Source organism: Meriones unguiculatus, chromosome 19 (assembly GCF_030254825.1).
Source record: "Meriones unguiculatus strain TT.TT164.6M chromosome 19, Bangor_MerUng_6.1, whole genome shotgun sequence".
NCBI lineage: Eukaryota > Metazoa > Chordata > Mammalia > Rodentia > Muridae > Meriones > Meriones unguiculatus.
Window position 1 is genome coordinate 23,694,844 of NC_083366.1, and position 288,358 is coordinate 23,983,201.

Consider the following 288,358-nt stretch of genomic DNA (forward strand, 5'->3'; position numbering starts at 1 on the left):
ACACTGGCCAAAACGGATTTGCATTTTCTGAAGCATAACCCTCACAATCATTGTAAAGATATCACCAGTGGTCCTGGTTTCAGAGGAAGTTTGAACTCCTAGGGCTCTCATTCTCATAAAAAAAACCCTAATTGTTTTCATAAAACTATGCCATGGACCTGTTAACCATTCTTCCTGGGAAGTGTTAAATAAGGATTCATTTAAAACACCTTTGCCTATTGTTATCGCCATTGTATTGATCAGCAGTTACACTGTTTATCTTCATGGTTATTTCCAAACATTGAACATACTTACATATCATTTGTAGAACTGGGAATATACTGTGTCCTAATTCAAGGAGCGATTTTGGTTGTCATTACTCATCCACGCCTTTGTTGCTGTCCTCTCACCTCCAGCTGGCCCTGGAACATGGCCTGAGGTAGCAATTGTGTAACCTCTCCAAACCTCACCTTTCCCAAAACTTGACATTTATTTTCAATGGGTTGTTAGTAAAAGAATAAGGCTATATTTCTTTTCAACATCAGAATTATTTAAACTCGCCAAACCTATATGTCCCTTTTGTTTGCCCTAAAAGAGACACTTTTATCTCCCTTTCCATAAACACAAAAACACCTTTCCATGTGTGTCTGGGTAGTTCAAAGAGACTCGTGGTGTCAAATAAAGGACTATGCTTTTTAATTACTTCTTTGATGCTATACAAAAAAATGCATTTTTTAATAGGAATTTTCTTTGTTCTTTGTTCATTAATGTACTTTTATTCATCACAACTTTGATTCAAATCATCCCTTTCACAAAAAGCACTCACGTTGCTTCCTGCTCCTTGGCAGGATAGAGTCATGCATATGTATGACACATCACAAAGTGTCATTTTGGGAAAGACTCTGTTAGCATGCCTATGGGAAGAAGTATAGTTAGGTGATTGGAGCCAGGAAAGCCGCTTCATTTTGCAGCTTTTAGTTTCCTGGAGTGAATCTGGTGTTGCAGGGAGGGATTTCATTTTAAATACTAGTTGTCAGAGCCCAAATGATCCATTTTTTTTAAATACCATAAAATCCAAATTGGTATGCGTTTAAGGAAAAAAAAAAGCATTATCTGTAGCCCTTTTAAGACACGTGGAAAAAACGAATAATGCATATAATGTAAAGCTCACAACTTCACATTATTTTTAAAGCATCATAATTACCGGCATTTATGCTCACCTTACATGGGGTTCAGAAAGCATTTTTGAAAGCCTTTCCAGGGAGCAGGGGTGAAAACAAAACGTGCTGTTAAAAATATGAACTAGCTAAGCTTCTCAATTGGCTGGCTTTAGAACTGCCAACAGATGGCGCAACAATCCATTTTAAATTTACCTCCGACAGAAAAAAACGTCAATCATTTCCTTCAGCTGCCTACGAATCTTTGATGGTCCTAAAAATAAGACATTATTGACAAATAATATTTAAAATGTAGTCATGAAATATTTAATAATCGTGTCATTATAATTATAGCACTGCTATACGTGATATCTGACTTTGTTTTTTTCTTAAGCTATTTCTGATCCAAGTCTTGCTCTAATGGCTAAGAATTCTGAGATTTGTGACTTTGAACTATCTACAGAGGAGAGGCTTAGGAAGCATTTTAGTTATCTAACTCAATCCATCATGGATTGAATTAGCCACACTGTTGGCCGAATTCTACATTAGCCCTGTAATAAAAATTTGGAAGGTATGTGACTATTAATGACAATATATGTCTGCCTATGTTTATTTAAGACACTTCACACTTTCTGAGGCCTTAGTCATCTGAGGAATGGCATTTTCAGTGAGAACATAGCCTCCACCCATTTCTGTTGTGTGACCCAAGCAAGATGTTTTGCCAAATGTTTCCTGTCCAGCCTCTAGCTAGTTTTTGTAGCAAAGAGAAAGAGAGATATTGTCCACAAATTTATCTTAGACTATGAAGATAGTTCCTGTAGAGGCAAAACATTTTACAGTAAAAAGAATGATTAGGAAGATAAAACTTTGATAATGTTGCCAGAAGGCTAATAGAAGTATATATAGTCATTCCTATTGGAAAGTGTGCCTACATTCTATAAAAAGGAAAGCAATGGCAGGTTGAGGTCAGAAGAAACATTAGTGTACCTATACTAATGAGCACAGGTCATACATTAAAATGACAGAAAGCTGGTGACAGCTATGGACTTTAAATCATTAACTTGTACATGAATGCAGGGGTCTCCACTGGAGCATAGTCAACATAGGACATTATTAACAAATACATAAAAATATGTTAAAATTAATGTGTTGCTTCTCGTTGCTTTTTTGTGATGATAATGCCAAATGGTACAAAGGCTCTCTGACAGATTATCAATGATAATTTCTACTGAAAATAATTAGAAGTGTTTGCTGCAAAAGTGATGTTCTAGTTTTCTTTCTGTTGTTTTGGTAAAACACTGATCAAAAACAACTTAGGGAAGGAAAGCGTTTATTTCATCTCAGATTTTAGAATCCATCAATGAAGGAATTCAAGCCAGAAACTGCAGTAGGAACCTGAAGCAGAAATCCTGGAAGATTGTTGTCTGCTGTTTCACTCACAGGCCCATGCATAGCTTTCTTACACCTTCCTGGAATATCTGCCTAGCTATGGTGCCACTCAAAGTAGTCTGGGTAGTCCAACATCAACTGACTATCAAGACTACCCCTCAAGAACATTCCTGCTCACGCTAATATTATCGGAGAATTACTCATTTGAGGCCTCTCCTCTCAAATGAGTGTAGGCTGCTTCAGGTTGGCTATTAAAGCTAGCCAGGACAGATGAAATAAAAGAATTTCTAGGAAATCAAAATTTCTTGAAGATAAATCCATGTGTATCTTTTCTTTTCTTCTCTGTACAGGTAATATATTTTTTGTTGCTTCTATTTCAGTTTTTTTTTCTTTATTTTTAAAGACATATCTTATTGTTCTCGGGTTAGCCTTAGACACACTGTACATCAGGCCACATTGAACCCTTTATTCTTTACATTCCAAATACTGAGAATATACAGGATTTCAACCCAAATCACACCATGGGTAATACTTTCTATCAATTAATGAAAAAAAAGAGTGGCATTTTAACAATAAAAGGAGTTTTCCTTGTGTCATAAAAGGAAATACAATACTAAAAACAACCCTCTCATGTTCACAGAACGGTGTCTTACAGTTGTCCTAGTACTCAGCACGAATCCACCACCTCTAAACGATAAGGTTGCCTGTACAGTACCTGCAAACACTATGGCAGTTGGCATGCCAACATGGATGAATGAAAGCTTCACAAGTCTCACCTCGTACCCCTAGATGAGGGCAGTCAATAGCTGCTGAAGAAATGAAAGCCAGCTCTCTTCAGTGATAATATCTGAACCTAGTGGTCAGCCCTAAACATATGTACATACAAGCAACAGTGAGTAGACCCAGCATGTTTTGGTGTGTGTGTGTGTATGTGTGTGTGTGAGAGAGAGAGAGATAAAGAAAGAGACATAGACAGAGGCAGAGACAGAGAGACAGAGACAGAGACAGAGAGAATATTAATTACAGAAGAAAGGGTCATGAATTTGAAAGGTGATGTTTTTGAGGGATGATGTTTTGAGAGCTGTAAGGGTAGAAATGACATAAAAACAGTACTCAGAAATGACATTCTCAAATTTAAAAACTATATTACAAAATCTTGAGTATAAAAAGTTATTTTATGGAATTTATAAGTATTATAATATTGTTTCCCTTTGAAAGTGTTCGACAGTTGGCCAAGATCAGTGTAACAATTTAACTAAATTTCAGTTTACAAAAGCAGGTCATTGGGTTCTATATTCTCCAGAAGCAAGATCAAATGAGTAACTGCAGATAAACTATCATGCCTGTTTTTGGCTAAAATGATCAATTATTATTATCATTATATTTGTTGTTGTTGTTAGCATTTTTCCCCAAAATGTTCTAAAACAGCTATGCAATTTTCAGCATATGTTCTTTTGAGCAGACAGACTGTTAGCAAAGAACTGAATGTCCAGGGCCTGGTTAACTCATAGAAATGAATGGCCAAATCAGATGTTCTCTCAGAGCCTCCGGGCTTGAACATTGGGTAACTTTATCATATTATCCCAAATAAAGAGAGCAATAAAACATCTAGGATTTTATTTTCAGTCCCCAAAAGAATAACTGTAAAAATATTTGATTACTTTATAGGAAAATATGATAGAAAAATTTCATTTTTGTACCTATTTAACATTGGAAATGGTCTATTAGGAATCATTTCTTCGCTCATGTCTATTTTGTTAGGAAATATTCAGGACTGAAATGTTAGCAAAGTATCTTCTTGGGAAAAATTATGGATTGTTTAAATAATAGGATTAATGTCATAACAATTTGCAATCTTATCCATATTTAACTGATTTTGCATATCATGTTCTCTTTGGGATTATGTATAGATTAATTTTGTATTTTTAAAAACTTAAGTATTTAAAAACATTAATGACTTAATATTAGGAATCATCAAAATATTTTGAAACGTTTAGATTGAGACTTAATTATCAATTAATAATTAATTAAATTCTTACCAATTATGATTTATTGATTATATAGCTTTTACCCATGCTAAAAACTTGACATTTTTATATCTATCCATTGAAAACCCTAAGTTTATGCCAAGTATAGTATGTGAGCCATTTTAGGTCTCAATTTCAATATGGAAAATGAAAAAAACCTACTGGGCTACAGGAGAGTGTGATGGCTGGTGTTACACAAAGCTGTATTAGTGACTCTGGCACCTGATCACCTGATGGGTGAGTCCCCAGGTCCATACCCCACATCCACTCCATGCAATGTCTGAAGTGCTTCAAAATTAAGATATAAAATGATTTTTCTTTAATTTGTAAAGCAAACATATCATGAATGTATTATGTTGCTCTGAGCAAGACATGAGGCAACTGCCAACAAGAAAACAAACACATTAAAGATGCTACAGCCATTGTGTGACATTAGCCACTAGTAATCTGGGTTATAAATAACTTTTCATTAGTTCAGGCCAGTAGCCACAATTTAGAGAGTTATGGAATAATTTTCTTGTTTTCCTACCTTTTGAATTTCATAATTGTGAATACAGAAAATAAATTTGCAAAGCCAAGGTGATTATTAATTAAAAAAATAGAAACACAAAAGGAATGAAGCTTATGTTCTTTGCACAACAATGATACACAGCTCTATCCTTCCTAAGTATCCTGGCAACACTTACTCTGCAGGTCCCATGGAAGTTATTGAAAAAGTTATAAATGGAAATAAGGCCAAAAAACACCCTAGAAGGATGAAAAAGAGAGCTGTAGCAGTGAAATTATGAGTAAATGGAACAAAACCAAAGAGACTGAGGATTAACAGCTCATCAAATTGATTGCTTTAAAGGGTGAATAATCTGTTCAGAATAAAAAATAATGGCATTATATGGCAGAATAAATGCATTTGTGGCTATTGAAAAAAAAGTAAATTTCTCCAGGACTTGGAGAAAATGGCCTGCTACTGCCCTACCATCAACTTTCTTCATTTAGAATCTATTATATCTATATCTATATCTATATCTATATCTATATCTATATCTATCTACCTATCTACGATATACACACATATGTGTATATTTATAAATATATATTTATATATAAATATACACATATATGTTTGTGTGGTGTGTGTTATTTCCCTTTGAATAAAATAAAATTATTGTGATGTGAATTAGTACCTTTTGGGCAATTACAGAGGTTTTTCCTTTACTGTGTAAAGATACCTATTTTCAATATCAGTTCACAGATAAACCTTGCATTTTTATGGAGGCATTCATCTGAAGATTTCAAACCCCAATTTTCATCTAAGTTACTTCATATCTAGCTGTGTATGTGGATACTCTGAGGGCAGATAGTGTTGTCTCCCAAGGGGACTGTCAAGAGCTGTGACATGTGTAAGGTTTTATTGTACTTATAACAGCTATGTTTGACCTCCAGTTTCATGCTGAGTTACAGGGAGAGAATGCTGTTACTGTTGGTGTATCAGGCACCTTGAATACCATGTGCTTTCAGTGCCTCTTGTCTCCTAAGTCCATGGGTGTATGCAGTGAGGCCTGGATGCAACAATATGCAGAGAGTATTGCAGGAAAAACCTCTGATTTTATATAATTCATGGTATTGTTTTAATAGGCATAAAGTGTATATTTTATAGAAGTCTCATTAAAGACAATCTTCTTCAATCTCAGCATCCTAGAATATACAAATTTTCAGGGTACTCAGTATCTCTGAGCATAAGATTCACCAAAATCTGAAAGATGTGGATAATGATCTCTCTCAAACTTTGCTAGAATTTACTAGTTTATCTACTTTTGGCCACTATAAATATCTGGCCCAATGAACATTAAGACAAATCAGCACATACGTCTGGCAGTATCTACTCAGGGTTTTGCAATAGGATTAGAAGCATCACAGGAAATCTGCACTGGGGAATAAAACATGTACCTATCCTTACATCAAGTCTTAGGTTTAAATAGATGAGCATACTACATGGATGGAACACGACATGTGATTCCTCAAGCCGTTCCTTTACATATGTGTTTCCATAAATGTTCTCATTATTGACAGATGTAACAGAGTCTTTATGGACCAGAATGAGCCTTTATGAACTGATTGTTTCTATAAAGTATTTGTAACTCAGACATAATCCATATGGCTCTAAGTTAGAATTCCAGGTAGTTTTCTTATTAGATTTCTGAATGCCTATTTTCCACATGCTCTGGGGCATTGATTTTACAAGAGCAGGATGTATTAGTCATTTTACTGACTCTACAATGACCCAGAAAGAAGACATCTTGGATAGTTCTATCATCTTGCCAGTGAGTTGACTATGACATTTATGGCTTTTGGGAATGCTGTTGGTGTCATTGATCACTTCATTTGAAAATGAAAACTTTCATGACAACTAGTCTTATGATAACATTTTTTTGTTGAGATGTTGGCCCTCAAGATGTGTGGAAATAACAAGTTTTCTAAGAAGATCTTCTTAGTAACCTAGGAAATCTTCGTGTTTGAATAACTTTCATGTTCATCCAGTGGTTATATATTGTTTCCTTCAGAGATTGAAGTTGTCTATGATAAACGCTAAACTCCCAGTTAGAGGAGACAACTAAATGATTTTCTGAAGTCCATATAGTATTAGGTTACTTATGATATCAAAAGAAAGGAAGTGTTGTTTATATTTAAGAAGATGGCCACTAGGGCCTTTATTAGTTGAACCAACAGGCTGGCAACCCAATCCATGTGGTTTCTTGGTCCACTTCTCATTCATCTCTTCATTTTTACTAGATGGCCTATGTTTTGTAACCAAATAAGTAGTATTAAGTTTTCTTGTGGAAAGACTGGAGGCAGATATGCGAATGGAAGAAGGGAAAATTACCAGATATTACCATGTATATTTTAGGAAGTACAATGGTTAATGTTTTATTTTTATTTTTTAAATTTTATAAACTTTATTTATTCTTTTATTAATCACAATTTATTCACTTTGTATCCCAGCTGGAGCTCCCTCCCTCATCCCGTCCCAAACCCACTTTTCCTCCCTCATTTTCTCCCATGCCCCTCCCCCAGTCCACTAATAGGGGAAGTCCTCCTCCCCTTCCATCTGACCATAGCTTATCAGGCCTCATCAGGACTGTCTTCATTGTCTTCCTCTGTGCCATGCTAAGGTTGTTTCCCCCTTCAGGTGGCAGTGATCAAAGAGCAAGCCACGTAGTTCATGTCAAAGACAGTCCCTGTTCCCCTTACTAGGGTACCCACTTGGACACTGAGATGCCATGAGCTACATCTGTGCAGGGGTTGTAGGTTAACTCCATGAATGGTCCTTGGTTGGAATATCAGTCTCAGAAAAGATCCCTGGGCCCAGAAATTTTGGTTCTGTTGCTCTTCTTGTAGAACTCCTGTCCCCTCCAGGTCTTTCTAACTACCCTCTCTTTCATAGGATTCCTTGAACTCTGCACAAAGTTTGACTATGAGTGTCAGCATCTGCTTTGATACCCTGTTGGGTAGAGTCTTTCAGAGGCCCTATGTGGTAGGCTCCTGTCCTGTTCCTTGTTTTCTCCCTCTTCCAATGTTCATCTCATTTGCCTTTCTGAATGAGCATTGATCATTTTACCCAAAATCCTCCTTCCTGCTTAGCTTCTTTAGATGTACAACTTTTATTATGATTATCCTATATTATATGTCTAATATCCACTTATAAGTGAGTACATACCATGTGTGTCTTTCTGCTTCTGGGATATCTGCTTCAGGATGATCTTATCTAGTTTCCACCATTTGGCTATTCTGCCAAAAGCAATCTACAGAATCAATGCAATTCACCACCAAATCAAAACACCAACACAATTCTTTACAAAACTTGAAAGAACAATTTTCAATTTCCTATGGAAAAACAAAACAACAACAACACACACACACACACAACAGAATTGTTGAAACAATCCTTTATAACAGTACATCAAATGGAGGTATCTCCATACCTGATCTCAAGCTGTACTACAGAGCAAAAATAATTAAAACTACCTGGAACTGGCATAGAAACAGATGGTGGATCAATGGAATCAAACAGAAGACATAGAAATAAACCCACACAACTACAGATACCTGATTTTTGACAAAGAAGCCAAAACCATACAATGGAAAAAGACAGCATCTTCAACAAATGGTGCTGGTCTAATTGGATGTCTACATGTAGAAAAATGCAAATAGATCCATATTAATCACCCTGCACAAAACTAAAGTCCAAATGGATCAAAGACCTTAACATAAAACCAGATATACTAAATCTGTTAGAAGAAAAATTGGGGAGGAGCCTTGAACTCATTTGCACAGAGACAACTTCCTGAACAGAACACCAACAGCACAGGCTCTAAGATTAACAATCATTAAATGGGACCTCATGAAACTAAACAGCTTCTATAAAGCAAAGGACACTGTCATCAGAAAAAAACAACAGCCTACAGATTGGGAAAGTATCTTCACCAATACTATATCTCACAAAGGGTTTATATTTAGAATATATAAAGAACTCAAGAAGTTAAAAAGCAACAAATCAAGTAATCAAATTAAAAAATGGGGTACAGAGCTAAATAGAGAATTCTCAATAGAGGAATATTAAATGTCAGAGAAACACTTAAAGAAATGTTCAATGTCTTTCGGCATCAGGGAAATACGAATCAAAACGACCCTGAGATTTCACCTTACATTCATCAGAATGGCTAAGATAAAATACTTAAGTGACAAAGCATGCTGGAGAGGTTGTGGACAAAGGGGAACTGTTCTCCATTGCTTGTGGGAATGTAAACTTGTAAACCAGTCTGGAAGTCAACCTGGTGCTTTCTCAGACAATTAAGAATAGTGCTTCCTCAAGATCCAGCTATACCTCTCCTAGGTATATATCCAAAATAAGCTCAAACACACAACAAGGACATTCACTCAACCATGTTTGAAGCAGCTTTACTCATAATAGTCAGAATCAGGAAACAACCCAGGTGTCCATCATCTGAGGAATGGATACAGAAATTGTGGTATATTTATTCAATGGAATACTACTTAGCAATTAAAAACAAGGAAATCAATGTTTTGTTTTTTAATTTCTTCTTCTTTCATTTATTACAGCCACACCACAGTTTGCCCTCTTCTGCAAGTCTCCCACCCCGTCATCTCTGTTCTCCTCCACAAATGTTCCTCCTCAACTTTCTTAAAAAAAAAAAAAAAATCAGACCCTCCCCAGGGATATCAGCTGAACCCAGCATGACAAGTTACAATAACACTAGGCACATACCTTCATCAAGGCTGGATGAGTCAGTCTAGTAGAGAAAAGGGTCCCAAAAGCAGGCAAAAGAGTCAGAGCCAGCATCCTACCCCCAGTTCCCACAAAACACCAAGTTAAATAACTGCAACATATAGGCCAAAGACCTAGGTCAATCCCATACATTTCCATCTCTGTTATCCCCTATGAGCCCTGCTTAGTTGACTCTTGGCTATGTCCTTATAGTGTCCTTGACCCCTGTGGCTCCTACAATTCTTCCTTCTCCTTTTCTATGGGATTTCCTGAGCTCCACGAAATGTTTGGCTGTGAGTCTCTGCATCCGTCCTTTCATTTGCCAGATGAATCCTCTGTGATGATGATTACTCCAGGCTCTGGCCTACGAGAATAGCAGAATATCCTTAGAAATCACTTCAGTGATTTTTTTTTTCCAGTCATGTTTGATTATATCCTAGGTTTCCTGTCTCTTGTTTCTGGCCATTCTGGTAGTGTCAGATGGGCTCCACCTCAAGTTGGACCAGTGGGTGGCCACTCCCACAAGTTCTGTGCCACCTTTACCCCAGCACAGCTTTCAGGCAGGATAAACTGTAGGTCAAAAGTTTTTGTGGCTGGGTTGGTACCTCCAGGAGAAGCCTGACCTGGTTATGAAAGATGATTTGTTTAGGCTCCATATCCTCCCTTTTCAGCTTGTATAATGAACTTCTCATGAAGCTAAGAGAAAATTTGATTAATTTTCCTCCAGAACCCCCAGATCTTTTAGACTTTTCTTGTTCTCAATGGTTTGAGAGTACAACATTGGAGAAAGATGAAGGATATGCTTGACACCTCATATTTACTCTTACTGTTGGTCTTGACACTCTGTCCACTGTTACTCATTCTAGCTCTAACTACACCTCATGCAACGATTTCCCTGTCGTATATAGAAGTTTTCTAGGGAAGAGTCAGGTGTGAGAAAATGAAAGGGTTACAACATTCATTACTATCATTCCTTTGTGTCATGTAGTCCACTTCTGAGGGGTCAGCAAAGTTTAAATGTCAAACCAATGATCATTGTCTGGTGATTTTAGGTACCTTAGTTTCCCTGGGTCACTATGGTGAAATAGTAGAGCATGGAGGATTAAATAACAGATTATGATTTTTATTTCATCTTAAAGCCAGAAGTATGAGATCAAGGTGCCATTTGTGGTGAGGCACCACTACGTCACCTGATGATAGTTTTTTTTTTCTTTTCTTTTCTGGTTTTATAGAGTGGAAATAGGTAGTTTTAGGTATTTCCTCTTACTTTAAAAATATTACATATATATGACACTGTACATGTGTGTGTAGGTACCCACAGAAGCCAGGAAAAGACATCAGACTCTTTACAGTTTTAGTTACAGGCAGTTGTGAGCCACCTACTGGGAACTGAACTTTGGTGCCCTGGAAAAACAAGAAGTGCTCTTAACTGCTGAGCTATTTCTCTAGTCTCATGGCAATATTAGTATTTTTTAAATAAGGCTACAATAGAGTTCAGGGAATCTATGAAAGAAGGAGAAGAGAGAAAGACCTGGAGGAGACAGGAGTTCCACAAAGTGAGTGACAGTACCAAAAACAACTGGGCCCAGGGGTCTTTTCTGAGACTGATACTCCAACCAAGGACCATTCATGGAGATAACCTAGAACCCCTGCCCAGGAAGGTGCAATATGAACAACTTATCATACGGCTCTCGAAAACAATACTATGCAGGCTGGAGAGATGGCTCAGAAGTTAAGAGCACTGGCTGTTCTTCTGGAGGTCCTGAGTTCAATTCCCAGCAACCACATGGTGGCTCACAACCATCTATGATGAGATCTGGTGCCTTCATCTGGCATGCAGGCATGCCTGTGGGCAGAACACTGTATACATAATAAATTTTAAAACTTCAAAAAACTAACAATTCTTCATAAGTTAACAAAAAAATAAAAAAATAAGATGCACAATTATCAAACTACAAACAAGAACTCCCAAAATGTAAGCTAAGTTAGTTTTAAAACTATAGAATGTTGCTCAAAGCAGATGATTTTACTGGAAGAGCAACAATGTAAAGAGATTTAATGTAAACTGGCTTAAGTCACAATTGGCTTTTCAGAAGGAGGTCTGATATTAAGTACAGAGGTGCTTCACAGTTATTATGGCTAAGGTTCTATTTAATTTCCTTTTTGATATGACAAAAGCAGCTTAGAGAAGGAAGGGTTTAATTTGAGGGGACAAAGTTCATAGTGGAGAAGTCAGGATGACAGGAGTGTGAGGTATTTGTTCACACTGCATCCACACTCAGGAGGCAAAGAAAATTGAACAGGAGTGATCAACCCATTTCCTCTCTCTTATTGTCCACAACGACAGCCTATGGAATGGTACTGTCCATATTTAGGATGGGGCGGGCACTTAGGCCCTTCTATTCTAATTCACATAACCTTGAAATGCACTCATAGACTTGCCCAGATGTGTGTTTCATGGTGACTCTAAGTGGACAGTGATTAACTATCACAGAACCATGTAACATGTTATTTGTTATTTTCATGTTTCATGTGTATACTTATGTTTTATCAAGTACCTTCAAACTATCACCACTACCATCTACCTTATGAGCCATTTTTATTATTACAAACTGAACTTAAACCAATGACATATTGACTCCCCACTCGTTCCACCTAGACTGGTACTCACTAATGTACTCTCTCTCTATGATTTTGACTATTCTAGGTTCTTCACTTAGGTAGCATCAGCTATTATTTTCTTTTACTGAGTGGCATATTCACTTAACATAATGTCTTCAAGGTTCAACCATAAGATAGAATATGTCAGTATGTTTTATTTCTTCAAATAGCATTCATGAACTGTGTTTTTTAACATAAATTTTTGTTGCCATTTTTTACATCAATTTGAATCCTTCAGATTCTAATTACATGGGTTATGTATGGTTTTGAACTGATGATTTTTTTTTCAGCAACTTCGGAATTCTTGAGTACATGAATAAGATCTGAATGAACTAAAATACAGCTGTATGTAAAGATATGGTATCTGTTATACTGTAGATATGGACATGCATCTATAAAGTATAGATAAGGGTATGATGAGAATAAAGTTGATTCTGTTGACCTTGACCAGCATATTAAAAATTGACCTTTGTGATAGTTTTATTTTACAATAAAATGCAGATAGAGTACTTGCTCATTAAATGTTTATTCTTGGAGCACCAAGGTGAGGAAGAACTTGATCTTAGAGAAAACTTCCCACAGAGACAATCAGATTTTATGCCCTCCAATGTGGCTGTGGATCACAGCGAGCAATAACGACTGTAAATCTGCAACTCATAACATTTCAGTCAAACACACCCAGCCTTTATTGCTATTGTTCACTTGACCTCTTCATCATTTTTCTCCCCACCTGCTCGCCAGTATCACCTTGTTCTTCTGGAGGCTGTTCTGCAGCCAGCTTGCGCCTCGCTAACAAATGAGGTGAAATCGATATAAGCAGGCATTGGAGGCATGCTGAATTGAAATCGCTTGCCTTGGGAGCAGCAAATTAGGTGTGGAACAAGAAATAGAACTCCGGAGTACACCTTTCCAGTCATTTAGTTCAGCCAGAGCCAGCATCCTTCAATGAATCAATCAACATTTACTTATCTGTCCCCTACAGCAGTTTTGCAAATCGTTTTCAAAGATCGTTGAACCACTAACAGTTTATCCACTCTGCAATATATGTGCAGCTTTTCATATCTGCTATGGTTAGGCCTCTCAGCTACATTCAACTCTTTTTACTGCTCTCTATTTCAGTAAGAAAAAAAAATTATGCACCTTTCTAGGGAAACTATTCTTACCGTGTAATTGCCTTTTATGTTTAAATATGTGTAAGATCTTCTTACAGAGAACCTGTCTTCTACGGTGGGGTGCCCCCACTGTAAACACATGTACTGTAAATGTGTCCTGGATATACTTCACTCTTCAGTCCACTCTGATGAAATTGCAGGCATATTTTTCTTTCCTGCAGCTTCTATTAGTGTGCGATTGATGGAGGGTCACAACTAGAGTTTCTTGGGTCAGCATGGTCTTGAGATAACATCGAGTGGCTGAGTGGGATTTCAGCCTATAGATCACTTGATGTTGGAGTCTTAAGGATGTTTTCTCTGCTTTAGTTCCTTCTGTTTCAATAGATGTTGACCTCAGGCAAGTTTCCTTATGCGACTTCATATTCTTCGTTGAAAAAAAAATTTTCTAGATCTGGAGAAATGGGTCTGTTATTCCAACTATTCTGGAAGCCAAGAGAAAAGAAACACAATGTGAAGGCCAGCCTCTGCATGAGATGCTGTTGAAAGATAAAAGAAAGAAAGGAAGGAAGGAAGGGAGGGAGGGAGGGAGGGAGGGAGGGAGGGAGGGAGGAAGGAAGAAAGGAAAGAAGGAAGGAAGGAAGGAAGGAAGAAAAGAAAATCTGGGGCTGTAGGTCATTTAGTCTAACGTGGCAGGTGTGAATCTATGAGAACCCACAGGTTTAATCCCCATTACTGCAGAAAGAAAATAAAGAAAAATGGAGGTGTTATGTCTGTCCTAACAACGTGCTTGCTACCCTTCACATATCAGTTACCACACTGTTCTTAACTGTATGAGGAAGAATATCACAGTTAATATCTTGTAAATGAGACCAAATTAGTTAGAGGTAAAAGCCAGAATGAACACTTTAAGCAACTAACTAAAGGCTATTTTCTTATTTTTCAAACTAACAAAAATGTTGCCTGCTAGTAATACGTATAATCCTTTGTTCACTTATATTTAAAGGATGGTGAGTAAACATGTGTTCCTTACATCTACATATGTAAATATACTTATGTATTAAAATAAATAAACATGCCTCTTACCCTTATTTCTAGATCTGTTGTTAGAAGAAAATTGTGTACAAAACTTTGATTGTGTGTACTAGCTTTAATTTTGAACTTTAAATACTTTATGTTAATTTGGATGAAGAGATCACTCAGCAGATACAGTGGCTGCTTCACAGCATGAGTACTGAAAGGTGGTTCTCCAGCACCTTGGCTAAAGCCAGAGGTGGCAGCACACATCTGTAATCTCACTGCTGCCACCCTGCAACAGGAGTGTTTTGGGGCAGGACTTGCTGGCTAGTCATCCTAACTATCAGTGGACAGTCGGGTCAGTGAGAGTCCCTGTCTCACAAAAATGAGGTATCTGTAGAAGACATTTAATATTGACTTTGACCTTTTTAAGAACTCCTCCCATATATCTCATACATCATACAGTCACAACAAAAATAACAAATTAATGAAAGTTATTGTAGTTATATTTAAAATGTGATAACCACATATTTTTAAAATTTTTTATTTTATTTTTATTAATTACAGTTTATTCACTTTGTATCCCAGCTGTAGTCCCATCTCCCATCCCCTCCCAATCCTACCCTCCCACCCTCTTCTTCACCTATGCCCCTCCCCCCCAGTTCAATGATAGAGGAGGTCCTCCTCTCCTTCCATCTGAGTATAGTCTATCAGGTCTCATCAGGACTGGCTGCTTTGTCTTCCTCTGTAGATTGGTAAGTCTGCTCCCCCCTAAGGTGGAGGTGATCAAAAGCCAGCCCATGAGTTCATGTCAGCAAAGGTCCCTGTTCTTATCATTGGGGAATCCTCTTGGACACTGAGCTGCCATGGGCTACTTCTGTGCAGGGATTCTAAGTTATCTCCATGTATGGTCCTTGTTTGGAGTATCTGTCTTAGAAAAGACTCCTGCGCCCAGAGTTTTTGGTTCTGTTGCTCTCCTTGTGGATCTCCTGTTCCCTTCAGGTCTTTCTATCTCCCCCTTCTTTTATAAGATTCCTTGCACTCTGCAAAGAGTTTGCAGAAAGAGACACAGGGAATATACTCACTTATAAGTGGATATTAGACATATAATATAGGATAATCATACTAAAATGTGTACACCTAAGGAAGCTAATCAAGAAGGAGGACCCTATGTAAGATGATCAATCTTCGTTCAGAAAAGCAAATGAGATGGACATCAGAAGAGGGAGAAAATGGTAGGCTCCTGTCCAAGGGACCCAGGCTCTCTTCTGTTGCTATCTATACTCATGTGACACACACAAACACACAAATAAAATAAGAATATTAAAAGGAAAATATAAGAAGGGTAGCTCAACTGGTTTAAGTATTTAGAAAATAGCAGTTTATGTTCTTTATTTCTTTGTATGCTTCATATTTTAAATCAGAAGTTTTCTCTCGTTGAAATGCTCAATTTCTGAAAAAATTTCTACATATACATGTAAAATCTGGATGCAAGCTATTACACTGTTTTATGTGTAAATTTGTAAACAAATTATTATTTAAATGTTTCAATACATTATGGAATCAGTCTTAGTTAAAAATTACTTATTAATTCACACATGCACACACACAGTAGCTTCTGTAATATAAGCTATTATTCCAAAAATACAGTTATTTGGCATGTTACTTAATGATTATAAGCAGGAGCTTTATGACTTAAGTCCTATATTTGTCTTCTCAGAGTTACTCACTGTCTGTTCAAGGCAGATTTATACAATATACTTCACATACAACAGCAGACTCAACTCTTTCAAAAAAAAAGATTTCATGTAATTAAAAAAAAACCTCTTCCCATCAAATGGCTTTTCAAAACCTCAAGGTTTTGACATTTTTATGTGTTTTTATATAAACATGGAATCTTCAATAGAGCTTACAAAGCAATTTAATTTTCACCAATCACTGCACTTACAGAAAAAGCTCTTGTAGCAGGCAGGACAGGTGACTAGAAGAGGTAAGGTCAAAGCATGGGGGTCACTACATGAGACACAAAGGATCTTTGGGTAAGAGATGTGATCTTAATTGTGTTTAAGAGGAGAGCACATTTCAAATATGGCAAATGAGCCACTCAGGTTAAAAAAAAAATGCTCTCCCATCATGAAAGACAGAATTCTGCCCAAAATGGGCAAGCTTAAATGCAGGACAAGTCAAGTGCCGAACTCTGCCAAGACAGGGTAAGCAAGTCCTAAATACTTACTGCTTCAAGTTTATGGCTGTCAAATATTCTGAGCCAGAAGGCTGAAGATGATGCTACATTATAGAGAGTTTTGGGTGACTGTCAATTTTTTATTTTTTGGAAGCTGCTAACATACACTTCCTATTTACTCTAATAACTAATTTTATTTCTTCTCAAGTCTTTGGTGGGGTTGAAGATCAAATAGTTACAGTTCCAAAATTAAGCTTAAGTTGCATAGAAGTAAAAAATGTTTTCATGTAGGTAATACCAATAAGTATAAAAGTTAATTTAGGTACAGAACTCTAAACTTGTCAAGATAGGATAGATAATCAAATACTTTCTCCTAAGGTGTTAAATACTCATGGACTGGACATTGCACATATAATCTTAGTCAATAATTTTCATAACTTTTATTATTATTATTACTGTATTGAAAGAAGCCTTTTATTGGACTTAAAGGGGGAAATGTTGGTATAATGTTCTTTTGGGATGTATACAATTTACCCTTGCTCATTCAAATGTTGATTTCTCGGCCCCACTATCTGGTTTCAATCTGGACATTACATTGTGACGCTTATATATATATAAAAGGAGAGCACATGAAGTCTGAAGGAAAAGTGAAGGTTGGGAAGGCAAGGAGGTATGGATTTAATGGGAACATGCATGAAATATTTGAGTGCTCTATTTTTTTTCTACTATGAAAATGTGTTACTTCTCAACTCTTTTAGGGAAAAATAAAAAATGTTGAAGTGAATCTTCTTTTTTTTTTTTTTTTAGAACATAAAAGTAGTACATAAGATTTTCAAATGCATTACTCAATTATTTAGGTCTGTGAAGGTACCTTACTAATGCATGATTTTGTAATTTAATGGCAGATTCTATTCAGTGAGAAATACAAACTACATCAGTACCAAAGTTAATAGGATCAGAGCCTACGCCCTGATACCCTTAGTAAGTCAGCTTTGTGAACCCAACCTTAAACTTGCCAATTAAATGACCAAGTAATAGTGACAAGCAGAAAATGAAGATTTATCCAATGTGGGCATATTGGGAAAAGGAACAAAGAGATGTAGTGACCAGCTAAAACCTACCCCAAATTCATCTTTGGAGGTCCTAACATGAGGTTTAGGTTTAAGTAGAGGGCCAGAGGCATGTTTAGCTAAGCAGTTCCGGTCCAGAAATGCAGTCCTTCCTGCATGGAGATCTAGAAATTGTCAGCAGACTATACAATTTCTTTCTGAGAGACATATTCCTTTTCAGGATGGTACAAGGCATTTGCATTTTCCCTTTCCAAGCTCGAGATTGCTGGAGAAAGGCCCAATTCCTAGGGTGCCTAGTTTCAATAGCCTTCTAGTTAAACAGAGGGACATGAGATTTTTTTTTTTAGAATATTGTTGCACCTGGCAGAATGATTGCAATGTGTTAACCTGATTAAGATAATACCAAACATCCAGGATGTTTCATTGTCATGATGTCAAGTTTAAGTAACTGGTAACAAATACAGGGACATTTTCTGGATTTCTAGGCTCAATTTTAAAACCTGATTCTTTTTGTTAGGGGCATTCTCCTCTGTGAAGCTTCAATTCACATGCCAGCCCCTGACAACCAGATTTCTTTGAGATGGAACAGCATTCAGTTTCCAAATGCCAATGTCAGTCATCCTTAATTTATCAAATGTAGTATATGGTGCATGCTTTTCTGTACCAATTTATGAGGCTGTGTATCATGATAGTGTGTCACATTGCCAGGATTATTCTCAGGACTATGAAGAGTGTGAACACTGAATCACTATAGATTAACCTGCCACTGGAAATTGACCATAATGTGACAATCTCTGAAGGGTCTCAGCCAGTTCAGCTCCAGAAGATCCAATGAATTAATACCTGTTACTTGTTTAATTGTGGTGTTCATCGTGCATTTATACTTTTCTTCTTGATTGTTTCTATATATGCATTGCTGTGTTTTAGTGATCATATTAATGCAATTTAGCATTGATTTCTGTATCAGTGAACAGTTCTAATTAAAACTCGATTGAAAAGAAAGGTTTTATTCCTGAGACCATATGTGTGTTTTAATGTGTATTACATGCACATTAGTATGTGGATGACTGCACCCCTGCATGTGAATGTGGAGACCAAAGGAAGACATCTAGTGTCTTTCATTATTATCATTTTTATTAATTTAAAAACTAGATATGTTCTATAATTTGTCTGATATATTTTAACTGCTATCTCTTTATGACTGCTTTGAGACAAGATCTCTAACTAAAGTAGGAACTCACCTTTTTGATTATGCTAGCTAGCCAGCCAGCTTCTTTAGCAGTTGCTGGTCTCCATCTTCCAGTGCTAAAGTTATAGGCACATGTTGTCATGTCAAGTTGTTTATGAGGATGCCAGGGATTCAAGCTCAGGTTCTCACATGTACAGAGCAAACATTCCTATCCTCTGAGCTATCTGTCCAAACTTCTTCAGGGTCTTTGTCTCTGATACTTGTGTGTGTATTTTTTTTTCACAAAGCAGTCAGACCATAATTAACAAAGCACTTCTAAACAAAAATAACTACATAGTAATAATAATTTAAACAAAAAGCTTTGTGAGAGAAATGGAATAAAAATTTCATTCTAATAGTAAGAAAAGAAGTAGAAAATAAGTACTTGATTGTATCAATATCTGTTCTTTTTAGGGGATGTTTTAAGATATAAATCATCATAGTATTTAGAGGTCATTGGTAAATTTAAAAACATGAATTAATTTTAAGAAAATGAATTAGTTCTTAAAATTCTAACTACTTGCAGCCTTGGAGATTTCTCTCTTTACCATCCTTTCAGGTTATGATAAAACCTTTACAAAATGATTGAGAAAACTGTATTTTAAAGTTATTTCAGATATTAAAAGCAAGGAGAAATTTCCATCAAGCTAGATAAACCCTTAAATTATGTTTCAACTATAAACTCATGATGTTCTTTTACCTTCTTTGTAACAGGAGCATCAATTTCAGCCATTATTATGTAAAGAATGCTGATTCAGAGTAGAGACAGAACTAACAATGGTCTCACCCAGCAAATCCAAATCTAGAGATAAAAAAAGATTTGAGACAATTTGAGAGAACAAAGTTCATTCAGACCAATGGGTGAATTCAGAATTCTTTCTCCTATTTAATTCTTTGAACCTTTCAAATCAAAGAAAGCTCTATACTAGCTTTGGCTGAAATTCGTCAGTCTTCATCAGGTATAGTTTGCAGGAATTAGGTTAATCACAAACTAATTCAATAAACACAAGATATTAAATGATATGGTTCCTTGGTGTTAGTTATGTGTTAAGGAACAAATTACAAAAGCCATTGTATAAAACAGTATAAAAATCTATTTTAACTGTTCTAGAGACTGGAAGACTAAATCATGATATCACCAGGGTTAGACTATTTGAAGTCTCAACTGGAGGATTTGTTTTCACCCCCTCCAGTTTCACATGACCCAGGGATGCTCCTTGACTTGTAGCAGTGTGACAGAAAGCTCTCTTTGTGCTCACGTGTTTTCTTTTCTAAGTCTGTGTCCTTTTATGTTCCCTACTAGGACACTTTGTTTGAGTTTCAGGATTTACTCCTGTCAAATATCTTTTCCTGGAACATTATCTTAATATAATTGAGTTGTTCCTTTCCTCAGGAAGATGTGCACAAACGTATATTACCTTCAGATAAGAAAATGAGGAGAGACCAAAATAAGCATCCCACTCAACTGAGCTTGGTAAATGGTTTACTGGGCTCACTTACAGAGCATGGGTATGGAGTTACTTATAAGAACATAAGTGACTCCCAATCAGCTGAATCACCAGAAAGTTCCACAAACTGCACTATGGAGTCCTGTAATCAATGAAGTATACACTCTAATCCTTTTAAATATCACAGGCATTTGGAGGGCAGGCAGGGGCCCTGTGCCTCTTCTCTTTTTTCATCTATCTGAGAGTATTTACAAACACCACTACCATTACTGAAGACCTATCACTCTATTGTTTTGGTCTTTTCAATGCCCTGACTATCTGGAATTCTGTAGGTCACCATAGCCACTTCTCTTTCAGGATGGATATTGTTATGTGATGCCTCAGAGAATGACTACTCTCCTAATATGTACAAAAACTCTATTCCCAAATACTTAACATCTGGACATTCCAAGTAGACTTTAATTTGGTGTCTAATTGACCTGCTCTTAATTGTCCCATCTTGTGTAAACAGTGGTGTATCCGGTTTTGGTTGGCTTGGCAGACTCCACTTTACAAACATTTCTTGACTACATCTTGGTGCAAACACAAAGGTGGTGTGACTTTATACTTGGATGCCATGTAATCAACACTATCTGACTAGTATCACATATGAGTCACAGACTTATCTGATCACAGATTCCTGAAAGCAATTCCTATGACCTTCTCACTATTGTCTCTCAGTAATGTCTTCCAGGAGCTTCTTGAATTCAGATGAGGCCTGTTCGGCCCTTTGAAGTAATTATGTAAAATTCATATATGCACTCATTTGCCATGCAATATATAATCTGAGAGTTAGTAGTTAAGACAGGAATTAAAGAACCTGTGTTTGCCTCATCTGACTATCAAGAAAAATTGAGACTAGTTGGAAAATTACTGCTAATGCAATCAAGCTAGCTTGGGAGGTCATCATTATTCAATAAGTACTGGTACAGGAGGAAGACACAGTTGAGTTCATCTAGGTTCCTAACACAGTGTGCTCTCATTACACTATTTGACTGACTGAAGTTTTCAACAGTCAAAGATATCAAGTGACCCAGAGTCTTAAAAAAGAAATGAAAAAGAAAACTTAATGATGAGGGAATGTAAGTAAACAGACGTCAAAATATGTCAAACCTAAAATCTCATCACCAGAGCTCATCAGATGGGTCAGTAGGTTAATCATTTGTCACCAGGCTCAAAACTTGGGTCTCACTGTTGGAAGAAGAGAAGTGACAATGCATGTTGTCTTCTCCCTCCACATGTAAACAATGGCAATGCCTCCTCCCACAAATAAATACATCATTTTAATTTTTCTAAAGTTCAAAATATGATTACAATTTATCAGTTCACAAGTGTGGTCCTCTGCTCCTCACAATCCTTGCATCTCTGCTAGCCACTATGCCACCCTTGCCCTCATGAGCACTCACAGCACTGCCATCATGATCTTCACACATGCATCATTTTGGCATTGGTCTCACTTAAGCAACAGGAGAGGAGAATGTGTTATGAGCTTTTCCTTCAAAGCCTTCTGATGACTTTGCCTTGAGTGACAGAGAAGGCCTTCCATCTGAGGGAAGCTCTCTGTCTAGTAGATTGACCCATAAGGCCTATGCAAGTATACCCTGCAGGTATTAAGGCCTGGGATGCTCAATTAAAATGTACAATCTGGCTTTCAGTGTCCTCACAACTGACCCTGAACAACAAAATATGCTTCAATGCTAAAGGCAAAATTGGTCAGGTCATTTCCTGAATCCTACTGCTTGTCTTAATGTCTGAACTTTTACATTTGTGTTACTAATGTATTATCCAAGGAATGACAGTGGCTAAGTCATATCTCCTTTATCAGTATGAAACATATCAGTGGCTTTTATAAAATATTATTTAAAGTTCTCTAAAATAAAGCTAGTTATCAAAGGCATATTATTTGAGATTTTAAAATGCTGATGCATAAAAATTGTATTTACACATCTATGCATGTATGTATGTATGTATGTATGTATGGTGTTTGTGTATGTGCATGCATGTGTCCAGTGTACACCAGTGCCTGTAAAGTCTAGAAGAGGGTGGTATATGCTCTGGAACAGGATACTGTGCACAACCCAACATGAGAGCAGTGAACTGAATTCTGGTACTCTGCAAGAGGTAGAAAGCACTCTTTACCTTTGGGCAATTTTGCCTCTCCTAGTTGAGACCTTTAAAAAGGAACATGGGGCATCACCCTAAGCAAGAGTATGTGGAGCTGTACTAAGGGATAATAAAAACAGGGAGGGAAAGGGAAACAAAATAATTTCATTCTTTGCCATGATTACTCATGGCAAGTTTTTATGCAACCATAATGTCACTGGGACCTTTCTTGAGATTCTCTTGGTTCCTGAATCCTTAGACCCTCCATTAAAATAACTGAGGAGCTACGTCATGGTTTAGTAGGTAAAGTACTATTTGTGTAAATATGAATCTGGGTCTAGTGACCCTGAAAGCACATAAAGCTCAGACCAACCACATCTGTAGCTCCCATGCCCCTACCATGGAACAGGAAGTGGAAACATGAGAATCCCCAAAGCATGAAAGCCCAATTGGCTTGTTATATGCAGTGAACCCAACAATTGAGACTAAGTTTCCAACAGAGATGACAAAGGTTGACACCTGAGGATGTTCTTTGACCTCCATGATCATTCTGTGATATTCCTTCTGTATGTATATTCACACACATGATCATGTACACACAGATACACACATACACATACCACCACCACCACAACTGACTTCTGGACATTCTGAGATGTCATGTCTCCTTCCAAGGCCAGATGTGGGACTCAGATCCATTTTTCTGATCAGTAATTAAGTCTTTGTTTTTATGAGCTGTTGATTAGAGGCAAGGCTCCAGGCCTAAATTCCTCTAATCCTGGTAAAAGGAAACTAGACAGCTAATAATTATGTGTTTCAACTGAATTAATTTCTCTGTTCTCTGGCAAGGTGCATTACTGTGGATTAAGTAAAAGGAAGCTCATCCACACTGTACATTTTAGGGAATCCACTTGGTGCCAGCAGAAGGGCTGTGACATTTTATTGATCAATGGACAGAATCTTGGAAGTCTATTGATCCACTTGTATCTGTGGCAAAACATTTAAAGCATTATCACCGGCATTCTTAAAACCTTCCAAGCCACCATATTTTATGTAAGCTCAACTGTGTAATTATCTTGGACCAAAAATTAAAGCCAAATAGATATTCTGTTTTTTTTTGATCTTCTTCCAGCTGGAATCATTACCATAGTATTACTATTCTGCTAAAGCTTAAATCAGCAGTCATATCTTGTCAGGAGGGAAGCATAGGAAGAAATGCATGCATCACAATGGACAAATCAATGATTCACTCTTCATTATCATAATGAATTGCTTAAACTAAGAACTTTCCAATCTATGTGTGCGTGCAAATGTGAGAAGTGCAACAGGATATGCCACCATAAGAGACTTACTATCAAACTCTGGAAGCCAGACATTATTCTTTCTAAAGGAGAAGACAGAGAGTGGTCTTTGATTGACCTACCCAAATGGATCAAAAAATAAACTGCAGTAGCACTTAGTACAAGTACATGCCACTTGTACAAGAGAGAAATACAGCCAAGAGAAAAGTGTTAATGAATTAAAAAAAATTCAGACAAAGACCACAGAGAACGAGGGTTGTTGAGTTGGTTGCAATAAAGAAGAGTATATACCATAAATTGTGGTCTCATAGTCCTGCCACAATGCTTTTCTTGTTATCATTAGCTGTACCACTCAAACTGTTATACAAAATAAACACTTCCTGCCATAAGTTGTTTTTACCACATATTTCAACACAGTAGTGAGAAAAGTTGCTAACACAACATGGTTTATGCCTCAGGATTCTTAAGGTAGAATAGGTACAACTTTGAGCTAAAGGTAATTATACTCAAGGCCTACTCAGGAGAAGGGAATTCATGCTTGGTACTTGAAATATAACCATTTATTTGTTGCAGGAGAAGTCATATACCGTAGAGGAGAACATGCTATTGCCATTTTCTTATACCAATATAATTTCTAACTGAATTCTAAAGTCTATCCTTATATTCATGGGTATGTATATATCTTCATCAAATAAGTTTCCATTTGGGACAGGGAAGTATTATGTTGACTTACAACTAATCATTGATGATAAGGTTATCAGTGAGTTGGGCTGCACAATTCCAATTGTTATATCTGCAATGTAACTCCTACACTTAAATCTCAGGGAAAATTGCAGAACAGGGGGTGGAAAATTGTAAGATTAAGAGAGCATGGATACCTGCTACTAGATACTATCTTCTAGATATGACAGGAAGGCAGTATCCAATACATTTTAACAATATTGTTGCTTCACTAAGACTTGCATAAAGACATCACTAGTTCACATGTTCTACACTAAGATGAAGAACTGTATGTAGTCTATGACTTCTGAGAGATCAGGAATACATTTTCTTCAAGAGCAAGTTCCCTCTGATTATCCAATCCCAAATGGTCAGTCCTAAACACATGTACATATCTGTAAATACACTTAGTCTGCTGTGTATGTGTGTTTAATAATTTTTGTACAAAAATCATAGTTTTGAGAGGGAATGGAAAGGGCAAGGAAGTATCTGGAGAGGAGAGAGAAAAGGACAGAAATTATTTAAATACAGTTCTCATGTATAAAATCTGCAAAAACATTAAAATTAAAATATTCATGTTGAATTGAATTCATGTGCTGTATAGATTATTTTTTCTATTATGCCATCAATGTTGTGAACATTACTTGTTCTTTTTTATTTATTCTTCTCTCATATATTATAGCCTGACCAGTCTCCCTTCCCTCCTGCCTTCACAGTCCCTACCCTGCCCCCATCCACTCTTCTTCCATTTCATTCATGAATATCAACCAAACATGGCACATCAAGGTGTAGTAAGACTAGGCACCTCCCCTTGTATTAAGGCTGGGCTAGGCAATCCACTAGGAAGAAAGGGTCCCAAAAGCAGTCAAAAGACTGTGAGAGCCCCCCCTACTGTAAGGAGTCTCACAGAAGACCAGGCTATCCTACTATAAGTATGATATATGCAGAGGATGTAGATTAGAGTCATGAAGACTTCCTGGTTATTGATTCAGTCTCTTTGAGCCCTTATGAGCCCAGGTTAAATTGTTCTGTGGGCTGTGTTATTGTGCTGTACTTGATCTCTCTGGTTCCTGTAGTCCCCACTTCCTGTCATCCACAAGATTCCCCAAGCTCTGCCTAAAGTTTGACTGTGGGTCTCTGCATTTGTTTCCAACAGTTGCTGGATAAATCATCTCTGATGATGATTATGCTAGGCTTCTGTCTATGAGTATGGAAGAATACCATTAGGAATTATTTCACTATCTTTTTTTTCCAGTTGTGTTAAGTTCTCTCCTAGGTCACTAGGCTATCCAGCCTCTGGGTCCTGGCTCTCCAGGCAGTGTTGGGGATGGACTCCATCTCATGGTATGGCTAACAAATGACCAGTCATTGGTTGGCTACTACCACAATTTATGTTTCACCTGTACACCAGCATATCTTGTAGACAGGACAAATTGTAGGTTGAAAATTTGTGGCTTATTTGGTGTGCCAATTCCTCCACTGGAAGGCTTACCTAGTTACAGAAGATGGCCAATTCAGGCTCTGTATTCCCTATTGCTGGGGGTCTCAGTTAGGGTCACCTCCAAAGGTTCATGGGAATTTCCATTGCACTAAGTTTCAAGCTAGGCCCTGAGATGCCACCCTACCCATAATTCCAGTTATCTCTCTCAGTACTCTCTTCCTCCATCTTTCCCACCATCCATTCTGTACTCCCATCCACCTGCAATATCTATTCTATTTCAGTTTCCTAAGGAGATTGTTGTGGATGCTAAAATACTCAATGAAATACTTGCAAACCAAATCCAAGAACACTACAAGATTATCCACAAAGATCAAGTAGGCTTCATTCCAGAGATTCAGGGATGGTCAATGTAATCCACTATATAAACAATCTAAAAGAAACACACACACACACACACACACACACACACACACACACACACATACTGATCTCAAAAGATGCCAACAAAAGCCTTGGACAAAATCCAACACCTTTTTAGGTTAAAAGTCTTGGAGAGTTTGGGGATACAAAGGACATAACTAAAGATAATAAAGACAGTATATAATAAGCTGATAGCCAGCATCAAATTAAGTGGAGAAAAACTCAAAGCAATTCCATTAAAATCAGGAACATGACATGACTGTCCACTTTCTCTATATAAACTTAATATAGTACTTGAAGTTCTAGCTAGAGCATTAAATAAAGAAGATCAAGAGGATATAAATTGGAAAGGAAAAAGTCAAAACATCATTATTTGCAAATGATGTGATAGTGTCCATAAATGACCCCCAAAATTCCACCAGGGTACTTCTAAACCTGATAAACACATGCAGCAAAGTGGCTGGATACAAAATTAACTAAAAAAATAATAATCAGTAGCCCTCCTGAATACAAATTATAAATGGGTTGAGAAAGAAATTTCAGAGACAATATCCACAAATATATTGGGGTGACTATAACCAAGCAAGTGAATGAGCTATATGACAAAAATTTCAAGTGCTTGAAGAAAGAAATTGAAGATACCAGATGAAAAGATCTCTCATGCTTATGGATCAGTAAGATTAACATAGTAAAAATCACTACCTTATAATGTACAGATTTAACATATTACCATCAAAATTCCAACCCAATTCTTTTCAGACACAGAAAGATCAATAGTCATCTTCATTTGGAAAAACAAAAGACCCAGGATAGGTAAGACAATTATGAACAATAAAAGAACTTCTGAAGGTATTAACATCTCTGATTTCAAGCTCCACTATAGAAGACCTCCTAGTATTGGCATAAAAAATAGACATGTTGATCAATGGAATTGCATTAAAGACACAGACATAAATCTATACACCTATGGACACCTGATTTATTTATTTTTTTACCAAAAGCCAAAATTTTACAACAGAAAAAGGAAACATCAAACATATGGTGCTTGTCTAACTGGATGTATGTAGAAGAATGTATATATATCAATCACCCTATTCAAAACTCAAGCCCAGATGGATCAAAAACTTCAACATAAAACTAGATACACTGAACCTTATAGAAGAGAAAGTGAGGACTAACCTAGATTGTATTGACACAAAAGACAACTTCCTGAACAGAACACCAATAGCACATGTATTAAGATTGACAATTAATAAATGGGACCTCATGAAACTGAAAATCTCCTGTAAGGCAAAGGACACTGTCAATAGGACAAAATGGCAGCCTACAGAGTAAAAAAATATCTTAACCAACTCCACATCTGACAGAAAGTTAATTTCCAAACAGCTCAAGAAATTAGACATCAACAAAGCAAATGAAAATTTAAAAATGGGTGCCCCTGAGGGGGAGAGCAGCCTTACCAGGTGACAGAAGAAGACAATGCAGCCACTCCTGATGAGACCTGATAGACTAGAATCAGAGGGAAGGGGAGGAAGACCTCCCTTTTCAGTGGACTGGGAGAGAGAGGGACACAGACGGGGAAGAGGGAGGATGGAGGGAGGTACAGGGGGAATCAAAGTGAATAAGCTGTAATTAATAAAAATAATTAAGTAAAAAGGAGATAATGTCAAAAAAATTAAAAATGAGGTACATTTCTAAACAAATCAATTAATCCAATTAAAAACGGGGTACATATCTAAACAAGAATTCTAATTAGAGGAATGGCTCAGAAGCACTTAAAGAAATGCTCAACATTCTTAGACATCTGAAATGCAAATCAAAATGAGTTCTATCTTGCACCTGCCAGAATATAAAAAGTACAAGAGACATCACATGTTGGTGAGGATGTGGAGCAAGGAGAACACGACTCCATTGTTGGTTGTAGTGAAAACTTGTCCAGGCACTTTGGATATCAATATGGCCGTTTCTCAGAAAATTGAAACTCTTTTTCCTCAAGATCCAGCTATACCACTTCTGAATGCATACTCAAAGGGTTGCTCCATCATCCCACAAGGACACTTGATCAGTTGTGTTCATGGCAGCTTTATTTGTAATAGCCAGAAACTGGAAACAACCTACATGCCCCTCAAGAAAAGAATGGATGAAGAAAACGTGGTACATTTATACAATGTATTTCTCAGCTGTTAAAATTTTTCAGTGGACTTGGGGAGGGGCTTGGGAGAAGATGAGAGAGGGAGAGTGGGATTAGGAGGGGTTAGGGAGAAGGCTGCAGTGGGGATATTTAGTGAATAAACTGTAATTTATAAATATATAAATAAAATTTAAAAAGTGAAAAACTATGAATCTGTTTTAATTTTTCTGCATGTAGACATCCACTTGTTGAAGATGCTGTCTTTTTTCCATTGAATAATTTTGGCTTCTTTGTCAAAAATCAAGTGGGTTTATTTCTGGGTCTTCTATTTGGTTCCATTGATGCACCTTTCTGTTTCCATGCCAATACCATGCAGTTTTTATTACTATTGCTCTGTAGTACAACTTGAGATCAGGGATGGAGATACCTCCAGATGATCTGTTGTTGTACAGGACTGTTTTGGCAATTCTGTGTTTTTTGTTTCTCCATATGATTTTGAGAATTTTCTTTCAAGATCTGTAAAGAATTCCCCCTTTTTGTTTTAGATGCATCAGGCAAGAGTAGAGGTCTGATCTCTGATATTAGAAATAAATTGGGACTTTGTACCGATGTTCATTTAGATGTCATCCACCCAAAGAGCATCAGACCTGTCCGATACCTTTTTCTCAGAGGTGGGACCTGGGGCATCAACCCGCATGCAACCAGACATGCTCTTCTCTGGGTCCAAAGCGGCTGACCCTGAGTGCAGTGCTTAGCCTCGCATCCTGAGCGTAACGCCTTCCACCTTCCCGATGGTGAGTGCTCTCTGTCACGAACAACTCCACATTTGGCTAAGGCTGAAGATCTGGCTTGCTTCCATGTATGTGGACCTATCTGCATTGCCCACATGGCACGCCTGGGTTGGCTACCCAGAGGCTATTTAAGCTGTGGGCTGGCTTTCTCCAGGGTCCGAGGATTGTTCAAGGTTCTTGAATAAAGTGCATTGAAAAAAAAAATCTGTAAAGAATTGTATTGGTATTTTGATGGGGACTGCATTGAATCTGTAGATTGCTTTTGGCAGCATGGCCATTTTCACTATGTTAATCCTACCAATCCATGAGCACGGGAGATCTTTCCATCTTCTGATATCTTCTTCAATTTCTTCCTTCAGAGACTTGAAGTTTTTTTGTTTGTTTGTTTGTTTTTTTTAAACAGGTCTTTCACTTGTTTGGTTAGAGTCACCCCAAAGGACTTTATGTTATTAGTGGCTATTGTGAAGGGTGTTGTTTCCCTGAATTCTTTCTCGGCCCTTTTGCCTTTGGTATACAGGAGGGTTTCTGATTTTTTTTGAGTTAATTTTGTATCCAGCCACCTTGCTGAAGGTGTTTATCAACTGAAGGAATTCTCTGGTTGAATTTTTGGGGTCACTCATGGATACTATTATATCATCTGCACATAGTGACTCTGTATCTCCAACCAAGGACTATGTATGGATATAGCCTAGAACCCCTGCTTGGATGTAGCCCACGGTAGCTCAGTATCCAAGTGGGTTCCCTAGAAACCGGAACAGGGACTATTTCTGAAACTAACTCAATGGCTGCCTCTTTGACCTCCGCCCCTTCCCCCACCCCCCGAGGGAGAAGCAACCTTTCTAGGCCACAGAGGAGGACAAGGCAGCCTGTCCTGAAGATACCTGATAAGCTATGGTCAGATGGAAGGGGAGGAGGACCTTCCCTATCAGTGGACTTGGAAAGGGGCAGGGAGGAGATGCGGGAGGGATGGTCCGATTGAGAGGGAATGAGGAAGCAGGCTACAGAAGGGATACAAAGTTAAGAAACTGTAACTAATATTAAAAAAATAAAAATTTAATTAAAAAAACAAAAAACAAAAAAAGCCAAAAAAACAAAAAAAATTAAAAACAAAAACAACAAAAAAAGTGTAACAAATTTCCAAGATATTTGCTAGCAAATGGATTGCATTATAAAAAAACGTCATACAAGGTGAATAAATTGTAATTAATAAAAATAAGTAAATTACAAAAAGTCATCCTGAGTGATAGAACCCAGACCCAGAGAGACAAATATAATATGCACCCACTTATAAGTGGATGTTAAATGTTAAATAAAGGATAACTTGCCTGTACCACAGTCCACAAAACTAAAATCTTGGAGACTAAAATCTTCAATGCTGAAATCTTTGAAACCATGAGCAGTATTTTCTTTAAGGGAGGAGGCTATATAAAACAGAAAGCCAAACTTTAAGGGTAAAATGTAATGCTTCCATTTATGCAAAATAGTTTCACTCTGTTGAGCAAAGCTCATAGGGAAAGTATATGGAAGGCCAATCAGGCTTTGTCTAAAAGCTAGTGTATACCTATGTCTCCTGCTACCTTTGATATCAGATCTCTAAGTTTTTAAGTTTGCATAAATGGCAGAGACCCATTAAGTTTTTGATTAGCCTTATCAAAAGACATGGGTTATCCAGTAACTTCAGGTGTCTGAAATTACAAATAATACCCTGAGTATCACACACTTGTGTCCTTCTTTATGAAGTCATTTTTCTCCATTATTTGTATACTGGAATGTTTATGCTTGGCAAAATATCATTATTGCTTATTATTAATACTATTTATCTTATTCTGCAATGTGTCCTGGAAAGTATTCTATGGGCCCATCATGTGGTTTTGAAATGAATATCCTTTTTAAAAATCATACTGTCATCTTTTAAGGAATTTTTAGAAATTAGTTTTCTTAAGTTACAGAATTGAGGATTTTGTTGTTTGATAGTCTTGTTATCAGTCTTCTGGGATTTTAGTTTTATGAACTTTGATGTTTCAGGGTTTCAAAGTTTATGATTTTGACATTTAGCTTAGCAGTTTGGGAAATGTGGAAAAAAAACAATGTCATTGTCATTACTTTGTTGTTAATTTTATTCAAGTCTCTAAGCTGAAGACATTCGTATCATATCTTTTGTATTTTTCTGTCTTTTGCCAGATTAGGGACATAATGTATATTCCATAAATTTTAAATAAGAATGATAACAAGAAGATCAATATTCCAGAGATCATTGTTAATCATTTGTATATTCATGATCAGGTCAAAACGGATACATTATCAATAATACGGCATTTGCTTACCTGACTATGTCTGCATAGACACAAAGTATAATCATGAAATAATGATGAAACAAGTTTTAAAAAAAATTTATTTATTTTATTGTGTATACAATGTTTTGCCTGCATGTACACCTGAATACCAGAAGAGGGCACCAGGTTTCATTATGGATGGTTATGAGCCACCACGTGGTAGCTGGGAATTGAACTCAGGACCTCTGCCAGAGCAAGCAGTGCTCTTTCCCTCTGAGCCATCTTTCCAGCCCAAAACAAGTTTTAATACATTAGCTGAAAATGGAAAATTAAAAGGTTTTCTAAAATTCATGGTTGATAAAGGTAAAATAGATATGCCAAAAATTAGAAATTTAAGTGTAATAAAGCTCACACTAAGAAAGAAAGAAAATCCTTACTTTTAGTTCTATTCATTTATGTGAATACATGCAACATCATCACCTTTCAAAATTCAAAGTAGATTCAACACTAGGAGAGTGTTAAACACAGTAAATACACCCACAGGCAAGAATGTGACACACACATTCTAAATTATACTAAATAGGGGTTGTAGGTTGTAAAAAAAATAAGAAAGAGAATGACGGGGGAAAGTGAGTGGTGAGGAAACAAAGAAAGATGAAAGAAGAAAAAGGTGGGACTACAGAGGGTACAGGAAAAGAAGCATGAGTGGGATGTGGGAGATTTGCTTTCTACTAACTAGTAGAATTTTTTTTTTTACTTTTTTTTTTTTCCTTTTCTTTTTTTTTTTTTTTTTCAATGCAGTTTATTCAGGAACATTGAACAATCCTCGGACCCCGGGGAAAGCCAGCCCACAGCTTAAATAGCCTCTGGGTAGCCAACCCAAGCGTGCCACGGGGGCAATGCAGATAGGTCCACATACATGGAAGCAAGCCAGATCCTCAGCCTTAGCCAAATGTGGAATTGTTCATGACAGAGAGCACTCACCATCGGGAAGGTGGAAGGCCTTAACTAGTAGAATTTTAAGCAAGAATACTTCTATGTGTGGAATTGAGTGTCACCTTTCTTTTGACTCAGATCTATGAGTAAACTCACTATTCCTGAGAGGAAGAACAGTAGAACATGTCACATGTCTGAGGTTTCTTATGAGACTATTGCTCTGATTTCAAAATAAAGGAATGAAATTCTATCCATAGCTCAGAGATATTATACACATATATCTGAAAAATCAGATGAAAATGACAACTTTGAAATAAGTTTATAGGTTCACAGTTCTTATGACAATAAGGGCAGAGTGAAGAACGGCATGAACAAACGGATCTCTAAAAGCCTGCATGTCAGTAGCTTTGATTTGTTCGGACATAGGGTTCTGGAGAAAGAGAAATGATTTTATGTTTGGGAAATTGCTTTAGAAAACTCTCTTAGCCCCTCAGTTCCATAAAATAAAACACACATGAATCTACTTGTTCCCTCAGAAATGCTTTGAAGAATAACATAAAGTCTATAGTTGCTTGTTATTTGTCATTCTTTTTTTGTTATTCTTTAAATATTTATTTATTTTAAATTTGTTATTGTTTTATTTTTTACATTTTATTCACTTATATCCAGATTGCAGCCCCCTTCCTCATCTCCTCTACACCCCATCCTCCTTCTTTCTTCTCCCTCCCCTATCCTTCTCCCATAATTCACTGAAAGAGGGAGTCCTCCTCCCCTGCCATCTGACCGTAGCCTATAATGTCCATCAGGACTGCCTGGGCCCTCTTCCTGTGTGGCCTGGTAAGGCTGCATCTCCAGGGGCAAGTGATCAAAGAGCAGGCAACCGAGTTCGTGACAGAGGCAGCCCCTGCTCCCTTTGCTAGGTCCCTGAGCAGCCTGTAGTCTACATCTGAGCAGGGGGTCTGGGTCTTCTCCATTCACGGTTGGTGCATCAGTCGTTGCAGGACCCCCTGGGCCCAAAATTTGGCTTTGTTGGTCTCCATGTGGAACTCCTGTCTCCTCCGGGTCCTTCTACTCACCATTTCTTCCACAAGACGCCCTGCACTGCACCCAAATTTTGGCTGTAAGTCTTAGCACCTCCTTTGATCCCAGTGGGTAGTATTTAGTCTATTTTTTAAAAGTTTTATTTATTTTACATATATGAATGTTCTATTTTCGTGCACACCAAAAGAGGGAATCAGATTCCATTACAGATGGTTGTGAGCCACTATGTGGTTGCTAGGAATTGAACTCAGGACTTCTGGAAGAACAGCCAGTGCTCTTAACTGCTGAGCCATCTCTCCAGCCCAGTATTTAATCTTTTATAGTTAACTATAGTTTCAGAATTGAATCATGACCCCTTCATAAAACAAAAAGAGGCTGCTTTTGTTCTCTTTTGGCTGTAGGCACAGGCAAGAGGGCTGTACCAATATTTTTATACAAAAGATGAGACAAAGAAGCAAAATGGAAAATTATGTGACACCAATAAGAAATGTCAGTTCTTCCTATTTTGTTTAAGTTCTTTTTATCTCACACCAGAATGATCAACATATTGCTGTTCTAGTTATATCATCACTATAATCATAACAACGCTACTAAGAATATTCATTGTGTAACAGAATTTTATTAATGTACATGATATCCACATAGGTATTTATTCCACCTATTTATTTTTGTGTGGGTTCACTGCAATTCCTTTAAAAAAATAAGTGTTTTCATGAACCAAATAAAAATCTCAACTTCTGTTTCTATTTTCAGTTTCCAGTAGCAAGCAAATTTCATTGCATAATTCTAAATAACTATCATAAATGTCTGGCTTGAACTTGCTAGAAATTTTAATGTAATTAATAGGAGCATGACAAAGATTTTTAAAAAAAAAATTATTAAATTTAACTAATTTCCTGTGTTTGTATCTGTTGGGGGTACATACCAGGGTATTTGGGAGCTCTCCCGGGGCAGCTTGTGGGAATTCATTCTCCTTCCACTGAACTGGGATTGCTGGTCTTGGGAGCTTGCCTTTAGTCATTAGTAGCCCCATCTGGCCCATTACAAAGCTTTCTCTCCAAGAAAGTTAGAAATTATGATATAGTTCTATACATATCCATTTACATAATTTTTGGAGTTATTTATTATAGTATAACTGATTATAACCCATCTTAAGTGCCTTGCAGACCAAACCAAGTTTTAGTGTTTTCTAGCCAGAAAGTATGTCTGGGTTGTAAATTCGACTGAAATTAAAATTATAGGATGATAATAAGAGGAAATACTTTTTTATTAATTTTTATTTTTTAAATTAATCACACGTTATTTACTTTCTATCCCAGCCATAGCCCTTCCCCTTGTTCCCTCCCAATCCCACCATCCTCATCCTCCTCCCTTTCCAAGTCCACTGTTAGGGGAGGTCCTCTTCCCCTTCCATCTGACCCTAGCTTCTCAGGTATCTTCAGGACTGGCTGCCTTGGCCTCCTCGGTGGCCTGGCAAGACTGTTCCTCCCTTGGGGGAAGGCGGGGAAGGTCAAAGAGCCTGCCATTGAGTTCATGTCAGAAATAGTTCCTGTTCCCCTTACTAGGGTAGCTCACTTGGTTACTGAGCTACCATGGACTATATCCAAGCAGGGGTTCTAGGTTATATCCATGCATGGTCCTTGGTTGAAGAAACAGTCTCATAGAGAGACCCCATGCCCTGGTATATTTTGTCCTTGTGGAGCTCCTGTCCTCTCCCAGTCATATTAACTTGCCATTTTAGAGTATGATTCCCTGCACTCTGCCCAAAGTTTGGTTATGAGTCTCCGCATCTGCTTTGATACACTGCTAGGTAGAGTCTTTCAGAGGCCCTCTGAGGTAGGCTCCTGTCCTGTTACTTGTTTTCTCCCACTTCCCATGTCCATCCCATTTGTCTTTCTAAGTGAGGATTGATCCTCTTACTCTGGGTCCTCTCTCTTGTTTATCTTCTTTAGGTGCACATATTTTAATATATTTATCCTATCTTATAAGTATACATAAGTGAGTATATACCATGTGTATCTTTCTGCTTCTGGGATACCTCAGGCAGGTTGATCTTTTCTAGATCCCACCATTTGCTTGCAAATTTCATAATTTTCTTGTTTTTAATTGCTGAGTTGGATTCCCTTGTGTAAAAGTACCACAGTTTCTGTACCCATTCCTCTGTTGATGGACATCTGGGTTGTTTCCAGTTTCTGGCTATTACGAATAAAGCTGCTACAAACATGGTTGAACAAATGTCCTTATTGTGTACTTGAGCTTCTTTTGGATATATACCTAGGAGTGGTATAGCTAGATCTTGAGGAAAAACTATTCCTGATTGTCTGAGAAAGTGCCAGATTGATTTCCAAAGTGGTTGTACAAGTTTACATTCCCACCAGCAATGGAGGAGGGTTCCCAGTTCTCCACAACTACTCCAGGATGTTTTGTCACTTGAGTTTTTACCTTTGCCATTCTGATGGGTGTAAGGTGAAATCTCAGGGTCGTTTTGATTTGTATATCTCTGATGGCTAAGGACATTGAGCATCTCTTTAGGTGTTTCTCTGCCATTCTATATTCCTCTACAGAGAATTCTCTGTTTAGCTCCATACCCCATTTTTTAATTGGATTGCTTGATTTATTGCTTTTTAATTTCTTTAGTTTTTTATATATTCTGGATATCAGTCCTCTGTCAGATATAGGGTTAGTGAAGATGAGAGGAAATACTTTATGAATGGAAAAGTCCTAGGTAAATCAGATTTTAAAAAAATGGACAATATCTAAGTATTTATGGCCACCATGTTTAAGGAATAGATGGACAGACATGACTGATAGAAAAAGAATCAGCAAGAAAATATGAAAGAAATGAGAAAGAACTCTCTGACATAGCTACTTATTTTCTCAGAGAAATTCACCCAACTTGACATTTACCAAATAGGAAAATGCAGATTTTATTTCGATGTTGTTTATAGAGGCAGGATGCAGAGGAATTTCGTCTTGGCAAAAACACATAGTAATAATTAGATGTGTTTGAAAGATGAGTTGGCTGGGCAATAGGAAATTTGGAACAGAAATTTGCAACATGCAAGAATTTTGAATCAAAGATGAAGTCCTGTCTGCAGCTCCGTACTGTGGAAGAGTGTATATTCTCTTCCTGTCCCTCACAGACCCTATCATGAAGAATGCTGACAAGCACTTGTATCTCGAAGAGCATGTTTCAATCTTTACCACTGAAATTGTTGAAGTATACCTGTTTGAAATGTTCTACAGAGTGAGGTCATCTTTCTTTCTTTTTTAGTTGTTTGACAGTTTCATACACTTGAATAATTTTCATTTCCAATTTACAGCAGCAGGGGTTAATTACTTGTGGACAGCCCCTTTCCTTAACAATTGCTTATCAAATACCTCTCAGGAAAAGGTATGTAGCTGACTGCAAATAAGCAATGAGGCTTCTTTTGCTGTCATATCAATGACTGCTGATGCACAGGTGAGAGGGAGTGACTTGGAAGGCTTTTGTGACAACCCTTAACGCTTCTACCCCTCCCTCCCAAAGTAAGATCTAGACAAGAAGCCACTGTTTTTATTTTTTAAAAAATATATTTATTACTTATATTTTATTTATGTACATGCATGTGCTTGCATGAGTTTATTTTATTGTGCCACATAAAAGCAGGTGCTCACAGAGGCCCAATGGTGTCAGATCTCCTGGAACTGGAATTAAAGGTTGCTGTGAGCTGCCTATTGTGGGTACTAGGGACGAAAACTAGCTCCTCTGCTAGATCCCCAAGTACTCTTCACTGCTGAACCATCTGTCAGTCTCCAGCAGTGTTTTTCTTATTTAGATTTAAGCACAGGTACTGGAAAGTTCGTGAGAGTGGACACACTGCTTGCTGGTACTGTTGTGGACAGCTGGGTATGTACACACACTTAAGTTGGGGTTCTGAGCTCCTCCCTTGAGTTAACTAGACCTTGGCCCAAAGAGAACTCTCAAGAGTGTTATGGGATGCTAAAGTGTGGTTCTCCACAGTTGCTGGTCTCAGGTAGGGTGCAGGAGAGGAAGGACTCCACTCTATTTAAGAGGCTAGCCACTGAGAATTTGGCCATGCTCCACTGAGTAGATGGATAACACAAATTGGACTTTTTTTTTTTTTTTTTTTCAATGCAGTTTATTCAGGAACCTTGAACAATCCTCTGACCCTGGGGAAAGCCAGCCCACAGCTTAAATAGCCTCTGGGTAGCCAACCCCAGCGTGCCATGTGGGCAATGCAGATAGGTTCACATACATGGAAGCAAGCCAGATCCTTGGCCTTAGCCAAATGTGGAGTTGTTCGTGACAGAGAGCACTCACCATCGGGAAGGTGGAAGGCAGAAACCAGTTCCATCTTTAAGGCGCGGCATTACACAGCTCTCTGCAGTTCCCCCTTTGTGTTTTAGACGCATCAGGCAAGAGTAGAGGTCTGATCTCTGATATTAGAAATAAATTGGGACTTTGTACTGATGTTCATTTAGGTGTCATCCACCCAAAGAGCATCAGACCCGTAATAATTTTTACTTTCTTTTGGAGGTCACAGGGTGGGAAGGACAGACATGGAGGAACTGAGAAGTGAATATGATCAGAAAGTGTGATATAAAATTCAGAGAATCAGTAAAATTGTCTTGTTATTTTTTAAAGGTATGGATTTGTGGTCCCCTCCCTAGTACTTACGGAAATGTTGATGGGTTCAATCTGGTGCAAGCTTTGTATAGATAACTATAGCTGTAGTGAGTTCCTGAGTACCTTGCCTATGCCATGAACACATACAACATACATGCACAGACCTTCATGGATATGAAGCTTATGCTTCCGTTCTGTAGTTACTGACGCCTGACTATGTCCCTGATACACTTTGCTATGGCCATGCTATTGCATAACAAGATTTAATTCAGAAAATTCAGGAAGTTTAACAAGTGATGTCATGTGCAAATATACTCACTAACAATCATTTTAACTGTAGCATGACAACACTGTCATTTTAAACAAAGTTTAATTAAGATGATTTCCAAGAAAAACTCATGATTACTATGAGAAAAGTAGCTTTCTTTTAGGTTTGAATTTTGAATTTTATGTCATCACTTCTACTATCCTTACAAAACAAAGCAGGAGATATTTTCACTTACTGAAGCCAGATTAGAAAGACCAAGTGTGTGGGTGAGGACTTGTCATAAAAGAAGAGAAGATGATGTTTAAAGACTGAGATGACTAAAGAGCCCTAAAATATATGTAAAAATTTTCACTTCCAGAGTGTGTGTGTGGGGTGGGAAATATCAGCAAAAACAAAAGGAAAACAAAATAAAGATATACAGTGCCCAAGGCACTTTAAGAATAATGCTACAAAACAAAAATGGTGCTTGAGTTGTATTGTTATAAAGTAACCCACTTTAAAGCAAATTTGAGTAGCTATGGCACGTACTATCCTTTAATGTTGTGGTTTGAGACACATTCTAAGAATGTTATTACAATTATGTTTGGGTTTATGTGGAAAGAAAGAGAATGGCATTCTTTGCAAGGCACTGGATAAATCATCATTGGAAAGTGAGAAAGGGGGAAGAAATGAAGTAAAACTCATCTGAATCAATGATGATTGTGACAATCTTTGTAATCTACATAGAAGTTTTTATAATATGCAGAGGTGTGCAAGCATGCACATGTGTGTGTGTGTGTGTGTGTGTGTGTGTATGATTAAAAAAGGAAGAATAAAGGAGTTGGTAATATAGATTGTATTAAAATTTATAAATATGAGCTTAAAATGTGGGAGTCAAATATTGAACTTGTTAGTCTAACTGTAAAAGGCTTCAGACATAATGTAGGTGGAAGGATTCAGAGAATCCAGCCATTTTTATGGAGTCAGACATTGTTTTGGATGTAAACTGAGACAATGCCTCCTTTTCCATTGCTCAGAACTCAGGAATATATACACTTACTGAAATACATATAAGTGGGACACAAAATTATTTTCATTACTTAAAGACTAATCTATGAATTATGATTACATTTTTCTCAATCTTTTTTTTTTAACAGGGCTAGAGTATTAGGCTGGGGAATGATTGTGAGAGAAGAATTCATCCATGAAGACCTTCAAGTCTGCTAACTTTTGACTATCCAAACCTGGGACATACTTTCTATTTTTTTTTTTTTTAGGATAATTGTCATAGAACACAGTGAATCATCAGCCTCTGGAGACTTATATGACATTTTCATGGAAGCAGAACCCCAAAAGTTGAAATGTATAGTGTAAAATAAATCTCGGATTTTTCTCTCAACACAATGAGTGGAACATTAAATACTGGGTGGTGGCTTTTTTATCCTTTACGATGACTGAATACTTGTTCAGATCCTCTCATTGTGTCACACAAACAAAGCTTAATTTTACAATGAGAGGTTTTATATGTAGCAATATAAAACATCACTTGTATATATCATACTAACAGGACACATTGATACCAAGAAATACCAACAAATATTCTAAACTCCAAAGGAAATATGTTAAGGCCACCACTGTCTTAGGTGCCATAAGGAATAATTAAATGGGGGAGAGTTAAACATAACAAATATAGAAATGCTGCTAAGATTCTCCTTCAAGACAAAGGAAGAAAGTATCTTACTATTAGTTTGTAAGATGTGGTATTTGTATGTTTTCATTCCTCAATGAGTCTCTAGAATCATTTTATGATTCTCTAGAAGGAACATTATATTTTAAATGACTGGTTTCACTTGATCTTTTAAATTTGCCTCAATATTTTAAGATCACAAAAATCTGTGTATCTGTGATCTTTAAAAAATGGAGCAAGATACTTCAATAATAATTGGGTATTCCCCTGGAGAAATACCACTAATTAAGATTCTTTAAAAAATCTTCACCTCTTAACCTAAACTTTTAGATGATATTTGCTCGTTCTAGCTACATAGGCTAGCTAAATCCAAAACTGGAAATGTGTCTGTGAGATCATATTAACTGTTTCATGGAAGGAATTTGCTCATTAAAAATGCTTTTTAAAATATAGACTCTTTCTCCCAAACTGAAGAGAGAACAAAACAATTGTGTATGTCTCATAATGTTCTTGAACACCTCATTATGTAAGCTCTTATATCTAAAAAATGTATTGTTACTTGCAGGGTTGAAAAAATAGGCACTGTATTCTGGTTTCTCTTCAGGTTGTATAAGGAAAATAACAGGGACCTTTAGATGGTTATTTTTTTTTTTTTCATTTATTTGGTCAAACATTTCCTCACAGCTACCATTAGTGTTATTTTATCATCATTTGATGCCTACAAAAAAATGCCTAAGGAGTAAACTTGTTTTTGTTTCATGAAAATCCAGCCCTGAGTGTATCTAGGGTCTGTTCTTCTTAGAGCCATCACAAGTATTAATAAGCAGAAAATCATGTACACTAAACCAAAAGTTTAGTATTGATTCTCATTAATGAGTACGAGGAAGCATTCATTCCACTCCTTTTCCCAGTAATTATATTATCTTCAAAATAATATTGTAATACAGGCTTTTAAATTACCTTTGTAATTAATATTGATTACAATATTACTATTTTTAGAGAATGTATTCCAAACTACATTATGTGGTATATATTTTAAAATATACCCTCTGTCTCACAAGGATAGAAATCATAATAAAATCTGGAATTACCTAAGCAGACTTATGCATCATTTACCAACAGGATGCATTCTAAGTAATGCATCACTAGGTGATTCTGTCACTGTGAAAACATCACAGTTTGTATTTACGGTAGCCTTGATGGTGTAGGTTAATTCCTCAATAAAGAGACTTGGTAAGAAGTAGATGAATTAAAATACCCTCCAGCAAAACAAAACATTTTTATAAGTAGGAGTACACAAAATTAGACTTAAATGATAACACTACAATGTAAATAATTTACAATGGATTATTATTCTCAAGTATTACTTTCTTTGGATAATTATAAGTGTCATATTCTGATATAACTGGAAGTGTGTGCTGTAGGGGTTTTACTCCAATGTGATCACAAACTTTCCATTAGTGCATCACAATGTGAGGTCATATGTATACAAAGTCATGAGATAATAGAATTTTTTCCCGTTACCATGGAACCACTTTTAGTAAGAGTTTGTCACTGATGCAAGTATGATTAGGTGACATATGACTATAGAGGAAAACTAAATTTCCTTTGTAATTATACCTGAGATCTGTCTTCCATACTTAAAAGACACATGTAGAATGGTGTCGAATAGGGTTTTCAAATTAGCCTTGGGGAAAAACTCTTCCACTGTCTCCAAATTGTTGGAAGTACACAACTGTGAGACAATGTCACTTTATATTGCTGTTAAAAATGGCTTTAACAACTGATGCACTTAGAAAATTTTCCTGGCATAATTGACTAAATGACTCAGTTATTCCTTTCATTCACATAGATATATTACTTGGGTCAGCATTTGTAAGCAGTGAGTGATGTAAAAGTACAGAATGTAGAAGGGAAGTCTATAATGCTTTTCGGCAAGGTGATGAATCATAGTGAACCTGAAATGAATCATGATTATGATTTAGGTCTGAGCTATCTCAGAGAGAAGCCACAGCTTTGAGCTCTTAGGACTCAGGTAATCCTGAGACATGCTGTAAATATAAAATACAAGCTAGGTTTCAAATAGGTAGAATGAACAAACTAACACAGCACATTTCAACCATAATTTTTATACTGATTGCTAATCAAAAGGCCAGTTTTGAATAACAAAATCATGTAACATATTATTTAACTATATTCAGGATAATTTACTTTTAGTTTACTGTTTTTATATACTATAAAAATTTAAAATTTTAGTTTAATTTCATTGGCTGGTACTGATATAGAGGAGTTATTCATAATGTTTTTGATGATTAATAATCGACACATCCATATAAAAGACTTCAAAACAATATATGTACGCTTGAGCTTTATGTTAATGCATTTGTCAAATAAGTTTGAAATTATGAACAATAATAAAAATAAGTAAATTCCAGCTTCATGCGACACTTTGCACAGTTATGCTGACATCAAATGTGCTTTCACGCTGGGTCAGTGTCATGTAAGACCTGTAAATGTAGGACTCCCAGAGCAGGTGGAATCACATGGAGTTTGAATTGTGAGATTCTAGCATGAAGGTCTGAGTTGATGCTTGATTTGTCATTTCAGTCCTTTTGCATAAGTGAGGAGAGGATAGGACTGCACAGTTCAGTCCTGTGCCTATTTCATTCTCTCAGGTCATTAATAGCTACAGTGGCTCGAAGTACAAAGTGTTGCATCTAAATATAAAGTAGGTATTTTAGAGCAATGGTCCAGTTTCTATCCTAAAATTTATTATCACTTCAGAGATAAAGTGATTTTAAGTCACTTGGCATTCTGCTTAGTAGACTTTGTGTGGTTTTGCTGTTGTAGAATAAAAGTAGTATATTTAAAATATATACTAAATATGTATACACTCTTCATACTCTATGTGGAATCATCCTGGATGTTAAGGTTTTCCCTAATGGCTTTACGCTGTTCAAATATTTATAAACATCTTGATATTTCCAAACAAACTCCTTTCAAAAGAAGGTGACTAGTGAATGGGAAAAGACAATAAACTGAAAAAGCTGAAGTTGTTTGAGTAGCTATCATGAAGCTGGAAGAATGAAAGTGTGTGTGTGTGTGTGTGTGTGTGTGTTTGTGTGTGACTGTCCCTATGCATGCAGTGTTGTACATATGCCTCTATGTGACATATCTTCAATTCATCAGCATCCTGCTCAAGACTAGCTTCTACAATAATACAAGAAATATATGAATTGTTATTCAGATATTAAATGTTTGGAATAAAATTAGCCTTTTAAAAGATCCTTAAGTAATAAGAATGGTATTTTGGCTTTGTTCCATTTGTCCAGTATGAGTTTTACAGTTGTGAATCCATTCTCAGTACTTTTAAAGACTTTGTAATCCTGTGGATTATGATATTCTTACTCATTTACAGGTGTGTGTGTGTGTGTGTGTGTGTGTGTGTGTGTGTGTAAGAAATAATAGCTAATGATGATAAATTTGGTTATTACAGCAATGCTTGGATGAATGAATATATGTCATACATATGTAAATAGACACAGAACTGCTACCAAGTTCACACAGAATAGTTTAGGTCAGATCAAATGTTTAGTCACATCAAATGCTATAATTACAGGTCCTAAGCATTTGGAATTTTACAATCTTTATGTTCTTTTCGTATTTTTGTATTTTTATTTTTATTAATTACAGTTTATTCACTTTGTATCCACCCCATAACTCCATCCCTCCTCTTCTCCCAATCTCACCTTCCCTCCCCCTTTTCTGCTCATGATCTTCCCCAAATCCATTGATAGGGGAGGTCTGCCTCTCCTTCCTTCTGATTCTAGTCTATCAGGTCTCATCAGGAGTGGCTTCATTTTCTTCCTCTGTGGCCTGGTAAGGCTGCTCCCCATTCAGGGGGAGGTGATCAAAGAGCAGGCCAATACTCACTCAGAAAGACAAACAGGATGGACATTGGAAGAAGGAGAAAACAGGAAACAAGACAGAAGCCTACCACAGAGGGCCTTTGAGAGGCTCTACCCAGTAGTGTATCAAAGTAGATGCTGAGACTCATAACCAAACTTGGGACAGAATACAGGGAATCTTATGAAAGAAGGGGGAGAGAGTTAGACCTGGAGAGGACAGGAGCTCCACAAGGAGAGGAACAGAACCAAAAAATCTGGACACAGGGGTCTTTTCTGAGACTGATACTTCAACCCAGGACCGTTCATGGACATAACCTAGACCCCCTGCACAGACGTAGCCCATGGCAGCTCAGTGTCCAAGTGGGTTCCATAGTAATGGGAACAGGGACTGTCTCTGATATCTTTATGTTCTTAAACACAGTCAACTTGATAACCAAATGAAAAAGGTAAACAAAGTGAGTAAAGCTTCTAGTTTTTAAAAATTTATTCATGTTTTAAATAAATTATTGTTTATTTACAGTTGTACAAAATGTGACAAAGGACAAAAGGATGAGTGTTCTACACAAGCATGTGGACAGGTGTCACTCTGAGCAGGTCAGTTGGTGTCATTGCTGGGAAGTCTTTAATGAAAGAACACAAGGAGATGACTGTTTATTGTAGGACAGCTCTTAGAGATTTCACAGGGCTTGAATCTAGACCCAAGAAGAATTTTCTATATTTGGCCATGAGACATTTAAATGCACTGAAAGAACAAATGACTTCTCAGACACTGATATTAGTCATTCCAGAGAGCTAGGTTTTTCCTAGTTCTGAGCATTCAGGTTCCTGAGTTCAGGTAGCTCTGCTATTGTGATGGTGGAGGAGGACTTTGGGGTCTAGGGTCTAAGTCTAGCAATTTTACCTCCATGTCATGGAAAATTCATGGAAGAGGCTGCTATATCAGCCATCATTGTCAGAGAAATTATAATTTATCTTAAAATTGATTAGATTTTATTTTTATATTAATTACAGTTTATTCACTTTGTATCCCAGCTATTGCCCCCTCCCACATCCCTCCCAATCCCACCCTCATTTCCTCCCTCATCTCCTACCATGTCCCTCTCTCTCCAAGTCCACTGATAAGGGAGGTTCTCCTCCCCTTACATCTGACCCTAGCCTATCAAGTCTCATCAGAACTGGCTGCATTGTCCTTTCCTGTGGCCTGACAAGGCTGCCCTCTCCTGAGGGGGATGTGATCAAAAAGCCAGCCACAGAGTTCATGTCAGAGATAGTCCCTGTTCCCCTTACTAGGGAACTCACTTGAATACTGAGCTTCCATGGGCTACATATGAGCAGGGGTTCTAGGTTATCTCCATGCATGGTCCTTGGTTGGAGTATCAGTCTCAGAAAAGACCCCTGGGCCCAGATATTTTGGTTTTGTTGCTTTCCTTGTGGAGATCCTATACCCTCCAGATTTTACTATCTCCCCCTTCTTTCGTAAGTTTCCCTGCACTCTATCCAAAGTTTGGTTATGAGTCTTAGTATCTGCTTTCATACCCTGCTGGGTAGAGTCTTTCAGAGATCCTCTGTGGTAGGCTCCTGCTTTTTTTTCTGTTTTCTCCTTCTTCCAATGTCCATCATATTTGTCTTTCAGAGTGAGTATTGATCATCTTACCTAGGGTCCTCCTTCTTACTTAGCTTTTAGCTGTACAGATTTTAGTATGTTGATCCTATATTATATGTTTAATATCAATATCCACTTATAAGTGAGAATATACCATGTGTCTCCATCAGAATTTCTAAGATCAAAAACTCAAGTGAAAATCTATGCTAGAGAGAATGTGGAGAAAGGGGAACCCTCCTCCTTTGCTTTTGGGAATGCGAAGTTGCACAATCACTCTGGAAATCATTCTGGCACTTTCTCAGACAATTAGGAATAATGCTTCCTCAAGATCCATCTATCTCACCCCTAGGCATATATCTAAAATATGCTCAAGTACACAACAAGAACACTTGCTCAACCATGTTTGTAGCAGCTTTATTTGTAATAGCCAGAACCTGGAAACAACCCAGATGTTCCTCAACTGAGGAATGGATACAGAAATTGTGGTACACTTACCTAATGGAATCCTACTCAGCAATTAAAAACAATGAAATCATGACATTTAGAAGCAAATGGTGGGATCTAGAAAAGATCATCTTGAGTGAGGTGTCCAAGAAAATTTTAGTTTTTTAAAACTTGTGGTGTCTATGAGAAGGTGGTGGGAGGCCAACTCACCCTGAGTTGCAAAGCATCCAGATAAAGTCTGAGATTAGCTGACCTTGATTTTTATTGCCCATAGACTTTTCATATATAAACCCTACTTTCATAATCAAAAAGGAAATTCAGGGCTAGAGAGGTAGTTCATTTGGTAGAGTGCCTAGAATGCACAAAGGCCTTGGGTCAAGTTTTAGCAACCTGTGTACCAGGTGTGGTGACACGTGGGAAGTAGAGGTTATCATTAACCTATATAGTTAGCTTGTGGGCAGCCCAGAATGTAGAAGATTCTGTAACACACACACACACACACACACACACACACACACACACACACACGAAAAAGAAAATAGAGAAAATAAAGCAGTTGGTAGCTCTACACTCAGGTAATTAAATCTGGAGTCATTTTGAGGTTGATAATCTTTTTTTTTTTTTTTTTTTTTTTTTGTCTTCTAAAGATTCATGCACTGAAAGCTTGGTCTCCAGTGTTAAGTAGTTAAGGTTATAAACTTCAGGAGATAGCATTCTGGGGAAGTTTAAATCAGTGAGCTTTATCCTCATTAATTGATTAATGGTGGTCTTCTAGAATATGTCGGGTCTCCTAGGCATGTACTGGATCTGAAAATAGAGAGCTGTTTCAAATATGGTGAGTATGGCCAATACAGCCCATGGTTTCTTCTAATGTATGATCCCACCATGATGTTCCTTGCCACAAGATGGATCCAAAATGCTCTCATCAGAGCCATGCTGTTGCTGTGCCTCTGGTCTTCCAAAACTGTGAACTAAAAGCAGACACATTTGAAATAGAGATGAAGCTTTAGGTACTTCATGTAGCAATAGAAAAAAGACCATTTCAGAAATTCAGGTTTTTGGCTAGCAAATAAGATACTATTCCTACATATCTTATGTGGCATTTTGAGTCTGTATAAAGACTGTATACAGCTTATTTATGTTATTATATAATATTTTACAGTTATATTTATATAAACAATATATTATGTACAATCCTTAAACAATGTAATATATATTTATATATTATACATTATACATACTTATATTAAGAGTTATGACAGAAGTGTGTTAGACCATGTTTTTGCCTTCCCTTTTATATATGGAGACTATTTGATTCTTTCAAACTTCCATGAAGATTTTTACATTATACTTTATTATTAAATTTTTATGTTAGGCCCACTTTTTTTCTAGTTTTATTGAGGAAGCTTCTTTTAGACCCATATTCACTGCCATCTGATTTATGCAGACAAGTGAGAGCTGAGACTGGTTGCAACAAATATTTGTGTATTTGAAAATGATGAAAAGGAAAAATAAAACAAATATTTGAATATTTCTACCAAATATCAATATGACATATTGAGCTGACACCTCTAGTTTTCTTGTTTTATTGCCAATATCATAGTTATTGCTAGATAAAGATACTGAAACCATTCAAAAATCAATAAAAGATGCTAAATTATTACAATGAAGAAACCAAAATAAGTTTAATAAGACTATTCCTTATACATTTCAATTGTTAGTCTTTCCCTTAAAATGCATGTCCTATATTTGAATACAGTTTTGAAGATGGACAAAATCTTGTGACCGAACACAATGTGAAGGATATCACCAAATGTTTACGATTCCTCTAAGTTACTGCTCTGTCAGTAAGGGTCTGAGTCTTCCCCTGATGTTTAATGAGTTTATTTAAGCATTCCAGTGACAAAATTTAAAATACACATATCTTATATATCATAACAATTATGAACTTAGAATTATGGAAAAACATATTCAAATAAACAAATTCAAAGAATATTTTATACAAATAAAATATAAATTTTGGAATTTTACTTTACAGTATGTTTCAATTTACTGAAAAATCAATAACTAATGAAAATTAATAATTCAAATTCATTCAATACCACTTAAGAAATGTGAAATATTTTCTTGGATTTGGTCTTATAATGTGCTACTCTCAGGAAAAAAAAAAAGGCATAAATAAAATGTGTCTCAAAAGTCAACCTTGATTAATGTAGCATTGGAATTTTGAATTTGAGAGACAAAGGAGAAAAACACTGAATACTTGAACTTTTTATTATTTTCCTAATTCACACTGGACATGGCTATAGTAAGATTGCATATTCAGAAATGCTAAGCTAAGGTTAAGGGTGTTCACAGATCACCTTCTTTTGAGAACAGAATGTACATATTAGGAAGTGTTGAGCAGTGTTCACATAGCTTGCTCGAATTTGTGAGTCACCTTTACAGTGAGACAGGTATAAAGGCCTACAGCTTGATCTAATGTCAGCATGAGTCATAAGGGGATTATTATAGTCAAAGCAAACACTGAAAAGACACTCAAAGCTATGGTGTAGAGCGAGATAATGACACAGGACTGAAGAGTTAGACCTTGAACTTTAAAATAGATACCTGCTACATATTATTGTGGGGCAAAGACGACCATGGAGACAGCTATTTTTCTTTAAAAAGAACTTCTTGTGGAGACCAACTTTAATGACTATTCTGTGGTTTACAGACAGCTCTCAGGCAATGCGGGGATTTTTATTCTTCTCTACAAGAATGAATGTTCATTGTTGTTGTCAATTTGGATAAAATATCATTTTGGGCTTTGGTGTATTTTCTAAATTCTCTTTACATACTGTTATTAAATTTAACATGAGACTCTAAAAATTATCACACAATACCTTAGCATGACTGTCCTTTTTATTGGTCAAGTCACTCACATTACTGCAATTTGAGGATGTTTTCATCAGGATCATTTATAACACAAAGGCTTCTTTAACCAAATCCATTTTCTGCTTAAAAATGACAAAATTGTGGCTTCACAGTTGGCTCAGCAGGTAAAGATCTTTCAGTGCAAGTGTGGTGGATGGACTGCTTTTCCTCAGAATCCACTAGAGTACCAACAAGAAGACAGGGGACCTGGCAACAAGCAAGCTAGCTAGAACAGCCATATCAGGGAGCACTGAGGTCAACTAAGAGACATTGCCTCAATGAATCAGATAGTGAGTGACCAAGAAAGGCTCCTAATGTCAGCCTTGGGCCTCTGAATGCACGCGCGCGTGTGCGCACACACACACACACACACACACACACACAAACACACCAACACAGACACAGATATATACACACACAGAGACCACAGAGATGCATGCAAAAATACAGAAAAATAACAACCAACCAACCAAAAACAAACAACAAACAAAAAAAACCAATCTGGATTCTGTAAAGTATTTTTGGTCAACAAAAATTTATAGTGTAATTTACTATGGGGTATTTTGGTGTAGCAAAGCAGTAATCAACAAAACATGGGCCAATCTGATGGGGGTAAACTCAACTGACATCCATCAACTTCAGTGCTGTTCTTTTCACACCTAAGGCATAGATAAAGGACATAAAAAGCATTGTATTTGGTTTATATAGGCCTTTATTATTAGCTTCTCTAGAGAGCATTTTGGCAGTTTTGTTTCTGGTCTCCATGTATGCCTAGCAGGTATATGTATGCTGAGGAGAAAGTGGGATGTCAGGGGGCTAAAGAAGTCAGCGTTTGAATTCCAGTAAAGAGATAAATATTTTAAATCACCAGATTAATTATGGTATCTAGCACTTTCCCCTTCATCACTGGTCCATCTATTACTTCATTTACCAACTCAGTGAACATTTCAGAACACACAGTGGGAAGACTCAAACATAAAACAAAACACACTGACTAGCTCTTTAAACATTATATTTCAGCAGAAAAATACTCATTAATTTCACGCTAATGTCTTCTTCTTCCACATTTTTAAACTACATTGACAAAATCACTAGCACGATGCCTCAATGCGGACCAACCATGAACACACACATATATTCTACTTTGCATAACTGAAAGCCATAGCAGAGATTGTTTTAAAAACTTCACTTTGCTCTCACTAAACAAACATCCAGTGGTAAGATTTTTAAAGCAGACATTTTTACAGTGTATTTTTAGAATGTTGTGTGGCCTGGAGTTGTTGCTTAGTGGAAGATTATAAGATTACCTATCATTCAGGATAGCCCAGGTTTGAGGCATGCTCAGTGAGGAACGATTTCATGAATTATGCTTCAGACATATCTCTGTAGTGTAAGGGGAACTGTAGCTCTGCACATTGATAATTGCCAGGCATTTGTTCCTGTGTTCTGGAGGCAGACATTGATGAGGAATGGCTTTATAGACGGTTTGAAGATTGTGAAAGAATTGGCCTTTTACACAGAAGCTGTTGGCTGTCTACACCTGAAGGAGTGTCTGTGACTCAGAGGTGACAGAACCAAAGGCCCCATAATTAACTTTTTTCAGCCCTTATTTATGAAATGAGCTTACATTATGTCCATGGAGCTCCATATCAGCAAAGCATACATTAGCTAACTTATAACCTGAACCTGAGCATGTAGAGCAGAGGTGGATTTGCCAGTTTCTAGTTTTTTTTCTTTTGTGTTTTTGTTTTTTGTTTTTCATGACTCTCTTGTGAGCAAACACATCCTCTCCCTAAAACAATATAAAATTTAGGTATTTGTCTACTTAATGATATTTAGCTGTGGGTCTCTTACTTTTTCTTCAAATCATGGTCACTGTGAAAAATTGTTTTATAAAGTTTATATGGTTGACACTAGCTAAATATGCTTTCTAAATATTGTATGTGCAGTTTGGGTGAAGTGGCCCAACATGAGGGCATTGTTAGGTGATAATTTCATGACTTAAGCATCAAGAGCCTATGTCATGTTGGATTTCATTTTATTGAAATCTGTATCCTTTATAACTAAAAAGGCACACACACAATAAAGCTCTGGATAAATCAGGACAATATAAGAGGCAGTCTATTTTTTCTTTTTCCTTTTTTTTTTATAGATAGTAACTTCAAATTGATTCTATGGTTGTATATATTTGACTACACTGGCCAAAGACGCATTGAGTGAAAGCTCCAATACAGAGAATTTGACAAAAAAATTTAATATAATTTTTGCTAATGGAACCATACAAGTTTTTTTAATAATTTTTTTTCTTCCCTGAGAATTGTAAATCTTAATTTCTCTTTAAATCTTTTCTTGATATTTTGGTCTATTTGTATCTTGAACCTATGTAGCTGAGGGTGGCCTTTAAGTTATCATCCTTCTGCCTCTGCTTCTGTTTCTGCTTGTGCAGTGTAACACCAGTTCTCTGTATGCATGCCAGGAATTAAACCCAAGGCTCCTTTTATGATAGGAAAGCAGCCTATCCACTCAGTTACATCGCTTGTGTCTCTTATTTTACCTTGAAGTGATGTTCCCCAGTGTATTTTTCAAATAACAATCCACAGGTTACTCTATAAAAAGTAGCATTCCTGTTGAAATTAATTGGTGCATACTTCAAATTGTCTTCTTTTCTCTTGTTGGGTTCCACATATGTTAATACATTAAAACAGTGAGAATAGCAACCATGATAGCATAGAAAAGATCTGCTCTGGCTGCAGCCAGAGAAAATGCCAGTTTAGATGGAGGGAGGTGTACCTACGATCCCACCACTAACAAGGAATCTTGTGGCATTTGATAGCCTCTGGGGGGAGGGTCATTAATGATGTGACACCTTGGAAGGCTGACCACACACCAGAAAAAGCCTCAATTCCAAGACTAGCAGGGCAAAACAGACTAAATTTGATGGAGAGAATAAAAAGGAGGAATCAACTCAAGGCTGTGCAGGATGAAATGGTGATAACAGTTAGGGTTTGGGTTGGTGGTGGATATGTTCAAAACACGTTGTATGAAATTCCCCAAAATTAATAAAAGTATTTTAAAAATAAATCTGATCTTCTTTGTTTAATACAGAGTTTTTCAATTTATTTGCTCATATGGATATTTTGAATCAAAATTTCAAAGAGCATAGATTAAAATGCTGGTTTAGCGAATACTTCTATATAGGTTGGTCCTTTGTTTCCTCTGTGTGCTACCCTACATTTCTTTGTAGAGATAATTTCATATTATTGAAAGAAAAATTAAACTCTCTCCCTAAGTACATGAACACAATTTATTTTTTTATTAATTATAGTCCATTCACTTTGCATTCTAGCTGTAGCCCCCTCTCTTATCCCCTCCCAATTCCATTCTCCCTCCCTCTTCTCCTCCCATGCCCCTCCCCAAGACCACTAAGAGGGGAGGTTCTCCTCCCCTTCCATCTGACCCTAGCCTATCAGGTCTCATCATGACTGGCAGCATTGTCTTCCACTGTGTCCTCAGGGAAAGGTGATCAAAGAGCCAGCCACTGAGCTCGTGTCAGACAGCCCCGTTTTCCCTTACTAGAGCACCCACTTGGACATTGAGCTGCCATTGGCTACATCTGTGTAGGGGTTCTAGGTTATCTCAATGAATGGTCCTTTGTTAGAGTATCTGTCTCAGAAAAGACCCCTGTGCCCAGATATTTTGTTCTGTTGCTCTTCTGTGGAGCTTCTAAACCCTCCAGGTCTTTCTACCCCCCCTTCTTTCATTAGATTCCCTGCACTCTGCCCAAAGTTTGGCTGTGAGTCTCAGCATCTGCTTTGATGCCCTGCTGGATAGAGTCTTTCAGAGTCCCTCTGTGGTAGGCTCCTGTCCTGTTCCTTGTTTTCTTCCTCTTCTGATGTTGCCTCTCCTTGTTGCCTTTGTGAGTGATCATCTTACCCAGGATCCTTTTTCTTGATTAGCTTCTTTAGGTATACAGATTTTAGTATGTTTATCTTACTTTTTTATTTCTAATATCCACTTATAAGTGAGTAGATACCATGTGTGTTTTTCTTCTTCTGGGATACCTAACTTAGGATAATCTTTTCTGGTTCCCACCAATTTTTACATCTTAATCATCGCTTATTAAGTAACCATATTTTTTTTTTTTTTTTACTTTTCTCATTATGAGGTACCAAATGCAGCCAAGTCTCCTATAGAATGAATGGAATGAGTCTCAGTAATTTTCTAGCTTAACAGTAATATCCTCTTATGTGGAAATTGAGGTCTGATGTTTCCCTGTTTTGTTTTCAGTACTGAATTCAAACAGGAGTAACTTTAATTTTTGTGTGTAATATATGGCAAAACACATGAGGTGATTTTAGAACAATGAAGAGAAACCAAACTGTACTACAGAACAACAGTAATAAAAACTGCATGGAACTGGCATAGAAACAGACTGGTAGATCATTGGAATTGAATAGAAGACCCAGAAATAAACCCACACACTTCTGAACACCTGATTTTTGACAGACAAGCCAAAACCATACAATGGAACAAAGAAAGCATCTTCAACAAATGTTGTTCTTCTAACTGCAAGTCCATATATTGATCCACAGCTATTACCCTGCACAAAATTAAAATCCAAGTGGCTCATAGATACCAACATAAAACCAGATACTCTAAATCTGTTGGAAGAAAAAGTGGGGAAGAGCCTTGAATTCATTGGCACAGGAGACAACCTCCTGAACAGAACACCAACAGCTCAAGCACTAAGATCAACAATTAATAAATGGGACCTCATGAAACTGAAAAGCTCCTGTAAAGCAAAGGACACTGTGAGCAGAATAAAACAACAGCCAGGGAAAAGATCTTCACCAATCCTAAATCTGACAGAGGTCTAATATCCAGACAATATAAAAAACTCAATACTACGATGGAGCAGCTGAGAGTGGCCATTGTCACGGTAAATTCTACCGGAGTGGACGCAGGACTAGCCACAGGATTATCAACATGGATTGCTGCAGCCATGAATCATCTGAAGGAATGGGCGGGCATGGGAGTGTTAGCAGGTCTTCTGGTGTTGGTCTCCTTGGTTTGCCTGTGGTATATATGCAAGATTAGAGTCTCACAACAGTGTGCTGCAGCCATGATCATTCAGGCCTTTACAGCCATTGAAGCAGGACATTCTCCCCAAGCATGGTTGGATACCATAAAAAGCTAAAATGATACGCTCAGGATGCGAGGCTAAGCACTGCACTCAGGGTCAGCCGCTTTGGACCCAGAGAAGAGCATATCTGATTGCATGCGGGTTGATGCCCCAGGTCCCGCCTCTGAGAAAAAGGTATCGGACGGGTCTGATGCTCTTTGGGTGGATGACACCTAAATGAACATCTGTACAAAGTCCCAATTTATTTCTAATATCAGAGATCAGACCTCTACTCTTGCCTGATGCGTCTAAAACAAAAAGGGGGAACTGTAGAGAGCTGCGGAATGCTATGCCTTAAAGATGGAGCTGGTTTCCGCCTTCCACCTTCCCGATGGTGAGTGCTCTCTGTCACGAACAACTCCACATTTGGCTAAGGCCGAGGATCTGGCTTGCTTCCATGTATGTGGACCTATCTGCATTGCCCCCGTGGCATGCCTGGGTTGGCTACCCAGAGGCTATTTAAGCTGTGGGCTGGCTTTCCCCGGGGTCCGAGGATTGTTCAATAAACTGCATTGAAAAAAAAAAAAAAAAAAAGACAGAAATAAAATTAAAAAGTTCAAAAAAAAAAAAAAAACCTCAAGAACTCAAAAAGCAACAAATCAAGTAAACCAATTAAATATGGGGTACGGAGCTAAGCAGAGAATACTCAACATAGAAATATGGAATGTCAGAGAAACACTTTAAAAATTTTTTCATTTAATATTTACTACAATTTATTCACTTTGTATCCCTGCTGTGGCCCCCTCCTTTATATCCTTCCAATCCCTCATCCCCTCCCAATCCCACCCTCCTTCCCTCTTCTTCACCCTTACCCCTCCCCAAGTCCACGGATAGAGGAGGTCCTATTCCCCTTCCATCTGACCTTAGCTTATCATGTCTCATCTGGATTGCCTGCATTGTCTTCCTCAGTGGCCTGGCAAGGCTGTACCCCTCAGGGGGAGGTGATCAGAGAGCCAGCCACTGAGTTCATGTTAGAGATAGCCTTTGTTCCCCTTACTAGGGAACCTAGGCAGAAAAACACTTAAAGTAACATTTAAATTCTTTATCACTATATTTTATATCAAATTAAAAACCTCCCAGTTTCTAATTATATAAGTTAGCTTATCAAGTAAACTTGTTAGTTTGTTTTAATTAAAGTTTTAGCTTTTACTTTGTAATTTATTTAAAGTTTCAAATATAACAGTCTTTATTTTTTATTATAACATAGTTGAGACCATCTTTAACTTTTATGGATTTCACTTGAATCCACTTGGAGTTTGTTGTCATATATAGTAGAAGTTTGTGTCTTGGTATTTTTGTTTCTTCAGTAGCTATTACAGGTTATTTATTTTTTTCTCCCAGATGAAACTCTAAATTCTGTCACTGAAAATCAGTCATGGTCCTCCTCATTTTCATTTACCTGGAAATACTGTTGTTTTCTATCCACACACTAGCCTTACAACCGTACAAAAGCTCATCATGCTCTGGCAATAGGTAGCTCTGGTAGCTAGATGCTTTAAATTGTAAGCATTCTTTTCTGTAATTTTTCTTAAAGTTGCTTTTCTATTCACTGTTTTAATTATCTACATGAACAATGCTATAGCCTCTATTAGGAAACATATATCATTATAAACCTGTTAATAATAAATGCATTTATTAGGAAAACATTCCATAATCAAGAATAGGACATCAGAAAACTTCTGTAGTAGAAAGACCAAGGAAGCAGCTGGATATAATTTCCATAGGAAACATAGCTGTTCCCCTGTGACAGAAGACCCAAGGATGTTAACAATTCCTGAGGTTGGAAGATTAAACCTTTCTTCTTTTAGAAACCTACTGTGCTACTCTTCTCAGCCACAGCTTCCAACTTAACAGTCATGAAAGTGACTTGAAAATCCTTATCCATATTCATCTACAAAACTTCTATATTTCTCTTCTGTGGTTCATAGAATGGAGAGTCATCCCTTTTCTATGAATTCTAATAGCAATCCAAGATTAGGAGTAAACAGCCATAATTAAACTCACTGGGACCCACACACACTTACACTGTGAAAGCTGAAATGTGCCTAAGCAGGAAGTATCTATAAATAAGTAAGAATGAAAACTCAGTTCAGATTGAATTTTTCAACATGGGTCAGATTTGGGAGATTGATACCAGGCTGTTCATTGTCAGCATAGTTAAAACAAGTGACAACACATGCTGGAAAGGATGTGGAGAAAGGGGAACCCTCCTCCATTGCTGGCGGGAATGTAAACTTGTGCAACCACTTTGGAAATTAATCTAGTACTTTTTTTTGAAAATTAGGAATAGTGCTACCTCAAGATCCAGATATAACACTCCTAGGCATATATCCAAAATAAGCTCAAGTATTCAAGAAAATTTGCTCAACCATGTTCATAGCAGCTTTATTTGTAATTGTTGGAACCTGGAAATAACCTAGATGGCCCTCAACAGAAGAATGGATAAAGAAACTGTGGTACATTTACACAATGGAATACTACTTAGCAATTAAAAACAAGGAAATCATGAAATTTGCAGGCAAATGGTGAGAACTAGAAAAGATCATCCTGAGTGAGTTATCCCAGAAGCAGAAAGACACACATGGTTATCTACTTATTTATAAGTAGATATTAGACATATAATGTAGGATAATCACACTAAAATCTGCACACCTAAATAAGCTAATCAAAATGAAATACCCTGGGTGAGATGCTTAATCTTCATTAAGAAAGGCAAATGAGATATACATTGGAAGAAGGTGAAAACAAGGAACAAGATAGGAGCCTACCACAGAGGAACTTCAGACTCTACCCAGCAGGGTATTAAAGCAGATGCTGGGACTCATAACCAAACTTTGGGCAGAGTGCAGAAAATTTTATGAAAGAAGGGGGAGACAGTAAGACATGAAGGGGTCTGGAGCTCCACAAGGAGCTCAATAGGAGAGCAACAGAACCAAAAAATTTAGAACCAGGGGTCTTTTCTGAGACTCCAACGAAGGACCATGAATAGAGATAACCTAGAACCCCTGCACAGATGTAGCTAATGTCAGCTCAGTGTCCAGAGGTGTCTAGTAAGGGGAATAGGGACTGTCTCTGACATGAACTCAGTGGCTGGTTCTTTGATCACCTCACCCTGAGGTTGGGAGCAGCCTGACCAGGTCACAGAGGAAGACAATGCAGACAGTCCTGATGAGAATTGATAGCCTATGGTCAGATGGAAGGGGAGGAAGTTCTCCTCTGTCAGTAGACTCGGGAAGAGGCATGGGAGGAGATGAGGGAAGGAGGGAGGGCAGATTGGTAGGGGACAAGGGAGAGGGCTACAACTGGGATACAAAGTGAATAAATTGTAATAAATAATATATATCTAAATATATATATACAAACAGTGCAACTTGGAAAAGTTTACAGGCAACAATCATTCCAATTCCAAATGCACAATAAAGGTTAAGGTGTGACTTCTTAGAAACTTTGTCTCAAATTACATGTGACCATGAGGATAGGTTCCATAGCTAAAAGGTCTGGAATCAATTGTTACCTCTGACTGATAGTGTACACATTAGCAGGATATAAAATACCTGTGACATTCCCTCTAAGGATGAGTTCTATCAACTAGGAGTTAAAGATAAAGGTCTAGGGAAGGAGATCCTGAGATAAACAAACATTTTGGAGGGATTTGGGTGAAGTCAGTCTCTATCTCATAAGGTGGGTGAGGTTTGCCTCCACAGATAGCAAAAGCTCACCATGCACAAGGTTACACTCCCAGCCTTTTGTCTGGAAAATAGGTATTTCCTCCTTTGAGGAGATGATCCTGCGTGTTTAACATTCCTGGTTCCCTAGGGTTGTATGCATACAAGGGCCATTATTTCCCCAACAGTAAGGAAACCACCTGGACAACAGAAGAGTACCATCATACATGAGGTGGGAATAAAGAGAGTGATGGGAGTTCATATTATCAAAATCTATTATGCCTATGTGTGAAAATGCCACCACAAAACCCATTATGTATGATTAATATTTTCTAAGAAGAGGCATAAACACATCAGGACTAGACATACAGTTTGGCCACAGAACACCTGTCTACCATATAGGAGGTCCTGTATTTGATCTCTAATTAAAAATAAATAAAAGGTAATCTGGATATTAACTTCTTATATGCTACAAATGTAACAAATATATTTGAATGCATGCTGGAAAAGATACATTTGCTTTAAGATTTGTGACACTGGAGGAGGGAGAAAACAGGGAACAGGACAGGAGCCTACCACAGAGGGCCTCTAAAAGGCTCTCTGCACACCTAAAGAAGAGCCTGCAAGGTATTGAGGCAGATGCTAAGACTCATAGCCAAACTTTGGGCAGAGTGCAGGGAATCTTATGAAAGAAGTAGGAGATAGTAAGACCTGGAGAGGACAGGAGCTCCACAAGGAGAGCAACATATCCAAAAAGTCTGGCCACATGGGTCCTTTCTGAGACTGATACTTCAGCCAAGGACCACTCATGGAGATGGCCTGGAACCCCTGCACAAAGGTAGCCTATGGCAGTTCAGTATCCAAGTGGCCTATATAGTAATAGGGACAGGGACTGTCTCTGACAGGAACTGATTGGTCTGCTCTTTGATCACCTCCCCCTGAGGGGATAGCAGCCTCACCAAGCCACAGAAGAAGACAATGTAGCCACTCCTGATGAGACCTATAGACTAAGACCAGAGGGAAGGGGAAGAGGACCTCCCTTATCAGTGGACTGGGAGAAGGACACAGGTGGGGAAGAGGGAGGGGAGGATTGGGAGGGGAGGAGGGAGGAAGGCACAGGGGGGATACAAAGTGAATAAACTGTAATTAATAGAAATAAAAATAAATTAAAAAGGCTTCACCTAGTCAGTTTGTAAATACTGAGGAAACTACAATACCCTTAGACTCTACAGGTCACTTTTTATTTAATTTGAATTTTCATAACATATGTTTAATAAATACCCATCTTGTAACAAAGTTTTTGTCTTTTTCATTTATATTTTGTAGATTCTGAGTTCCAAGGGAAGCACATATCTGGTCTGAATTGCCTTTAAATTTAAGCTATGCTGGCTGTGCCACCTGTTAGTTAAAGAGATTGGATGAGCTTTTTCTAACTCCCAGTGGGAGTAAGAAAAGTCACCTACTACTCTCTGACCACAGTATCTCATAGAAACTACCAAATGCTTCTTGGTTCTTAAAGTGATAAATGGTCTGACAAGTAGATTATAAAGTACAAGTGATGTTATGCCTCCCACGTACAGCACAAGTTTTATCTCACTACAGCCCAGACTGTGCGCTCTAGAGGACAAGCACTCCTTATTATTAATATATATATATATTTTTACCAGCATAGAGTTGCCAATAAATTGTGTCTAGAACAACATTACAAAATGGTCTTCTAATAATAATTATGAGTCCCAGTTCAAAAAGAAGGAACACAGGACCACTAGATGTAGCTCAGTTAGAGTACTTGCTTAGCATACATGAGGTGCAATGCTACATGAACAGGCCATGGTGGCATGTGCTTGTAATCCCAGCCTCAGGGAAGTAGAAACAGGAGAATCAGAAGTTTAATATCACCCTCCACTAATCGACAAGGTTGAGTATAATCGGAAGTATGTGAGACTTTTTCTCTTATAAATAGCTGATCCTTGAAAAACAAAACTCCATAATATAGAGGGAGCCACACTTGAAAATCGTTTTTTTAGCTTTTTATGGTAGCCAACCATGCTTGGGGAGAATGTCCTGCTTCAATGGCTGTAAAGGCCTGAATGATCATGGCTGCATCACACTGTTGTGAGACTCTAAACTTGCAGATATACCACAGGCAAACCAAGGAGACCAACACCAGAAGGCCTGCTAACGCTCCCATGCCCGCCCATTCCTTCAGATGATTCATGGCTGCAGCAATCCATGATGATAATCCTGAATGCGAGGCTAAGCACTGCACTCAGGGTCAGCCGCTTTGGACTCAGAGAAGAGCATGTCTGGTTGCATGCGGGTTGATGCCCCACGTCCCGCCTCTGAGAAAAAGGTATCAGATGGGTCTGATGCTCTTTGGGTGGATGACACCTAAATGAACATCGGTACAAAGTCCCAATTTATTTCTAATATCAGAGAGCAGACCTCTACTCTTGCCTGATGCGTCTAAAACACAAAGGGAGAACTGCAGAGAGCTTCCACCTTCCCGATGGTGAGTGCTCTCTGTCACGAACAATTCCACATTTGGCTAAGGCTGAGGATCTGGCTTGCTTCCATGTATGTGGACCTATCTGCATTGCCCACGTGGCACGCCTGGGTTGGCTACCCAGAGGCTATTTAAGCTGTGGGCTGGCTTTCCCCAGGGTCCGAGGATTGTTCAAGGTTCCTGAATAAACTGCATTGGAAAAAAAAAAAAAAAAAGAAAATCTTTTTTTTTTTTTTGTTGTTGTTGTCTCAATGAAGTAAATATTTGTATTCTTTTGGGGGTTCCTTGGAGTTTTGTGAAAGTTTTCCCCTCTGAGGATTGGCTTTAAACATCTTTACTAGGCACATATTCTACCACTGAGCAAGAGATTTCTGAATCTACTCTGCCCTTTAGATTTCTAGATAAATAAGTGTGTTTGAGCTAGCTAATCTTGCTATTTTAGTAAACTAGCAGTGCATAGATCCCAACCTCTCCATTAACAAATATCACTGGAGAGATGGCTCAGGTAATAATGCACTTTCTTTTCAAGCCCAAGGACCTGAGTTCTGATCTCTGACATCAGTATAAAAGCTGGCTGCATGTTCTTTGGTTGGTGGCTCAGTCTCTGTGAACCTCCATGGGCCTAGGTTAGTTTATTCTGTAGGTCTTCTCTGTGGTGTCCTTGACCCCTCCTGCTCTCTCAATCTTTTCTCCCACTCTTCCACAAAACTACCTGAGCTTTTTGGCTGTGGGTCTTTGCATCTGTTTCCATCAGCTGCTGAATGAAGCCTCTCAGCAGACAGTTATGCTAGGCTCCTGTCTGCAATCATAGTAGGGCATCATTAATATTGTCAGGGGCTGGCTCTTTCCCATGGGGTGGATCTCAAGTTGTGTCAGTCATTGGTTGGGCATTCCCTCAATCTCTCCTTCATCGTTTATCCCTACAATTTTTGTAGGTGAGACAAATTTTGGGTCAAAGTTTTTATGTGTGCATTGCTTTCCTCCTTCCTTTACTGAAAGTCCAACCTGGTTACATGAGATGGTGACCTCAGGCTCCATATTCCCCACTGCTAGGAGTCTTGGCTAGGGTCATCCCCATATATTACTGGGAGCCTCCCCTGTCTCAGAGACCCACCTCACAGATTTCTTTACTCTCCTGGTCTCCCTACCTGATCCTCATCCCTGTTATCCTTCTCACCCCATTTCCCACCCAGCTTCTTCCTACTATCTACTTCAGATTTCTATTTTATGTCCCTTTATGTGTGGGATTCAAACATCTTCCCATGGACCCTCTTTGGCTTCTTTGGTTCTGTGGATTGTAGGAAAGTTATGCTGTTCTTTATGGCTAATATCCACTTATAAGTGAACATATACCATATTTGTCTTTCTAAGTCTGGGTTACCTTCAAATTGCATGATACCTTTGTTTTTAATGGTTGAGTAAAATTCTGTTGTGAAAATGTATCACCTTTTCTTTACCCATTTTTAGGTTGAGGGACATCTAGGTTGTTTCCAATTTTTGGTTATTACCAGTAAAACACCCATGAGCTGAACCTAGACTCTCTACACATGTGTAGCAGATAAGCAGCTTGGTCATCATGTGGGTCTCCTGACCTGGAAATAGAGGCTGTCTCTGACTCTGTTGCCTGGTTTTGGATCCCTTTCTCCTAGCTGAGCTGCCTTGTCTGGCCTCAGTGGGAGAGGTGTGCTTTGTCCTGGTTTGACTTGAGGTGCCAGAGTGGGTTGATACCCCTTGGGGGTTTTCTCTTCCCTGAGAAGGAGAGGGTAGAAGAGGTAGAGAAGGGCATGAGGATAGGACTGGGAGGGGAGAAGGGTGAGAGATGGGATCTGGCTGTGAAGTGATTAAATAAATAAACAAACAAATGGAAAAGATAAACAAATAGCAGCTAGGATAATCAAGCACTTTCCAAGACTGCCATCCCATGCCAAATCGTGGGACAATGCAGGTAATATTGGGGATGAACTGTTGTTATTTAAAACAAAATCCTAAACATCCAACCTTACCAATAAGGACTCAGGGGCCAAAAATGAAAACAAACAAACAAAAAACAAAAAGAAAAGAAGAAAAAAAAATGAGGGCACTGGCATATGCCTGTGGTTCTAGCACTATCAAGGCAGAAATAGGAGCATCTTTGGGGTTCACTGTAGAGCCTGTTTAGCCAATTAGCACACTCAAAGGTCAGTGATTGACCCTGCCTCAAAAAATAATGTACAGAGAACAATTGCAAAGAACACTTGATGAATTATTGTCTGTGTAAATCAACTTTTAAAAAGTTATTTATTTAAGTTAATTTTTAATACTTCTTAGAAGAGCTAAGGACATGTAATTTTGGAAAAATAATAGTATTCTCTCCATAACAACTGTTAGAAAAGAATACCATGTTTCCAAATGACAGCTGTCATGAACATGGCCTGATCTTTCTTCTCACCTTGAGAAAACCTTGGACTTCTTTTGACTACATACCTTTAATGTTCTTTTCCTTAGACCATTACTTTTGTTGCCACCTATTTAAAACATCTTCTTCCAATGTCTTTCCAGGTTTACAACTCAGGTTTCTTTTTCTTGAACAGTATGAGAGTCCTTGCTGCATGTTGTCACTTGGAAGTTTAGAGCTCTGGTCTTCCCATTTCTGTGAGGATATAAGAACCAACTTCAGAGAGTCAGTTATCAAAAGCAGATGAGTCACCCATACTGACTGTGGTAGTTTGAATGAAAATGTCCCCCAAAGCCTCATAAAAAGTGGTATTATTGGAGATGTGGCCTTGTTGGAGGAAACGTATCACAGGGGCAGGCTTTGAGGTTTCAGATCTCAAGCCAGGCTCAGTGTCACTCTTTCTTTCTGCCGCCTGTTGATGCAGATGTAAAACTCTTAGGTACATCTCTAGCACCATGTCTGCTTGTGTGCTTTCCACCATGATGGTAATGGCCTAAACCACTGAACTGTAAGCTAGCCCTCAAATTAATATTTTCCTTATAAGAGTTGTCACGGTCATGGTGTCTCTTCACACCAATAGAAGCACTAAATAAGACACTGACCAAACTCAAAAGATTACCTAATACATTTCCACCAACTCATAGCAGGACCTTCATCTGCCTTATTTTCTCTTTCTAAGAGTCCAGTCTTTCTCCCTGTTGCTGTAGTTTGAATCTATTGTAATAATCACAGACAATAATTCATCAACTACACATTGCCAAAATTAATGCTATTCAGGGTTCAAAAGGAGATCTTCAGGGCACTTCTATATGCTACTAATGGACAGAAAACAAATCATTTGATTAATTAAAGGAAAATACACAGGTTTAAGATTGGTAAAGTCTGGTTAGAGATTATTTGTCAGTTCTTGACTAAATTTCATTTTCCTATTATATCACAGTTCACACTGAGTTCAGCTTTGGTCTGCTCATGTAAGTCTGTGAAAATGTTTTGTTCTTCTAGATTTAAATAAGATCTGAATCTGTGTAAACACATTTAATATTGAAAACAGTAATATTTTAAATGCTTAATGTCATTAGTTGATTTTGAAAGCATATAACACATAAATGTAGAGAAAATTTACAAGCAAAGTTTCTTTGTCAAAATCAATGAGGAAATCCAAGTATTTAGATGAAATTTATCTAAGTTTGCAATGTAGAAAATGTAAAATAATTGATGGTCCTTTCTCCAGTCTCTCTGTTATGTATTAACTTATTTCCCATGGAAAAGATCATCTCTAGAATTCAATGCTGAATTCACTCTAAGGTGGTTCACTAAACAGAATTATCTATTTTGTCTCACTCTCAGCCTATCTTCTTTACATCACACTAAACGATGCTGCTCCAGGCAGTGTTGTGTCTGCTGCTTAATTCTACTGTTTTCCCATGTTTTTATATGTCTCTCCTCCCTCTTTCTCATCCAAGAAATAGACTTCCAAAGACTGTAATTGTTGCATTAAGTTTCTATATTGTGAGTCTAAACATTATTGATCAGTCATTACTGCCCAAACATACAGCTCTGATAGGGCATTTTATGACACACATACAAGTGCTCAAAGCAAAAACGGTAATTTTTCTAATTCTAAAAAAGCAGAGAAAGTATGCATGGCAGAGTTAATTTTAGGAGTTTCTAATAACATATATATTACCAAATCTCTTAAGTATGATTATAGAAAGTTTCCTGTTCCTTTAACTGATAGTCCTGTTCTTAGAGTGGGTTGATTTCAGAGGTAAGATAAAATAAAATAAGGTAAACATGGTTTTTGAATTGCCAAATGATAAAGTTATAGCTTTTATTAATTTCTATTACCATTTGACTGTGTATTGATTAAAAGGACTATTTTTAAAGAGAGAGACAAAAAAGAAAAGGACACTTGCTGCTGACCTCTTGGTTCCACACATAAATGCACACAGATGCATATCCATATCTGCACACGCACTGATATATAGACACACATGAACTTACACATACAGTCACACAAACAAAAGTGAGAAGAGAAGAGGGGAGGGGAGAAAAAGGGGAGAGGAATAGAGAAAGGAAGAAATAAGAGAAGAGAGAATGGAATGTTTCTGCAAGGTTCTATGCCAGATTTTATTTCTAACCAATACTATGGATTACTATACTTCAGGTAAAAGAAAGGGAAACAAAAAAGTTTTTTTCCACGATCAAAGAAACTCATATTAACTAAATTTACCATTTCATCTTTTTTATATAATACAGAAAAAAAAATCTAAGGTCACAGCACTGGTCATGGAGACCAGCAATGGAACCCAGATCACCACTCACACATCTTCAACTGTTCTTGCCACAGCATGGAGCTAACGTTTCACTCATAGGCATGAGGGGGAAGCCATCCACAATGAGTAAGGCCAGAAGTAGTCATTATATTACATAATGAGAAGAAGAGTAGAAACAAAAGTTAAATCCATAATGTACTAGAAAGGGAGAGCTAGACATTCCCAAGCCTATTCAATAATCTAACATATATTTTTCAAACAAAAACCCTAGCAGTATTGAGTGATCTATAGACAACTTTCTAGGGGCTGCAAAATTTATATTTATCAACTACTATCAAAATGTACACAAACCAGAGCTAATATGATGTTCTTTTTATGCATTCAACTGAAAGAACTGTGTGTTAAATCCATGTTTTGTTTTTGTTTTTTTCTCTCTCTTCACCCTTTAAGATTGGAATGGTGGCCAATCAGAGACTGAGTTTTATTTTCACCATTTATAGATGTATGTACATATATGGACTATGTATGTTCAGGTGTGTCTGCATGTTTGTGTGTGTGTGTTTGAGAGAGAGAGAGAGAGAGACAGACAGACAGACAGACAGACAGACAGAGACAGAGAGATCATATATATGTTTATGTGTATGTAGGGCAGAGATCAACATCAGGGGTTTCCTTTTTTTCCACATTGTCTTTTGAGATAGGGTAGCTCACTGAACCCAGCAGTCACCACTTGGCTATACTCACTGGCCAGAGAGCTGTAGGGATTAGCCTGCCTAATCCCCACTGCCCCTCACTGGGGTTAGAGTTATTCTAGTATTTGACTTTTGTTTGCATGCTAGGGATCTGGGCTGGAGTCTTCAACCTTGTATGGCAGGTGCTTTATTGACAGAATTATCTCCCCAGCCCCTCTCACTAGTTTTATGTGGGGAGGGAGTTCAAGACAGGGTTTTTCTGTATCGTCTTGACTGTCCTGGAGCCCCTTTGTAGACCAGGCTGGCCTCTACCTCCCTGAGTGCTGGGTTTAAAGGCTTGCACTAGCACACCTGGCTCTCACACTAGCTTTTAATCCTATTATATTCTCAGTAGGTTGCTTTTATTCTTGATGCATTTGTTTGTGGTCAAGTTGATAATTCTGATGATAACCCTGACTGGATATTGTGTCCCTAGGGACATCAGGAAATGACACTCAAATCACCCTCACTAATATGGCAAAGATTAGTCTAACACACTAGAAACTACTCCTTCGAGAGCCTCCAACATCAGCAAGTTGAGTATGCCAGGTTCTGTGACTTTCTGTTTGAGTTGCATTGGACATGTTCTGAATGAAATCATGTGCTAGTTAGGTGTCAGCAACACCTTGGTTGTAGTGAAGTTTGATGTATATTTAGTGATTCTTGGGTGGTGTAGAAGAAGAGAGTTAAATAATGACTGTTTTGCTCTGTATCCTCTTCTTCTAGTTTCTCTGGACCAGTCCTAAGCTTGTTGCTCTGTAGATCTGAGCAGGAATCTTTCGTCTACAGAGTTGACTAGAATCCTCTATTGCTTCCCTTGGTGCAATGATGTATATGCTCCCAAACTGTATCTTTGAAGGGAAAGAAAATCATAAGTTAATCTTTTGTAAAGCATGTTCACTTTTACTGTCTCTCAATAATGAATGAGCTGCAGAATCAATATAAGCCAAGATGTATTCAGACTGTGATTATTATAGCTCATTCAGCACGTGGTTCCTGCCAAGAGACCCAGTCTGAGCTTAAGTTCTGATTGCATGGCTGGCCTGCCATACCTAACTGTCACCCTCATTTCCCATTTTGGATCTGCTTAAATTACTTACCACATCTTCATTACCTGGCCAGTTCCACTCTGTGCTCTTCAGCTGGGGTAGCTTTCCTAGGGAGCTGCCATTCACCCTCACAGCCTCACTCTTCCATTGCACTGTTATCAGGGGCTGGGTAGTGGGCTACAGTTTTAATCTGCTCATTTGTCTAGATTCCTGACTAGGTGAAATTTCTGAAAAATCAAGAATTATGCCAATTTTTTTTTTAAAAAATGTAATTGTTAGTACAGAGACTGTCATAGACCACCGAAGAAGTGCTGCAGACAGAACATTTCTATCTATATTTACATGTTTAGTCATGATACTCATGATTCTTCTAACACACCAGGAACAGGACACACAAAAATTTCTTTAAAATGGATATTATGTGCTTAGAAATTCTTTTTATAGAGCGAGACTGTCCAGATTCTAACAGAAGCCAAATTATTTATATCATACTATTTTTTGTTCTCTCTCTCTCTCTCTCTCTCTCTCTCTGTATATGTGTATGTGCGTGTACATGTGTGTGTCTGTCTACATGAGCACTTACTATGTGCATATGTTGATGTCAGAGGACAACTTTTGGTAGTTAGTTATCTCTTTCCTTATGGGTCCTGGGGACTAAAGTCAGGTTATCAGGCTTATGGTAACCAGCTATATCCAGTGAGCCATTTTTCCATCTCCCAAATTGCTTTTTACAGGTTTATGTTGTTTTTCTGGGCCCCATGAAGTCTTGCCCGGATCTGACCAGTTAACTTCAAAGGGTAAGCAATCCCACCACCTTCTCCTCTGTCTTCAGAATATCTCTAGATGCTCCAGTCACTCAGTGTGTGAAATCAGAGATGCTATTTGTGCCAAGAGATCCTTGACTTAAAAAGTTCATAACTGAGTGTTGCTGAATTGAAATTTAAGTACTTTTTTTTTCCTGAGAATGTGATGATCCTATTAGTGGTGAAGCTTTCAAGACGTAGCCTTTCTATTTGTTCTCTTGGTATTTCTATCTTTTACATCAAGTTAGTGGAGTTGAAAATTGTGGTCATATTTTATTCACATCTCTTGTTTCCAAATTACTCAACTGTGCCATGAAAAGTAATATTTACTTCATCCTATCTTCTTGTAGTATGCTGACAGCCTTAAAAATGATATGAGTTTTCATTTCAGCAAACCATATTTAAATTATCATTGTGTTGCTTATCTGTCTACCAAGTGGTAATTTGGTTTACTGTTATCAATGTGAATTTGACTTTCTAGCTCTCTATTCAAAGATTTTCTTATCTGTTCTGAAAATGAAATACTATACTCAGAGATAATGTAATATTAAATAGCAATATGCAAGCAGCACAAACACTCCAAAAAATGATGAAAGACATTGATGGGATTTGTCTCACTTTGAGACATTCTTTTTCCCTTTCCTTCCTATTTCCTCATTTCCCTCTCTTCTTCTCTCCATCTCTCCATCTCTTTGTCCTTTTCTCCCTGCCTCCCATTCTACATCCATCCTCCACATTCTTCTTTCTCATACTTTTTTTCTTTTTCATTTTGTGATACAGAATCTCATTGTATAATCTAGTCTGAAGACAAATTAAGGACACTCGGTCCTGAATAATGTTGAAATCACAGGCATGCACCACTCATCCAGACTATTAATTAATCAATTAATTAATTAATTAATTTTTACTTTTAAGTTTAACTTGGTCTTTAATCTTCTCTTGGTATCAGTGTTCACTTCCATGTAGATACATCCTGAGTCACTCCATGGTCAACTCAAATTATATATTTAAACTTTCAAGCCCTAGTAAACAAATAAAATTGGTTTTAAAGTTTGGGAATTAGCTTTATAACCATATAAGATACATTCTAAGCAGCTTCTATGAAAGCTAAGATTCTTAGGGGCTGGCTAGATGTAATTTCAACACTTCCTTTATTTTCCAAGGTGGTATGAAGAAAGCTGAATGTTTGGTATTGCTGGTGAAGATAAATGTGTTAGATATAAGGTTTTATGAGTGAGGAGGACAATGCCTGTTTGTCCTTCTGCTAGGCAGAGGTGGGTACTTTGAGGAAGAGCTTGAATTTCTGTTCAGAGATAAAGATGCATTCTCCTGTGTTCTATTTCTAAGGGATCTGAGATCCTCTGGCAGATCCCCAATGCAAAAATGGAACCATCTACTCCAAATCAGAATCCCTGCAGTTGTAATAAGTAGAATCCCTGAGGCCACTAAACTGTAACTATCATGACTTGGCTGCAGTGTGGTTAGAATTCCCTGTTCATTATACATCAAATCTGACTCCTTGGGGACAATGCATTTTTAACAGTAGTTCTTTGATATTCCCTTTATTATTTCAGCCCATACATGAACACATTTTTTTAAGTCTTCAGTTTATCAAATATTACATTTAGCACTTTTATCACCTCTTGAATGTGTTCTCTAGAAAGTCTCTGTGGTTACCTCTGCAAGACTCAAGTTAACTCTTGTACTGCTCCTACCCTTCTTCCAATCCCACCAACCATTGCTTGTCTCTTTCCCATTAAATGTTTGCTAATACCTCAATATACCCTGGCACCAAGGACATCCGTAAGCTTCCTTCCAGATTAACCCAGGTCTTCATAATAATGTCATCTTCTTACTCCCTCCCAATGAAATTGCTTGACAATCTCTGGGGCTCAGTGCATCTGCTTTTGTTTGACCTGTCTTGATAATAGACATTGAGCATGAAAGATAATATAATTAGTATACAGTGACAAGAAGAGGTACTTAATCGTGTCAGTCTGAGGCAGAATGCCAGTCATATTTCTAAGCAGGCTTGTGTTTTTGGTAAGATTTTATCCCCAATGTGAAGAAAGAGCACAGTGGAGAGAAAGATGATTGAGACACTCACTTCCAAGCTTTGTGTCTGGGGACTTGACGACTGTGACATTGAGCAGCCATTCGAGGTCACTGTGGCTAAGACCATAGTGGGACAGTTACTATAGACCTGATGCAGAAGTGAGTCCTTACAGGCCTAACAAGCCCTGCTCAAATGTGAAAACAGATTGATGACTCTTAGCTTGCAGAGACAAGGCAGCCATGGTTGGTACTCAGCAAGACTTTTTAAAAGTTACATTCAATAAATATTTGAATGCACTTGCTGGTTACTTGAAAATAATAAAATTGACATAACAAACAAAAGCTCTCTGAAATTTTGTAAACATTCTGTATTCTTACGAATAGGTCTATTTTCCTTGCTTCTATTTTTCTAAAGAAAGCACAAATTCCATTAATTAATATTGACCAGTCTACAAAGAAAATGTTTTATTTAATCATGATACCATAATGTATTTAGAAAAATTGTACCTTTTATGAGCTCAATGATCAGACTAAATATCAACTCATAGGATTATTACCAAATTCTGGGGTCCAAAGGTCACAGTTTTCAAGTTGAAGATATTTCACCATTATTCAAATTGTAGTAAATACAAGTTTTGAATCAGATTACTGTTATTCTCTTACTAATTGTCTTCAGTTTTCATTCCATCCTTTTTGGGCATTGCTTACAGAGCTTTTACCAAATCTACAACTCAAGGAAGGAGACTCGTTTTATTCATGGCTAACTATATCAGAGACAGTGTTTTCCTCAAGGCAATAGATGGATTCAACTTTCTGTTGTAATGCCCTCAGAATGTTTTTAAATTATTTTCTATTGTAATACCCTCAATGGGTTTTTAAAATTATTTTCTTTGTTTGTGTCTTTTTATATGTTTGAATTTAAAGCATTTCCTTAAGAAGCCTAAGTACATAGGATGTAACCACAATGTGTTAAGATTGTATGCTGTGTCCATGCAGAAATTTATTTCAAACTGAAGTCAGTTTGAAAAACAAACTTGCTGCCTCATAAGCCCATCCACATAGTCAGAATGTATATGACTAGACCTACTTCACATATGAGCTAAGGAAAGTTCATCCTGCATTGCTAATGCTATGAGCGATTCCGAATATGCATGCCCTGTGAGTTTTATTTTTGTTTTTTTCTACTTTTTTACTATACATGCTGTTGAAGCAAACACTATGGGAGGATCTGAGTCAATGACTTTTCTTACACTCATTTCTCCAGGCAGGTCCTTCAGATTTCCTCAATAACACAAGTACCTGCTACACATTTCAAAGCCGATGCTATTCTCACCTCCTCCCCCACCTTAAACTCCTTCCAACACTGAAATCTCCCTTCCCACAGCTACTCATTCTCCTTATGACCTGCTATTTCAGTTATGTACTCTTCTCTCTCTCTCTCTTCCCCCCCCCACCGCTTCTCTCATGAACAGGACCAATCTGCTGGACATATTTAGTCTACTTCTTTTTCTCTCTTCTCCGAACTCTTCCAGAGTTCTCTAACCATTCGCCTTCTCATATTTGCAATAAAAACTTCCCCTTAATTATATGGTCATGCCATCTGTTTATACAGCTCTTAACAGTTTGACCATTTAAGAAAACTGTGGCTTCTGGATTTTGGAACTGCCTGTTATGTTCCCTAGAAAGAGAATAGCATCCTCTAGATGTTCTCCAGGGAAGAAGAAAAAGGAAGGTGGAAGACATTCAGCTTGTCTTCCAGAATCCAGGAAACTCAACATTTAATAACATTAATATTTAAAGAACTATCTTGTTCTATATTGGATATAATTAGGAATAGTTTGAAGATGGAAATGAATTAATATTTAATCATAAATTAATATTTAACAATCAGGCACAATGCTAGATGTGTTACTTACATTTTCACATTCAATTTAGACCTTAAGACAATTTATAAATGAGAGATACATTTTCTAATTTCCTTTTAAGGAAATAGTGTTCAGAGATTTTGAACTGTAGAGTAAAATTCATACATCCAAGAATGACAGGCACAGAATTTGACTCAAGTCATGTTCACTTGATCTTCACGTTTCTTGCAACAATACTACACTGGTGCCCTCTTTGTCTACTTTCTTATCTGAAAATTTTGTTTTCTGTAACACAGTAATATATATATATTACTTCAACATAATATTACTGGAACATTTTTTTTACCCTGTTAGCATTATTGCATAAGTAAATTTTAAAGCAGAATAGATTGGGGCTTCTTTCTTTTTCGAGTTAAATGACAGAATAGGCTCCTGAGATGGCCTTGGAAATAAAAACAATTAAAAATTACAAATATTCTAAATACAATGTGAGAACAGAGGGAAACAGAAAGATAATAGAGTAGACAAGAAATTAGGGAGACATGAAAAAGAAAATTATTGTCAATAATTTTAGAAAATTTTAAGTAAATAAGCTCATTTTCTAGACATGGCAAACAAATAAACAAACCCTATAATATGAGATTGACTCTCTAGATATCATGGCCAGTTTTTTTTCAATTCTCATGTATGTTTTAAGTTTATAAGACTCATCTAACCAGCACTAAAAATTCCCCAAACAATGCTTAATTAATTTTAAAAAATTGTTGAAAATAATTGTGAAGGTATATGAAGGACTATGTAATTGGAACTCTGCAACATATTTTCACCAATATCAGTTGCAAGCCAATTTTACTTTGTCTAAGCCTTTTACATATTTTTAAATCGCTTGGCATAGTTTTGAATAAAACACGGCATCACGACATCTATAGTCTGTGTCTGTTATAAAGATAATAAATATTATACTGTATTTAAAACTAATCTACATTTAACATAGAAAAGAAAGGTAATAGCCATAAACCAAATATCTTAGAAAAATATACAATCACAGTCAAAATTAAATATTCCTGATTGTATACTATATCCAGTAGATCTAAGAAATTTCCTTTGTTGCTTCAAAATTTACTCATCATTTCATTTTTCTCTAACAAAATGAAATGAGTACAGTTTATGATTGGTTGCTATCAAATTGTTACTTAGTCACTTAGTACCTTTGTCATATTTCCCTTGAGACAGCACAGCAATCTTTCTAAGGTTTTTACTACTTAATTGTCTTCATCCATGGTTAATGGCTAAAGACACAGGAAATAGTATGATCAATATGATCAATATATTCCAGATCTGACCGCATTTCCACAGGTCAGCTTTACCTGTGTGTCATGCCAATGTAAGCCTCACGTTGTTCATGAATCAATGTGTGCAGTTGTGCATAAACCGGCATCCTCTCAATACTGCCTTATGTTTGCCAATTACATTTTGAAGATACTGACATGCCAAAAATAAACACTCTTAATCTACCCTGCAGGCTGCTTGGCAGCATTTACATGCATTCCTCAAATTGATAGAGGTGCAAACTTTTTTGTAAAGTTTTAGACTGCTTATGACACCTTGAGACTAGAATCTTAGCTATTTCAGTGGCTCAAGAGTTTTGAAAGCTCTGTCTGAACTTGAATCACAAGATATAATTCAACAGGGACAAAGAGATAGCAGGAACTCTGATCTGAGCCCTACTAAAATTATAATCTCAAAAAATAAAAATATAAAGGCACTTAGCAGTGGCGTTTTTCCTTTTTTTCCTCTTTTGAGGGTTATACTTGACTTTCTAAAGTGCAGAAAGCTGATTTCACTAAATGTACATGTAGTATTAAACACAAATAACACACTAAATTTTGGAATTGGAACGAAAATGTAAAAGAACTTTTGGCAAGTCCTGCTTTATAACCTATGATGGCCTTTGGGTGTGTTGGTGGGACTGAAACAAGAGGCTTAACACTCCTGAAATTCAGGTAGAGAAAATGATTAGAAAATTTGAATTTGTGTATATGTGTTTTGCCTGCATTCCCAGTACCCATAGAGGCCAGAAAGAGGGCACTGGGTCTCCTCGAATTGGAATTCTAAATGGTTGTGAGCTGCCATGTAGACACTAGGAATCGAACCCTAGTTCTCTGAAAGAACAGCCCTTACCTACTGAGCCAAAGGGACAGACATCAGAAGAGGAAGAAAACAGGGAACAGTTCAGGAGCCTACTGCAGAGACCCTTTGAAAGACTCTACCTAGCAATGCATGAAAGCAGATGCTGAGACTCATAACCAAATCTTGGGCAGAGTGAAGGGAATTATATGAAAGAAGGAGGAGTTAGTATGACCTGGAGAGGACAGGAGCTCCACAAGGACCAAATATATCAGGGCACATGGGTCCTCTATGAGACTATTTTTTCCAACCAAGGACCATGTATGGATATAAGCTAGAATCCCTGCCCGGATGTAGCCCATGGTAGCTCAGTAACCAAGCAGGTTCCCTAGTAAGGGAAACAGGGACTATTTCTAACATGAACTCAGTGACTGGCTCTTTGACACCCGCCCCCCACCTGAGGGAGGAGCAGCCTTGGTAGGCTACAGAGGAGGACATTGCAGCCAGTCCTGAAAAGACCTGATAAACTAGGGTCAGATGGAAGGGGAGGAGGACCTTCCCTATCAGTGGACTTGGGAAGGGGCAGGGAGGAGATAAGGGAAAACGGTAGGATTGGGAGGGATTAAGGGAAGGGGCTATGGCTAGGATACAAAGTGAATATCTGTGATTAATATAAAAAGTAAAAATCATAATAAAAAAGAAAATTTAAATTTAGGGGGCTTTGGTTTTGTTTTAAGGAAGAAGAGGAAAAAAAAGAAATGTTAACTTTAAACATAGACAAAATATTTTCAAAAAATGTTCTTCTGTTGCTGCTAACATATGGTCATTTCATAAGGCAGAAGAGCAGTTGATCTGCTTGTTGAACTAGTGGCCTGGATTCACCACACGATTAGTAAACTCTCCTTCCCTGTCACTCACCAGTCCCTGAGTTCTCCTGTGTCAGCTCTTTGGTAGGTAGAGGAGTGCTCAACTGGCATCTGGCCAGCAAGGACAATAAGCTGCATATAGAAATAAAATATTCATATAAAACCCATTAACACATGATGGAGTTGACTCTAGAGATCATTAGAAATGATCCATTGGACAAGTTATCAACAAGGGAGGTGTTTCGGTATCTATGATGTGATTCCTTATTCAAATTTCCAATTAGGATGGGATATTGCTCTACATTCCTATTGATCAAACTCTCCCTGGTGAATACCTGAATAGGGGTCCTGATACAGATATTATGTAATCTTAGAATATATAATTTGGTTATATTTTTCTCATGTATACATCCGTTTTAAAAGTTGTTTTCTTTTGCCTTTATTTTTGAAGATATCCAGGCGAATAAATTCATTCCCCCCACGAGAACCACATAATGATAATTATGTCAAATTATATTTAAAAGAAAATAAAACTTTCATCAGTTTGAAAATCAGAACTCTTCAATGGTTCTCTCCTGACCAGTGGACAAAATGCAGAATATTTAAAAGCTCATTATGAGCTATAAATTGCATTTATAATGACATTGCCCTTGTCACCAATATACTTCTTGAATTCATGGCTAATTGTATATTTCACACTTTGTGTATTCACAGTGACTAGCGAAATCACTGATGACTAATCATCTATAAGCATATAATCCATTAATTAAAGAAAGGGGAACAAACTTGATTAGATTTGGTATAAGGTTGGTTTTCTTTCAGACATATCTATGCCTCAGTCACCTTGACATCAGCTTACTAGCTCACTGACAGCTGGCCTGCTGGTCATCTTTGGAGTCTATAAGGAAAGTCAAAGGGAAGAAAATATGTTGGGGTACATGAAGGTCTTTGAATGATCACAGTGTTCATATGAGGCTCAAGGGCAGAGTGAATATCTCCAACGTTTGGTCTATAATTTAAAAGATAAAATAGAAGTAAATAGCATCAATGACTGGTTTCCACAGACATGGATTATTTATATAATGATCACTGCTGAAATTTTCCTAGAAAATAAAAAACTGTAATTAAGGGTTGAGGATGAAGCTTTGTTTTCAGAGTGCTTTTCTACACTGTCCAAAGTCCTGGGGTCCATCTCCAATACTATACAGAAGTGGTGGTGCATGTCTATAACTGCAGCATTCTGCAAGAGGACACAGGAAGATCAAGAGGTTGAGGTCACTGACTACATAATAGATTCAAGAGTATTTGAGATATATAAGGCCCTATCTTAAAAAGTGAAGCAAATTCTGGGTTTTTTGTTTCTTCATTTGAAGTTGATAACTTTTCTCTCAAGGTCTCTCAAGAATTGTGTTAGCATTTTGATGGGGATTGCATTGAATCTGTAGATTGCTTTTTCACTATGTTAATCCTGCCGATCCATGAGCATGGGAGATCTTTCCATCTTCTGATATCTTCTTCAATTTCTTTCTTCAGAGACTTGAAGTTTTTGTCAAATAGGTCTTTCACTTCCTTGGTTAGAGTCAACCCAAGGTACTTTATGTTATTAGTGGCTATTGTGAAAGGTGTTGTTTCCCTGTAGGAGAAAACAAGTAACAGGACAAGAGCCTACCTCAGAGGGCCTCTGAAAGATTCTACCTAGCTGTGTATCAAAGCAGATACTAATACTCATAACCAAACCTTAGGCAGAGTGCAGGGAATCATAAGAAACAAGGGGAAGTTAATATGACCTGAACAGGACAGGAGCTCCACAAGGACCAAATATATCTGGGTACAGGGGTCTTTTATGAGACTGTTTCTCCAACCAAAGACCATGTATGGATATAACCTAGAACCTCTGCTCGGATGTAGCCCATGGTAGCTCAGAAGCCAAGTGGGTTCCCTATTAAGGGGAACAGAGACTATTCTGACATGAACTCATTGGTTAACTCTTTGACCTCCCCGCCCCCCAGAGGAAGGAGCAACCCTGCGAGGCCACAGAGAAGGACTTTGCAGTCAGGTCTGAAGATACCTGATAAACCAGGGTCTGATGAAAGGGGAGGGGGACTTGGAAAGGGGCAGGGAGGAGATGAGGGAGGGAGGTGGGATTGGGAGAGAATGAGGGATCAGGATACATTTGGGATACAAAGTTAATAAACTGTAACTAATATTAAAAAAAATAAAAGTGAAGCAAAACAGAACCAATAATACAAACCCATGATTTAGTCAAAAGATATTTTCTTTCCTTTACTTAATGTTATACAAATCTGCTTACTATATTTTTTCTTTTTCTCTTACTGAGTCATACCTGTTACAATAGTCTCTAGGTCAACAATATGTCAGTAACAGAGAATATTACATCAAGAAAAGACATGGCATTCTCATTCTATCTTCAGCACTTAATAACTTGTTATCATATTGGTGGTTATTTTTTTAAATTTATTTTCATATCTAGATCATTTATAGCTATCATGTTTTTTATTTGATCCTGCATACAATATACTAATGTATATGTAATTAATTCATATATACATGTTAGTTTTATATACATAACACATTGTATATTTATTTATATTTACTATACATTATATAATATATATTTACATTTACTGTATGCCTGATATAAACTTATTCATTCATTACCATATTCTTGATGGCAATATCTAGAGTTTTGGAAATTCCTGTTATTCATTCTTTCAAATATATGAATGTCTTTCAACCTAAAAGGACAAAATGAGGTAGTTCAGAAAAGTTATAAATCCCTCCAAAAATTTGAATGCTATATTCCAGGACTGATCTTGTATAAAATTTGTATATTTCTATATAATCTATGAAGTTATAAATTGATGAAATCTCAGAATTCCATAAAGCTACAGCTGTTATAATTTCACAACTCATGATAGTTATTGATTTTTGAATTCCAGTGTGTTTTGAGGGAACTTCTCCGATCCCAATTCAAACATAGTATTTGCAAAGGGGCCTGCTGGATGCTCATGAAATGAACTGGAACATTGGGTCAATTAACAGACTAATTCAGGATAGATTTTTTTTCCACAATACCTACAATATGAAAATCAGTTTTACATGGCTATCTAAACTGTAGAATCTGTGGTATATTAATAGGTCCTGTGTTAAGCACGTGAAGCAGGAGGATTGCAGATCTCATTTAGAAGACAGTGTATGATTTCTCAGAAACTCAAATCCAGTGACTGAAGCTGCTGCTTTAACAGACACTTAGCCCTGAGGAGGAACATAGTCACCCCATCAAGGTCTTGGTCTCTATGAAGGTAAATTAATGTCTCTTCTAATCTATCCCCGAGTGTGCCTTGGTGACAGCCCCTTCAGTGTGCATTTGGTTGATACTTGTGCTTAGCTCTTCACACTGTGAAGTTTCTAAATTTTTAATGCTGCCTTTGGTCCATCTGTTTTCCACCTGGAACCTTGGGTTGGTTGTGTCTTCTTTAATACTTTTCAAGTCTCAGATTTTTCAGGTCTAAGCTGTCTGGCCCACCTTCACATTCTGTTTGTAGTATTCATATAGCTTATGCCTGTTTCTACTACTAAGGGAGCATCTACCATTATTAATTCCTATTTGTAAATGCAGAATCTAAAATTGGCAAAATAGAACGTTAATTCTAAATTCAGACCTCTTTAGCCCCAGCTTAGTACATTTAACTAAGTAAACAAGGTCTGTAGCAATGACCTTGAATGAATCATGTAGCAATGGTCACTTTCGGTGTTCTGCCACTTCATCTTTCTAGTTCATTACAATTCATTACAATATGACTCAACTATTCAGCCTCTGTGTTCTACTACAGAGATACTTTCTCATGTATGTTCTATGTTGCTTTCTTAACAACTACAAATACATAGAATCATCTTAGATATTTATCAACCTATAGGTAATAAACTATTTAACATGATACATACATACAATGAAATTTGACTCTAAAGAGAAATAGACTTCAGGTAATTGGGTATAACTGGAAAATATTTGACTGAGACAACCCAGACTAAGAAAGATAAAACATATCTCTAACATATGGAATTTAGTTTCAAAGATTTAGATTTATCTTTTTTTTCCATAATCTTATTTTTCTCATTAGTTACATTTTGTTAATTCTGTATCCCAGCTGTATCCCTCATTCCCTCCCCAATCCCACCCTCCCTCCCTCATCTCCTCCCTGCCCCTTTCCAAGTCCACTAATAGGGGAGGACCTCCTCCCTTTTTATATGACTCCCTTTTGTCAGGTATTTTCAAGACTGGCTGCAAAGTCCTCCTCTGTGGCCTAACAGTACTGCTCCTCCCTTGGGAGGTGGGGAGGTCAAAGAGCCAGTCATTGAGTTCCTGTTAGAAATAGTCTTTGTTCCCCTTACTATGGGAAACCAATTGATTACTGAGCTATCACGGGTCACATCTGCGCAAAGGTTCTAGGTTTCATCCTCTCATGGACTTTGGTTGAGTGTCCATCTCAGAAAAGACCCTGTGCCCAGATATGTTTGGTCCTTGTGGAGCTCCTATCCTTTCCACATCAAACTCCCTTTCTTTCATATGATTCCCTGCACTCTGCCGAAGGTTTGGTTGTGAGTCTTAGTATCTATTTTGGAGCACTGGTAGGTAGAGTCTTTCAGATGCTTTCTGCGGTAGACTTCTGTCATACGTTCAATGCATATCCCATTTGTCTTTCTAAATGAGGATAGATCATCATACCCTGTGTCCGCTTTCTTGATTATCTTCTTTAGGTGTATAGATTTCATTATGTTTATCTTATCTTTTAGGTCTATATAAGCGAGTATATTCCATGTTTGTCTTTCTCCTTCTGGGATTGAAGAAGAAGAGGAGTCCAGGTTACAAGGTCCAGAAAATATTTTCAAGAAAATCATAGAAGAAAATTTTCCCAACCTAAAGAAAGAGATGTCCACAAACATACAAGAGGCCTACAGAAAAACAAATAGACTAGACCAGAGAAGAAACTCCTCACGCCACATGCCACATCATAGTCAAAACACTTAATCTACAGAACAAAGAAAAGATACTAAAAGCGGCAAGGGAAAAAGGCCAAGTAACATATAAAGGCAAACCTATCAGAATCACATCGGACTTCTCATCAGAAACTATGAAAGCCAGAAGAGCCTGGGGAGAGATCATGCGGGCCCTAAGGGACCACAGGTGGCAACCTAGACTACTTTACCCAGCAAAGCTTTCAATTAACATAGATGGAGAAAATAAAATATTCCACGACAAAACTAAATTTAAGCAATATTTGAACAGCAACCCAGCCCTACAGAAGATACTAGAAGGAAAATTTTAATCCAATGAAAACAAATACACCCAAGAAAACATAAGTTAAAGATAATTTCCAACAAAAGTCAAAAGCAAACAAGCAATGATTCACAGTAACATCGCCAACTCCACAATAATAGGAAATAACATTCAATGGTCATTATTATCTATCAACATCAATGGACTCAACTCTCCAATAAAAAGACACAGACTAACAGAATGGGTGTGGAAACAGGAACTAACATTCTGCTGCATCCAAGAAACACACCTAAGCAACAAAGATAAACATTACCTCAGAGTAAAAGGCTGGAAAACAGTTTTTCAAGCAAATGGACCCAAAAAACAAGCAGGAGTGGCTATCCTGATATCTAATAAAATAGATTTTCAACCAAAACGAATCAAAAAAGACATAGAGGGGCACTACATTTTCATCAAAGGAAAAATTCACCAAGAAGACGTCACAATTCTAAACATCTATGCCCCAAATACAAGAGCACCCACATTCATAAATGAAACATTATTAAAGCTTAAACCACACATTGATGGAAATACCCTAATAGTGGGTGACTTCAACACCCCACTCTCACCAAGGGACAGATCAACTAGATTTATCTTTTAAAAGATTTAGATTTATCTTTTAAAACATATATATATGTGTGTGTGTGTGTGTGTGTATATATATACATACATACATATATATGTTGAAAAGTTATAAAGGAGTCATTGGAGGTAGTTGCATATATGTTTGTGTGTGTGTATGCTGGAAAGTTACGAAGGTATCTTTGGAGGTAGTTGAATTAAGGGGAAATAGTAGACATAGGTGATCTAAAGTCAGATATATGTATAAATACTGGGGGTTGAAAGGTTTAGCAGGGGAAGGGATGGAGAAGCTGGCTTCGTGGGATTAACTATAATGAAGTGTATAAAAAGGGACATGGAAACAAGTGATAGTATTTTATGAGAAAGAGTTTAAGGGAGATATTATGCATGTTGTGGGTTATTTAAACAAAATTTTTATTGCCACGTGAGGAATAACTTCCTTTATAAGTTACTAATCATGAAAGACCAATAGCTCTTAAAACAACGCGGGCTCTTGCTATTTTTCTTGGTTGCCTGAGGTTCCTTCTTGGATAGTAAGCTTTCATAGCACCCGAAGGCATCATGTAAGGTATCATGGGAGAGAACTCAACAGTAGTTGGACCCAGCTGCAAATGTTTTAAACTATAATCCCAACTTGCTGGGCAAGATGTATCAACTCATGAAATAATGTCTTGACAATTTTGGGTTTAACCAACTTTTTTTCTGATTAGATTTTAGACCCTTTCCTAGGAGGAGGTTGTACTGGTATTACAAACCTGGACAAATTCTGTGACTAGGATGCTCATAGTCCCTAGAGGGTATCATTTTGGTGTTGACTTGCTAAATGGACATGATGTCCAACTGACCACTAATATTTATAATTAGATTATGTCCATTTATCGGAGCTATTCCCAGCCATGGTCTAAGGATAGTCTGTTTACACTGAGTGATGATCAATGAAGAGACTTATTTCAATGTGCCATGTATGTGACTTGTTGATTATCTAGCTTTAATTAAGGCATATCATCCTTTTGAAGGTCAGAGAAGATGTCACAGAAGACAATGGAAAGAATGTTGAAGACAAGAAGGTGGCATGGCATGTTGTAAAATGCTCTCCTCAATGTACTCACAGTAACAGTGGCTAAGTGTACAGGGTTTTATAAAAACATACTTTTATAAAATATCAGTATTTTATTAAAAAAAGCATAGAGCCTCTTAAGTCCGCATTTCCTCCAGAGATACTACAGATAATCAAAATGCTATAAGAGATAGGATGTATGTCTCAGTAGCCTCTGGAACATTGCTGAAGCTCAGACAATTAGCTCCAAATCCATTATCATGCAGGCTATCTCATTTAAATGTAGTTGAACACACACAAAGATGAAAATATGAAGTAGACATGAGAATAAGAGGAGATTTTGTGCGAGGGGAAAGGTGATATAGATAGGACAATGGGGGACTTTGGCTAAATAACCTTGTGTAAAAATGTGAAACAGTAAATAACAAAGAATGACAAATAACAATGAACACTTCTTTTAGTGCCCATTTAAGATAGACATAGACATGGAAGACATTACATGCCATACCCTAATATTCATCTTTAAATATTTCTCCAGTCAAAATAAATACAATTGCATAGCCTTGAAGACAGCTTTTACTTTTTTCTTCTTGTGGTTTAGTTTCTTACCTGGTGTTTTGCGAGGAAAGCCATAAGTGCTAAAGAAGAAATTAGGGTAGTATTGATGTCTGAAGGATTCCACATAGATATGAGATACAATAAAAAACACCCTCAAAGACCAAGCATTCAAGACTCAACCTGCGCGGTACATCTGTGGACACCTGCTTGGTTGTTAAAAAGTACTTTTTCATTTGTCTATTGTGGTATAAGGTCTGCCACCAATTCTGGGGTAGCCTGTTCAGAAAACCCATCCTTGGTGAATCCTTCATGGTTTAACTATTTACCATGGAAACAGTTTCAAATTTTGTCTACAACCAGCTCCTACACATACTTGCTAGGATTCCTGAGGTTACGATTATTTTCTAATTACTATAGTATGTTTACATTTATTGTTTGTTTTCCTTTTTTTCACTTGGGGTAAAATTTTAATAGTTTACATAGCTTTTCCATTTGTTCGTAGTATTCTTAACTTAAGTAACTGTGAAGTAAAATTATATGAGGTCATTGATTTCCATTGGCCTCTGAAGATCAAATGAATTATAGAATATAGTCACAACAACTGAATTTGTGTTGGTTACAAGGGATCCTGTATCCAATTAACTAAGTTGTGAATAACTGAATAGTTGATTTACTAAATTATTACATATTGTTTTTGTTGTTATTTTTATGTATTATGTTTATGATTTTATTGATGCTACCTGATGATTTTGCTGGTTGGGGTGTTGTTTTGTATTGAGGTAAATCTCATATATCCCAAGCTGGCCTCAAACTCAGTATATATCTGAGAGGATGGCCTTGAACTTCTGTTTCAGAGGGCTGGGACTATAGGAGTGTGCCAACATATCTGCTCTATGTGATGCTGCAATTACCATTTGGGGCAGATACTCTCCCAACTGATCTTTCTTCCCAGTCTTGTTAACTGGAATTCTCACAATTCTTTCTGGTTGTAGAGGCATGCTAATATGTGAATCACTTCTGATTTAATTTTTCTTTGTTTTGTTTTATTTCTTTGTTTAAATAAACTCTATTTACCATAATTAACCCAAGGAATTTTCTTTGTCAACATAGTAAAAAACCATTTGTTAAATATGAAATGCATTTGGAAATGTTTATTTTTTATGATACCTGAATATTTTTTAAATATGTCAATCTAAGCAAGGATGTATTATAGTACAGGGTATTGTTTTGTTCCAATTTAATGAGTGTGCCTTTATTCAGAAATTGTAAAGCTATTTACATAGATTCTAAAGTCTCCAACACTCCTGTAATTTCAATAAATTCTATATCTTATAAAGTGAAATTGACTTAACTACCAAATCTAACAATCATGTGTTTGGATCAGAGTGTGTGAACTTATACCTAATGTAGCAAGTCATACTGGGGACAAAGACATAACACCTCACAAAACAATAGGGGATTTTTACAATACATTGCTTCTGAACTTGGAAAGAAGCAGCAAACTTCTTCTTGTTCCCATTATAAGTTGGGTAACTGAACAAGTGCTTCACAATGCCTCCATTATTATGCCTGAGAGCCCTGGAAGTTCCTCAACACAGACCATCTGGCTTAGGATTATGCATGGCAATTTGCAGGGCTCTCTTCTGCATGCAGCTTTTGAAAGGCTGCCAGTCTTGTCCAGGTGTACTGAAGATTTACCAGGGCAATGTGTCTTTTCCATGGTGAGAATCATTTTAGACTTCCCTTGGTTCTCAGAACTTCTGCCATGTTAACTTAAGACTTGGCCTCCACAGCACACATCCTGATTGACATTTTTGGCTCTAAAATATTTACCTGTCATTGTAGTAAATATTAAATTATAAGTGTTAGGCTGTATATTATTTATTATTAGCCCTATGATTATCACGTTGGTATTATCTAACACACTATCACAAATAATAATACACAGACAGCTGTTAGACTTTATAATTGCCTTATTTACCTTGGGCAGGGCAAATATTTCTTTCTACACTGTCTGACTATCCTCACCATCCATCTCCCAGCCCCCATCCAATGCCATCCTCCTTAACCATCCTAATCTTCCATCTATAATATTATAAGTATTTGCAATTATTCTTCATCTGGCCTTTCACGACATTTTTGGAGTCCTTCCTCCTGGCCCCACATGGTTTCTTTCCAGCTCATTTTTAGTGTCCTCTTCTTCCTCTCTTCTTGTCCATCTATTTCCATCTTTCTCTCTCTCTCTTCCTTCTCCCAAAAGCCTGGGATCCTTGGCCAGGACTACACCATTCTGCCCTGCCCAGGTATAGGCTGTTTAATCAACCAATCAGATAAGTCTTAGGAAGGTTTATAAAACAAAGATAGGTGTAACTGTTAGTATAATGTTCATGTGGAATGTATACAATTCACCTTGTTCATTCAAATGCTGATTTCTCTACCCCACTTTCTGGTTGCAATCCGGACATTGCACATTGCTTTGTGATGTTTATTCTAAGCATCACCTGTCTCAAGTTTGTGTAAACATGCCACCATTTGGTCTCTGTACTGTCAATAAAACAACCATCGACAATGCTGAGCAATGGAGACAATAGGGTGGGGCATCCTGATCTGGAGGTGAGGAGAAACAAGCAAGTGGGAGAGCTCAGAGAGCAGAGATAGGAGGAGAGGACTTACAACTATGAGGAGAGATAAATGAGACCTAAGATATGACTAAAAGCCTCAAGATCCAGCCATACCACTACTGGGCATATATCCAAAAGAGGCTCAAGTACACAAAAAGGACATTTGCTCAACCATGTTTGTAGCAGCTTTATTTGTAATAGCCAGAAGCTGGAAACAACCCAGATGCCCCTCAACTGAAGAATGGATGCAGAAATTGTGGTATATCTACACAATGGAATATTACTCAGCAATGAAAAATAAGGAAATCATGAAATTCGCAGGTAAATGGTGGGATCTGGAAAGGATCATCCTGAGTGAGTTGTCCCAGAAGCAAAAAGACACACATGGTATATATTCACTCATATAGACATACAACATAGGACAAACCCACTAAAACCTGTGCATCTAAAGAAACTAAGCAAGAGAGAGGACCCTAACTAAAATGTCCAATCCCCATCCGGAAAGGCAAAGAGGATGGACATCAGAAGAAGAAGAAAACAGGAAACAACCTAGGAACCTACCACAGAGGGCCTCTGAAAGCCTCTGCCGTTCAGACTATCAAAGCAGATGCTGAGCCTGATGGCCAACTGTTGGGCAGAGTGAATGGAATTTTAGGTAAGAACTGGGAAATAGTAAGAGCTGTAGAGGACAGGTTCTCCACAAGGAGAGCAACAGAACAAGAAAATTTGAACACAGGGAACTTCCCAGAGACTCATACTCCAACCAAGGACTATTCATGGAGATAACCCAGAACCCCTGCACAGATGTAGCCCAGGGCAGTTCAGAGTCCAATTGGGTTACATAGTAATGTGAGGAGGGACTGCCTCTGACATAATCTGATTGGCCTGCTCTTTGATCACCTCCCTCTGGGGGGGAGCAGCCTTACCAGGCCATAGTAGATGACAATGCAGGCACTTTTGATGTGAACTGACAGACTAAGATCAGAAAGGAGAGGAGAACCTCCCCTATTAGTGGACTTGGGGAGTGGCATGCATGCAGAGGAAGGAGGGAGGGTGGGATTGGGAGGGGAGGAGGGAGGGGCTTATGGGGGGATGCAGAATGAATAAAGTGTAATTGATGAAAAATTAAAAAAAAGATATGACTAAAAGCAAGTGTAATGTGGAAATAGGAGGAAACTGTGGGCTTGGAGGTTTAGGATGGAGTAACTATTGCCTAGCATTGTGCTGTAGGTTAATTAAATAAATCCTAGTCTCTTTGTGGTGATTTAGGTATACAGCTGTTTTAGGAATAACCATTGTTTAACTAAAAGATAAATCAATAATAAATGTTAATAACAACATGTAACCAGATCTTAAAATAATAAATGTTAATAACAACATGTAACCAGATCTTAAGGGTCAGTAACAAGCATCAGACCAACTTCCAACAATCCACATAGTTTCATTCTCTGCGTTGATAGTTTCAAAATATTTTGGTTTCCATTGTTTATGTTCTCAAATCACAAGTTCCTATATTTTCTAAACTGAACTTGGGCCATGTATTAAGAGTATAAAATGATGGATTCTTTGCCCATTTTATTTTTACTTTAATTTTCCTTTTGAGAGAAATTTCATGTAGTTAACATTAGTCTTAAACTTGCTATGGATAGCCTTGGATTGACCTTAAACTTTTAATATTAAAAGAAAACTTTATTATAAAGACCTTGCAAATGACTAACATCACACACCAAAATTAACCAGACCAAAGTTTATATATCTCAGTAAACTTCTATACAGTTAGTAGAGTTGTCCTGAAACTATGGAGCTTCCCATTGGATTTTACACTTCTACTACCCAATATATTTTTATGATGTATTCAACACAAGTATTTGACAAATCATGACAAAGTCAATACTAGAAATTTTTTATATTCTCTTTCATAATTGAAATGTTCATTATCTGTATTCAGTCCATTCTTGTTACCTAATATTTACCCTTTCTTTTTCTCCATTTCCATCTTAAATGTACCTGTACCTTATATGTACATTTTACATTTATACAGATATATAATATATACATGTAAATATGTATTTGACTGAGATCTTCATATGAGGGAGAACATGAGTTATTTTTCAGAGATGGTATGACCTTGTTTAACGTTAAATGTTCTAAGTTCATTATTTTTTTTTGAAATTTTTGTCATTTTATTTTTCTTTAGAGCTGGATATTTTTTTTTGTTTGTTTGTTTTTGACATAGATTCTCATCATGTAGTTCCAGCTGTCCTGGAACCCCCTATGTAGACTAGGCTGGCCTCAAACCCAAAGAGATATGCCTGTCTCTACCTCTCAAGTGCTGGGATTAAAGGAATATGCTACCATGCCTGGCTTTGAGCCTCTGCTAACTCTTCATCTACCTCTCACATGCTAGGATTATAGGTGTGTGCCACCAGCCTTGTTTATGTGCTGTATGTAGAAGATCAAACCCATGGATTTCTTCATTCTAGGTAAACATTCTACCAAATGTGCTAAATCCTTGGTGCACCAATTTTATTTTTGGAATTCTATTTTATATTGAGAAGTTTCTGTCAACCAAAAGGTGAGGCAAATATTAAGACATATTAAGCTATACAATATAAAGGATTCAGTAAACCTTCACATATATGCAAGTGCTTATGTTTGAATATAAGTATATGCATATGTTCATGCATGTACACATGTATGTGTTTGATTTCAGCCACATACCATCTTCTATAAATAAAATCACAATTAATTTCATACATATTTCATCATGTTCCTTTTATTGTTATATTTAATTTTTAGTTACATTAATATATTTTAAAGATAATTAACCTGATATGGGTTAGGTCTAGAAAACAGATTTAGTTTGTGAAAAGAGAATAAACCCATAGTCATATTGAATTGAACCAAAAAATATCAGACAATGGTATGCTTCAAGAAAGAATCCATTCTTGATAATTATTCTATATATAATCTCATCACATTTCTTCATATCTCAGACCTACACAATTTGCTAAAGCTTTGAAACATACTCAGAAGTTTAGTGAGAAAGAAAATAAATGTATAAATTATACATTCAAATTGCTCCTGCGATAAAGACTTTCACTTTTTCTTAGAACAATGAAACTTTATTTATTCATTTTTCTTTGTTCAGTATCTCAAAATTTTATTTCCTAAGCAGACTGCATTCTACTCCTTTAAACACAGCATAGTAATGAACAAATCATGGAAATTCATAGGTGACAATATGTTTAAATGAACTTTAAATATGTATGTTTGCATTTTATTTTTCACTTCCATTCCAATACTAGAAAATGGTGAAGAATTCAAAATATCAATCTTCCATTTGATGGAAAAACATTTTTTGTATGATAGATTGGTAGCATCCAAGGGGTTGTATATAGACGGGCAAGTTGAGCTATTTAGCTGTCCAAAAGTTATTTTTCTTGGATATGTCACACTACTTGAGTCAACAAACATTCTTCTTTTTAGTCACCACAACAAACAAATATTGACTCCTGGAATTTCCATTCATTTATTTCCTTTAGGACTTTCTTTGCCTTAATTCCATGGCCCTGATGCATAATACAGACAGTACTACCTTCTAGGTCAACTTCTCCAATGTGAATATCAAAATCAGCAGACACATTTATACTGAACTTACAGACATTACAAAAGTCACAGTTTTTTTTTCCTTTTATGGTAATGGAAATTGAAAAAGACCATGAACCCTCCTCCTGCCCTTTCCTGCTCTTATATATTTCAAATCTGTAACAGTGTTAACCAAACAAAACAAGATCAAGCTTGAACAAACATACACACACACAGAGAGAGAGAGAGAGAGAATATTAAAGAAAGACCTGTATTGGCTCAAATTACTAAATTACTAAGGGTATTAGATCAAGTGTTCCCAAGCTGACCAGGTCCAGACTTAGGCATCACCCACAAGAAAATCTTGCTCAGCATCCTGACTAGCTTTATCTTTCTACTCTCTGTTGTAGTTTTGGGTTTTTGAGATTGGGTCCATTCTGTACCCCTGGAAATCATAGAAATCCTCCTGCCCATTTTCTCACAGACTCTTCTTTACCTTATAGCAGATATATCCTCCAATAGCGATGTGCTACCCAAACTTTGGGACTCACCCATTAGGACACTCATTTTCTTCTTTATAGTCTCTATATTAAATTTCAAGTATACTGCTTCTGTGAAATCATACTCTCACTTCCAGACCAGGGAAGAAAATCTTTATCACCTGTATATATCATGTTTACCAATTTGACATTGGGGTGCTCTAGTAATCGAGAAAGGAAGTTTTTAAAAGGAAGTTGGGTGGGTTAATCTTCCATCAGAAGTATAAAGCAAACAGAATGCCAAATAAAATGAAATGGAAATTTTAGAGGCAAAATTCCTCTTAAAGTACTCTTTCATTGCAGAGTAATACTCCATTGTGTAGATGTACCACAATTTCTGCATCCATTCTTCAGTTGAGGGGCATTTGGGCTGTTTCCAGCTTCTGGCTATTACAAATAAAGCTGGAACAAACATAGTTGAGCAAATGTCCTTATTGTGTACTTAAGCCTCTTTTGGATATATGCCTAGGAGTGGTATGGCTGGATCTTGAGGAAGCACTATTCCTAGTTGTCTGAGAAAGTGCCAGATTGTTTTCCAGAGTGGTTGGACAAGTTTACATTCCCACCAGTAGTGGAGGAGGGTTCCCTTTTCTCCACAACCTCTCCAGCATGTGTTGTCACTTGAGTTTTTCATCTTTGCCATTCTGATGGGTGTAAGGTGAAATCTCAGGGTTGTTTTGATTTGCATTTTCCTAATGACTAATGAGGTTGAGCATTTCTTTAAGTGTTTCTCTGCCATTCGATATTCCTCTACAGAGAGTTTTCTGTTTAGCTCCATTCCCCATTTTTTTAATTGGATTACTTGGCTTGCAGGTAAATGGTGGGACATGGAATGGATCATCCTGAGTGAGCTGTCCCAGAAGCAGAAAGACACATACGGTATATACTCACTCATATAGACATATAACATAGGATAAACCTACTAAAATCTGTACATCTAAAGAAACTAATCAAGAGAGAGGACCCTGACTAAAGCACTCAATCCCCATCCCAAAAGGGAAAGAGGATGGATATCAGAGGAAGAAGAAAACAGGAAACAACCTAGGAACCTGCCACAGAGGGCCTCTGAAAGGCTCTGCCCTGCAGACTATCAAAGCAGACACTGAGACTTATGGCCAACTGTTGGGCAGAGTGCATGGAATCTTATGTAAGAAGTGGGAAATAGTAAGAAATGGAGAGGAAAGGAACTCCATAAGGAGAGCAACAGAACCAGAAAATTTGAACACAGGGTTCTTCCCAGAGACTCATACTCCAACCAAGTACCAGGCATGGAGATAACTTAGAACCCCTGCACAGATGTAGCCCATGGCAGTTTAGTGTCCAAGTGGGTTACATAGTAATGGGAAGAGGGACTGCCTCTGACATAATCTGATTGGCTTGCTCTTTGATCCCTGAGGGGGGAGCAGCCTTACCAGGCCACAGCAGATGACAATGCAGCCACTCCTGATGTGATCTGATAGACTAAGATCAGAAGGAAGGAGGACCTCCCCTATCAGTGGACGTGGTGAGGGGGAGGCATGAAGAAGGGGGAGGGAGGGTGGGTCTGGGAGGCGAGGAGGGAGGGACTTATGGGGGGATACAAAGTGAATAAAGTGTAATTAATAAATTAAATTAAATTTTAAAAAAGTACTCTTTTTCAGTTTTATTGAAACTTTATTTTTTTATTTTTGTTAATTACAGTTTATCCACCCTGCATCCCTCTATAAGCCCTTCCCTCCTCCCCTCCTAGTCCCACTCTCCCTCCCCCCTCTCAGGCATGCCCCTCCCGAAGTCCACCACCAATAGGGAAGGCCCTCCTCCCCTTCCCTCTGATCCCACTCCACCAGATCATACCAGGAGTGACCATATTGTCATACTCTGTGGCCTGGTAAGACTGCCCTCCCCTCAGGGGGAGGTGATCAAAGAGCAGGCCAATCAGATTATACCAAAGCAGTCCCTCCTTCCATCACCATGTGACCCCACTTAGACACTAAACTGCCATGGACCACATCTGCGCAGGGGCCCTAGGCCATCTCCATGCCTGGTACTTGGTTGGGTTATGAGTCTCTGGGAAGACCCCTGTGTTCAAATTTTCTAGTTCTGTTGCTCTCCTTGTGGGGTTCCCCTCCTCTCCAGATCCTACTATTTCTCACTTGTACCAAGTAATCCAATTAAAAAATGGAGAACAGAGCTAAGCAAAGAATTTTCTGTAGAGGAATTTCGAATGGCAGAGAAACACTTAAAGAAATGCTCAACCTCATTAGCCATCAGGGAAATGCAAATGAAAACGACCCTGAGATTTCATATTAAACCCATCAGAATGGCAAAGATGAAAAACTCAAGTGACAACACATGCTGGAGAGGTTGTGGAGAAAAGGGAACCCTCCTCCACTGCTGGTGGGAATGTAAACTTGTCCAACCACTCTGGAAAACGATCTGGCGCTTTCTCAGACAACTAGGAATAGCGCTTCCTCAAGATCCAGCCATACCACTCCTAGGCATATATCTAAAAGAGGCTTAAGTACACAATAAGGACATTTGCTCAACCATGTTTGTAGCAGCCTTATTTGTAATAGCCAGAAGTTGGAAACAGCCCAGATGCCCCTCAACTGAAGAATGGATACAGAAATTGTGGTACATCTACACAATGGAGTATTACTCTGCAATGCAAAATAAGGAAATCGTGAAATTTGCAGGTAAATGGTGGGATCTAGAAAGGATCATCCTGAATGAGCTGTCCCAGAAGCAAAAGGACACACGGTATATACTCACTCATATAGACATACAACATAGGACAAACCCACTAAAACCTGTGCATATAGAGAAACTGATCTAGAGGGAGGACTTTGACTAGAATGCTCAATCCGCATCCTGAAGGGCAAAGAGGATGGACATCAGAAGAAGAAGAAGGTGGGAAACAGCCTAGGGGCCTGTCGGGAAGGGCCTCTGGGGGACTCTGCCCTGTGGACTTTCGGCGCGGACACTGAGACTTATAGCTTATGATCGGTTGGAGTGCATGGAATCTTATTAAAAAGCACTCCGTCTTAAGGGTATTGTCTCTGACATGGACTCTGCTGCCGTTTCTTTGATTACTTTACCCTGGTGGGGCAGCCTTACCAGGCTAAGGAGGAGCAGTATACAGGCTCCTCCTGTATACTGATGAGACTTGCTAGGCTGGGGTCAGATGGTAGGGGAGGAGGGTTACCCCTTTCTGAGGACTAGGGGAATGGAAAAGGAGGAAGAAAGAGGGAGGCTAGGAATGTGAAGAGACAAGGGAGGGGGCTATAATTGGGATATGAAGTGAATAAATAATAAAAAATAAATTTATATAAAATACTCTCTATTTTCCTTTATTCTTATTATTTACAATTTATTCACTTGAGGAAGCCCTCCTCTCCTACTGTCTGACCCTAATCTATCAGGTCCTATCAGGACTGCCTGGATCCTCTTCCTCTGTGGACTGAGAAGTTGACCCACAGAAAGAAGTGATCAAGGAGCAGGCAGCCGAGTTCATGTCAGAGACTGTCTCTCTCTCCTTACTAGGAACCCACATGGAGACTGAGCTGTCTAAGGATTACATTTGAGCAGGGGGTCTAGGTCCTCTTAATGCATGGTCTTTGGTTGATGCATCCATCCCTACAGACATCTCTGGGCCTGGCATTTTTTTTTCTTTTTGGTCTCCTTGTGGGCCGCCTGTCTCCTCTGGGCCCTTCTATACCCCCCTTCTTCCAAAAGACTCCCTATGCTCTGTCCAAAGTTTAGCTTGAATCTCTGGATCTGCTTTAATCCCCTGCTGGATGGATCTTAACATTATGAACAATAATTTTACAGATGGGAAAGTTACTTAACTTCCATCAGTCAAATTGTGAAAGTGACCCCAACAAGCAGAGAAATCTTTCAGGAATATGACATTTTTTTTAAAAGCAACATTTATTTCTACTAATTATGCATTTGTGTCAAGCTTAAGTTTTTTCATGTCTGACTTGTCTAAGCTCTTATATGTTAGTCTATATAATACTCATATTACTGTATGTATGCTATAGAAGTAGTGAAGTAGATTTTATGTAAATTGACTATCCGCTTACCTGAGTCATCTGAGACAGAAAGTTTATTCTGCCAGAAAATTACATGAACAAATTTTATTTCTGTTAAGAGACAACAGAATCAGAGAAATATTTGTGAGCTGGTTCCCTATATTTTAAGTGACTGGGATGGGAGTTTAATTTAATAGCACCACAGTTGCATAGCTTCTAAAGGACCTGAAAAACAGCAACCTACCTTGGGTACCTTATTTCAAGGTAACGCGAATTAGGCTAAAGTGTCCAGTAAATCCTGCTTTCAGACAAAGAATGACTGAATCTTTCCTGTTCTAGCCAGTCTCTCATTCTGTCTTGACATTCTGAGCTTTCTCTGCAAGGGAAGACTACACCTGAGAAAAGGGAAAGAAGTGGATCATTTTTTAACTACCCAGAGAACTGTTTAAAATATATGAACCCATAATGATAGGTCCATGTGGTGACTTGTTTCTTTAGTGCATCACAGATAAAGGAGCAGAACTTAAAATTAGTTTCTCTTGCCAGGAAGTAGATTAGCCCCAACTCTAAAATTACTTCCTAACTATATTTGCATATGTAGTTAGGCATGTGACATAAGGGGGAGGGGAATGAGTTCAGCCATTCTCCATCATCAACTCTAATCCATTCCTGCTCATGCTGTTTGTGCTAAGATACAAATATACGTCATTTCTCTGGTTCATTTAATGCACTACAGATCCATTTACAGAATGAGAGTAGACGTTTATTTTTCCATGTGCCTTCTACATTTTCTAGCCCTGATTCAATCATTGGCTCTGTGAATTGGCAAAGTATTACCATACAACATATTGTTGGCTTTGAAGCCTGCCTTTACTTCAGTGCCTCTGAGCTCATGGAATAGGCAGGAAAGGCAAGTTCATTCTCTTCCTATCCAAGTGCTAGCCAGGCATGACCCTACTTATATTTTTAGATCAGATATGATTGGATGTGTTGGGAATGGTGTGATTGTAGAATCAACTCAATTCCATTAATATCAGAAAAGATTGGGAAAATGAAGCATAATTATTTCAAATAACTAAATATTTCCGCAAGCTTATCCATGATCCTTTTAGTACTTCCAGGCTGCAGATGAATGAGAAAATAAACAGTGTTTGTGGGCAGAATGCTCAGCACCTTCTCTATTTGCACAGAGAAGCACCTGAAATGGGAAATAACTTTCAGATATCTAGTGAAAATTCTAAGACTACCTGGCTATCATGCAATTTTTCTCATGTGTGCATGTCCACTCATGTTTATACATGCATGCAGATACATATATTGGTGGTGCATGTTTGTGCACATGTGTATAGGTGCATGAGTACGTCTACATATATGGGCATGTATGTGTGTGTGTGTTTGTGTGTGTATGTGTGCGCATGGATTACCTACAGATGAGAGGTGGAGACCAACCTCACATATCATTTTTCAGACACTGTCCAAATTTTTGTTTTTGTTTGCGACAGCATCTCTCACTGTCCTGGAACTCACACCAGAGTCTATTATGGCTAGTCAGCAAGCCCCAGAGAGTTCCACTTATCTCTGTCTCATTGGTGCTGGGATTACAAGCATATGCCACCATACTTGACTTTTGTACATGTGTTCCAAGGCTTGAACTCAGACCATAAATCTTGCAAAGCTAGTATACTGTGAGCTGAATTCTCTCCCTAGCTTGCACCATCTAACTATAGTGGTTTTCATAAATAAAAAAAAAAAAACTGTTAGAATTTTCATACTGAAAACTTAAAAACATGTCTAGTTATAAGCATATATACTTACAAAATAGCACTCACATTCATACATGCACATGCTGACTTACAGACATGGCAAGAGATATAAATATGAATCCAAATCTACTTGGTGTGTTTGGGAACCTCTGTAACAGAGGGCAGACTTATAAGGCCTTTGTTATACACTGGGTTTTTGTCTCCATGGGGAGTCTACAAACCTAAGGGGTTGATGGATCATTAGCATTCTGGTTGTAGTTGTGAGGGAGGCATGGGTTGCCTGTGAAATTAGAGAGCTAGAAGGAAAAGAGCCAGCAGTCAGCTCACCTCCAATTTATTAAGATTATGTTAGGTTTTGTACATCTCAGTCTATTTCTTATTTGAGTTATTTGAGTTTTGTGGGAGAATGCTAATTTTACAATTGTCTAAATATATTTATAATGAACATAGTCTACGTTTGTAAACACATCACTCATTGGAGCATTTATCATGTGTAATAAGCATTTCGAGCCTCAGAATTCTCTCTCTCTCTTTTCCACATCTGTTTCCTTTTGGGTGAATATATACTGTTTCTGAACAACTTATTGGTTAAATACTAAATAAATTATGCAGATGACTCTTAGCATGCATGTTGGCTTTTAACATTTATCCTAAAGTTATATGTCTTTCCGGATTTTTCTGTTTAAAGCTATAGGAAATTCCTCCATTGGTTTACCCTCGCTGCACAAGCTCCAAATGATGTTGGTAAAATTTGTTTATTCTACCACTCAATTTTCAGAGTTAAATGTTGGGAGAAATTCACACTACACAATCAAAAGTGAATGAACTAAAAATAGCTGTACAGTTTGTTATTTTATAATTTTCAATAGCAAATATGACTCATCAGATTTATCTAGGGATGCCATTATTGAGACAGGGAGCTCAAGGCATTTGGGTGGAAAAGAACCACTTCTCCGGTCTTTGTGCCTACTCACCATGATCATCTGAGCACTATTAATGAAATCCATTCTTAATGAGGAAAACTCTTGGTGTCAGTAACACTGTATAAGAAACCAGAGCCCACATATACTTGTAAGTTATCAGCAAAGAAAAACAGTTCACTACATCAACTAACTGATACATGTTTATATATTTTATACCTCTGTCTATCCATCAACCAAGAACCATTTTATATCTCCTCTCTCAACATGCTCATGCCTGTCCATGTAGGAGATAAAAAGAAATGTATAGATGCATCATTGTGATCACTGAATGCATGAACTAGATATGAAAATACAGCTAAAAGTTCTCTCTTGTGTCAACCTTTATGAGTTCTGTTATGAGTAGTTATATAGTCAGGACAGATGGCATATTTATCATAGAGTAAGGTAGGGTAAAGCTGTATGGAATTTGTAAATCCTGAAGAACCTCACAGGCAGTTTGTATTGTATTATCTAAGTTATGACATTGAATTGATTCATGTAAGAAGTTATATATCAGCTCAGTGGAACTTGGCCAGATGGAAGTGTCTGATTTAAAGGTAACTGTCCCTCAAGTGTCCTCAAATGTCATTCTGCTCACTCCAGCAACATTATTGCCCATATGTAGCTATATTTTAGAAATTTCTTTAGGGTAATAGTCTACCAAGGTTTATTTCAGGAACATGAGTTGCAATAATAATTGGTTTTAATTTTTTAAGCAACAGATCAGCTTTGACATAATAACTTTGTTCCTTTCTGCCTGGCTCTATGCAACATGATTACTTACTACCATGAAAGAGGTCAAAGCAATGACAGAAAGCTGCAAGGTCCTGGTCCTGTACAGACAGGAAAGTACATTTTAATGTTTAGCAAATAGGTGCTTGTCTATCAAACTGTATTAAGCTTTCTCAGAGGCAGTGTTGTAGAAGCTTATGTAGCAATGTGCTTATGGTTACAACTGTCCAAGTTCTCTGAACCTTCTAGATCTATTTTTAGCATTCCCAGTAGCCATTCTGTTTTGTGTTTCACCTTAATTTTTCACTGCCTGCCAACACATTGGCCTTAGGGACTTTGTATTTACAGTTCTCACAATCTCCAGCCCCTTTGTTGCCAAGATATCCTCAGTTCTTATTTTCTAAGTCCCTTCATTTAGGCTAACATGTCCCTTTCTATGTGATTTTTAATGTGCTTGGTCCTCCATAGGTAAATCATGTAGAGATTTGGACTGACATGTTGATATCAATCTAGTGGAACCTTTTGTTTTCCTTCTTTATTGAAATAGCTTTTTCCCTTCACATAATATATCCTGCTTATGGTTTTCCCTTCCCTTACTTCTCCCAGTTTCTTCCCCTTCCTCTGCCACCTGGACCCACGCCCCTTATTTCTCTCATTAGAAAATAAACAGTCCAGGGGGGAGGGGGCAAGATGGCGGCGCCTGGAGAGCATTGTGTCTGAGAAGCAGGAAAACACTCTCTGTGCAGCAACCAGGAGACTGAACCCTGGGCCCTAAAACTACAGGGATCCTGTTTCCCAGGTGAGGGGAGGCTCCCACCGCATGGGAATCGGTCTGGTCCACTCTCGGGCTGCCCAGCCAGAAGGCAGAAGAGATCCCAGGTAACGCAGGCATTAGGTCTCCAGGCCAGAGCTGCACACCTGCTTGTTCCGATCACTTTCTCAGGCTGATCTGTGGGCACAAGAGTGCCAGAGACTGGGAGTCCCAGTAGCAAGAACACCTCACAGGGAAGAAAAGTTGCGAAACTGATCACGGGTCACCCAGTCTTTCCCTGGAAGGTCTCCCTGATCGCAGGTACCCGCCACCATCACAACTGAGCTCCTGCCGTGCTGAGAGCAGCTGCGCGCCCAGCTTACCGGTACAGAGGAGCTGAGTACCCCAGTGCAATAGAGATTGGGAAGCCCTGTCCAGAGAGGGGCCCACAGGGAAGGAAGAAACCGTGCTGCTTGGGTCACCTAGGCTTTGCCTGGGGAAAGTCTCACAGACCGCAGACCACAGACAGGCAAGTACGCCCAGCCATAATGGCTCAGGACCCAAGCAGGGAGCACAGAGTTATTGGGAACCCAGCTCCCATAGACTAGCAGGCAGGCACACGCTCCGCCAGCCCAGAGGCCTGCTTTGTACCAACTACACCTTACAGACAGAACTGTGTGCCCCAAGACACCAGAGTCTTGGAGTCACTGTCTGGAGAAACCCTCACAAGGAACAAGGAATGAAGCAAAGGGGACAGACTTTGGCAACCCAGTATATCCCCAGAAAAGGTCCCACAGACTGGACCAACCCAGGGAACTGCTGTGCCCCAGATAGCCTGCTGTTACCAGGAGAGCAATACTCACCCGCCACAAATTACCTCTTGGGTTCTGGGGCACAGAGCCCCAACTTCAGACCTACAAAAGAGTGGGAACCCTGAGATCAACCCCCAGATCCTGCTCCAAGGGGCAACCACTTATCCCTAACAAAACCGACCAAACCACAGGACACAAAGGTTACAGCAGCTGATCACTAAATTTACAGCAAGAAACCCAGAAGCAGGGCAGCTGTCTCCAGGACTTCTCCCAGTGAGAGGAGAGCCCTCTCGACTAATAAGGACCACAGTTAAAACCCAGGTCTCTACGCCTGAGGTGAGCTGTAGCAATTCCTGAAAAGCACCGGCCATCCAGTGACTATACCCAAAAAGCTGAGAAGGCTTCCTTCAGGAAAAACCATCTTCCTGCCAAAGGGATTCTCTCCACCACAGAAGTCCAGGAACAACCAAGAACTAACTTCAAACACCTAAGATAGCCCAATGGGTAGGGGACAGAGGAAAGTTCAACCAACAAAAGCCAGAGCAATATGGCATCTCCAGAACCCAGTTATCCAGGGACAAATAGCCCTAGACACACCAGCATAATTGAAATTCGAGAAGATGACATAACATCTATACGCATGAAGAAGATAACACAGGAAACAAATAAAATATGGAATGAAATAGGGAAGCTGCAGCCAAACAGTCTGTGGCCTTTAGAGAGGAAATGCTTAAATCACTGAATGAAATAAAAGAAACAGAGGAATGTTCAAACAAACAGCTGAAGGAATTGATGGAAAAACATGAAAATACAGTCAGACAGGTGAAGGAAACCAACAAAAAGGCTCAAGACCTGAAGATAGAAATGGAAAAATTAAAAAAAAAAAAAACACACACACACACAAATGGAAGAAATTGTGGAGAGAAAGAACTTAGGAAAGAAAGCAGGAACTACGAAGGTTAGCATAACCAATAAGCTACAAGAAATGGAAGAAAAAATCTCAGGTGTGGAAGATACAATGGAAGAAATCAATGTATCTGTCAAAGAAAATGTTAAATCTAAAAAATTCCTGACACAGACCGTCCAAGAAAGTCAAGACAACATAAAAAGACAAAACCTAAGAATAATATGAATAGAGAAAAAAGAAGATTCCCTGCACGAAGGCCCAGAAAATATCTTCAACAAAATCATTGAAGAAAATTTCCCCAACTTAAAGGAGAGGCCAATAAGAATTCAAAAGGCATAGAGAACACCCAATAAATTAGACCAGAAAAGAAAATCCTCCTGCCACATAATAATCAAAACCATAATTATACAGAACAAAGAAAAAATACTAAGAGCTGCAAGAGAAAAAGGCCAAGTAACATATAATGGCAAACCAATTAGAATCACACCTGACTTTTCAAGAGAGACTATGAAACCCAGAAGGCCCTGGACAGATGTCATGCAGACCCTAAGAGAACACAGATGTCAGCCCAGGCTACTATACCCAGCAAAACTCTCAGTCCTCAGAGACGGGGAAAACAAGATATTCAATGACAAAAACAAATTTCAACAATACCTACAAACAAATCCAGCATTACAGAAGATACTAGAAGGGAAAATACAACCCAAGAAAACAAGCTACATTCAAGAAAACACAGGAAATAAATAACCTCACTACAGTAAAACAAAAAGCAACCAAGCACACACTGTATGACCACAGCCAACATCAAATTCAAAGGATCTAACAGCCACTGGTCATTAATCTCTCTCAACATCAATGGACTTAATTCTCCAATAAAAAGACACAGACTAACAGAATGGATGTGTAACCAAAAGCCAGGAAACTGTTGTATACAAGAAACATACCTAAGTCACAAAGATAGACATTACCTGAGAGTAAAGGGATGGAAGAGAGCTTTCCAAGCAGATGCATGCAAGAAGCAAACAGGAGTAGCCATTCTAATATCTGATAAAATAGACTTTCAACCAAAATTAATCAAAAGAGATGGGGAAGGACACTTCATACTCATCAAGGGAAAATTCCACCAAGAACACATCACAATCCTGAACATCTATGCCCCAAATACAAGGGCACCCACATTTGTGAAAGAAACATTGATAAAACTTAAACCACACATAGATCCCCACACACTAATAGTGGGAGACTTCAACACCCCACTCTCAACAAAGGATAGGTCAACTAAACAGAAATTAAACAAAGAAACAATATCTCTAACAGAAGTCATGAATCAAATGGACCTAACAGACATTTACTGAACCTTACACCCAAACACAAAAGATTTTACCTTCTCAGCACCTCATAGAACCTTCTCCAAAATAGACAATATAGTTGGTCACAAAGCAAACCTCAACTGATACAAGAAGATTGAAATAATCCCTTGTATCCTGACTGATCACCAAGGAATAAAGCTGGACCTCAACAGTAACAGAAATAGCAAAAAGCCTACACATATATGGAAACTGAGCAACCTGCTACTAAAAGACAGCTGGGTCAGGGAAGAAATAAAGAAATTAACATCTTCCTCGAACTCAATGAAAATGAAGACACAACATACCCAAACTTGTGGGACACAATGAAAGCAGTGCTAAGAGGAAATTTCATAGCACTAAGTGCCTTCAAGAAGAAATTTGAGATAGCACATTCAAGCAACTTAATGGCTCACTTAAAAACCCTAGAAAAAGAAGAAGCAGACACACTACGAAGGAGCAGACGGCTAGAAATAATCAAACTCAGGGCTGAAATCAATCAATTAGAAAGAAATAAAACAATTCAAAGAATCAAAGAAACCAAGAGCTGGTTCTTTGAGAAAATCAACAAGATAGACAAACCCTTAGCCAAGCTAACTAAAAGGCAGCAAGACACCATCCAAATCAACAAAATCAGAAATCAAAAGGGGGACATAACTACAGACACTGAGGAAATCCAAACAATCATTAGGACTTACTTCAAAAGTCTATATGCCACAAAATTTGAAAATCTAAACGAAATGGACAATTTTCTTGATTGATTTAACTTACCAAAGCTGAATCAGGACCAGGTAAATCAATTAAATAGTCATATGTCCCTCAAAGAAATAGAAGCAGTCATCAAAAGTTTCCCAACCAAAAAAAGCGCAGGACCAGATGGCTTCAGCGTAGAATTCTACCAGACCTTCAAAGAAGAGCTAATTCCAGTTCTCTTCAAACTATTCCACAAAATCGAAACAGAAGCAACATTACCAAACTCATTCTATGAAGCCACCGTCACCTTGGTACCTAAACCTCACAAAGATTCAACAAAGAAAGAGAACTTCAGGCCAATCTCCCTATGAACATTGATGCAAAAATACTTAATAAAATACTTGCAAACTGAATCCAAGAACACATCAAAGATATTATCCACTATGACCAACTAGGCTTCATCCCAGGTATGCAGGGCTGGTTCAATATACGGAAATCCATCAATGTGATCCACCATATTAACAAATTGAAAGAAAAAAACCACATGATAATCTCCCTAGATGCTGAAAAAGCATTTGAGAAAATCCAACATCCATTCATGTTTAAAGTATTGGAGAGCTCAGGGATACAAGGCACATATCTAAACATAGTAAGGGTGATATACAGCAAACATATAGCCCACATCAAACTGAACGGAGAGAAACTTAAAGCAATCCCACTGAAATCAGGGACAAGACAAGGCTACCCACTCTTTTCAGAACATGGTTCTGGAAGTCCTGGCTAGAGCAATAAGACAGTTGAAGGAGATCAAGGGGATACAAATTGGAAAGGAAGAAGTCAAATTATCACTACTTGCAGATGATATGATAGCATATGTGAGTGACCCAAAAACTCTACCAGGGAATTCCTTCAGCAAAGTGGCCGGATACAAAATTAACTCAAAAAAATCAGTAGCCCTCCTGTATACAAAAGACAAAAGAGCTGAGAAAGAAATTAGGGAAACAACACCCTTCACCATAGCCACAAATGATATAAGGTACCTTGGAGTAACCCTAAACAAGGAAGTCAAAGACTTGTATGAAAAAAATTTCAAGTCTCTGAAGAAAGAATTAGAAGAAGATATGAGAAGATGGAAAGATCTCCCATGCTCATGGCTTGGCAAGATTAACATAGTAAAAATGGCCATCTTACCAAAAGCAATCTACAGATTTAATGCAATTCCCATCAAATTACCAACACAATTCTTTATAGACCTGAAAAGAAAAATTCTCAACTTCATATCGAATAACAAGAAACCCACTTGGATACTGAGCTACCATTGGCTACATCCGAGCAGGGGTTCTAGGTTATAGCCATACATGGTCATTGGTTGGAGAAACAGTCTCATAGAAGACCCCTGTGCCCTGGTATATTTGGTCCTTGTGGGGATCCTATCTTCTCCAGGTCAGAGTAACTCCACCTTCTTTCATAGAATTGCCTGCACTCTGCCCAAGGTTTGGTTATGAGTCTCAGCATCTGCTTTATTACACTGCTAGGCAGAGTATTTCAGAGGCCATCTGTGGGGAAATTATTATGCAGTAAAGAATCACACGGTATATACTCACTCATATAAACATACAACATAGAATAAACCCACTAAAATCTGTACATCTAAACATACTAAGCAAAAGAGAAGACCCTTACTAAAATGTTCAATCCCCATCCTGAAAGGCAAAGAGGATGGACATCAGAAGAAGAAAACAGGAAACAACCTTGGAACCTGCCACAGAGGGCCTCTAAAAGCCAGAAGAAAACAGGAAACAACCTAGGAATCTGCCACAGAGGGCCTCTTTAAGCCTCTGCCATGCAGACTGTGAAAGCAGATGCTGAGCCTGATGGCCAACTGATGGGCAGAGTGAATGGAATTTTATGTAAGAAGTGGGAAATAGTAAGAGCTGGAGAGGACAGGAACTCCACAAGGAGAGCAACAGAGCAAGAAAATTTGAAACAGGGAACTTCGCAGAGACTTATACTCCAACCAAGGACTATTCATGGAGATAACCTAGAACCCTGACAATGCAGCCACTTCTGATGAGAACTGATAGACTAAGATCAGAAAGAAGGAGAGGAGGACCTCCCCTATCAGTGGATTTGGGGAGGAGCATGCATGCAGAAAGGGGGGGGGGAGGGTGGGACGGGAGGGGAGGAGGGAGGGACTTATGGGGGATACAAAATGAATAAAGTATAATTAATAAAAGTTAAATAAAAAATTTAAAAAAAGAGTGGAGAGATTTATAACAGTAAAATAACTACCCAATCCATAATTCACTCTGAGGTTAAAGTCAGTCAGAATGACAATTAAATGAGTATTGGGAGAATGCCATAGTATTGTTTGTTGCATATTTTTTTAATGTTGAAATCTGAAATGAAATTTTTATACAATAATAATATATTATCATGGAAATACACATTTACATCTATCTGCAAAATCAAAATCTTGATGAAAAACAGTGTGTTGTTAGGAAAAAAAATTCTAAAGCCATGACTCTGGTTAATGGTAGATGCCACATGCTTCAATGCTGAGATTACATACCATTATCCTAGGGACTATTGACAGCTTTAGAACTCTACAGTGCAGTTAAAATAGCTAAAAACATAAATTAAGATAAAAAGTGGTTTAGCCATCTTTAGGATACCACCATATTATGACAGAAATAGCAAGAAATTTTATTTATTTCCTTAGAATGTTAGTGATTTCTAGTTGTTACATGTAATTCCTATTTTCTTAACAACTTTTTGGTGGATTGTTGAATTCTAGTACATAAAATTAGAACAAAGCTTTTGCTTCTAGCTATTAGCAGAAAGGCAACTAGAAAATATTCTATGGATACTTATAATTGGAAAATAGTTTAAACTATTTGAGTCTTCATGGAAATACAGAAAATCAGAACATACATTAAGTTTATTTTCCAGCTGAAGGCCTCATTAGTAAGGAAGGAAATGAACAAATTGCTTTTAGAAGTCCCACTCTGCACACTCCTACTTATGTAGCTTAGGGCATACTGCTTAAAATTTAATAATCAGTAAAATATAAAATCTATTAATTTCAAGAGAATATTGTTAAAAATAAATGAGTATACCAGATTAAAATACTAGATACTGTCTTTGGATTGTGACAATAGATACTTAAAAAGCTCTTATTTCATTCTATTTTATATTTTCTCTACATATAGTGTACATTGAAATCTCTTTTTGTTGAAAAATAACTCATACAATATACTCTGCTCATGGTAACTACATTCTATTTTCCAAGAAACCATAAATTCCATAATATATTTGACTCACTATAAACCAGTTTCAGTGTTGCAAGATAATTGATCTCATTGTGAATCCCGAGATTGTGAACTATAAAAACCTGTATTTTGTTTGGTGTGGCTCAATCCTAACACACACCTTTAATCCAAGAGCTTTCTGTACACAGGATTTAATAAAGTTAACCCTAGTCAAGAGATGGAACAAGAAACCAGCTGACAAGGATTAAGTAGATAAGAAGGACTTTGAGAGAAAGGTCTTTAAGACAGCATGGAGAAGAAGGAGTTGTTTAGCTCTTTGGTTTTTAGATTTTGGCCTTTTCCTCCCTGGTGTCAGGTGGGCTGAGTTGAGAGACCTTTTCCTTCTATGTCAGCTGAGTATAAAGACCAACTGAGCTTCTTCCTCCTCGGCACAGCGGCCTCATCTTTCTCAGCGGAGACCTAAATGCCTGGGGTATACAGCCCCTCAGACGGAGCCCCAAGCACTTTAGTGGCAGACAAAAGTCAGCAGTACGTGTCCTGGAGTCTCAGATTCACGCAGCGGCTGCACCATCCTCCCAGGGCGCGAATCTGCTAGACACCATACTAGCTCCACAGGATCGCCATCACTGGATGGTACGGCCCGCCCAATCCCACAGTGACAGAGAATATGCTATATACTCATCAAACCAGGCAGAAACGTCATACAACCTGGACACACCAGGCGCTGGGCCTCCCAAGCTTGGAGAGTACAACAAAGAGACCCCAGGACTTCCCAGAAAGCATTGGGACTAGCGACCCAGTCTCCAGTTACAGCGGGACATGGCAGTGGAGCAGCACTGAACTGGCGGGGCACCACAGCCCTCCAGTTTAAGACTAACCAGGGCCAAACCAGAGAACAGAGAGCCTGGTTACCCCATCCGTGCTGAAGTGACCACCCTGAAATCTCCAGCTGCAGCAAGACCTCAGAACCTGGCAGTGGCAGCAGCACAGAACTGGCGGAGCACATCAAAGAAGCAGGGCCAAACCAGAGAGCAGAGAGCCCCCATACCACGATCTCTGCCAAGAGACCTGCCTGTAAGTGAGTGCACCCTTGAGAATCTGCAGTTCCCCAGATCCTGGGTCCTTCTAAATCAGAAGCCAGGCATCGAACCCCCCTCCCACCCACATACCCACTTTGGGAAACAGAGGGGCACTAGGGACATTGAAGTTCCTGCCCTGTGGGCCTGATTGAGGAGTTAAGGCAGTTAATGCCAGAAATTGCACTGCAATCCAGAAATTACGCTGCGATCATCATTAGTGCCTGCGACAGATACAGTGCAGAGCCCCTCCCACACACTCAAGGGTTCAACATTAGCCATCACTCTGTCCCTCGAGAAACACATCCATGCACACTTACACACACAGACACACACACGTGCGCGCACACACACTTGCATTTGCCCGGTTTGTGCATGCGTACTTTCCTCCCACAGGTACAGCTAGTCCTCAGCACACGCTGAGAGTGCTCAGCTTCCTGAAGAACTCTCCAGACACCAGAGAGAGACAGCACCATTCTGATCTGCAGAATCCAAAAAACAAACAGGGAAGGTTTCAGATAAGCCAATGGCCAGGGGTAGGCGAAAGAACACTTCCAACATAAATCAGGACATCATGACTTCACCAGCAAACCCCAAAATCAATGGATACTCCAATTCAGCAGAAGCACAGGAAAATGATTTTAAAGCCATGCTTGCCCAATTATTTGAGGCTCATAAGGAGGAAATGAACAAGTCTTTCAAAGAGATGGCCAGTCAATTGGAGGCAAAGAAAGAAGAAATAGACAATATCCTTAAAGAAACACAGGCAAACATAGACAAACAAATAGATACACAAATAGAGGAAAAATTAGTGGCATATAAGAAGAAAATGAAAAAAAGAAATACAGGCCATTGTAGAGAGACAGGAATCCAAATTCAAACACATGAAAGAAATGGTGCAAGGCATGAAAACAGAATTAGAATCAATAAAGAAAACACAAAATGAGAAAACCCTTGAGCTGGAGAACTTGGAGAAAAGATCAGGAACCACAAAAGTAAGCATCACCAACAGAATACAAGAGATGGAAGAGAGAATCTCTGGAGCTGAAGACACACTTGCAGAAATGGATACCTCTCTCAAAGAAAAAGTAAAATCAGAAAAGTTCCAATCACAAAATATCCAAGAATCAAGGATGCTATGAAAAGACAAAATCTAAGAATAATAGGAATTCATGAAAATGAAGACTCCAGACTCCAAGGTCCGAAAAATATTTTCAAGAAAATCATAGAAGAAAATTTTCCCAACTTAAAGAAAGAGATGTCCATAAATATACAAGAGGCCTACAGAACTCCAAATAGACTAGACCAGAAAAGAAACATATCACGTCACATCATAGTCAAAACACTAAATCTACAGAACAAAGAAAAGATATTAAAAGCAGCAAGGGAAAAGGCCAAGTAACATATGAAGGTAGACCTATCAGAATCACACCAGACTTCTCATCAGAAACTATGAAAGCCAGAAGGGCCTGAGCATGTATCATGGAGACTCTAAGAGATCACAAATGTCAACCCAGACTACTATACCCTGCAAAGCTTTCAATCAACATAGATGGAGAAAACAAACTATTCCATGACAAAACTCAATTTACACAGTATCTACACAGCAAACCATCCCTACAGAAGATACTAGAAGGAAAACTCCAATCCAATGAAAACAAATTCACCCAAGAAAACAGATAATATCCCAACAAAAATGAAAAGAAAACAAGCAATGAAATAGGGTTAGATCAGTGACTCCATTACAAAAGGAACTAACATGCATTGGTCACTATTATCTATCAATATCAATGGACTCAACTCATCAATAAAAAGACACAGGCTAACAGAATGGTTAAGGAAACAGGATCCAACATTCTGTTGTATCCAAGAAACACACCTATGCAACAAAGACAAACACTACCTCAGAGTAAAGGGCTGGAAAACTGTTTTTCAAGCAAATGGTTCCAGAAAACAAGCTGGAGTAGCCATCCTAATATCTAATAAAATAGACTTTCAACCCAAGTTAATCAAAAAAGATAAGGAGGGCCACTATATTCTCATCAAAGGAAAAATCCACCAAGAGGACATCACAATCTTGAATATCTATGCCCCAAATACAAGAGCACTGACATTCGTAAATGAAACATTATTAAAGCTTAAATCATACATTGATCCTAATACCTTAATAGTGGGAGATTTCAACACTCCACTCTCACCAAGGGACAGATCAACTAGACAGACACCAAATAGGGAAATAAAAGCACTCACAGAATCCCTAAATCAAATGGACCTAATAGACATCTACAGATCGTTTCACCCAAACTCAAAAGAGTACACCTTCTTTTCAGCACCGCATGGAACCTTTTCCAAAATAGACCATATAGTGGGTCACAAGGCAAGCCTCAACAAATACAAAAGGATTGAAATAATCCCTTGTATACTATCTGACCACCAACGACTAAAGCTAGACATCAACAACAACAGAAACAACAAAAAGCCGACACACACATGGAAACTCAACACTTACTACTCAATGACAGCTGGGTTAAGGAAGAAATAAAGAAAGAAATTAAAGACTTCCTAGAATTCAATGAAAAGGAAGGCACAACATACCCAAATTTATGGGACACATTGAAAGCAGTGCTCAGAGGAAAATTTATAGCACTAAGTGCCTGCAAGAAGAAATTCGTAACATCACATACAAACAACTTAATGGTCCAACTGAAAACCCTAGAAAAAAAAAAGAAGCAGATACACCCAAGAGGAGCAGACGGCTGGAAATAATCAAACTAAGGGCTGAAATCAATCAACTAGAAACAAATAAAACTATCCAAAGAATCAATGAAACAAAAAGCTGGTTCTTTGAGAAAATCAACAAGATAGACAAACCCTTACCCAAACTAACTAAAAAGCAGAGAGAAACTATCCAGATCAGCAAAATCAGAAATGAAAATGGGGACATAACCACAGACACTGAGGAAATCCAAACAATTATTAGGTCATACTACAAAAGCCTATATGCCACAAAATTTGAAAATCTAAATGAAATGGATAATTTTCTTGAAAGATTCCATGTACCAAAACTAAGTCAAGATCAGGTAGAAAGACTGAATAGCCTTATATCTCCCAAGGAAATCGAAGCAGTCATTAACAGTCTCCCCTCCAAAAAAAGCCCTGGACCAGATGGCTTCAGCGTAGAATTCTACAAGATCTTCAAAGAAGTGCTCACTCCAATTCTCCTCAAGCTATTCCACAAAATAGAAACAGAAGGAACACTACCAAACTCATTCTATGAAGCCACAGTCACCTTAATACCTAAACCACACAAAGACCCAACAAAAAAAGAGAACTTCAGGCCTATCTCTCTTATGAACATTGATGCAAAAATACTCAATAAAATACTTGCAAACCGAATCTGAGAACACATCAAAGATATCATCCACCATGACCAAGTAGGCTTCATCCCAGGCATGCAAGGGTGGTTCAACATACGGAAATCCATCAATGTAATCCACTACATAAACAAACTGAAGGAGAAAAACCACATGATCATCTCCTTAGATGCCGAAAAAGCATTTGACAAAGTCCAACACCCATTCATGTTTAAAGTCTTGGAGAGATCAGGGATACAAGGCACATACCTAAAGATAGTAAAGGCAATATACAGCAAGCCTATAGCTAACATCAAACTCAATGGAGAGAAACTTAAATCAATCCCACTGAAATCAGGGACAAGACAAGGCTGTCCATTGTCCCTATATCTCTTCAACATAGTACTTGAAGTCCTAGCCAGAGCAATAAGACAACTAAAGGAGATCAAGGGGATACAATTCGGAAAGGAAGAGGTCAAAGTGTCACTATTTGCAGATGATATGACAGTATACATGAGCGACCCCAAAAATTCAACCAGAGAACTCCTTCAGCTGATAAACACCTTCAGCAAAGTGGCAGGATACAAAATCAAGTAAAAAAAAATCAGAAGCCCTCCTATATACCAAAGACAAAAAGGCTGAGAAAGAAATTAGGGAAACAACACCCTTCACAATAGCCACTAATAACATAAAGTACTTTGGTGTGACTCTAACCAAGCAAGTGAAAGACCTGTTTGAGAAAAACTTCAAGTCTCTGAAGAAAGAAATCGAAGAAGATATCAGAAGATGGAAAGATCTCCCGTGCTCATGGATTGGTAGGATTAACATTGTGAAAATGGCCATACTGCCAAAAGCAGTCTACAGATTCAATGCAATTGCCATCAAAATACCAACTCAATTCTTTACAGACCTTGAAAAAATTCTCAGCTTCATATGGAGAAACAAAAACCCAGAATCTCCAAAATGATCCTGTACTACAACAGATCATCTGGAGGTATCTCCATCCCTGATCTCAAGCTGTACTACAGGGCAACAGTAATAAAAACTGCATGGTATTGACATAGAAACAGAAAGGAGGATCAATGGAACCGCATACAAGACCCAGAAATAAATCCACACACCTATGAATACTCAATATTTGACAAAGAAGCCAAATCCATTCAATGGAAAAAAGACAGCATCTTCAACAAATGGTGCTGGACCAACTGGATGTCTACATGCAGAAAAATGAAAATAGATCCATATTTATCACCCTGCACAAAACTAAAGTCAAAGTGGATCAAGGACCTCAACATAACACCAGATACCCTAAATCAATTGGAAAAAAAAGTGGGGAACAGCCTAGAACTCATTGGCACAGGAGACAACTTCCTGAACAGAACACCAACAGCACAGGCTCTAAGAGCAACAATCAATAAATGGGACCTCATGAAACTGAAAAGTTTCTGTAAAGCAAAGGACACCATCATCAAAACAAAGCGACTGCCTACAGATTGGGAAAGAATCTTCACTAACCCTTTATCTGACAGAGGACTAATATCCAGTATATACAAAGAACTAAAGAAGCTGAAAAGCAGCAAACCAAATAATCCACTTAAAAAATGGGGAACAGAGCTAAACAGAGAATTCTCGACAGAGGAATATCGAATGGCAGAAAAACACTTAAAGAAATGCTCATCCTCATTAGCCATCAGGGAAATGCAAATCAAAACGACCCTGAGATAACACCTTACACCCATCAGAATGGCCAAGATGAAAACTCAAGCGATAACACATGCTGGAGATGTTGTGGAGAAAGGGGAACCCTCCTCCACTGCTGGTGGGAATGTAAACTGGTACAATCACTCTGGAAAGCTATCTGGCGCTTTCTAAGACAATTAGGAATAGTGCTTCCTCAAGACTCAGCTATACCACTGCTAGGTATATACCCAAAGTTCATGCAAGTACACAAAAGGGATACTTGCGCAACCATGTTTATAGCAGCTTTATTTGTAATAGCCAGAACCTGGAAACAACCCAGATGTCCATCAACGGTGGAATGGGTACAGAAATTGTGGTATTTTTACACAATGGAATACTACTTAGCAATCAAAAAGGAGGAAATCATGAAATTTGCAGGCAAATGGTGGGATCTAGAAAAGATCATTCTGAGTGAAATATCCCAGAAGGAGAAAGACAAACATGGGATATACTCACTTATATAGACCTATAAGATATGATAAACATAATGAAATCTATACACCTAAAAAAGATAATCAATTGAGCGGACATGGGGTAAGATGATCAATCCTCATTTAGAAAGACAGATGGGATGGGCATTGCATGTATGACAGGAGTCTACTGAGCGCATCTGAAAGACTCTAACTAGCAGTGTTTTCAAAGCAAAGACTCATGACCAAACCTTTGGCAGAGTACAGGGAATCATAAGAAAGAAGGGGAGTTAGTCTGATGGGGAAAGGATAGGAGCTCCACAAGGTCCAAATATATCTGGGCACAGGGTCTTTTCTGAGACTGACATTCAACCAAAGACCATGTATGGATATAACCTAGAACCTCCACTCAGATGTAGCCTGTGGTAGCTCAGTAACCAATTGGTTTCCCAAAGTGAGGGGAACAAGGACTATTTCTAACAGGAACTCAATGACTGGCTCTTTGGCCTCCCCACCCCCGAAGGAAGGAGCAGTCCTGTTAGGCCACAGAGGAGGGCTTTGCAGCCAGTCCTGAAGATACCTGATAAAACAGGATCAGATGAATGGGGAGGAGGTCCCCCCTATCAGTGGACTTGGAAAGGGGCAGGGTGGAGATGAGGGAGGGAGGGAGGGGCTGGGAGGGAATGAGGGATCGGGACATGGCTGGGATACAGAGTTAATAAAATGTAACTGATAAAAAAATAATAATAAAATAAAAAAAATAAAAATAAAAAAATATCAACTGAGTGCTTTTTTCCGTTGCTTTGAGCAAGGTTTCACCCCAGCATCTTGGTTTTCATTGGTAAACATCGAACAGTTAGGATTTCCATTTTTTAAAACATTTCAACTAAAATATTGTATGAATAATAAATTCTCATAATAATAAAACACTTCTCATAATAAAACACTCAGAAAATGTGGATTTGAAATCTCATACTGAAATGAATGCAAAGAGAATTGAAAGACACAAAGAGAAATTTATTGTGAAAAATAACTATGAGTGTTAAATTGGTTAAAGTGATTTCCGGAAGAGAATAGACTAGACTCCTTTTATTTGCTTGGTATTCCAGAGGGATAAATTATGCCTTCACTCTGATACAAGGGCAGAGATTTCTGTCTTTCATCAATAGAATCACACTGATGACTGTCCAAAATGCAGCCCTCTTCTAATCTTATGAAAAGAGTTTGCCTTTTTTCACATAAACCTGGAGTAATGTTTATTACTGTTATTCAGCCAAATTAAGAATAAAACATTTTAATGCTGATTTTTTTATTCTGATTAGTATAAAATGAATAAATTATTTATTTGTCTGAGGAAATAAAACCATGGGATATTTGAGGAAAAGACACAGTAGAGAATTCTCTATTCAGCAAAAGCAATTAAACTATGCCTCTCCTTGAAAAATAACCAAGCAAAACAACAACAACAAAAAAACCAGAATGTCAGTAGAATCAACTTTTCCTGAATTTAGGAAGCTAACCAGTGAAACAACACTCTAAAGAGTATTTATTCTGTTAAAACTTTTTAATCGTGGTTGGAAAAGTAAAGTCTAGAATTTTAACAGAATTTATTCCGGTTCTTCCCCTTCCCCAGCTCTGTTATTGCCTTGGAACTAGCACACCTCAGCATGAGAAAATCCAGCAGCCTGGCAGGCACTGTTGGGGCAAATGCCTCACAGTCTCTTCTTGAAGATTTGTCATTTTTTAACTGTCTGGAATTTCCCAGAAGAATTCATGTGCTAATTTGTCTTTATTTGACCCAGCTCAGAGCTTACTCAGGAAAAAAAATGCAGAACATTTGTTAAGGACAAATGAGAACGTGGAAAATCACATGCATACTCGGGGCTATGTACATGCTCAGCAAAGGCATGAAGAGGTCATATGCTTTGACTTCCTGATGACTACTATACTCAGCTCAAGCAAAATATTAATGATCAGGCAGATTGTCACATGTCTGCATGAGTCTTGAATGTGCACCTTCACACACAAAACTCATGAGTAGAGGTTGGGAAACTTTCTGCCTCTAGCAATAACAAAACCTTCTGCTGAATCATTAAGGGACTGCCAACTTAACCAAGCCAACATTTTGCTACCACATTTGGCAAAGAACAGGGACTTCCCGGAATCAGTTCAGAAAACCTATTAACATCCAACAGTAACAACAGCAAGTGTCACTAAGGAGAAGAAATGGAAAGAAGCAGAATCTGACTTTTAATGCTGAGGCATTACATTATTTTAAACTCCCATTCTCAAAAATAAAAAAATTACAGAATATGCACATGGAATGAATGTGATGTACAGACATACATGAAGCCATGAATAAATATACACAAATTAAAAATAAAATAATGAAGAATTTATTATCCAGGAATAAAATAGAAAGTGAGACTTCCTCCCAAAAAAATCTACTAGAAGAATTTGCCAGTTGGTCTTACTTTTCAGTAAGACCTTATTCTTCAGATAGAATTATCCAGCCTTCAGCCACAGATTCTTATCCACAGTAATAAAAAAGAACACTTCTCTGCATGATTACACAAGTAAGCACAAGTAAGGCTATTAATGCATATTCCATGCAAATGTTTTTCTCATGTTTTAAAAAGATTGCATGAACCAATATATAAACTTATCTAGAGCATGCATGTGCCAAGATATCAAGTGAGAACAGTGGTCCAAAGATGGGAGAGAGAAGGAGTTTCATGTCAGCAGAGGTTTTTAGTAATGTGTAAATTATATTATTGCTAATGCCAAGTAGATTGGTATAAATGTAGAAGATACCACTGTAGCCTTCAGAGATGCCACAAAGAAAGGGTTTGAAAAAAATACAAAATAGAGAAGGGAGAATAGAGACGGTATATCTGAAAAATATTTAAATCAGAAAGATGACAGCAAGGGGAACATAGAAAGATATATGAATTATAAGATGTATGGGGAATAGTAAAACTCTACATATAGCTTGTATATTAACTGTTAGTAACAATAAACATAAACAAACTAATACTTGGATCAAAGCAGAAATGGAAAAACTAGACAAGAACGGTGCACCAGCCACATATCCTTTTACCAGGACACACTTTGGGTGGAAATACAATTATACAGAAAGAAAAGGAGCAGATGAACTAAATAGTATTTGCCTAGCAGAACTGGAGTGGTCATACTGCTTCAAAAATATGCTAACGAGAAAATCTTTACTGGAAAACATTATGTTTTAACTTAAAATGTTCATTATTCATCAAAACATACAATTAAGAATATGTCAGCTTAACAACAGAACTCTAGTTAGCAGATTTGAAGAAAAATGATAAGTGAAGGCAGAATTTTTGTACTAATAATCACAGTTTTGAAATCAAACTCAGCAATTGATGAAACAAGTAGATAGAAATTAAAGCAGAAAACAGAAGAATCAAAAAATGCCATGAGACATTTTGAATTAAATACTACCTGGAGAAATATCTACCCAACAGTGTAAAAAATTCCTTTAAATTATACATACAATATTGCCCACATTAGAACAACAACAACAATAAAATAAGATGCAAAAAAAAAAACATTTTCAAGTTAGAAGTATTGAAATTATATAAGCCATAATCTTTGATAACAGTAGGATAGAATTAAAAATAACATAATTATGAAAATTTCTTAAACATATAAAACCTACATAATACATTTTTAAGTAAGCAAAGGTCAAGGAAGAAAAAAGATGGTTTTCCACCTGTGGATTGATATCCTTACAGGATTCTTATATCAGATATCTTGCCTATCAAATATTTATATTATAATTAATAACGGTAGCAAAATTTATGTTATTAAGTAGCAATAAAATAATTTATGACTGTATTCAATAATAATGCCTGTGTTCAAATAGGATAATAAGATTTTGTAACTTAGTATTTAACTTTTAGATTTTAGAAAAATGTTAAGCTAAAAGACATAGGAAACTAAAGCATATAGTGAAGAACAAAACATAACTAAACAGACTAGAATACAAAGTAGTAAAAAAAATAAGGTCAAAATTTAGTTTTGGATAAAATTAATGAAATCTACAAACTTAAAGCTAAAAGGCCGGTGCAGAGGAAAGAATATGATCAAAATACATACTATGAAAAATATTGTAAATTAAAAAATCAAATGGCCATGGTAAGCTAAATAGTTTTTATTCATATTCATAGTTTTTGATGCTGAAAATAGTGTAATGATATTCAGAGAGGAGCATCTTGGAGATAATGTAATAGTGGTTGAGTTGGCATGATGAGATTAACTGTCATTGAAGAGCATTCCCTTCACAGCACTTTGCTTTTCTACTATGTGATGATACAAGCAGAAAACACTAATCTGCCATCCAGAAGTGGGCTCTTACCATAACCTACCAATTCTGATATCCTGTTGTCAGAATTCCAACCTTCAGAAATATGGAAGATGTGTGCACTTGATAGAGTAAATTGTGTGAATTTTGTCATAATAGCCTGAAGTGGCTAAGAATAACACTTATACATACAGAGAGAGAGAGAGAGAAAGAGAGAGAGAGGGAAGGAGGGAGAGGGAGACAGAGACAGGGAGAGAGAGACCGAGATGGAGATAGGGATGGAGGCAGAGATGGAGGTGGAAAGAGACACAAAGGCAGAGAGAAACACAGAGGAAGGTACTATAACACAGAGTAAGGTAGAAGGCAACCATAGAGACCTTCTGAAAAGAAACAAAGTAACACTTATTAATTAAAAGACCTTTCTAAAGAAAATCAGATAGGCGTTCATAAGAACAGTGATAAAAGTCATAATTTGAAACTCCTCAAAAATGCCATACATTAATTACTTTATTGTTGATTTGTGTCTAAAATTTAGAGAATTAATATTACGCCTTCACAGACTTCTCCAAAATAAAAAAATACAATAAATAAAAGAACAATACATTTGATGCAACCAATATATCATTAATAAAAAAAAATGTACCTCATATGAGAAAAACATACACTTCAGTGTCCCTTATGAAACAAATACAACACATAAGCTAGGTTTTTCTACTCTTCTTGTTAGAATTACTTCAGAAATGCCCAGTTATTTTACCACATGACTCTTGGGCAATGTGACACACAATAACCTTATGAGCCATAAAACACAATCATTACAGATCAACAAACCTAAAAATGGACAAAATATAACACATGAAAACACTCAGTAAACTAGAAATAATGTTGATTTATTCAGCCTCATATAAGGCTCAAAGAATACTCCTCCTAAAAGCAAGAAAAGTCAGAGATTCTGGCTAAAAATATGCGTGTTGTATCTTATAAAGGAAATTCTAGCAATGTTAATTTAAAAGGAAAGAGATATATATAGCACTCATAAAACAGTCTCTACTTTCATTTGTCGTGCTCTTACAGGTAGGAACTACTAAGGAAGTCATAGGAATATCACAGGGTAGATTTAACAAGGTTGCAAGAGACAATGTGAATAAACTAGTAGTATTTAAGAACAATCATAAGGAAAAATACGAAATTCAAATGAAGCCATTTTGTTTTATAAAAAATTATGTCAAACATATTTGACAATAGACATGCAAGACTTAGGCACTGATACCATAAAGCATTATCTAAGGAAATCACAAAATGTTACGTAAATATACTGTGTGCTCATGAGATAGAAGCATTAATGTCAGAAGGTTGCTCCACTACCCTACCCAAACTGTGCTTCCTGATCACTTTAAGACATACTGATATCCTAAAGGCTTTTATTGCAGAAACTGATAAGCTGGTTTTAAAATTCAGATGGAAAAGCAAGAACCTATAAGAATAAAACTAATCTTTTTTTTAATTTTTTTATTTTTTTATCAGTTACATTTTATTAACTCTGTATCCCAGCCGTGTCCCCATCTTGAAAAGAAATTCAGAATAAGACTCCCTTTCCTAGCTTAATACTTTCAAAGCTACAGGAATCAAGAATGTGTGTAAATTGTATGAGAATAAAAATATATTAACACTGGATTGGCACCTTAAAACCCATAAAATAAGAACAGCACAGCTTAATAATTGAGCCAAGTCAGTTTAATGGGAGAAAAACAAAACTCTGCAACAAGTAGGAATGACAACATAGATATTCACATGCAACAAGTTAACATGGATTACCTAATATCTACCATCTATCTATCTATCCATCTATCTATCTATCTATCTATCCATCTATCTATCTATCATCTATCTATCTATCATCTCTACCTATCACATCTATTTCCTATGTATCTATGGTAACAAAAAAGTCAATGCATATGCTAAATGATGAATGGGGAGGAGGTCCCCCCTATCAGTGGACTTGGAAAGGGGCACGGTGGAGATGAGGGAGGGAGGGAAGGACTGGGAGGGAATGAGGGATCGGGACACGGCTGGGATACAGAGTTAATAAAATGTAACTGATAAAAAAATAAAAATAAAAATAAATAAAAAAAGAGAGATAAATATTCCTTAGCCTAAAATGATTTTGTGCAGATATAACATCAAAAGCTCAGAACAACAACAACAAAAACAAAGTTCAAAATATTTGTCCATCAGTGGGTCCTAAGACTGGGCACATCTGTAATTCCAGGCATTGAGAGGCAGGGGCAAAAGGATTAAAATGATTAATGGGAAGTCAAATGTCTCCTTGATTTCACACACACACACACATATATGTATATATACTTGAACAAAGCATGCTCAGTTTGTACAATGTTACTTGTATGTATGTTACTTATATGTATGTATGTATGTATGTTTTTAGGGATGAACATTTGGTATTGGACAATCAATTGGTGAGTTCTTCCTTGGAAAACACTACTTCTCCCACGATCTCACCAGTCTTGGTTGCTTGAAGTTTTTTGTATAGAGTTGAAGCTTCCTGCTCTTTTCCTCATACACTTTGGCACTTATATATTTTATTGTTTTGTTTTTCAGCTCATGTATAGACAGAAAAAATTTATGGATATAGCTTCTGACATTCCTAGGAGACACAACATCATAGAAGATTTCTTGGTCCTCTGGCTCTTAAGTCTTTCTACACCTTCATTTAACATGTTCCCTGAACCTCAGATGTGGGTGTTATTTTGTAGATACATATATTGGAATTGTGCTCAACAACTCTGAATTTGATTGGTTATTGTGTTTCTGCAACTGTCTCTGCTTCAAAGATCAATTTGCTTCATGAGGAATGAGAATCGCACTTATCTATGGGTATAAAAGCAAAAATTTAGGAACATAGCCAGGGATTATGTTGGTTTGTTAAATTGGCAACTGTAGGTTCTTCTTTGAGATCTATGACTTCAGAATCCCTGATTAGTTGGTAGGTTCACAATACCTGGCTTGAATTCCTTTTGTTGAGTTGGTCCTAAGTCCAGTAAGAGAGCTGTTGCTTACACATGGCTCTCTTACACCCTTGGAGTTATCATGCTTTGCGGGCCATTGATGTAGATCATGAATTTCATAGCTCAGTAAAATTGTTGGATGCTTACTTCCTTTGGAACGTTACAAGGCACCTTCTGGTACCATGAATGTTAGGTCTCACTGAGAAGAAAGTCAGGTCATTTTCATCTTAGAGGTATCTGGGACATGTTTCTGAAGTGCCTGGTGTTTTCAGCAATAAAGATCTATCCTCCATCTTTGGGGAGGCAAACAAGTGATATAGCAATATTTTGCGAGTTTCCCAAACAAACCTGGACAGCAAATGAAAAAGCAGCTTCTAATGCTTGATTTTGGGATTTCTAATAGATGTCTCTGACCCCTGGAAGAAAACATTGTCAGTTTACACAAGAAAATTTCATTTTAAATACATATGTGTACTCAACAAGCTCTGAATTGTCTTCACGTTTCTCATAATTTTTATGTTCGGGTTCTCTCGGGCATCTCTCAAGTATTTATTCTCTTTAAATTTTTCCCCTTATTTTCAATGAGCTGTTTCTTTGTGTCTTCTTTAAATTACCTGAATTCTTTGACAATGTTCAGATTGTTTATGGGTCTCATCTAGACAATTCTCATTGGCAAACTTTTCTATGAAACTTGGTGGTTTTAGAGAGAAAATACTGGCCTATTCTTTTATACTGTTTGTATTTTTTCAATGAGATCTGTAGACTTCTTTTGTTCTATGTCTGAGGTGTATGGAACAGGTTGGAACAGAAAAGATGAAATATAGGCACATTATATATAGAGGTTTGATACAACTCAGGTGGAATGAAGTCACCTGGACAAAGGGGACTGGTCTGGTATATGGGATGTGCCTCTTGTTCTACCCTGGAGTATGGAAATAGAACTGGCTGGGTAAAAATGGGTGAGAGGCTTGAAAGATGTAGGAGGAGTTTGTGGGCTGTGATTTTGGCAGGTTGAGTCCTGCTGGAAACCTAGAAACTGGTTGTGGTGCAAATCAGGGGTGGGTGACGGGTGTCAGATTTGGTCAGGAAAGTGGATGTGACATCTGGCTAGACATAAGGGGTTGGAAAGGTTGCCTGGATAGGACTATCAGGGAGCCTATCTATGTTAGACTTAAATGAATGGAAAGATCAGATCAATGAATAAATTGTAACAAGCCCTTTGTACAATGAGAAAGATACTAGAAATATAAAATACCACAAATGGTATGCCCATAAGCAAAAGTAGATTAATTAACCAGAGCTTTAGAAAAAATTATGGAAAAAGGTTACTGTTGGTAGCTATGAGATCACTTTATGTGATCTAAATATATTTGGATATTTATAGTTGCTATGAATGTACAACTCTATACATACTGAAAAGCGCTAAAATGCAAACTTTAAAACGACCAACTTCATGATATAGTTTTATTTAAATAAAATAGAACAGAATGTCAAATTCTGATTTAAATTTATTTTGCAATTCTGGTACCTTCTTTTTTCCCTAATAGTTTGAATTTATCTACCAAAAATGATCTTGGCGGATTTTAATTAAAGTTGCATTAAACCTAAAAATGGTTAAGCTCTTTTAAAAACTGACTCTAAATCTACAATACTGAAGCTGGTGTGTTACTGAAGCAAAGTTCAGCTTGGAGATCAGAAAGGGGGAACAGGGAGATGAGTGAGGAGTGTTCATGGCAGAAAAAAACCTAATGAGAGATTTATGAAGCTCCCACACACGATCCTGCTACCTTCCAAGCTAATTTTAGCAATAAAAATAAGGTATCAAAATGACTTTGACAAAAATAATGAATTTGTGAAATAGGAATAGCTTTCTCACTGAAGGCTAGACACTGACATTTCTAGACACAGGAATTAATTGTTATAGGAGAGAACAATATTCATTTCCTATGCTCATAACAAGATCCACCAGCTCCACATTACACACTCATTTGTTTGAAAGTTGTTGATTTAGCAGTCTTAGATGTTCCTTTATTTTTGTGGTGGTAAAGAAGTTTCAGCAAAAGTCCCTTCATTTTAACCAGAGTACAATTTGTTACATTTGAGCAATTTTTATATACTTTCCACATGACTTTGTGTTGTCCTTTCAACAATCTTTCTACTTTGAGACACCTTTCTTCTGGGTTTTAGTTTGGGTGACTTAAAGAACAAGTAACACAGGGATTTTATTCAGGAATGTGAGTTCAGTCTGTGTTCAATACAGTGTCTTGTGGGCTTTTATTTTTAAATTGCTTTTAAATCATATAGAAAGAGAACAGAACAAAGAAAAGTCTCTGTGGTAAGGATTTCATGAAAAGATTATTTTCCCCAAGAGCTTTAAAAAATCAAGCACACACACCACACACACATACACCACACATACACACAATCATCAAGGTCAATGTACTGCTCTTTCAGGGTTATTTTAAAGCGTCCTCCTTTGAATGGCTTAAAGATTCTTCAGCAATTGCAAGCTCTGCTTGTTAAACAGAATGTTTATATCATCCTGTTACTCTTTGGCTCTGCTGGTTCACCGATTAAAATAGGCTCACTCGCAGGACGTTAATCGCTGATAGGAAATAGCAAAACAGATGGAGAAGTAATGATGAGTAAAAATAGAGCCTTTCCTCCAACAGATCTTTTAACAGATAAAAGTCAACTGAAAAACAGAAGCCATCAGTGAAACCTAGTCTGGATCTCTACACACTGCCCCGAAGTGACAAATCACATAATGACAGGGATCTGTTTGCGCCCAGAGCAAGGGCTTAAGCTGGGCTTCCAGTATTTTCTATTATCGGTGGCTTTTCCCTTGCCACCTCCATCTACTTGGCAAAGCCACTGGAATCTCTGACTGGAACTCTGAATGAACACTCTCCTTGTTTGAATCCCGCTGATCCCCTGACTGTAACTGGATCAGCTGACATCACCAGTGTTCTGAGCCCTGTGAAATGTCTCTGTAATTGGACTCCACCCTTGAGTCAGAGCTTGGTAAACCCGGGAGAGGAGCAGCCATCCACGTGCTCAGCATGACTCATGCCTCTGATGCCTGGAGACTGTTGCTATGTGAGACGTCCTGTTAAGTGTTTACTCCTTACAGTGAGTTTGTCCTGTCCCAAGAGCTATTTGAATGTGGTATGCGGAGTGGGTGGAGAGGGGGGCAGTCACGAAACAGGGCAAAGGCTTTGCCTTTTCTTCTGAAAACTCTGATCCTGGGAGACTAACCGCTGTATTAACTTCCTTAAATGGTCTGGCAGCTCATGTTTACAGGAAAAGGAAAATCCAGGAAATGTTGATAGAAGTCATAAAGGCAAGGAGGAAAAAATAGGATAGTTGAGGTCATATGCAGGTAGCTGGGAGAATTTTTTTGAATGCCTATTTGTGCCGTTCTTATGCCAAAATGTTTTACATTATTCTAAATGATTTTTACTTAGACTGCTTTTAAAAACCAATTAAACATTTTAAAGAGTTCAGTTAAAATTCCTGTGTGACAAAGGAAGGAACATAGCTGTGAGAATACACACCAAGGTGTCTATGTCATCACAAGCACATTACAACTGTAAAATCATTTCTTTTCTGAATGATGAGTCTCTGTAAGGTACAATAGTAGTTAAATAAAAATTTAAGCAAAACCAATATGCATTTATGTGAACATGTATTTCTACACGTGGTTTCATGGAGAGAGATGGAAACTGAATGGAAGGCAAGGGTATTAAAAAGAACAGGACTTGATTCTTCAACAGCGCCCAGATCATGAAAGCTTATGAACGTACTGGATTGTGACCCAGCCTTGATAATAGAGTGTTCGAGCCAATTCTATTCTCGGAGTCATATAAATTCAAGCTTACTTCATACGCTGGATTTCAAAGGTGTCATTGCATACTGGCAAATGCAGCAGAAACAGAGATAATCTGTGTGTCAGCCAGGAACAGATAGAGAAAAGTATGAGATTGTTGGCACTGGCTCAGGCAGTGAACAGTAGAGGTGTTCATTGCTGTCCTGGAAACAAAGACAGGAGCAGAGCAAGGAGAGTGTCATGCTGAATCTGTGAGTCACAAGCCCGAAACTAAAACAAGGCCCTGTGGACTCATTTTCACCGGTCACGGTGGAAGCCAAAGAGTGCTTTGGAGAAGGGCTTACTTCATGTGTGCCTATGGAGTAGAGCGGTCCATGTAGCTAGCTCCACTGTTCCACACACACAATTCTTTCTTGTACCTTCTGAAGAACAGTAGCTTTTCAGAATGTTGAAGAAAAACAACAACAACAACAATAAAAGTATTGGAACAAGCCGGTACAGTAATTAGCACTGTATGTTCACTTTGCTTTCTCAGCAAAGTGAACATACCGTTCATGCAGTTCTGGCTGGACTACAACTCAGTATGTAGCTGAAGCTACTTGACCTTCTGATCCTTCAGGTGCTGTCTCTCTAGTGGGAGGATTAGGAACAGGTTGTATATCACCTTGCCTGGTTTATGGGTGTTGGGGATCGAATCCAGGACTTTGTATATAGTAGTCATATACTCTACCAATAGACCTACCTTACCAGCTCATGTTTCTTCTTCAGTTACACAAATCGTATTATTTCAGTATCCACAGAGGAGAGGTTAGTCCTCAGATTGTGGGTTTCTTAAATGCAACCACTTGTATAATCACCAAGTCAGTTCATAAAGTGACTTTCTATACACATTTTCATCAGAAATACAGCCTTGGTTAATTATTTGAAATGGAGCTCTCTCATTCCTTTGTCTTTGGTTGTTTTGTTCAAAAAATACTGTTTCATCAAGAAAAGTATAGTCAAACTCTTGCTTTGAATTAGAAAAGGAACCTTGGTGGCTTTAATATGACATTTGGTCATTGAATCATTCATTTTCTTGTGTCATTTAGTTGAGAAATTCAACTCTTAGACTGTATTCAGCAAGCAGCATCCACAGTGCATGTGTCCTCATCTATTGGTAGACCTAGCCAGATAAAGAGACCCTGATTCCTATTGGTCAACTAGGATTCTAGAAAGAGGGAAAAACAGATGAGGAAAGACAAAATCCACAAAACAGATGAAGTTAAGGAGAGAAAAAGTGGGAGAGAGTAGAACAATGAAGAACCAGGCAAGAAAAATCAGCAGATGGGAACTAGAGTACAGGAAAGGAGAGTGTACAGACCACAGGCACATAGAAGTCTACAGGGGTCCAGGCAGACTTTACTAATGACTGATGATTTGGAGTAGCTGTGAACTATAGAGTACAGATATACTGTTTTTCTTTGTTTGTTTGTTTGTTTGTTTGTTTGTTTTTTACCTTCATGTGTATGAGTTAATTCTCCACATTTTCTTATGTATTTTGTCAATGATGCTGATTTCTCAGGCTGAACTGCTCAAGCTTTGAGTGTTTGGTATCCCAATGGAGACTGTCTAAACATGCACGTTAAACAAGAAATATAGACATCTTATGGCCTCAAGACTGCTGGCTATAGTTTTGGTCCTCCGGAGATGCAACTCCATTGAGGGAAATAAATGCTTTGATATGCCCATAAAAATACAGAGCTTTAGGTTTTGGTGTGGTGATGGCTTCTCATATTTGCTACCCTGGTCATTCTGTCATACATGGGAGAAAGCACTGATGCCCCACTCAGATGCTCTCCATCTGGTAAGTTCCCTCATCAGAGTCTCTTCCAGTTGCCCATGTTGTTCCAGCTGGCCCCAATTCTTCAGAGAATTACTGAGCCAGTGGGAGCCCATGCATGGAGGTCATATAGTTCGTGGGATCCACATGAGACCCCTCCTGCTGTTAGCCCTCCCCACTGAACTTCAGACAGCCCTCCCAGGCTGTCATCCTGAATGGAGCAGGTTTTATGATACACACCTATCTTGAGAAACAAAATCATCTGACTATGGTGGTCGGGTTGTAAAATTCTACCTGTCTAACCAAAGCTACTAACCTAGTACCTGCAAATATTATAGTATTCTTGGAAAACACACACACACACACACACACACACACACACGCATACACACACACAATTTTTTCTGTCTCTTAAAACTTCATTTGCTCAATTGACAATGATTGAGTGTAAACAGATTGTTCATTAATGCACGATAAATGATGCATTGAAGATATTATCACTTTTTAGATCAAATATCTATTCTGAAGCTGGCTGCATATGAAGCTAATCAAAGGCAGCACTGGTGACTCTTCCATTTAAAACATGCACACTATTGACTTTTCCATCATGTACTTGGTTAAAACTTAATTGTCTGCGAAAGGAAAGGAAGCTGAACGCCAAACCATTTGCTCAAATTCAGGAGGAGAGAGATGTTCTGGTGCCTGCATTAGGCTTTTCTCATTTTATGATCTTTTTGGCATAATGTATCTCACTTGATCCTCAAGATTTATTTATTTGCAGGAAATTATATCATCAGTCCATAGCAAGGCAATGACAACTACATATATCTGTCTCGGAAAAGGTGCAGGAAATTCTGACCATCACTCCCAACACTCTGGGAGTGGCATAAGAACCCAATGCCCAGCAAAGAGTACAATACAAGGCTATATTTGAAAATGATTCATAAGCCAATACATTTCTGAATTATTTCTCAGATAGGCGACCTAATTTTTATAGCAACAATTGTTATAGGGTTTCAAATTGTGTGTGTGTGTGTGTGTGTGTGTGTGTGCAAACGTGTGTACGTGCACCTGTGCACATGACTACATCGCTCCTGGAGATCAGAGGACACCTTCTACAGGTTGCTCTCCCCCTCCCAAAGTTTGTGATGCTCATGGTCAGGTCAGGCCTGGGCGCAGATTTCTCCATCTGCTGAATCATCTTGAAGGCTCTCTAACAGAATTTTTTTTGAAAGCCAGAAGGAAACTTACTAATTTTTGTTTGTGTTCCTAAGAATGAAAGCCATGTTTCTATTCTGATGATATTACATTAATAGAACCAACATGCACAATGTATGTCTTAATTCTGTCTATGTTTCTGAGTATCCTCTGCTTGTCTTCTGAGCCTCAGATTTTTCTCAGGATGCAGCTTATGAGTTTGTAATTTCAAAACAGTTCCTTCAGGAATCCAAGCAGCAAAAGGCTGAGAATCATTGGACCCTTACAGCAAATGGACAGGAGGGGGCAGAGGTGTTCACACAGCCTTTACAGTAGCTGTAGCCTTCCTTTCTTTAAAATGAAAGTAGGAGATCATTTAAACTTTGGTATGTACGACTTTTAAGCTAGTCGAAGAAGACTTTTTTATTTCTTACTTTCTTACTTCTCAAACATAATTTTTACCAAGATATATTTTTAAAATAAATCATTGGATAAAATTTGGACAAAACAATAGATCTAACAACAGAAAGCCAAAAACAGGCTACCCAAGTTTCCATCAGCAAATAGTGGGCATTCAGATATGACTATTTAATTTGCAGACATGCATTTTGTTATGTATATATATATATATATATATATATATATATATATATAACACAACTCAGTGTATACATTGATGTAATATACAAAATAAGAATTTATATACCCATTTCCTATATATTGTATGCATATGTTATTTTAAAATGTGAGATTTCTTTGAAATAGTCAACTCTGAATTCTGTTTTTGTCCTATCCCTGAATCATACCTTTCATAAATTTCAGTAGTGAGCGTATAAAGCTCAGTACACAGTGTACCATAGTTGAGCACTGTTTCAAAAGGAATAAGTATTATAATGCCACAGGCTACCAGAAAGGAAAAGATAAGGCCTTTACCTTCCTTCCGCACCACCTGGGGTATGTGGCAGAGCATGAAGTTTATTGTAACGTTGTTTCCTATTTTGTCACTATCTTTCTTTGCAAAACAAACAAACAAACAAGAGGGGACCTTAATTAACTCAATAATTGAGCATGTTTTCAACTCTCATTATGCCTCCATTGTCCATAAATTCATCTTGGATGCACACAAGTGACATCTTTTAAGTATTAAAATTTCTATGTTTATTTTCTTTTAGATTTCCTTAAGTTTGTTTTTTCATAATAGTTTTCAGTTGTTTGTATACACTAAAATTTGGAAAGGTGTACTTTCAGAGTGCCAAGAACACTATGTAATTAAATCAGTTCTGTGTACTCTTAATGCGTGTGTTGGAATGTTCTAGTACAATCTAACTTAGAGGAAAAAATGTAAGATAGATTCAGTTAAGTCTTCTCAATGACCCCAAAAGTTACCTGCGGAAATAGTTCCCACAAAGTGACATGCCCTCCATAACTCCTGTGACATTAAGGGGAACTGAGTCAGGAGTGCAAACCCTAAAAGAGTCTGTTTCTGGGGTTCAGACGTAGAATCTCATCATTATTGTAGAAACAGAAAGCCAGGCATTACCATCATGTGCTTCATCAGTGACTCACAAACCTTTTCTACAATTATTAGGCCATGTAATAAAGTTTGAGATTGAATATATGCCAAAGACTTAGGAAGATCTTTTGTCAGATTAAAAGTAAAACGAGTCGCTACTCTCCCAGTGGTGCTGAGTGTTTTACAATCCTTGTAAGAAAAGATAGAATTATTTCTACTTCAAAATCTTACAAAGATTAAAATTTAGCACTTGGATATAGAAAGAGCAAAACTCAAACAACTTAGGAGAATATATTCTATATGATATAATATATATTATGTATAATACATTTCTTAATGTTCATAAGAATAACTTTATTGTACTTGCTTAAAACTTAATTGTCTATGAAAGGAAAGGAAGCTGAAAGCAAACCCAGTTATTCAAATTCAGGAGGAGTGAAATGTTTTGGTGCCAAATGAATGATGATAATAAATAATAATAAACATAAGACATAGAAGAAATGCAGAAATTGATTCCATACAGTGAATATTTGGTCAAATGTTCCCATAGGAAGGAAAAGAAGCTTTGGGTGGGAAGAACACATTGACTGTATTTGCAATGCAGAATGCATCGAGGATTGACCTGTTAGGAGGCCAAGAAATGAACAAATCAGAAGGAGAATTTGCTTTTTTAAAATGGCCAATAGTGAGATATAGCAGTATAAATGAGGTTGTGAAAGGGCAGTGAAACTGAGATATGGCTCCGTAGTTAAGAGCATGGCTTGCTCTGTCCGAGAATTAGATCTCAGATTCCAGCTCTCACATCAGGTCCTTCACAAATGCCTCTATCTCAAGCACCAAGAAACCAGATGCTGTCTCTGGCCTCTGGAGAAACCCTTACATATGGGATATATGGGCGTGTATGCACGTGTGTGCTCTGTGTGTGCACAAACACATTCATATGCAAATAGAATAAATCTTGAAATCACAAATCATGCAGTGTCTAAATAGAATAGATGGTGTATTGCCACATAGTTTACATTTGAATATATTATTCTTTGGATTTCTGTATCTCCCACATTTTGCTTATTAGAAGTCTTGTTTGACCACCAATTTAAATAAAGCCTCTTTAAGGATGTGATGCCCTTCCTGCACATTAAAGTTTTCATGATAATTAAAAATTAAACAAACATTTTTAATTTAATTTTTTCCATAGTGATGTTTTATAAAAAAGAACATAAGAATGAAACTAAATTTATATTAAAAAATCGATTCTTTTTTGCTACATAGATGATTGTACCTGAAACTTTAGGCATTTCTGAGGAGACCAGGAGCAATCTAAATGGAAATAAAGTTTCTTTATAATTGAAAATTTGCATCTTCAGAGAATACTGGAGAATAAATTGAATATCCTGAAATAAAGAAAGATAATTCCTAGAACCAAAAATCTGAGAGCAATGAATGGATGAAATGATGATATCAATGTTTCTCTCTAGGTACCTAATAAGATGCTTAATCTCATGGGTGATGCAGATTGCTATGTGAGGAGAAAGAGGTTTAAAAACAGCTCAAGTACCTAATGTAAGCACCGTGTTCCACAACAGATCTGATGCACACTGACAAATTTTTGTTAGCTTTCAACTTTCTATTAGCATTCTATCTTTTGTCTCTGCCTGTACAGATGTATGTATGTATATGTGTATGTGTGTCTATGTATGTAAATATGTATCTAGAAATCATTGATCCATCAATAACTTGTGTATTTTATGTCCATTTATTATTTTTCTAAGACACAGAAATGCTTATCTAATATCTATAAATATATGTATTATCTCTATCGGTCAATCTATCTACCCATCTAGCTCTGTTTGTCTGCCTGCCTGCTTGCTCTCATTTGTCTATCTATCTATCTATCTATCTATCTATCTATCTATCTATCTACCAATCATCATCTATTTATTTATCATCTATCTACAATCTATCTATATCTATTTATCTATCAATCATGTTTATATATCATCTACTATATTAAATTACATTTATTTTAACTAATGTATATCTCAAACACTGCATACTTGAATGTTGTTATATGTTGTTTCAGTGCATATATGCCTTGTGTACTGTTTGATCAAACTGAACATGTCTACTCAGATAGTCATCGTTCATTTATAATAAAAATCAGATGCAAAAGTTTGTGCTTTTATAGTAATTTATTTGCAAGTTTGATAATATTGAAGAAATGTCACTGTAATTCCAACATTCTTGTATAGATTATTTTAGAGAGTCTATCTGTGCCTTATCTCTAGAAACTTCCCAGCCTTCTCTGTGTATTAAAAAAATTGACAAAAGAAAGGGTAGACTTCTCAAATATTTAACTTAAATTGAAAACACGTCCTGAGCTAAGCTCATGAGAAAGCACTTTAGTGCTTCTCAGTCCCTTTGGCAGATTCTGAGTACTAAATTCAGTGGATGACTCAGTATTGTGGGAAAACCAGTCCATCAGGGAGGGGCCAGCAAGACCTTCTACCTCATGGTGGGAAGGCATGGAAAGCTTAATCTTTTAATTGTTAGTTGTAAATGAATGGGTGCAGAAATGGGAAGACATTATGATGCCATTGTCTGCTTGTGGCACTTCTGCAGCTGTAGCCAACTTTAGCAGGGCATCAGAGACAGTTCTTATGGGTTTTGTGCCTACTTCTTATAGTTGTCTTATTCATTAATTTCGTTATTACTAACTGTGTAGAAACAATTATTTGTTGCCATGTAGGGATGGGTGTTGTTTCACTGTTTAAAGTGTTAATATTACAGGAAGATAATACACAAATTTGGTATTTTATCTTGTCACTTATGAAATCACCTTGATTAAAGAGCTGCATGGGTACTCTCCAAATTTCAGAAATAAAATCTAATGAAAGTGTTTGAAGACCTCACTATCGATAGAAAATTAAGTCGAAGGCAGAACATTTCTCCTTTTGGTGGCCTCACCTCTTTTTTTCTTCTTTTCTTCATCTTTGTATCTGCTGAGGAAACTTTTCATTTGGGGTTTATGTTCAAAATGTCGTATAATTCATAAATAAACTCTTAAAGAGAAATTGATGAGAAAAGTATGATTTCATGCCAACTCTTCAGCTAGCAGGCAGTCTTTGTAGGATCTCAAAGATACAATTTAAAACTTTACACTTAAATTGTGTGAGCACAAGTGACCTGACTGCATGAGGGTTTTGTTGTTGTTGTCGTCAACTTAATTATCTTGTCTACTAATCTACTTCTTTATGGAACTGGAGGGCTACAGTGAGGAAGCTGGAGTAAAGGAGATAATTGAGTCACTTCCAAAAGTTGACAGCATGGAGGAGGAAAACGAGCAGGATTGGGTGAAACACACATATAAGAATTAACAAATGAACTGAGATGTTAGAGAGGCCTGTGATGAGGTGACAAGAATTTCAGAGACTTCATTTACTGAGCCACTCGAGGGTCAAGCACCTCAGTTTCTCACAACATAATCTCAGCACCTGCCCCATGAAAAGTGAAGAGGCTAGGAGAGCCCACTCCTTAGCATCTTAGCCCAACCTCTTTCTTTCTGCATGTTTCACCAACACATATACATGAGAACATTCTAACAGAATCTTCAGTGGTGAGAGATGAGAAATGTTAGTGTTAAAGAGGAACCTATATAAATGGTAATGATGCCCCAGTTTTATTGATTATGAAAGCTCAGTAACACTGAGGAGGATCTTGTGCAATACCCTCAAACCATCACTTTATACCCATGATTATAAAACGAAAGTAGATATTCATACCACACAAGAAATTCTTATCAGTGTTCATCTCACTTGAGGTCTAAGAAAATATTAAAAAAATAGAGGAGACAAAAAAAATAAAAATAAAAACATCAGTGAAATTCAACTTTTTGGTTGCATTGCATGTTTGGGCCTTAGGAAGCAGAATGGAATAGTGATTGCATAACATCTCACCCATGAAATAGATGTTTTGTGAGGAAGTTAATCTTTTTCAGTATTTGGAGTCAGAATCTAGATCAGTCACATATTTCAGATGACACATGCCAAAATCATCCAAAGACTAACCAAAGGGCACTGCTCAGCCTTGCATGGAAAACACAAATATTCAAACAAATGTCTCTCCAGAAATCACTTCTTTGCCTTCCACATTATCCTTTCACCTCCAGCGCTAAGCTTCAGGTGAAAGAAGATACGTTGCTGAACTGCATTATTTTTTGTGCTTGGAAGACTGATGAGAGTGTTAGAGGAGTTGATAATGCGTGTGTCATGATTTACCTTATAAAAGTTGTATTTCTCCTACAGCCATCTAATATTTCACTCCTAGAATACTCTGTGACATCCAGAATCTGAATATGTTTTTAGTTCGCACTGCAGAGTTTTGGAAAAGAAAACATTCATTTACAATTTATGTAGAAGCTTCACAGATGCCCCTGAAGATAAGGGAGCAGATAATATAAACGGACATCCATCATGATGCACCAGGGTTTCACGATTCAGAAAACAATGCAATCAAGTGAAAATTAATGATGATGATAATAATAATAATGATAATAAAGACAATCAAGGGCTCCTTGTAGTTAACAATAAAAAGTTGCCTTGAAGGGCTGGAAAGATGGATCCATGTCTAAAGTGCCTACTTTTAAGCATGAGGACCCTCTTTAGCATGGTGATGAGTAATGAGCTGGATGTGGGGAGATGAACATGTTCCCACAGCCCTCCAACCAGCAAGCCTGTGTGAATGGGTAAATTCCAGATTCAGTGCAAGAGACACTGTGTCAGAAAAAGAAAGAAAAAGAAAATAAGAATGGAGAGGGCATGACGAAGGCACCTTACATACATATCTGGCCCTTATATCCATCACACATAAATATGAAGATGTGCATACACACACCAAAACATGAACATGCACGCACACAGACACACAGACACACATACAGGCGCTCACTCATGCATTCATGCACCCATGCATGAGGGTACGCACGCACCTGAGCAATTCCCTTAAGGAGTATATGAGGAGAAGATACTAATATATTCAACACAAATATAGAAATTTATAAAACTTTAAAAGGTTAAAAGATTCCTTAAATTGGAATCTTCAAACACAGTCAGCAGTAAACTGGAAATGATGAACAGAAAAAAGTGTGAAGTAGGAAGACAAAATGATAATAGGACCTCTTCATATAAAATACAGAACCTAGGAAGAAGATGAAGCTTTTGTATTGAGCATCCAAATGAAACACGGGCATCTAAATGAAGCTTGTTCTTTCCAAAACTTAAAATGCTGTTGTAGGGAAGGGCTCTCATCACTCCTTCACTTCAGATCCATGCAAGTTCTACATAAGAAAGAACACAACATCTGTGTTTCATGGGAAACTTGGTAAGGAATGTCAAATCCTAACAAATGTCAGGGTCACAGAGTGTTCATTTGTTAAAGCCCTGACATCCAAAGAGGTAAAACAGAGGACATCAATGGTCTAAGCATAAGCTACGTTTGGATGTCACATCTCCCACAGCAGGAATGTCCTTATGCACAGCAGGAAGGCTGCTGGCCCCACACTGATGCAGTGTGTTCTGTCCTAAACTGTCTGGAAGTACCTTGAGCAGTCTGTGTTGTTTCCAAGCCGGTGCTTCACAGTTTCAGGAGAGACTCTGTGTTCTCATTAAATTATTTCTGACTCTGCAAGACAGCTCTTGTCTATCCCAGGTTCATTGTGCAGCGTCACAATGATAGAGTTGCCCACTTTCATTATCAGTCGGTAGATTCCTTAAAGCCTGAGCCAGGGTTTGCCATCTACTGACACTCAATAAATATTCCTTTAAGGACTGCATATGGGTGTATAGTGACACTGAAATATACTGCATGCTGCTACTTGTACATGAAAACAATACAATTAAAACTACAGAAATGTCACCCTGTGAACAATGACCAATATTAATTGGTAGCTCCTCCTCTACACTTACATTTGTATTCCTGTTGGTGATTCCAAGATAAACACAGAGCAGGTTGGAGGGAAAGCCCCATTTCTTGGGAACAATGGTATGAGAACAATTCTGCATTTACCCTTCCAGTAACATACCTGCACAAATACATCCCGTCATTGTAAAACCTAGGAAATAAGTCTCTCGTACCAGAGCCTGATACTGTTTGAAGCTTTTAATAGATGCCAGTGTTATTGTCATACTTCTTGTTTTTTCTACATTGTATTGATTCATTATGAGTTTCACAACATGTACCCCAGTACCATAAATATCCCTGTCTCCTTGTATTCTCTCTCCACCCTTGCAACATCCTCCACAAAAGTAAATAAATAAATAAATAAAACACAGACAAAAATAGAATAAACAAAAGAAATCATAGAAAACATTTCACCATGGAAGATATAGAGTGCCACAGTGTGTCCACAGTATACCACCCTGCCCACAAATATGCAAATGTTCATTGCAATGAGTTATTGGTCTGCAATGAAGCCTCTGCTTCTGCTACACTGTCTGTCCTCCCCCTTCACTGGCACTCCTGTCCGTTTATCCTGTTGTTGCCGTGTGTCATGGAGATCCTGCAGCTTTGGATCAGCAGGACTTGATGTCTCACACCTGTCTCCAACAGTTTAAGGATGATGTCTATTTTGTGGTGGGTTAACCCAAGCCCTGGATCTGGGCCTGGGTGGTAACAGGGCTGGCCAGCCTGCTGGCCTGCTACCATCAACAAGAGGCAGGGACAGCCCACCCAAGCCAGAGCCTCCAGAGCCAGCTCTACCATGTGGCCCACTATCCCAGGTGTTGCAGCTTGTGAGAGGTTGGGCCAGCTCTCTCTGTCTCACACCCTCAGGTCCATCTTATCTGTGCCTTCACCAGCAGGGCCAGTCCTACTCTACTGCCAAGTAAAGTGCAGAGCCCACTCTCCCAAGTGCTACAGTCAGTGAGAAGCAGGGCTAGCTCTCCTGCTCTCATGACTCCTTCCCCTCCCCAGGCTAGCTCTCTGGACTGCCTCAGGTGGAAAGGGACAAGCTGATAGAGAGTATCACACACACCCTTCCCAGTGTGCAGCCAAGACACTTTATGGCTGACATGTGCCAGGGCCAGTTCTCCCTTGTTCTTGCCCTGGCTCACCTACACTCCAACCACCAGGGGCAGATCTGCTGTGTGCAGTGTTTCCCAGGCGAGGTTCATGGCCCTCTCTCCCAAGTGCTACTGCCAGTTAGTGGTGTAGCCAGCTCTCCAGAATGCCACATCCAGTGAGCTGTGGGGCCAGTTCTGCACAATCCTTGGACATCCATATGGTCCCAGGTGGCTGCCCAGACCCATGAGGTCCTTATGGTCTCTAGTGGTAAAGCAAGATAGGAACATCAACACTGATGCCTGCTGCTGCATGGCCATGGGCCTGGACATAGCTATCGCTCATAGGCAGGAACAAGCTATTCCTCTCCTTCCTCATGTCTTCAGCTCTGTCTCTCTTCATAATGCTCAAAGTGTTCTACTTCTCTTTCTCTCCCATCTGTCTACCACATACTTGCACATTGTAGTGGCTCCTGGTGCTGGTCGATGAGCCTCTGGTGATCTCTGCTTTCACCATGTGGCCTTTCAATGAACAGATCTCTAGGCACTCTTCTGTACCATGGCAGCAGCAGGCAGGTCTCTGGGAATCTTTCTTCTGCCAGCGTTGTATGGCATGGCAGTGGGCAGGTCTCATGTCATTCTTTCTTGAAAAATATATCTGCTAGCACATCTTTTTGTCCCATTTTGACACCTCTTTTGCATTTGACAGCTTTCACAGTTATATTTATTTGTTGGATCTTTACTCTTTGATAATTTAGTATATATATCCAATGAATTTTGATTTAAGTAACATGATATAATACATTAGCCAAAGATTAGAGAAATTATTTAAAAATTTCTTCTTCTCAGCTCTACAACAATTATTTTTATTTTGTTTCCTATTTCTAGTACTATTTTATTAAGTTTCTATATTGTTCTTATAGATATCAAGTGCTCCAAAATTAATGTTAAATACCTTATCAACCTTATCAAATACCAATCTGATGATTTTGATAAAATTATAGTTTTTCTAAAGTAATTTGATCAATAAAAGCACAATTGAATACCTAGTTATTAATGGAGGGTGTTCTCTTTATATTTACAAATTTGGAATGAATAAACATACATTCAGAAAACTTAAAAGTATGAGCTATAATTTTACAAAGATACCAAGAAAAAGACAGAGAAGACTAGGTCTGTTGAAGACAGATGAACAATTACTTGTTTTTTTTTTCACTGATAAATTTTTTTGAGTTAATTTTGTATCCAGCAACTTTGCTGAAGGTTTTTATCAGCTGTAGGAGTTCCCTTGTAGACTTTTTTGGGTCACTCATGTATACTATCATATCATTTGCAAATAGTGATACTTTGACTTCTTTCTTTCCGATTTGTATCCTCTTGATCTCCTTTAGTTGTCTTATCGCTCTAGCTAGGACTTCAAGTACTATGTTGAAGAGATTCAGAGTGGGCAGCCTTGTCTTGTCCCTGATTTCAGTGGGATTGATTTAAGTTTTTCCCCATTTAGTTTGATATTGACTACAGGCCAACGTATATTGTCTTTAATATGTTTAGGTATGAGCCTTGTATTCCTGATCTCGCCAAGACTTTAAACATGAATAGGTGTTGGATTTTGTCAAATGCTTTTTTGGCATCTAAGGAGATGATCATGTGGTTTTTCTTCTTCAGTTTGCTTATATGGTAGATTACATTGATGGATTTCTGTATATTGAACCACCCCTGCATGCCTGGGATGAATCCAACTTGGTGGTGGTGGATGATATCTTTGATGTGTTCTTGGATTAGGTTTGCAAGTATTTTATTGAATGTTTTTGCATCAATGTGCATAAGAGAGATAGGTCTGAAGTTCTCTTTTGTTATTGGGTCTTAGTGAGGTTTAGGTATCAAGGTGACTGTGGCTTCATAGAATGAGTTTGGTAATGTTCCTTATGTTTCTACTTTGTGGAATAGTTTGAAGAGAATTGGAGTTAGCTCTTCCTTGAAGGTCTGGTAGAATTCTGCGCTGAAACCATTTGGCCCTGGGATCTTTTGGAAGGGAGGCTGTTGGTGACTGCTTCTATTTCCTTGGGGGATAAAGGACTATTTAATCTATTTACCTAATCTTGATTTAATTTTGGAAAATGGAATCTATCAAGAAAAGTATTCATTTCATTTATATTTTCAAATTTTGTGGCATATAGGCTTTTGTAGTACACCCTAATGATTGTTTGGATTTCCTTGGTGTCTCTCGTTATGTTCTACTTTTCATTTTTGATTTTGCTGATTTGGATAGTTGCTACCTTTTAGTTAGTCTAAGGCTTTGTCTGTCTTGTTGATTTTCTCAAAGAACCAGCTCTTGTTTTCATTGATTCTTTGAATTATTTTCTTTGTTTCTAATTCATTGATTTCAGCTCTGAGTTGATTATTTCCAATCATCTATTCCTCTTGTGTGTGTCTGCTTCTTCTTTTTTAGGTGATTTTAGGTGTTTTGTTAAGTTGCTTGTATGAGATGTCTCAAACTACTTTCTGGAGACACTTAGTGCTATGAACTTTCCTCTTAGCACTGCTTTCATATGTCCCACAAGTTTGGGTAAGTTGTGCTTACATTTTCATTGAATTTAAGGAAGTCTCTAAGTTCTTTTTTTCATTTCTTCTCTGACCAAGCTGTCATTGAGTAGAGAATTGTTTAGTTTCCATGTATTTGTAGACTTTGTTTTTCCTGTTATTGTTGAAGTCTAGTTTTAAGCCATGGTGATCTGATAGTACACAAGAGATTATTTATTTCTTGTATTATTTCTTGTATCTTTTGTGCCTGATTATATGGTCAATGTATGAAACAGTTCCATGTGGTGCTGAAAAGAAGGTATACTTTTTGAGTTTAGGACAATTAAGTTTTTTTTTTTCTCAGCAAATATTATTTGTGACTAGCTTCTTGGCTAGGAATAAGGCATTTTGCTCACCTTTCCTCCTCTCTGCTGAAATTTCATCTCTGGCTTAATCTTACACAGGTCTTGTACATGCTTGTTGTCCAGTATGTATCTCTCTTAATTATTATCTGCTGCATTGTAGGTTGAGCAACATGCTGATCTGAAGTTTTAGTTGGAACTCCAGGGAAGTAATTAAAAAATATGCGTAGGCTTTAATTAATCCTTTTAGTAACATTAGCTCTAAAGGTGTCCATGGATCTCTTTAGCTATTTGAATCAAACATGCAAGCAGGCAGCTTACACATCAATCACAAATCCTTTTTAGAAACAACATCAGAGTAGATGTGAAAGCCTGAAATGAGCATATACAATTGGTATTTTGACTCTAGACCAGTTCTTTAGAGTTGGCTAGATGTGTCTAATATATTTTGGTTTTATATTATTTTTAGTTATGTTGAGAACTTCTAATTATAGATAAAAATGAGCAGTCTTCCAAAGGTTTGAAAAGTTGAAAAACTTCTCAGCCTTTTGGCTAAGATAAAGTTGCAGAGAGTTGAATTTTATTTACCTTAACAAAATCAGTAGTATATATTTGGTATGCCAATATTTTATTTACCCAAATTGAATCTGGGGTATAATTCACATGAAGGGGATAAGACTGTGCCTTGTCATTAGAGGGAAAAGACCAACTAGGGGCTGTCTCCTTAAGTCAGGAATGCATTGAACTTTACATAGCTTCCGGGAATCTGAACTCCAAGCTTTAGGCTTGTGTGGCAAATACTTGGTTTACTGAGCCATCTCTCTAGCCTCACAAGTATGTATTTTTTCTTTGAATTTAAAATAATACAGAAGGTTTGTAAAATTCTCACGGCCCTACTTTTTGGCTGACGACAGGAGTTATTCACGTCCTTCTTGGGAGCTAGATAAGTGCTGTGGTGTATCTTGTTGACAGTGCTTTACTTCCAGAACAGCTGCCCCAGTGGGTTATTCTGACAAAAACATGCTGAAATTTTGCTTGGAAATCATGGAAAAATACCAACCCACCAAGTAACAAATAGCTATAATTCAATTTAAAACTCCAGTAAACCAAAAGTTTTGCTTATGTGAAAAGAGTGGAGTGGAGTGTCCTTGATATGGCATTGGAATTTAGATTCTATTTAATTTTCCAGTGTTATCCTTTTCTTACCATTTCTATGGTGGCTTTTAAATGTTTCTGTAAATTTTTTGACTATCCATAATTAGATGAACTCTGACTTCTCTGTTCTTGAACATGGTCTGGCTTTAAGGATGATAATAATGATATTAAGCTGATGCTCCCTGACTTTTTAAATTTGTGAACTTGTTTATTAATATGTTTGCTGATGTGTTAACTCCCTTTCCCTCCACCCTTCCCCATTCTGTCTCTCTCTGTCTCTGTCTCTGTATCTCTCCCTCTCTCTGTGTATTAGTGTATTATCTGGAGGCCACAAATCAACCTTGGGTATTGTTTGTCTGGATCTATACACCATATCATTTGTTGTTGTCACAGTGCTCACTGATTCAGTTATGCTGTCTCATGCATCCTTCTGTTTCTTCTTCCTCAATTCTGTGATGACAAGCATGTGTCACCACTCCTGGGTTTTTAATATGGATTTTAGAGATCACATTCATGTCACCATATTCAATAACAAGACTTTATAGACTGAGCCATGTAAGCTTTCTCATGAAAGTACTTAAGAGTAGTTATATCTCAGCCTCTCCTCTCAATTCCTCCATCACACTGTCTATCTTTCCTTTTCATCTCTCCCTGTCTGTCTCCTGATTTCTCTGCTTTTTTTTTTTAGAATTACCAGAATACTGTAAGGAAGCTCAAGGCATAGAATACATCTAGGTATCATACTAGTAATTTGTTAATAATAATAATGATAATAACAGAAACATTTATTTCTGTTTATTTCTCTGTTCCAGACAGGTTAATGTAAATGTGAATGGTATGTTTCCTTTTTTTTAGTGAAAATGTAAGAAACTAAGAACTATTGTCTTATCTCCAGCAATGAAAAGTGAAGCTGAGGCCCCTTTGTGTTGTGGTAGTTAGTTGATGATAATATTTTCATTTCCGAGGCTTCCTGAAATAACGTCAAACAAAAATGTACACAAGTTCTCATGTTCTTAGACCTCCCATGTTATACTTTTGAAGGAAATGTCTAATAATGTTTGAAATGTTCAATAATTAACGAAAGTAAATGTATTGTCAGAATAAAACAAGGACAGACTTACTTTTTCTTAGTATTATTTGTTGATAGCTTTCTTATTCTCTGAGATGACAGTATGTTTTGGGGGAAATGCTTGACAAATAGAGCAACTGAAGGGAGTGATTTTTTTTCATCATAAATCCCCATTTTGCAGAGGTAATTCTACAGGAAGCAATGAAAGACTGTAGGGGAAAACTTCCTGAACGACTAGAAACTCTCAACTGGGTAAGTTCGACATGGTCAACAATCTGCCTAAAAGACCATCCATCAGGAAAGAGGGATCATCCCTAGGAAGGTAAGCTTACCATAAGCCAGGCTAAAATGATAAGCAGAACAATGAACGATGTACTATATTCTCCTGCCCAGAATCCCTGCTCTGTAGCACAGTCCCTACGAGCTGTGCCACTGTTCCTAGCTTCTGGCAGATTGTGCCCATCCTTCTGCATCATTCTCCCTGTATTTTTTGGGATGCTGGCCAGAGCCTAAGTGTGCTTTCGTTAGTAATTTGGGTTTCCTTACTCTTCCTCGGAAGCATCTTTACCTGCCATGTGACTGCCCACAACCACATCACTGACCTCAGTGCGTGCTCCGATCAATCATCATGACTCTTTATTTTCTCTTCCATTTGCCTCCTCTGGGTAGCAACTAAGTTTTATAGTTTGTCTCTTAACTCTAATAAAAATTGTCTTCAGGCCTCCATTTGAGTACTTTCTTAAATTCTTTGATTAAAGAAACTAATAACCCCAAAAAGGGACCCTGATTTCCCTGGTAACAGTAAATTTCAATTTTAAGTTTAAATGGGAAATGAATTATGTGCTTGACAGGCTTTTCCACCTTTTGGTACATAGGAATTAAGGGTAAAAATAATTGAAGATTTAGAATGGTTTTCATATTACAAGGAATGAAGATCGTTAACATTAAAAGCACACTATTTCTCTGTAAGTTCTGCTAGAAGAAGTATCCAGAATCTTCCTGCTTTTACCTTTGACATATTTTTTCAGTGAAAAAGAAAGGAAAATGAGGTACTCATGTTTAGAATGTAAATAAGGGTGGAAAGAGCTAAGCTTCTTTTTCCTCTTTTCTTCCATTTATATCATTTGGTTTCTTTGCTAAGGCATTGACTTTCCTAGGCATCTCACTCACTCTGCACTGAGCACAGGCCACTAGCAGCACTAAGAAGACTGTGCCTTTGAACTCAAGTGCACACCTGCAAGGAGAGACAGACAGCCGTTAGCATCACTGTTAATTTCTATGGAACTGACCTGTTCACTCCATGAAGACTGATGACAAAAGAACTATTTTTGGTGACTTGAACAAAATGTGCTGGAGCCTGTTATTTTCAGTAATCCCACTGTTTGAAGAAAATAGAGCCAACAAAACCACTTTTTATGAAGTAATACTGAATTTTCTCACCTCTGTGGGGTTATTCTTTAGTCTATCCATTTACTCCAAAGTGCAAACAACAGGTACAAAAAAATCTCTCTGCTGGTTTTCTGATAAAAATTAAAAGGAAGGAAGGAAGGAAAGAAGGAAGGAAGGAAGGAAGAAAAGAAGGAAGGAAGGAGGAAAAGGAATCAAATATGTATTGCTTTTTGACACCCAGAATTATTATTATTTATATATTTTTTATTTTTATATCTTTTAGCCCTACAATTTCAATGATATGGTTTGGTATTGCAACATACAATAAATAATAATTTGTATACTTCATTCATTTTAACCTGTTCTCCGTGACTGCTTCTACAAATGCAACAGCACTTTTGCATGCTCAGTTAAGGATAGACTAGTTTAGAAAAAAGTTTGTGATGTACAGTCAGGAAGCAGAAAGGAGGACAGTGTGCTGGCTCCCCACTTATATTTCCTTTCAGTTCAGTCCAAGACCTAAGCCCATGGAGGATACCACTTACATTTAGAAAAAATCATTTCTCAGCTAAAACTTTTTGGAGGATTAATCCATTCATTATGTGTGTGTGTGTGTGTGTGTGTGTGTGTGAGTGTGTGTGTATAAATGTGTATATATACATACATACCTTTTTCTGTGTACTTTATATATACACTATATATTCTACATATCTATTGGCATATATACATTGTATATATAGACCATGCAAAGAGAGGTAAATACATTTTTTCAGTTGTTTAATATAGGGCTAAAGTGGGCTTAGTTATAAGGTAATGAAGGTGGAACCTTGCCAGCCTAGTATGTACATACAAAATTTTCAAAAGAATAAAAAGTACTTAGGGTTAGTTGTAGCTAAAAAGATGGCTCAACAGTTCAGAGAACTTGCTACTCTCCCAGAGAAACTAAATTTGGTTTCCAGAACTCCCATTAGACAGATCACAACTGTCTAATCATAACTCCAGCTCAGGGCCTCTGAAAAATCTGACCTTGAAGAACACCCATACACATACACATAACTAAGCATAAACCTTTAAAAAGAAGAAAATGATTTATTGACCACCTGGATGACAGCATGGATAAGTTGAATGGGGAAGAACAAAGGATTAAATTTGAAGCATAAACATAAAAAAATGTAAGGCTGAGATATGCAGAATTCTAAAGCAGTTTACATAGCTTTGGTCACCTCGTATTACCCTTGCAATATTCTTATGTTATGCTGTAAAAGAACATGGATATGCAGCAACAATTAGGAAGTGATTTTTTAAAATAGAAATCTTATCTGAGAGAGATTTGGTTCCTTCTATATTTTTTCATTTAAAAACATTTTTCATACAAAACATTTTAATTATTTTTGCTCCTTTCAGATACTACCCATCTCCCCATACATCCACCCAAATTTATGTTTTCTGTCTTTCTGACTCTCTCTCCTTTTCCTCTTGTTCTCTCCCTCTCTCCTTTGCTCTCTAGCACTCTTTCTTTGTGCTTGTAAAAGCAATTTACATTTTTTTTTCTGAATAGTGGAAAAGAATTTTAAAATATCTAAGCATTAGAAGTCTTGATAGACCATGAGACTTGGTTACACATATGATGGGGTATTTGAGTTATTTTTAAGAGCTGATGTTGGCCTCCAGCAACAAGACAGCAAACAGAAAGCCAGTCTTAGAAACAGGCAACTATGTTCTTTCAACAAATTGACTCAACTTAGAATGTATTCTAACCCAAGGGGAGTAACTATATCCAGGCAAATACAGGAAGTAAATAATTCCACACCAGAAAAAACAAAAGAAGGGAAACACACACAAACACTAATACCACCAAAATCAAAATAACAGGAACTAACAATCATTGGTCATTAGTATCTCTCATAATCAATGGACTCAAATACACAATGAAAAGATACAGGATAACAGAATGGATGCAAAAATCAGGATCTATCATTCTGCTGAATACAAGAAACACACTTCAGCAACAAAGATGGATATTACCTCAGAATAAAGAGCTGAAAAAAGGTTTTCCAAGCAAACAAACCCAAGAAGTAAGCTGAAGTAGCCATTCTGATAACTTTCAACCAAAATTAATCAAAAGACATGGAGAAGGACATTTCCTACTCGTCAAAGGAAAATCCATCAAGATGACATCTCAATTATAAACATCTGAGCTCTAAACATAAAGGGACCAACATTTGTAAGAGAAACCTTTTTAAAGCTGAAATCACACATATAACCCCACACATTAGTAGTAAAAAACTTCAATACCCCTCTGCCACCAATGGACAGGTCATTAAAACAGAAACTAAACAGAGAAATAATGCAACTAACCAATATGATAGATCAAATGGATGTAACAGATATCTACTGAACATTCCACTGAAACACAAAAGAATATACCTTCCTCTCAGAACCTCATGGAACCTTCCATGATCACATACGTGGATACAAAACAAGTCTCAAGAGATATAGGAAAATTGAGATACATTTTGTATTTTATCAGACCACCATGGATTAAAGCTGGATGTCAACAACAGCATAAACAACAGAAAGCCTACAAACTGATGGAAACTGAACAACTCTTTACTCCATGATCACTGGGTCAGGAAGGAAATAAAGAAAGAAATTAAAGACTTCCTAGAATTTAATGAAAATGAAGGCACAGCACACCCAAACTTATGGGACACAATGACAGTAGTGCTAAGAGGAAAGTTTGTACCACTAGGTGCTTTATAAAGAAATTGGAGAGATATCATATTATAAATAAATAAATAAATAAATAAATCATAAAGCATACCTGAAAGGTCTAGAAGAAAATGAAGAAAACACACTGAAGAGGAGTAGACAGCAGGAAATAGTCAAGCTCAGGGCTGAAATAATTAACTTAGAAACAAAGAGAAAAATACAAAGAATCAAAAAAACCAAGAGCTGCTTCTTCGAGAAAATCAACAGACTAGACAAAAAAAATACTTAGCCAAACTAACCAAAAGGCGGAGAGACAGCATCCAAATTGACAAAATCGGAAAGGAAAAGGGGCACATAACAAAGACACTGAGGAAATACAAAGAACCATTAGGTCTTACTTCAAAAACCTGTAATTTATAAAATTGGAAAATATAAATTAAATGGAAAAATTTCTAGTCAGATACCATTTGCCAAAGTTAAATCAAGATCAGGGAAACAATCTAAATATATGTATAACCTCAAAGGAAATAACAGTCATTTAAAGTCTCCCAACCAAACCAAACCAAGCCAAACAAACAAACAAACAAACAAACAAACAAAAAGCTCAGGGCCAGATAGTTTCAACTCAGAAGTCTACCAGACTTTCAAAGAAGAGCTACTTCTTGAATTATTATACAAAATAGGAACAGAAAGAACATTGACAAACTCATTATATGAGGCCACAGACCCCCTGATAACTAAACCACACAAAGCTCCAACAAAGAGAAATTCAGATCAATTTCCCTTATGTGTATTGATGTAAAAATATTCAAAAACACTTGCAAACTAAATCTAAGAACACATCAAAAACCTCATCCACCATGATCATATAGGCTTCATTCTAGGGGTGCAGGGATGGTTCAATGTACAAAATGCATCAATGTAATTCACCATATAAACACACAAAAATAAAAAAAAATATGATCATCTCATTAGATGCTAAAAAAGCCTTTGACAAAATTTACCGCCATTTCTGGTTAAAAGTTTTGAAGCGTTCAGGCATACAAGGCTCATACTTAAACAAATTAAAGGCAATATAAAGCAAGTCAACATCAAATTAAATGAAGAAAAACTAAAATCAGTTCCAATAAAATCAGCAACTAGACAAGGCTGCACACTCCTGTATCTATTCATTATGATACTTGAAGTCCTAGCTAGAGTAATAAGACAACCAAAAGTGATCAAAAGGATTCAAATAGGAAGGAAAGAAATCAAAAGAATCACTATTCAGAGATAATAGAATACTATACATAAGTGAGCCCAAAATTCTACTGGGAATACTGGGAAACTCTTACAACTAATAAACATCTTCAGCAAAGCAGCTGGATACAAAATTGACTCAAAAAATTAGTAGCCCTCCTGTATACAAGTGATATATGGGCTGAGGAGGAAATTAGGGAAACAATACACTTCATGATAACTACAAAGTATATAAAATATTTTGGAGTAACCCTAAGTAAGCAAATGAAAGACTTGTATGACAAGAACCTCAAGTCTTTTAAGCAAGAAATTTAAGACCATTCCAGAAGATGGAAAGATCTCCCATGCTCATTGATCAGTAGGATTAACATAGTAAATATGGCCACCTTACCAAAAGCAATCCACCGAATTTCCATTAATATTCCCACAGAATTCTTTATAGACCTTGAAAGAGCAATTCTTAACTTCATATGGAAAAACAAAAAACCTATAATAGCTAAAACAATCCTGTATAATAAAAGAACTTCTGGAGGTATGTCCATCCCTGTTTTCAAGTTGTACTGCAGAACAATAGTAATAAAAGCTACATGGTATTGGCATAAAAACAGACAGGTTAATCAATAGAATTGAATCGAAGACCAATAAATAAATCCACACACATACTCACATCTGATTTTTGACAAAGATGCCAAAACTATACAACGAAAAAAAGAAAGCATCTTCAAGAAATACTGCTATTGAAATACCCCTATCAGTGGACTTAGAGAGGGGCAGGAAGGAGATGAGGGATGGAAGATGGGATTGGGAAGGAATGAGGGAGGAGGCTACAGCTGGGATATAAAGTAAATAAACTGTAATTAATGAAAAAATAAAAATTTAATTAAAAAGAAAAGAAATGCTCAATATCCTTAGTCACCAGGGAAATGCAAATAACAAGGACTCTGATATTCCATCTTAAACCCATCAGAATGGCTAAGATAAAAAACTCAAGTGACAGCACATGTTGGTGAGAATGTGGAGCAAGGGGTCTACTCCATTGCTGGTGTGAGTACAAACTTGGGCAACCACTGTAACAATCAATCTGGAGGTTTCTCAGAAAGTTGGAAATAGAGCTATCTCAAGACCCAGCTATACCACTCTTGGACATCTACTCAAAAGATGCTCTGCTGTACCACAAGAACACTCACTCAACTATGCTCGTATTAGCTTCATGTGTAATAGCCAGAAACTGTAAAAAAAACTAGATGTCCCTCGACTAAAGAATGGATAAAAAAATGTGGTACATTTACACAATAGAATACTATTCGGCTATTAAAAAATGACATTGTTTGATTTGCAGACAGATCGATGGAACTAGAAAAGATAATCCTGAATGAGGTATGTACTCACTTATAAGTGGATATTAGCCATAAAGCACAGAATAACCATGTTACAATCCACTGACCCAAAGAAGCCAAGTAAGACCCATGAGAAGACACTGAATCTCGCTCAGAATAGGAAGTAGAATAGACATCTGAAGTAGATGGAGGGAGGGAACTGGACGGGGGAGGGTGTGGGGATAAGAATCGGTGTGGGGATCAGGTGAAGAGTGAAGAGCAGGGGTGGAGGGAGGAGAATGGAAATCAGTGGGGAGACAATTTTGGGACAGCGAGGCTCTTGGGAGTCCCATGGAGGTGGCCCTAGCTGAGACTTCTAGCAGCAAGAGTTAAGGACCCTGGAGTGGCCACCTCCTGTAGCCAAGTGGAATCTCCAGTGGTGGGAGTGGGAATGCACCCATCAAACCTTAGACCTAAAATTAGTCACTATCACTATTATTCACACTCTACTATAATTGCAGATAGGAACCTTGCATAACTATCATGGAAGAAGCTTTATTTAGCAGCTGATGAAAACAGATGCAGAAATCCATAGCTAAATAATAGGCCAAACTTGACGAATCTGTGGAACAATGGGAGGAAAGAAAGACAGAAGAAGCCGGAGAGGTCAAGGGCACCACAAGAAGAACTACAGAGTCAGCTAATGTGGGAGCATGGGGGCTCACAGGGACTGAACCACTAAACCAAGAGCCTGCATGGACTGGACCTAGACCCCCTACACTCATGTAGCAGATGTGCAGTGTGGTCAACATGTGGGTCCCATAACAATGGCAGTAGGGGCTGTCTTGGACTCTGTTGCCTGCCTCTGGATCCCTTCTCCCTAGCTGGGCTGCCGTGTCTGGCCTCAGTGGGAGAGGATGCACTTAGTACTGCTGTGATTTGAGTTGTCTGGGTGTGTTGATACCTCTCAGAGGCCTTCCTTTTCCCAGAAAAAGGAGAAGGAGAACGGGGAGGAAGGGAGGGTGTAAGGGTGGGGCCAGGGAGAAGAGGATGGAGGGGGCTGGGATCATACTGGAAAGATTAAATTAATAAATCAACAACAACAATAATAAAAGACATGGATTCTTAACAGTGTCCTGATAAGAGCCCAGCCTAACTGACACATTGATTTCAGAGCTTGGAGATTCCTTTGAAATCTCAGGTGAGATCCTGTAGATAAACAGATACCATAACTCATGGATGCTTGGTTTTAAGGTGCTAAGTGTGTGATAACTTCTTATGACCCAATTGAAAGTAAATACAAAACTGAATGGAGTAAAAAGATTAGGCAACAGACAAAGAAAAAAAATTCAGAAAAATCAGATAATTGAGCTGAAAGTTTGGAGGTGTTATCATCATTGGAGATGAAGCAACTTTGAAGTATGAAAGACAGTGATGCTAAGTTTCAAGGAAGATCATAAGAAGAAAAGCTGTCAAGAGAGGGCAGAGAGAATATGCTGGATCACTATGTCATTCAGTAGATCCACACTCCTCCAAATACAAAATTCTACTCACTTATACATTGCTTTTTAGTGCTTAGACATCTTGGCCTTCATTATAAAACACTCTATAACTTTCCTTAGGCAGCATATTCATTTTTATCCTTATTAAAATTTTCTTCAGTAAGATTTAAGAATTGCAATAGATTATATATTCCTCATCGATCATCTAGTAGCTCTTCTTTACCACTGGATATTAATCTTTTTTTTTAACATATGAAGTTAATTTAATATCCAGAATATACAGAATCAACAAAACCAAATGACCACCCTCTCCCTCCAATGTACCTGGGACTTGAATACAGAGTTATTTTTATTCTCAGTATTTTAAAATATTTTTTATTTATTACAATCTGTTCACTTTGTATCCCTGCTGTAGCCCCCTCCTTTGTTCCCTCCCAATCCTGCCCTCCCTCCCTCCCTCTTCTCCCCTGCACCTCTCACAGTCCACTAGTCTATAGCTGTGCTTCATTTTACTCTTAACCAACACAGTAAAACTACAGTAGTATAAACTTCAGATGTTTATCATTATAAAAGTATTTACATATATATTTCTTCCAGAATAATTTAAAATGTTTGAAGAAAACAAATTATTTAACAAAAGATATTTTCTTCAATTTGCTAAAGCACAATTGGAGGACTATATTGCACATTTGAGATGTACTATTTTCGCAGTCTCTACTATTTTGTTCATTATCCTAAGTAGTATATTCATAGTACCATGTGACCATTTTGTTTTGTTTTAGCAAAGTACTAGTTTATTTTACTTTTTAATTAATTTTATAATTTATTCACTTTACATCCCAATTATAGTCTCCTTCCTAGTCTCCTCTAGTCCTACCCTTACCCTTCTTCCTTCTTCCCCCAATACCCCTTCCCTCCCTATTCCTCAGAAAGGGGGAACTTTCCTCCCACACCATCTGACCCTACCAAGTCTCATTGGGTCTGCCTGCATCCTTTTCCTGTATGGCTTGGCAATGGCTCCCCCAGCAGGGAGGAAGTTATCAAAGAACTGGCAACAGAGTACATGTAAGAGTCAGCCCCTACTCCCCATTTTAGGAAACCCACATGGAGACTGAGTTGCCTATTGGCTACATCTGAGTAGGGGGTATAGTTCCTCTACGTGCATGGTCCTTGGTTTTTATAGCAGCCTTTGCATGCCCCCCTGAACCTAGATCTTCTGGCTCTGTTGGTCTTCTTATGGAGCTCCTGCCCCTCCAGGTCTTTCTAGTCTCCCACTTTTTCCTAGGACTACTCATGCTCTGCCCAAAGTTTAGGTGTGAGTCTGCTCTGATCTTCTCGGTAGAGTCTTTCAGAAGACATCTATGGTAGACTCCCATCCTGTTCCCTCTCTGCAACTATTTCCAGTGTCTATTCTATTTGCCCTTCTGAGTGAGAATTAAGCATCTTCCCCTGGGTCCTCCCTGTTATTTAGCTTCTTTAGGTCTGTGGATTGTAGCATGGTTATCCTGTATTATATGGCTAATATCTGCTTATAAGTGAGTATACACCATGAGTGTCTTCTCCTTCTGGGTTAGCTCACTCAGGATGATCTTTTCTAGTTCCATCCATTTGCCTACAAATTTCATGATTTCCTTGTTTTTAATAGCTGAGTAATATTCCACTGTGTAAATGTACCACAATTTCTATATCCATTATTTGGTTTGTTGGAGTTTAATTTCTTGGGTTCTTTATATATTTTGGTTATTAGCCTTCTGTTGCCTGTAAGGTTGGTGAAGAATTTTTCCCAGTCTGTTTTGTTCTGGTCACAGTGTCCTTTGCTTTATAGAAACTTTTCATTTTCATGATGTCTCATTTAATTGTTGATCTTAGAGCCTGAGCTGTTGGTGTTCTGTTCAGGAAGTTGTCTCCTGTGCCAGTGAGTTCAAGCTCTTCTCTACTTTTTCTTCTAGTAGACTTAGTGTATCTGCTTTTATGCTGAGGTCTTTGATCCACTTGGACTTTAGTTTAGTGCAGAGTGAAAAATATGGATGTATTTACATTTTTCTACAAGTAGACATCCAGTACGATCAGCACCATTTGTTGAAGACGTTATCTTTTCTTTTTTTTTTTTTTTCCATTGTATGGTTTTGTCTTCTTTGTCAAAAATTAAGTCTCTGTAAGTGTGTGGATTTCTTTTTGGGTCTTCTATTCCATTCTATTGATCCACCAGACTGCATAAAAGCCAGTACCATGCACTTTGATGTGGTGATGTTATTTATTTCCTGTGTTTTCATGGGTGTAGTTAGTGTTCTCGGGTTGGATTTTTCCTTCTGTATTTTCTGTAGGGTTTAATTTGTGGATAGGAACTGCTTAAATTGGTTTTTGACATGGAATATTTTGTTTTCTCCATCTATGGTGATTGAGAGTTTTGCTGGATATAGTAATCTAGTCTGACATGTGTGTTCTCTTATGGTCTATGACATCCATGCAGTCCTTCTGTCTTTCGTAGGCTATGTTGAGTAGTCGTGTGATTCTCATAGGTTTACCATTATATATTATTTGGTCTTTTACTCTTGAAGCGTTTAATATTTTTCTTTGTTCTGTACATTTAGTATTTTGATTATTATGTGTCAGGAGGATTTTCTTTTTTGTTTAATATATTAGGTGTTCTGTAGGCCTCTTGTAATTTTATAGGCATCTCTTTCTTTAAATTAGAAACATTTTCTTCTATGAATTTGTTGAAAATATTTTCTGGGCCTTGGAGACAGGAATCTTCATTTTCTTTTATTTATTCTTATTATTCTTTGGTTTTGTTTTTTTATGGTGTCCTTGATTTCTTGGACATTTTGTGTCAGGAATTGTTTATAATTAACATTTCTTTGTTGGATGCATTAATTTCTACATCTGAGATTCTTTCCTCCATTTCTTGTATTGTGTTGGCTATGCTTACTTCCGTAGTTTCTGTTTTATTTTCTAAGTTTTCTCACTCTCTCCAGGACTGCCTCAGTTTGTGCTTTCTTTATTATTTCAGTTTCCATTTCAGATCTTGAACTGTTTTACTGATTTCCTTATCCTGATTCTTTACATTTTCCTGTATTTCTTTGAGTGATTTATTACTTCTCTTGTTGCCCCAATCTGTTTGACTGCATCTCCCTGTATTTCTTTAGAGATTTCATTCATGTCCCCTGTTATCATTTTCATAAGCAAAGATTTAAGGTCATTTTCTTGTGATTCAGTTATGTTAAGGTATCCATGGATGCGTGCCTTTGGATAACTGGATTCTGGAAATGCCACATTGCTTTGGGTTTTCTTGATTGTGATTTTACGCTGGCCATTAGCCATCTGGTTGTCTCTGCCTTTGTCTGGTAGTTGCTGGTGCCTGCTAGAGACCTGTGGGAAGTATTGCAGGAAGAGCCCTGGGTAGGAGGCTGGATATTTCCATAGGAGCCCTTCTCATATTGGTGATTTAACTGGATTCAGGAGCCCAGAGGTGGTGCTCCTCTCACCAGGGGAAGTCCCAGAGACAGAGACAGCTGCCTCACCACTGGCTTTCTTGCTCTGAGGTAAATGAGCTGTAGCTGCCCAGACACTGTGCTCAAATACTGTGTTATGCTGGGAGTAGCCATCTTGGAGAACCACAAGCCCAGAAGTGGTTGTTCTCACTAGGGAGATGGATTGAACTTTGGAGCTGCGTTGTGGCTCCCAGGTGTCAGGAGGCCCGAGGTTGGAGTTGTGGACCCAGAAGGTATTCACTGGCTGGTAAGCACAGCATGCAGGCATGTGGCTAGATTCTGGAGATTCCAACTTGTGGTGACCCAGGAATGTTTTGGGGGATTAGCTGGATGAGCCAGTTATTACCCTTACCATGGTGTTTCCTCTTCACTAGAAGACTCAGTCTCTGATGTTTTAAGGCCTGTGGCTCAGCCTGGGATGATGAGCACAGTGTGCAGGCATGTTGTTGGGCACTGGAGACCGAGTGCCTTTGGGAACACAGGAGTTTCTTTGGTGATTAGCTTGGTGACCTGAAACCTGTGGGGTTTCCTTTTCCTTGGGGAACACATTTGCTGGTGTTTTGGGGCTCACAGTGTGGTCTGTTGGTCATGTGCAGTCACTTCTGCCCTGTTGATCTGACACAATGTACAAATGTTGGATTCCCCGTGTGACTGTTTTAATTACATTAATTTATACATAGTTCAACATAAACATGGAGACATACCTTAACATATTTGATTTTCAAGTCCACCAAGCATTCATTTTTATGGTTAAAAATTAAATAAAGTTGATCACAGAATTTAGAAATAATAAAATCAAAGCCTATACACCATAATTAAGTTCAGAAGTTTCAACACTATCATACAATTTTACAGCCACCTAGAAAGTCATGTCTAGAAATAGACTACAAAAAAGAAAGAAAGAAAGAAAGAAAGAAAGAAAGAAAGAAAGAAAGAAAGAAAAAGAGAGAAAAGAAGGAAAGAAAATTCATTTTTGTTTTGTGTTGAACTTGTAATCTAAAGTCTATCTGTAATTTCCTATGCTGGTTGTACATTGATCTCGACAGGATTATTGTCTGTGAAACAGTGACAAGGTATAAAATAGAATTTCCCACTGAGAAAAAAAAATTCTGTTGAATAACCCCCAAAGGTGACTTTTACCCTGAAGTTTATTGTAAATGTAGATACCCATTGAAATTGGCCTGCTTTTCTCTTAGAGCCTTGCTTTCAGAGTCGCATGTCTGGAGCTGTAGGAATTCAATATTACCAGCTCAAAGGTTCAAGTATATCAGAAACACATGACCTACCAGTGTGCTGTATGCACAGCAAGGACTTAATTGATACCTCTGATCATCTGTGTCCACAGAGAGATAGCCTTTATTACTTTTGATCCTGATTTACACAACTTCATTTTAAATGCGTAAAGTCTGATCTACCCCTTTAAAATCTACGCTTGCTCTTTCCTCATTGTATCAATGATACTTATAATTATATAATCTTCTACGAAAATAATTAATTATAATAGGAAACAGTACATCACATGCATTTGCACAAAGCACTTTTGTAACCTCGATGCTTAAAAAATGATTTTTACTTGTCAGTATTTAATCTGCAATTGTGATACTATTGTTAACATATAATTATATGTAATTACTGTATTATTCATTGTTTCTTTGTTTTTGTTTGTTTGTTTGTGATTCAGAGAACCAAATGCATGATTTTCTACTTTCTAGGCAAAAGCTAAGCTCCAGCCCAATATTCTGCAATATTTTAAAGGTTGAATAATAATAATATTTTATTTTCTATCACATATAATTATTTTCTGTCAAATATAACCACATTTGGGCAGGAAGATTGGTGAGTGGGTAAAGTCACTTTCCGTCAAGACTGATGAACTGAGTTTGACATCCTGGTTGCATATGCTTGATGGAGAGAATTAGCTCCTACTAGTTATCCTTTGATTCTCTTGTGTGCAATTAATAAATACAAACTACATAATTTAATAATTAGATAGAATTTAATAATTTGGATGAATTATAAATTCTTCTAATTGAAATAAATTTTAACTTAGTGGAAAGTTTTATTTACTACTCTATTGAGAATACTAACTTACATTTGAATAAAAAAATTTGTTTAGCTGAGGCTATCACTCAACAATACATCACTTGATAGCCTTTGCAAAGCCTTGGCTCTAATTCCCAGCATTATAAAACAATGAGTTTGCCAATATTTATATTTTGTTTCAGAGTATTAGTTGTTTCTACCAGAATCAATGTTAAAATAGAATATAAAATATAAAATTTCCAACAAGAAAAAATATCTAACCAAAAACCCAGCTAAGTTCACTTCAAACTATTTACTCTTAAGCAAAAGACTGATTTTGGCAACAGCTTGTTTTCCTTAAAAGTATAATCTTATAACCTTGGCAGGACTGTGAACTCTGCTTTAACCTTCACAAACCTCTCTTTGGCACTTGAATCTCAAAAGAAGTGACTTAATTTCTGGAAAATAACACAAAGCACACTACAGAAAGTAATTATTTACAATTCTCAAACCAGTGACCATTGGAGCTGTACTGACTTTCTCTCTGATGCTGCAAGTGTGGCTTACAGAGGCAGACAAAACATAATTCCAACCACATAATTTCAAGCTCAGAAATTTACTTGGACCATGCTTTATCATCTTGGAAGGTAGACAGTTATACATAGCTTGCCAAATCTGTGGACTGTTAACATACCCTGCACAATTATCTCCATGCTGTTTAACCAAACACTGAGAAATTAACACCTAACTCTGGGAAATATTCCTTAATACATATGTATACATGAAGAATTTCCTTTCTGGCATACATTTATATTATGTGTAAGCTTGAAGGTTGAAACTATTAAAAGATCCCACACATCATTTACTTATTCAGATATCATTGGGCACAGCACTACAGCTCTTGGTGGTTCTTAGAATAGCATGGAGCTTGAACTTCATCTGTTTGGAATACTGATTTTTCTACCTGTTGTATACACTTATTTCACTGGCTCTACCCTATCTTTAAGAAGATAAGCCCTTCTTAGTTTCAATTTAAGTCACTCAGAGTCTACTGGTAATATGTTAGTTCATTCATCAGTCAATGAGTTTTTACATTGAACTAAGTCTCTCCACAATTTTAATTTTGTTATCCAGTCACAGGTTATACCACAACTAATGTATTTTTGCTTTTAAATACAATCAATTGTCATAAGACCTGGTTTCTAAGAAGCATCTTTAAAAATTTATATTACGTTATTTACTTTACATCTTGAAGGTCTCCCTAATCTTCCCTACATCTCCTCCTTCCCCTTCCTCTCTTCCTTTTCCCCAGCAAAAAGTAGCCCCCCCTTCCTCCTATTAACTTTCCTCAGAACATCAAGTTAAATCATGACTGTGCATATCTTCATCCCATGAGGCCAGGCAAGGCAGCCCTGCCAGGAAGAAGTGATCCAAAAGCAAACAATAGAGTCCATGTTAAAAATAGCCTCTCCCCCATCCACTTGCCAGGTGTTCCATTTGAAGACTAAGCCTCCTGTTGGCTACATGTGTTCAGGAGGATCTATGTCCAGATCATGCATGCTCCTTGGTTGATGTTTCAGTCTCTGAAATCCCCATGTGACTGGGTTAGTTGTCTCTATTGTTTTTTTTTTATTAGGTTCATGTGCCCTCCAGGTCCTTCCATCTTCCCCACCCCCCAATGATTCACTAGGACCCACAGCGTTCTGTCCCACGCTTGGCTGCAAGTTCTACCATCTATCTTGATCTGCTGTTGGCTGTGGTCTCCCAAAGAACAGCCAAGTTAGGCTCCTGTCTGAAAGCATAGCAGAGTATCATTATTAGTTTCAGGGACTTGCTCTCTACTTTGGCATGGGTCCCAGGTTGGGCCAAATATTGTTTGGACTTTCCCTCTATTTTGTTCCCTCATTATCTCTAAACTTCTTGTAGGCAGGGTAATTTTTGGTTTTCAGGTTTAGTTGGTGGGTTGTTTTTATTTTATTTTATTTTTCATGTTTGCTTTTATTATTTTTGAGATATAATTACAAAAGTCCTCTTTCCTTTTTTCCCTCCACACATTCCCATATAGCCTCCTCTACTCCCCTTCAGATTCATGGTCTCTTTTTATTTAGATCTTTTCACATGTACATATGAATATGTATATACAAAGTTTTAAAACATTTTTTTTTCAATGCAGTTTATTCAGGAACCTTGAACAATCATCTGACCCTGGGGAAAGCCAGCCCACAGCTTAAATAGCCTCTGGGTAGCCAACCCAGGCGTGCATAAAAAGCTAAAATGTTACACTCAGGATGCGAGGCTAAGCACTGCACTCAGGGTCAGCCGCTTTGGACCCAGAGAAGAGCATGTCTGATTGCATGCGGGTTGATACCCTAGGTCCTGCCTCTTAGTTGGTGGGTTGTTGATCCCCTTCTCGACCCCAGAAGAATCCTCTTTACTTAGTCTTATATCCTATATTGTTCAAGTTCAGATATTTTACTGTCCAAATTGTTCCAATTTGAGACTCCATCAGTTCAAAGTTTTCATTTTATAAATATAAAAGTGAGGTTTAGATATTGTGAATATGTTGTTCTAACTGTGTCACTTTAAAGACTCTGTAAATGGTATGTGCTCTTTTCTAAATATAATTTGTAACACAACAATGATTTGATGTGATTTGGAAGATAAAAGGCATACAATTTTTTTCTTGGAACCACATTATTTTATATATGGTTCACAGGGTGACTGGAGATTGTAAGTAAAATATAAGACCTTGTTTATGTGTGATAAAATGTCCTAATGCTGTGAACTTTCTGATAGAGTAATATAATACCTCTCAGTATGGTGTTTATATCTTCCATCACTCACTTATTCTCTATCTTATCTATAAAATAGTGACATCTATTGAAGTTGGAACAGTGAAAAAGAAAAAAAGACTTATGGATAAGCATGAAAATTTTCACATTTCTATTTATCTTTATTCCCTCATGAGAAAGAAAAAGAATTTGATAGATTATTTAATGTGTTTGACCTTATCAAGAGGTATTTTGCATTTATATTGAAGAGTTTGAAAATAACAAGGGATCGATGTTTATAAAAACGAAGGCAATACATTCATTCATTCATTCCTTCATTCACTCATATTTTAGTCTTTTATCCAACAACTATTTATTAAACTACTATTATTTGTGTTCGACACTGTTTTAGAGGGCTTGTCAAAGAAAATGGTGCTGAGCAGAGAGGGCAGGACAAGAGGAACACAGGTGCTGCAGAGAAGTCTTAAAGTCCATGGTGACTGACAGGATAGCAGATGGGCAGACTCACTGAGTTCCAGACATCCTAAGGCTTGTTATTGACTCTGATGGAGATAAGATACATGGAGTCTTTGGTCCAAGACTTTCTTCTAAAGAGGTTCACACTGGCTGCAGTCTTGCAAAATCCTGGGGCAAGGTCTGAAACCTGGCTAGAGTGGTTATTTGTGAAAGGTAGGTGAGGACTCTGCCTTAGGTGAAAATAGATGTGGAATAGCCCAAGCCCTGAGTCTTTAATATGGTGACAGCCAGAAGAGAGTAGCAAAAGGAGACTAAGGCAAAGGTTCCAGGACAATATAAGAAACAGGCAAAGGAGGAGGAAAGGAGCTTGTTGCAACATCCAAGGGAAGCCAGCAATGTATGGGTTTTAAAAGCAAATGCAATGTTTTTAATATAAGGTATGTGACCCTTTATGTTGAATACTGCTGGAAAGCAATAGATTAAAAGGATATACAAAGCCCAAGTGATTTCATAACCCTCTTAAAAGCATTAGAATAGGATATTTGGGACAGGTTCAAGTGAAGCTTATTCTTAAAATGCATTTGTGAAAAGAGGAAGAAGTGGGGACAGAACAACAGGTAGAGGCTGTAATGTTGTCAGTGATGGTTCATTTATTATTTTTAAATTTTCCTGTTTACTTAATAGAATGACTTAGGAAAAAGAGAAAAAGGAATTTTTTTTTTTTTTTTTAAATCTCAGTATCTGGTCAATTTTCTATTGAGCTTCTGAAAACTAGTTTTAACTTTAACTGGGACATTTTACCACCCTTGATGAATTAAAATAAGACATTTCCACATTCATGGAGATATGAATTATTATAAATATTCTTACATGATAATAAGCTTTATACATAATCCTTCTATACTGATTTCAAAGCTGGGATTCATATTTCCAATAGATTTGGTGAATATTAGTCAGGCCTGTATTACCTACTTGTGCTGTTACAGAGATAAAATGCCTCACAAAAGCAAATTGACAAAAGAATGTGTAGTTCTTTGAATGAGAATTGCCCCATAAGCTCATTCAAATGTTTGGATGTTTAGTCACCAGAGACTAGAACATTTTGAGAAGGGTTAAGAGGTGTGGCTTTGTTAGAGTAGGTGTGGTCTTTGGAGGGAGTGTGTCATTGGAGATAGGATTTGAGGTTTCAAAGGTCCACTCTGGGCTCCTCCCCAACCCCATCTGTCTGCTGCCTGTGGATCAGGAATGTAGCTCTCAGCTCTACCGTGCTCTAGCACCATGCTGCAGGGTGCCTCTCTCACCATGATGATAATGGATAAACCCTCTGAAGCTGTAAGTAAACCCTCAGTTAAATGTTTTCTTCTATAAGTTGCCTTGATCATGATGTCTCTTCACAATAACAGAGCAATAACTAGGATAGAAAAGTTTTGGGGTGAAGGCTTTGTGAAGTTTCTGCTGAAGACATGTAGTCCGATGTTTAAGGCAACTACAACTGTGCACAGAAAGGATATAGACCTCCTGCTCCGATATAGCCCCTAGACAGCTCAGTCTCCATGTTGGTTCCCTAGTAAGGGGAGTAGAGACAGTCTCTGACAGGAACTCATCTGCCTGTTCCTTGATCACTTCTCCCTGGTGAGGTGACCTAGCCAGTGCACAGAGGAAGAGGATCCAGGTAGTCCTGATGGGACCTGATAGGTTAGTGTTAGTAGGAGAGGAGAACTTCCCCTATCAGTGGACTAGGAAAGAGGGATAAGAGAGGAAGAGAGGAGGATGGGACCTGGGGGAGATGAAGGAGGGGGTTATTAAAAGGTGACTAAATTGTATATAATTAATAATAATAATAATAGTAATAAAAATGAAAAAAGACGACTACAACCACAATCAAGATGAAGAGAAACAAATGATGCTAATGATGCTGCTCAGTTCTTTCTGCCCCCATCATCATATCAAAGTGGTTTTTTGTTTGTTTGTTTGTTTGTTTTACTCTGTCCATGGGAAAGTTACTGCCCACGTTATGGTGTATATTACACTATCTGTTAACCCAATCCATAAACCCATGAGATCTATGTCTCGAGTGTTGTTTCCAGGGTGCTTCTAAACCTCATCAAGTTAACAGTCATGATTAACCTTTATAAGACTGCTTATGCTAATACTCCAAAGAATTCAGCTATGGTGATAAGAATAGGAGGGTATGGTAACTGTTACTGGCTTGAGTAGATATACTAACTTTATACTCAATAGAAAACAGCACACCAAAAATCAAGTGACAGGAAAAATTGCTAGTTACTTAATAATGAAAAAAATAAAATAAACCCATACAGTACTATATTTAGCTCAGTTATAAACAATGTATGTAGAGGGGAAATGTAATCAAATATCTTTTTAGATAAAACCCATTATTAAAATATGTCCCTCTAATCCTACCCCTCTCTTCCTCCATAAGACTCTTTGTGCTCTGCCTAAAGTTTGTCCCTAAGTCTCAACATCTGCTTTGATCCCCTGTTGGGTGAATCCTTTCAGAGGACCCCCTATAGTAGACTCTCAGCCTGTTTCCTCTCCAGCAAGGAGATCTGAGCCAAGGGGATCCTGCAGAGACTGATGCACCAACAGAGGACCATGCATGAAGAAGATCTAGACTCCTTGCTCAGATGTGGCCAACTGGCAGCTCAGTCTCCATGTGGATCTCTAAGGGGATCAGGAGATACCTCTATCATGAACTCAGTTGACTGCTCTCTGATCACTTGACCCTGATGATATAGCCTTGCCAGGCCATGGAGGAAGAAGATGAAGCAGTCCTGATGAGATTTGACAAGCTATGGGCAGATGGCAATAGTGGAGAACTCCTCCCCCTTTCAGTGGACTAGGAGAAGGGGATGAGGTGAAGAGGGAGAGAGGGTGAGACTGGGGGAGTTGAGGGAATAAGCTTCAATTGGGATATATAATGAATAAATTGTAAAGAAAAAATTAATAAAATAAAAGGACAGCCCTGAATTATGACAAGGAAGAGTTAAATAGGAAGTCAAGGATAGTATCTGAATTTAATGAAGTAAGTTATAATCATATGGAAATAAGATTTAGAATTAGATGGAGAAGCATCTAGGCAAGAAGTGAGAGCTGCTTCCTGTGGGGAGAAGCATCAGTGGCAGAGAGTGATTTGACTAAGAGAAAACATTCACAGTGAGATACTTCTCACACTAAGGTTAAAGTGGATTTAAAAATAAACAAATGGACCATAAAGTACCGTTGGCAAATTTCTAGATGTGGTCACCTTTTTTACACACGTGTTAGTTATTTGGCGTTGCTCTGACCAAATATTTGACAGAATAACTTAAGAAGGAAGGAATCTTTTCTTCCTGTCACATGTCATAGCTCTCTGTTCATCCTGTAACATCATTTGTGCCAGGAAACTGAGTAAGGAGAAGCCTGGACTCTGGTGTGTGTGTGTGTGTGTGTGTGTGTGTGTGTGTGTGTATGTATGTAAATTTATTTTGAATCCATCATGTTTCTCAGACACTGGGAGTGGCGCTACTCACATTCCTTCACAGTCTCTTAAGTAGTTCTAAATCCAGCAAGTTGAAATGCAGATTAATCATCACACTATTGTGGCCTCCTGTTTTACAAATAAAGAAAAAGCGTGAACTAGGAAACAGTAAGTGGACCAACACTCTCAGTAATGATGGCAATGTATCTGCTCTTAAATTGCAGATAATCAGCCATGTTAGAATATTAAAACAAATCTTACTATTTGTTTTAATGAAAGCAAGACTACTGATATTAGAGAATTCTTTTTGATGTAGTTAGGAGAGGCAAGAGTATTGTTTGGCTTTGCATTTCCTAAACAAACACAGCTTATAATCATGATTGATGCGATGTTGGATTCTAGGTGCAAACACTTCATTTAAGATCCTTTTGTATCAATATTCATAAGTGAGATTAATGTGAAATTTCCTTAGTACAATTTTTGTGAGGGCCTTAGACCAGTGTTTCACCTGATTTATGAAAGCAATTTGAGAGTTTCTCTTCTTTCCTGTAATCCCACATAGATCTGTATTAAGGAGTTAAATACTTCCATAAATATAACTTAACTATGTCTTGCAGGGAACTAGGGCAGATCACTGGGCAGATCAGTATCAATCTCCCTTTCCTTCAATTGTCTCAGGTGTGACTTAAAATTGATGAATAAACACTGAAGGTAGAGTGCCCAATTTATAAGAATTCACATCTATTTCTGCATATTCAAAACACTTGGCTGAAGTTGAGTTGAGTCATTATTAGACTTTACACTCTGTTAGAGACCCACAGGTCATATAACTTGGAGGAGGGGCTGTGAGGAAGAAATGAACTCTTAATATGGAATTTCCCCTATGACAAACAGGATATGAGATTTTTCTATTTTAAGTATCATGTTATAATGCTAAACTGTACATTAATATGAATAGTCTTCTTGGGCTTGTTTATATTAATATATGGAAATATTTACTATCTCATAAACATTATTTTTAAACTTTATTTAAATAGAATACATCATCTTCTCCCTCCTCCCTATGACCTTTCTCATGGTCCTTATTCTCTTTCAAATTCATAGTCTCTTAAAAATATCATTGTTAACATAAATATACATATATGCAAATAAATATAAATGCATCTGCCTTAAGAGCCATTTAAAATTTAGTTCAAAATGTGTTTATGGCAGGGTGGAAAGGTAAAGAGAATAGGATAATAAATAAAAGACTAAACAGTTAACTTCAGTTGTAATGTCAATTACAAGTGGGAATAATTTTAAGAGTTGACATAATTACTTCAAAATTCATTAATTAATGAATTTTTCCTAGGTATGCCTAGGAAAATCACAGGACACTTCCAGAGTTATTGTAAAACCTTAAATCCTATTACTTACAAATGTCATTCTTTTCAACAGCTTTCTTCCTGTGATAAATTGTTTAGCTTATGTTTGCTCATTGACTGTCTGTATGAAACTGAGGAATTTTAAGTAGCTGAGAATAAAGTGGCTTACACAGGAAGGTCTTTGCTTCTTTCCTTGCCTACTTATTTACATTTTCACATTGAAGGTTAATCAAAGTAACAGATGATACGCAGAAATTGTGCTCATGACAGTTACCTCCAGGTCATGTCTCATTAGCATAAATTTGAAATCTCTAGTGAACAGGCTCTAGTTTATTTTTTTTTAATAATAGGCTTAAAATATTCCAAAAGAGAAGTGAATATCAATTATATATTTATGAGACATATTATGAACTGGGTCATTAATCTAATGAAGTCCTTGAATTATACTGGTCAATACTTCTATTGCTTTTTATATAAAGTGATGTTAAAATAACTGGATGCTATGACTTCAAAATGTATTAGCCATGAATTCTGAATTAAAGTGAAAACCAACATACATTCATGACATTGCAGAAAAGTAAACCATGTTTGGCTTCTGATGGAGTTATTTGTATGAAAACACTGACATATCTTTTCATAAACATGAAGGAAGACAGGCAAAGTTGTATGTCTTTTTATTGATGACCCAAACAAAGAAGAAATTCATCTACATAGCCAGCAGTGAAAACTACTAAGAGAAATGGACAGTGTGGTAGTTTTCATTTTTTTTTCCTCTTCTTACATTTGTTTATAAGGCTTTAAATGATTTCTTCATCTGGAAGATTTCCTTAGAGATTGAAAATTACATAAGAGCTCTGGTTAAGCTTTGAGAAAATAAGGCTTCTAGGAAGCTGTGCTACTCTATAAGATTGTTTATGTAGCTAATGGAGTAAAGATGAATGGAAAAGAAACATTGAGGTAGTTCAGTGGGCAAAGATGTATGCCACTAACTTTGAGGATCTGAGTTTGATCCTCAGAATCCATATGATGGTGGAAGGAGAAAACTGTGTCCTCTGAAGTTCACACACTGACACATAGACACTCCCTAGCACAAAACATCCAACAATCATAAAAAATAACCTTAAACATACAAGAAAATGTGGGAAAATGTAAATCTTTGTGTCCATCAGAAGGCTGTAATTTCACATAAGATTTCCTAGACATTGTAAGGTACTAAAGAGTAATGTGACAAAAGTTAGGAAACTTATGATAAATATTTTTGCAAATTCTCACTTGATCAATTAGGCAGATTGCCATACATACATACATACATACATACATACATACATACACTTTGATGAAGATCATCAGATGATCCATTCAGACCTCCTGAAACCCAGCCCTCGGGGCTAATTACAAGTGTGATGATGAAGGTAGTTTTTATGGCTCTTCCCACAAGCTGCATCTTTCCCTCCTCTGAAAGGCCACCGCAATTTATCTCTGTCCTTCTCAGGCAGGAAATCATTATATATACATTTTGGTTATGTTAATAACCTAAGGTTATTAAGTATTAATCAGGTCCAACATTATTTGATAATGGCTGTCCCTTTTTTTTTGTCTGTGACAGTTTTTGAGAATATAGAAGACACTTGTGTATGTTTCTCACATATATTCTGCACTAGTGGTACTCTAAAACACTTTTCATTTTATTTTCTAAACATATGCACAAAAAAAAGAGCATGAGATGAACAACTGAAAGCACAGAACTGTAGTTTTAAAGTATGAAGTGCAAGGAAAGCAACATCTAATGTGCTATGCTTTGATGTTGACATCTGGATATATCCCATTCGTTAAGTTTTAGGTTCTGGAATGCTTAGAATATCATAAATTCTGTTGTCAGTAACAGAACAAGAATGTGTGTCGATGAATGTGCACATGAATCACATTTTTGTTTTCTCTTTCAGTCTTGATAGTAGTTTTGTGTTTTGATATCACCTTGCATTGTTGTCTCTTTTTATCTCACTTCACAGTAGGAATCTAGACAATGGTGATAGGTTGATTAAACTTAACTTTAATTGTTTTCTGTTCTGTTTTTTCCTTTCATTTGACCACCGTCTTCATGATCAGTCATCTTCTGTCGGTATCAGGATGCCTTCTTTGAAAACTGCATGTCTTTTCAGTGATTCCCCTCTCCCAGTAAATATTAGGCTTTCTATGACTTAGTGTAAAATGTTATTCCTATTTTAACTGCAGATTTCTACAATAACACCTGAGCCACAAAAATGATGTTCAAGTACTAAACTGAACACCAAGATAATTGAACAATGAAAAATCGCATACAGCATGGTGCCTATTTTGACAGTGTTTTGTACTTCCTTTTCCTAAGTTTTCTAATTCATCTTTCTAAAACTATATTAAACACATGCAATTTGTATAGTTCAGAATTCATCCACTTTTTGTTACCATTATCAAACATAACACACACACACACACACACACACACACACACACGCGCGCGCGCGCACATATAAACAAAGAAAAATTAAGAGGTTGTGAAGCATTAAGCCTGAGCCTGAGATAAATTTTTCTGATGGTGGCAACTATCACAGGAGGCTATTGGACCCAAAACTCTGCAAAAACTCTCTTTGCGATTGTAACTGCCCACAACAACCTGATTAGCTTCTGAGCTGTGACACTCCTGAGTATCAATTCTGTTACTCTAGGTCTACTGTTTCAAAAACGCAAATATTACCCTCTTCTATTTTGCCTTTGATTTGTTTTTCATTCCTTGGAATAGAAAATTGTCACTGTAGAATTGTTATGTGTAGTTTTATTCAAGGGATTTATACTGGTGGTAAATAATATATGCTAAAATATTCAAACAATAACTTACATAATAACCTGCACCCAGCTGATGTTATTGTTTTTAAAATTTCTGAGGTGAATTTATCATCAGTGCTTTTATGCTTAACTTCTTGATTTTACTCTAAGGTTTTTAGTTCATTTTATAAAGCATTCCATTCTTGCTTCTGGTCCTGGTTAATTCAATTTCACAATAAAGTATGAATTCATCACATTTCCCCCCTTGTGTTTTAAACGAGTTTTTCCAGATGAAGCTTTCCCTTCCTTAAAGGCTTGCTAAAAGTTGTCCTATAAAATGTTGCTGGCAGTAGAATTTCGAACAATCGCTTTTGAAGCTCCCATGAGCCTGTTGAGGAGTCTCAACAAATATCTAGCAATTATTCCTCTTGGGAAGTCCTAGAAATCTACTGCACTGTCCAGCTTTTCAAATTCCCTGCACAAATCCTCAAACATATCCTGGTGCAATGTGTTATTCTTTACACTTGTTCTATTTCCACACATTTTTCTCTTGGCCTGTCTATTATATAACCCCCCCCAACACACACACACACACACACACACACACACACACACACACACACACAATTTCTACTGAATGGGAGTTGTTGGCCCATAACAGGGTAGAGCAGCTCCAGTGAGAGAGGATTTGCTATGGTCTGAATAAGGGTTCGATTTTCCTCCAAAGATGTATATGCTAAGGGTTTCATCCTTGATGTGATAATGTGATATCATGGTAGTTGATGACCTAGTTGAAGAGTCTTGAGTAGTAGAGCAAATACTCTGAAAAATAATTGTAGAGCCATAGTTTTTTTTTTTTTTTTTTTTTTTGCCTCTCTTCCTGCATCAGTTCAGATTGTTATCATTTTACGTCTAAAAACATCTGTCATGATATACTACTCTCATCAGAGGTCAAACCAGTGGCCTGGCTAATTTTGGACTATCTAACAATTTTCTTCCTCTTCTTTCCCATTTTTTTGTATTTAGGCTCTCATTACTCTCAGTTTGGCTAGACTGGGTCTCACTAAGCAGTGAAGGCTGGCCTTGAATTCAAAAAGATTCAACTACCTCTGATTCTCAAGAGCTGGGTTTACAGAGTTCACTGACATTCTATTGGTCTTCTGTCAGTATCTTCCAGCTGCCAATTTTATCATGGAAAATTGTCTTACTTTATACCAACCATGCCTTTATTATTGCATGATTTTAGAGTCTTCTTTTGGTGCATATCTGTTTCCTGTCAAGCATATTGAGCATGTACACATGCAAAAATATATTTAAACCATTCAAATATTTTCCATAGAAACCTTTTTTCTAGGAAAAAAGGAGGGTTATAGTTAAAGATGACAATATTTTTGTTTCTATATTTTTATTTTAATTGTTACTATATTATAAAACCTTCAAATTACACATTAGATCTAGCTTTGTACATGGTAGACAAGGGCACGTTCAGTAAATCAATTTTTGGAGAAAATGTTATCATGTGGCTAATTTAGTGTCATATGAAGTAAGGATATTGAAAGAGCAAAAACTACAATTCTCTAATGGGCATTTTTAGAAAATAGAATTACATTTTTATAATATCTTAGAGGGAGTGCAATTTTTGAAAGAATTCTTAGTACTAATCTCAAAGAGCATTTTCAAACTCATAATCTTATTTTCTTATTTTTTATTCTTTGAAATTATAAATATGTCATTTCTCTCTTTCCTTTCTTCTAAATGCAGCTATGGCCCCTTCCCTCCATCACCTCCAAATTTGCTCTCTTTCAAATTATTTAATTGTGCTTTATAAATTCATAAGTATCAACTATTATTTTTGTTTTGTCCATTTCTCAATCCATGAAAACATTCTTCTAGAACTTTAATTTGGGAGAGAACTTGAATTCCAGAAATAATGTAGATAGGGCATACCTGACTTTGCAGGTAGTGAAGTCAATGGTCTGTGCTGTCCTTCAATCATGTTACCTTTGTACTTGTAGAGTTTCGTTATACCAAGCCTTGTTTATAGGGTTATAAACATATGACCATATCTCCTTATTTTTCACCTTTGCAAATAACACTGTGACATCAGTACAATGTCATAGCTGACACAGTAATCTCAGGAATGATTCTACTGCATGCAGAATCCATGAAACTGCTCAGTGGTCCCCCTTTTTCACCATGTTTTGAGAAGACTTCAGCTGCTTCTTCAGAGTCAGGTGAGGACTAAAGAATGACCCAACAGCTAGGATTAGATCCCAATACCACTCTTGTCCCATTATCCCATTTTAACCATCCTTTTCAAAGCTTGAACGTCATCCCTGATACAGAAACTCTCATCTTATGGGTCAAAATCGCTGAAGAAGCTCAGCTGTGGTTACAGATGCACTGAATTTGTTGAAATTCTCAAAGGACAATTGCTTCCCTCTCAGCAAGAGAGCACAGGTACACTTTAAGAGAAAAGCACTTTTCAGCTTTTTTTTTTTTCATCTGTTGCAAAAGGATAATATATTCTGTCCAGCTATATTAAGAACAGGGAAAAAGAAGGGATATTCTGTTTAGTTTTCTTGGATAGCACCCTGTAATCTTTCTTCATGTTAACATTTCTGAAATGTATTTTTGTGTTTATTATAACTTAAGTGTATCTATTTTGTCTCTGTGATTGCAGAAGCATTGGGAGATCTTCTACCGCAGCTAACCATTAAAACTCTATGCTAGGCCAAACAGTGAAGTAAAAGTCAATTATACTATCTCAAAAAGAATCTATTGTATTTTTATTCTCCAAGAGGGAGTTTCTTTAGTAAAAAGCCAGTCAAATGAGAAGAAAAAGTGATAAGAAAACAAATAGATGATACATACTCTGACTTGCCAACTATTGTGGAACAATCTTGGCTAGTTCCAAGAATAAACACCATTGCATACACAATTTTACTGTGAAAATCAGTAGAGCCAAGAGGATAATTGTGAAGTGTTTATATAGTTATATAGAGTGTGCTATCACTAATTTTATTACATCTACAGTCATCTTATTTCCTATATGTGCACCAGGTTCCAAATAGTGATTTTTAACTTGTTTAATAGAAGCCCACCAAAGAAGAACACAAATTCCAAAATTCAAATTCTAGCTTTTAGAGGAAAACACATTAGTAGAAACAATAAAATGTCATGCACAAAGACATTTTAAGATAACAGATATAAAAACTTCCTTTTAGACATAATGACGCTAAATAAATTTGTTATTCTATATCCATATTTAATCAGCAATTAATGACAACTGATAAAACAACATAGATTAACTAGCTCATAGATGTTAACTTGAAAATCATTATGAAGAACTGTTTAATTTTATTTTAGAAGGAAAGGCATGTGATTTAAAATCTCAACTCAAAATTATATTGACAAGAACGCAAGAAATTGTCTGAACCCACAATTATTTTCTTCCTCCTTCATCTAAAAAACAGTTTTCTCCTTTAATTACAGGCATACTCAGATTTCCGACAAGGTTAATTTAACACGGTGGATATGGCTTAGTGGGCAAGAGTACTTACTGTAAAATCAAGAATATCTGAATTCAAATCCTAGTTCAATGTAAAAGTCAGGCGAGGGTAGGCTAGTATGTGTGTGTGTGTGTGTGTGTGTAACTCAAAGTTTGCATGGCAGCTAGGAAAGATAGGGTACGCAGAGACAGATGAAATTTTTTGGGGAACCAGCTGATCATCTTCAGGTTTAATGAGGTAAAGTAAAACAGGAAGATTCTGGACTCCTTGGGTAATTACATGTGTGTGTACTCATATGTGTGCACATACCACAAATACACAAAAAATATCTATGTCTTCTATAAACTTCTGAAACATGAATTTTTGTTTGAAATAACAAATTTCAATAAATATCAAATTCATGAAGACATTTTAAAGGAACAGGCTTTAACCAATGGGCACAGGGATTACAAATGTGAGTCATCAGTCCTGCTTATTTATTTATTACGTGGTTTTACTAGCTCAATTTCATGTCCCCAGGACTGTGCAAGAAAATATGGAGCTATCTCTCCTGACTGACTCACTTTTTTAGAATCGGAGCTGTTGGGAATAGTGGGAGACACAAGAATTTTCACAAAGAAATCACAAGTAGGGTGAGAAAAAAATTAAGAACCACTGTTAAGTTCCATGCAAAAGTGTGAAATATGGATCAGAATGAGCCATGTCTGATGACTATTTTTGGAAATTCTGAATGTGTGAATCACTGTTATCCCTTGATTCACCGCTGGAAAAATAATTAAAATAAGTGGAGAGATGATTTTAGATTCCTATTTTTTTTCTCTTATGTGACACGGAGTGGAGATTGGCAGTGTGGAGAACTAGTTTTGCCTGCCTTATTCATGGGGGCTGTTGAAACATCTCAGGGAACTGGATCTGTAAACTTAAACTCACCCTTTATCGCCCAGGAAACATTTCAGACACTTATTTGTAATGACAGGGCTAATTTCTAAGCAAAGGAGAGTGTTACCAGCTATCATAAGCTCCTGATGCTGTTTGCCTGTGTGTATTTTTGAAGGTAGTAAAAGAAAAGAGGGTCTGTGTTGAACTAAAATTGAATGCATATGATGTCTGATTTTGGATTTCATTCCAACCAATATTTGTAATATTTGGCATGATAAACTGTCCCCTGATATTCCAATTCTGGTTATTGCTTTTGTAAATGCCTATAGCATTCTTTCAATTTCCCCCTTAGTGTAACAATTTAAAAAACTTAACATAAGTATTTATTATTCACATTGTAATAAATGTGTAATAAATCTATTGAATAAGTGTGCTAACCCTCCCCCCTTTTTCCACCTATGTGCTACAAATCATGTCAAGTGAGAATAACTATTTTAGTCTTTTGTTCACCTTTTTGTTCCTCAATTCAGTTTTTCTCTCATTTTGTTTGTTCTTTGAGAAATCAAACAGCTGGGATACAAAGTGAATAAACTTTCTTTAATATAAAAAATTAAAATTTAATAAATAATTAATGCAATGAATTTTGACCATATGTGTTCTCCTCTTCCAACTCCTGCCAGTCAGAATCTTAGCATGGGAAGGAGAATCAGTCAGGAAATTTACCCCTAATGAGGGTGTGGTCCCTGGTGGTTAGTTAAGCGCCAATGAAAAGAATAATGTTCTGGATAAGGACAAGGCTGGAAATATGGCTCAGTGGTTAAAAGCACTTGTTCTTGTAGAAGACACAGGTTCTGTTCCCTGCATGCATGTGGTATCTCGCCATTATCCATACCTCCAGTTCTAGGAATTCTGATTCCTTCTGACCTCTTCAGGCATCAGGAATGCACACAGTTCACATAGACACATGAAGGCAAAACTATCATACACATAAAATGAATGCATTTTTTCCCATTACATGAAATATTTCTTTCTTTTTTTTTCAATGCTATTTATTCAGGAACCTTGAACAATCATCTGACCCTGGGGAAAGCCAACCCACAGCTTAAATAGCCTCTGGGTAGCCAACCCCGGCATGCCACGTGGGCAATGCAGATAGGTCCACATACATGGAAGCAAGCCAGATCCTCAGCCTTAGCCAAATGTGGAGTTGTTTGTGATAGAGAGCACTCACCATCGGGAAGGTGAAAGGCGGAAACCAGCTCCATCTTTAAGGCACGGCATTCCGCAGCTCTTTGCAGTTCCCCCTTTTTGTTTTAGATGCATCAGGCAAGAGTAGAGGTCTGATCTCTGATATTAGAAATAAATTGGGACTTTGTACTGATGTTCATTTAGGTGTCATCCACCCAAAGAGCATCAGACCCGTCGGATACCTTTTTCTCAGAGGCAGGACCTGGGGCATCAACCCGTATGCAATCAGACTTGCTCTTCTCTGGGTCCAAAGCGGCTGACCCTGAGTGCAGTGCTTAGCCTCGCATCCTGAGCATAACATTTTAGCTTTTTATGGTAGCCAACCATGCTTGGGGAGACTGTCCTGCTTCAATGGCTGTAAAGGCCTGAATGGTCATGGCTGCATTACGCTGTTGTGAGACTCTAATCTTGCATATATACCACAGGCAAACCAAGGAGACCAACACCAGAAGGCCTGCTAACGCTCCCATGCCCGCCCATTCCTTCAGATGATTCATGGCTGCAGCAATCCATGATGATAATCCTGTGGCTAGTCCTGCGTCCACTCTGGTAGAATTTACTGTGACAATGGCCACTCTCAGCTGCTCCATCGTAGTATCGAATTCTCCAGTCCAATTACCTAAAATATAGCTCGACAATTGTTTAGACAGATTTGCAGCACAGGAAAAATTCTCATGTTGTATGCTAGTGACTCAAAGTCGTGCATACTTTCATTGACAGCCAAGTTGAGCGATTTGCCATAGGGTATCAATTTGCTCCTGCACAAGGTCAATCCTCTGATTGAACACCATCAAGCCTCCTTTTAGTTGAGCATTAATTCCTTTTTGTACATCTAAGGCATGAGCTACATTGGCTAAAAGGTTATTCAGGGTCTGAGCAGTCTGCACAGAATGGCTCCTGGCTAATGCCGCTGTGGTAGCTCCAACAGCCGCCAATGAGATGGCAGTAACAATGGCGGCTGTAATTCCAAGATCCCTTTTCTGTCTGAAGAGAGTCATAGCATGAGGGGCATCAACGGGCACAGGCACCCAGCAAGGCATGCGAGTAACCAGCTAGTAAATTTACTAACATTCCAGCATTGGGCAAAATAGGAAGTATCATTACCACAATTACTTGGCTCTATCTGGCTAATAATGAATAGAAATGGGGGATTTAAAAAAACAGGTGTGGGCTTATAGGAAATATTATGAGAAGCCTTAACCCCCTCGTTGGAACATCCTGCATCAGTTCTAGAACTAGCAGTGGTGGTGTCCGAGGTCTGAGTAGGTTCAGGAGACCATTGCCCCCAGGGGCGAGACATGCTCCATGTAAATTGACTAACTCCATGTTTTCCTCCACTTTTGAAAGTCATTTAAGGTTCTTAAATTATTTTTTCCCTTTTTTTTAAATTTTTCATCAATTACACTTTATTCATTCTGCATTCCCCCATAAGCCCCTCCCTCCTCCCCTCCCAATCCTACCCTCCCTCCTCCCTCTGCATGCATGCCACTCCCCAAGTCCAATGATAGAGGAGGTTCTCCTCTCCTTTCTGATCTTAGTCCATCAGTTCACATCAAAAGTGAATGCATTTTTAAAAATTAAAAAAAATGTAATGTCTGGACAGGACATAATAGGTTTGGCAGGTTTTTTAAATGTTTTCTTTTCTTCACATTAAAGTTATTTAAAATCTATGGGTCTTATTGTTTTTCTATGCTCTCTTTTGTTTTCTTCTATTCAACACTTTCATTTTTGATCTTTTTTTTTTAGGAACTTCCAAAACTTTCAGAATGATATTTCTCTATTTACTATATGCCTATATTTCTTCTTACACACACACACAATTTTAAATCAAGTTTTTGAATATGAGATAAAACTTTTTCTTTCTGTCTGAGTTTGGTTGATATTAGTTAATATAATAGCTTCCAGTTACAACCATTTTCCTACAAATGTCATTATTTTTTTCTATCTGAATAAAATTCTACAGTGTATAAATATGACATTTCTTTTATATGTGTATGTGCTGATGACTATCAAGGCTGGGTCAATTACCTGGATACTGTAATCATATCTTCATGGTATGCTGAGTCAGCATCGTTTTGGTATATATCCCAGAGTAGCTTAGCTGGCTCATGTGACAGTTCAGTTCTGTTTTTAGTGTAAAATCTCCAATTCCATAATGACTGCAAAAGTTTATATTTTTATCTGTGGTATATTGTATTCATCCCCTCATAGTATATTTTCTTTCCTCTTTCTTTCTTTCTTTCTTTCTTTCATCACTTTATAATCTGATCCTAGCCCCCTTTGTCCTCCCCTCCTAGCCCTACCCATAATATATTTTCAATCCTTAGATTTTTGTTTTGAGACAGACTCATGTTATATGGCATGGCTAGCCTCAAACTCATGGTAATCCTTGCCTCTGTCCATTGAGTGTTGGGAGTACGGGTTCAGCTGACAATACCTGGCTTTTTTTATATTCTTACAAGGTGCAAAAAGCTATCCTGAATCAGCCAATCGCTTCTTGGCAGACATTATTGCACTGGTATGAATTCTTAAATATCACTTTGCTCATGCAAAGAGAACTGACAATTTTTCTAAACGTTCAAGTTTTGTTTCTGACCTTGCCTACTGAAGTTGCTTATATTTGAACATCTCCTGAAGTCCCATGTTTGATTTTGGTCCTTTGTAGTGATTTGCTGGATTATTTTGAAGACTGATGTCTCCAGATAACTATTTATTAGCCCTACTATTTATTAGACAGTAGACTCATTTTTCCCAGCAAGCCCTACCCGACCCCCAACTCCCATCTAGTTGAGCCCAGGTCATGTAAGGAACATCACATAGGCCTCAGGAGAGATTACAGGCTTGATTCTTTCCTGATAAGGAAACCAGTTCCACTTGCTCTCCTTTCCTAGAAGGGCACTTCTCTGCTAAGGAGATCTTAAGTCTTAAGCACTGACCTTCAGCTGTACTTGAAGATTTTCCCCTCACCCTTAGGATAATTAAGTACTGTATTCTCCTTCTTGTGATATGACCATGCTACTGTATGGAAATTTAGGCACATGTAAATCAAGTATCCCTAACCCCGTGATCCCAGCGAATCAAATGCATTCATTCTCGAATTCCCTCCCACTGTCCAAGGTTTATAAATCCCTGATTTCAAGTAAATGTACAGGGGGACACGCTGATGACTGGCTGCTTGATTCCATCAGCCTTCCACCATGACTGCCTAAGAGTCATCCTTCATCCCTGCCACCCTCCTCTCTGCTGGGCCTGCTCTCCTGCCCACTGGGCCTGGGCCTTGCCAGTCCTGTGTCTCCACTGCAAGCTAACCAGGCATGGGCTTCCTCCTGCACCTCTTCCATGCTTAGCACAGCAGCTCAACCAAGAGCTGTAACACATTGGTTATCACCATAGGCTTTGGAACACCTGAACTTCCATTGTCACAGGTGATCTCACGCTAAATGAGCTAAACTGTAGCTTTCTGTGGGAAACCTTTCCACACCCGGCCTAACACATGGGCCTCACTCTAAGGTACTCTAGCTAACTCTGAGAGAAACAGAACCCCATTTTCCTTCAGAGTTCCAGGCCCCCGCTGAGCGGACAACAGCGCTTAGCTGATGGTGTAGGAAATGGTGCTGGAACAGTTAGGGGTCACTTCTGGTAGAAGGAAGTTAAACCACTGGGAATATGTTGTTGAAGGTGATCCTGAGGTCCTGGCTCTTTCCTGTTTCTTTGCATTATGTCACAGCTGTCATGAGCTAAGTAGGCACCTCAGCTTCGCACTCCTGCCATGAACTCACTACGGGGCTCAACATCAGTGAAGCCAGTGTCTCATGGGCTGAAACCAAACTAAAACCCACAATAAGCTTCTCCTTGAACACTAACGATCTCAGGTTACAGAGATGGAAAGATGTTTAAGGTACTCATAACACATGCGTGAGATTCCAGGAAGCTCATCATCTGGAAATATAAATAAAAACCCCAACCAACCAACCCCCCCAAACAAACAAACAAAAAACAAACACATTTACAGATTTGTTGCCAGAATTTGTTTGGCAAAATAAGGTTATTAATGATTACTTCTTGGTTTGTTTCACTGAATTAATCTGATTTAGGAGAATTAGGAAAACAGAACTGATTGAAATAAATCCAAGGACAAGAAAAATCAACTTACATTTACGTAATTATTGACCAGCACACAAAAGCACCAAGATATAGATTTCGCATATAAAGCCAAAAGCATGTATATTAAGAAATGTTACCCCTGGCTCAGATGGGGCTGATTGACAGCTCAGTCTCCATGTGGATCTCCAAGTGAGGGGAGAAAGGACTGCCTCTGTCATGAACTCAGTAGACTTCTCTTTGATCACTGGCCCCTGATGATGCAGCCTTGCCAGGCCACGGGGAAGAGGATCTAAGCAGTCCTGATGAGACTTAACAAGCTATGGGGAGATGGCTGTAGTGGGGAACTCCCCCTTTCAGTAGACTAGGAGAAGGGGATGGGGGAAGAGGGAGAGAGGGTGAGACTGGGGGAGTTGAGTGAGGGGGGCTTCAATCAGGATACATAATGAATAAACTGTGAAGAAAAAAATAGAAAAAATTAAAAAGTAACGTTAAAATCGATAAACTGAGAAGCAATTGGTAAGTAGAATTACTTGCAGAGAATAATTTATTTTTATTTAAAAAATTATAGAACTTTAACAGAAGGGCTGCAATTAAAATAATTACATTTATTTATTTATTTATTTATTTATTTGATACTTGGGGCATTGCAAGGCACAGCACACACGTGAAGATGAGAGGACAACTATGGGAATAATTTCTCTCTTTATATCATGTTGGTGTGGGACACGGAACTCAGATCTCACCCATGGTAGAAAGTGCCTTTAACCAGTGAACCATCTTATGGGCCATTATATAATTTTCTATTTAGTAATATAGAAACCACGAAATCAGTTTCATCTTCACATATCTGTCTAAAGAGTCAGGAACTCATTTTTCACCCTAGAGTCTAATGTGATTTCTAGAACATAACCTGTACCAGAGCGTATTCTACCAATTTCCAATTTGCAAACTCATTTTTCAAATTTATTAATTACTTAAAATAATGAAGCAGAAATGGTTTTTATGAAATAAGTTACAAATTGTCATGAGTAGTTACTTCTTTGCAGAAGTTCACACATCAATTGTATAATGATGATAATGAGGGAGGTAAGGAGGGAGAGAGGGAGAGAGGGAGAGAGAGAGAGAGAGAGAGAGAGACTGAATAGTTCTCTTTAGACCAGAACAAAGACTGAGTAATCAATGATGGAAGATGATGTAGAGCCCTGGGAAACAATTCAATAATTCACACTGGGAAGTTTTTATCATCAGGGGTTCGCTGAACTGGTTGTTGAAAGTTGGCATGTCACACACTCAGAATGTACAAGCGATTGGTAACTCTATAAAGGTAAGGCTCATAGCAGACCTCTTGCACATGATCAATGGTTATTTTAAAATTACAAGCTGAAGATAATCACCCGTATGATCCATTAGACTTTCGGCCTTCTTCCTAAACGCTTTTAGAAATGGGAAGGGCAGCATATTAATTCTCTCTACTGTTTCATTATTTTCTTGTCACTCGTTTCATTAGTTATACAATATTCCACACTGGTGTCAATGACACAAAGCTAATTTCTTGACACACACTTTTTTATGGCCCTCATGAATTGTACTCATTACGGAAAACGGGCTGATATTTTTATTGGTTTATCCTCAATGAATGATTATATTGAAATAATTCACTTTGTTGCCAAGATATTAGTTTCTTAGAAGCATGCAAATTCCTAAAGATATGGTTTGAGGGAATCCAATTTTAGAGTATTTGATAGACAATGCATGTGAATAATGCAGTTGCCATAGTCATGGAAATCCATCTTCACTACTACCTCCAACATGAAGGTAATTTATATACTGTAATTTAAAGGCATTCCGTATTTTAATTATCAACAGAAAGAACAGTTAGCATAATGAGAATGTCCCAAAATATTTAAAGTGGGAAATTTACCTAAACTATATAAACAAAATATAGCTCTAAACTGTTTAAAAAGTTGTAAAATTCCTAAAACTGCAATTAATTAAAGTCTGGATATACAAATTATGTTTATAATATTACATAGTGAATATTATAAATATACAAATTATATTCAAAAAATAAACATGCTTTTTACAATTTTGCATGTCTTTAAACAAAACACATAGTGGCTACATAAGTTGCACTGTGCCATATTGAAAGGATGCTGTATTTCTCTACTGCAGCTTTTGTTGTTGTTGTTTTCTTTTTTTATTACTATAATTTATTACAATTTATTGAATTTGTACCCCAGATGTGGCTTCCTCCCTTTTCTCGTCCCAATCCCACCCTCCCCCCCTCTTCTTTGGTTTGGTTTGTCTTGGCTTGGTTGTGAGAAAACTGTGGTGCTGGGGAGGAAACCCAGGGCATGTTCTTGGCTAGGCAAGTGCTCAGTTATAGCACTATACCTAACCAAACTTACTCATTTTTATTAGTAGTAGTGCTTTTGATCAAAAGATCTGAACTTTATGTGTCTATTGGATACAGTGTTTTTTTTAAAAATATGCATGTAATTATTAATGATTAAATTAGATGTAAGTATGGTGGTCAGAAAGTGGGGAAAATTAGGCTAACTCATACTCTCGTCACAGAAAAATTAACTGTCATAACATAATTACCTCCTTCTACATCTACACTCTTTCTCAAAGCGTCCACCATCTCAATACTCCCACACTGAAATCCATGAACTCTACACTCCAACAATGAACCACTAAGAGAAAAATACATGTAAACCCTATTCTCTCTCTTTCTCCCTTTCTCTCTCTCTCTCTCTCTCTCTCTCTCTCTCTCCCCCAACAGTGTGTGTGTGTGTGTGTGTGTGTGCGCGCGCGCGTGTGTGTGTGTGTATCTGACTGTAGTGTCTCAGGACTCTAACCCCCTTATTTTTGACACAGAGACTATCACTGTACTGCACTTTAAACAGTGTCAGATAGGCTGGGCTGGGTTGTCTGAGACCCCATGATCTTCTTATCGTCGCTTCCTGGCACTGGGACTATAAGCATGTGCTATTGTGCTCAGATATTCTACGTGGGTACTAGTGTTTGAATTCAGGTCCTCAGGTTTACAAGCCAAGCACTTTATCCACTTTATCTCCAGCCACTCAATGTGTTTTTGCGCTGCTTATGATTGAAAGATGAATCTTATTAATTTGGTAATTCATTTTGATTTTGGTTTTATTGACACACTATAATGCTTGTCCAATTGAGTTTGAGAATAAATATTTGGAGATTTTTAAAAAAGAGCTTGGCTATTAATGTATTTCTATGAACAAAAATCAACATATTGTTGGAAAATAATACCCTGGATATCCAAACTGAAGAACTGTCAGTTACTATTGATGCTAAATTAGGCTTAAATTTTTCTGATGTGCTTTTACATGTATGTTGCTGTTTTTAATTGCAAAACTTATTTGAGTGTTTTTTGCCTTTATTTTACAAATCCAAATCAGGCATCAAAGTTCTAATTATTTTCAGTCATTTTAAAATTGCTTACTATATGCCTAATATCCACTTATAAGTGATGTATATACATGTGTCTTTCTGCTTCTGGATTACCTCAATCAGGATGATCTTTTCTAGATCCCACCATTTGCCTGCAAATTTCATGATTTCCTTGGTTTTAATTACTGAGTAGTATTCTATGTGTAAATGTACCACAATTTCTGTATCTATTCTTCAGTTGAGGGACATCTAGGTTGTTTCCAGATTCTGACTAATACAAATAATGCTTCTATAAACATAGTTGAGCAAATGTCCTTGTTAAATGGTTTAGCATCTTTCATATATATGCCCATGAGTGGTATAGCTGGATCATGATGTAGCACTATTCATAATTTTCTGAGAAAGCACCAGATTGATTTCCAATATGGTTGTACAAGTTTACAATCCCACCAGCAATAGGGGAAGGTTAGAAATTCTGATGTGTGTGAGGTGGAATCTCAGGATCATTTTGCTTCACATTTCTTGGATGACTAAGGCCGTTAAACATTTCTTTAAGTGTTTCTCTGCCTTTTTATATTCTATTGAAAATTGTCTGTTTAGCTCTGTACTCTAATTTTAATTGGATTACTTGGTTTGTTCGTGTTTAACTTCTTGAGTTCTTTATATATTCTGGATATTAGCCCTCTCTTAGATTGTAGGGTTGGTGAACATCTTTTTCCAGTCTGTAGGCTGTCGTTTTGTTCTGAGTTGCTTATTTAAAATGTTATATAGCTTTTCTTTCAAAGAGTGGACAGCATCACTCAAGTTTTTATTAATATTATTTCTCTACAATTATTCATTAAAGTTTTCTCAAAAAAGTAGGATTTTTCATGTATATATACACCTATATGTATATATGTGAATATATGTACTACATTTAATTATTTAGTACAGGCATGTGCATGTGTAGGCTTTTGTGCTATGGTGAACATGTAGAGGTCAGAAATAAATTGCAATGAGATCAGTTTTTCCTTTCGCTATGTGGATTCCAGAGATTGAACTCATGTTCTCAATCTTGGTAGCAAACTCCATAACCCATGTTTCATCTTTCCATCATCACCCTATTTTTCTTTACATTGATGATGCACATTATGCAGGTCATTCATTGTTAGCATTTTGAACTGGGTTTTTGTCAGAAGGTAGACAAGAGTACTTGCTGCAATGAAGAAATAAGAACTATATTTTAACTTCAGGACGCATCAGAGCTTTCTGTGTTATAGTTATTTGTTTTATATTTCAATGTGGTATTGTGACGAAGTAGCAAAATATTAAGAAAATTTTGATTTTCTATTAATAATATATTTTTTAAAAATCCAATTTTCATCCATTAATATCTTCCAGAGCTCATCAAATATTCTCTTAAATGAAAATAATGCCAACCCAGACATTATATCAGTACTGAAATTCAGAGTCTAATGTGTATTCAAAGGCAGGAGACCTTTCTGGTATCAATAAGCAATTTATCATTGGGAACTGGAGATATTTCCTGAGCAAATCTCATTTATAAAACAGTAATGAAAACTCTTGTTTTTATGGGATTAAGAAATGATGTACAAAATTATTAGCATGGTGAATATCACAAATGTTTCTAATTTGTTCAAAATTACCATGACGCATATAGCTAAGGATTTTAAATGGTGTTTGAAATGTGGCAAAATAAAGCCATTTTTAATTTCCTTCCTTTGTAATATCCAAAAGTACAATAGCAAATTCAAAGGTGCCCTAATTTGGTCTAATTTTCTGGAAGGCAAAAGGATCTGAGTTCAATTTCTGGAACATTTCCCACCCCCTAAAAAGCCAATGGGATGGTGGGATAGCCAGTCTAGCCAAATTGGTGACATTCAGGCCAAGGAAAGACTAAATCTCAAAGGACGAAATGGTATTTCTTAGGATGACACCTGAGGTTATGCTGTGTTCTCCACATGCAGCTCATTTCAGTTGGGACACCATTTGCAAAATCTAGAATGGAGAGGAGAGTTGGGCATACAATCTTATCCATACCTCTGGAGCTATTGCAAGCATTAACTGTCGAGAGAAAGTGAGACAGTTTTCTCTAAGGGTGTTTCCCCCACTAAGTTAACCAATCTTCAGTGGAAGGCCACATTGAAAGATAAGTGTGTAACACAAATTAGTGCTGAAGGACTAAAATCAGGTAGGACAGAAAATTGGGTGGGTAGGGAAGGGGCTGAATCCAAGAAGCTTTGCTGGAAGGGGATATGGAAGAGCAAACCATGTTTTAAGAAATTTTCAGAAAAATAATAAAGCAAATAGTAAAGAGACTTAATACAACCCCAATGTAAAACTGAACTTCTATCAAACACCCATAATGTAAAATGGTAAATGAGATCCTTTAAGTTGCAAAAAATCTTTGGTCTGTATGTGAAGAAAATCACCCACTGAACTACCCACAAAGGCAAACATGCCAGGGGGATGTGTGGACATGACAGAGCAGATGACAGCATGCTGACCTAGCATTCACGAAGTACTCAGTTTGATTCTCAGCACCACATAAACTGCGCATGGTAGTGGGCATCTGTGATCCAAGTACTTGCAGGTAGAAGCAGAAAGATCAAAGTTCTAAGCCATCTTTGACTATAATTATGAGTCTGAGGACAGTCTAGGATATTTGAATCCTTGTCTCAAAACAAAACAAAAACCTATGAACAAATTAGAACGTATATACATGATACTTTCTCCATTAAAAAAATGTTCATTCTGCTGCATCATTGTAGTACAAATAGAAAATACATTTTTTTGTAGATAAATTTATTTTACTAGTGTTATAACTTTTTATAAAATCCCCTGGGGCTTAAAGTTTGTGCTTTGCCAAAGACAACGTGATTCTTCAAAGACAAATCTGTATCTAGAATCAGTAGGATTCTTTCGTATCTTACAGCTCTCGAAAAAAATACATTCTATTTAAGGGCAAATGAATGCAAACAAGATTTTTTTTCACTTTCTTCTGATTACTTAGAAGCACAAGGAAAAAAAACTGAGTGGAAACTATTACTTAAGCATATATTTGTATACGCATGTACTTATTGTCATGTTTAGGACCTATGATGAGACAGCATAGATGAAAGTTTTCCTTAAATGATTTTTTCTTTTTAATATATAAATATTTTGGGACTCAGAATGAGTCATCATGCAAAGACTCCTGTTGGCAAATTTGCAATTTTAAGTTTAATCCACAGTATCCACATAGTGGAGGAAAAGAACAGGTTCTCACGCATGCACACACACACACACACACACACCACAAGTGTAGCAAATATATTTTCTTTTTATTTAAATAATAAGATTCAATTTTAATAAGATCCAATTTTTTAATCATTTTTGAGCAACAATAAGAGATTACTGTAAGAGCTGGAGCTATGGCACATCGTGGTGATTGTCCTAAATGTTCCTAATTATTTAAGAGGAAAATTTCATCTTTTAAATAAATATATTTTATAAGCTTATGCTGACATATGATAGGCTAGGGTCAAAGGGGAAGAGGAGGAGGACTTCCCTTATTAGTGGACTTGGGGAGGGTCATGGGAGGAGATGAGGGAGGGAAGGTAGGATTGGGAAGTAGGCTATAGCTGGGATACAAATGAATAAACTATAATAAAAATAAATTAATTAAAAAGATGACAGACAGAAAATGATAAAATCAACTTTGTAATATGCTGTGCAATGTAAAAAATGGCATGTTTGTTATTGAATTACACACTATGATTTGAACTTTTCTTATAAAATTGAACAGAAAATATAAACTGATTTTATGTTTTTACCATATCATCACAATGTCCTGAGTCTAAAAATATCTGGATCATACTTTTTTGTCTGCTTAATAGCTTTCTCTGGTATATCAGATATATAGCTATTGAATGAAGTGTGGCAATAGCTGACATAAAATTTTGTCACAATAATTGTAATGTAATTCAATAATACATATCTTCTCTTATATTTAGTTTAATATGTTAAGTGGGAAATTATATATGGGAAATCATCAAAAAATGGACTGAACAACAAATGCCTTCTAGAAAGAATAAAAACTTTTAAAAACTGTAAGATTTAAAAAACATTCCTTTCCAGGGCCTTGTAAAATAAATGATTTTCTACTAAGCATATTTTTGTTGATTATTTGTAAAATTTTAACCTGTAATTATTCAGCACATCTAACACACTGAAAGAGTGTCCTCTCAGTGAGAGGTGCCTGCAGTGTGTGATTTCACATTCTCTCTCCCCAGTCCCAAATAATTGCATACATGTGGTCAAAGGAGCTAGAGAAAGACACATATGTCTCCATAAATGTTCTACGAACTTTAGAGGATAATGTGATATCACAGTACAGTTGGTTTGGCTTGATTGTGAATTCTCATTAGGTTCCAAAGGGATAGAAAGGCCTATTGTTAAGACACAATCTTCTTTTCCTCATCATGTGGCTCTGCCATCTAGGATCAACAAGACTTCCAAACGGCAGAGAAACATTTAAAGAAATGCTCAACGTCCTTAGTCATCAGGGAAATGTAAATCAAAACACTCTGAGATTTTACCTTACAACCATCAGAATGGCTAAGATCAAAAACTCAAGTGACAACACATGCTGGAGAAGATGTGGAGAAAGGGGAACCCTCTATTGCTGGTGGGAATATAAACTTGTACAACCACTTTGGAAATCAATCTGGCACTTTCTCGAAGAATTAGGAATAGTGCTTCCTCAAGATCCAGCTATACCAGTCCTAGGCATATATTCAAAATATGCTCAAGTATACAACAAGGACATTTGCTCAACCATGTTTGTAGCAACTTTATTCATAATAGCCAGAATCTGGACACAACCCAGATGTTTCTCAATGGAGGAATGGATACAGATATTGTGTTACATTTACACAATGGAATACTACTCAGCAATTAAAAACAAGGAAATCATGAAACTTGTGGGCAAATGGGGGGAACTAGAAAAAATCATCCTGAGTGAGGTATCCCAGAAACAGGAAAACACACATGGTATATACTCACGTATAAGTGGATATTAGCCATATAACATAAGATAAACATACTAAAATCTGTACACCTAAAGAAGCTAAGCAAGAAGGAGGACCCTGGGTAAGATGATCAATCCTCACTCAGAAAGACAAAGGGAGTGGACATCAGAAGGAGAAAACAGGGAACAGGACAAGAACCTACGACAGAGGGCCTCCAAAAGACTCTATACAGCAGTATTAAAACGGATGCTGAGACTCATAGCCAAACTTTGGGCAGAGTGTAGGGAATCTTATGAAAGAAGAGGGAGATAGAAAGACCTGGAAGGGTCAGAAATTCTACAAGAAGAGCAACAGAACCAAAAAATTAGGGCACAGGTGTCTTTTCTGAGACTGATACTTCAACAAAGGACCATGCATGGAGATAACCTAGAACCCCTGCTGAGATGTAGCCCATGGTAGCTCAGTCTCCAAGTGGGTTAGCTAGTACTGGAAACAGGGGTTGTATCTCACATGAACCCAGTGGCTGAGCTCTTTGATCAACTCCCCCTGAGGGGAGAGCAGCCTTACCAGGCCATAGAGGAAGACAATGCAGTCAGTCCTGATGAGACCTGATAAGCTTGGGTCAGATGGAAGGGGCAGAGGATCTCCCCTATCAGTGGCCTGGGGGAAGGGCATGGGAGGAGAAGAGAAAAGAAAGGTGGGGATGGGAGGTGATGGGGAAGGGAATAGAGCTGGGAAACAAAATGAATAAATTGTAATAAATAAATAAATAAATAAATATTTTTGAAAAGTAAAAAATAAATAAATAAAAAGAATCTGTGACAGAGTGAGGTATCCCAGAAGCAGAAAGACACACATGGTATATACTCATTCATAAGTGGATATTAGACATAAAATATACAATAATCATGATAAAATCTATACTCCTAAAGAAGCTAAACAAGAAGGAAGACCCTAGGGAAGATGCTCAATCCTCATTCAGAAGGGCAAACATGATAGACATTGGAAGCATGAAAAGACAGAGAACAGGGCAGGAGCCTACAGCAGATGGCCTCTGAAAGACTCTACTGATTGAGGTATTTAAGCAGAGGCTGAGACTGATAGCTAAACTTTGGGCAAAATGCATGGAGTTTTATGCAAGAAGGAGGAGATAGAAAGACCTAGAGATGACAGGAGCTACAAAAGGACACCAACCGAGCCAATAAAACTGAACACTGGGGGCCCTGCATAGACTGATACCCTAACCAAGGACCTTGCATGGAGAGGACCTAAAACCCCTACTCAGACGCAGTCCAGAGGCTCAGTCTCCAAGTGACTTCCCCAGTAAGTACAGCAGGGGCTGTCTCTGGCATGAACTCAGTGGCAGGCTCTCTCATCACCTCCTCCTGGGGGGCCAGGGTGCAGCCTTACCAGGCCACAGAAGAAGACAATGCAACCTTCCTTATGAGATCTGATAGGCTAGAGTCAGATAGAAGGCAAAGAGGACCTATCCTATCAGTGGACTAGGGGAGGGGCATAGGGGGAGAAGAGGAAGGGAGGGTAGGATTGTGAGAAGAAGAGGTGATCAGAGATCCTGCCACTAAGTTCATGCCACAGACAGCCCTGCTCTCCTTACTAGAGAATGGAGACTGAGTCTATGGACTACATTCTGAGCCAGGGTTTTAGTTCCACTCTATGCAAGGTCCTTGATTGGGGCCACAGTAGGGCTACAAAGTGAATATATTGTAATAAATAATAATAATAATAACAACAACAACAATAATAAAGATATCAGAAAAAAAGATCCGGGATATAAAGTTCTAAGAAATTAAGTTTACCTTTGGGCAGAGTGCAGGGAATCTTATGAAAGAAGTAGGAAATAGTAGGATCTGGAGAGGACAGGAATTCCACAAAGATAGCAACAGAACCAAAAAATCTGTGCAGAGAGGTCTTTCCTGAGACTGACATACTCCAATCAAGGGCCATTCATGGATTTAACCTAGGACTCCTGCACAGGTGTAGCCCATGGCAGTTCAATGTCCAAGTGGGTTCCATAGTAATGGGAACAGGGACTGTCTCTGACATGAACTGATTGGCCTGCTCTTTAATCACCTCCGCCTGATGGGGGAAGCAGCCTTTCCAGGCCACAAAAGATGACAATGCAGCCACTCCTGATGAGACCTAATAGACTAGGATCAGAAGGAAGGAAAAGAAGACCTCCCCTATCAGTGGACTTGAGGAGGGGCATGCATGCAGAAAGGGGAAGAAGGAAGGGGATTGGGAGGGGAAGAAGGAGGGAACTATAGAGGGGATACAAAGTGAATAAAGTGTAATTAATAAAGAATTTAAAAAAAGAAATTAGGTTTAATTGTCAAAGAACATCAAACATTTTTTGATAAGACATGGAATAATTTCTATGTATATGAGATAAGATTTTTTAACTGCATTGTTCTCATGATCATAGAACTAGGCTTTTCATGTTTATAGGAATGAGGAGTTTCAGGAAATAGTGTATGAGTTCTCAAGAGAGGAAATGCACACATACATATGCTGCATGTCTTCTGCAGCAAGTGAATGAGGAAAAAGTTTAAGCCAGAGGGAAATAGAAGGCAGTTTGGGAATCTCATGGCTTATTACTTTACTAAGCATCTTTAACAGAACCTCTTTGTTTGTTTGTTTGTTTGTTTGCTAAAGTTAGGTAGTCTGCATTTATTCATCTTAAACTCAAGCATGCAGCTAACAGTGTCATTAATCATGTAATGTTAGGTGAACACAAACTCAGTCCCACTAAGAATGAAAAATGAAGAGAAAATACCTCACGTAATAATGACAACAATGACTTTTAGAAGACATATCACTAGAAAGAAAGCTGGAATTTATAAGGTGAAGCAATTAAGAGAGCTAAATTAAATCAACTTTGTTAGCCCTCCAGACAGAAGGAGCCTTCTCCTCTGACAAGCCTGGCTGTTATTAAACCGGGCAATGAGTTTTGTGTGTTCGTAGCTAAGCCTTCGGAAAGTGGCCAGCTTGGGAAATGGGAAGATTTATTTGGGGAGTGTTTAGGATTGACATTTAAATCTTTAAACATAATCAAGTGACAATACAAATATACAATTGCTTGGGTGTTAGGAATTAAAACCAATGCAAATTCATTTTGGCTGCATTTTATAGTTAATTATTTTTTACTTGCTTTCTGTTCTGTACTATAATTCTAGAAAAAAGGATATCATGTTTCATAAATCTTTTTACACATTAAAAAATAGAAACTCAAACCTACATTTGTAATTCATTCTTCTATTACTGTCAGAGTAGAAATTGGTTACAAACGGGAAGACTTTATCTAGGCTTCTTTTCCTTAACCTCTCTCTCTTTCTCTGTCTCTTTGTGTGTGTATAGGTGTGTGTGAGCGTGTACACACAACACATTTATGCATTCCAACGTGTACGTACAGACAACAACTTCAGGTGTTGACCTTCAATTTCCGCATTGTTTGAGACAGGGTTTCTTGGATTTTTTTCACTATATATGTCAACATAATTGGTCCCTGAGCTTCAGGACATTCTCCTGCCTTTCCATAATAGCACTAGATTACAGAAACAAAGTCCTCTCTTCAGTTTAACTAGGTGCTGGGCTATCTGAATTCAATTCCTCACTGTGTGTACAGCGAACACTTCATCCTCTAAGCCATATCTTCAGCTAGGGTTTTATATTAAATGTAATTTGCCGGGTAATTTGTTTTGTTCTTTGCATTTGCCTAATTCAAGAAGAAAAATCCAATCCTCTGAAGATACTAAATCTTAATTTTATATGATTACAAAAATTACATCATTTCAGCAATTATAATAGAAGCAAGTGATTACAAAGATGACTTTTTAGTTATAATAAAATAAAGCATTTAAAATCTAATGAAAAGAAAATTAAATACTTCAGGGATTTTCCACCAAAATTTTCAAACCAAAAAACAAAATATATGTGGTTGTCTCTTGATGACAAATAGTGAAGAATGAAGACTTTTGTTGTCTATTTAAACAGGAGACAGGTTTACATAACAGACAGAGATAAAGCACAACAACAATACTCATTAGAAAAATTCAAGGTGTAAATGAGAGCATCACACCTAATTGTGAATTTATTTCAATTAACTACTTGGGATAAAGAAAAATAGGTGTAATTAACATTGGTAATAAAATTTAACACGCGATATCTAAACATATTGTTCATTTGTTGTAGGTTTTATCAAAACTCAGATTGTATTTTTAATTTTCAACTGTAAGTAATTAAATCCTATTCAAAGGAATAAGAAATATGATAATAAAACTTTGGGAAGTTTTCAGGTCTGATATGTAGCTGTCCGACAATGACTCGATGAACACATTTATTTTCAGTAAAGTTTCTTAAACTTGTCATAGCAACTTGTGTTGAAAGGCTGAAAATTTTAACTGTGATAAACATCTATCTACTGTCTTTAGAAAACTGTCAGACTCAGAAGTATAAATTACTCATTCATCTTTTATAAAATCACTATTGAATAACCATGAAATGGCAACCTCATTGCCCTCTTGGGGTAAAATTCTGTGCTCATTTTGGGTTGCCAGGAGTTTGAGTGTGAAGCATAGATTTGCATCTGAGGATTTTCAGGGAGGTAGGTAGGAAGGGAATGGCATATGTGAGGCGTGGAGGTGCCCCTTTTATGACGACCAATTCAGACCACAAAGCTGAGCGCTGCACTGCGGCTCAAGCAGAGACTGAATGTAAACTAGAGCTGGCACACAAACTAGGGCATCATGACTCTTGTGGAAGGGGCTTGTGGAAAGTGCTTGATGAAAGGCAGCAGTTGGCAGAGCTCTCTGCTGCCATAAGACTCCTCGCCCTAGAGGAGCACATGTAAGGACTTTCCATAGTTAATGGTATAGTTCAAACCTTATTGAACTATTTACCTCTAAGTCTTATGGCTTAATCTAGAGAGCTAGTGTGCAACATGAGACTATACAACAATGTTTATGTATACTGAGATATGTACAGTTAAATATCAGCTTGTATACATATATATATATATATAATTGTGATGTTTATGTGTATGTACATGTATATGTAGAGGCTAGAGTTCTGATAGCTTACCTTGGGAAACAATCTTTCTCTTTTACCTGGAATTCAATTATTAAAATAAGTTGGATGGTCAGTGAGTCCCAGGCATCCATCAGGCTTTGCTTCCTCAGCGCTGTCTCCAAAAAGCACTTGGCTTTTTATGTAGATTCTGAGGATATACCAATTGGACATCTCCCCAGACCAATTTTACAAATGAAAAGAATTGTAATGAACAGCGAAATAATAAGATATGTTCACTATCATTGAATATTTAGTCCCCTGAGAAGGAAGAGGCAACTATATATATCTTGGTATACCTGTGCCATGAAGGCGGTGGTAAATCCTTATCAAATAGGGCCAAGTACAATTCCATCCTCCTTGAATATGGAAGTAAAATTACTTTGATCTAAGAATCTGTTGGAAACAATGTAAATGTCTCTCTGAGTAAAGGGTCAACTTTAATTAAAATAAGGCTGGAACGAAAGTCATTTCAGTATGAAAGCATTTTGCCTAGTCTCTCTGGTATGTATAGTTTTTTTTTTTCTCATGCTAACTAAAGAACTGAAGTATTTATTTTTATGGAACCAAACCACGGATATATGGCTTCCTCTTTTATATAAATAACTTACTACAAAATTTGACTCTTCTTTATTTATACATGGCAGATAACTTTATTATATTTTCCTGCCATTCAAAGCAAGACATTAAAGATATTTCTTGCTGTCAAATTTGCTCTACAAAGATGTGTTTATACATAGTTTGCAATTTCTAGGCTCAAGGGAATTGCTTAGTATAAAATATTTTTTCATGAAAACACTTGTGTATAAAAACATGCCTCACAGTTTTCTGTTAAAGTAAATATGACATTGAATTTTTCTTTTAAAGTAATAAACAGCAATATCTTATGTTATGACAAATATAAAATGTCCATCACGGGCACATAGGCACTGTATTTGCAAGTGTTGCAGACTGAGGAGGTGGCTACTAGCTGAAGGAAACAGGTCATTAGGAAAATAACCTTGCGGCTCAATTTCGCCCTAGTCCATTCCTGTATCACTCCTTCTGATACCCATCAGTGGAGAATCTCCTTCACTATATTCTCCCACTGCCATGCATTCTGCTTCACCATATGCCTAAGATTAGTGGAGCCAGTGTCTACAGAACACAACCTCTAAAACCATGAGCTAGAATGAATTGCTCCTCCTGTCATGTTGCTGTGTTCAGGTATTTGTCCACAACAAAGTAAAGTCTAATATTTTCTAATTTATGACTATTTTTTGATATGACAATGCATTTTTTAAAAGTCATCTTCCATAGATGTTAAATATGAGAGACTGTGAGGAGATGAAAGAAATCCAAAGTATTTAGACTGACATATTTGCAGAACTTTGTGTATGAAATAACATGACACGTGGAATGGATACACATGGCTGGGACCATGAAGGAAATTACTCTGTTGATGTTATGTATATGTATATGTATATATATATATATCCTTTTCATGTATATATATATATATATATATATATATATACATATAAAGGATACAGTTGGCGAATTATAAATTTGTCAAGCTGACATTAACTTCATTAATTTTTTTATTATGTTAGAAGTCCATTTTCTATTTGCTTAAACTAGTATAGAGGATTTTGTCTTATATTCAAAATAATTCTGACAGAAACAAAGAAATAAAAGATTAAACATATTAAGATTGGCAGGCCACAGAGCAGGACAATGTAGCCAGTCCTGATGAGACCTGATAAGCTAGGGTCAGATGGAAGGGGAAGAGGTCCTTCCATATCAGTGGACTTGGAGAGTGGCATGGGAGGAGATGAGGGTAGGAGGGTAGGATTGGGAAGGAATGAGGGAGGGGGCTACGGCTGGGAAACAAAGTGAATAAACTGTAATTACTATAAAAAATAACAACTTAATTAAAAAAGAACACAAAGAAAACAGTATCAAGCAAAAAAAAAAACAGATATATAAGAAGAAATACTGTTTAAATATTATGAAGGGGGGCGGAGCCAAGATGGCGACTAGCACACACAGTTTCTGAGCAGTGGGATACCTGATCTTCTGAGTTGGAGAATGGAAGGACCCCCAACCCAGGAAAACCACAGCGAGGCTTTCTGAACACCAGAGAACATCGCAGGAGGTGAAAACTTTGGCCTCCGGTCACCAGGAGACTTGCTTGGGGAGGGAGAGAAAAGATCCTTTGTTCTTGCTGCACTCCCTTCCCCCAGACCTCCTTCCTCCTCGGCACAGCGGCACAGCGGACTCATCTTTCTCAGCGCAGACCTAACTGCCTGGGGTATACAACCGCTGAGACGGAGCCCCAAGCACTTTAGCAGCAGACAAAAGCCAGCAGTACGTACCCCGGAGTCCCAGATTCGCGCAGCGGCTGCACCATCCTCCCAGGGCGCGAATCTGCTAGACACCATACTAGCTCCGCAGGAGCGCCATCACTGACGGTACGACCCGCCCAATCCCACAGTGACAGAGAATACGCTATATACTCACCGAAACCAGGCAGAAACGTCATACAACCTGGACACACCAGGCACTGGGCCTCCCAAGCTTGGAGAGCACAACAAAGAGATCCCAGGACTTCCCAGAAAGCATTGGGACTAGCAAGCCAGTCTCCAGTTACAGAAGGACGTGGCAGCAGAGCAGTACTGAACTGGCGGGGCACCACAGCCCTCCAGTTTAAGACTAACCAGGGCCAAACCAGAGAACAGAGAGCCTGATTACCCCATCCCTGCTGAAGTGACCACCCTGAAATCTCCAGCTGCAGCAAGACCTCAGAACCTGGCAGTGACAGCAGCACAGAACTGGCGGAACACATCAAAGAAGCAGGGCCAAACCAGAGAGCAGAGAGCCCCGGATACCACGATCTCGGCCAAGAGACCTGCCTGTAAGTGAGTGCACCCTTGAGAATCTGCAGTTCCCCAGATCCTGGGTCCTTCTAAATCAGAAGCCAGGCATCGAACCCCCTCCCACCCACATACCCACTTTGGGAAACAGAGGGGCACTAGGGACATTGAAGTTCCTGCCCTGTGGGCCTGATTGAGGAGCTAAGACAGTTAATACCAGAAATTGCGCTGTGATCATCATTAGCGCCTGCGACATATACACTACAGAGCCCCTCCCACACACTCAAGGGTTCAACATTAGCCATCACTCTGTCCCTCGAGAAACTCATCCACGCACACTTACACACACAGACACACACGCGCGCGCGCGCGCACACACACGCTTGCATTTGCCCCGTTTGTGCCTGCGTACTTTCCTCCCACAGGTACAGCTAGTCCTCAGCACACGCTGAGAGTGCTCAGCTTCCTGAAGAACTCTCCAGACACCAGAGAGAGACAGCACCTGTCTGATCTGCAGAATCCAAAAACAAACAGGGAAGGTTTCAGATAAGCCAATGGCCAGAGGTAGGCGAAAGAACACTTCCAACATAAATCAGGACATCATGACTTCACCAGCAAACCCCAAAATCGATGGATACACCAATTCAGCAGAAGCACAGGAAAATGATTTTAAAGCCATGCTTGCCCAATTATTTGAGGCTCATAAGGAGGAAATGAACAAGTCTTTCAAAGAGATGGCCAGTCAATTGGAGGCAAAGAAAGAAGAAATAGACAATATCCTTAAAGAAACACAGGCAAACATAGCCAAACAAATAGATACACAAGTAGAGGAAAAATTAGTGGCATATAAGAAGGAAATGAAAAAAGAAATAGAGGCCATCGTAGAGAGACAGGAATCCAAATTCAAACACATGAAAGAAATGGTGCAAGGCATGAATACAGAATTAGAATCAATAAAGAAAACACAAAATGAGAAAACCCTTGAGCTGGAAAACTTGGAGAAAAGATCAGGAACCACAAAAGTAAGCATCACCAACAGAATACAAGAGATGGAAGAGAGAATCTCTGGAGCTGAAGACACACTTGCAGAAATGGATACTTCTCTCAAAGAAAAAGTAAAATCAGAAAAGTTCCAATCACAAAATATCCAAGAAATCAAGGATGCTATGAAAAGACAAAATCTAAGAATAATAGGAATTCACGAAAAAGAAGACTCCAGACTCCAAGGTCCAGAAAATATTTTCAAGAAAATCATAGAAGAAAATTTTCCCAACTTAAAGAAAGAGATGTCCATAAATATACAAGAGGCCTACAGAACTCCAAATAGACTAGACCAGAAAAGAAACACATCACGTCACATCATAGTCAAAACACTAAATCTACAGAACAAAGAAAAGATATTAAAAGCAGCAAGGGAAAAAGGCCAAGTAACATATGAAGGTAGACCTACCAGAATCACGCCGGACTTCTCATCAGAAACTATGAAAGCCAGAAGGGCCTGGGCAAGTATCATGGAGACTCTAAGAGATCACAAATGTCAACCCAGACTACTATACCCTGCAAAGCTTTCAATCAACATAGATGGAGAAAACAAAATATTCCATGACAAAACTAAATTTATACAATATCTACACAGCAAACCATCCCTACAGAAGATACTAGAAGGAAAACTCCAATCCAATGAAAACAAATTCACCCAAGAAAACAGGGCATACAGATAATGTCCCAACAAAAATGAAAAGAAATCAAGCAATGAATCAGGGTTAGATCATCGACTCCATTACAAAAGGAACTAACATGCATTGGTCACTATTATCTATCAATATCAATGGACTCAACTCACCAATAAAAAGACACAGGCTAACAGAATGGTTAAGGAAACAGGATCCAACATTCTGTTGCATCCAAGAAACACACCTATGCAACAAAGACAAACACTACCTCAGAGTAAAGGGCTGGAAAACTGTTTTTCAAGCAAACGGTTCCAGAAAACAAGCTGGAGTAGCCATCCTAATATCTAATAAAATAGACTTTCAACCCAAGTTAATCAAAAAAGATAAGGAGGGCCAGTATATTCTCATCCAAGGAAAAATCCACCAAGAGGACATCACAATCTTGAATATCTATGCCCCAAATACAAGAGCACCGACATTCGTAAATGAAACATTATTAAAGCTTAAATCATACATTGATCCTAATACCTTAATAGTGGGAGACTTCAACACTCCACTCTCACCAAGGGACAGATCAACTAGACAGACCCCAAATAGGGAAATAAAAGCACTCACAGAATCCCTAAATCAAATGGACCTAATAGACGTCTACAGATCATTTCACCCAAACTCAAAAGAGTACACCTTCTTTTCAGCACCCTATGGAACCTTTTCCAAAATAGACCATATAGTGGGCCACAAAGCAAGCCTCAACAGATACAAAAGGATTGAAATAATCCCTTGTATACTATCTGACCACCATGGACTAAAGCTCGACCTCAACAACAACAGAAACAACAAAAAGCCGACACGCACATGGAAACTAAACAACTTACTACTCAATGACAGCTGGGTTAAGGAAGAAATACAGAAAGAAATTAAAGACTTCCTAGAATTCAATGAAAAGGAAGGCACAACATACCCAAATTTATGGGACACACTGAAAGCAGTGCTCAGAGGAAAATTTATAGCACTAAGTGCCTGCAAGAAGAAATTCGTAACATCACATACAAACAACTTAATGGCCCAACTGAAAACCCTAGAACAAAAAGAAGCAGATACACCCAAAAGGAGCAGACGGCTGGAAATAATCAAACTAAGGGCTGAAATCAATCAACTAGAAACAAATAAAACTATCCAAAGAATCAATGAAACAAAAAGCTGGTTCTTTGAGAAAATCAACAAGATAGACAAACCCTTAGCCAAACTAACTAAAAAGCAGAGAGAAACTATCCAGATCAGCAAAATCAGAAATGAAAATGGGGACATAACCACAGACATTGAGGAAATCCAAACAATTATTAGGTCATACTACAAAAGCCTATATGCCACAAAATTTGAGAATCTAAATGAAATGGATAATTTTCTTGACAGATTCCATCTACCAAAACTAAGTCAAGATCAGGTAGAAAGACTGAATAGCCCTATATCTCCCAAGGAAATCGAAGCAGTCATTAACAGTCTCCCCTCCAAAAAAAGCCCTGGACCAGATGGCTTCAGCGCAGAATTCTACAAGACCTTCAAAGAAGTGCTAACTCCAATTCTCCTCAAGCTATTCCACAAAATAGAAACAGAAGGAACACTACCAAACTCATTCTATGAAGCCACAGTCACCTTAATACCTAAACCACACAAAGACCCAACAAAAAAAGAGAACTTTAGGCCTATCTCTCTTATGAACATTGACACAAAAATACTCAATAAAATACTTGCAAACCGAATCCAAGAACACATCAAAGATATCATCCACCATGACCAAGTAGGCTTCATCCCAGGCATGCAAGGGTGGTTCAAAATACGGAAATCCATCAATGTAATCCACTACATAAACAAACTGAAGGAGAAAAACCACATGATCATCTCCTTAGACGCCGAAAAAGCATTTGACAAAGTCCAACACCCATTCATGTTTAAAGTCTTGGAGAGATCAGGGATACAAGGCACATACCTAAACATAGTAAAGGCAATATATAGCAAGCCTATAGCTAACATCAAACTCAATGGAGAGAAACTTAAATCAATCCCACTGAAATCAGGGACAAGACAAGGCTGTCCATTGTCCCCATATCTCTTCAACATAGTACTTGAAGTCCTAGCCAGAGCAATAAGACAACTAAAGGAGATCAAGGGGATACAAATAGGAAAGGAAGAGGTCAAAGTGTCACTATTTGCAGATGATATGATAGTATACATGAGCGACCCCAAAAATTCAACCAGAGAACTCCTTCAGCTGATAAACACCTTCAGCAAAGTGGCAGGATACAAAATCAACTCAAAAAAATCAGAAGCCCTCCTATATACCAAAGACAAAAAGGCTGAGAAAGAAATTAGGGAAACAACACCCTTCACAATAGCCACTAATAACATAAAGTACCTTGGTGTGACCCTAACCAAGCAAGTGAAAGACCTGTTTGAGAAAAACTTCAAGTCTCTGAAGAAAGAAATTGAAGAAGATATCAGAAGATGGAAAGATCTCCCGTGCTCATGGATTGGTAGGATTAACATTGTAAAAATGGCCATACTGCCAAAAGCAATCTACAGATTCAATGCAATTCCCATCAAAATACCAACTCAATTCTTTACAGACCTTGAAAAAAAGATTCTCAGCTTCTTATGGAGAAACAAAAAACCCAGAATCTCCAAAACGATCCTGTACAACAACAGATCATCTGGAGGTATCTCCATTCCTGATCTCAAGCTGTACTACATGGCAACAGTAATAAAAACTGCATGGTACTTGCATAGAAACAGAAAGGAGGATCAATGGAACTGCATAGAAGACCCAGAAATAAATCCACACACCTATGAATACTCGATATTCGACAAAGAAGCCAATTCTATTCAATGGAAAAAAGACAGCATCTTCAACAAATGGTGCTGGACCAACTGGATGTCTACATGCAGAAAAATGAAAATAGATCCATATTTATCACCCTGCACAAAACTAAAGTCAAAGTGGATCAAGGACCTCAACATAAAACCAGATACCCTAAATCAATTGGAAAAAAAAGTGGGGAACAGCCTAGAACTCATTGGCACAGGAGACAACTTCCTGAACAGAACACCAACAGCACAGGCTCTAAGAGCAACAATCAATAAATGGGACCTCATGAAACTGAAAAGTTTCTGTAAAGCAAAGGATACCGTCATCAAAACAAAACGACTGCCTACAGATTGGGAAAGAATCTTCACTAACCCTTTATCTGACAGAGGACTAATATCCAGTATATACAAAGAACTAAAGAAGCTGAAAAGCAGCAATCCAAGTAATCCAATTAAAAAATGGGGAACAGAGCTAAACAGAGAATTCTCGACAGAGGAATATCGAATGGCAGAAAAACACTTAAAGAAATGCTCATCCTCATTAGCCATCAGGGAAATGCAAATCAAAACGACCCTGAGATATCACCTTACACCCATCAGAATGGCCAAGATGAAAAACTCAAGTGATAACACATGCTGGAGAGGTTGTGGAGAAAGGGGAACCCTGCTCCACTGCTGGTGGGAATGTAAACTGGTACAACCACTCTGGAAAGCTATCTGGCGCTTTCTAAGACAAATAGGAATAGTGCTTCCTCCAGACCCAGCTATACCACTGCTAGGTATATACCCAAAGTTTGTTCAAGTACACAAAAAGGACACTTGCTCAACCATGTTTATAGCAGCTCTATTTGTAATAGCCAGAACCTGGAAACAACCCAGATGTCCATCAATGTTGGAATGGGTACAGAAATTGTGGTATTTTTATACAATGGAATACTACTCAGCAATCAAAAAGGAGGAAATCATGAAATTTGCAGGCAAATGGTGGGATCTAGAAAAGATCATTCTGAGTGAAATATCCCAGAAGGAGAAAGACAAACATGGGATATACTCACTTATATAGACCTATAAGATATCATAAACATAATGAAATCTATACACCTAAAAAAGATAATCAATTGAGCGGACATGGGGTAAGATGATCAATCCTCATTTAGAAAGACAGATGGGATGTGCATTGAACGTATGACAGGAGTCTACTGAGCGCATCTGAAAGACTCTAACTAGCAGTGTTTTCAAAGCAAAGACTCATGACCAAACCTTTGGCAGAGTACAGGGAATCATAAGAAAGAAGGGGAGTTAGTCTGATGGGGAAAGGATAGGAGCTCCACAAGGACCAAATATATCTGGGCACAGGGTCTTTTCTGAGACTGACATTCAACCAAGGACCATGTATGGATATAACCAAGAACCTCCACTCAGATGTAGCCTGTGGTAGCTCAGTAACCAATTGGTTTCCCAAAGTGAGGGGAACACGGACTATTTCTAACAGGAACTCAATGACTGGCTCTTTGGTCTCCCCACCCCCGAAGGGAGGAGCAGTCTTGTTAGGCCACAGAGGAGGGCTTTGCAGCCAGTCCTGAAGATACCTGATAAAACAGGATCAGATGAATGGGGAGGAGGTCCCCCCCCATCAGTGGACTTGGAAAGGGGCACGGTGGAGATGAGGGAGGGAGGGAGGGAGGGAGGGAGGGAGGGAGGGAGGGAGGGAGGGAGGGAGGGACTGGGAGGGAGTGAGGGATCGGGACACGGCTGGGATACAGAGTTAATAAAATGTAACTGATAAAAAAAATAAAATTAAAAAAAAATAAATATTATGAAAATAAGTTTGCTTTTAGAGAATAGTAGATTAATGTTTAACCACTCTGTAAATTATTAATACATGACATTATTTTTTCCTGTTTAATGTTTAATAATCTGTATAAAGGTCTTAGTATACATAGCATAGCACTCATGAAGTTGCTTTTCTGGATACTTAACTTGAGAAGTTGAAGTTTGTGTAATCGGTCTGTTCTCTTTAAGTGTGGGAGGAGTTTGCTTATAATAAATAGATGATGACAAAATGAAAATGCTGCTACATCTCTGATTATATTACTTCACATTTTTTGACAGATTCTTCTTGCTGCTTCGTTGTAGTGAAAGACCATAAGGGAAAAATACCAAGTGGCAAACAATATTGGTAGACTCCAAGAAGTGCAGTTATGTGTGGTAGCTAGGGTAGAGGCCAGTCCTGCATTCCAAAGGAATAAACTCTCCCAACAGCCTAAATGAGCTCAGAAATGGAACCACCCCCGTTTGCCCTTTAGCCCAGCTTCCACATCTCCTGCAACTTGGATGATTGTGTGCAGAGGACCAACACCTTCTATCAGCACTCTTCACTCACAATAAGTAGCAGATGTGGGTTGTTCTTAATATTTCCATTTGGTGGATAATATTATGGAGCAATTGCAATTGAAAATATTGTCTTATCATTTTACCCAGTTCTTATCAGTAAGAAAGACTTCGTTTCGTAAATTACAAAAAGCAAAAATATGACCTACAATCTAAGTTATCACTCAAGATGCATGAAATCTGTTAAAGAAAGTTAAGTGAAAAGTATAAAATGTAGTAGATGTTTACAGCTTTCTAATGATTGTATTCACGGAGACCTGCTGAGTAGTTCAAAAGCAGTCAATTATAGGTGATGCTTCCAAAATTAAGTATTATTCCAACCTCAGAAATGCCTGTGGTATTGTTTATCTCTTATTATTTCTTTTTGAGTTTCTTATTGACTGGTAAGTTGCAAATAAGCGGTATGTTCAGAAGAAAGTTGTTGAGTTTTCATCACATGCTCAGAGATATCAACTGAAATTACATAAAGAAATTGGTTTTGCAAATTTAGATTCAATATATGGCATGATTCTGTGCATTTTACCTTTTGTGGTTACTTGATTATTTATGTGTAATATGCCTAGGACAGATGCACAGTATATTCTTAAGTTCTTCATAAGAATGTCTTTGAATATTACACTAAAATAAAAACTATAGCATGCTGACTTGTGGTTTCAAGTCTCTACAAATAACCTCCTCGCTGTAAACATTTATGCCAAAAGAAAAAAAAAAAAGACTATAAGTTCCTTCCAGGTCTGTGATGAAAGATATTCCATCTGCATTGCTTACCTCTGTGGCCACATTATTTCCAGCAGATTACAACTTAGCAAGGGGTGATGTAGAAGAAAACAACAGATAACATGCTGACAACCATAGCTTTCGTTTAGGTAAATCCTTACTCTACCTGTTCGTAACAGTGACAGCATCATGTTTAGCTCCTACTTGGTTCAGCAAAAATGGATTTTTCCTATTTGTGTTTATTTCTTTCATAGTTATCCACTTGAGTAACTGTGTTTCTATTGCAATTTTAGTCATGTCATTGGACATAGTTAAAGTAAGACAGGCTGACTGGGGCCTTTTCATGTTTCTTACTATGGGTAATTGCTATTTCTACAAATGTCAAAAATTGCCATGTTTTCACAGAGCTATGAACAACATTGTCAATTCAAGGGCAGCAAGATGTGAAAACTATTTCAAAGCTTGATGGGTGTTGATTCGGGGAGGAAAAATAAGAATCCATGTTTAATACTCAGAATTCTTTCAGAATTCTAGGAGTCAGAAAATAAAGATTCTTCTTAATGCAATGGCTTTATAGAGTGGCTACAATAGGCTCCATATACTTCTTGCAGAATATGCAGTCATACTTCTGTATGACTTTTAATTCTTCAAGAGAATTTTAGCTATACCAAATAATATAAATAACCTAAATTCAAGCTACATTTTTCAAGCAGGCATCAGTGTTAAAAGCTTTTCCTTTGGCACGAGATTGTATATTTAAGAAGTGGTTTTTGTTGTTGTTGTTTTGTTTTTTATTGTTTACAATTTGTTCACTTTGTAGCCTCCTCCCACATCTCCTCCCTGTCCTACTCTCCCTCCCTCTTTCCCCCATTCCCTTCTAGTCCATTGAAAGGGGGAATTCTCCTCCCCTGCTATCCACCACTAGCTCATCCAGTCTCATCAGGACTGCCTGGATCTGCTTCTTCTGTGGCCTGGCAAGCCTGCATTTCCAGGGGGAAGTTACCAAATAGCAGGCAACTGAGTTCATGGCAGAGGCAGCCCCTGCTCCCCTTACTAGGATACCCACATGGAGACTGAACTGCCGATCAGCTATATCTGAACAGGGTGTCCCACTATGGAATAATGGATACAGAAATTGTGGCACATTTACACAATGAAATACTGCTCAGCAATTAAAAACAAGAAAATCATGAAATTTGCAGGCAAATGGATAGAACTAGAAAAGATCATCCTGAGTGAGGTTGCCTAGAACCAGAAAGACAGGCATGGTATACACTCACTTGTAAGCAGATATTAGTCACATAGCATAGGATAACTATACTAAAATCTACAGACCTACAGAAGCTAAACAAGAAGGACCATAGGGAGGATGCTTAGCTTCCATTCAGAAGGTCAAACAGAATAGACGCCTGAAGCAGTAGAAGGGAAGGAACAGGGCTGGAGTCTACAATAACGTCCTCTGAAAGGCTCCACCCAATAGGGGATGGAAGCAGATGCGGAGACTCAGCCAAACTTTGGGTAGAGCACAGGGTGTCTTATGGAAGAAGAGGAAATAATTAAAAAAGATAATAAATAAACACATAAATAAATAAATAAATAAAAATAATAAGATAATAATTTAGATGATTCCATCTTGTGTTAAGTTGAGAATCAACCAACCAACCAACCAACAACAACAAAGCTCACCAGTATATCCATGTAACAATATTCCCAAAATTAATACACCCTATTCAAAACAATGGCTTTTTTGGACAGAAGTAAAGAAGGTAACTCTTGTTTCCATTTAATCAATCTAAATATGTGTTTACATGACTAGTACTTCTTATGGCTAAGAGGGAGTTTTCTGGGTCAATTTAGAATTTCAGGGAGCTTTACCATTTCAGGGAGCTATTTCATAGGTATTAAACAGTTGTAGGTTTTTATTTTTCAAGATTTTTTAGATAAGTAAAAAAAAATAATCTTTCACTAATATATTTTCCCTTATTTTTCTTTATTTTTTTATTATTACAATTTATTTCACTTTATATCCCAGCTGTAGCCCCCTCCCTTGTCCCCTCCCAATCCCATACTCCCTCCCTCATCTCCTCCCATGCTTCTCCCCCAGTACACTGATAGGGGAGGTCCTCCTCCCTTTCCATCTGACCCTAGCCTATCAGGTCTCATCAGGACTGGTTGCATTGTTTTCCTCTGTGGACTTATAAGGCTGTGCTCTCCCTAGGGGAAGGAGAGCCAGGCACTTAGTTCATGTCAGAGACAGCCCCTGCTCCCTTATTAGGGAACCTACTTGGAGGCTGAGCTACCATGGGCTACTTCTGTGCAGAGGTTCTAGGTTACCTCTGTGCATGATCTTTGGTTGGAGTATCGGACTTTGTAAAGACCCCTTGGCCTAGAATTTTTGGTTCTGTTGTTCTTCTTATGGAGCTCTTGACCCCCCACCTCCAGGTCTTTCTATTTCCCCCTTCTTTCATAAGATTCCCTGCACTCTGCCCAAAGTTTGGCTATGAGTCTCAGTATCTGCTTTGATACCCTGCAGGGTAGAGTCTTTCAGAGGCCCTCTGTGGTAGGCTCCTATCCTGTTATCTGTTTTCTCCTGTTTCTGATGTCTATCCCATTTGCTTTGGGAGTGAGGACTGAGTAAATTCCCTTCACTAATATATTTTACTTAATGTTTTTACTTCACTTTGCTATAATCTTTCAAGTGAAATGTACGTTTTATTTCTAATAATTCAATTCTCTCAATAATTTTTGTTAATTTGTTCTTGTGACAATGACTTATTGTTATAAGCCTATTATTTTGTCTAATTTAATTCTAAATGGAAGCATTAACTACTTGTGAAACTATTATGACATTTTTATGTTGCAATTTTTGTCTGTCATAATTTTATGATATTTTTAGTTAAATAGTTTTACAGATAAAGTTATTTTATTTATGTCAAATATGTTCCTATTCAGCTTAGAAAGAGCAGAATCATTTGGATTTGTAGTTGAATGCTTTTAGACTTTTTAAAAGTTGACTGTATTTGGTTTAAAACATGATCTATATATATGTATACAACTGATAATATTATAAATGAATAAACATTCTCTAGTAAGTTACTTTTATAAATTAAATAATTTGAAAATATAATTATAAATTTAAATATGTAAGTGTGTATAATAATTTCCTTAACATTTATTTAATTTCAGGTGATTATAAATGTAAATTAAATAAAATAAACTATATATATATATTACAAACTACTAAAATAATTCAAAATAAACCTAGGAGTGGTTGTAGGGGAAAATTGTATAATTGTCAGAATTTTATGTTTTTCATTGAGCAAGTATTATCATTTTATATTTTATTAACTATTTCATGAAGTTATTTTAATCAGGGAACTGATAAATATGGGGAGAATAAGAAGGTTAATAGCATTCAGGCTCCAAGATGACTGAAGAATTCAGCCTCAAGCCTTCAGAGTAATTTAACATTAGAAGCTATAAGTAGGAAACTCCATTAAATTTATTAAAGAAGCTAGGACCTTAATAGCCTCATGATAGGGAATGATTTATTTTAAGAGATTGCAAATATTAAAGCCAGATCATTAATAAAGTCAAAATAAGCCATGGACAAAAATCATGCTTGACATTTCTGCAACTTCCTTTTGTTTTTGTATAAAAATGACAAAAAAATCAGGGATTTTTGGCAAAATAAAGTAGTTATTTTACCATTCTAGTCAGAGTTTCTAAATATGTCTCACCGTGGAAAAATCTATAGGGCCACTCTTTTCTGCAGATATCATTCTTTGTGGCCTTTCTGACACGATAGCTTCACCGATTAGTTGCGTGCATGCAGACATGCATGCTTGGGAATGTGCATGTGTGTGTGTGTGTGTGTGTGTGTTAGGCATGAGAGTGTGCATTCACTTTCATGTGTGCTTGCGGAGGGCATTGAACCTTCCGTTATTGTCAGCCACCTTACTTTTGGGGAAGGGTCTCTTACTGAACCTGTAGCTCATTGTTTCAGTAAGCTGACTGGCCAGCAATTTCCAGAGATACTCTTATCTCTGTTTCCCCTGTGTATTACAGGCAGGTTAAGGTACAAATTACCCTCTTTTTTCTTACTGAATAATGGTTTTTTCTCTCTCTCTCTGCTTTATTTGCAGTGACATGAAAGAAATGAAACATTTACCAGGTATGAAGATGCAGTATTTGGAATCAAGGCACCTTGGGCTGAGCCTAATGCAATCATGCCAGATAAAAACCTCTTCCTTCCATAATTTCAAGTCAAGTGTTTTATTTATTTATTTTTTACATTGAAACAGATATAGTCAATTCACTATAGAATTAACTATATTAAGTACATATCATTAAATTTTTATGACCCATTAGTCTATTTTGGTCATTGTTGGTTCTGATTTTATTACCACAGAAAACACCAACAGGGGAAGAAAGTTATCTCAGTGTTTAAGAGCACTTGTTGCTTTTCTAGGGGACTTCAGTTAAGTTTCTGGCTGGCAACCATATAATGGCTTGCAAGCACTTACAACTCTAGTTCCAGAGGATCCTTTCCCTCTTCTGGCTTCCACAGGCACTCCATACATGAAACATTTTTACATACATAGAAGAAAAACAGTTATACCCATTGAATATTTTAAAGGAGAAATAAGAAAACTTGACTAATATGAGATATGGTTAGACTTCATCATTTCAGATATAGATGTTCATTTTCCCAGAGTCATTTGTTCTAAAAGTCTGTCCATTGTATTACCTTGACATCCTGTTGACATTAATTGATCATATTGAAAGTTTCTGCCTATGGATCTAGACTAATTCTCTGGAGTATTTGCCATCCTTGTTCTTCTTCCATACTTTCATTCTGTAGTTTTGCAGTAGGTTTGAAATAAATGAGTTATCCAATGGTTTTCATACTACCTGAGAGGACTCTGGCTACTTTCTCAACTCCATCTTATATAAAAGTTTATCTGGATTAATATAGTTTGTATCCAAAGAAACATCTATGTCCTGTATCTAGAGGATACATTTCATGAATTTCAAGATATCTTAGACAATTTACATTTATTTCCAGTCTCTTTGCATGATTATTAACTGTGTCCTTTTTATTTCCCTTAAGATCCTACTTTGAATAATAAAATGTTTGATCATCACTACTTCAGGTCACATAAGACAAGTTGCAAGGATTGACTTGGGGATTCAGTCTGTCAGAGAACTAGATAGCATCCATAATTCATGAGGTTATGTTCAATTATTCCTTCCTTCAAGTTTAACGAAAATAATGTTCTCCTCCTTTGTCTACTATCCTTTGAATTCAGCTACTTTGATGTTTACTACTGTTAAGCATTTCTTGGTGTCTGAGCTAGGAGTGGTTGACACTGTTCTACATGAAAATCCAGTACAAGTGGTTGCTGTTGTTGAGAGTACATTGGGCACAAATGATGCTTGTGGATGCTGAATGAGCCAGTACAGTCTTTTTACATTAGACTTAGACTTCTACCATTATCTCATACTGCTCTGTATTTGCTCTCAACTGTAAGCAGCTCCATGTTTGCCTCATCAGCCTTGCTTGCTCTTCAAAAGGCTTCAAGCCCTCTCTTGACCTCTTCCATTTTCAATAGATAAGTTTACCAAAGTAATCCAAAGTCAACATATCACAGAGAAACATGCATACAAATGTGTATCACAGCACTAATAGCTAATAATAATAGCCACGTTATAGATCCAACCTTAGTGCTCACATGGAATGGATAAAGGAGAAGTATGTATACAAAAAAAATTTTCTGGAATAAAAAAAAAAAACAGATAGGACATTTATAAGAGATCTGATGCAACTGTAGAGATTTATATCAAGAAATTAAACCAGTCCCAGAACAGTAAATATCATCTGTTTCCTAGGTTTTTACATAGTCATATAAAATCATGTGTGCACATAGGACATGGTGGTAGAAGAGACACTGTTAAGGGGAGCATATGTGACTAACGGACAGTGGAGAAGAACAGGGAATATGGCCAAAGCATGTGGGGAATATAGACAGGTTCAATGTTGTTAGAAACTAGGATGAAAACTCCAATCATTCTATTTTACATATAAGGACTAAGGAGCCAAACGCTGGGTGAAAATCTGCTAGCTCAGAGAGGCAGAGAAAGCACCCAGCTGACTCATCTTCTCAGTTCAGGTCCAGATGGAAAAACCCCAAAAGGCTCACAAGTATAACTGACATCCCAGGAGGAAAAGGCCAAAAAACCCAAGGCTGAAGGATTGTTAAAGTCCAAAAAAAGCTAGGGAGCTGAGGAGCTAAAGCCTAAGCACAAAATACTCAAATTTAATAAATATCATATAATTTTTAATTTATTTATTTTCATTAAGGTTTTGCATCCTATCAATACATTTTAATCATATTGTTTTACCTTCTTCAATTCTTCCCAAATCCTTCTCCCTTCTCTTACCACTCCCACCCAATATCACTTTCTTTTCCTCTGTTTTAAAACAAAACAAAATGAAAATACTACAAAACATAGACGGAAACCCAAACAAACAAACCACCACCACCAACAAAACTCAATAAGAGAGAAAAAAAGTAAAACAAAAGAAAACAAAAAAACACATAAAATATGGAGTCTATTTTGTGTTATTCAAAATACTGAATAACAAGTAATATTCCTGAAATATTAATGTTGCCATGCTGGAGTATAAAAATTACAACTTCAAAAATGAACACAAATTTGACAAAAGAGTCTATACATTGTGAGGAAGTAAAATAGAGAAAAGAACAAAAAATACTCAAGGATAAATGTAAGTGTTGAGGTTTGATAAAGGAATCTATATCTGGGTTGTTTTCATACCTAATTTGGCATAATGTCTTAGTGGATTGAGAGTTGAATATGCTTTGAGTTCCACACATCTTTTATGTTGTTTACTCTGACACCTCCTTTCACATGTGTTTTCCTGTCACTATTTCTTGATCTCACACATACAGAAGCACACTTTCCCTCTAAAAAACCACATGTAGAATAGTATATACCTGATTCTCAGAATCAATGTTCTATTGCTTTAAATAATGGCCTTCAGGTTATTTAGATCTGTCATTGATGTTTAGGGAAAAAATAGGAAAGTACGGCATGAATTAAAAGACTGCTCTGTAAATACTCCCTCCTGTATTATGAAAAAGACTTTCCTAACCATATAAGCGGTATAATGAAAATCACATATTCTTCTATATACTTTGAGAAGTATTATATCCTGCCTCAATAAAATTCACTTCTCCATAAAATGTATGGAATGTGTAAGTTATTATTACATATTAAATAAATGCTTAGTGGCCAAAATAGAAACAACTCAACTAAAGCAGGCATCTCTTATTCAAATAATAAAATTAGCATTTATAATACATAAGACATCACATTAGGCCACAGTAATATTAAAGGTGTAGTCTTTAGCTATTTGCAAATAGCTTTGTGTTAAAATTGCACTTGTCTCAGCTATTTGTGCATGATGGAAAGTGCACACAAAGACATTTGGGGAACTAATAATAGCTATTTCTTTTTATTATGACAGTTGATTCTGCTACCTAATTGTTAGCTATAATACCATTTGCTGTGACTGGAAACAACAGAGACCCTTTTTTGTTGCATTTGCAATTGCCTCATGAATCAGAGAACACCAGTAGGCTGCAGAAGCAGTAATACTGAGACTGCACATAAATTTTTCTAAGTGACTGCCATACTTCCTGCCTTATTATTGAATGAAAGCTTGAAATTTTTCTACTTAGCTTGAACTATTATATTTTTCTTCTGAATAAAAGACGTGTTCTTGGAACATATTATTTGTAATATGTTATGATGGATATAGAGTTCTGCAGAGGAGATGTGGTGTTTGTAATAATAATGACTGACACTACATTAGTTGCTCTGGCTCATCAGCAATCATTTTTCCACCTCTCCCCTCTGAACACAGAGGTGCAAACAATAACATCAACAATAATAAAACACCCATCTTCCTCACTAGTTCACTGCATATTAGATTTTTCTGTTTTGTAGTGGGGAGCTTGAGAAGAGGCTCTGGTGTAGATTGTCAAGGGCAATATGATTATTTGGACAATGGCTTGCCCCTTCCAGTGGTGTTGCTGATCTTTCCCTTTAGCAAACTTTTGTGGCCTCCATGTGAGACAGCCTACATGGGCTGACCTCTTTGAACACCGTGTCCCCAGCTACTGTCCCTTTTTGATAAGTTTGTACACCCTTAGGACGTCAGTCCACACTAGTAGCAGACCTTGAAGTTTTACAAGTTGATCTCACTCTCTTTTCAATTTTTGATTTCAGGCTGCATGTAAGATAAGTAGTTATGCTCTTGTTCCAGCAGCCATGCCTCCCCACCTCCTTCTATGTCTTTCTGTGGAGGAAATGAACTTCTCACACTGAAAAACAGAAAAAGGGAAAGAAAAAATAGAACAAATCAAAAATCGTCTGTCTTTAAATTTCTTTCATTAATTATCTTGTTACAGCAAAAACCAACCAACCAACCAACCAACCAAACAAACAAACAAAACAAAAACCAATAAATAATGAATACAATACTTTTTGGTGATCTGTATTATAACAACGTTCATCGAGGGAAGCTTCCTGTTAATAAAGGAAAAATAAAAGCTTTGAAGTATCTTGTGGATAATCATGAAGAGGACATTATAGTAAACAGAGGGTGTTACAAGCAATCCTTTTAAGTGGCTGTAATAGCAAGTTTCTCTGATCCAACATCAACGTTCTTTTTCCCACCTTTCCAATCTCACCGTGGAAGGACATGCTACATCAGCAATGATGAATTATTGCTGAATTATAAATAAATACTCTTGTTAATATAATGTTTGCCAAACAAGAAAACTGCTATCAAAGATGCTTAATGAATGGTTAATGTTTGAGGCATTAAAAATTCACGAGTTTTTCCTATGGCAGATAAAAAAAAGTGATATAAATTACAAACTCATTTCTCTTTGACACTCAACTCTAAGAAAAACATATGAACAACCAACTAACAAGTTTTTGTGAAAATCTAGTATAGAGTAGATATGGTAAAAGAATTCCAAACATGGCTTAGGATAATAGCAACTTACACTTACATTTTTGAAGAAGAAATTGAAGTTACAGTTTGATAGACTCTGAGCTAATTGTTTAAATTCATTTTAACCAGTTGGCAAAATAAAATATTTTGTTATGGTGTATTTTATCTATGATTTAAATTGTTGGTTCTCATTTCTATCTCCCCCCCCTTGTCCTAATAGGAGGCATCCTCTGTCTGCTTGGATGAGTTATTGGCTGTAGTAAATACCCAGATACTCACAATTGTATTTTTCCTTCCTAAAGGGTGTGTGTTTATGTGTGTGTTTATGAGAGAGAGAGGGGTCGGTTTTCTATGTTTATCAAAATTCTCTATTTTATGAAAACCAATCACTTGCTTGTTTGGTAAAATAAATCCTCAAATATTCTATGAGGATCATTTTTATTGTTGTTCACTGGTTGGTTTTATGGATTGGAAAGGATAACTTGATGTTATAAAATGCCAACTAAATGATTTCAACAGTGAATAATCCTTGTAAAATTGACAGATAATATGCTAATAGCATCTCTTAAGACTGCATTTAATCTGTTGCAGTACAAGGAACTGCTACCACTATTTTATGTATGGGATATTAAGAAGTTACTAGACATAAGACCTATTATTGTAAAAGAATCTGACTTTATGATGGTATTTAATATCCTTAAAAGTAAGAATAATATGTAAGGCAAGTAATGTGAAATAATCAGACACCAAGGAAGTTATATATGATGAAAATGTGTCAGCATCACCTTCCTACTTTGTTACTAATTATATAGCTTAAACTTACTTATTATTCAACCAAGGGAGCACAAACAGGGAAAGCAATAAAGAAATAGAGGCTTATCCTCTTTGGCTACTCAATGCCAGCAAATTGACCCGGTGGGGAGTTCAAAAGTTTTTGTATAACTAGGATAAGTCATTAGCTTATGATATTTCTGTTCATCTAGGTTTACCAAAGAAGGACATATTTTTTTCTGATGCTATAACTTCATCTGAGTCTGATTATATAGTGCTGAAACAATTCCGAGTCTTATTAGTGATACAGCTTAGTTAATAACACACCTGTCAAGAAAAGCAAAACCCTTTCAATTTTTATATATGGAGCTGTACTTTGGGGAGTGAGAGGGTTATTTTTCCCTCTTAGATGAAAGCTTCAGCTTTCAAGTTTTTCTTTTTTTTTCTTGAAAATAGATTCTTTTCTTATATATACTGATTATATTTTCCATTCCCTGTACTCTTCCCAGTTCCTCCTGTCCTCCCCTTCCTTCTGGATCCACTCCCTTTCTGTCTCTCAGTCAAAAAGAACAGGCTTGTAAGAGATAAAAAACAAACATAACAGAATAAAACATACCATGAAGCAAAAACTTTCATATCGAAGTTAGTCACAGCAATCCATCAGCACAAAAAGTGTCCAAAGAGTAGGCAAAAGAGTCAGAACCACTCATTCTCTTAGACAGGAGTCCAATAAAAATACTAAGCTAACAGCTATAATATACAATTAGAAGACATGGTGTAGACTCATGCGGGCTCTGTGCCTGCTGCTTCAGTCTCCACAGTCTCATATACATCTTTCTTAGTAGATTCACAGGGCTGTGTTCTTGTGGTATTCTCCATCCTCTCTGATAGAAAAGCTCTGGGCTCAGGCTAGGGCATTCATTAGTAAAACTTGGGTATGGCTCTCATCTCATCCCATCATCTGAAGAAATAAAAACAACATTTACACCTGATGGAATCTTTGGGATCACTTACATATACCATCATATCATCTACAACTAACAATTATTTTATTTCTTCCTTTCCAATTTGTATTTGCTTCAGTTGTCCTGTTGCTCCAGTTAATACTTCAAGTATAATATTGAGTAAATATGGAGAGAATGGTCTTGTTCTTGATTTTATTGTAATTGCTTTGAGTTTCTTTCCACTTAATTTGATGTTGGCTATAGGCTTGCTGTGAATTGCTTTTATTATATTTGGGCACATAACTTGTATCACTAATCTCTAGTACTTCCTATTTTGCTGTTTTTTTTGGATTTTTTTTAATTATTCATCAATTACACTTTATTCATTCTGCATCCCCCCATAAGCCCCCCCCTCCTTCCTCTGCATGCATGCCACTCCCCAAGTCCACTGATAGGGAAGGTTCTCCTCTCCTTTCTGATCTTAGTCCATCAGTTCACATCAAAAGTGGCTGCATTGTCCTCTACTATGGCCTGGTAAGGCTGCTCCCCACCAGGGGGAGGTGATCAAAGAGCAGGCCAATCAGATTATGTCAGAGGCAGTCCCTCTTCACATTACTATGTTACCCAATTGGACTCTGAACTGCCCTGGGCTACATCTGTGCAGGGGTTCTGGGTTATCTTCATGAATAGTCCTTGGTTGGAGTATGAGTCTCTGGGAAGTTCCCTGTGTTCAAATTTTCTTGTTCTGTTGCTCTCATTGTGGAGACGCTGTCCTCTCCAGCTCTTACTATTTCTCACTTCTTACCTAAAATTCCATTCACTCTGCCCAACAGTTGCCCATCAGGCTCAGCATCTGCTTTGATAGTCTTCAGGGCAGAGGCTTTCAGAGGCTCTCTGTGGTAGGTTCCTAGTTTGTTTCCTGTTTACTTCTTCTGGCTTTCAGAAGCCCTCTGTAGCAGGTTCCTAAGTTGTTTCCTGTTTTCTTCTTCTTCTGATGTCCATCCTTTTTGCCTTTCCGGATGGGGATTGGACATTTTAGTTAGGGTCCTCTCTCTTGCTTAGTTTCTTTAGATGCACAGGTTTTAGTGGGTTTGTCCTATGTTGTATGTCTATATGAGTGAGTATATACCATGTGTGTCTTTTTGCTTCTGGGACAACTCACTCAGGATGATCCTTTCCAGATCCCACCATTTACCTGCAAATTTCATGATTTCCTTATTTTTCATTGCTGAGTAATATTCCATTGTGTAGGTGTACCACAATTTCTGCATCCATTCTTCAGTTGAGGGGCATCTGGGTTGTTTCCAGCTTCTGGCTATTACAAATAAAGCTGCTACAAACATGGTTGAGCAAATGTCCTTTTTGTGTACTTGAGCCTCTTTTGGATATATGCCCAGGAGTGGTATGGCTGGATCTTGAGGAAGCGCTATCCCTAGTTGTCTGAGAAAGCGCCAGATTGATTTCCAGAGTGGTTGTAGTACTTCCTTTTTTACCAACATAATTTTATTGATTATTTTTGGCTTTCACTTCATGCACCTCAATCATACTTACCTCCTTGTCCTTGCAGGTCTGCCTTCTTGCCCCTGTGACCTTCCCTAGAAGAAGAAAAAGAAGAAGGAGGAGGAGGAGGAGAAGGGGAAGGAGAAGAGGAAGAAGAAGAAGAAGAAAAATAAAAGCAAAAAAGTAACCAAAAGAACCCCAAACCAAGCCTAGTTTATGTTGCCCACATACTCACTGGAGCACAGTCAAACTTTTAAAGAAAATAGTCCTTCCCCCAAAAGAAGCTGTCAGTTGTGGAGAGCTACACTTCACAGAATACTTATCACATATTTTAAGACTTCTCTTTGATATCTTTATGTCTAGGTTATTTCTTTTTGGGGATGGGGATGGTGGTAGGGGTTGTCACAGAAGCCTTCTCTATCCTACTTTTTCAACTGTGAATCAGCTGTCATGGAGACCACTGCAAAAGTAGCTTCCTTGGCCTTTACAGTCAGTGGGACCACAAATCATAGAGTCCCACATGTTTTTTTGGCAGTATTGTATCATAAAACACTGTGAGATTTTGTTGAAGGTTTTTCCTGCATCCAAAGATGTAACTATATCGTTTTCTTTTCTTTCTTTTTTTTTTTTTTTTTTTTGGTTTGTTTATATGGTGGGTAACAATTACTGATTTTTATATATTTGAAGAATTCCTGCACCTCTGGGATTAAGATATATATATATATATATATTATAAAAAGAATATCTATTTATCTATATATTGATATGGCCATTTGGTTTATAACATCTTTTATCTCCAGAATTTCTGTTTCGTCTTTATTTGAGTGGCCTGTCCATTGGTGAGAGTGGGGTATGAAGTCTCCCACTCTCACTGTATGCAGGTCAAAATGTGATTTAAGCTGATTAGTGTTTCTTTTACTAACTTGGGTGCCCAAGATAGCTAGGACTACACAGAGAAACACTGAAAAAAAAAAAGAAAACAAAATATCTCTCTTGAGGAGGAGCCAAGATGGCGGCGCCTGTAGAGCACCTCATTTGAGAAGCCGGACAGCACTTGCCGTGCAGAGACCAGGAGACTGAACTCTGGGCCCTGAAACTACATCAATCATGTTTCCCAGGTGAGGGGAGGCTCCCACGGTGCGAACCGGTCGGGTCCACTCAAGGCTACCAAGCCAGAACCCAGAAGAAATCCCGGGTAACGCAGGCTTTGTGTTTCCGGGCTGGAGCCGCAAGCGTGCATGTACCAATCACTTTCCCAGGCTGATCCATGGGCACAAGGGTGCCTGAGACTGGGAGTCCCAGTCGCAAGAAAACCCCACGGGGAAGCAAAGTTACCAGACTGATCACGGGTCACCCAGTCTTTCCCCGGAAGGTCTCTAGGATGGCGGGTACCAACCCCCAACACAACTGAGCTCCAGCCGCGCAGATTGCTACGCGCTCAGCTCAGCAATACAGACAAGCTGCGCGCCCCACTACAACAGGGACTGGGAACCCCTGTCCAGAGAGGACCCCACAGGGAAGGAAGAAACCATGTTGCTGGGGTCACCAAGGGAAAGTCTAGCAGCCTGCAGATCGCAAACAGGTGAGTACGCCCAGCCATCACAGATCTGGGCCCAAACAGGGAGCACAGAGTGATTGGAAACTCAGCTCCCACAGACTAGCAGGCGGGCACATGCTCCACCAGCCCAGAGGCCAGCTTTGTACCAAATACACCTTACAGGCAGAACTGTGCGCCCAAAGACACCAGAGCTTTACTCACCCGCCACAGATTACCTCTTGGGTTCTGGGGCACAGAGCCCCAACCTCAGACCTACAAAACCACAGAATCCCTGAGATCAACACCCAGATACTGCTCCAAGGGGCAACTAGTTATCCCTAACAAAACTGACCAAACCACGGGACACACAGGTTACAGCAGTTGATCACTAAATTTACAGCAAGAAACCCAGAAGGAGGGCAGCTGTCTCCAGGACTTCTCCCAGTGAGAGGAGAGCCCTCTAGACTAATCAGGACCACAGTTACTACCCATGTCTCTATGCCTGAGGTGAGCTGTAGCAACTCCTGAAAAACACCAGCCGTCCAGTGACTATACCCAAAAAGCTGGGAAGGCTTCCTTCAGGAAAAACCACCTTCCTGCCAAAGGGATTCACTCCACTACAAGAAAGAGTCCAGGAACAACCAGAAACTAAATTCAAACAACTAAGATAGCCCAATGGGTAGAAGACAGCGTAAAAGTTCAACCAACAAAAGCCAGAGCAATATGGCATCTCCAGAACCCAGTTATCCAGGGCCAAATAGCCCTAGACACCCCAGCATAAATGAAATTCAAGGAGATGACCTAACATCTATGCTCATGAAGAAGATAACACAGGAAACAAATAAAATACGAAAAGAATTACAGGAAGATAAAAACAAACAGATCATGGCTATCAGTAAAGAAATGGAGGAAATTAAAGACAAGGAGATTATGGCCATCCGTGAAGAAATACGGGAAGTTGCAGCCAAACAGTCTGTGGCCTTTAGAGAGGAAATGCTTAACTCACTGAATGAAATAAAAGAAACAGTGGATTGTTCAAACAGCTGAAGGAATTGACGGAAAAACATGAAAATACAGTCAGAGAGGGGAAGGAAACCAACAAAATAGCTCAAGACCTGAAGATAGAATTGGAAAAATTAAAAAAAAAAAAAAAAACACAAATGGAAGAAACTGTGGAGAGAAAAAACTTAGGGAAGAAAGCAGGAACTACAGAGGTTAGCATAACCAATAGGCTACAAGAAATGGAAGAAAGAATCTCAGGTGTGGAAGATACAATGGAAGAAATAGATGTATCTATCAAAGAAAATGTTAAATCTAAAAAATTCCTGACACAGACCGTCCAAGAAATTCAAGACAACATAAAAAGACAAAACCTAAGAATAATAGGAATAGAGGAAAAAGAAGATTCCCTGCACCAAGGCCCAGAAAATATTGTCAACAAAATCATTGAAGAAAATTTTCCCAACTTAAAGGAGAGACCAATAAGAATACAAGAGGCCTATAAAACACCCAATAAATTAGACCAGAAAAGAAGATCCTCCTGCCACATAATCATCAAAACCGTAAGTATACAGAACAAAGAAAAAATACTAAAAGCTGCAAGAGAAAAAGGCCAAGTAACATATAATGGCAAACCCATTAGAATCACACCTGACTTTTCGACAGAGACTATGAAAGCCAGAAGGGCCTGAGACAAATATCATGCAGACCCTAAGAGAACACAGATTTCATCCCAGGCTACTATACCCTGCAAAATTCTCAGTCCTCATAGACAGAGAAAACAAGATATTCAATGACAAAAACAAATTTCAACAATACCTACAAACAAATCCAGCATTACAGAAGACACTGGAAGGGAAAATACAACCCAAGAAAGCTAGCTACATTCAAGAAAACACAGGAAATAAATAACCCCACTACAGTAAAACAAAAAGCAACCAAGCACACAACTGTATGACCACAGCCAACATCAAATTCAATGGATCTAACAGCCACTGGTCATTAATCTCTCTCAATATCAATGGACTTAATTCTCCAATAAAAAGACACAGACTAACAGAATGGATGCGTAACCAAAACCCCGCAATCTGTTGTATAAAAGAAACACACCTAAGTCACAAAGATAGACATTACCTGAGGGTAAAAGGATGGAAGACGGCTTTCCAAGCAAATGGATGCAAGAAGTAAGTAGGAATAGCCATTCAAATATCTGATAAAATAGACTTTCAACCAAAATTAATCAAAAGAGATGGGGAAGGACACTTCATACTCATCAAGGGAAAATTCCACCAAGAAGACATCACAATCCTGAACATCTATGCCCCAAATACAAGGGCACCCACATTTGTGAAAGAAACATTGATAAAATTTAAAGCACATATAGATCCACACACATTAATAGTGGGAGACTTCAACACCACACTCTCAACAAAGGACAGGTCAACTAAACAGAAATTAAACAAAGAAACAATATCTCTAACAGAGGTCATGAATCAAATGGACCTAACAGACATTTACAGAACCTTACACCCAAACACAAAAGAATTTACCTTCTTCTCAGCACCTCATGGAACCTTCTCCAAAATAGACCACATAGTTGGTCACAAAGCAAGCCTCAACATAAACAAGAAGATTGAAATAATACCTTGTATCCTGTCTGATCACCATGGAATAAAGCTGGACCTCAGTAACAACAAAAATAGCAAAAAGCCTACACATACATGGAAACTGAACAACTTGCTACTAAAAGACAGGTGAGTCAGGGAAGAAATAAAGAAAGAAATTAAAATCTTCCTAGAACTCAATGAAAATGAAGACACAACAGACCCGAACTTGTGGGACACAATGAAAGCAGTGCTAAGAGGAAAGTTCATAGCACTAAGTGCCTTAAAGAAGAAATATGAGACAGCGCATTCAAGCAACTTAATGGCTCACTTAAAAACCCTAGAAAAAGAAGAAGCAGACACACCAAGAAGGAGCAGACAGCTGGAAATAATCAAACTCAGGGCTGAAATCAATCAATTAGAAACAAATAAAACAATTCAAAGAATCAATGAAACCAAGAGCTGGTTCTTTGAAAAAATCAACAAGATAGACAAACCCTTAGCCAAGCTAACTAAAAGGCAGCGAGACACCATCCAAATCAACAAAATCAGAAATGAAAAGGGGGACATAACTACAGACACTGAGGAAATCCAAGCAATCGTTAGGACTTACTTCAAAAGTCTATATGCCACAAAATTTGAAAATTTAAATGAAATGGACAATTTTCTTGATTGATTCCACTTACCATAGCTAAATCACACCAGGTAAATCAATTAAATAGTCCTATATCCCCCAAGGAAATAGAAGCAGTCATTGAAAGTCTCCCCTCCAAAAAAAGCCCAGGACCTAATGGTTTCAGCGCAGAATTCTACCAAACATTCAAAAAAGACCTAACTCCAATTCTCTTCAAACTATTCCACAAAATCGAAACAGAAGCAACATTACCAAACTCATTCTATGAAGCCACAGTCACCTTGGTACCTGAACCTCACAAAGACCCAACAAAAAAAGAGAACTTCAGGCCAATCTCCCTTATGCACATTGATGCAAAAATACTCAACAAACTACTTGCAAACCGAATACAAGAACACATCAAAGATATCATCCACCATGACCAAGTAGGCTTCATCCCAGGTATGCAGAGGTGGTTCAATATATGGAAATCCATCAATGTGATCCACCATATTAACAAACTGAAAGAAAAAAACCACACGATAATCTTCCTAGATGCTGAAAAAGCCTTTGACAAAATCCAACATCCATTCATGTTTAAAGTCTTGGAGAGATCAGGGATACAAGGCATATACCTAAAGATAGTAAAGGCAATATACAGCAAACCTATAGCCAACATCAAACTGAATGAAGAGAAACTTAAAGCAATCCCACTGAAATCAAGGACAAGACAAGGTTGCCCACTCTCTCCATATCTCTTCAACATAGTTCTGGAAGTCCTTGCTAGAGCAGTGAGACAGTTGAAGGAGATCAAGGGGATACAAATTGGAAAGGAAGAAGTCAAAGTATCACTATTTGCAGTTGATATGATAGTATACGTGAGTGACCCCAAATACTCTACCAGGGAACTCCTACAGCTGATAAACACCTTCAGCAAAGTGGCCGGATACAAAATTAACTCAAAAAAATCAGTAGCTTTCCTGTATACAAAAGACAAAAGGGCTGAGAAAGAAACTAGGGAAAAAACACCCTTCACAATAGCCACAAATGACATAAGGTACCTCAAAGACTTATATGAAAAAAATTTCAAATCTCTGAAGAAAGAATTAGAAGAAGATATGAGAAGATGGAAAGATCTCCCATGCTCATGGCTTGGCAAGATTAACATAGTAAAAATGGCCATCTTACCAAAAGCAATTTACAGATTCAATGCAATTCCCATCAAATTACCAACACAATTCTTTACAGACCTGAAAAGAAAAATTCTCAACTTCATATAGAATAACAAGAAACCCAGAATTGCTAAGACAATCCTCTACAATAAAAGATCTTCCGGAGGTATCTCCATTCCTGATCTTAAATTGTACTATAGAGCAACAGTTTTAAAAACTGCATGGTACTGGCATAGAAACAGAATGGTGGATCAATGGAACCGAACAGAGGACCCAGAAATAAACACACACAGTTATGGACACCTGATCTTTGACAAAGATGTCAAAACCATACAATGGAAAAAAGATAGCATCTTCAACAAATGGTGCTGATCTAACTGGATGTCTACATGTAGAAAAATGAAAATAGATCCATACTTGTCACCCTGCACAAAACTGAAGTCTAAGTGGATCAAAGACCTCAACATAAAACCTGACACATTAAATCGGCTAGAAAAAAAAAAGTGGGGAATACCCTAGAACTCATTGGTACAGGAGAAAACTTCCTGAACAGAACACCAACCGCACAGGCTCTAAGAGCAATAATCAATAAATGGGACCTCATGAAACTGAAAAGCTCCTGCAAAGCAAAGGAGACCATCACCAAAACAAAGCGACTGCCTACAGATTGGGAAAGAATCTTCACCAACCCTTTATCTGACAGAGGATTCATATCCAGTATATATAAAGAACTAAAGAAGCTGAAAAGCAGCAAACCAAATAATCCACTTAAAAAATGGGGAACAGAGCTAAACAGAGAATTCTCTGGAGAGGAATACCAATTGGCAGAGAAGCACTTAAAGAAATGCTCAACCTCACTAGCCATTAGGGAAATCAAATCAAAACAACCCTGAGATTTCACCTTACACCCATGAGAATGGCCAAGATCAAAAACTCAAGTGACAACACATGCTGGAGAGGTTGTGGAGAAAGGGGAACCCTTCTTTATTGCTGGTGGGAATGTAAACTTGTACAACAACTCTGGAAATCAATCTGGCACTTTCTCAGACAACTAGGAATAGTGCTTCCCCGTGATCCAGCCATACCACTCCTAGGCATATATCCAAAAGAGGTTCAAGTACACAAAAAGGACATTTGCTCAACCATGTTTGTAGCAGCTTTATTTGTAATAGCCAGAAGCTGGAAACAACCCAGATGCCCCTCAACTGAAGAATGGATGCAGAAATTGTGGTACACCTACACAATGGAATATTACTCAGCAATGAAAAATAAGGAAATCATGAAATTTGCAGGTAAATGGTGGGATCTGGAAAGGATCATCCTGAGTGAGTTGTCCCAGAAGCAAAAAGACACACATGGTATATACTCACTCATATACACATACAACATAGGACAAACCCACTATAACCTGTGCATTTAAAGAAACTAAGCAAGAGAGAGGACCCTAAATAAAATGTCCAATCCCCATCCAGAGAGGCAAAGAGGATGGACTTCAGAAGAAGAAGAAAACGGGAAACAACCTAGGAACCTACCACAGAGGGCCTCTGAAACCCTCTGCCCTACAGACTATCAAAGCAGATGCTGAGCCTGATGGGCAACTGTAGGGCAGAGTGAATGGAATTTTATGTAAGTACTGGGAAATAGTAAGAGCTGGAGAGGACAGGGTCTCCACAATGAGAGCAACAGAACAAGAAAATTTGAACACAGAGACTCATACTCCAACCAAGGACTATTCTTGGAGATAACCCAGAACCCCTGCACAGATGTAGCCCAGGGCAGTTCAGAGTCCAATTGGGTTACATAGTAATGTGAAGAGGGACTGCCTCTGACATAATCTGATTGGCCTGCTCTTTGATCACCTCCCCTTGGGGGGAGGAGCAGCCTTACCAGGCCATAGTAGAGGACAATGCATCCACTTTTGATGTGAACTGATGGACTAAGATCAGAAAGGAGGGGAGAACCTTCCCTATCAGCGGACTTGGGGAGTGTCATGCATGCAGAGGGAGGAGGGAGGGTGGGATTGGGAGGGGAGGAGGGAGGGGCATATAGGGGGATGCAGAATGAATAAAGTGTAATTGAGGAAAAAAGTGTAATTTTAAAAAAAGGGGAAAAAATAATTTAAGAACCGTAAATGACTTTCAAAAGTGGAGGAAAACATGGAGTTAGTCAATTTACATGGAGCACGTCTCGCCCCTGGGGGCAATGATCTCCGGAACCTACTTAGACCTCGGACACCACCACTGCTATTTCTAGAACTGATGCAAGATGTTCCAACGAGGGGGTTAAGGCTTCTCATAATATTTCCTATAAGCCCACACCTGTTTGTTTATATCCTCCATTTTTATTCATTATTAGCTAGATAGAGCCAAGTAATTGTGGTGATAATAATTGCTTTTTTGCCCAATGCTGGAATGCTAGTGAATTTAGGTATGCCCTGGTTACTCGCATACCTCACTGGGTGCCTGTACCCTTTGTTGCCCCTCACGCTATGACTCTCTTCAGACAGAAAAGGGATCTTGGAACTACAGCCGCCACTGTTACTGCCATCTCATTGGCGGCTGTTGGAGCTACCACCTTGGCATTAGCCATGAGTCATACTGTGCAGACTGCTCATACCCTGAATAATCTTTTAGCCAATGTAGCTCATGCCTTAGATGTACAAAAAGGAATTAATGCTCAACTAGAAGGAGGCTTGATGGTGTTCAATCAGAGGATTGACCTCGTGCAGGAGCAAATTGATACCCTATGGCAAATCGCTCAACCTGGCTGTCAATGAAAGTATGCTGGACTTTGTGTCACTATCATATAACATGAGAATTTTTCCTGTGCTGCAAATCTGTCTAAACAATTGTCTAGCTATATTTTAGGTAATTGGACTGGAGAATTCAATACTACGATGGAGCAGCTGAGAGTGGCCATTATCACAGTATTCTGTGATAAAATTCTACCAGAGTTGTCGCAGGACTAGCCATAGGATTATCACCATGGATTGCTGCAGCCATGAATCATCTGAAGGAATGGGCGGGCATGGGAGCGTTAGCAGGCCTTCTGGTGTTGGTCTCCTTGGTTTGCCTGTGGTATATATGCAAGATTAGAGTCTCACAACAGTGTGATGCAGCCATGATCATTCAGGCCTTTACAGCCATTGAAGCAGGACATTCTCCCCAAGCATGGTTGGATACCATAAAAAGCTAAAATGTTACGCTCAGGATGCGAAGCTAAGCACTGCACTCAGGGTCAGCTTTTTTCCACCCAGAGAAGAGCAAGTCTTATTGCATGCGGGTTGATGCCCCAGGTCCCGCCTCTGAGAAAGAGGTATCAGATGGGTCTGATGCTCTTTGGGTGGATGACACCTAAATGAACATCATTACAAAGTCCCAATTTATTTCTAATATCAGAGATCAGACCTCTACTCTTGCCTGATGCGTCTAAAACAAAAAGGGGGAATTGTAGAGAGCTGCGTAATGCCGCGCCTTAAAGATGGAGCTGGTTTCAGCCTTCCACCTTCCCAATGGTGAGTGCTCTCTGTCACAAACAACTCCACATTTGGCTAAGGCTGAGGATCTGGCTTGCTTCCATGTATGTGGACCTATCTGCATTGCCCACGTGGCACCCTGGGGTTGGCTACCCAGAGGCTATTTTAAGCTGTGGGCTGGCTTTCCCCAGGGTCAGATGATTGTTCAAGGTTCCTGAATAAATTGCATTGAAAAAAAATCTCTCTCTCTCTCTCTCTTTCTCTCTGTTGTGTGTGTGTGTGTGTGTGTGTGTGTGTGAGAGAGAGAGAGAGAGAGAGAGAGAGAGAGAGAGAGAGAGGAAGGGAGACCTCAGGCAGTGAAGATACAATATGGATATATTGGTGAGAGAAAAACGTTAAGCCTAAAAATTTTCCATAAAACATCCGTGATAACCAGTTCACTATGAAAAGACCTAACCGAAGAATAATAGAACAGACGGATAAATCTAATAATAGACATAGAGGAAAAAAAGAATCCCAGATTAGAGGCTCAGAAAATACTTTCAACAAAATCATGGAAGAAAAATTTCCTAAACTAAAGAAGAAGGTACCTATAAAGGTACAAGAAGCATAAAAGGAAAAAGAACGCCAAATAGATTGGGCTATAAAAGGAAGTCCCCTCACCACATAATAATCAAAACACTAAACATAGTGTCTATGCATCTGGGTTTGGGGTGATTATAGGTCTAGGTGCTGATTTCTGGGTTTGTCTTTGTTGGGTGGGTTTTTGTTTCTTGGTTTCTGTTTTTGTTCTTTGCTTCTTTCTGCATTTTTAGAGAGTGTGATGGCTATGTGTTGCTTGCTTTACGAGCCTGATCACCTGGTTTGTTTACAGGTAATGGCTGCTTGTATTACAGGCTGGAATACAGCAACAGTAAATGAACAGAAGTTAGGAAGGGATGGTCTGTGGGATCCACAGGAGATTTGGGCAGCAAGGATGGGAGGCTGGTGATAAGTTTCGTGTTAGGGATGAAAATGAGGGATCAAGGCTAGGTGGAGAGAGAGAGTGAAAGAGAGAAAGAGCAAGAGAGAGAGAGAGAGAGCAAGAGAGAGAGAGAGAGAGAGAGAGAGAGAGAGAGAGAGAGAGAGAGAGAGAGAGAGAGAGGGTGGTCTGCAGACAGCCTACCTGGTTTTATGGCAGGCATCCTGAGTTTATTGATTGTTTTCAAATTTCTAAAGCATCATTTATTTTTTTTTTTTCAATGCAGTTTATTCAGGAACCATGAACAATCCTCGGACCCTGGGGAAAGCCAGCCCACAGCTTAAATAGCCTCTGGGTAGCCAAACCAGGCGTGCCACGTGGGCAATGCAGATAGGTCCACATACATGGAAGCAAGCCAGATCCTCAGCCTTAGCCAAATGTGGAATTGTTCGTGACAGAGAGCACTCACCATCGGGAAGGTGGAAGGCGGAAACCAGCTCCATCTTTAAGGCATAGCATTCCGCACCTCTCTACAGTTCCCCCTTTTTGTTTTAGACGCATCAGGCAAGAGTAGAGGTCTGATCTCTGATATTAGAAATAAATTGGGACTTTGTACAGATGTTCATTTAGGTGTCATCCACCCAAAGAGCATCAGACCCATTGGATACCTTTTTCTCAGAGGCGGGACCTGGGGCATCAACCCGTATGCAATCAGACTTGTTCTTCTCTGGGTCCAAAGTGGCTGACCCTGAGTGCAGTGCTTAGCTTCGCATCCTGAGCGTAACATTTTAGCTTTTTATGGTATCCAACCATGCTTGGGGAGAATGTCCTGCTTCAATGACTGTAAAGGCCTGAATGATCATGGCTGCATCACACTGTTGTGAGACTCTAATCTTGCATATATACCACAGGCAAACCAAGGAGACCAACACCAGAAGGCCTGCTAACGCTCCCATGCCCGCCCATTCCTTCAGATGATTCATGGCTGCAGCAATCCATGATGATAATCCTGTGGCTAGTCCTGCGTCCACTCTGGTAGAATTTACTGTGACAATGGCCACTCTCAGCTGCTCCATCGTAGTATTGAATTCTCCAGTCCAATTACCTAAAATATAGCTAGGCAATTCTTTAGACAGATTTGCAGCACAGGAAAAATTCTCATGTTATATGCTAGTGACTCAAAGTCCAGCATATTTTCATTGACAGCCAGGTTGAGCGATTTGCCATAGGGTATCAATTTGCTCCTGCACGAGGTCAATCCTCTGATTGAACAGCATCAAGCTTCCTTTTAGTTGAGCATTAATTCCTTTATGTACAACTAAGGCATGAGCTACATTGGCTAAATGATTATTCAGGGTCTGAGCAGTCTGCCCAGTATGACTCATGGCTAATGCCCCGGTTGTAGCTCCAACAGCCGCCAATGAGATGGTAGTAACAATGGCGGCTGTAGTTCCAAGATCCCTTTACTGTCTGAAGAGAGTCATAGCGTGAGGGGCATCAACGGGCAGAGGCACCCAGTGAGGCATGCGAGTAACCAGGGCATACCTAAATTTACGAGCATTCCAGCATTGGGCAAAAAAGCAATTATCATCACCACAATTACTTGGCTCTGTCTGGCTAATAATGAATAAAAATGGGGGATATAGACAAATAGTTGTGGGCTTATAGGAAATATTATGAGAAGCCTTAACCCCCTCGTTGGAACATCCTGCGTCAGTTCTAGAACTAGCAGTGGTGGTGTCCGAGGTCTGAGTAGGTTCAGGAGACCATTGCCCCCAGGGGCGAGACGTGCTCCATGTAAATTGACTAACTCCATGTTTTCCTCCACTTTTGAAAGTCATTTAAGGTTCTTAAATTATTTTTTCCCTTTTTTTTTAAATTTTTCATCAATTACACTTTATTCATTCTGCATCCCCCCATAAGCCCCTCCCACCTCCCCTCCCAATCCCACCCTCCCTCCTCCCTCTGCTCCCATGCCACTCCCCAAGTCCACTAATAGAGGAGGTTCTCCTCTCCTTTCTGATCTTAGTCTGTCAGTTCACATCAAAAGTGGCTGCATTGTCCTCTACTATGGCCTGGTAAGGCTGCTCCCCCCAAGAGGGAGGTGATCAAAGAGCAGGCCAATCAGATTATGTCAGAGGCAGTCCCTCTTCACATTACTATGTAACCCAATTGGACTCTGAACTGCCCTGGGCTACATCTGTGCAGGGGTTCTGGGTTATCTCCATGAATAGTCCTTGGTTGGATTATGAGTCTCTGGGAAGTTCCCTGTGTTCAAATTTTCTTGTTCTGTTGCTCTCCTTGTGAAGACCCTATCCTCTCCAGCTCTTACTATTTCCCACTTCTTACCTAAAATTCCATTCACTCTGCCCAACAGTTGCCCATCAGGCTCAGCATCTGCTTTGATAGTCTGAAGAGCAGAGGCTTTCAGAGGCCCTCTGTGGTAGGTTCCTAGGTTGTTTCCTGTTTTCTTCTTCTTCTGATGTCCATCCTCTTTCCCTTTCCGGATGGGGATTGGACATTTTAGTTAGGGTCCTCTCTCTTGCTTAGTTTCTTTAGATGCACAGGTTTTAGTGGGTTTGTCCTATGTTGTATGTCTATATGAGTGAGTATATACCATGTATGTCTTTTTGCTTCTGGGACAACTCACTCAGGATGATCCTTTCCAGATCCCACCATTTACCTGCAAATTTCATGATTTCCTTATTTTTCATTGCTGAGTAATATTCCATTGTGTAGGTGTACCACAATTTCTGCATCCATTCTTCAGTTGAGGGGCATCTGGGTTGTTTCCAGCTTCTGGCTATTACAAATAAAGCTGCTACAAACATGGTTGAGCAAATGTCCTTTTTGTGTACTTGAGCCTCTTTTGGATATATGTCCAGGAGTGGTATGGCTGGATCTTGAGGAAGCGCTATTCCTAGTTGTCTGAGAAAGCACCAGATTGATTTCCAGAGTGGTTGTACATGTTTACATTCCCACCAGCAGTAGAGAAGGGTTCCACTTTCTCCACAATCTCTCCAGCATGTGTTGTCACTTGAGTTTTTCATCTTGGCCATTCTCATGGGTGTAAGGTGAAATCTCAGGGTTGTTTTGATTTGCATTTCCCTAATGGCTAGTGAGGTTGAGCATTTCTTTAAGTGCTTCTCTGCCAATTGGTATTCCTCTACAGAGAATTCTCTGTTTAGCTCTGTTCCCCATTTTTTTAAGTGGATTACTTGGTTTGCTTCTTTTCAGCTTCTTTAGTTCTTTATATATACTGGATATGAGTCCTCTGTCAGATAAAGGGTTGGTGAAGATTCTTTCCCAATCTGTAGGTGGTTGCTTTGTTTTGATGACGGTGTCCTTTGCTTTACAGAAGCTTTTCAGTTTCATGGGGTCCCATTTATTGACTGTTGCTCTTAGAGCCTGTGCTGTTGATATTCTGTTCAGGAAGTTTTCCCCTTCTAGGGGAATTTCCCACTTTTTTTGAGTTCTAGGGTATTTCCCACTTTTTTTTCAAGCCGATTTAATGTGTCTGGTTTTATGTTGAGGTCTTTGATCCACTTGGACTTCAGTTTTGTGCAGGGTGACAAGTATGGATCTATTTTCATTTTTCTACATGTAGACATCCAGTTAGATCAGCACCATTTGTTGAAGATGCTATCTTTTTTCCATTGTATGGTTTTGACATCTTTGTCAAAGATCAGGTGTCCATAACTGTGTGTGTTTATTTCTGGGTCCTCTGTTCGGTTCCATTGATCCACCATTCTGTTTCTATGCCAGTACCATGCAGTTTTTAAAACTGTTGCTCTATAGTACAATTTAAGATCAGGAATGGAGATACCTCCGGAAGATCTTTTATTGTAGAGGATTGTCTTAGCAATTCTGGGTTTCTTGTTATTCTATATGAAGTTGAGAATTTTTCTTTTCAGGTCTGTAAAGAATTGTGTTGGTAATTTGATGGGAATTGCATTGAATCTGTAAATTGCTTTTGGTAAGATGGCCATTTTTACTATGTTAATCTTGCCAAGCCATGAGCATGGGAGATCTTTCCATCTTCTCATATCTTCTTCTAATTCTTTCTTCAGAGATTTGAAATTTTTTTCATATAAGTCTTTGAGGTACCTTATGTCATTTGTGGCTATTGTGAAGGGTGTTTTTTCCCTAGTTTCTTTCTCAGCCCTTTTGTCTTTTGTATACAGGAAAGCTACTGATTTTTTTGAGTTAATTTTGTATCCGGCCACTTTGCTGAAGGTGTTTATCAGCTGTAGGAGTTCCCTGGTAGAGTTTTTGGGGTCACTCATGTATACTATCATATCATCTGCAAATAGTGATAATTTGACTACTTCCTTTCAATTTGTATCCCCTTGATCTCCTTCAACTGTCTTATTGCTCTAGCAAGGACTTCCAGCACTATGTTGATGAGATATGGAGAGAGTGGGCAGCCTTGTCTTGTCCCTGATTTCAGTGGGATTGCTTTAAGTTTCTCTTCATTCAGTTTGATGTTGGCTATAGGCTTGCTGTATATTGCCTTTATTATGTTTAGATATGCGCCTTGTATCCCTGATCTCTCCAATACTTTGAACATGAATGGATGTTGGATTTTGTCAAAGGCTTTTTCAGCATCTAGGGAGATTATCATGTGTTTTTTTTCTTTCAGTTTGTTAATATGGTGGATCACATTGATGGATTTCCGTGTATGAACCACCCCTGAATACCTGGGATGAAGCCTACTTGGTCATAGTGGATAATATCTTTGATGTGTTCTTGGATTCGGTTTGCAAGTATTTTATTAAGTATTTTTGCATCAATGTGCATAAGGGAGATTGGCCAGAAATTCTGTTTCTTTGTTGAGTCTTTGTGAGCTTTAGGTACCAAGATGACTGTGGCTTCATAGAATGAATTTGGTAATATTCCTTCTGTTTCTATTTTGTGGAATAGTTTGAAGAGAATTGATGTTAGCTCTTCTTTGAAGGTCTGGTAGAATTCTGCGCTGAAGCCATCTGGTTCTGGGCTTTTTTTGGATGGGAGACTTTTGATGACCGCTTCTATTTCTTTGGGGTATATAGGACTATTTAGTTGATTTACCTGGTCCTGATTCAGCTTTGGTAAGTCAAATCGATCAAGAAAATTGTCCATTTCATTTAGATTTTCAAATTTTGTGGCATATAGACTTTTGAAGTAAGTCCTAATGATTGTTTGGATTTCCTCAGTGTCTGTAGTTATATCCCCCTTTTCATTTCTGATTTTGTTGATTTGGGTGGTGTCTCTCTGCCTTTTAGTTAGCCTGGCTAAGGGTTTGTCTATCTTGTTGATTTTCTCAAAGAACCAGCTCTTGGTTTCATTGATTCTTTGAATTGTTTTATTTGTTTCCAATTGATTGATTTCAGCCCTTAGTTTGATTATTTCCAGCCGTCTGCTCCTCCTTGGTGTGTCTGCTTCTTCTTTTTCTAGGGTTTTTAAGTGAGCCATTAGGGTGCTTGAATGAGCTGTCTCGAATTTCTTCTTGAAGGCACTTAGTGCTATGAACTTTCCTCTTAGCACTGCTTTCTTTGTGTCCCACAAGTTCGGGTCTGTTGTGTCTTCATTTTCATTGATTTCTAGAAAGACTTTAATTTCTTTCTTTATTTCTTCCCTGACCCAGCTGTCATTTAGTAACAAGTTGTTCAGTTTCCATGTGTGTGTAGGCTTTTTGTTATTTCTGTTATTGTTGAGGTCCAGCTTTATTCCATGGTGATCAGACAAGATACAAGGTATTATTTCAATCTTCTTGTATCTGTTGAGGCTTGCTAAAGCATCATTTATATCGGCTTTTGTATTAGATAAGTTAATCACATCATGATATTAAAGTAATTGAACAGTTCAGAAAAACTAAAGCTTCCAATTTTTTATCACATCACTTCTTAAAATATGTATACACAATGTGATTGTTTCAGCAATGTTCCCTTTCTCTAAATTATCTGACTTTATTTTTATTTATTTGTTTTACCATCTGACACTGGGCCTTTTTTTGGTTGGAAAAAATTTAATTCCTGTTTCTATTTCACTAGGAGTGATAGTTCTGTTTAAATTACTTACATGGTATTGATTTAACTTTTGATAAGTGGTGTGTATTGAGAAAATTATTCATTTAAAATTTTTTCCAGTTTGGTGGAGTACAGGTTCTTTTTTATTTTATATTATTTCTTTTTTTTTTTTTATGGAGTACAAAAGAGCCAAAAAACCTGGGCCTAGGGGGGCCTGCAGAGACTGATAATCTAATCAAGGAGAAGACCTAAGACCCTCTTGCTCAGATGTAGCCCATAGGCTGCTCAGTATCCAAGTGGGTTCCCTTGCAAGTGGAGCAAGGGCTGTTTCTGACATGAACTCAGTAGGCTGTTCTTTGATCATCTCCCCTGGGGGGTGCAGCCTTGCCAGGCTACAGAGGAAGATGGTGCAACCAGTCCGGATGAGACCTGATAGGCTAAGGTTAGATGGAAGGGGAGGAAGACCTCCCCTATTAGTGGACTGGTGGAGGGGCATGGTAGGAGAAGAGGGAGGAAGGGTAAGAGTAGGAGGGGTTGAGGGATTCAAAGTGAATAAATTGTAATAAATAAATAAACCTACAAACAAAGTAATTGATTATCTGACTTTAAAAGAGATTTATTTTTATTATTTTAATTCTGTATATACATATGTGTCTGTGTTTGGATTTTTGCATATGATTGCAGCTGCTCTCAAGCGCCAGAGACATCCTTGTAGGTTAATATAACCCTCCAGATACGAGCTGCCTGGAGCAAATGCTAGGAAACAAACTCATATTCTCTATAAGAGCAGCATATGCTCTTCACCATTTTTAACTGCTGAGCCATCATTTTAGCTCCAAAGAATATTTTCTTAATGTCAAAACAATAAAGAGTAAAACACCCCGTGTTGTCCCTTTTCAGGACTAGCATTGACTAGATAAGTAATTAGTTTTATTTTCATTACTGAACAAAATATTCAGTTTAAATGTGAGATTCTACACCACATTATTCCATTATTACTTGAACATCTGTCCTTGCATATTGTATAGCTACCAAAAATTCTTGGATTTTGACTTCTTCATAACTTATGTATAAAAGTTTCTATTAGGCATTTCAGTAATTTATTTCAGGGTCAAAATGTTTGTGTGTTTATTTTGTCAATAGAAACTGACAATTTTTGCTTTAAAAGTTCATTTACCAACAGTATGTATGTCTATTTCTTTCATTATATTAATGTGTGGCATTAGGCTTTTTGATTGCATTGGTTTGGTAGTGAGTGTCATGTTTTACTGCTGTTTGAATTTGTGTCTTTTATTGCTGAAGACATAGAATTTTATGTGTTTCTTTGTCATTTGTATTTTCTTGTACACATTGTTTGTTAATACTTTGAGCTTTTATATTGTAGTGTTGACATTTTCTCATCCACTTACATGGGATTTGAATATAGGAATAATGTTGTCACAATGTTACGATGAAGCATAATTTTGCTTTATGTTAACCATTATTTATACTGGGAGCAATATCTCTGGAGCAGATTAAAAAGGCAAAAGCTCAGGAAATAGATTATCACTGTGATCCCTTTGTCAATAATAATAATAAAAACTTGAAAACTTGTTTATTTTAAAGAGCAATATCTTGTCCTTAAAATATACTCGCAATATATTTTAGTTACACTCTCAGATATTTTAAAGGACATAATAACTTTATAATGGTAATAACAGTTAATATTTACTAGGTGATTATGATGTGGGAGGCACTAGGCTGGAAATGATCTACAGAATATTTCATCCTTCTTTCTAGGCCAAGAAGCTGATCCTAGAAATTAACGCAAGATTTCAAAGCTAGCAAAATCCTACTAGATTTGAGAGTAAAGATGATAAAATTATCTCTCTCTAGATTATATGAACCACCTGCAGTTATCTTGGTTAGAGGCCAAGAATGATGGAATATCAACATGTTCATACACTGTCCAGTTTATTAATTCAAAGCTAAAAATTCCAAAAGTAAGTTTGGATAAATTATCAACTTAAACTTGGTAAAGTACTGACTTTGCTAAAATACAGGTGAAATGTTTTATGGGGCAAAGACTGACAACTCAAAGTACTTTAACTGTATTACTAGAAATTAAATACATAATTGTTAGAGAGCTTTTCTTTCAGGAATATGAAAATGAATTTGCATGAAATTCGAGATAATTTTACATATACCTAAAATTTCTGATCAAAGCAAACACTGGAAAGCTTAAATGTTAACATTCACTTATGGGAGAAAACATGTAATATTTGTTATTTTGAGCCTGTGTTACTTCACTCAGAGTGATCTGGCTCTATTTATTTCCTTGAAATTTTTATATTTATTACAAATGAATAATAATTCATTTTTTAAATGATCACATTTTCATTATCCATCACTCAGCTGATGGGCATCTATGCTGTCCAGTTTCTGGCTATCATAAGTAAAACAGCAATGAACATGGATAAGCAAGTATTTCTATCATAAAATGCAGACTCTTTTGAGTATACGACCAACAGTGGGACACCTGGAACTTGAGATACATTGTTAGATTGCATAGTAAGGGACTACGGTAAGAAGAGGGTTATCAGCCATGAAAGAGGAAATAGAATATGATTTTATAAAAAATAAAATGGGAGAAAATAGAATAAATAATAATAAGGGATATAAGAGGGCATGTAAAGAAGAGAACATGGGAAAGTACAGCTAACGCTAAAGGCCTTCTTAAAAACTATTTTGAAACTTACTATTATAAAAGGTTCCTAAAATATATACATATACAAAAGGAATTTAAATGGAGTTACCTTCTAACAGGGAGAGAAGGACCTAAGTAGACATCTTATGTTACCAAGTAAAACCTTTAGTGCTGGCAACGGGTGACATCTTGTTGAGTTGTGGGACAAAGAGTTTCCAAAAATCACAATGCAGTGCCAAGGCTCGTAGTTATTCTGGCCAGCCTGAAGGCAAGGCCATGTGTGTGAAGACACCACTTTTTGTTGTTGTTGTTTTTCCTTTTATTTATTTTTTATTTATTACAATTTATTCACTTTGTATCCCAGCTATAGCCCCCCTCCTTTGTCCCCTCCCAATCTCATCCTCTCTCCCTCTTCTCCTCCCATGCCCCTTCCCCAGTCCACTGAGAGAGGAGGTCCTCTTCTCTTTCCATCTGACACTAGCCTATTAGGTCTCATCAGGACTGACTGCATTGTCTTCAGAGGAGACTTTTTTGAAATGAAGACACCACTTATGTCATCAAACACAGAGAAACAGCAGAACCCCAGCAAGAAATGTCACCCCTACCGACTGACATTCATAGTGCTGCAAGGTACTTTAGACACTAGCAGAGAAAAAGTAACCATCAGTACAGCCTGGTTACAATCACTGTGACCTATAACAGCAACCTATTTATAAGATGAACTGGTGCATTTGAATAATAGATAATATGGGACTAGCCAATTACTTTTTTTTTATTTTTTTTTATTTTTTTAAATTGGATGTAAGTCTTATACTATAAGGTGCCGTCCTTGACACTGGTAAATGACAAAGATCCTGGGACAAGATAGGTTATGGACATAGGGAAAATCTTACTGTTACTATTCTGCTAAAGGAAAATAGCAACACAATGATCCACAAATCAGTCTCTTGCTCAGCCTTCATTATAGATGTTTCATTTTGCAGTAGATGGTAATTAATATAAAGACTCACAATTGGACAGTGTGCAGACAAGAAGAGATTTTTGGAGCAATCAGTCCTAAAGGGGCATCTATATCAGAGCCCTCTCCTCAAGGCTCAGTAATCTACGTGGAAGATGCTGCAGAACGGTCATGAGATCCAGAGGTGATGAATGAGTTCAATGAAACAGTATCTTTGAGACACAACAGAACTGATGTAAATATTAACTCAAATAGACTCTGGCAGCAAGCACAAACCTACACAGGGTCAGACGAGACAAAATCCCAGCAATAAGGAGAAGTTTTGGGTACTCAGGCAATAGGGCTACTAATACCATTTCCAGCTGTTCCTAATATCTCCAGTATTTCCTGAGGGAATGATTACCCATCAAAAGAGACATCTGCTTCCTTCAAGAAACATTAGAGAAGTTATTACCATTTATGCTAGTGGTATGATAGGGTTTTTCCTTCTGAAGTGCTATCCTCTCATTTAGATAACAATTAAGCCCATAGTTGATTTAATATGGTCAATATTATTAATTTAAAAAACTTATATAACTTCAGGCTAAGCATATACCCAGTTTATAAGGGATGTTCCACATCTCCATTTCTCTATGTTATTTTATTATAATATGGATTTAGTTCAGGTCTGATTAGTATTACTGTTAAATGTTACATTTTTCTTTGAAACCTAAAGTAAAAACATGCACATCCACCTGGTAGATATGGACTAAAGGAAAAAATCAACACATGCTTCTCAGATTAGGACTTCTTGTTAAAATTTTGTATTGAAAATAGATTTTATTGATAGAGACATGCTTTCTGATCACTTGTTCCTGATGATGCAGCCTTGCCAGGCCACCTACTAAGAGAATCCAGACAGTCCCGATGAGATTAACACGCTATGGGCAGATGGCAATAGTGGAGAACACCTCTTTCAGTGGACTAGGGGAAGGGGATAGGGGAAAGAGGGTGGGACTGGGGGAAGGGGGTAGGGGAAAGAGGGTGGGACTGGGGGAGCTGAGGGAAGAGGCTTCAATCAGAATATATAATGATTAAATTATGAGGAAAAAAAAGAAATAGATTTTCTTCATTCAGTATATTCTGACTATTGTTTTCCTTTGTCCTCTCCACTGATCTTCTCCAACTTTCTAGCTACTCAAAGACATAGCCTTTCTTGATCTCACTAGAAAATCAACACGCATTTAAAGAAATGGAGAAAGGGAAAATGAAAACAACAAAGAAACCGAAGTAGGAAAAACAAACATTAAAAACAATGAGCTAAAGAAAATCCACAAGAAACACATATAAACATAGACATGTACACATTCATAGACACACAAATCCCCCAAATCACAAAAGCAGAAACCATAATTTATAAGCAAAAGGCCTACAGTAGGGTAAGAAAAAGAAAGAAAACCCAAAGTACTATGTGACCTTAAAAAAGTCTGCCTGAAATACCACTGGGTTTGTTTTGTGTTGGTTTTAAGGGTTTACAAAACCACTAGAGAAAATCAAACTTTTTATTTGCAAATGGTTACCAAATGAATCTATCTTCTAGTTCAGGGTTATGGTCTTATGACCACTTACACTCTGGTGCTGGAACATCATTTGGCACAGTAGTATATGGGCCCAGTGCATGCTGCCTTGGTCTCTGTGAGCTCATATGTGCATTGGTCCTGCTGTGTTTAAAGGCCCTCTTCCTTTATGTTATCCATTTTCTCTTCTTACAATCTTGTGCCTACTTTTATTCAGTGTTCCTAATGATGGATGAGCAAGACAGTGATCTATGACTAGTGGGGAAGAGAGGGAAGGTGATGCAGGAGGAAATAAGGGAAGGAACATTTGAGGTGGTGTATGAAAACCTGTTACAGTAGAAGCTTCCTAAAATATGGACATATTTGAATGTGATCTAAATATAATTACTAAATAATAGGGGAGACAGAACCCCAGTTGGAATCTCTTATCACCAAATGAAACTTCCATTTTTGGAAATGGGATACATATAATTGAGTTGTTGGCCAAAGGGGCTTCAATGGGAACTCTCAAACAATGCAGGCTATTACAAAGGCTTTTAGTTACTCTCAGTGAACTGATGGAAGGATGTTTTTGCAGATCACGATACTTACACAACTTATTGTACATGGAGAAGTCAAGCTGGTGACTACCTAGAGACCTAGGCAGCCTGATGTTCATGGTACTGAGAGGTACTCTGCATGCAACAAAAGGAGAAAAGTAAACACCAACACAGTTACAACCCTTCAGTCTACTCGACTGCCAGGTACTTTATTCCAATAGTGCCACAAATCACGGACCAAATAACACAACATTAGGTAGGCCATGGACTTACATAAAAGCCACCTTCTCGTGTTTTGCTAAAGGGACCCAGCAACAGATTAGGACTCCTTAAATATTTACACTCACAACCCCTATTACTAGGGATTTTATGTGATTCATGGTATATAAACTTATAGAAAACTAGACTGCAAATACATGATGAGGAATTTAATTTAAAACAATTTCTTTAGGGGCTGCCTCTGACATGAACTCAGTGGCCTGCTCTTTGATCATCAATCCTTGAGAGGTGGGGCAGCCTTACCAGGCCACAGAGGTAGATAATGTAACCAGTCCTGATGAGACCTGAGAGGGTAGGGTCAGGTGAAAGGCAAGGAGGACCTCCCCTATTAGTGGACTTGGGAAGAGGCAAGGGAGGAGATGAAGGAAAGGGGGTGTGATTGAGAGGGGAGGAGGGAGAGGGCTACAGCTGAGATACAAAGTGAATACATTGTAATAAATAAATAAATAAGTGAAAAAAGATAATGCAGATGGCACCATTCCCCAAGAAAGAGTCTTGAACTATGTAATAGTGAAGAAATTAAGCTGATGTGGATGTATGTGATTAGCTACTGAAGTCACTGCCTTGACTTCCCACAAGAGCAAGTCATAAACTGGAATTGTGAGCTGAAATAAACTCCCTTTTTTGCCTAAAAACAACAACAACAAAACACAGTTTCTTGGTATATATACATATAATTTTACCACTTATTAATGACAAAATTTTAAATTTGCATATTAATAGGAAAGGCATCCTTGCTTACTTGAACATAAATGAACATTGTATCTGGTTCATACCAAGTATGTATCTCGTGATACTTGGTACTTGAAGGCATAACACATCCTCAATGTTTGTCTGAGTTGACTGCTATTTTGAGTTTGTCAATCTGGGAATGAATGCTACTTTGCATACACTCGTGGGTACATCACAGATCTTCTTTTGAACTTTTGAATTCACAACCCCTTTTCTGTGGAAATATTTTACAAGACCTGGGTCTGTGAATGTATATACACATATGTGTATATATATGTATATAGTATAAATATATATATCAGATACACAAATCAATGAACCACAGACCAAACTTTACTGAAATTATCTTCAAAATTTATCTTTTTAATGGTGTTACATCAGTTCCACTTCTCATACATCTGCTTAAGAAATTAAGGCAAATATCTAGATAATATCTCATCAGCTATTTTATTTCCTAGTCGAACCTGACAACAGATTCTTCTGCTTTATATTTAGATAAGCATGTGTTTCTTCCAAATATATGACTCTTAACCCTTTCCTACTACCTGACAGAATCACTGAGTCTCTGTGTTCTCATTTATATCTGATATTAACAAAGCCATGTTCCTCATGCTATGGCTTTGCCTCAAAAGCAAGAAAATAATATCATTCTATCATTGTTTTGTACAGGAAATTGTTTAATACAGTTGATAAATACCATCCTGTTATTGACTTTTTTATAATGCTATGTAAATTATGCCACTGTCATTGTGTCTTTCAAACTATACCAAATTACTTCCTGTAGCATCTTAAATTGACCTAGCTGCCTGGCTTAGAAATATTTTAGTACATGTGTTGTTCATTAACTTTCCACAGTCTGTGAGGCATCTATGAATGCAGTAACTAACTAAAACTCTTTTTCCTATTGGATAGCAGGGTGGCTTTCCTTTAAAACACAGAATTTGAAAAGGACTCACAGCAATGGGTAGGACTCTAGAGATACCCAGTGCCTCAGACAACAGCCCTTTCATCACTAGTCATGAGTTAGCACAAACGCCAATGACATTATGAATAAAAAGGATCTTAGCTCACTGTCTAATATCATAGAAATCATATCTAGTACCTCATCTCCTCAGTGCTGACTCACTATGTATTCTATTCTCCTACAGACTTTAAGTTTCAAATTCTGAGAATGTGCATGAAATTCAGGTGACAGACGTGTGGTTTGACTGAATAATGAACTGAGAAAATCCTCCCCCAACCCCTGGTGTTAGATTTTATGTTCTTGGCATCTGCATTGAGTGCAAGAAGGAACACTTGTTTAACGTCAAAGCTCTCCATAAAAGGAGCCCTGCAATTAAACTATAAAAATAAATGAACTCAGGTTTTCTCTTTTTGTTTCCCCTCTCCCATTTCTCCTTCTTTTGCCCTCCTCCTGCTTCTCATCCTCATACCCCACCTCCCCTTTCTCTTGTCCTCTTGTGCTCTTTGCTCCAATATACCTTTCTTTCTCCCTCTCTATATTTCTTCTTTCCTGTTTTGGAATCCTGTTTCTTGAAATATGCTGAGCATCTGAGCAAGAAAGCATTGTGTTTGAAGTAAGGCTACCCTAAATCGCTCTGTTGGAAAACCTCCAAGTACAGACTAAAGAATGTTTGGCATCCAGGTCCATTAGGAATGAAATGTAACAAACTTCAAATGTTTTTAGATTTACTGATGCAAGGCCACTTTATGAAGTGGTGGTTGAATATGAAATGGGCTTTTAGCCTGAAATAAGATCTCAATCTTTCTCTACCTGCCCTCAATGCAAATATTATTTTTAAAGCACCATCAATGAATGGGTATAATCTTTCAACTATTTCATCTTGCCTAGTATAGTTTTTATGCTAAAATAATTTTATGCAGCAAACTTAGACCCTATAAATTAATATTTTTACTACTTACTTTAAGACAGTAAATAGTAACTTTGTCACAAGAAATATGAAAGAAAAATGTCACTCCTTTCCTCACATAATGTAGATAACTTTTAAGCATCTTTTATTTCATTCCTAATTGTTTGAATATCATTCCTTGTTCTCTGTGTCTATATGTGTCTGTATATAAAGACATATAAAAACAAATATTTAAATCTTATGCCATATAGATTAAAAATCCTTGGGTTTTTTTCCTTACAATCAATAAGCCTTTATTCAACATTTACTAGGCATATCTCTTTTACAAGCCTAAGTGCTGGTATTCTGTCATTATAAATTTTATAATTGTTAAGTTGAAGCATTGCTAATTCACAAATTCTCTATGTGGTGAATTATATACATATTTGAATGCATACACCAACACAGATATTATTAAGGGAAATAAATTATTAAGATTACTGATACTTTTTGAGACACTGTAATTATTTGTACCAATTATTAAATATGACGAAAATTGGAAAGCAGAGTCCCATGTTACCAGTGCTGACCTCTCACTTGCTGTGTAGCCAAAGACTCAACTTCTGATCCTCTTGTCTTTACCATTCAATTGTTGGTACAGCTGCTATGCAGTACTGCATTTGGTTTTACGCAGCTGGTAACTGAACCTAGGATTTCATTTATGCTAGGCTATCATCACCAACAAAGACACAGTCCCAGCACCAAATGTAGAGCATTTTTATAATCTTAAATTGTGTTTTGTCTTATTCTGTAAATGCACTTTTTATTAGAAAGGACCTTATAACACAAGCTTATATTTTAGATTTTAGTAAATATTGCTTATCATAAAGAAATGATACCAAATATCAAATTAGGGTCAAGTCATTTATTTTCAAAGTTGACTTATTGATAGCTAAGATATAACAAGGGGAATTTTGTGCTCTATATTCATAATTTGCGGTCCAAAAGCTACATTTCATTTTATCACATTTCTCCCTACTCAAATACATCAAGCTGAATAGTTCACGTGGTTATGAACATTGTGAGTGATAGCTTATAAAGTTGCATAAAATAACATCAGATGAAACTTTAAAACTTCTGTGTTGACATGTAGAGAATGAGACATCTGTATCATACGTCTGTCCTCAAGAATTCGGGAGCATCACAGAAGACTAGTGGGAATACTGTGAAGATTTAAGAGCTAGAGAACAAAAACGATTTCCATAAAACCAGTGTTGGTCTTCTGGATCAGACAGGCAGTTACACTTATGAAATCACAGTAGCTGTGCCTGCTTGCACAAGATTAACAAGTTCAACATTCCATCATGGATGAGAGGGGGTCATTAGTGCCTACCCCTAGCGGAGTTGATATTTGCAGTTGATGGTTGCTAGAAGGGGACAGTCAGTACTCTTCCAAAGTGGGGTCCTGTGTTTGCTGGTAATGCTAAAGTTGAAAGCCCCACAGACATGCATTTCAAAAGCAATATTTTTATATTTAAAGAGTTATTTAAAAATGAAAGCAAGAGAAAAGGGTGTTTAATCAGGAGGGAAACACAGGAACAAACTGAGAAGGGTTGGAGAGAATTGTGGGAGTAGAACAGATCAAAAGCATTGTACACATGAATGAAATTCTCAAGGAATAAGTTATAATAACAAATTGATTGTAAAGCTAAATGAGAGATACAAAGTTACCATGATTATATTGTTAATGCATATTCTAACCTCAACAATGTATATCTTGGATGAACCATTTCTCCTTCTCTTTATTTTAAGGTTGTTTACATTGCATGGCTTAAAATTGCTTAGATATAAGCTTTTCTCCACTGAAAATATGATCTGATTGATCCTTGCCATTCTCAGTTTCTTTCAGAGTTTCAGATGTGTTTTTAAGCTCCAGCTAACACTGAGAAAGCACTGTTTTAGTTTGAAATGTCCCTCAGTTTCTGGGCAGCTAAAGCAAAGGAAGCTTTGCCCATTATACTTTAGGACAAGCCACTTAATTAATAATGTCTGCTAGGTTAAAAGCATGACAATGATTAGGGATAAATACTATACATAGTGGTCCTGGAATTAAGTAGATTTATCCTAAGGGATGCTTATAGGACGATATATGGTTCCATAATGAACAACAGCCTTAATAGTATCTGTATAGAAAAGCAATGATGGGATCTGAGAAGTCTGCATAGCTCTTATTGGTGACTCTACATAGGTTTCCTTGACTACATTTCCTCCGTACCCATGGATTAAAATTCAGAAAGGAGATACTACAGAAGAAGTTTGAGTGAGCCTGTAGACAACTCTTGCCAGAGATTCCTGGCAAGACATTAGTGTACAGTTTAGGTGCAGCATAGTTACCTCTGTATTGACTCTGTCTTATTGAACAGAGTCTTACATTACTTGAATGAACAAGAAAAACAACCTCTAAAAGTAATCAAGGATAAAAGAAGGGTAAAATTCGTACCAATAAATGGCAAGGGTGGGATTCAGGGAGAAAAAAGAAAAAAAAAACAACTAAGTCTTGGTTGATTTGCATCAGCAGAAAGAGTAGATTTTACATTTCACTAAGCTTTATAAATGGATAATAATGGCAAAAATGAAAAACAGTGAAACTCAGAAGACCCGTCTATATTGGACAATGTGCATCTAAACATCAAATTTTAAAAATTATATGTTTGTGTCTCTTGGTTTGGCAAAGATGGAATCTCTTTTTTTATTATTTTTATTATTAGTTACATTTTACTAACTGTGTATCCCAGCTGTATCCTGCTCCCACATTCCCTCCCAATCCCACTTACCCTTTCTCATCTCCTCCTTGCCCCTTTCCAAGTCCACTGATTGGGGAGGACCTCCTCCCCTTTCATCTGACCCTTTCATCAGGTATCTTCAGGACTGGCTGCAAAGTTCTCCTCTGTGGCCTAGCAGGGCTGCTCCTCCCTTGGGGGATGGGGAGGTCAAAGAACCTGCCATTGAGTTCCTGTCAGAAATAATCCCTGTTCCCCTTACTAGGGAAAACCACTTGGTTACTGAGCTACCATGGGCTACATCTGAACAGAGGTTCTAGGTTAGATCTATACATGGTCCTTGGTTAGAGTATCAGTCTCAGAAAAGACCCCTGTGCCCAGATATAGTTGGTCCTTGTGGAGTTCCTATCCTCTCCACATCATACTAACTCCCCCTTCTTTCATATGATTCCCTACACTCTACGGAAGGTTTGGTTATCTTCCATTGCCGGTGGGAATATAAACTAGTACAACCACTTTGGAAATCAATCTGGCACTTTCTCAGACAATTAGGAATAATGCTTCCTCCAGACCCAGCTATACCACTCCTGGGCATATATCCAAAAGTTGCTCAAATACACAACAAGGACATTTGCTCAACCATGATTGTAGCAGCTCTATTTGTAATAGCCAGAGCCTGGAAACAACCCAGATGTCTATCAACAGAGGAATGGATACAGAAATTGTGGTATTTTTTCATAATGGAATACTACTCAGAAATAAAAAATGAGGAAATTATGAAATTTGTAGGTAAATGGTGGGATCTAGAGAAGATTATTCTGGTGAAGTATTCCAGAAGGAGAAAGACACACATGGTATGTACTCACTTATATAGACCTATAAGATACGATAAACATAATGAAATCTATACACCTAAAGAAGATAAACAAGAAAGAAGACCCGGAGTAATATGATCAATCCTCACTTAGAAAGACAAATGGGATGTGCATTGGACGTAGGAGAAAACAAGTAACAGGACAGGAGCCTATTGCAGAGGGCTTCTGAAAGACTTTACCTAGCAGTGTATCAAAGTAGATACTAAGACTCATAACCAAAGATGAAATCTCTTAAACTCTTCAAGCAAATTTCAAGTCTGGCTTTCTTGTGAAAAATGAATTTGTTGAGATTGAAGTTGATAAGATTTTAATATTGTGACTTTTAAAGGGGGCATATCAAGTTGAGTAGGACTAGGTGCATCTTCTACTGAGGCTAGACAAGGCAGTCCATTTAGGACAAAGGGATCCAAAGGCAGGCAATATAGTCAGAGGTGGCCCTTGCTCCTACTATAGGAATCCCTCATGAATACCCAGATTCACAACTTTCACATGTGTTCAGAAGTTCTAGGTTCACTCCATTCATATTCTGTGGTTGGCAGTTCTCTATGAACTCCTATGGGCCCAAGACAGTTGATTCTGTAAGTTTTGTTGTGGTGCCCTTGACCCACCTGGCTCCTTCAACCCTTCTTGCCTCTCTTTCATAGGATTCCCCAAGTTCCATTTGATGTTTTTCTGTTGGTTTCTGTCTCAGACTCCATCAGTCGCTCAGGGGAGCCTCACTGATAACATTTATGCTGGTTTCCTGCCTTGAATCGCAAGGTGCAATAGGACTAAGAACATTTTATCCTATTTAGGCTAGAAAAGACATCCCAGTTATAGGAAAGGGATCCAAAGGCAGGCAACAGAGTCAGAGACAGCCTATTATCTAGTCATTACAGGTCCCACATTAAGACCAAACTGCATATCTGTTACATATGTGTAGCAGGCCTGGGTCCATCTCATGCATATTTTTAAGTTGGTGGTTCAGTCTTATGAACCCCTATAGTTGATTCTGTAGGTTTTCCTGTGATGTCCTTGAACTCTTGGGCTCCTTCAGTTCTTCCTTCCATTCTTCTACAAGATTATTCAAGCTTTTCCTATTGTTCTTCTGTGGATCTTTGTATATGTTTCCATCAGCTGCTGGGAGAAGCATCTCTGAGGAAGGTTATATCTTAGGCTCCTGTCTGCACTTAAAGCTGAATGTCATTAATACTGTCAGGGATTGGCTTTCTCTCATGGGATGGGTCGCATGTTGGGCTAAGCATTGGTTGACCATTCCCTCAATTTTTGCTCCATCTTTATTGCTCCACTTTTTGTAGGCAGAAAAAAAAATGGAGGTGGAGGTTTTATGAGTGGTTTGGTGTCCCCTTACCTTCATTGGAAGTCTTGCCTGGTTCCAGGAGGTGGCCATTTTAGGTTCTATATTCCCTGTTGTTAGGAGTGTTAGCTAGAGTCACCCTCATAGATTACTGGGAATTTCCCTTATTTCCCTTGTCCTTGGTTTCTGGCTTGTCTCAGAGTCCTTCCCCACCAATTTCTATTCATTCTCCAAGTTCTTTCTACTCTGTCCTCCCCACAATTGATTCTCCTTCTTCCCCTTCCCATTCTCTCTCTAACCAAGTTCTCTCCCTCCATACTCCTCCAATGTCTAATTTATTTCCCCTTCTGAGTGAGATTCAAGCATGAACCTCCTTGTTACTTTGCCTTTGCATCTGTGGGTTGTAACATGATTATCTTGTACTTTTTGGCTAATATCCATTTATAAGTGAGTACATACCATATGCGTCTTTCTGGGTGGGAGATAATTCACTTAGGATGATATTTTCTAGTTATATCCATTTGTCTGCAAGTTTCATGATGTCTTTGTTTTTAATAGCTGAGTAATATTCCATGTGTAAATGTACAACATTTTCTTTTTCCATTTTTTGGCTGATGGACACCTAGATCATTTCTGGCTATTACAATTAGAGTGGCTATAAACATAGTTCTGCAAGAGTCCTTGTGGTACAGCAAAGAATCTTTTGGGCATATGCCCAGGAGTGGTAGAGCTGAGTCTTGAGGTAGAACCACTCCTAATTTCCTGATCAACTGCCAAATTGATTTCCAGAATGGTTGTACAAGTTTGTACTCCCACCAGCAGTGGAGAAATGTTCCCCTTGCTCCACATCCTCACCAACATGTGCTGTCATTTGAGTTTTTGATTTTAGCCATTCTGACTGATCTATGATGGAGTCTAAGAGCCATTTTGATTTTCATTTCCCTAATGACTGAGGATGTTGAACACTTCATTGAATGATTCTCTGCCATTACAGATTCCTCTGTTGACAATTGTCTGTTTAGCTCTCTACTGCATTTTTTAATTGGGTTATTTGGTTCGTTGGTGTCTATTTTCATGAGGTAATTATATATTTTGGATATTAGTCCTCTGTTGGATATGACATTGGTGAAGATATTTTCCCATTCTGTAGGTTGCCAGTTTGCCCTATTGACAGTGTCCTTTGCCTTTCAGAAAAATTTCAGTTTCATGGGTCCCATTTATTAATTGTTGATCTAAGTGCCTGAGCTGTTGGTGTTTTGTTCAAGAAGTTGTCACTTGTGCCAATGAGTTTAAGGAGATTCCCCACTTGTTTTTCTCTTAGCTTTAGTGTGTCTAATATTCTGTTGAGGTCATTGATTCACTTAGACATGAACTTTGAATTTCCTTTTTAAAAATATTTTTATTTTTATTAATTACAGTTTATTCACTTCCTATCCCCCCTGTACCTCTCTCCCTCCTCCACTTCCATTCCCACCCTCCCTCTTCCCCACCCATGTCCCTCTCCCAGTCCACTGAAAAGGGAGGTCCTCCTCCCCTTCCCTCTGACCCTAGTCTATCAGTTCTCATCAGGAATGGTTGCATTGTCTTCTTCTGTGGTCTGGTAAGGCTGCTCCCACACCGAGGGAGGTGATCAAAGAGCAGGTCAATCAGTTCATGTCAGAGACAGTCCTTGTCCCTATTTCTATAGAGGCTACTTAGACACTGAAATGCCATAGGCTAATTCTGTGCAGGGGTTCCATTCCGTCTCTATGAGTGGTCCTTGGCTGGAGTATCTGTTTCAGAAAAGACCCCTGTGATCTTTTTTTTTTTCCATTCAGTGATTTTTGGGTATTTGTCCAAAATAAAGTTTTCATAGATATGTGGGTTTATTTCTGCACTTTCAGTTCAACTCGATTGATAATTTATCTGTTTTTATGCCAATACTATGTAATTTTTTATTACTATTGCTCTGCAGTACAGCTTGAGATCAGAGATGGTGATACTTCCAGAAGTTCTTTTATTGCACTGGATTGTTTTCAGGTATCCTTTTTGTTGTTGTTGTTTTTTGTTTTATTTTGTTTTCATATGAAGTTGAGAATTGTTTTTCAAGTTCTGTGAAGAATTGTGTTGGAAAGTCCTCCTCTGTGGCCTAGCAGGACTGCTCCTCCTTTGGGGGGTGGGGAGGTCAAAGAGCCTGCAAATTGAGTTCCTGTCAGAAATAGTCCCTGTTCCCCTTACTATGGGAAAAGAATTGTTTACTAAGCTACCATGGGCGTCATCTAAGCAAAGGTACATGGTCCTTGGGGGAGTGTCAGTCTCAGAAAAGACCCCTGTGCCCAGATATATTTGGTTCTTTTGGAGGTCCTATCCTTTCCACTTCATACTAACTCCCCTTCTGCCGAAGGTTTGGTTATGAGTCTTAGTATCTGTTTTGAAACACTGCTAGGTAGACTCCTGTCATATGTCCAAGGCACATCCCAGCCAGTCCTGAAGATACCTGATAAAACAGAGGCAGATGAAAGGGGAAGAGGTCCTCTCCAATCAGTAGACTTGGAAAGGGGCAAGGAGGAGATGAGGGAGGGAGGATGGGATTGGGAGGGAGTAAGGGAGCGGGATGCACCTGGGATACAAAGTTAATATAATGTAACTAATAATAAAAAATTAGATTAAAAAAGATATTAAAGAACAATAACAAAAAATAATTGTGTTGGAATTTTGATAGGAATTGCATTGACTTCGTAGACTGTTTTTTGGTAAAATGGCCATTTTATCCCGTTAATCCTACTGATCCATGAGCATGAGAGACCTTTCTACATTCTAACATCTTCAATTTGTTTCTTTGAAGACTTAAAGTTCTTGTCTGTTAGGTCTTTCATTTACTTGGTTATAATTACACCGTGATATTTTATATTATATGTAGCTATTGTGGAGGGTGTTGTTTCCATGCTTTCTTTCTCAGCCCATTTATCATTTGTATAAAGGAGGGCTTAATATTAAAGTTTAGTGGAAACAACTTAGCTAATATTTCGTTCAGATACTTTATTTTAGTATCACAATATTTCTCTAAGGCCCAACTGACAATGTTAGAGCCCTAAGTAGCACTACATGACAGAAAATTTTGCCAAAAGTAACCCCAAGGAAGATATTACATGAAGAAATAATCTTGTTCTTAAAACAGTTTCATGAGGTAAGTTTCACTCAAACACTTGAAAGGTTACAAAGTAAAACCATAATTTGCTTCAGTGAGCTAACTGTGTATCAGGTGAAATTTTATTAATATACTCTGCCAGAGCTATAATTTATGTCAAGTATTTGACAGATAGTTAAATTGCACAGCTTGAAGAATTTTGACATATGTATTCTCTCTGAAACCATCACCACAATGTAGATATCAAACACTTCTCTTTCCAGAATGACTCCTTAAGGCTCTGTGCAGTTCATCTCTTTCAACCTCAACTGTGTGAATGCTGCCTAATTGGATTGCATTTTCTAGAATTAAAAGCAATATTTTTATTTTATTTTTAAGTGTGTGTGTGTGTGTGTGTGTGTAACTGAACCTAGGTTTTCTACAGGAGCAGTCAGTACTTTTATCCTCTGAGCCATCCCTCCAGCATCTCTTTACAGTTTTTATAGTGAAGAGACAATGCATTTTATCAATGACATTTATTTTCCTACAATTGATAAAAACATGGAATTGTTCTGTTTTTTTGGGTGGTAGTTCAGCACTATGATTATGGTAACAATCATTTGATATACTGCTAATTTACATTTTTTAATATTTGCAGAATGTATATGTGTCTTCATGGGAGATGGCAGGCTTTAGTTTTCAAATATGTCCTTTCTTGTCAGCTTTTGTCATAAAGCTAATTTGGTAAGATAAAGCAAGATATTCCCTTATTCACTGTTTTCTGAAAGGGATGATTAAGATTTGGGGTTAGTATTTGGGGTTAATATTTGACAATTCTTCTGAGATGACATAAGTGTAGACATTATCTGGTGTTGATTGAGTTTTTAACAGATTCAATTTTCTTCATATTTGCAAGACTGTCAAAATGATTTACTTTTGTGCTTAATAAATTAATAACTGTGTTTTTTTCATTCATCAGAGTTACCTCCCTAGGCATGGTGTCAATTGGTATAGAATATTTTGTGTTAACTTTGTTCATAGCTTCAGAGTTTGTAGTGGTGGTCCATTCGCTGCTGATATTCTAATTTACCTTTTCTTCTCCTTTGTTATTCTTGCTATTAGTTTTGCTACTTTTAACAGTGCCACTTTATGGTTATTACATATTTTTCTGCCCTAGAGTTCATTGATTTCTGCATGGTGTTTATTATTTTATTCCTTTTGCTGATTGAGGATTATTTTCCTTGAGGTGGCACCTTAGATTATTGATTTTAGCATTTTCATCTTTGCTAAAGTACATGCTTTGTGCTATGTGTATGAGCATATTTTCATCTTGTGTTGCTTTAACATCACTTCACCAATATCACTGTGTGGAATTTTCATTTTCATTAAGTCCAAAGAAAATTTTAATTTCCCTTGAGTGTTCTTTGATCCACAGGTTATTTATAAGTATACTGTTCCCAGCTGTTTAGAGACTCTCCCACTATTTTTGTGTTATTGATTTCCAGTTTGATCTCTTTTCATAATTTAAAAGGTTTAAAATCAAGTAAAGTATCAGCCTTGTTTCCAGTGTTTACTTGAGAGTGGGATAGATCTTGTTTTATATGCCAGAGAGTTTTACAAAGTCAGTTACATGGGGTTTTTGAGTAGTGGTCAGAGTATTACTGTAGTCTTGATAGTTTGCTCTGTCATAGTATCAGTACCAGTATTAAAATACATAGTATCAGTAGTTAAAATAGGAATGGTTGGATAATAATTAATGGTTTTAATTACTGTACAATGTTCTGTGATATTCTGTTTAGATTTTGTTTCATAATAAGTTTGGGTCATATTTTTTCGAGAATTGTTTTTTTAACATATTACTTTTATTTTGTACATATATTATAGTATTTTTACATGGTATTTGGCAGAAAGAATAGTGTTGTCTTAAGGTCTTCTCTCATAACAAGACTGTGTTTTATCACAACTTTTATGTGAGTATTTTTGTCTTCTATCATTAATATTAGCAGAATAAGAACAACTTTATCTTGATTAGTGATATTCATTAGAAGACAGGAAAGTGATATCTGTAAGACAAAAAGAAAAGCCAAGAATATCAACACCATCACTATTAGGGTGCTGAAATCCCTACTCCATCTGCTTCATTCTCCCCTAAGAGTCCTACAAAATTTGTTTTATATATAATGTGCAACGATTTAATATTTTACTTGGAAGGAAGAATGTAAACATTAAATCAAATGTAATTTTTTTCCCAGGAGTAAAAGTAACTTTTGATTTTTTTACAATGGTGTAAAAGATTTTTGAGAGAAAACATTTGGGTTCAAAGTACTTAGTTATTTGGGAAAATTCAAATGAAAATGACAAGTTTAAATAAACTATAACATGGGACTGAACTTTTATGAAATGTATATTTTAATGCTGCCACACGCGTGTATCAAATCAATGTGTGAGAACCAATTACAATTAGAGTTCTTCCCATGACCCAAGAAAGCTGCTAGATGCAATTAACAGAAAATGAAATGAACAGTGTCAGTATTAGATGGTCATTAAATACTACTTAAGTTTATTTCCAACTAGAGGTCACACACATTTTGTTTAATTTTCCTGACAGACCTGTTTCTCACATTGGGATCTTTCTCAGAAAATACAGAAACAAGATACATAGTGTGCACTATTTCCTGACATTAATTCAATTTCTTTTTATTTAAATTAATTTTTAAATTTTCACAATTGAGTACTTTATTTACATTGCTGTTCCTCCTTCCCCTCCCGTGTTCCCATGCCTCCTGACTTCCTCTCACATTTTTTACTTCTTTAATTTTATGTTTGTATCACCTCTAGTCATGCAATAGTGTCACTATTGTCTTTCAAGTAACCAACAGGTATCTAATTGAAATTCAGGACTGCTCAATAGGTGGGAACTATGCCTGGTACTGAAATTCCAGCTAACGATCAATGTTTGGAAAAGTCATTAACCCAAAAGGAGAGCCTAATACTGCCAATTTTCTAAACAAATATAATTTTCATGTATATTCTAAACACTTATCTTTATTTCCACAGAAAATGTAGCTCTCACCAGTCATCAGAGAAAACTATTTTTTAGAGTAGATAAAGACCATTACAGACTTCTACACTGGTCAAACTATAGAGGAAAAACTGTCCATGGGGTATTCAGCCTAAAATGATACAGCTACAACACAACCTTTCCCCATGAAGCTCAAGGATAGCTATCCTGCATCATATGGCTTTCTTATTAACTAATTATAACATTTTAAACTTTCTGGGTTACATAGCCAACATTAGCAATTATTTAAGAAAAGGGAATCCTTCATATTTTTCAATTTACAAATATAGCTCTGATAATAGCTACTTACCGTAAAAATTCAATGCAGACAAACATTAATAACAAAGTATAATCATGCAACTTAATTTCTTCTATTCAAAAGGCATTCAGATTTTCATTACAAAATAATCAGCAAATAACAATGGTTAAAACATTGTATTTTAATTATTTATAATAATGTGCAAAATGTTACTCAGAATGAAAATTTTAACATGAAGGGCTCAAGGAAGACAAACATATATAAAATCTCAAAGAACATTAATCTGTGTGAAAACGCAAATTAAATTAACAATCCAATCCCACTGCAATTTATTATAATAGCTACTTGTCATTAAAATGTATAAAATATTAACCCCAGTAATAACTGAGAATAATAAAGATCCATAGAAAGATTTATGCCAGCTTCTTTTTTAATTTTTGTTTTTTAGTGCATGTTTGGGGTCAACACAGTGAGAGACGGGAGGGTTGGACTTAGAAATACGCCAGAATCTGCATCTGAAACTCTGCTGAACTGAGTTTAAGAGTTGATGTCCCCAAGGGAGTAGTTGGTTAGTACAACAGCCTCTAAAATGGGAATATTCGGGATTTCTCATGCTCAGTGAGTGTACAGTTTGAAAAATTGGCCACTGTAAAAATTCCAAACATGGAGTGTTATATTTAAGGCTCTGGGCCCCTAGGAGATGGGGTGTTGCTGATTGCAGTAGATCACTGGGAGCAACCTTAAAAGGCCATACCTGTCATTGATTCTGATTTGCCCCTGCCATCTTCTGACGAACTGTGTGGTGGCAACCTTATGCTACACACCTTTCCCACCTCTGTGGATTGTGCCTCATCATCATGCCTTGCTTGCTACTATGTACTGAAATCCTGATATCATGAGCCAAAGTAAACCTTTCCTCAGTGTGGGTCCTTTTGTCACAGCAGTGATACAGAAAGCTCAGATTTCCCTGTTTATATTTTCAGTATACTATAATTAATTTTTTGTATTACCGTAGGGATGGAACTGTTTCTGGAAGATTAATGAATGAATGTTTCTTTCTTGGGACCAGAGAACTGAAAAGTAGCACGTATTTAGTGAGAATGACAAAGTTATGAACGCAGAAATAGGAATGAGAACATTTTCATTTTCAGTAAGCACTGTCTATGCTAACAAAAGAGTGGGCTTATAGCTCTCTCCTCACATGAAATGAGCCATGTGTGGCATCATTTTGAAACTTTGGGAAGAAATCACAGACAGTGGCTGGATAAACTGGGATGTAAAAAAAATGCCTAATGTCTAATTTATTGTGTTGTGTAAGCTTTTTCCTTTTTAAAAAAGTTATTTTTTTTTTACTTTTATTTATTCACTTTGCACCCCAATCACAGTCCTTTACCTACTCTCCTCCTGGTCCTACCATTCCTTCCTCTTTCCCCTATTCTCCTCCCCCAACTTCTAAGAAAATGGGAGCCCCCACACCCATACCTACACTCATGCTCATCCCAGCACATCAAGTCCCATCAGGACTTAGTGCCTCTTCTACCATTGAGGACAGGCAAGGCATCCCTGCCAGGAGGAAGTAACTGAAAAGCAGGCAACAGTTTCAGAAAAGACCCTTGTACTCAGCCTTTTTTGGTTCTGTTACTCTTCTTGAGGAGCTCTTGTCCCCTCCAGGTCTTTCTACCTCCACATTCTTTCATAAGATTCCCTGCACTATGTCCAAAGTTTGGCTATGAGTCTCAGCATCTGCTTTAATATCCTGCTGGGTAGAGTCTTTCAGAGGCCCTCTGTGGTAGGCCCTGTCCTGTTCCCTGTTTTCTCCTTCTTCTGATGTCCATCTAGTTTGCCTTTCTGAATGAGGATGGAGCATCTTAACTAGGGTCCTTCTTCTTGATTAGTATCTTTAGGTGTACAGATTTTAGTATGTTTATCCTATAGTATATGTCTATATGAGTGGGTATATACCGTGTGTGTCTTTCTGCTTCTGGGATACCTCACTCAGGATGATCTTCTCTAGTTGCCATCATTTGTCTGCAAATTTCATGATTTCGTTGTTTTTAATTGCTGAGTAGTAAATGTACCACAATTTCTGTATCCATTCCTTCGTTGAGTGACATCTGGGTTGTTTCCAGTTTCTGGCTCTTATAAATAAAGCTGCTATAAACAGGGTTGAGCAAATATCCTTCTTGTATACTTGAGCATATTTTGAATATATGCCTAAGAGTAGTGTAGCTGGATCTTGAGTTAGCATTATTTTTAATTGCGTGAGAAAGCGCCAGATTCATTTCCAACATGGTTGTACAAGTTTACAGCAATAGAAGAGTGTTCCCCTTTCTCCATATCCTCTCCAGCATGTATTGTCACTTGAGTATTTTATCTTAGCCATTCTGATGAGTGTAATGTGAAATCTTACCATAGTTTTAATTTTTTTTGCATAATATGAAAGTTGAATTTATTGCAATAAATGCTTTGTTAAACAATGCTTTTATTTTGAAAAAATCAAACTTATAATTTTAATATAAAAGCATTATCCAGTAATAAAACACTTGAAAAAGGTTTAATAATTATTTAAATATAAATAAAAATATTGACTGCAATGTGAGGCATAATCTATTATTGGTGGTTTTACAAACAACAAAGCAAGGCCATAAAACAAAAATTTTAAAATATGGCTTTTTACAATCCACTATTGTGACATATCATATTCCAGTCTATATTTATAACAATTACTGTTTTCCCTTGGGTTGCTGAGAATATTATGCAAAGGACAGATGCAAGATGCGGTATTGAACAGTTAGCCTGTGAAAATGATCAAGCATTTCAGCCAGTCTTAGCTCAGAAACAAATGCATTAAAAATTACATTGTTACATGAAATGGAGTAGACAAATATAATTGATGTCAGGAGGAAGAAGAATGATAATGTTTGTTATCAATGTGAACCAAGACCTGAAGTCCCCATTATAGAAAAAAAAATCAGCCATTGTTGACATTAGATTGAAATATTGGCTCACTTAAGCAAGATTTGGAACTAATGTTGAAAACGTAAGTTACTTCATCTCTATAATGTAAAAAAAGAGTACTTTGTTTCTTATATTGCGCTGTAGCTATCACACTGAGTTTTATTACGGAATTCACAGGCTAAAGCATGCCAGTGGAGAGAATCTAAGTCACGTTAGCCATTGAAGATGAAACTATTCCATGATGCCAAGTGAATAATATTAATAAAAAAACTAACTCTATTTATAGATATCAACGGCTGCATACTTGTTTATCAAATGCCTTAGGAAATTAAATGTTATAAACTAAAACGTACTTGTAATTAATGGGGTGCCTTTCCGTTATTGAGCTCATAGTTTTAAATTGTATTTCCCTGATGACTAAGGATATTAAGCATTTCTTTAAGTGTTTCTCTGCTATTCGATATTCCTCTATTGAGAATTCTTTGTTTAGCTCTGTACCCCATTTTTTAATTGGATTACTTGATTTGTTGCTTTTTAACTTTTGAATTCTTTATATATTCTGGATATTAGCCCTCTGTCAGATATAAGGTTGGTGAAGATCCTTTCCCAGTCCGTAGGCTTTCTTTTTGTTCTGATGACAGAGTCTTTTGCTTTATAGAAGCTTTTCAGTTTCATGAGGTCCCATTTATTGATTGTTGATCTTAGAGCCTGTGCTGTCGGTGTTCTGTTCAGGAAGTTGCCTCCTATGCCAATGAGTTTAAGGCTCTTCCCCACAGATGATAACCTAGAACCCCTTCACAGATGTAGCCCATGGCAGCTCAGTTTCCAAGTAGGTTCCGTAGACAGGGGCTGTATCTGACATGAAATCAGTGGCTGGCTCTTGGATCACTTCCCCCTGAGGGAGGATCAGCCTTTCTAGGCCACAGAATAAGACAATTAGCCGTTCCTGATGAGTCCTGATAGGCTAGAGTCAGATGGAAGAGAAAGAGGACTTCCCCTATCCGTGGACTGGGGGAAGGGTAAGGGAGGAGAAGGAAGGAGAGTGGGATTGGGAGGGGACGAGGGAGGGGGCTATAGCTGGGATACAAAGTGAATAAACTGTAATTAATAAAGAAATAAATTTAAAAGAGAAAAAAGAAAAGCAGGCAACAGAGTCTATGTCAGAAACAACTCTTGCTTCCCTTAACAAGGAATCCACCTGAAGACTAAGGTGCTCATCAGCTACATATAGTAAGAGGCCGAGATCCATTCCATGCATGGTTTTAGGCTGGTGCTTCCATCTCTATAACCCCCTCTGGGCCCAGGTTAGTTCACTGTCAGGGGCTGGGTCACTCCCTTACGGTGGGCCTCAGGTTGGGCCAGGCATTGTTTGGACATTCCCTCAACCTCTGCTCTGTCTTTATCCCTGCATATTTTCTAGGCAGGGTAAATTTTGGGTCAAAGTTTTTATGGGTGGGTTGGTATTCCTTTCCTTCAACAAGAATTCCCGTCTGACTAAAAGGTAGCCTCTTCAGTCTACATGACCCCACTACTGAGAGTCTGAGCAAGAGTCACCTCCATATCCTTCTAGAAGCCTATCCTGTTACATATCTCCAGCTTCTCTGAGAGATGTCAAAGCCCTTGGTTTCTATTCTCTCTCCAAGCTCTCTGGCTTTCTGTCCTAGCTCCCTCCTCATTTAATCCCCACTTTCATTTCCTTCCCCACTCACTCTCTTACCTTGTTCCCTCTCTTCATTTATTTTCAAGGTCTATTCTATTTCCCCTTCTGAGTGAGATTCAACAACCCCTTTAGGGGCCCTCACTGTTACTTAGGTTCACTGGGTCTGTGAATTGTAGTATAGTTATTCTGTACTGTATGCCAATATCTGCTTATAAGTGAGTATAGACCATGTGTGGCTTTTCGGGTCTGATTTACCTCTCTTCTAGTTCCAGCCACTTGCTAGCAAATTTCATGATTTTCTTGTAATAATTGAGTAGTATTCCATTGGGTAAATGTAACACTTTTTTTTTTTTTTTTTTTTTTTTTTTTTTTTTTTTTTTACCCATTCTTTGGTTGAAAGACATCTGGGTTGTTTCCAGTTTCTGGCTATCATGAATAAAGCTGCTATGAATACTGTTGAGCAAATGTCCTTGTTGTATGGTGGAGCATCTTTTGGGTATATACCCAGGAGTGTTGCAGCTTTCTTTTTATTATTAATTTTTGTATTACTGTAAGGAATGGAAGTGTTTCTGGAAGTTTAATGAATGAATGTTTCTTTCACAGACCCAGAGACCTAGAAAGTAACACATATTTAGTGAGAATGATAAAATTGTGAGTTGATTTTGATAAAAGTGGGTTTGAGACATTTGTATTAAATATGAATACAAAGTGCTAGGATTTAAATTATACCTGATATCTCAGTACTGGTAGGGAATAGACTCGGTTCTGTAGATCTGTGGGCTGAAATCACATTAGGAAACAAGACAGAAGAAAAAGAAAGAAAAACAAACAGGGAAATATTTTTAAGCAATTTTCAGAAAAAAAGTAAGAAATTATCTACAATGAGTACATCCACAAAGCAAAGCACTAACTTATTGCTGTCCCGCAAACTGGGAAACACTGTAGAACAGTAGAGTGTACTTTACTACACTCAGATTTGTGGGACTTTGAATAGCAGAAAACATGCTAAAAAATACATGTGAAAATGAGAGTATTCAGAGTGGTTTGACCTAATCTGTATGGAGAAAGCTATGAATAGCTATTTCTAATACAGTGGGGTTTTCTTCCCCCATTTAATAATGAAATACAAATTTTATTTAACTTACTAAGGAAGTTAGCACTATTTCTCTGGACATTTGCTCAACCATGTTTGTAGCAGCTTTATTTGTAATAGCCAGAAGCTGGAAACAGCCCAGATGCCCCTCAACTGAAGAATGGATGCAGAAATTGTGGTACATCTACACAATGGAATATTACTCAGCAATGAAAAATAAGGAAATCATGAAATTTGCAGGTAAATAGTGGTACCTGGAAAGGATCATCCTGAGTGAGCTGTCCCAGAAGCAGAAAGACACACACGGTGCATACTCACTCATATAGACATATAACATAGGATAGACATACTAAAATTTGTACATCTAAAGAAGCTAATCAAGAGAGAGGACCCTGACTAAGACGCTCAATCTCCATTCCGGAAGGGAAAGAAGATGGACATCAGAAGAAGAAGAAAACAGGAAACAAGTTAGGAACCTGTCATAGAGGGCCTCTGAAAGGCTCTGCCCTGCAGAATATCAAAGCAGATACTGAGACTTATAGCCAACTGTTGGGCAGAGTGCATGGAATCTTATGTAAGAAGTGGGAAATAATAAGATCTGGAGAGGACAGGAACCCCACAAGGAGTGCAACAGAACCAGAAAATTTGAACACAGGGTCTTCCCAGAGACTCATACTCCTACCAAGTACCAGGCACGGAGATAACCTAGAACCCCTGCAGAGATGTAGCACATTGCAGGTCAGTGTCCAAGTGGGTTCCATAGTAATGGGAAGAAGGACTGCCTCTGACACAATCTGATTGGCCTGCTCTTTGATCACCTCCCCCTGAGGGGAGAGCAGCCTTACCAGGCCACAGAAGATGACAATTCAGCCACTCCTGATGAGATCTGATAGACTAAGATCAGAAGGAAGGAGAGGAGGACCTCCCCTATCAGTGGACTTGGGGAGGGGCATGCGTGAAGAAAGGGGAGAGAGGGTGGCATGGGAAAGGGAGGAGGGAGGGGCCTATGGGGGGATACAAAGTAAATAAAGTGTAATTAATAAAATAAAAAAATAACAAAAAAAGAAAAATGCCTTTAATGGTTAGAATATTTTTAAAAGTGCATTTCTATTTTTTTAAAATTATAATATAATTTCACTTCCCCTGTGCCCTTCCTCTCTCTCAACCCTCCCCTATATCTGTCTCTGCTCTCTCTCAAATTCGTGGCCTCTTGTTTCACTAGTTATTGTTTTATATATATTTATATATTATATATATGCAAATATATACAATATATACAAGTGTATACAAATATATATATATTTATTTATGTGTGTTTGTATGTGTATATGCATATATCCATATATGTGTAAACACACAGAATACACACCTCTCCTCAAGGAATATTCTTTTTGGAACCCACTGAAACCATTACAGAAAAATACAACCAATGAAAATGCAAAGTTGTGAATATGCAGATGCTGAGACTCAGGGTCAAACTTTGAACAGAGCTCAGGGAGTCTTATGGAGGAAGAGAGGGGTGGGAATAGAGTGACATGGAGGGGACAGGAGCCTGACAAGGAGACCAACAAAACTAATTGATCTGAGTCCAAGGGGTCCTGCAGAGACTCATGCACCAATGGAGGATCATGCATGGAAAGGACCTAGACCTCCTGGTCAGATGTGGACAATTGGCAGCTCATTCTCCATGTGGATCTCTGAGGGAGGGAATCAGGGTCTGCCTCATTCATGAGCTCAGTTACCTCCTCTTTGATCACTCACCCCCGGTGATGCAGCCTTGCCAGGCCACAGAGGAAGAAGATCCAGGCAATCCTGTGAGACTTAACAAGCTATAGGCAGATGGCAATAGTGGAGAACTCCCCATTTCAGAGGGCTAGGGGAAGGGGATAGGAGGAAGAAGGAGGGAAGGTGGGATTGACCGAAGTGAAGGAGAGGGCTTCAATTGGGATATATAATGAAAAAACTGTGAAGAAGAAAAAAAATTTAAAGTAAAAAAAAAAGAAAAATGCATATTTGTGAATCAAGTCAAAATGGAAACATCTATAAAATACTTCCCATGCCCTAAGGTTCGGGAATCATTGCTGAAGAAGGAAGGAAATATGGTAAGAGCAGAGGACCAGGGAGTTTGCCATGAGAATGTGTGTCTTACTAATATCAGACTCAATAAATATCACCAACACAACCTGTTCGATGAAAGCTAAACAAAAACAGCAAGAGACTTGCCAAAGTGCACAAGGCAAAGACCACAAGGTCTCTACACAAAGAACTCCAGGTACATAACCAATGCTGGTAGCAGGAGAAAGAGTCTTCTTCAGAAAAAGGTACAGTAATTGGTTATTAATTACCAAATGGTCAGCCTTGAAATCATATAGACAAATAACATTATGTAGACTGAGCAGGGTGTATTCTCCCTCCCCTTCAGAGAAATTTCTAATGGTGGGTAGGAATTAACATATTCAGTTCTTACATATGCATTTATATTCTCCATCTTCACAGGATGAGTCATTCATAGTTTCTTATAAAGAGAAAATGTTTTGAGACTAACATGTCAGGCTTATATTTACAAGGTGTTGAATGATGATCTCATTTATTAATAAAGATAACAATTGGCTTATTAGAACCTATGGTTCTGATAATTCTGATATTGGCCGTTGTGAAAATGCCTCTCTTGAAATTGCTTACAATTCACTTCATCAGCATCTCCAAAAGCTCTGAAAACTACAAATGCCAGGACTTAATAAGCATCAATAATTCTTAAGCACCCCTTTTGTAATAAAGAGTATCATTTCCTCCAGCAGTTTTATTTCTCTACTCCAATTATTTGTGAAGCTTTCAATAAACAATGTTTGTGTTCTGAATATTATTTTATTCCCTTTCTTCTGGAAGGATTCTCTGTGTTTTACAGAATGTCTTCTGAAGTGAATGACAAGATAATTGTTTGATTAGCACATGGATGGTTAATGACTGGGAAAATGGGGTTGACATAAAGAAACTCATTAAAAGATATTGGATAGTAGGATCTAGAAAACAAATGAGTTAGAACAGCCAATTGGTGGTATCTAATTAACCTTAAAAAAACATGAGGGAACTGAAAGTATTTTTTTTCTTAATTTTCCCAGACCATAAACTAAAAGAAACAACTTGCGTTTAAATCCATGAGGACGCTCCTCCTTTCTTTACGTGGATCATAATAAGTTAGAGGCTGTCCCAAGTCTTGGTATTTAGAAGGCTTTTATGGCAAATGAGAAAACAGTAAAGTTAATGTCCCTTCACGTGAATTTCATTTGCATGACTTTCATTCTGAGTATGACAAACCCATTCAGCACAACTCAATCTTTACACAAAAAATGATCTAAAATGCTCTATTCCATTGGTCCAGTAATTGAACTTTCCCCTTCAGCTATGAGGAAAACCATCATATCTTTAGTAATGAAGGCTATTTAGTACGACTAAATTTCAGTATGAAGAACAACCTTAAAATCTCAGGGTTAATTTCTCATGAAATGTCTCCCCGTCCCTTTCTCCTACTCATCATATAAACCTTTTAATTCCAGTTCTTTATTTTTCCCCTTGACTGTCTCTAATTCTCTTGCCTTGCTGATGAAACATGTTATTTTTTGCCCTGAAGGACCAATTACTTCACTTCCAAGTAGCTTCATTTGGTGATAACATCTTTTCTTTGTGTTTGCTATTCACTGTTTTCTAATATATGTGTAGAGATTTCTTTTAAAAGTGTTGGTTTGAGGATTCTGTCCTTTGATCTTATAAACTTTTTTTTTTAACTTTTGAGCTTGATTAGTTTACTGGGCAATTAAAGATAAACATGAACTGTTGAAAAATCTAACAGTTGATAAAATAATTCTGGCAGATGAAGTAATATCACCTAAAGCATATATCATTTTTGGAAATGCTAAACAAGAAATCTGAAATCCTATCAGCAAAACTGAATGTAAAACACTTTTCTTAGAAGCAAATATATTCTCCTCATTATTTGAACCTTTCTCAGTAATATTATTAAAGTGTATTTCTAATCCATGCGTGTTTTGAGCTTAAAATAAAGACAAAACATAATTTAATGGTTCAACTATCTTAAAATGTTCCAATAATGAGCCTACAGAAGTCAGTATAATGTTAAAAATGCCTTTGTTTAAATAAAATGGTTTGGATATTTGACTTTAGAGAGTCTAGAAATTTTTACTAAATTAATTTGAGTTCTTAGTAATCCTATCTTATTACATTTTCTGTAATTTATTACTAAAAAATAATTTCAAGAGTTATGTAAATTGCATCAGTTTATCCTAATAATTTGTTTATTTAATATTTCTTTAAGAACTGAGAAATAAGGGAAATAGAGAGAAACAGTTGTATATCCATTCAAAGTAATTTTTGCAAAGCACGGAGTAAATTATTTTTAGAATATAGTTTAATACATTTTTGGTTTTCTGTTGAAATAGATATGTCTCTCTCTCTCTCTCTCTCTCTCTCACATACACACACACACACTTTTCTTTACTTGACATAATTTACTTATGGGAGGAAATATATTAATTTTGCCTCAGATTTCAGGTTTCAATTAGTTGGCCTGGGTACTTTAGTGCTTGAAGGAAAACAGTACACAATGCTGATGATACATTATAGACAAAGTAGATGATTTTATTACATTCAGGAAACTAGAATATAAAAAGAAGTTACAAAGCCCTGACTCAACAAGCCTACAAGGACCCAGTCTCTTCAACTGACTCCCACTTCTTTTTGAGACTCATGAGGATATTAGAAATGCATGGCAATGTTAAAAATACAGCATGTTGTATTAGTTATATATACAACAATGATAAGATTTTATATTTCTGGAAACAAGAAAAAAAGTGGACTTAAAGTACTTTGCAATCAGAAAATGTTTATGTATCTTTAAGAGATTGTTGTACTTATAATTAAAATTTATTAATTCCTTAAGGGCAATTAAATTTTAAGCACTGGGTCTAAGAGTACAGTTGGCCATAAAACATACCCAACACAATCAACAGCATGTTTAAGATCTGCTTGCTCTAATGTTCTGTACTTATATTCAAAAAGAGAATTTTTTTAATATGCACTTGATATTGCTGCCAGCTTATTATCTCAAACTTCCCTTAGGTTTCAGTAATGACTGAAATTCTTTTTAAAGTGACAAGTCGCTGTTGGTTTCTCTTGTTGATATCCATTTCCAGCAGTATTCTAATCTTATAAAATCTATTTTGCATAGAGTTGTGTCTTTTTCAATGAGGTTCTTCTTCTACAAAAACATCTTCAACTCTACATCGCAGATGTTCATGTTCTTCTGTACACTACTCTATACCCAGAATTTATGTCCTCGTGGCCCCTCTAAGTTGCATTGTATACTTTTCTTTCTGTCTCACATCCTGTAATATTACAGATGGTGTTCTAAGAAAAAAAGGAGGTAGTAAAGAAAATGTTCCTAATTTATTTCTTTTTTTATATTAAATGAATCCATCTTCTGTTTTTAGCAACAGAAAGTTAAACCAACAGCATAAGAAAATGTACACACATCTTTAAAAAAGGTAAACATTATTGACACAAGAAAATATGCAACAAGAATTTTGAGAGAATGGGATCCGTCATATGTACATTTGGAAGGACGTTAGTAAGGCACAGGTGAAATGGCAGTTAAAAAGGAATAAACATGGAGGTTCCATGGGAAAAAGAGGAGATCAGATCTGCAAGTCAAATTTGAGTCAGCTAAGAATGTACTATTTAACCTGTTGTTTGTATTTAGTGCTTTGATGAAGGAAGAATGAACAAGTAAAAGGATAGAAAACCTCATTCCATCTGCCACCACCAACGCAGTAGAAGAAATCCATATTTTCATTCATTATTTAACTAACACTACAATGAATAAAGAAACTATAAGTTTCTAACTTATTCAGTAAATTTACACATATTTTCCCAAAAAATTGGGCAAAGCATGACTAATAGTAAATGACTTGAGAATGGGTAGGACAAGGAGCTCAATGAAGAAGAAGCTGAAGAAGCAGGAAGGTTGTGGACCACAGAAGATCAAGTTAAACATTTTATCCCTCTGAGACTATAAAGTAATGAAGCATTTTAACCAGGGATACTGATTCAATGGAGACGTATTCAAGTACGTCACTTCACTCATTATGTGATGCATCTGGAGACTTACTAAGACAGAAAGTATGGTCATTTGAAAAAGAATGATCCCCATAAGCTCAAGTCTTTGAGTACTAACTACAAAGTCATCAAGAAATGACAGTACTTGTGGCAGGGGTGTTAGAAGGTGTGGCTTTGTTGGAGCAGATGTGGCCTTGTAAAGAAAAGTCTGTCACTGGTGTGAACTTTGAGATTTCAAAAGCCAAAGGTAGGCCCAGTAACTCTTCTCTCTTCCTGCTGCCTGCGGATCCCAATGTAGAACGCTCAGCTTCTCTAGTACCATGTCTATCTGTGTGGCTCCATGCTTTCCGTCATGCTGATAATCGGCTAAACTTCTGAAACTATAAGCCATCTCCAGTTAAATGCTTACATTTATAAGAGTTGTCTTAGTTATGATGTCTATTCACAGAAAAAATAAAACACTAACTAATACATAACATCACTGTTAAGGTGACTAACATTAGGAGGAAGATAAAGATTTGATGTAGGCATAATGAGTCCAAAACACTTATGGTTCATGAGAGGGGAAATTTCTCTTAGAACTTGAGTTATGTCTTTAGGACACACAATATAAATTTAAGATAGATAAATCAAGATGCATATGGCTATTAAATAAATAGAGGTTGATGAGAGTATATAAAAGCATCAAAGGACTTCTAGTTATCAGCTATCATAAATCAGAAGATCCAGTCTGGGAGGAAGCTGAGTTGTAAGATGTGGGTAAGCTCATATAAATTGAGAGCATATAAAATAGGCAGAATCTGCATCCATGGACAGTTTTAAGATAAAGAAGCATGGAATAGTATCAACTCATACAAAGGAAGATAATAATACATTGTTAACCCTTCCTGAATATGTACAGAGATCTGTGATCATGGAATAGCCAGGTAACAGAAAATGTTGGGGTAGAGAGAGCTGTACCCTAAGACAAAGAGCACTTATGCTTTTCTTGCTTTGGGAAAATATCACTGGACGCCTACAAGCTGAAACTCTAAAGTAAAACCCTAAATGCTATGTGGGCTAATATGAGGTCATGTGAACACAGGGCGGCTGGTTAGAGTCAAAGTATTGACTGTAAGCTGCCATTGCTTAGCTATTTACTGAAGTGTTCTTAGAAGCTTCTACAGTGTATTTGTTCCCAGCTATAGAATGTAAAAGGAAATATTCTATATGTGCATTTTATAATCATTACACTCTTGTTTATAATGACTTTATCCTGTTAGAGACATTTTTTAGGGTTGGAGACATGACTTAGGGGGAGGAGTGTTTTCAGCAAAAACATAAGTCCCTGAATTCTGATATCAATAACCTACATACATATCAAGACAAGGTGGAACATGCCTGTAATCTCAAGGCAGTGTGTGTGGACAGCACAATCGACACTGTCTAGGAAGCCTAACAAAATCAAGTAGCTTCAGGATAAGTGAATGATCTGATCTCAAAATTTAAGAGTGGAAAGCCACTGAAAGAAAGACCCCTTATGTAATCTTGAGGTATCCACACACATGTGCACACACATGCACGGGCACAAACGTGCATGTTCACACACATGAGCATATTCACAATTGATAACTACACCTCACACAGATCCACATGTAATAAACAAACACATTAAAATGTTTTAAAAGGCATTATATACCTGATCTTGATTTAAATTTGTTAAGTGAAATCTATCAAGAAAAGTGTCTATTTAGATTTTGCTCTTCTGTGGCATACAGGCCTCCAAAGTAAGACTGAATGATTCTTTATATTTCCTAAGCATCTGTTGTTATATCCCCCTCTTCATGGCTGATGTTGTTGACTTGGATATTATCTCTCTGTCATATAGTTATTTTGCCTAACAGTTTGTCTATCTTGTTGATTTTGTCAAAGAACCAGCTCTTGGTTTTGTTGCTTCATTGTATTGTTATCTTTGTTTCTAATTAATTGATTTGAGCCTGTAGTTTGATTATTTCCTTCCATCTACTCCTCTTGGGAGTATTTGCTTCTCTCTTTTTTTTTTCTAGAGTTTTCAGATGAGCTGTTAAGTTGTTACTATTCGATCTCTCTAGTTTCTTTAGGAAGGCACTTAGTGTTATAAACATTTCTCTTAACACTGCTTTCATAGAGTCTGATTAGTTTGGATATGTTGTGGCTTTATTGTCATTAAATTTTAGGAAGTTTTAAATATTTTTGATAACCCCTAAGAAAATAGAAGCACTCATTAAAAATTTCCCTTCCCCTCAAAAAGAATATCTCAGAGTCAGATTTTCATCACAGAATTTTCCCAGATTTTCAAAGATAAGTTAATACCAATACTCCTCAAACTATTCCATACAACAAAAACAGAAGGAATATTGACATACTCGTTCAGAGTCCACAGTCACCCTGATACCCACAAAACGACCTAACAATGAAATAAAACTTCAGACCAATTTTACTGATGAACACCAAAGAAAAATACTCAAAAAATACGTGCAAACCAAATCCAAAAAGATATCAAAACTTTCATCCACCACAATCAAATTGGATTTCATCTCAGGCATGCAAGGGTGGTTCAATATTAAAAATATCCATCAAACATATAAACCAACTGAAAGAATTAAACCACATGATCATCTCATTAGATGCTGAAAAAGCATTTGACAAAATTAAAAACTCCTTCATATTAAAAGTCTTGGAAAGATCAGTTATACAAGGCATAAACCTAAACACAATAAAGACAATAAAGTCAAGCCTATAGCCAACATCTAATTAAATGGAGAAAACTTAAAACAATCCCATTAAAATCAGAGGCAAGACAAGGCTGCCCCTCTCTCCATATAGCTTCAATATAGTACTTGAAGTCCTAGCAAGTGAATAAAACAACTAAAGGAGATCAAGGGGATAGTAATTGGAAAGGAAGAAGTCAAAGTATCACTATTCACAGATGATATGACAGTATATATAAATTTCCCCCACAATTCTACTAGAGAGCTTGTGCAGCTGATAAGCACCTTCAGTAACATGGCTGGACACAAATTAACTAAAAACAAAGCAAAACAAAACAAAAAACAACCAACCAAACAAACAGTATCCCTAGTGTATAAAAACAATAAGTAGGCTGAGAATAAAATTATGGAAACAACAATCTTCGTAACAGCAACAAATAATAAAAAGTATTTAAGGGTAACTCTAACCAAAGAAGTTAAAGACCTGTATGACAAGAACTTCAAATCTCTGATAAAGGAAGTTGTAAAAGATATCAGAAGATAGAAAGATTTCCAATGGATCAGTAGGATCAACAATGTAAAAATGGCCATCTTACCAAAAGCAAACAACAGATTCAGTACAATCCCCATCAATGTCCCAACACAATTCTTTACGTACCTGGAAAGAGCAGTTCTCAACTTTGTATGGAAAAACAAAAAATCTAGGCTAGCAAAAACAATCCTGTACTACAATAGCACTTCTGGTGAAAACACTATCCGTGATTTCAAGCTATACTATAGAGCAATCATAATGAAACCTGCATGGTGCTGGCATTATAACAGACAACTCCAACAATGGAATTGAATTGAAGACTCGGAAATAAATCCACACACCTGTGGACACTTGATTTTTGACAATGCAATGGAAAAAAGAAAACAGCTTCAACAAATGGTTTTGGTCTAACTGGATATCTATATGTAGAAAAATACCAATTTGTTTATATTTATCATGCTGAACAAAACAAAAATCCAAGTAGATTAAAGACCTCAACATAAACCTCAAAACACTAAATCTATAAGAAGAGAAAGTGGGCATCAGCCTTGAACTCGTTGGCACAGAGACATGAATAGAACACCAAAAGCTCAGGCTCCAAGATCAACAATTAATAAATGGGACCTCCTGAAACTGAAAAGCTTCTGCAAAAGACACCATCATTATGACAAAGTTGTAACCTAAAGAATGGGGCAAGGTCTTCACCAATTCTACCTCCAACAAAAGGCTAAAATCCTAAATATATAATTAACTCCAGAAAGTAGATACCAGTAAATCAAATAATCCAATTAAAAATGGAGTAAGAACTAAACAGAGAATTCTCAACAAAGGATTCACAAAGGGCCAAGAAGCACTTAGATAAATGTTCAACATCATTACTCATCAGGGAAATGAAAATAAAAACGCCTCTGAGATTCTATCTTATATCCATCAGAATGGCTAAGATAAAAACAGAAGTGAATGCATATGCTGGAGAGGATATGGAGAAAGGGGAACCCTCCTCCATTGCTAGTGGGAGTACAAACTTGTACAATCAGTGTGGAAATTAACATGGCTCTTTCCCAGAAAATTATGAATAGTTCTACCTCAAGACCCAGCTAAACCACTCCTGGGCATATCCCCAAAGGATGCCCCACTGTACAACTGGAACATTTGCTCAACTATGTTCATAGCAGCTTTATTCATAATAACCAGCAATTTTTTTATTAATCACACTTAATAACATAAAACCATCCCTCCTCCCCTCCTAATCCCAACTTCCCTCCCTCTTCTTCACCCATGCCCCTCCCCAAGTCCACTGATAGGGGAGGTCCCCCTCTCCTTTCTTCTGAACTTAGTCTATCAGATCTCATCAGGAGTGGCTGCATTGTCATCTTTTGTGGCCTGGTAAGGCTGTGCCCCCCCTCATGGGGAGGTGATCAAAGAGCAGGCCAATCAGTTTATGTCAGAGGCAGTGTCTGTTCCCATTACTATGGGAGCCACTTGGACACTGAACTGCCATGGGCTACATCTGTGCAGGGATTCTAGGTTATCTCCGTGCCTGGTACTTGGTTGGAGTATGAGTCTCTGGAACAACCCGTGTGTTCAAATTTTTTGGTTCTGTTGCTCTCCTTGTGTAGTTCCTGTCCTCTCCAGATCTTACTATTCCCACTTCTTTCATAAGATTCCATGCACTCTGCCCAACAGTTGGCCATAAGTCTCAGCATCTGCTTTGATAGTCTGCAGGGCAGAGCCTTTCAGAGGCTCTGTGGCAGGTTCCTAACTTGCTTCCTGTTTTCTTCTTCTTCTGATATCCATCCTCTTTGCCTTTGGGGATGGGGATTGAGCATTTTATTCAAGCCCTCCCTCTTGATTAGTTTCTTTAGATGTACAGATTTTAATAGTTTTATCCTATATTATATGTCTACATGAGTGACATATAATGAGTGTGTGTCTTTCTGCTTCTGGGACAGTAGCCAGCAACTTTAAACAACCTAGATAACCCTCAACTGAAGAATGGTTAAAGAAAATTTGGTACATTTACACAATGGACTACTACTCAGTTATTTAAAAAAAATAAGGAAATCATGAAACTTGCAGGCAAATGGATGTAACTAGAAAATATTGCACTGAGTAAGGTAACCCAGACCCCGAAAGGTACATATAAAAGCCGATTTTAGCCATATAGTACAGGATAACTATATAACAATTCACAGACACAAAGAAGATAACTAACAAGGAGGACCCAAGGGAGCATGCTTAAATGTCACTCAGAAGGGGAAATAGAACAGACAGTGGAAGTTGTTGAAGAGAGAGCAGGATAGGAGAGAGATTGCAGAGAGAAATGATGTTGGAGAAGAACAGGAGAGGGAGGACAGAGGGCTTGAAGAAAGAAGAGAAACCATGGGCAGAGGCAACCCTAACAAGCTGGAGACCCACGACAAGGTATGCTCCAGAAAAGATATGGGGAGGACCCTAGCTGAGACTCCTACTAACAGAGGTCCTGGAGAGTGAAAAGCATACCCTTGAACTAGACAGGACTCCTCATAGAGGGAGAGAAATACCACCCCACTCACAAAAACTTTGACTCCAAACTTACCCTGCCTGCAAGATGTAAGGGTATAAAGACAGAGCAGAGATTGAGGGAATGTCCAATCAATGCCTGACCCAACTTGAGACCCTATGGGATACTCTTGATACTCTGGTACGCTTGAGGATGGGACCTAGCAAAGCTGTCCTCTGAGAGACTCCACCCAGTAGATGTTTGAAACAGATGCTGAGACTCACAATCAAACATTGGTCAGAGAGCTGAGAGTGCAGTGGGCAACTTGGGGGAAAGATAGAAGATCCCTGATGGGACAGGAGCTCCACAAGAACAACAGCAAAGCCAACTAACCAGGGTCCAGGGTGACTTCCGAATACTGAAACACCAACCAAGGATCATGCATGGACTGGACCTAGGCCCCCTACATAGATGCAACTTATGGCTCTGTAGGTCTTCATGTGGGTTCTCTAATAAGGGGAGTGGAGGCTGTTTCTGAATTGGACTCTGTTGGGGCTGCCTCACCAGGCCACAGTGGAAGAGGATATGCTGAGTCCTGATGTAACTTGATGTGCTGGGTTGAGTTGATGGTGGTAGTAGTGGTTTCCTGAGGAGTAGAAGAGAGGGGAGAGGGGTAAGACAGAGGGAGGATGAGTTGGGAGGAGAGGAGTGATGGGGTATGATGGGGATGTAAACAGAATTAATTATTTTAAAAGGCATTGTAGATTTTAATTCATAAAATACACCTATGCTGTCTCAGTAGTCCTTACAATAAATGTGACCCATGCAGAGATCTAAGAGACAACACACTAATTAGACGTTTTGAATTATACCAATAGTTAAAATTTGTTCTCAAGAGGAGGGAATGCATCAAAAGGGAAAATGGGCATCAGGGCAGAATAAAAATCAAGTACTAAATATAATTGTTCACTAATATATAAAGAGCTGATTCATTCTTCACATGTCAGTTTTTGGTTTAAAATTATTTACTCACTGCTTGTTTGTAAATGCCTGTGCTGAAATAACATGGTGTCACATAATATGATATGCTTTTCGTGTTTGCAATACCACACACACCATCTTCTTATGAAACATCCACTGAGGGAGTCCATTCCTGTGGCAGGCATGAGAAAGTCTGTGGAGACAAAGGATAAAAATATATTTTCTGGCAAAAAGCAGTAATTAAACAATAAATATTTATATTGTTATTTTATTTCTTAAATATTTTAGCATTTATTTTTTAAAGTAATTTTACCACTCCAAAACAGTCATACGGGAAACAAAAATAGAATCCATTTTAAGAACTGGGGAGATAAAAAGCACTTGATTTGAAACCTATCTTTGGTTCTTCTCCATAGGAATGGACCTGCTGATTGGCTTAAGAGTAGAAGGCTAGGCAGTGTCCCCAGCATACAGGCTAATGCGTCTGTGAAAGCTTCTTCAGAATGTGACAGCTGGAAGCTAAGTGGAAATAGCTAAAGATCCCAGGAAATAATCAGGTAGGCTCAACAACCCTGTCCCAAATACACCTGCTGAAACAAACTGAGGTGCTTATACACAGTGAGGGAGGAAATTGAGGAGAAACTTTCCATTATTGCAGCATCTGCAAAGGGATTCTGCCTGATCTTTGCAATGGTAATCGCTCATCTCCAAACTACAGTTGTAACTCCCAACCTCCAGTCCTGATGAAAAGAGTCATGAGGTACCACTTCTACTCAAAAACTGATGCCACTGATTTGTCAAAATAGCTGTACTCCATTTTATCAGACTGTAAGGCTGTTTAAAACCCGACATCTAGATTCTTTCCAAAGCAGCTAAATTCTTATAATCATACCAACCCTTATGGATAAATTAAGTTGAAGGCTACTTTTAAACATCTTAACTGCCCTGTGCAATAAAACTAATACACACATTTTTATCTTGCCCTGATGATAGGTAAAGTCACATTGCTTTCCTGTTTTATTTTAAAAGTGTGAGGGTGATTCTGGCACTTCCCTGGTAGAAATGAAAAGATCATGGAAGCTACAAATTTCTAGTAAAGGTCCCAAACTATGTGCGAGGAGCCTCACAAGCAATAAGTTGGTACCATAGAAAAGAAAGAAAAAATTCAAAAGCAATGTAGTTGTGTACAAGTTTTGTTCAGCAGTCATTGATGTGTGGTGGACTTATTTTATTTTTCTAATATTTTTTATTTATTCATTCATTTTTTTTACTTACTCATTTATTTATTTATTTTTCATTACAATTTATTCAATTTGTATTCCTGCTATAGCGCCCTCCCTAGTCCTCTCCCAGTCCCACATTATCTCCCTCTTTTCTCCCTATGCCCCTCCCCTAGTCCATTGATAGGGAAGGTCCTCTCCCTCTTCTGTCTGACCCTGACTTATCAGATCTCATCAGGACTGGCTGTGGCCTGGCAAGGCTGCATGCCCAAGGGGTGATCAAAAAACCAGCCACTGAGTTCATGCCAGAGACAACCCCTGATCTCTTTACTAAAGAACCCACTTGGAGACTGAGTCTATGGCTTACATCTGAGTAGGAGTTTTGGGTCCTCTCCATGCATGGTCCTTGGCTTGGGTATTGGTCTTGGCAGGTCCCCCAGGACCCTGATATTTTGGCTCTGTTGGACTCCTTCTGGAGCTCCTGACCCTTCCTGGTCTTTCTACCTCTCCCTTCTTTCATAAGATTCCCTGCACTCTGCCCAAAGTTTGGCTATGGATCACAGAATCTGCTTTGATACTCTGATCAGTAGAGTCCCCTCTGTGGTAGACTCCTGTCCTGCTCCCTGTCTTTTCCTGCTTTTGATGTCTATCCCTGTTTACTCTTCTGAATACAGATTGAGCATCTTCCCTAGGGTACACTTTGATAGGCTAGGGACAGAGGAGAGGGGAGGAGTACCTCCTCTACCAGTGGATTTGGGGAGGGGCATGGGAGATGAGGGAGAGAGGGTGGGATTGTGAGGGGGCGGGCGAGGGAGGCAGCTACAGCTGGGGTACAAGCTGACTAAACTGTAATTAATAAAAAAACATAAGTAAATAAATAAATAGGAAAATGAAAAAAATTTAGGGAAATTACTTCTTTCCACAATTTTCTGTTACCTGGAAATAATTTCCCCCATTTTCACATAATATACATATATATGTATACATGCATATGCATAGTTCTTCTTAAACAATATGAAATAGATTGTTGTATTTGTAGTAAGGATTCTTATGAAGCTGAGGAAAACTCATTTGTTGTCATTAAAAATTTATAAAGAGCATGTCTGATTGCATGCGGGTTGATGCCCCAGGTCCCGCCTCTGAGAAAAAGGTATCCGACGGGTCTGATGCTCTTTGGGTGGATGACACCTAAATGAACATCAGTTCAAAGTCCCAATTTATTTCTAATATCAGAGATCAGACCTCTACTCTTTCCTGATGCGTCTAAAACAAAAACGGGGAACTGCAGAGAGCTGCGTAATGCCGCACCTTAAAGATGGAGCTGGTTTCCGCCTTCCACCTTCCCGATGGTGAGTGCTCTCTGTCAGGAACAACTCCACTTTTGGCTAAGGCTGAGGAACTGGCTTGCTTCCATGTATGTGGACCTATCTGCATTGCCCACGTGGCACGCTGGGGTTGGCTACCCAGAGGCTATTTAAGCTGTGGGCTGGCTTTCCCCAGGGTCAGATGATTGTTCAAGGTTCCTGAATAAACTGCATTGAAAAAATAAATAAATAAAAATAAAAATTTAATATAAAAAACAAAACAAAATAAATTTATAATGGACAGTAATGGATGCGCTCACCTGTAATCACAGCTGTCAAGAAGTAGGGATAGAAGTACCAAAGTTCAAAGTCAGCTAGAGGTACTTAGTGAGCTCCAGTCAAGTCTGAGCTACATAATGAGAATTTGTTCCAGAAAAGGGGATACAGAAACAGTTGTAAACAATAATAACAAAATCTAAAATCTTTAGCATATCCACTATTATTTTAAGTGTGACAAAGTAATTCTAGTAATCATTGTCTCATATGCCCTTTATTTAGTCATTTACTTATTTTAATTGGCAGTATACATACTTAATGGACTACATAATTTATCAAAATACATCTGGACATATTGTATAATGGCTACATTGATCTTATTAGCACATGCACACATATATCTTCTTTATGTAGTGAAAGTAATTAAAATATACTCTCAGTAACATAGAACATTATAATACAGTTGCCTATCAGTATAGCTCAGTGGATGAAGGCACCAGCCTGAAGACCAGATGTTCATTCCCTAGAGCACATGTCAAGATGGAAAGAGTGGGCTCACCCCACAGGATTGCTATCAGATGTACTGGGGCAATATAGGCATATACACAGAAAGCACACCCACACGTACGCTAATTATGTAAAATGTTATATATTAACACACATGTCAACATAGTATAAATTTAGATTAAAACAATATAATACTGTCATTAACTATGGTCATACACAGAATAGCATTCTTCTGCACTGTTTCTTTGGGGGAAACGGTAGCAAAATTATAACAGTTTGAGTAATTTTTGTTGCTTTTAAGCAAGTTATTCCAAAATCTAGTGCTTTTCCCACCACATAATTTCTATTTTAAATATTGAATGAAAAGTTATAAATTTTCATTGTTAGGAGATTTAAAAACTTGTATTCTATGTTTTTTATTAAAGAACAATAAAAATCACTGTCTTCATGTTTTAACAAATTAAGAATGTTTTAATTCGGTATTCCCTTTGTACTTTCCAATTAAACAAAAGAGTTCCAAATGGGTGTCTTTTATGATGTTTAGTGTGACTTGTGATATTAAATGTAGTCAGATGTCCCATACTGTACTCGTGCCACACACATTTTGAGAACAGGAAACTGATCTTTGCCATTATAATGAATTTCTTTGAGAGCAAATCCCTTTACCCATGTAATGCTAATATATCTTTTGACAAAGAAATTCTTCCACTGAGAATGATTACTAATTTAGATGAGTTCTAAAACAGTATGCATGTGAGTTCATTCAGATTTATGTAGTTGTATTATTATTTTATTAGTCATTTATTAGATTTTCATGTAATTATAAAAGAAAATTAGATAAATCGTTTTACTAATGTTGGACCTCTTAGACCTATTATCCATTCAAATTCAGGCTTTGTTCACTTATCTGTCTCTATCTTTCTACCTATGTATCTATTCATCTATCTATTATTTTTTCATTTAGTCTGGTGTGTGTGTGTGCTCACACATATTGTCACATCATGTGACAATGTCACATCATAAGACAACTGATTGGAACTGGTTCTCTTCCTCTGCCATATGGGCCTCAGGCTAGGAATGGAACTCTAGTTTTTTGGCTTGGTAGCAAGCACTTTTATTTAATTTATTAATTTTTTATTAATTAAAATTTATTTACTTGTATCCCAGCTGTAGGCCCCTCCCTTTTTCCCTCCCATTCCCACCCTTCCTCCCTCTTCTCCTCCCATGCCCCTCCCCAAGTCCACTTAGAGGGGAGGTCCTCCTCCCCTTCCCTCTGACCCCAGCTTATCAGGTCTCATCAGGACTGGTTGCATTGTCTTCCTCTGTGGCCTGGTAAGGCTGTTCCCCTGTCAGGGGAGGTGATCAAAGAGCCAGCCACTGAGTTCATGTCAGAGACAACCCCTGCTCCCCTTACAAGGCAACCCACCTGTAGACTGAGCTGCATGGGCTACGTCTGAGCAGGGAATCTAGGTTATTTCCATGCATGGTCCTTGGTTGGAGTATCAGTCTCAGAAAAGACTCCTGTGCACAATTTTTTTGGTTCTGTTGGTCTCCTTTTGGAGTTCCTGTCCCCTCCAGGTCTTTCATCTCCCCTTTCTTTCATAAGATTCCCTGCACTCTACCTAAAGTTTGACTATGAGTCTCAGCATCTGCCTCAATACCCTCCTTGTGAGAGTTTTTCAGAGGCCCTCTGTGATAGGCACCTGTTCTGTTCCCTGTTTTCCCCCTCTACTGATGTCCACCCCATTTGCCTTTATGAATGAGGATTGAGCATCTTACCAAGGGTCATCCTCCTGGTAGCAAGCATTTTTAACCACTGACCCATCTTGCTAGCCCAGCCCATTTTCATTATAGTACTTCCTAGATTTTTTTTTTATTTTTTATATCATTAAATAGCACTGACTAATCCTACCTATGACCATGTTTAATAGAAGATCAGCATTGCTGGTGTTTCTGGGAGAAGGGGTCATACTTGCTCTGGTTTGCATGTGGGGATATCTTCTTTGTAAGAGGATATCACAAAGCTATGTCATAGGCTCAATCAATCAATAATGAGATGTTAAGTCACGTACATCAAGGGCTCCATTGACAAAGACAAGGAGACCCACATCTGTTTCTCCATAGTGTTGTCTCTGAATAGCCAAAACACCCCCAGTGTGACTAATCATCTGAAGCTGATAAGTTGTTCCCTTTACTGTAATTGGGGGTGCCATGCCTGTATCTTCACTAAGACAGTAAATCCTCAAAAGACTTGGGCTTCCATGTGGTTTTGACCTCCATTCTCAAGCATGTACATATGAATTAGAAGTTTTTAAATTCCTCAGCGTGAGGCTCATTGTGCTGCAGTGTCCGCTTGAAAACAAACCACTACAATCTCTCACAGAGAAGTTTGCTTTGTTTTGCTGAATAAACTTTTGCTCAAACTGTTTCTCTACACTGAATTTCTTTTCTTCAAGAAGACAGACCCAACAGAACACTTTGCTATCCAGACATTTTTCATACTGTCTTTGACATTTAAATATTATTACTAAAAATAGTGGGGTTATTTTATTTCTACTAACTTTTATTATTCATGTTTATATTCATAGTAAAATTTATATTATTGAGGTTAATTACTTTATGTCAGATGTTCTCATGACTTTGAATAGAAATAACTTAATACCTATTTCTTTTTCTCTTTTAAAAATTAATATAGTTGATATGATTATTGAAGTGTTGGGAATATATCAGAAATTAATGCAATCCTTTTAAAGATAGGAAGTAACTTCTTTTAAAGAAGGAGTTAAATGTGTGATAAAGAAATAAAATTCTCAGCCAGTTATAAATTCTACTAAAACCCTACAAAGCCTGGAGGATCAGAGTTAAAGAGTAATTTTATTGCTTTGCTTAAATCATTTTCTCTTTCTCCAATTTTTTTCCTTGTATTTTATTTTTTAATTCACAGATTTGTTGAAAATAACTCCAGACCTGTAAGCCTAGGGTGATAATTTTAAAAGTACTTAAAGGCAAAATCTAGATCACTCCTTTTTTTTTTTTTTTTTTTCCTGTTCATTATTTGTCTTCCTAAAACCAAGTCAAAGAGCCAGGGCCTTTTGGGAAGTCCTATATCTTTTCTTTTGAAGTTAAACAAACTTGGGTCCAGTGAGATGGAAAAAAACTACCTAAAATAAAACAGACACATTGTGGCAAGGCAAAAGGAACAGAGAGGCCTCCAAATATTCCAGACTCTACAGAATAGTCCAGTCCTCAGCCTTCCTGAGACTCAACATTAACTTACATGTTTTTGTTGTTATTGTTTAGATTTGTTGTGTTCTTTAGCTAGGATCTCATTATACCCCTACCCCTCCTGACAACTGGCCTACAACTTACTATGTTGACCAGTCTGGCATCCGGTGCCTCTGCTTCTTGAATGAATGCTGGGAATAAAGGTATGGCACCACACCTGGCCTATAACTTACTATTAGGTTTATTTTTAAATATAATTCTTAAATTTACATATATGTGTGTATTTGTGTGAGTGTCTACCGTATGTGTTCAAGCCAGAGAGAATGACAGATCAACTGAAGCTGGAATTACAGACTGTTGAGAGCCCACTCGACCTGGATGCCCAGAACCAATCTCAGACCTGCTATAGGAACAGCAGGTTCTTTAACCTCTGAGCCATGTCTCCATCTCCAGCCCTCTCTTAGATTTCAGGAATCTGAAAATGAACAAGGCTATATTTTTCTGATTGTATAAATATAAATAAAACTTTAAAAAGCAAAATTTTCCATTATTAATGATCCTTATTTGTCTACACTTAAAAATTTTATTATTACGTGTGTATGTGTGTACAGAAATTGGCCAGTGTGTGCAACAGCATGTACATGGAAATCAAAGGAAAATTGTTGGCAATTTCCTTCAATATGTGATTCCTGGGAATAGAAGTCATGTCAGGTCATGTAGCCTAGCTATCAATGTGTTTTACCTCCTCAACCAGTATGATGTCTCTAAATCCTATTTAAAGGAGAGGAATTTGTGTGGGGGATATCAATTTCCTTTAATTTTCTTCTTATTACAATTTATTCACTTTGTATCTCAGCTGTATCCCCCTCCCTCATTCCCTCCCAACCCCATCCTCCTTCTCTCTTCTCCTTCCATGTCCCTTCCCCAGTCCACTGACAGTGAGGGTATTCTTCCCCTTCCATCTGACTTTAGTCGGTGATCAAAGAGCCAGCCACTGCAGTCATGTCAAAGACAGTCCCTGTTCCCCTTACTAGGGAACAGACTTGGATACTGAGCTGCCATGGGCTAAACTTTGTATGGGGTCCATGTTATCTCCATGAATGGTCCTTGGTTGGACCAGTATCAATCTCAGAAAAAATCCCTAGGCCCAGATATTTTGGTTCTGTTTTTCTCCTTGTGGAGCTCCTGTCCTCTCCAGGTCTCTCTATCTCCCATTCTTTCCTAACCACACTCTCTACTCATGTACTCTGGAATTTGGTGGGATCTCCTCACAAGAACCATATTATGACCCCAAAGAAAGTAGGTGTAGTTGTGAAGAAACAATTTTATTAAACAAGTATCTTATAAAGATGGAATGGCAAAGAATTATGTTCATAAATTTAGATCCTAATTCTACCTTGTCACTTTCATGATTGTGTCACTAATATTTATCCTGATGCTTATTTATATCAGTTCTTATTTCTACAGAATTTGTAGTCATCTGTGCTCTACAGAAACCATTACATCTGTTCATGCTCAAGTAAGATTTTCATAGCATTCAGATTAAGTGTGCTCTGAGGCATCAGGATATTTTCATTCTTTGATATGCTACTAAGGCTATCAAACATTCAAATTTACAAGTACATACAAACACCACAACTCATGAAAATCATAAAATTCAAAATTGTATGGTTGAAGAACAACTAAAATGAAAAACAACTAAGCATCAAATAGACTTGTTTTTGTATAAGTTTTTACTTATGTGAAATCATTTCAGGATTGGGGAAATAACTCAGGCAGTAAAATGATTGCCACACACACAGGAAGGCCTTATTCTCATTCCCAGGATCTTGTAAAAAAAAAAATCCACATGTGTTGACCCCTGCTAGTGATTTTAGCTCCAGGAAGGCGGAAAGATAAATCTCTTGGATTACTATCTAGTCGGTTTGGCTTGTATAGTGAGTTTCAAGACTAAAATCCTTGCACAAATAGAAAAAGGTTAAGTGGTGTCTGAGGAAGGATACTTGACTTTTACTCTACACACACGTACCTAAACACACACATGTGCACACACATGTTCATGTGTATATTCTGTCACACACACAAGTACATGTGCACTATTACACAGACATGTGCATATGCACATTCACACAAACATGTGTGAAACTTCATGCATACGTGTGTGTATCTGCATACACACATGCACCCTCAGACAGATGATCATACATACACATATATAAAAACTCACACAAATCAACTCAGGTCTATGTACTCAGTGATTAATAAGCTCATTTATACTAACAAGTGCAACTGTTTTTTTTTTCTCTAAGTAAAATGCTGGTGTAATGCAAATGGTATTTTTTATCTGAAATAAATGTATCTCTTTTGACTGTAAAGTAGTAGAAAAAAGTTTAAAGTACTTTCATTTTTTAGCCAACATCTAAATTATATAAATATTAAAATCTAGAAAGAAAAAACATACTATTGGGTCAATATCTTACTATAAACATTTCAAATTAATTATTAACTTCCTACAATCAACAAATATATTTTGGTATACTAAAATAAAAAATATCGCTACATGAATTATTTTAATTATGTCAATTTTATTTGGATGCTGCATATTTTCCATCTTGTTTTAATTAGAACTATTTATATTTGTAGTATTATAAACATAACACATATCACTTTTTTTCTACAATGGCAGTCATGAAGGGGAAGGAAATAATCAGAGATCAAGAAGTCAAATAAAAATTGCATGGTTTAACAGAGTGATGCTCACAGTAAGAGGAAGTAAGTCTTCAGGAATTTATGTTTCTATCTGGCTGGTTTCTGGCTTGCACTCTCATGATCTGCTTGTAATAATGCTTCATAATTTGTTTCACAAACAGTGCTTTACAATGCTGAACAGATGTGCCTCGGCTAAAATTCTGTCTCAATTCCATAGGTATGTTTGAGATAAAAATTTTAAATCTGTTTTGATGCTGTGTGTGTGTCTGCAAGTGCACATGCACACACAATTATTTTTATTTATTTTTAATATACTTTAACATTATTATTTGAGAATTTCATATTTGCATGAAATGTATTTCAAACCTATTCATCACCCTCACTCTTCCCAATCCTTTTCCCAAATCTCCATCGTAGGATTTAAGTTTGTATTTTAATAGCGTACTGAGTCCAATTAGTGGGGCTACATATGCCTGGGTGTTAGGTAATCCACAGAAGTAGACTATCACACTGCTTTCCAAGTAGTTGTTTTTTATATGCAGAGATTTGTGGAATGCTTAGTTCTCTTCAGAGAAGCATATTTCTGCAGTGGACAGTTAATTCAGGCTCACAGCTTAAATATAGAGAATAAGTGTTAGAGTGTTCAGTGATAAATATAGGATATATTTCACATTCTGTCTGTTGATGCTCAATGAACATTAGGATCCTTGAATTTTGACAGTCTTATCAGTAATCTCCAGGCCACAGACTTGCAATCACAGTTTGTGTGGCAAGGAGAGCCATGAGTTTCAATGATATCCACATCCAACTTCCACAGAATCATCTGATCACCAGCTTAAAGACTGCTGAATGCTAAGACTCATCCCAGCCCCAGAGATTCTAAATATTGGAGCTACCACCAGTTTTCATCAAGTCTTCCATGTGAACGTTTAGGTGCAACAATGTTGGCAAAGACACATTTTTGAGAGGATCTCAGAAACTGAAGGGATATGTAGAGTTCATCCTCAGTATTAATCTTGGAACTTGGAGAATCAAACCAAACCTATCAAAAATTAGAACTGGTATAGACAAATATCTACCCAGAGGTTATTCCCAATAATCAACTTTTTAAGATGTGTTTTGCCATTCTGTCTCTTTGATAGCATGGATTTTTAGCTAGATCAACAAAAATCAAACTTTGGCATTCCCAAGAATCCCCTTTAGAGTTTGGCCCAGTAGAGTACGGTACAAGTACTAGAAGAAGGGAGTGAAATGAGGAGGCAAAGAAGGGAGGAATGGGGTGAAAATGAGAAAGAAAGATGACGCTGAGGAGGTGGCTCTATTGGTAGAGCACTGGTTGAGCAAGTGTGAGATTAGATCTCCAGAATCCATGTAAATCCAAATGTATTCACATGAACCTGCATTTCCAGCACTTCTGTGACTGGAGGGGGTTAGGGAGACAGGAGAGTCTCCCAGACCTTTTAGGTCGGCTAGTTTGGCATATGAGGGTTTGTTCCTGGCAAGTTGGACAAGGAGGACTAATTCCTGAAGTTGTTCTTTGACTCCATAAGCATAAAAATGCTTGAGGTAAGTACAAACCCACAGTTACACAGCAAGTTTGTGCATGGAAATATGCATGCATATCCCGTATGTCCCTCCCACCCAAAGACACACAAAAAGGCAAACAGAAGTCATTGGATGCTATTCTCAAAAATATATCAAATTTACCTGGATAGCAGATAATGCTTAGTGCACATTTACAGTGTAGCTGGTAATGATGGGATCTGTTGTATATCTGTTGTATTGCACATAGCCATAGGAGGACCAAATTTATGGGTGTGCAACCTGTGCTGGGCCTTTTCTCTCAGAAGTGATCACATTTCCTTTATGCTCTTCTTTCTTCGATCATAATGATTTGACAGTTGAACTTGTGTTTCATAGGTGAGGATTGTTGAATAGGTAAATGCACAAACAAAAGAGATGTGTACCGTATATGTTGTCCCGGTTCTTGCTGCACTGTTTGCACATACTGTTTACAACAGCTCAAGGAGAAAGGAGGAGCAACAAGCTGTGCTTCAAGTTGAGCAAGGACACTGGGCACATTTGAAAGCTGTGATCTACATTTAACCTAAAGCTTACACATAAAAGGAAATGTTAGACAGACTTCTATAGCTATAACATACATCTGGGATAACCCCATTTTGGTTTGGAGAGCAGCCTAGTGACTTCAGCACCTGTGGTGGAGCAGCAGTTCTTTACACGAAGAGTCTAGACACTATGATATGAGAAGTCAGATAGAGACTGGAGAAACCAACGTCCCACAATCTCCTGTATGGACATGTACATAATTACCTAAATACCCAGTTGGGTTTCACATTCTGATAAGACTACTCAAGCAATCAAGACTTTGAGACATAGTAGGGACATTGTGGATCTAATATATAAAAAAGGCTCTGGAAAACTAAGAATCAAAAACACACTATATTCTTCCCTGACAAGAATATAACTCCATTGGGCTGAAAATTACAGCACAGAAAGAAGAGGAAGAGATGAACCTAGCATTTCATTCCTCACTCATCAGTAAGCCGATTATACCCAATGTTGGTAGAATGTGAATTTATGAGAGAGATAAAAAACACTTGGACTCAGTCTATGCATATTTTTACTATTAGGAAAACACACACACACACACACACACACACACACACACAAGCTATGTCCTGTAAATTGTGCTATTTCAATGGTTCTTAATATATGTGAAAGACCACAAGTTTCAACTGAAAACAAGTTAAGTTTATTCAATTTCCATTGAAATACAACATTTTATAGAAGATGAATGAACAAAATCTATGCTGCTGATATAAATTTTGTATTTTGTTTCCTTGACTGTTATTAAACAGCAAATAAAAAACACAATGATGAATTAAAAGAGGGGGCAAAAAGAGGGGACAGGGTGTCACAGAAGAAAGAAAAGCTTATATTTAGTACCTTCAATGGCACATTTTTCTTGTGTTTTTATCAAAGGGATAAGCACTTTCCTTCAGTCGTGAGCAGTACAAATCATGTGGTTGGCTTTGGTCCCAGGTCTAAATGGACTAAGTCGCTAGTGAGACAGCATCACTTAGTTCAGTTACTGGACAATGTTGCCAGATGATCAGAGTAAATTTGCTGAAGACTGTCTTGTAGTTGCCTGATGTGTGTGATTCTTTACCTGTGGGATAGAGGAAGCTCCATTTTATATTTTTTAGTGCAAGATGATTAGTGATAATTAAGTAGGTCAAAATTGCCAATATGTTTCTTTTTTTGGTTTGGTGAGTAGCCTAGTGACTGCAGCACCTGTCGTGAAGCAGCAGTTCTTTACATGAAGAGTCTAGACATTGTGATATGAGAAGTCAGAGAGAGACTTCATGAGTAGCTATTTACAATAAAAACCTTCTAAATGTGAATTTTAATTTTTAAATGGAGAGTAGCTCCATAGTCTCAGAAAATATGCAAATAAATGAAAAATAATTGATTCTGGAAAAATGTAGCATCAGTCTACTCCTTCCTACCTGCCTCACTCCAGAACAGTTGTTTGATGAGAGATGACAGATATGAAAGAAAACACTATTAATTTGCTCCACCCCATTATTTTCTGAACAAAGGTAATGACATTGTATGAAATAACCTTATGTATCCTAATGGCAAGACCTGATGACCTGTCCTCACAGCTTTCAAAGAAATAAAACTTTGTCTAGGTGCTTCTGCCTTGACCCAGTATGCAGTGCAAGAATCGAGGCACTACTAAAGGTTGAGACACTGAAAGTGTTAAATTTGTGTCTCATTGTGTAGATGTATGGGACACTGTTATTCTTTTTAATTTTTTTTTCAAATTTTAATTACTATTTATTACAATTGATTCACATTGTATCCCGGCTGTGGCCCCCTCCCTCATCTCCTCCCAATTCTACTCTCCCTCCCTCTTCTCCCCCATGTCCCTCCCTTAGTCCACTGATAGGGGAGGTCCTCCTTCTATCTGACCCTAGCTTATGAGGTCTCATCAGGACTGGCTGCATTTTTTTCCTCTGTGGCCTGGCAAGGCTGCATCCCCCCAGGAGGAGGTGATCAGAGAGCCTGCCACTGAGTTCATGTCTGAGATAGTCCGTGCTCCACTTCCTAGGGTACCCACTTGGAGAAAGAGTCTATGGGCTACAGCTGAGCCAGGGTTTTAAGTCCTCTCCCAACCCAGGACCGTGCATCAAGAGGACCTAAAACTCTACTCTTCTATTCTTTTTTTATTAATTTATTTTTTATTAATTACAGTTTATTCACTCTTTTCTCAACTATAAGCCCCTCCCTCATGCCCACCCAATCCCACTCTCCCTCCCTTTTCTCCATCCATGCCTCTCTCCCAGTATTGATAGAGGAGGTTCTCCTCCTCTTCCATCTGATCCTAGCCTGACAGGTTTTATCAGGAGTAGCTGTATTGTCTTCCTCTATGGCCTGGAAAGGCTGCACTCCCCTCAGGGGGAGGTGATCAGAGAGCCAGCCACTGACTCCATGTCAGAGACAGTCCCTGTTCCCCTTACTAGGGAACACACTTGGACACTGAGCTGCCATGGGCTATGTCTGTTCAGGGGTTATTGGCAGTGTTGATGTGGTAAAACAATGAAAACAGTACTGAGAAGTCAGACTAAGCGGATGAGAGTTCATGGGTAAATATCTCAGTTTTCTTACCCTATGGGTGGAATTAAACAGAATATGGGTCCCACTGGACCCCTGCCTCCCAGAGAGGTATGTACTCATCATATTTCAATGACTTCCACTCTTAGCTGGTTTCTCCACTGCCTTGACTCTGTCCTCACGTCCCTGATGGAGTACCCTGTGACTTTCTCACATGTGTAGCACTGTTGTACAGTCTGTAAAAAAGAGTCAAGTCCATGTGTAAAGCAGAATGACAAGGCTATAAATGTCCTAAGATCTTGTGTTTCCAGAGAAAGATAAATTTCTAGTCATTAAAAATTTGTTTTTCATACTGCTATGAATCTTTTATCCACTGTACTGATAATCAACATACGTCAGTTCTCTTTGTTTCTTATGGAATAAGATACCTACTCCAATTTAAATGGACCAATTTAGTGTTCATTTCCATACCTGTGCACCTCACATGCTGACCCTATGACCTTCAATGAGGTACATATTCTGTCTTAAATGTAGCTTCCTCATCAGTGAACAAGCAAGCTTCTAGTGTTTCCTCCTACAACATCCTGAGAGTTGTAATTGAAGTAAAATCATTGTCCAAGTAGTAAAAATGAACTGTCCCTCCTCATTTGTGGAAGACAGTCAAGAACAAGGTACCCTAAAAATAAACAAACAAGCAGTAAAGACGTGCTATGAAATATTTACTGTGTTTCAGTGACTTTCTTCTTAATGAAAGTATCATTCGCATAAACACAGCAACACTATGTGATAATGCATGTTTGGCATGAATTTCACTTTGCCCTGGCCACAGCACTTCTCTAAAATATGAATCTATTATGTAAGATCATTATAACTATTATAAAACAGATTTGAATTTACTAAAGTAAATTTCTGCTTCCTAACATTATATATTTTTCTTAGCTTTGTCTTTGAAATTTTAACTTTCAGATGCTTCAGGAGACCCAAAGAACACACAGAAACCAAAGGCTCTCCCTCACAAATACTTCAATGACCTCCTTGTTAATTTATGTTCTTGCAATGATGTTAAGTGAGTGTATTTACCTCTATCAGGTTCTGTTCAAATTTGGAGTGTATAGAATGGCACACACAGTAATTAATGTTACAGATATATAATTTTTCTATGAGTTTTACTATAATTTATACATAATGTGGCCCATGCTTGACTTTTAAATACTTTTTATTTAAAGGCAGAAATCAGCATTTTTTTTAACTGCAATGATATCCACAGCATTTGCTTAAGAAAAGAATTTCACTTGTTCGTTTGCACATGATCCTGTACATGTGCAAATGGTGAAGTGCTATTAGCTGGGGCTACTGAAGCGGATGTCTTTCCTTTCAAACTCACAGAAATAGAGGGTCTTCAGTCTGTCCATCATAAAAATACTGTCATTTCTAATTCTTGATAAATTCTAAAGGTATGACTCCATAGACATTTTTCTTCTTTTTAGAACATTCAGAAAAATGCTTGCTTGTTTAGGAATGGTGCTGGAATGTTTTCAGTAGAAAAAATGAGGGTGGTAAAAATAAGACAAAGTTCATAGGCTTCCCTGAACATTTGCTATAATTTGTTCATATCCTGTTCTTTTCTTTATTTTGTCTTATTATGAAATATTTGTTAAAGCATTAGTTTATTTTCAAGAATCCATAGGATTTCCCACTTCAATTTTACTGGACTGCCTAAGCAGTCAAGCAAAATGTGCCTAGATGTAGCCATGGATATGAAATTTCTATTCCTAAGTGGAAGTCTGTAATGATGGGTAAGCTTGTTTTTTCTCTACATGACTTGATTATTTTCTTGAACTCTTGTCAGTGCCCCAGTGTCTCTATGTTGGGAATGCAAGGCATTTTCTATTCATGAATATAACATGGCTCTTTAGTAATTTGATGGATTACAATGCACTACAAAACAATACAAGAAGCTAATGTTACAACATTAACACAGTAAACAGTGTCTGGAATTCTATCAGCAACATATTGATCTCACACCGCCTTTATCTTTTTAAAATTATCTATCTATCCATCCATCCATCAATCCATCCATCTATCTATCTATCTATCTATCTATCTATCTATCTATCTATCATCTATCTATCTATCTATCATCTATCTAACTATCTATCTATCTATCTATCATCTATCTATCTATCTATCTATCTATCTATCTATTGTTTTTTCGAGATAGGGTTTCTCTGTGTATCTTTGACTGTACTGCACTCACTCTGTGCCTCTGCCTCCTTGAGTGCAGGGACTACAGGTATACACCACTATGCCTGGCTTCCCTTTCCTTTAAAATACACATCTTCAGATTTAAGTGGATGTTGACAAGCCTGGATAGAACCTTTTTATGGTTTAGGATCTATGCATGTGATTCTTGCTATTCCTACACTTTGCAGCCACACCAAATAAAATAAGGGTGATTAAACAAAAGCACTGATACTTAAGAATCCATTAAATAAACAGCATGACTTTCTTCACAAGCAAATCAAATCTTAATTAGAGGAGGGTGTGTTCTTTTGGGTTCTGAACTTCAACATTTGTTAGCTCTCCCAAGTAAGCTAACACAAGGCAGGGCTCCCTCAGCCTGTGGACAGCTGTACTTTTTGATCATTTCTGAACAAAAGTACAGAACAATAAAGTATAAAGAAATTCTGTGTCCTTTGTTTAGGCAATGGCTCTTATCAAGCATTTTAGAAAAAGGAAGTAACAAAAATGAAATATGCTTATCACTCTTTTTTTCCTTTTCAGAAAACATTGGAACCACAAAGAAAAGATGGCCCAATAAGTGAAAGAAAACTCACAGAAAACATATTCCTAAGTGAAGACTTTTGAGTAGAACATATAAATAGTTGTTTTTTAATTTTTATTTTTTTATATTAATCACAGATTATTTACTTTCTATCCCAGCTATAGTCCCCTCCCACATTCCCTCCCAATCCCACCCTCCCTTCCTCATCTCCTCCCTGCCCGTTTCCAAGTCCATTGCTCCGGGGAGGTCCTCCTCCCCTTCCATCTGACCCTAGCTTATCAGGTATCTTCAGGACTGGCTGCGATGTCCTCCTTTGTGGCCTAGCAAGACTGTTCCTCCATCCAGGGGCGAGGGGGTGGAGATAAAGGAGCCAGTCATTGAGTTCATGTCAGAAATAGTTCCTGTTCCCCTTACTAGGGTGCTACCATGTGCTACATCTGAGCAGGGGCTCTAGGTTATATACTTATATAGTTTTGGTTGGAGAAGCAGTCTCATACAGGGCCCCTGTGCACTGATATATTTTGTCCTTGTGGAGCTCCTGTCCTTTCTATATCAGAATAACTCCCCCTTCTTTCATATGATTCCCTGCACTCTGCTGAAGGCTTGGTTATGAGTCTTAGCATCTGCTTTAATACACTGTTAGGTAGAGTCTTTCAGAGGCGCTCTGTGGTAGGCTCCTATCCTGTTACTTGTTTTCTCCTACATCCAATGCATATCCCATTTTTTCTTTCAAAGTGAGGATTGATCATCTTACTCTGGGTCCTCTTTCTTTGTTATCTTCTTTAGGTGCATATATTTTAGTATGTTTATCCTATCTTATAGGTCTATATAAGTGAGTATAAGTGTGTGTCTTTATGCTCCTGGGATACCTCACTCGGGATGAACTTTTCTAGATTTCACCATTTGCCTGAAAATTTCATGATTTCCTTGTTTTTAATTGCTGAATACTATTCCATTGTGTAAAAGTACCACAATTTCTGTAACTATTCCTCCATTGAGGGATATCTGATTTGTTTCTGGTTCTGGCTACAAACATGTTTGGACAAATGAGTTCATGTCAGAAACAATTCCTGTCACCCTTACTAGTGCACCCACTTGGATACTGAGCTACCTTGGGCTATGTCTGAGCAGGGGTTGTAGGTTATATCCATGCACGGTCCTTTGTTGGATAAACAGTCTCATGAAGATCCTTGAGCTCAGATATATTTGGATCTTGTGGGGCTCTCTGTCCCCTCTAGGATATACTAATTCCTCCTTCCTTCGTATGATTCCCTACACTCTGCCGAAGGCTTGGTTATAAGTCTCAACATCTGCTTTGATACACCTGGAAACAACTCCGATGTCCATCAATGGAGTAAGGGCTACAGAAATTGTGGTACTTTTACACAATGGAATCCTACTCAGCAACTAAAAACAAGGAAATCATGAATTTTGCACACAAATGGTGGGATCTAGAAAAAAATCATCCTGAGTGAGGTGTCCCAAAAGCAGAAAGACACACATGGTATACACTCACTTATATATACCTATAGGATAGGATATACATACTAAAATATGTACACCTAAAGAAGATAAACAAGAAAGAGGTCCAGGTGTAAGATGATCAATCCTCATCTAGAAAGACAAAGGGGATGGACATTGGAAATAGGAGAAAACAAATAACAGGACAGTAGCCTACCACAGAATGCACCTGAAAGACTCTGCCTAGCAGTGATCTACTTTTCTGCTTCAATGCCAATACCAAGCAGTTTTTATTACTATTGCTCTGTAGTACAGCTTGAGATCAGGGAAGGAGATACCTCCAGATGATCTATTGTTGTAACTGGATCGTTTTGGAATTTCTGGGGTTTTGTTCTCCATATGAAGTTGAGAGTTTTTCTTTCAAGGTCTGTAAAGAATTGTATTGGTATTTTGATGGCAATTGCACTGAATCTGTAGATTGCTTTTGGCAAGATGGCCATTTTTACTATGTTAATCCTACCGATCCATGAGCACAGGAGATCTTTCCATCTTCTGATATCTTCCTCAATTTCTTTCTTCAGAGACTTGAAGTATTTTTTTTTTCAAACAGGTCTTTCACCTACTTGGTTAAAGTCATCCCAAGGTACTTTATGTTATTGGTGGCTATTGTGAAGGTTGTTGTTTCCCTGATTTCTTTCTTGGCCCTTTTGTCTTGGGTATACAGGAGGGCTTCTGATTTTTTTTTTTTTAGTTATTTTTGTATCCAGCCACTTTACTGAAGGTGTTTATCAGCTGAAGGAGTTCTTTGGTTGAATTTTTTGGGTCATTCATGTATACTATCATATCATCTGCGAATAGTCAAACTTTTACCTCTTCCTTTCTTATTTGTATCCCCTTGATCTCCTTTACTTGTCTTATTGCTCTAGGTAGAACTTCAAGCACTATGTTGAATTGAAATGGAGAGAGTGGGCAGCCTTGTCTTGTCCCTGATTTCAGTGGGATTGATTAAAGTTTCTCTCCATTGAGTTTGACATTAGCTATAGGCTTGCTGTATATTGCCTTTACTATGTTTAGGTATGTGCCTTGTATTCCTGATCTCTCAAATATTTTAAACATGAATGGATATTGGACTCTGTCAAATGCATTTTTGGCATCTATGGAGATTATCATGTGGTTATTTTTCCTTCAGTTTGTTTATATGGTGGATTACATTGATGGATTTCCATATATTGAACCATCCTTACATGTCTGGGATGAAGCCTACTTGGTCATGGTGAATAATATCTTTTACATGTTTTTGGATTTGGTTTGCAAGAATTTTATTGAGTATTTTTGCATCAATGTTCATAAGAGAGACAGGTCTGAAGTTCTCTTTCTTTGTTGGGTCTTTGTGATGTTTAGGTACCAAGTGATTGTGGCTTCATAGAATTGGTTTGTTTCTGTTTCTATTTTGTGGAAAAGTTTGAGGAGATTTGGAGTTAGCACTTCTTTGAAGGTCTGAGAGAATTCTGCACTGAAGTCATCTGGCCAAGGGCTTTTTGGAAGGAAGACTGTTTCAATTTTCTTGGGGGATATAGGGCTATTCAATCTTTCTACCTGATCTTGATTTAATTTTGGTAGAAAGAATCTATCAAGAAAATTGTCCATTTCTTTTAGATTTTCAAATTTTGTGGCATATAGGCTTTTGTAGTAAGACTTAATGATTTTTTTTATTTCCTCAGTGTCTGTAGTTATGTCCCCCTTTTCATTTCTGATTTTGCTGATTTGGATAGTTTCTCTCTGCCTTTTAGTTAGTTTGGCTAAATGTTTGTCTATCTTGTTATCTTGTTGATTTTCTCAAAGGTTTCATTGATTCTTTGAATAGTTTTATTCATTTCTAGTTGATTGATTTCAGCCCTAATTTTGATTATTTCCAGCATTCTGTTCCTCTTGGGTTTATCTGCTTCTTTTTTTTTTTTTTCAGTTGGGCCATTAAGTTGCTTGTATGAGATGTTACAAATTTCTTCTTGAAGGCACTTAAGTGCTATGAATTTTCCTCTGAGCACTGCTTTCATTGTGTCCCATAAATTAGGGCATGTTGTATGTACCTTCATTTTCATTGAATTCAAGGAAGTCTTTAATTTCTTTCTTTATTTCTTCCTTAACCTAGCTGTCATTGAGTAGCAAGTTGTTTGGTTTCCATGCGTGTGTATAAGCTTTAAGTTATTTCTATTGTTGTTGATATCCAGCTTTAGTCCATGCTGGTCAGATAGAATACAGGGGATTATTTCAATTTTCTTGTATTTGTTGAGGCTTGCTTTGTGACCAACTATATGGTCTATTTTGGAGAAGGTCCCATGAGATGCTGAAAAGAAGGTATACCTCTTTTGAGTTTGGGTGAAAAGTTCTGTAAACATTTATTAGGTCCATTTAAATATGGGCTTCTGTAAGTGGCTTTATTTTCCTATTTGGTTTCTGTCTAGATGATCTGTCCTTTGATGAGAGTGGGATGTTAAAGTCTCCCCTATAAAGGTGTTGGGATTGATGTGTGATTTAAGTTTTAATAATGTTTCCTTTATGAGTGTAGGCACTCTCATATTTGGGACATAGATGTTCAGAATTGTGATGTCTTCTAGGTGGATTTTTCCTTTGATGAGAATGAAATGTCCCTCCTCATTTTTTTTTTATTAATTTTGGTTGAAAGTCTATTTTATTAGGTATCAGGATAGCTACTCCAGCTTGTTTTCTGGGTCCATTTGCTTGAAAAAACATTTTTTCCAGCCCTTTACTCTGAGGTAGTGTTTATCTTTCTTGCAAAGGGGCGTTTCTTGGATGCAGCAGAAGGTTGGATCCTGTTTCCGCACCTATTCTGTTAGTCTCTCTCTTTTTATTGCAGAGTTGAGTCTATTGATGTTGATAGATAATAGTGACCAATGAACATTAGTTCCTTTTATTGTGGAGTTGCTGGTCTTACTCTGATTCATTGCTTGTTTTCTTTTAATTTTTGTAGGGACATTATCTGTACCAATGTTTTCTTGGGTATAGTTGTTTTTGTTGGATTGGAGTTTTCCTTCTAATATCTTCTGTTGGGCTGTGTAGAAATTGCTTAAATTTAGTTTTGGCATGGAATATTTTATTTTCTCCATCTATGTTTATTGAAATCTTTGCTGGGTATAGTAGTTTGGGTTGGTATCTGTGGTCCCTTAAAGTCTGCCTGACCTCTGCACAGGACCCTCTGGGTTTCATAATTTCTGATGAGAAGTCTGGTGTGATTCTGATAGGTCTACCTTTATGTTACTTGGCCTTTTTCCCTTGATGCTTTTAATATCTTTTCTTTGTTCTATACATTTAATGTTTTGACAATGATGTGACGTGAGGATTTTTTTCTTTTTTTCTGGTCTATTCTGTTTGGTGTTCTGTAGGCCTCTTGTATGTTTATGGATATCTCTTTCTTTAAGTTGGGGAAATTTTCTTCTGTGGTTTTTTTGAAGATATTTTCTGGACCTTGGAGACTGGAGTCTTCTTTTCCATCAATTCCTATTGTTCTTAGATTTTGCCTTTTCATGGTGTCTTTGATTTTTTTGTATGTTTTGTGTTTGGGACATAAATGATTTAACTTTTTCTTTAAGAGAAGTATCAATTTCTGCAAGCATATATTCAGTGCCAGAGATTGTCTCTTCCATTTCTTGTATTCTGTTGGTGATGCTTACTTTTGTGGTTCCTGATCTTTTCTCTAAGTTCTCCAGCTCCAGGGTTTTCTCTGTTTGTGTTTTCTTTATTGATTCTAATTCTATTTTTATGTCTTTTACCATTTCTTTCTTCTGTTTGAATGTGGCTTCCTCTCTCTGTATGATGGCCTCTATTTTTTTTTGTTTGTTTGTTTCTTCTCTATATGCCACTAATTTTGCCTCTACTTGTCCCTCTATTTGTTTGGCTATATTTGCCTGTGTTTCTTTGAGAACTTTGTTTAGTTCCTCTTTCTTATCCTCCACCTGGGAAGTCAATTCTTTGAGAGCTTTGTTTGTTTCCTCTTTAACTGTCTGGATTTGCTTAGCTATTTCTCTGAGAGATTTGTTTGTTTCCTCTTTATGTGACTCTAATAATTGGATAAACATATCTTTAAGGTCATTTTCTTGTGTTTCCAATGAATTGGAGTATCCATTGACTTTGGGATTTGCTGGTGAAGCCATGATTTCCTGATTTTTGTTGGGTGTGTTCTTTTGCCTACCTCTGGCCATTTGCTTAACCATTTCCTTCACTATTTGTTCTTGGGTTCTACAATTCAGATTGGTACCATCTTTCGCTGGCATCTTGAGAATTCTTCAGGGAGATGAGAGAGGTCCAATGGTTTCAGCATGTGTGTTGGTGCTTCAGCTGTACCTGTGGGAGGAAAGTCCGAGGGCACAGAAGAGCAAATGAGGGTGAGTATGTGCATGTGTGTGGAAGTTTGCCTTGAGGAACAGGATGCTAGAGAACGTAGAGGCCTTCAGTGTGAGGGCGGGGCACCTTGCTATCACCAAAGGGGTTGGGCGCTGAAGTGATCGCATATGCTGGTGATGATCGCATGCAGAAATTCTTTTAGTATGTCAGCAGCCTACAAGCTACTAGTAATCCTCTCTAACTGAGCTCAAGGAGTTATTTGCCTTAACTCTGCTGGTAGCTCCACAGAGTCAGGGCTTACTTGTCCCAAGAAACCCTCTGTTTCCTACAGTGGATGTATGGGTGGGAGATTTCTGATGTCTGGCTGCTAGCTTAGAAGCAGCCTGGATCTGGGGCTCTGCAGGCACTTGGGGGCACACTCACTCTCTAGCAGGTCAAATCGAAATGCACAGGGGTTCCTTCTGTTCTCTACTGGCAGGATTGGACCTGCTGAGCCAAATTTTCTCTCTGACAGCTCAGTGGTGTTGCAGCCCCTGTACCCAGGAATCCAGTGTGGCTGCAGAACTGGGGTGGTTAGGTGCCTGCCAAGAAGTCTTGTGTAGGCACTACTGTGGCTCAGCGCTTGGTGCCCCTGGTCAGTTTTGCAGGACCGCTGGACTTTGGTGGCTGCACAGCCACTGAGGGACTGAGCGGCTCATACAGTCAGTCTTTATGGAGTTGGTAAGGCCAGCCTCTCACAGGTGTTGGACCTAGGCAGGATTATACCACGGATCTCGGGCTCGGGGCACAGGTGATGCTGGCTGCTACGGCTGTGGTGCTAGTATTTCTGCCTCTGCTGTCTCAGTTCTCAGGTAGCAAAATCTGCACCACTGGTGCTGTGGTTTGACTCCTCCAAGGGGGAGGGAGGCCGGAAGAAGGAAATTGCCCCTCTCCATTCACAGAGAATTCTGCATCTGACTTAAATCAAAAAGTTCTCTGCTCCTGTGGTAACCCCCCTCCTTGAGGGAACCACAGTGTTGATTTTCCGATTTCAGTTGCCCCTCCACTCACCAATTTCAGAGTTTCAAATCCTCTGCCTTTCAGAAACAGTGCTTGCTAATCGCCGCCATCTTGGATCCCCCCTATAAATAATTCTTACGTCTCAATAAAATGACAACTTGAAACAACAGAGCCATGAACAAATATTTGATAACATTTTAATAAAAATCAAAATGGGGATGAGTAGGGAATACATAAAATACTGAAGGAAACCAAGTGTTCTAGAAATATGAATTAAAATCAGAATAAGATAAACCTTTCTATCGACCGCAAGGGTAAAGAGTATTAGCACTTTGTGGGGATGAGGATATGAGAAGCAGAGAGTCTCCTCTGCTGCTGGCCTGCATGTCACATGGTGGAAACTATTGCACAGTTTCTTACCACACTAACTGTGAACCTTCCACATGACCTTGATGTTTTATTCCTAGGCACTGAACCCAGAGAAATGAAAGCACACATTAAGATTAATACTTGTAACTTTAACTTAAAAAAATTCAAACCAAGATCATACATAGAAAATAACACTTCTAAATCATTTTAGACAAACAAAATAGATCAGTACTTCTAAAGGTTGCTTACATTCTTAATATGATTTTCTTTCATAA